This window comes from Ornithodoros turicata, chromosome 2 (genome assembly GCF_037126465.1).
Source record: "Ornithodoros turicata isolate Travis chromosome 2, ASM3712646v1, whole genome shotgun sequence".
Lineage (NCBI taxonomy): Eukaryota > Metazoa > Arthropoda > Arachnida > Ixodida > Argasidae > Ornithodoros > Ornithodoros turicata.
In genome coordinates this window covers 83,562,745-83,851,102 of record NC_088202.1, presented here as the reverse complement: position 1 = coordinate 83,851,102, position 288,358 = coordinate 83,562,745, and the positions used below count along the sequence as shown (strand labels likewise).

Below are 288,358 nucleotides of genomic sequence, written 5' to 3'. Positions count from 1 at the left end.
CAGCGCGAGTATTGCCGGGGATGCCGACATGGCTCGGAATCCATAGGAACCACATAGTGAGGCCCGAGGACAGGAGCTCATTATAGGTTACAAGGATCAGGGTATGCACGTCGCAGACTATCTTAACAGAGAAATATACCAGGATAGCTAGGGCCGCCTTGCTGTCAGTCAATACCGTCCAGGCACTAGGCGGAGAAGCAGACATATGCTTCAAGACAGCAAGAATAGCATACAGCTCAGCTTCTAGAGATGACGTTTCGTGGGGAAGCAGAGACGAGACGCATGCTCGAAGTCGTCGCTAGGGACATAGTACGCCGCCGTCAACGAACCTTGCCGCACTGACCCGTCAGTGTACACTTCCATTCTATGGCTATGGAAGGCATGATTGTGGTCCAGGGTAAGTTGACATGCGGCGACAGGTGGTATGCTGTTGTTGTTAGCAATGCCAGACACAGACTCATGTACGATGGGCTGATTCATCGTCCACGTCGGTGGTGCGTATGCAAATCTTCCTCGAAGCATCCAGACCATGCTCCATAGGCTCCGCACTGGGTGCGCGTTCACCAATTCTCAGCTGTTCAAGATAGGCTCTAGGGGTGACGCCTGCTGTGGCCACTGTCAACAACCCGAAACAATCGAACACATCCTGCGAGACTGCCGAGCATACCATTCTGCGCGCGAAACACATCTCCCTCGCTCCACCTCGGGCTCGCTAGCAGACATCCTCTACCCCGCTGGTTCTTCTGCCGAACGTTCCGCCAAAGCAAGAAACCTCATTCTCTTCCTGCTGAAGACAGGCCTTGCTGATCGACCCATCTAATACTGTACTCTCCCCGATGAACTCGTGCACCTCACCGCATCCCCATCCTTCAACCTCTTCTATCCTCCATCCGTCCGTCCTTCCTTTGTGTTTTGTTTTGCTATGCGTCTTCCTTTTCTTTTTTTGGCTATAGTCGTGACGACGCCCACTTCTGTGTGACCAACAACGGCGAGCCTATCCTGCCATCACCCCCCCCCCCCCGCGTATGCAGCAGAGGTGGCACTGTGAGGGATGTAGCTGTTAAGACGGAGCAGAGCACGACAGAATGCGGACGACGGGGAAGTCACACAGATATCTCACAGGTAATGGTGGGCATGTCGGCTGACGGATCGGGCGTAAACACCAAGAGTTTCTTTGTCGCGCAGAATGTGGACTGGAGGTTCTCGCTCTCTCTGCTAAAACAGAGAAGGTCTCTGTTGTTCTGTTTTAGGCACACTTAAGCAAAGGCGAAGGCTTCTACCTTAAGCACCGAATAATGCCCTGTCAGCAGAAACACTGAGCTTGTGCAACACTGGTAGACTGTATCTTAAGGTGCCGAGGACCAACGAAGAGAGGACCTGGCGTAGCTCAGCACTGGATGGGCCCCAGGATGATCCGCATAGATGCCGGATGATATTGGCAAACTTGTTTGTGGTTGCACCAATCGCCCGAATTTGCCGTGCCCACGTGAGGCCGCGGTCAATTATCACGCCAAGATAGCGGACGTGGGAGACAAACTCCAGAGCAGAGCCCTCCACAAATATATAGGGTATTTGTGGAAAGAGCGGCGCGTAAACGCCATCGGTGTTGTGTTACTTGGCGAAATGGAGAGACCGCGTTCCGCGAGATAGGAGACCGTCGTGTCCAGAGCTTGCTGCAAACGACGCTGAAGAGTATCGCGGCAGATAGCAGAAGTCCATATGCAGATATCGTCGGCGTAGGTGGTGATACTGGTATGGCTACGTAGTTGTGCTGGGAGTAAAGCCACGATGACGTTAAATAAAAGTGGACTCAGAACGCTCCCTTGTGGGACGCCACGCTGCACAGGGTAGACGGCGCTATCTCCCTCAGTAATGCGCACAGAATGATGTCCGTCAGTGAGGAAATCCTGAAGCCAGAGGAGCATGCGACCTCCCACGCCGACCTCTTGAAGTGACGCGACAACAGCCCTGTGAAAAACACTGTCCTAATTTCAGGCACAATATGGAAACTGAGTTTAATATTCCAACACGACACAAATTTAATTAATCAGTTTCTTCTGAAGTGAATAGCGCAGACATAAGGAAATAATTCGAATCAACATGATCAACAGATAGCATTAATATAGAACCAAACCGACATATCCTCCAACACGTAGGGAAATAATAGCTACAAAATACGATATCAAAACGAGCAACGGACATCACATTTAATCAGAAAAGATATTCTTAATCAATATGATTACAATCAAAATTACAAGTTGTATTATAAAAAGTCTAATATTCCTATACGTGACCACCATCATTGCAATAGCGGGATTTTAATTACGAGTGCCGATAGATGTATGTAATTAATTGAGAACAGCAGAGACCCTGGAAGACCATAGGACACCAACGACAAGAACGACACGAACACAAGAAGAAATAAAATCTATAACACTACATTTAATCAAAGAAGATATTCTGAATCAATATGATTGCTATCAAAATGACAAGTTTTATTATAAAAAGTCTAATATGTATTCCTATATGTTACCACCATCATTGCAATAGCGGAATTATAATTACAAGTGCCGATAGATGTATGCAATTAATTGTGAACAGCAGAGACCCAGGAAGACCATGGGACACAAACGACACGACGACACGAACAAAAGAGGAAAATAAAATCTATAACACTACATTTAATCAAAGAAGATATTCTTAATCAAAACAGCAGAGGAGAATAATCTATCATTTTAACGATCATAAAATCATCCTCGTGACTTAATCTAATCGATCATTATACAATTTTCATTCTAAGAGACACGACAAACCTTACCTTGTTTTATGAATAAAACACAGAAACTAGATATGTTAAAAATTAACTTCACCGCATAGCACGCTCCTAGCCAAGAACCAACTCTAATGATATCTGCCCTGATTTGTTGAAGACGGGAGGCGTACGCCTGTTTTGTAACAGTTATTAACATTTCGAGCGCAATAAGGAATCTAAGTTTCATATGTTTTGTTCCAACATTACACAACTTTTAAATAATCAATTTCTTATTAAGTGAATAGCATAGACATAAGGAAATAATGAGGAACAGCACAATCAACAGCTAGCATTAATAGAGAGCCAAACCTGCGCACCATCCAACACGTAGGGAAATAATAGCTAAACAATATCATGTCGAAACAAGAAACATTACAAATTTAATACAGTGACTAGCACGGACTTCACGCTGAATAACAAGGAAACACTCTAAACGGCGCATGTGCCAACGTCTAAACAACAGATACATGCAGGAAAATAATGCTGAATCAATCTATCAAAACAAGAAACACTACAAATTTAATACTGTGACTAGCACAAACTTAACGCAGAAGAACAGAGGAACATTTTAAGCAGCGCCACGTAAACAACAACAGAGGAAAATAATGTATCATTGAACCATCATAAAATCAACTTCGTGACTTAATCTAATCGAACACTATACAATTTTTCATTCTAACGAACGCTGCAAACCTTACATTGATGGAGGCATCCAACAATGCCACGGGCTCGGTACAATAGAGAGTTTTAGTACATCGTACGCAAAGGCGAGAGCGTACGTAACAGATAGCGTTGGTGGTTCTGCGCGAAGCTCTCGTTCTGTTATGGGCGTGCGCAGAACCATCAACGCTATCCCTTACGTACTCAAAGGCGATAGCATACGATGTACTAAAACTCTCTATTATGAGAGGATCTCGGTTTTTCTTCAAAGCCCAAAGACATTATTTCTCTATCTATACGACCAAAGCGAAGCAACTGCGCATGCTTTATCACTCAAAGAGTTGGGGTTATATTCCTTTTTCTTCTTCCAGCAAACAGGATGCTTTCAACGTCAGATAAGATAGTACAAAGGCAATATATTTTATTGTACATCGCAAATAGAGGTTGGCAGTATTCGCTGGAATCACTATCTTTTCACATCCTTTCCTTGAAACGGAAGTCGGTATAAGTCGGCTACGTTTCTACCGAGACGATATTTTTTTATTGAACATGTAGAGAAAGTCGAAATTATTCAATGATAGAAACAATACTCAATCAAACACGAGAAACAAATTTAATTTAATCAATTTTTTGTAATATTTTGCAACAGAAAGTTCTATATAGATGAACCTCACAGAAACATCATATGTGAAACGCAACTCAGAAATATGAGGCATTCCCAACTCAGAGATTATTTTTACTGATGTCAATTGAGTGAACAATTGAAACAAATACAAGACAATAATTATTTCAGGCAGTAACTTTCTAAGCAAGCGAGAAGTAGAGGAAATCAACAGACACAGTTAATACATCATGCATACATAATTCCCAACTCATAGAATATCAATCGAGTGAACACCTGAAACGAAGTCAATAATTAATTCAGACACATCATTTCTAAGCAAGCAGCGTGAATACACCGCAGAATCTATACGGAAACTTGTCTTTTTCAATGAATAAACAGAATCAAAATTATTAAATCAAGAATCAACTAGTGGATTGAAGCGATGAAGTGAGTGATGAAAGCCGATGACCTCAATACCAGCATCAAGTTAGGGACGGGAGGATTCTAGCGCGGTCTTGTACTTAGAATCATTGAAAGCACACTTTTTTTTTCTTACTCATCGCATCTTTTTGTAATTCAATTTCTATAATTCTCACGGCCGGAGGATATTAATAACATTCTAAACCAGATAGTATAATAATTTTTTAAACAATAAAATTAGCATAGATATGCTTTTAATTACGTGTAGACGCGCACTTGAAAACAGAACAGACAATTGCTCTACATTGAAGAGATGGACAGATTTTGTACTCGTTACCGTAAGTTATGGGAAGATATGCTAAAAATCTCCTTCGAAAAAGAAGAGCCGCGAAACGATTCCATTATCACTGGATTTCAGTACGTCCTAGACATGGTCGTATTCGGAGATATGGTACAAACTACAGAATTGAAGGTACGTGCAAGAATTTGTATGCCGAATCCACAATAGTTATAAAAATATTTGCACGTCAACATCGGAAGGACAACTGGGAATGATGGCAGAGTTTTTGAGGTTTGCTAACGAAGAATTGAAATACACTAGACCAGATCTAATTGTAATCATTGCAATGGGCATAGCGTTCACCAAGAAAGAGTGAGATCAAATTATCATATACAAGCGGTCTATATCGCACGATGCATTACGGATTTGTTGAAATTACACCTAACTATTGAGATGGAAAGTACATAAAAATATTGTCACATGATATGTTCCACTACCACGGCTACGCAATTATTTTCTTCTACCAGTTCTTGCAACGATGTCGAATGAGCAGAAGTTCAATATTGTTGTACAGCTCCGGTCAACCTTAATAATAACACTGAAAAAATTGTGGCCTCGCTCCTGAGCGCGATTGCAGCAACCCTTGGGGTCATGAGGAAATCTTAGTTGGACAAAATTATTATGTTAGTTTAACACAAGGACTTTGTTCACTTAATGTTCCCCCATTGCTCCAAGGGTGGCTGTTATCGTGCTGGGAAATGAGACCGAATTTTTTTCAGTGTTATTATTAAGGTTGACCGGAGCTGTACAAGGTCTGATGTATCATCACTTATTGAAACTAAACGAACATAACTGCGATGGACCACTGGACGATTTTCATCTAATACTCTCTTGTACGCCATTCAAGAATCTTCATACAAAGAAAGGAAACATCAAAGAGATTGTGCAAGGCCGTTGCAACAAAGTACAAGTTGCTGAAGCGATACAAATGCGGCAACAGCGTATCGACTGCATTAATCAACGGTGGATTCAAGCGACCAATAATAAGTCATCATTATATAATGCATTCTGAGTTCATCAATCAAGATAACAAGCGACAGCTTCAGGGTTTCGAATAGGACAATTGTAATTTAACGAAATAAACAAGCGTATAACTGAAATAATAAATGTAAACCTTGTCATCAATATACTGAATTCTAAGCATCGCAATGAAAGCAGTTTGTTGATTGATTGATTATTTAAAAGAAAACAACTGCGTTGTACCTGTAAATGATTGCGATTATAAATGATCAGTTGACCTGTAAATGATTGCGTTGTACTGTCCTCTGTCATCGCAAAAGAGTGCTTGTCAGCGTAAGCGAGCTAAAGCTTGCGTATTGTGAAATTACACATTCTACAACACAGATCGGAAATCGCAACACCCGTTCAAATTTTAATTTAACACTTACTGATGTGTGGTAGTTTCCACTTCTCCTGGAAGTGAATCGATAAACTTTAGCATTTAAGCCACAATCAAATATCTTGTATAGTATGTGTGACTATATGCACAACTTTTCAATCTTTATCTTTAAAAAATGCAAGAAAGAGTGTACAGTTTTGTCTTTAAAAATTTAAACAAGAAAATGATCTTTAGTGAGGAGTTTTCGTTTTATCACGTTACGAGTTAAAAACTTATAAAATGTAAGTATGGCCTTTCCATTTGCAGTGCCCGTATGCTATGACACTAAGAATAGGGTGATAGTTTTTCAGTATGGCTACGGGAAACCTCGAGTACATTTTGTGAACTGGATATACGTTTATGTGTGACCTGTGCTGATCTTCTTATTATAATTAAGATTACATATCTTCCATTGTGTTTATGCATGGTGCTCATCCTCATTATGCACTGGTTAAACAATTCTGATGACAGTTGTGTGATTCGCTTCTCCCAAAATCTGATTGTCACTCAGAATTTATCTCATATACGTTTGTGTGCCGTGTGTTACGAAGATTACGTGATTAGAAATGTAGACTTCGCCTGCACGTCATGCTTGTCAAATCCTCCAATTACATCGCGGCATTTGATAAGAGATTCCTTTCAACATATATTGTCAAAAGATGTTATAGACATACTTTCAATTCTACGTTTGTCGTTTGCTCATGCATAAGTGAGCTAGTCCAACTAGGTGAGAAATATACAAGCATTGTGGAATTTAATTCATGAAATATGATAGGTTTTCGCAAAAGATTAGTGATCCACTTTTGTAAACAAAGACCGATGTATCACGCCTCTAAATTTCAATGACCGATCATTCTCCCGCAATTCTATCAACCGGGTGTTGAAGCTGTACAGAGTGTAGTCGGGTAAAACCTATTTGATGGTCAGCTCTGATTCCATATGAGAATTCTTGCACATGGTGTGGAATATTCGTTTCCTTAGCAATCATTGTTCTCAATCTAACCATGCTAAATACAAACTGTTTTCATTGCGATGCGTAGAATTCAATATATTGATGACAAAGATTACATTTGTTATTTCAGTTAAACGCTTGTTTATTTTGATAAATTAGAATTGTCCTATTCCAAACTCTGAAGTTTCCATTTGTTGTCTTGATTGATGAATTCAGAATGCATTATATAATGATGTCTTATTATTGGTAGCTTGAATGCAGCGTTGATTAATGCAATCGATACGCTGTCGCCGCATTTGTATCGCTTCAGCAACTTGCACTTTGTTGCGACGAACTTGCACAATCTCTTATTGATGTTTCCTTTCTTTGTATGAAGATTCTTGAATGGCGTACAAGAGGGTACTAGATGAAAATCGTCCGGTGGTCCACCGCAGTTGATATGTTCGTTCAGTTGACTTTCAATAAGTGATGATACATCAGACCTTGTACAACAATATTGAACTTCTGCTCATTCGACATCGTTGCAAGAACTGGTAGATGAAAATAATTGCGTAGCCGTGGTAGTGGAACATATCATGTGACAATATTTTTATGTACTTTCCATCTCAATAGTTAGGTGTAATTTCAACAAATCCGTAATGAATCGTGCGATATAGACCGCTTCCATATGATAATTTGATCTCACTGCTTTCTTGTTCACTGCTCACTTGTTCTTGATGAACGCAATGCCAATCACACTGATTACAATTACATCTGGTCTAGTGTAATTCAATTCTTCGTTAGCAAACATCAATATCTCCGCCATCATTCCCAGTTGTCCTTCCGATGTTGACGTGCAAATATTTTTATAACTATTATAGATTCGGCATACAAACTCTTGCACCTTCAATTCTGTAGTTTGTACCATATCTCCGAATACGACCATGTCTAGGACGTATTGAAATCCAGTGATAATGGAATCGTTTCGCGGCTCTTCTTTTTCGAAGCAGGTTTTTAGCATATCTTCTCATAACTTATGGCAACGAGTACAAAATCCGTCCATCTCTTCAATGTAGAGCAATTGTCTGTTCTGTTTTCAAGTGCGCGTCTACACGTAATTAAAAGCATATCTATGCTCATTTTATTGTTTAAAAATTTATTATGCTATCTGGTTTAGAATGTTATTAATATCCTCCTGCCGTGAGAATTATGGAAATTGAATTACAAAAAGATGTGATGAGTAAGAAAAAAAACGTGTGCTTTCAATGATTCTAAATACAAGACCGCGCTAGAATCCTCCCTTCCCTAACTTGATGTTGGTGTTGAGGTCATCGGCTTTCATCACTGACTTTATCGCTTGAATCCACTAGTTGATTCTGTTTATTCATTGAAAAAGACAAGTTTCTGTGCAGATGCGGAGTTTGCCGCACCCCAGCTACGATCCCCCATATCATCGAGGACTGTGGGCGGTACACGTGTGAGCGCCGGGTACTTCGACGCCAACTTGAACTCCTCGACCATAGACCATTCAGCCTGTGCAAAGTACTTGGCCCATGGAGCTCCCCTGCGCATCAGTGTCGGGCTCTTCGCTCCCTTTTTGCTTTCATGCAAGCCACTGGGCTCCTCGAAGAGCTCTAAACAGAACTGCGACCTGTCGTCGCTTCAATCTCACCATAATTCATCCTCTCATATTAACCACTGTGGAGTGGGGTAGGGTCCTGTGGCTACCATGGGGAAACATCCCATGTCATCGTCGGCATTTATTATTGTTGTTGTTGTTCTGCGGTGTATTCACGCTGATTGCTTAGAAATGATTTGTCTGAATTAATTATTGTTTTGACTGTGTTTCAGGTGTTCACTCGGTTGATATTCTATGAGTTGGGAATTATGTATGCATGATGTATTAATTGTGTCTGTTGATTTCCTCTATAGGAAAACTTAAATATTTCTCGCTTGCTTAGAAAGTTACTGCCTGAAATAATTATTGTCTTGTATTTGTTTCAATTGTTCACTCGATTGACATCAATAAAAATAATCTCTAAGTTGGGAATGCCTAATATTTCTTAGTTGCGTTTCACATATGATGTTTCTGTGTGGTTCATCTATATAGAACTTTCTGTTGCAAGATATTACAAAAAATTGATGAAATTAAATTCGGTTCTCGTTTTTGATTGAGTATTGTTGCTATCATTGAATAATTTCGACTTTCTCTACATGTTCAATAAAAAATATCGTCTCTGTAAAAACGTAGCCCACTTGTACTCCACTTTCAATAAAGACTTCCGTTTCAAGGAAAGAATGTGAAAAGATAGTGATCCCAGCGAATAATGCCAACCTCTATTTGCGATGTACAATAAAATATATTGCCTTTGTACTATCTTATCTGACGTTGAAAGCATCCCGTTTGCTGGAAGAGGAAAAGGAAAATTGTGAGGGAAGTCGTTCCAGGTGGAAAAATGGCGAAAGAAGTCGGCCCAGGCTGAAAAATACGCTACGATAAGCGCACGCGCAGCCCTCCCCCCGCCGGTAAGCGCGCGGACAACCCTCCGCACACGCGCATACGCGAGCGAAGTCGGCCTAGACGCGATGGTAGCGCAGCCCTTGTGGCGAAGGGAATAAAATGGACCAGACCTATTACTACTTAGTTGCTATTGCCCTTTGCTATCATCTACACTCTAAATCCCTAAATCCCCGTTCCCTCAGAAAGTGCAGCCGGTACACAGCCGTAACCGTCTGGAAGCAGCCGTAACGGTTATCAAATAGCAAGCACAGCGAACCTCATCGCCAAATTTCAGCAGGTACAAAGCCGTCACGTTGGTATGAAACGGCTTTATGCCCGCTGAATAATATGTGTGCCTTCTGAACCTTGTACTCGTGTGCTTGTTGAACAATGCGTGTGCCGGCTGAATATGCGTGCCTTCGTTGGAGCGTACTACGTTATTCCGCGCTCCGCCGGTGAGGAGCGACACGGCACAACGTATTCTCCCGCAGTACATTCCTTCCCGCTTCCCTGACGCTGTCTGCGTTACAACCTCGCCTTTAAGAAGGATGACACCTTGCTTTTTAAGTACAGGTCTCATGTTTGCTTAAGGTAAGCCAACGTAGCTGTGATGCATCGTACGACGCTTGCGTTATACTAGTATTTAACAATCTATTACATTACATTCTGTACATTCTGTACATTCTGTTACAGACTGTGGACGCATTGCAAATGGCGGCAGGAGAGGATCGGCTGCATCGGTGAAGCGACGATGTACATTACAAGCAAGGTTAATTGTATTCTTTCGTTATAGGTGACCGTGGGACTGTATCGATTGCGAGGAGGTAAGTTACAAAATGGAATACTATTCCAGCATTAACGTTGGAACAATACCAGCGTGATATTCACTTCGGTTTCTTTACAGGTTGTTTCCTGTCTCAACGGTCAGGCACACATACGCGTGGAAGATTGCAACTACTTCTCACATGGAATTGGTGTCTGTTGCCACTTGTTGGACAATTGTTCCTCGGCCATTTCGTTTGAGGAGCCGTCGTGTTCGTCATTAAGGATCTTCATTGAGCTTTCAGTACTAGCCCGTTCGAAGTTTCGAGGATTGTGCCTTCGGCGTTTGGAGGACTGCCTGGGGCATCGGATCATCGGATGGGTGGTGCGTCCGTGCAACGTGTGCTCCATATGTGTGTGTTGGGATTAGCGAACCGTGTATGCTGTCCATTCGGCAAACGATGATGTACTGGATGCAATTTAAAGGTATGTGCAAGCCAATAAAATTTGGTGTTTCATGTTCGATGTGCTTGGAGCATTTTCTTCCTTGCTTTTTCTTTTTTTGCGAAGCGGGGAGGTAATTTTTCTGTTAGGGAACTCGAGAGGCGCAATGTGTGTCGAGTATTAGTGGGTACAAGTAACCCTTCGGCAGTGGAGTGCAGCTGTAGCAGGCTCCAACAGCTCCCCATAGAGCCCATAGTTTGAGATAATTCACACAACACTGGGCACACGACCAATGAGAGTGCAACGTTGTAGAAATTATGCAATGCCAGTCGGCCAATCAGGACCCTTAACTTTGGCTGGCCTTTCGACCGGTTCTGGCTACCATCGACTTCTACCGGATTTCACGCCTACCGCCGTTACCCGATATTCAAAATAACTGAAGCTTCTCTTGGCTAAAAGAAATATTTATATGACACAAAGCACTGATTCAAAGGTCTGGTACATGGGTGTACTGTGAATACAAAGTCCACTGCGTTGCTGACGCACTGTAACTAAGTTCGAACTTGAAGCAAAACGAACACAGCTCTCGAAATCCGACGGGGCCCGCGCTTGTTCTTCACACTCCAACCGGTCCAACTCACGAAGCATTCCAGTTCCGGAGTTGATAGACTGTTCGTGGGGTAATAGTCGTGTCCAGGAACAGCACAACACACGTTGAATCACATCGACGCATGAATAAACCAGCGAACACTTCTACAAACTGTTCTGCCATCACCGAAACACGAAACACAAGAGGACGCCTTGCCGGCCGATTTTATGATGAGCATCTTCTTTCGTTGTTTGCAGAGCGGAAAAGGCGCTTGTCTGGCACGTAATCGTAATCCTGTCTTTGTTGTCAGGCCTCAAAATCCGACGGCGCCCGAACGCGTTCTTCACGCTCCAACCGCACCAGCCCACGAAGCATTCCAGTTCCGTAGTTGATAGACTGTACGTGGGATAATAGTCGTGTCCAGGAACAGCACAACACGCGTAGAATCACAAACTGTTCTGCCGATTGACATCACCGAAGCACGGAACACAAGAGGACGGACGCCGTGCCGACCGATGCGAGCTATTTCGAAACTATGCTGAAACGGCCGCCGGGACGCTGCACACACATGCGCGCGTACAAAATGCGATTTCAAAACGTTGTCGACCAATCGGAGCGCGCACGCAGTCTGGGCCAATGAGCTTGCAACGTTGTAGATTGGCGCAGTGGTACATACTCTACAGCCGCATCCTCGGTTACCTGAGGAGGACTGGCTGTAGCTTCCACAGTTTCGCCACGAAAACCACCGCCCCCCGTGACCACGTGATCATCAGTAACGAATCACGACAAAGTAGCCGGAAAACGGCGCCAAAAAGCGCGCGCTGGCTGATTGAACTGCGCATGTGCGCTGCGTGCCCTCTCCACACCCTCTCACTCGAATTATCTCCCCCCTCCCTGTTCCGAGCGCTTCGCCAGACCATCTGCTAATATCATCGGGAAGCAGAAAATGAAAATCCAGAAGACGAAGGAATTCACATGTACAAATTTATTGACACGGTAAACATATAAACAAGAAGCAACATTTGAATGCAAGTAAATCTACACGATTATTACAGAATACTGCAGAATAAATAAAGAATAAATAGTGCCGAGCAACAGAAGCCGTGACTATCATATTATACAATCCTTAAGGAAACCTATTCGGTTTGGAGAAAGTAGATATTATACACATATATAGCACGTGATGAGTCGCAGAACCCATCCGCTTCATCCCAGCACAACTGTCGAATTTTCTGGTGACAGGGGCCAATGCTCGCGGATCGCAGGGCCACGAACAGCTGTTGGTGCCTGAATGAAAAAAAAAAAAAAAGGAACCTGTTAACGATATGGTAAACCCGAGCACAGGCAACGTTAATTGCCTGAATACGCTCTGTAAGACATGCTATCGATACGCGCCTAATGTCGACTAATGACAAAATTTGAGGAGCCCTGCGTACGCGATGCACGATGTTTTCCTTTTCATGCACACCAGTGTATTAAACATCAGACACATTCAAATAGCGAAACAAAACGCAACAAGTAACGCCACGCAGAATCATCAACCAGATCATGACTGATAACCGGCAGAAAGTGATGTAATACGGGACAAGGCGTACCTCCATGCACACAGTTAGGCGACAGTATTAAAAGTCTGATCACTGACATGCATCATACGTTTGTCTGCTTACCTTCCATTCAGACGTTCGTCCATGGCTCGAACATCTTCGAAATCCACGAAACGAAATCACCGTCTGCTCACATACGTAGACGCCAGCTACACAACGGTCAGACGGGTCGGCGCCTCGGAGAAACGAACGCGAGCGAATCCACCGGTTAAATGAGCCTCAGCCAATCATGATCGAGAAAGGTCACGTGGGCGACCGGAGCCAATGGAAAGTAAATAGCCGGAATTTGGCGGGAAATGCCAGCGGCGACACTATTGTCGCGGCGGCGAAACCCGCTTACTGTGCCTCCTCTGCCTTCGGTACGTCCGGCACACTGTGGCTCGTGGCGTCAGCAGGGATGTCGTACCAGTTACTTCACGGGGCACATGGCACCTGCAGCTTTCGCAGGCACTGCGTGCCCCTTGAAGTCATGTGGCACATTTTTAAAAAAATGTGCCAGTTGATCAGACGGCACCTATCCGTCACTGGGTTTAGAGTGTATCCCAGGTCGTCAAGAGCTACACTATATATATATAGAATTCAAGAGCCTTCTATTTCAGTATACCTGTTCCTGGTACCTAACACCTTTGACTGGAAACGGGGACTGCCAAGTACTTGGTAGACATTCAGATCAGAAGATGGTTCTTTTGAGATGCACCATATAAAATTTAAGCATGTCAGACCTAAAATCCAGATATTCTACGATTTTCCTTGGGCAGATCCTTGTACAGTTTTAACCAGATCTGCAGCATCTCTTGAAATGTTTGAAGCTCTGGGTGTAATTAAGATACACAATATGTACACTTGCAGACTGCGTACAGGCTTGGTATTGTAACTTACAGGGAATTTGTACAGACAACGCCGTTAGTGCAAGAATTGCGTAATTCTTTCATTTGCCTCCGTGAAACCGATGAATGGAATATTCCATTTTGGCGCACAAATTACGGCAAACGGGCCCTTTCTTTTACTCTCCCGGAACTCCTAAATAGGTATTCCAAATGTGGGAACATTGTAATCGGACATGGTAAAAAGGAGCTTCGTACATTTTTTGTTAACCAGTGATTTGTACTGGTATTGTTATCCTGTACCAGAGTATTCTAATTTGCAAATATAATCTTTGTAGCATACTTCATTAAGTGACATTCCAGCTATTGTTTTAGACATTTGTTAAACTTTTTCCACTGATTGTTTCCATTGTCTGAAATGCTGCTTCCGAACCGTGAGCAGCGGAGCCTTGTCAAGTTGCCAGCTGGCAGCTTTTTGCTACTTTGCCCAACCATGTATATGGTAAATTGAATTGAACTGAATTACACTGCGTCAGGAATGGGACTTGACTCTTCAATGGAGTAAGTTTACTCCCTTGAGTAAAGCGAAAGTGGGTATAGGATATGGGACAAATTTCGTTTAGTGTATTTCAGCGACGTCACGCCGTTACTGTTTTTGATGTTTTACTTATCAAAGGTGCTGTCTCTGGCGTTCAGGTCCTATGCCTGACGTCGTCCTATGCGCACACACACCGGCACTCATAACCACTTGCACTGACAAAGAGGACGTCTCGCAACTGCACACGTACTTGATTGGTCCTGAGGTGGTGGCGGCGGAGGCAGCTTGCCCGTGTTGGTCTCACAGCTGTGGGCATCGTCAGGACTGCAGCTGGTGGTGAGGTGATGATGAAAAGAAGATGCGGATGTCAAGGAGGTAGTATCGATGGTTGCCCCACACTCTTAAGTAGAAGGCTTAGGTGCACCTGAGTCTGACTTTCCAGACGAATGTCGGCACTGATCCCTTTGTAGTCGGCCCAGGACGCATACTAACCCCCTGTCCCCCACTCTTTCCTGCTGTCTTGTCTCAATCTGTCCACATCTGTACGCTGCTCTAGCCACAGTAGCTTCGCGGCGTTAACGTGGAATAAAAAAATCAAAGCATCGTGAGTCATTATGGAGGCATCTAAAGCAGCCCCAAGAGACTCACGGAGACCCAGATGCAGGGGTGCACAAATATCTCAAGGATATCATTCTTGCAGTCTGTAAGAAATTTTCGGGCGCGCCATTTCTCATGTCACGGATTGAAGAGTACCCCGCTTGGTGTTGTTCTGCAACGAGCAGATGTCTGTCGCTATGATCAGGTGTTGGCAGGTACGCACGGGCCGCAGCAGCCGTGGGCTCCAGACAGTCAGCATGTCCTTTGCCGCTGACCCCAGCACGCGAGGGGATCTACTGCGGTGAAATATGATACAGCGTACCAGGGTGTTGCACGCAGGGTTCATAACTTTTGTATTGCGCTGCCGGAGTCAATGAGGATGAGGTTGATGTTTGATGGAGCCAAGCACTCCATTAAATTTTTCCCCTTTCTTCATCATTATAATGACTCCCTTGTTGACTGTCCGGTTTGTATGGCAGCGACTGCATGTAGTATTGCAAGGATATCTGCAGTCGTGGAGGATATTGGGTACAGGGGAGATTTGTTTTGCAAGAACATGCTGAGGGCTGGAGCGTAATGGGCGCATGTGGCGCTTTTGGTGCGGTGGACAACGGAGCTCTCGGTGAAGACCACCGTGTGCTGGGAGACCATGTCGCTGATAAGGTACCCCGCAGCCGCTTTGGCTTCGAGTGGGCTGGGTACCATCCTCGTTCTGAGGCCAAGGATGGAAGCGGACACGCGCGGTATTGGCTCGCGCCACGGCGGGGCATACGGACTGGTTGGCCCAAAGAAAATGGTCAAAATAAATACATTTAATTAAGTTAAATCGCCACAGTAAATTCTATGTAAAAAAAATTCGCGCTGGCGCAGAGTGGTCCCTGAGTTCTTTTTTAGAATATATGTATTTATTTTTATCGTATAATATCGACATGTTAAACATGACACCATGTATAAACGTCCTCCGCGAGAAACTCCACACATAAACCTTAGAGATAACTCACTCAGGGTTGTCCTGGGCGCAAACTGAAATCACAGCCGGATAGTCGAAGCTTTACAAATGAAAACCTCCAATTGTCTCTCGGCGCAATGGAACCCACGAATAGGTTAACGAATTTGTTAGCTGTCTACGAGTGATAGCCAAACACACAGACGAAGCGGCCGACGGAACAAATGAAATCCAAGAACAGATGCGCTGGTAATTGACAATCACTTCCGTCCATCTTAGGGGACTTGTGTGGACAATGGAAGAATTCCCTTTCTCACCACAGTCTCGCCAGCTACGTGCTTAATCTGAAACAATTGGTGTGACCTAATGCCCTACCGTAGTGCAGCTGTTCGTGGACGAAAAAAGACACCTTGTAGCTTTGAGCCTTGCGATAATCTTATTGGGATGGTTCGCGCAGAGCAAAATAAAGTCTCTTTCCCCGTACCTTTCCCATATTAATTTTCTCTTAGCAGTAAACGAACGAGATATCGCGACTATGCATTGATTCTCAATGTTGTTAGCAGGCTATGCTATGTTAGAGGCCGTACATGAGCGGCCGAGGCTAGAAAGTCAGTTCAAAGACGATGCTTCTCGAGGGGACGATGGCGATGGACATTCCTCACGGTATTTAAAGGAGCACGAGGTGACCCCTAACTTTTTTGTTCGGCTTTCGGCGCAAAATGTTCTTCAACGAATCAAGTGAGTTCCCGTGAAAGAACGATGAGCGTAGGTGACCTAGAGAGAGAGCGGTATGGCTCTGTTGCGCAAAACTTTGAAAAATTCTTCTCCTCGTGAAAAGAGCGCATCGCAGAACGAGAGGACGTCGTGACGTATGCTACTCCCCTCACGTGACCAGTGACGTACAGCGGTACAGCAAAAGCATGTATAAGCGGAGCGTGAGCTCCGAAGAAAAAAAGAAAAAAAGGCACGGAGCCTTCACCACGTTACGAGAGCATCGTGTCGGCTGTCCGCTGCATACTCTGACTGTTTTTCGCAAGTTCGATTACACAGCTATAACGCACCGCAGAGCGAAAATATTTTGGATGGCGACTCCAGGTGGACAGACTGACACGAGGCAGGATTTTGATGTCACCTGATGCGTAGGCATCATCACGTAGGCATCATAGTTTATTTTTAGTGGTTGCATGCCCAGTGTTGCATGAATTAACTCAAACCATGGGCTCTATGGGGAGCTGTGGAGGCATGGCGTGGCTTTCGGCTAAACTTCCCACGGCTGACGCGAAGCACCGACGAAGGAAACGAACAACATCTCTGCGGAAGAAACTCTCCGAGCAGACGTGAATACACACGGCAATGAAAAGCTGCGGCTGGCCCGAGCGAATCACCAGCGGCGCGTACGTTGCCAGAACCCGACGGGCCGACGGTGCGAGCACTGAGTCGAAAAGACGCCACGAGGCCGTGGAGGGAAGGGAACATGCTGGCGCCACAAAGACGTTTCAACAAAGGACAACGCGTCCGTTGGATGCATGTGGTACTGGTACAAGCCAGTTTCAAACGTGTTCAAAACTATGTCCATTGTTTTTGATAAGCTTTCTCCATACAAATTCCAAAGATTTCGCCCACAAATTGGCAGGTCGTCACGGAAAGTGTTGCGCCATTTAGCCACAATGTCAAACGTCTCGCCAGCGTCAGCAACGCTTACAAACAGCTGCCGCTGTAAATCGCAACACTTTCCGTGATCTTTTATTATTATAACTATTGTTATTATTACCCACAGTTACAACTATGTGTCGCACTGTGTGTAAATTATTTTAGCATTTTTCAGGTAGATCGTCATCATCAATTACCGAGAACACTCTGTCGTGAACAGATTATTTGCTTTAGCTTATTTTCAGAGAATAAGGCTTTCCAGAACGTATTAACAAGGACTGTCCAATAGTGAATCCAAAACGTCGCACCAAATCCGAAGCCGTGCAATAAATATTTCGCTCAACGTAAATCATCGAGCCGCGCGTTTGGTACGACGTAATTAAATTTGAGCTAAAATCAATGGACTCGCTCCTGAAGCTAGCCACAGACATGAAGCGCAAATCTCGCGCAAGTAATTTAAATCGCAGACGTAACAGAGGTAACGAACTTTGTGCGGGTGCACATTATTAAAAAGTAATGTACCCGTGTCCCACGCGACTGTAACGGAATATGTCATGATTGCATTTTGTCGTCTGTTTAAAATATTTTGTGTTTTTCTATCTGATGATGATGCGAACAGGAAAAAATATGGAGCTGTGTCTCCACCAGTGCCCTGACACTAGATTAGTTCATGAGTAGAAACTGAAACTAACAATAAGAAGAAATGAAAAAAAGATAAGTACTGTACTCTTTGGCGCACTGCCAAACGCGTATGAAATGCTATAGCAGGCGAAGGACGGCGACTCCGGATTTCGGATGCGAAAGAAGCACACTTTCGGGAGATTCAGCAGATCGGCAGCGCTTTACGGAAACGTTACGATAAAGGCGGCTGACAAATCAAAGACCAACAACGTGATGTAAGCCACTTCAAAGGAATCAAGCGATTTAGTTGAGTTCAGTTGAAAGAGAGAAGAAGAAAGAAATGGAGAAAGAGGCGCTCATTACGAGAGCCGGCTACTCCAGATCACTTAGAAAAACAAAAATGGCTAACTACAATAAGAACAATGAATGATAGAGATAGTCAGCCACCCACACAGAGAGTCACACTGTGCCCACTAAGTTGGGGTCTGCGCAAAATCGCACAAACGCCTGCATGGCGTGGAACTGATGTCCGGTGACCAAGGGCCCAAAACCTTAAAGGGTCTCTGACCAGAACCTGGTCAATGTCTTTGTTTGTATGGATAACAAACCTACATGGTGCCTCCAAGTTACAACTGAAACGTTTCGTCTCTGCGGAGCCGCCAACTATTCCAAACAAGAAGCCGAAAAGCGGTTTCGATTTCTGCCCTCAACTCGTGCGATCAGCGCAAAACTCTAGCTATTATGCAGTGGTTTTCCCATGTGTATGACGTCAAACGCCCGCGACGTTTATTGGTGGAAAGTCCACACCGGAAGTTCGGGCGGTTTCCGCAACTTCCGTATTGCTGGGTGCTTTTTCAATATGGATGCGGAAGCACAGCGGAGTCGACAAGTCAGCTTTTCAGCTACCTTTCAGCAGCTGAGAGGCACCTGCTACGTGCAGCAGAGTTTGGAGGCATTGCTTTTGAAATGTTGAGCCGCGAATCGACTTCAGCATGAAGAGGAAGTTCCAACGACAGACTGTTAGATGAGCTTTCAGCATCCATCACGATGAAGCACATGAACAGTTTGTGTAAATTTCATGTTTGACGGCGCCGTGTAAAGGGGCCGGAGTGGTTCATTGCATAATAATGCCGAAAGAAGTCGAGTGCTTATGTTGCAAGGAGCTGCTCTTAAAGTAACATATTTCGGACTTCGAGGGCAGCACGAACCTAGCGCTCATATTCACAAGTAAGAAGCGTACGTGTCTCATGCACAACCATGCTGGTTGGTTTCAATACAAAATAGTTTTTCTGAACTTTTCGTTATTGCTCGTTGCTTATTCAAAAAGAGTGCAGCTGAATTAATACTCGGCGACCTACTAGCTTTAGCTTTGTTCAAAGCTTGCGTGTCTCATACAGGAAATAGATACGTACACTACATACCAACAGTTCGTGAGATGGATGTTGCACAAACTTGAAAAAGCAAGAGAATCGTTATACCAGTCTGCGCGTTGAACAGGATACGCAAAGCCTTTCCCATAGTAACTACTACATGCTTTAAATACCCAAGATACTAGGTGGAAGTACCCGCTACAGGGGGTGCCCTTGCAATTTCAGCTGTAGACTAATGATGCAACTATAATAATGATCCCCCTCCCCCCAAACTTTTTTCAACACTCCTCCATGCTTGGGATTCTGGATAAACCACTGTGCTGACCCCTGACACAAAGCACCATCTCATCAGCCTGCTCCGCCTGGTAAGAATTACATTGGGCTCTCAATTCCACCACAGACACAAATCCAATCCTGTTCTGATCCATCATTTTGTCCACCCATTCAGTCAATGTCGTAAGTGTTGTTCGAACTCTTACTGTCTCATAGCACCCAAATAGTATTGTTTAGGCACCTCAAGTATTTTAATGATCGTTATGTGGAAGTAAATCAGACTGTTATGCAGGTTACCCTGTGTGTGACCTCGGTTCCTGCTCTCAGTCCTCCAGAAGTGCTCACTACACAAGTTGACTATCGAAAACCTCAATCTTCCATGCATGATGTAAAACCCGAGTTCGCTTGCTTCCTAGCCATTTTTTCATTCTCAATCTTCCTTTTGTGTGCAAAGTGCACACCCAGTTTGAATAGGATGTAGACCTTGAGGAACCAAGCTTTGTATCTTGGGCTGCTCGAATACTCAAATAGGCATGTTTTAGTCAAAGATTATGTAACATGAAATGTGGTTCATATAGTTTATTGTGGCACTCAGATAATATCTTCATAATATGTCTGCAGAGACTGCTCCAAAATAGCATATGCGATGCAGCGTTCTACAATATTGGGCTTCCAGGAAAAATCATGATTCACCTGATACAGACGGCAGCCTTTGTACGGTGTCTGACACATTTTTAGCAGCCACTGTTTTAAAATATGCATTAAAAATGCTCCAATTATGAAAGTATCACGAAGTTCTTCATTTCATTTGTTTACTTAAAGACCCTTGTGAAGGGATTTACATAAATGCGGGAGGTTTTTTTATCCAAAAAAGACAAATACCAAAATGATGTACACAAAATTCGTTCACTCACCACAAAGAAATTCATTCGATCTGAAAACGATCATAGCACTTGGAAATAAATGACGATACATTTTGTTCTGATGCTATGTGGGCAGGAAGGTCATTCCAGTTTGACACCATCAGCTGGTACAGAGAGTAGAGTAGAGATTTCTGTAGTTGGTCCGTAGCAGTGGAACCTTGTAAGGTGGTACAGTGATAGATTTCATACCGTAATGGCAAGTGTTTGGGATGGCGCTAAAAGATCCTGAATTTTCAAGGCAATTTTGTGTAAATGTCTGATTTCCAAGTGAACGCTTTGTCTACTGTATTTTGCACGTGTTGAAGGAGCTGAGGGGCTGGATGGATGGATTGTAGTGGCACCCCTGGTGGGCCTCTTTGCAACGTGGGTCCAGCACATTGCACCTGTAGACAACCTGTAGACATGGTTGTTGTATACCAGGCTTTCTTTCTTTCTTTCTTTCTTTGTGCACTGCAATTTTATCGTAGTTGCCCTCTGTGGTGTTTCCCCAGATTAGACAACAATAGTACAGCTTGGGGTAAACTAAGGATTTCAACTGCGTTGGTTTAGAATCCAGAACCCTTCTTTACTATGTGCAGTATGCTGCATATTATAAGGAAAACAAATAGAAGAAAACTTGTACCTGATCCCTGCCCTGTATTTCCAACATTTGGTTCAACACCTTGTCCAAGGAAGTCATGAACTACATTGGTGCACACTGCTGTGACAATTATAATGTGACATCTAGATGCGGAATACACAGCTTCATTTTACGTACTGTGAATGTTGCTTACTGCATGGCTGCATACTGCTATACTGCATGAATGTTGCAATTGGCATGGCTGCATTCAACAATACTCGGAATTGTACAGTAATCTTTTGATTTGGTGCGTAAACTTCAATTTTCTTTAATCCGTATTTTGCTTTGTTGCGTAAATGGTCTCTTAACATCTGCATGCCACAACGTAATTCTCACAAGGAGAGTAATCACTGTATAAATTATACAGAAGACACTAACCTCGTCACGTCCAGATGCAACAGTCTTGGAAGATAGATTCAAGGAAAGCACTGCGGACTGCTGTAGGCGGGGGTTCTTTGTACTCTAACTGAGGGGTCCGTCTCATAGTCTGCATTCTTCAAATACGATTGGCAAAATCCGCTGCCAACCATACCTGCCGCTGCGGTTGAACGCGCAGTATCGTACGGAACTGAATGCCCGCCGAATAATCTCGCTTTGACGACACAACCGATTCAAACCGACACGTCAAATGAAGTAAGGGCTGTACCTCGATAAATTGGTCGTTGTTCCAAAAGATATAACTAAAGAAAACTTGAAAATACACACACTACGCTAACGCAGTGAAATAGCGCGCTGGATCCCGAAAGTCGTCGTAGCTCGTAGCCTCGTAGCTCCTCTTTCCACGGAAGTCACTAATTTGATTATCGCAGTTATAAAACAGGTCGTAGATTTTGAAGTATATACATACTTTTTATTTCCAGAGATTGTGACAACAGTATATCGGCGTAAAAATGTTGGTTCTTGCTGAAAGTTGTTGTTGTAGTGCTCGATCACGTGACGGCATTCTGCGCGCTGATTGCATGGACGATTGACGTCATCCCGGTGGGATGACCAGATAAGTTTTCTATATATGCGTACGTTTTCTTGGTTTGACGCTAGGTGTGCCAGCGTCGGCGTGAACCGCGATGTTCAAAATTCGAGTTTACGAAAACTACGAGGTGTTGAGGCATGAATTTTCGTATATGAAGTTGCTTTTGTGTATTCTATCGGTAGCCACTGCGGAAAAGGCTCTCCAGCTTCTGGTCAGAGACCCTTTAAAGGAGCATGGAAATGATCGGAATAAAATATGACGGGAGACGTAGAAATTACGACTCTGAACCCTGTGATACATATTCACACAAAAAGTTTGAGCGTAGCGCGCAATCCTGGCGCGCGAGGGAGCTTTGAATCTCGCGGCAGAAATGCCCCCTCACTCGGCTGCCAGCCGCTGACGTCATGTGGCCGTCTTTTTCTTTCCTTTTTGCGATTTCTCCGGCGTCGCGGCGCCGGCAAGCCGACAGAGCAGGAAGTGTTGTTGTTCATCGGACGTCGTGGAAAGGACAGGTGATGAACTGAACACTCTTTAGGCGACACGTCTGTTCTTCTTGACGAAACGTTTTATGGAGTTGGAGCGTATAAGCTCCGCGAGCTTCGATTTCGCCACACGAATGTACCGGAGGCTGGTAGGTGATACTGCTAAGTGTGAACGAACATTTGGATTGAAATATAGTGCTTCTTCTTGCTTACAAATGCATAGCCATGAAGATGTGGCACAGTGACCAGCGTTTTCATTTGAAGAGGTCGTCGACCATCATGACTTCTCCGTGTTGTGGTCAACACTATGGGCTCTGAACCGCATGGACACTGGCATCTCCGAGGCGAAAGAGCGGACCGATGAATGCATAGCTGTGTAAGATTGCGCTTACCATATCTTACTGATACCAGGGGTCGGATTCACAAACAAGTTCGTAAGATTCGCTACGATGTCGTAGTCTACAACCGTCGTAAGACATCGTCGCAAATCGCGGGGTTCAGTATTCACGAAAGGATCGTAAAGGAGAGGGAGTTTCACGATGGGCAGAACGAGCAAGAAAGAGCAGCTGACGTGCTTCCTGAAATGTGACCGTGGGATTAATGAGCGATTGGGCCCGAGGTTATGTTATTGTTATAGCAACGACGTCAGCTCAACCAATGGGGCCCGTTGTATCCTATGACACATGCCACGGTGTTTGTCAACAAAATCGCTCGGTATTTTCAGAAGTGTGTTCTGAAGTTGATATAGAAGTCACTCATCGGGCCTCAAAGCGTGTCCACCGGCCGAATTTTACGGAGAGTGAGATAGAGACCCTCGTGGAAGGGTACAAAACAAACAAAAACGCTATCGACGCCAGTGGAGATGGAGCAGCAGGAGCTAAAGACAAGTAAAAGGTCCCTAAGCACATCACTGCAGCCCTCTTCGCGGTTTCGGGAATTACACGGAACTTTGCAGAAGTAGAAGTGGACAGACTTTAAAAGTTCGAGCAAAAGAGAGGTATACGATGTGGACGTTCGCAGGAACAGCACAATGGGAGGGTTAATTGGGAATTACAATAGTTGTTAGGGTGGATATTACAGAGAGGAAAGGAAAGGACGGCTATGAAATTTCATAACATTCACAAGTATATTAATTTCAAACGTCAGGAGCAAGTGTAGACCGCAGCGCGGCTAGTACCGGTGACGATACTGGAGGAAAGAGTGGTTGGGGCCATTGACCGAACTGCTGTCCATGATATTCCTGGCAGTTTCGATATTGGTATGTGTGTGAGGGGGGATGAGTGCACCAAACACCCTCACCACAAACTTGTGTTAATTAATTCGCTGAGAATGCTGTGCTCTGCTCTGACTCAGCACAAGAACTCACCAATCCAGGCACATCCCATCGACCATGTCCAACGACGCCTCTTTCAGGGGCTACGTTTTCTCTCATGTGTACTTACCTTCAGAAAAAGCGACTGCGAATGATATCTATGTAGAGCCTGCTGAGCAGCCTCAGGCATCCGCCTCATGGTCAAGCAAGGACTCATGTTTGAGCAGGGGCATTCAGAGTAGAACCACGCACAGAACCACAAGCATACTGTGTACCTCCTCATGCTTCGTCACGTGCATTCACAGTGTACAGTCAATTGAGTCAATAATTATATGCCTGTCTTCTCAGATTAGTGTGTGCGTGGCATTTCATGAAGGCGTCAAGATGACAGCCGCACTGGGGCAGAGGAAGTTTTGGAGACTCACAAGAAAACTGAGAAACATTTAGCAGCCCTGCTTGTCCTGCAATGCGAATGCTTGCCATATAGAGCAGCATAAGTATGGGGTGAACACATTGCCAGCTTAAACCATGGCAACAGTGAATAGACTGCGTACATAAGAATGTGGAATCTTCATTTATTTAGTTGACTTCAGTTACAAAATTATTTAGGAGCGTATTCAGACATAAACGTGTTTTCTAAAACAACCACACTTTCCATCCCCCGGGCACTCCTCCTGCACAATTTCAGAATATGCACACGTATACATAATGTTCATAGAGAAGGACCTTGCTTACGCTACATTGCATGACAACTGCCTGGACATGACCAAACATAATTTACCCAGGGTGTTTTTTAGAAGTTCACTCGGTGTGCGAATGAACTTCATTTGAGCGTCCACACTGCACTTGTTACACCAACGACGATGCGGGAACAACTGCTTTGTTTCACGGCCGCCAAATCTCCAATCACCAACTGGAAGCTTCCACTTGAATAAAAACGAAACGCAACCATCACCTGCACGTCCCCGCGAATAGCGTGGCACCGATCAGTTGGTCACCTCAAGGAGGGAGCCAACACGTACGTCGCACAGGCTATACGAATCCCAGCACTTGACATCCTATGATAGCGTAGCAAGTGGCTCTCGGAGACGTCAAACAAGGTCACACGTTTCCAACAAGCCCTCTCACGTCGCAAACCTCGTCGCGGTTCCAACTGTTCGAAATCCACACCGGCCAAAGTAGGCAGCCATGTTTGCTGTTGATTGACTTACGACAGCTCGGGGGCTCTCTTAGGATTTCGCCGTAACTTATGACGATCTTACGACGCCCGCGCTTCGTGAATCCGCACTTTATCGCAACGTTGTCTTACGACGGACTTGCGACAATTTTTGTCGTGCGAACTGTTTATGAATCCGGCCCCAGGAGCGCAACGTCTCCACCAGCACAACAACATGGATACCAAAATAAAGTGAGTAGAGTTTATCTGCTAGTGATCTGTGGGAAACCCCAAAACACATGGCCAAATAAACGTTTTTTATTTGAATGGTCATACGAAGCATATAAGAATGGCACATGGAATAAATCTCCAACTGACAGGAATGTATTTAGTCGTATCATATATATGCTGCACTCACAGGCACAATACTGTTCACTGATTCACGACACCTCAGCACAATCGGAACAGAAACCACAACCGCGTACGATCCACCTCAACCCGGACCGTCACGGCAACACAGAGGCCTAGCCACACATTTTACACTGCCCGCAGTCTTGTTTTATGCAAAACGTATGAGGCAAATCATGTAAGAACGCAAGTGAATGTCAAACGCAAATAAATAGCAACAGCCTGAGTCGGTAAGTCGCCACGATTCCGGAGCTAGCAGACGATTCTGGCGGGGAGCGGACGCTTCCAGCAGCCAATGAAGTGCTCGGCCGCCTGACGTCACCACACGCCAGACTTGGCTTTGGGGAGACGCGCATTCTTGCAAACTAATTTTTAGTAGCGCTTTTCGAAGGACATATTTTGCATGACAGTTTATGAAGGTAGTATGTTCATATCAAGCGGTGAAAAATATGTGTTCCAAATGATTTCCATGCTCCTTTAACAACATCGAAGCGTGTGCCATCCAGCCGAGCTAAAGCAGCTTGTATACATACCACCGGTGCTACTGATACCGTGGCCAGGACAAAAAGAGCTTTGAGATGCGCAGTAGTTAACTGCTAGTTAAAATACTGCGTGGTAGTTAAAAAGTAGGTAGAAATTACTTGCAAAATAGCTAGCTACAACTACTCGTTAAACTTTTTTGTAGTTAACTACAGTGGTTAGGTTACAGCGGGCTGCAACTACTTCGCATTTTTTCACTTAGCCTTCCGTGTGCTTCACGGCCTTCTTTCTTTGTGCCTATTAGCGACAACTCCGAGAATTTTTTTCATCTTGCGCATCACATGCATGCATAAAATATCAGCACTGTGCATCTGACGCAGGCAGCAAAAGCTCATTCAGCATTGGCATTCAGGGAGATAAAACAACAAAAAATTTATTGCGAGATGATGAATGCGGACTTTCATCGCCAGGGGCGATACTCTACGCCATTGCTGGTGGTGATGTGGAGAATGAAAAAATTTAGGGAGATCCATTGGTGGATGTGATAACCGAAAACCAATTTTTCATGATAACTGTATCCGAGGGCGCCACCCAACAGAGGGCACCGCCCCTGTGTGTTGAGTTGATAAAAGGCAGCGCACTTTGCAATAGACGTTTTTGTTGTCACCTGCTTCACTGTGTGCATGTCGCCTCCCTGATGCTCCGCCACCCACGCAAGGCTATAATAACTGGCGACGAAGACATTGGATTCAAGTACCTCCAGGTAGGCTAGCACCGCACATCAATTGCTCAATTCAGGCAGTTATGAGCAAGAAAATAGCAGCGAAGAAAGATGTCGGCACGGGCGGGAAGATTGCTCAAGTTTGACCAGTCGCAACAACAGCTTTAACTCCTACATGGAACGATTCGAGCATTATGTGACAGCAAATGATATTACAGAAGACAAAAAGAAAGCAACGTTCCTCACAGTGATAGGTGCAAAGACGTATGAAGTCCTAAATAACTTAGTCGTTCCGGGCGTGCCAGGGAATAAATCTTACCGGCAGCTAAAAGGCCTCTTGGAAGAACACTATAGTCCAAAGCCGTCTATAATTGCAGGACGCTGCAAGTTTAATCGACGTTGCCAGGAAGCGCATGAGAGCGTTGAAGACTTCACATTAGCCCTACAAGAACTCGCCAGAAAGTGTTCGATATGTTTCTGAACGACGCATTGCGTGACAGATTAGTTGCGGGCTTGAAGTGCGAAGAAACACAAAGAGCACTTTTTTTCATGGACCACTTAACGTTTGAAAGGGCTTGTAAGACTGCACGAGATAAGGAACAGGCCGCAGAACAGAGAGCCAAATGCACCAGCGATTCCCGCCAGACGTGAACGTGGTGGTGGTGGTGGTGGTGGTGGTGAAAGGGCTCGCCGTTGTCGGCCTCACAGAGGTGGGCAACGTCACGACTTACGCCCTGGGTGAATGTGCGTCCTGGGCCGACTTCTAAGGGAACTGTGCCGACATATGTCTCAAAGCGTCTGAGGAAAACCCAGGAAAAACCCCGGACAGCACAGCCGGCACCGGGATTTGAACCCGGGTACCTCCCAGTCTCGACGTGACAGACGTGAACGTGGTTAGGTTACATAGCACGAAGAGAGCGAACGAATTACGCCAGAGATAAACTGGTAATGCACAAAAAATTTTATCGGTGCGGTAAATTCCACGACCCAAATCAGTATTGGTACAAGGAATATCGCTGTTCGTCATGCTCAAAAGTTGGACACTTGAAGAGAATGTGTCGTGGTAGCAAAAATCGGCAGAGAAATGTGAAAAATGTCGATTGTGTAGAAGAAAGCGTTGAAACCGAATGAAGTGATGACGCTTCCAAAATCTATTCTGTGACCGATAAAGCTAAGGGATATAGTGTCATCGTCTCAATCGAAGGACAGCCTGTTTCAATGATAGTAGATACAGGACCATCTGTATCGATTATGCCAAAGCAACTCTACGAAGAGAGATTCAAAGAGCTGCCGTGCCAGCAAACTAAAGTCGTACGGCGAACCTATTCAGGGGGCAAACTGACAGTCGTCAAAAAGCTCCATTTCAATGTGCAGTACGAAGGACAGAGCAAAAGACTCCCCCTATCGTTGTCGTCGACGGCTGCTGCGAATATCTCCCATTGCGTTTTCGAAGGGATTGGCTGCAAACACTAAAACTGAACTGAAGTGGGTTTCTTCACTACGCATCGAAAGACCCTGCAGTCATCGAGTTCCAAACACTTAAAGACAAATACAGCAGTGTATTCCGTATGTCGCCCGGCGTAGTTCGTAACTTCGAGGCACAGGTCGTGGTCAAAGAAGCTTCGCGACCAGTGTTCTGTAAAGCCAGGACAGTTCCATTTGCGCTGCGCGAGTAAGTTGTCGAGGAGTTCGATTCTTTAGAAAAGGAAGGGATCCTGAAGCGTATATCTCACAGTGAGTGAGCCACACGACTTGTTTGTGTGCCGAAGAAGAACGGTAAAGGTCTTCGATTATGTGGCGCTTACAAAATCACCATAAACCCTGTACTGAAGACGGACAATTACTTGTTGCCACATCCCGAGGAGCTATTCGCCAAACTTGTGGGAGACGACGTGTCTTGCGTGCTGGGCCTCGCAGCAGCCTGCCAACAAGTAAAGGTGACTCCGGAGTCGAGAAACTGCTGACGGTCAACACTTCTCTAGGCATGTTCGAATACCAACGGCTTCCGTTTGGGATCTCAGAGCGCCAGCGACTTTTCAGGCCCTTATGGACCAAGTACTAAAAGATATTCCGAAAGTCGTATGCTATATCAATGACGCGATCATCGCAGGGAAAGACTTGGTCGACTGCGAGAATACGATGGAAGAAGTGCTATTGAAGCTTCAGGAACACGATCTAACGATAAAGGAAAAACAGTGACAGTTTTTCCGGTCGTCTGTGACGTACCTCGGGCACCAAATCACTAGCCAAGGCATCTTCCCGACGGACGTACACAAAGACGAAGGCAATCGTCGAAGCACCGGAGCCTTGCAACAAGACAGAATTTCAGGTGTACTTGGACCTACTAAATATCTTCGGAAGATTCCTCAGAAATGTATCTACTGCCGCGGCACCTCTCTGCGAGCTCCTAAAAAAGGACCAGCTATGGAAGTGGACACCAGCGTACAAGAGAGCTTTCGAAGACACAACATAGCTTGGGTCAACGCGGTGGAGCAGCGATGCGCGAGCCCCGCCAGAGAGCCGTTGTGCCTCAGTCATCAGTTGGCGGCACTGGGCAGTTAAAATGGCTGGCGGCTGACTTGTCATGTTTTCCGAAGCGTTATCGTTAAGACCATCCGATCTGCTAAAACTCGCTATTTATTCCTAAGGCCATGCGCATGAATGCATGCGTGTCACCGTACGCGATCACGCGGACGATTCCTCTTCGTCTGGGCGGTCTTCAGTATGGGTTTGTGACTAATGTTGTATAGGAGATGTAGTTCATCCAGCGTACACTATAACTAACGCACACACACACGCACACACACACACACACACACACACACACACACACACACACACACACACACACACACACACACACACAGAGAAGTGACGATGAGACGGGGCTGATACCGGCCAGCAGGCTGGGCGCTGCCCCAATCCCAATTGTACATAATGAAAGATGACAGTGGAGATGGCAGTTCTGGTGATGAAAGCATGGTGGCGAGGCCGGTTTATGACAGACATCCTCTATAAAGCTTGACTCACACTACTGCGTTTCACTGCGTGCAGACACATGGGTGCGTATACGTACGACGTAAGCAATCCGCTGGACTGCTCAAATACATGCGGGCACCGCGAATATCAGCCAATTCGAGTCTTTCGCGAAGCGCTATGGCGGAAAGTTAGAAGTCCACGTTTGAGTTCGGCGTAACGCAAACTGCAGTTGGCTTGCAGTTAGAAGTTGGTGCGGTGAAGGTGACGATGTGTGCCATGCGTGATGATGAGTGTGGCTGTTTTCGTCGGGCCTGTGTGGTGGCCGTGTGCGCCAGGCCCAACTGCCGATGAGACGCCGACTCATGGTGCCGTGGCGTCGGCTGCCGCGACTACCGGGATCGGTGGGCGAACTCGAGGCTCTAATGTCGCGGCCGGTAGGGGAAGAACGCCAGGGAACAATAGACGTCGCGGGGTAGGGCATCGGTGGAGAGAACTGGCGTGGTGCCTCAGTTGCTTCAGCAGGTGGATGGATGCTGGCTCTGTGCACCGGTGGTGTTTCTCTTATCGCCGATGATCGTGGTTGACGAGGTGATGTATGCAGATGATGGAACGGGACGATATTGTCGGAGCGGTGGAACAATCTCCACGGCGTCATGTAGTGTATTCAGATCATGTTTGAGTCGCCAAATGTAGAGGAGATGGTATTCCCCTACATGAGTCCTGACCGGCGATGATGGAATATCCTAGCAGGCAGATGTTCGTCGCCCCACGCTTGCACGGTGCCGGTAGAACTGGCCGGCTGGCGCAGAGGTGCGCGGCAGCCCAGGCACGTCATCGTCGTTGTCTGCGCAGGAGCAGATAGGTCGCCACAGGTGTAATTAAAGTGTTGAAGTGTAATAAATCCTGCATCTTTCTTTCTTGCAACCTCCATGCATGTGGTCATGTTGGAATTCATATCACATAGAGAAGGAGAAGCGCTTCATCACGCAAGCGTAGAAGGAAGCGATTGGTTCCCGTTTGCAGCTCGATACGTGCGTCGGAGAAAGTTCAGCTCACGCGAACTCCTTGCGTTCTGCTGCGGAATGTCTCACACACGTCTGTTGCTACGGTAATTAACATTCGCCCACGTCCGCACGCAATGAAACGCAGTAGTGTGAACCATGCTTAACACTCTTTGCACACAGTCTATCATTGTGCCGATGTTACTTCACTAACCAACCGCGACGAATCTATAAAACTATTTTTTGACGCCACAGAGTGGACACGCGCATTGTTCCGCTAGGAAACACGCACAGTAACATTTTCCCCATCTAAATCTCGAGCAGGACATGCAGAGGAAGTTCCCAATATCGTCCCTTTGAAACATCCATGAGTCATCCTCACAAAGTTGAACCGGAACATTTCCCTTTCTCGGATGTTATGGGATCGCGGGGATATCGGGAGGATTTTGTATGTTGTCTGGGACGCTAGATTTCTGCACGCGGACGTTTACGTTCGAGTTCGGCCAGTGTGAGTATCGACAATAGGGAGAGGGCACAGACTAACTGGTGCATGATGATGATGGAGTTTGAAGAAGGAGGTATTCGTGTTTATCTGCGTGTTGCGTGTCTCTCGGTTATTCAGTGTGAGTTTGCCGGTTCGGTTCGGTCCGGCAGTATGAGTAGGTGGGTAACGAATAGTTATACGAAAGTATTTCGAGGTTTAGTAAGGTTTAGTATTTATGCAGCATCACGCGTATTTCGGCCCTTCCTTCGGCAGCAGCGGTAGTGCGCTTTGCCGCACGCCGTTTCCTGGCATTCTCGGCGGCACGTCGCTTACGTTCATTTTCTATGCCGAACGTGTCTGCATCTCCCGCAGCAATTGCGACAAATCTGCAAGCTCTATGCTTGTGCGAATGCTCCGCAGTACGGAGTTGACACTGTAACTCCGTAGTGCCGAACGGTACGGACAGCATTACATGAAACGTGCTGTGCAGACACTAGCGAGTTTCAGCAGGTCGAATACCATGCAATAGAAAAAAAAAAAACTGATGAAAGAGGTTTGTGTTCTCTTTGTCTGTTTCTATTTTCCTGTCCCAGAAATTACTTTCCAAGAATGAAGGCAGATCTGTAAAACCAAAGATCCACAACATGATGTCAGCCACTTCAAAGGAATCAGGCGTTTGGCTTATCGTGTTCTAGGAACCGCTATCGTAAAGACCATCCAATCTGCTAAATCTAAATCGCCTGCCGAATTCTTATCAGCCGAGGCGCGCAATCAAGAAACAAATGAGGGGGAGATAGCTCATTGCGAGAATGAAAGAAGGAGGAAGAAGGAGAAAGAAAAACAGAAACAGCAATGAAAAAAAGCAGTTCAACTGATGAGAATCACCCGAGGGGGGGGGGGGGGTATGTTTATTCAATAAAAAAGCAGGGAAAGGTTAGCCTGCGCTACGGCGGCTTGCTATTCCCGGAAAAAAACACAGGAAAACACACGCACCGCACGGCATTCCTATTTGTGACCACATGCCTTTGAGACACAACTTGTCTATCAGTTTTTCCAGGAAACGCAATGCTTGGAATACGACTGGTTCACCCGACAATCGGCGTCACCAGTGACGAATACATGCCAACTGTGTCCGGTGTGCACCGAAGGTCAGCTCTGCCAACAGCAGCGCTGAGACGGTACTGTCCACCAATGATGGAGAATAACCATAGTAGGAAAGCTATCTTCGCCGATGGATCGATGACAGTATTTGGGTCTGCGTCTGGTTCTGCAGTCCCCGAACACGACCGGTAAGGAATGACACGGCTGTCCCACAGAACAACCCGAACAACGGCAGAACTAGAAGCTATACTACTTACTCTCCAATACGTGGTTGTATACCCATCCGCGCAATGGGTTATTTACAGTGATTCCGAGGCAGCTCATAATATCATCCGTATGTAATGGATGTACGACACTCACAGACCACGACGTTCTGACCGTGTACAAGCAGTCCAGGGATGCCAGCCACGACATCATACTACAATGGATTCCTGGGTACGCACGCATACGGGGGAATGAAGCGGCAGATGAAGTAGCGAACCTTGCACATCTGTCCTCAACAAAACATCTAGTGCCATAGACCAAAGCAGATGTACGAGGGGTGTTCAAGTCAAACCGGGACTTTCTGTCTCCTGAGTGTACAAATGGCTCGCGCTACTTCTTTTTCGTCATTTTCACACGCGACAGGACTCCGCGTTCACCACGTGGTGGTCCAAAGTTTGTGCAAAACAGAAGACACGTGCTGGACAAGATGGCCGACAACGAGGTAAGCGCGCACATCGAACAGCAAATTGTCATGAAGTTTCTCGTGAATGAAGGCGTAAAGTCATCTGAAATTCACAGAAGACTTCAGGCTCAGTATGGCGATGGTACACTTAGCCGCAGCAAAGCGTTTGAGTGGTGCAAATGGTTCCGAGACGGCCATGCAGCAGTGCAGGACGATCCGGGCCGGGGCGGCTCAGAGCCCAGTGTCAGAGTTCCTGAGAACATCCAACTTGTGGAGCGCCTGACCCTCAAAGACCGACGGATAACATGTCTCGAACTGGCTCTAAAGACGGACCTTTCTGTGGGAACGTTGAACACTATCATTCATGAACACTTCCAGTTTCGGAAAGTTAGTGCCCGTTGGGTCCCGAGGCAGCTCTCCGTGTTTGACCGGCAGAGAAGACTAGAAATCTCCCCAAGAGCTAAGGTACCGTTTCGACACTGAAGGACAGCCGTTCCTGGATCGGATCATCACGTGCGATGAAACGTGGGTGCACCATTTCACTCCTGAGTCTAAACGCGCATCAAAACAGTGGAAGCATCCGGGCTCGCCAGCTCCCAAGAAGTTCCGAAGCACCCCATCTGCGGGTAAGGTCATGGCCACGGTTTTTTGGGACAAGGCTGGCGTTGTTCATGTTGGTTTTTTGCCCAGTGGTACCACCATCAATAGCGCATATTACTGCCAGGTTCTCAGGGATGTGCATAATGCGCTGAAGCAAAAGCGGCCGGGCCTCATCACCAAAGGAGTCCTCCTCTACAGGACAATGCACGCCCGCATACCGCGCATATCACGACACGCACCTTACACGAACTTGGCTGGGAGTTGCTGCCACATCCCCCTTACAGTCCAGACCTCGCCCCCAGCGATTTCCATCTCTTCGGGCCACTGAAGGCGTTCCTTGGGGGCCGCCACTTCAGCTGCGACGACGTGGTCAAGAATGCGGTCCGATCATGGCTGCTACGCGCCGGTAAGGATTTCTACGCTGCTGGCATCCAAGCCCTCGTGAAACGCTGGGACAAGTGCATTAGTGCCAGCTGGAGATTACGTTGAAAAATAAAACTAATTTCTCGCCTGCAAGTTCATTTTACTTTTGCGAAGAATGAAAAGTCCCGGTTTTGACTTGAACACCCTTCGTACAAGATCTATTCAGATCTTTTACACAGGCTATATGGAAACGGGCAAGGAATACAAAATGACTAGCCGTCCTCGCTGCTACTACTAGTAGATTTGGAGCTGAAATTCAGTGTTCCGTCCACGTTACCTCAAGCTGTTCAGACGCTTTTGCACAGCTCTCTCTCACACACATTCTCGACACACGGGACAACCGAAAGTTTGACCTCGTAAAAGTGGTACTTGGGTAAACTGGGTACTTGGCCACGTGACAAGGGGGACGCTGCAGAGACGAGGTACAGTTTACACAGGATCGTGTGTTCCATACTATGAACCGCTTGTTTGGTCTTCTGTTCGTCTTATCGCCCCCATGTAGGGCAGGTGAGAGTGGCGGATTGTTTACTGGAGCGGCGCTCTGCGCAGCCACTGCTCCAAATGACACAGTTATGGCGTCCGAGTTGAGGGGAAAGGGACATACGCGCCTTTTTTTTTTTTTTCTGCAATTCCCACAAATTCAAATTGCCATAAAGTGTGCAAGCCTCCTATTTTCAAGAAATCAGAAATCAGAACCGTATCGGTCTGAGTGGCAGTTGGTTAGTAAGCGAGCCATGGGGAGAAGTTTTGTTTTTAGAGCGTAAGAATATCTAAGCTGTTCAAACGAATGGAGGGGGGGGGGGTATGTTTAATGTTGATAAAACAGGAAGCGGAAGGTAAGCCAGGTTAAACGAATGGGATCACTGCTGATACTCACAGTGAAAGATGCACAATCGCTGTACTCCGACAGGTCTCTACAATTTTACCCTTCGTATAGTTACGAATGTTATCTTGATGCCTGCCTCGCACTCGCTGGCTCCTTTAGCACTACGGCCGGGTGAGAGGAAGCCACATACAACGACAGGGTTCGCAAGCAAACGTGGTCAAGTGACGGAAATCTACGCTGACGTTTGTGATGGAAATGCGTGCGGTTTTTTTATGAAGGACATGGAGCCACCGAACGTGGGATGCATTCAAGATTATTAGTTCTAGAAGGAGATTGGTAGAAGCATTATACCCCTGTCACACGGATATTAGTGTTAAATTATCGAAACTAGCGGTCATTGTCCTAGTGCGTAGCGCCACCAACCGTGTAACTATTGAATTAATGTTGCTTGCGAAGCTGACACCTTTCACGCTCTATGGCGCTACGCGCACGTTCAATGGCCATTGCTTTCAATTATCATTGAAGACCGCCCGTGTGACACGCGCATATCAGTTATCAATGACCATTGGAACGAATGGCCATTGAGCATGTGCGTAGCGCCACCTGTCGTGCAACGTGCCAATTTCTCAGAGAGCGTTGGATACAATACTTCCTGACAGGTTGACACGGTATTCGTGTGGCGCTACGTGCGTGGACAATGGTCGTTGGGTTCAATGGCCCGTACGACAGGGGTACCACCAAACTGAGAGTTCGCAACATGAGCTGAAAGTACAACGCCCAGTATCCGCTGTATAGTACCCCTCGGAGCACGAAGGAGCCTCTGTGCCAAGAAACTGGTGGCTACTATGCGTACATTAGCTGAAGTGTGTGTTGTTACTGTGTTATCCAATTTAAAGAAAAATTTGCTGTACTCTTTGGCACACTGCAAAAGGCGTACGAAATAAGATAGAGTTGCAGCAGACGAAGGGCGGTCCCTGCGTTGTGACAGACAGTACATGATTTGCGAGCGGCACAACCGCAAACAGAACCATAGGTTGCTATAGGTGCAGAAACACGGTTTTCAACTGCAAACGAGCTTACTTCTTGTTAAAGTGACTGTAGTCTTTGATGCGCATTTCTGGACATCTGGCCGTGTGTGATGGCGACAAGCTTTGTGGCACGCCACTTCCTGGCATTATCGGCCGCACACACGCCAACTCTATACTTGCGCGAATGCTCCGCAGCACACCGCCTACTCTGTAACTCAGCGGCGTCCGTGTTGCCAGACGACGTGGACGAGCTGGGGCGCTGTGCCAGAGCCTCCCATATTGCAAAATGCCTGCTCAATGGCCCCGAAGTGGCCATTGAGAGCCAATGCGAATACTGAGTGCCAATTGAGTGCCAATGCGAATACTATGGGGATCGCTCGTCGCGGACGCTAAAAGTTCTCAAATGATCAGAAATGACGCTCTGAATTGTTCAGACAGCCGCTCATATGACTACTGATAGTATTTTGCAAAACTGCCGACAGTTTGACCTGCCGATTTCCAGTTGTATATACACTCCGAAATCGCTTGCTGCAAAAAGCTAGAAGTGAAAATAATCACTTTTTAATAATAATCGCATATTACCTGCGCGACGTTTGACTGAGATAACCTGGACAGCGCGAACCCCATAGACATACAGGTGATTCTACCTTAAATAGTTCAATAATGAATTTTAGCTGGCCGAATAGCTCGCCTGCAAAAACGGCATCTATGCTGCTGGTAGCTGTTTTATGTTTAAAAAATCTGGAACGAATCAAAGAAAACCCTGTATAACGCGTACTGAAAGGAGAACTCTCGAGCACGCCATACGGGTCAGCTACAATAGACAACTTCACGAAGTAGCGCGCGCCCTCAAGTTAGTCTCGCAAGGCACTGTGGGTATTTTGAGGTGCAGCGTCGTCTGCTTCTCCGTGCGTGAGTACACTTGCGACGTTGCAAAGTTTAAAACGTTGTTACGCAACGTGTTGTTTGTGCATTTCAGTACGTCGCGCACTGTCGCCCACTATATTTCTTCTCCTTTGGTGGCCGTAGTAACGCACGTGGGAAACAAACGTCAGCCACTGAAACTATCGGCTGAGAGAATGGGCGGGCTCTCTCCCTCAAATATCTCACAATACCTTGCCCCGGCCACTCGCGTAAAATCGTCTATCCGCTGCAACCAGACACGGAAAATTGATAGAGGGATCTTGCACGGCCTTCATCCGGCCATAGAACACTGCGTAATAAACTGCATTGCGGGTTGCCTGTTCATACTCAATTCGACGTATTTGCTGTGATATCTACTGAAAGTGGTTCCAGGGTGGTCCGGAAAAGCGTGTCCCATTAGAGTGTATACAAGTGATATTAAGTAGTCGTCTCTGCATAGTTTTCTTTACTTACCTATGGCAAGAACATGCACACAGAACAGTATAACACGTTCACGCTGAGTGGGATTCGGACTGTTTACTCATGATCGACTATAATTCCTTCGAGCACCATATTTGAACAATTCTTTTCTCTACTTCTTCTTTTTTTGAATCAAAGGAACGACGACAACGCGGCCCTTGGTAGTGGACAAGGAACAGTGCGCAAACACACGAGTACACGAATACGTGACGTTGCCCACATACGTGAGGCCGACAACGGCAAGCCCTATCACCACCACCACCACCACCACGAATACGAAGGAATACACGAACTCCGCATTTACGCTCTCTCCAGAGGGAATTTCGCCAGCCGCACTCAGAAGGGGAACCCTTGGGGCTTACGCTATGAACGACGGCGCTGTCGAGCAGAAGACGGTCCCGATCTTAACGTAGTTTCTGTGGAAATTTTCCACGTTCACGTTTTCCCGCTCTCTGGCCGCACTTTATGCATGAATATTAATGAACAGCTTTGTACCGTCTGGCGCACAGATGTTTTTGCGATTTCCCAGTATGTGGATCTCAGGAACGTGGGTAGGATGGGCAGGAGCGAGGATGACGCCATGCAGAAAATACGTCGCCACCAAGGACAGGTAAGTGATAACTAAATTGACAGATTATTGATAACTGTTAAATACATTACCACCAGCCACTCGTCTTTGCGTTACGCGAAACGTAAAAACGTTAAAAAATACTGTAAACGTGCGAACTCGAGCACTTCGACTCGAAAAGCCAGTTCCCACATATAGCGCTTTGCTACATAGCACTAGAAAATTGCGCTATATTTTCCTCCTCGCATTCCTACGAACCGCTATAAAACCGCTCTTGTCGAAGTAGACCCCCGGTCAACTTTTCTAGCGCTATATTGAGCGGTGAGTCTGCGTTAACCAATCGTGAGCTTCTTTCAGCCGTGACGTCGCGGAAGCTGGGGTTTGTGTTGCTTCCGATTACTCGAAGCAGCAAGGCGGGAAGGCAACGACGACGACGTGAAAATGGCCACGAGTTTCATCTGCCAATGCATGGGTGTTGTGTTACTATAGTCTGGTATCGCGATCACAGCATCGAAAGTGTCATCGCCCTTGATGCTGCGGATACCCGACGCCGACAGTAAGCAATCACGGTAGCACCGGTGCATCACGTCGCAAAGAGATATCCCGTGACCCCAGCAGGATAGCGCTATGTGCTCGGTTGTACGTGAGAACGGCAAATGGAAAAACAGCGCTAGGTTTCGAGCGCTATTTTCTAGCCCTATAGAGCGAAGCGCTATATGTGGGAACTCGCCTGAAGACAAAACATAAGCACGGCGCCAATCATAAGCACGGCGCCGCACGAGGCCCGAGCTCCCCACCACCTGATTGATGTTTATGTAAGCCAATACCATGTACTGCTCGCGACACGGTTGTCTGAAATCGCGTGTCAGTAGTTCTACAGCCCATATTTCCTTGATTGCCATCGAAAATGTTGTTTCAATATTGTATTTAAAGGAGGGTCATATGCTGCACGTGTTTCTTACTTGAAATAAATGATATTGCAACACCCGGAGATTTGAGATGGGATAAACCACGGGGTGCTGATTTCAGACAACCGTGTCGCAAGCAGTACATCCTCGAAAGAGGAGAGGCAGTCGGCAAATAAAGATGCTCACGAGCAGACGTGCGTTTGCGATCTAGACAATCGAGAGAGAAATTATCTACACTCAGAAGTGGGATACGACAGATTCTTGCGGTTTGAGTTTTATTGTGAGTTTGTGGCGGCACTTGACAACGGTGAATAATGCTTCGAAAGCGGGTCGCACCGAAGACGTCAGTACCGTCAAGCACATCCGTCGAGAACAAGAAGAGTGCCGTGCCAGCGCTCAGCACCGATTCTGACATCACCCCATCCATCACTGCGGATGGCTTGGTCGACGAGAGTCAGGACATGGGTGGTCACGAGGACCAGTCACCAAACCAGTTGAGGCAAAGGTTGGACCAACGGCGACAACTGCAACAAGGGATTGACCAACTGGGTGGACAATCAGGCATCACTGAGGATGCTGCTGCAGTGCCTCCTGCATCGCGTTCAAATGACACTCAAGAAGGATTTGCCAGCACAGGTGGGACACCTTCTTCAAATGTCACTGAAGTTACTCTGCTGCGTATGATGGACACCTTCGCGCAATTGCTACAACGCTTCCCTACACAGACACCGTCCGACTGGGTATCTCGAGTGATGTATGTTCACCCCGATCCATCTAGTGCCATTCAAGATTTTTGCAGTACGGACGATGTTATTGGAGCAAAAGAATGGTTACCCGAATTCCTACAAACGGCGGGATTTGCGGGATGGAGCGAAGAGCAGAAGCTGAATGTGGCTCGGTTGAAAATGAAGGGCACTGCGAGAACCTGGTTAGGCTCAATTGCCAGTAGATGCACAACGTGGGATGCGTTTGAGACTGCGTTTGAATCTGCGTATGTGCACACCGAGAGTCAATCGGATCTTTGGCGCCGAATGTCGCAACGAGTGCAACAGGACGGCGAGGACATACTAAAATATGTCCGTGAAAAAGGGCGACTTTGCGTCAAGCTGAGTGTGAGTGACACAATTAATGAGATAATTCGAACTCTCCACTCGACAAAAATGAGTTACTCCTTGCGAGACAAGGAATATGGAACTGTTGATGATCTGCTTCGCGCCATCAGAGGGTATGAAGCTTTCCGAAAGGCACGAGAAAGTCAGTTTCCATCGAGCACAACTCACCGTACAAGTACGCCAGCGAAAACGACTGGAACTGCTGGGACTATGGTAAAAACGTCCTCGAAGGACGCTGCAGCCAGTACAAGCAAAAAGGGCAACGATCAGTCCAAGACGAAGTGTTACAATTGTCAAGGACATGGGCATTATGCGAGCGTTCGTCCCGAGCCTAAGAGACCACAACGCTGCTCTGTAACCAAGAGGGTCACGGATCCAGGAACTGCACTTCTCAGACGGCCCTCAAGACAGTTATACGGGCAACGGAGAACGAGAGGTGCAAAATGATCTACAAGAACGTCATAGTGTGCTGCCGAGAAGTCATCGCACTCTTGGAGACCGGGGCTGAGATCGGTCTCATGAAGCTTAGTCTTCCTGCCAAGTTGAACAAGGAGCTTACTGCTCAACCAGGCTCTCCCATACGTGGTGTGGGTGGAAGCCAGACTTCTCTCGGTGAGATCATCGCGGATCTTTGCGTCGACGACACACATTCCTGAAGTTCGCTTCTTTATCATGGAGGACAACTGCTTGCCTGGCCCTGATGTGATTGTGGGCACAGACGTAATCGACTCCCCAAATCTAGTGCTAATCCGAGACGGGAGAGACTCGCTCCTAATCAACAAGACATAGTCCCCAGAATTCGATAAAGTTTTGGAAGACTTGACCATACGTTGAGGCACCACATGTGCTCAAGAATCAGTGGAGATACCGCCCCTGACGGTGCAGTCCGTGTCAGCTGTATCGATTGGGCGTACGGAAAAACAGCTGATACCAGTGACAAACCACGGGCAACCCAAGACGATGATAACGGACAGAGGCACTTGCTTCACGTCCAGAAACTTTGAGAACTATTGTGAATCTCGCGGCATCAAGCATTGTCTTACGTCCACGCAACACCCCCAAGCGAACGGACAGGTTGAGAGAATTCACCGCGTTCTAATTCCGGCAATCGCGACATCAATAGAGAATGTCACTCATCGAGACTGGGATGCGCATCTTGACGAAGTCGAACGAAACATCAATGCTGCGCCAAGCCGAACAACGGGCAAATCACCATTTGAGCTGTTGTATGGATACGCCCCTGTGTTTCATGGCGGAAACCTAAACACCGTTCTGCCCGACCCGCAGTACGTGCCGCCGGCTGAACTAAGAGAAGAGGCCATCGAAGCCATGAAGGCACAGAAGGAAAAGCGTAAGGAAAGGTACGACAAACATCGTACCACTGCACCGAGCTATAAGGTCGGTGACGTCGTAGTAATCAAACGACTCCCAACACACACGGGACAACCGACAAAGACACAACCAAAATACCACGGACCATTCATTGTTATAGATGTCCTCACAGCAGACACCTACCTTGTAACCATCTTCGTGTGCCGGCAAAGACGACACGTCGGGCATACACCACGACTGCTCATGCAAGCCAAATGAAATTGTTTAAGCTCACTAAGGAGGACTGCGACGACGTCTCCAGCGACAGTGAAGTTTAGTTTAATATCTCGTATTTTGCGATTGATTGATTTGGTTTTGTTTCATATTTTGCGATGTTTCTTTTATCGAATTGATTTTGCGTTCTTTCAGATACTCATGAACTGTAATGAATTTGAGTTTTCTGTTATGTCCTGCATTGTATTCTCGGGACGAGAGCATGCCAGGATGGCCGAGTGTAGACGTGCGAACTCGAGCACAAAACTCGAAGCGACTCGAAGACAAACAAAAGCACGGCGCCAATCCGCCACGTGATTCAGACGAGGCCAGAGGCCCCCAACACCTGACTGGTGCCTATGTAAGCCAATACGCTCTGCAAGTAACCGAGCGTTCTGCGCATATCTACTCTCCCGGTTACTCCACTTGGGAAGCCCCATTGGCTACGGCGGCGCCCTCCCTCTTCCCTCTCACTGCCTCCTCAAATGCGCAGAGACGTACTTGCACAGCGTATACCATGTACTTGTGATGGGCAAAATGACTCTTTTTAGTGAATCGATTCATTTGATTCAGTTCGTTTTAGTGATTTGTTCAAAAGATTCGTTCAGTGAATCAGTGACGTCATGACACCACGTGACGCGATGGCGTCATCAAGTCATGTGACCGGTGACCTCACATTTATTATAAAGAAAGAGTCAAGAGAAGAGAGGCACGCTTCCGGCAGTCATTGCGTTGCTGTGGTTATCTCTGCTTGTTATAACATACTCGCAATCAGCACGGCACTCAAAAGAAATGAAGAGACACGAAATAAAAACGGACCTGCAAAGAACAGTTTAGTTTTGCGTTCCCACGTGCACATTGAGCTTTCATCGACGACTCAGCTACACTTGCTTTCAGGCCCTTGTCATATATACCAGTAACAACAACAACAACTTTATTTTCGGCCTTGGAGAGTGGGGAGTTTCATCGCAACAGGCGATACTCTACCCCATTGCTTGGTGGAATGGAGGGAATAAAATAACGAGTCCCTTTACAATAACGATCGAAGTCCGATGGTGTCCAGAAATGTCAGAAGAGCTTTGAGCGCAGAGCGTTGCTGGGCTGGATTGGGCCAGGGACCAAGCAATTTCGGTAGGGAGAAAGGGCGAGAGTCCAGCTGACGAAGAGACTCGGAGAGTGTGGTTCGGGAAGGGTCGTAGTGAGGGCAATGAAGAAGAATGTGCTCCAGATCCTCAAGAGCACCACAGTATTCACCACAGCAGCAGGTGGGAGAATCAATTTGTCTCAAGCGGTAACGCCACTGAGCTGTAAAGGCCACATCGAGGCGCATGCGGTGGATTAATGCAGCATCCTGACGAGATGTGTTTCGTGGCATGCGGAAAGCGAGCGTGGGATCAACTCTGTTCAACATAGAGGGGGGAAGGAATCCAGGAATCTGGACGAGCCACATATGGTGCCTAGTAATCGACAAAATCGACATACGCCTACTAGCGTTCACAGCCTGCACGGCCACCCTGCCTTCCAAACATATGCACGAAAATTCAGTCTGCCCACCGGCACAAACGCGTCCTTGAGAGCCCGGCAGCTCACAGAAGATAGCACACGTCGATGAACATACCCCAACCTCGAACTTCAACCTGGGACTAGCCAGCATGAAGCCCCCCACAACGAGCAGGGCAACGGTTGCGTCACTTCTGAACGGACGCGCCAGGGACCCTACCTAATTAAGACCGCTCAATGAGATAGTTAACTCGTTAGGTAACGAATGGGTCCACCCCAGTGAAAGATCAGCCAAGGAACACCAAACATCAGCAAACCAATTCAAGCCCCGTCCCCACTCACACGATCAGGAACGGCTAGACCACTCTGTGGATCACGCCAGAAAGCGCGAACGAACAGTGCCAGAATAGCCCGAAGAGAATGAATTCCGCCATGAATCAGCAACTGAGACAGAGAATTATCCCCCAGCGATCGGCGCGAAGCGAACGGATCGCAAAACTATTCAGTGAGCCCCACGAGCACAGCGCACAACCGAATCACCAAACCGACTTCCATCGCAAATGGATCACTCACTGAATCGGTGAGCTGCACAAGCGCAACCATGCAATGATTCACCGTCGAACTCTAACTGTTCGAAGCGAACGAACTGCTACATGAATCAGTGATCTAAGACGCACAGCAAACGAGTCACTTCGACTCGAGGAGAGCAGCGCAGCAGCCAGCCGTGATCCATACGACTCAAACCACTCAAACTGAATCAAAAGGCGCAGACCGATTCAATTGATTCAATCTCGCTTGCGCGCTGCCGTCCCGTGCGCCGTGCCCTCACCATAGAGTACCATACAGCCACGACGACCACACCGTGTGCGCGCATGCGCACGTCACTAGGGATGAGAGCTGTAATTGCAGTTCGCATTCAGAGATGGCGCCGCGCCTACCTCTGTCAACTGTTTTCAAATCGGAATGTTTCCTCTTTTTCTTTGTAGTCTTTCACGACCCTTATTGAAGGTGAATCAATGAACGAATCTTTTTAGGGCAGGTGAATGGATTCACTCAGTTCAAGCTACTGAGTCGTTCACCAAGAACGAATCATCGATTCTCGGCCCATCACTACCATGTACATCCTCGAAAGGGGAGAGGCAGTCGGCAAATAAAGATGCTCACGAGCAGACGTGCGTTTGCGATCTAGACAATCGAGAGAGAAATTGCCTACAATACGAATAAATTAGATCATTATACGCACATTTGGATACGCGCGCCTTTACGTAGGATCTATCATGCTCGACTTATCACCTGTTCCTTTGCGAGCTTAAAGGGAGTTGCGACAGGTCATCCCAGGTTATACTAGATAAACGCAAAGGACGGCTCTTTGCACCGATGTGAATGTGCATTGAACGTTTCACAGCGTAATAGAAGCGGAGAAAATGGGCACCGCGAATTTCCGAAACTCATACGGACCTGACGTTACAGCCGTCGCCCCAGTGAGGCAGCGCACGCGAAGTCACGTGCTGACGGCTGCCAATGGAAATGGACGCAGGTCTGAGCTCTGTGACGTCTGCGCGTTGCTCTGGACTCTGTTTGATGGCTAGTATCTCACTAAGTACGACACGCAGCAGAATAATTTTTTTCTCCTTGGTATGTTGGTGTGCAGTAGCGTTCATGATGTAATGAACCACATCTGTGAAAGTGTCCCAACCCGTTTAATTGACCAGGCGTGCAACAACAAGACAGAAAGTCAATTTTCTGTCAAGAAATTATGATGATAGAAACATTAAAAAGTCATGTACCCTTTGACGCACTGCCAAACGCGTAAGAAATGCGATAGCATTTCAGCAGACGAAGGGCGGTCCCTGCGCCGTGACCGTACATGATTTGCGTGCAGCCTAACGGCAAACCCGACCATAGGTTGCCATGAGCCTCGTGTAGAGACACAGGTTTCGCCTGGAAAAGCGTTCACTCATTGTTAAAGTCACTGTACTCTTTGGTGTGCATTTCTAAACATGTGCCCAAGTGTTGGCGACACGCTTTGTTGCACGCCGCTTCCTGGCATAAGGGCCAACCTCCATGGAGCGAATTTCTTTCAACGAAGTTCGCGCAGCAGACGCGCGTTCCGTTCAGTTATTCGCCGGCACCAGCTCCATGGGACGAAAAACCAGCGGACGTCATCGGAAAGTCATGCTCTGATGTCACTAACACCAGAGTGCAAGGTGATAGCTAAGTGGAATCAGTTGCTCGAAAAAATGTACTTAATGTCACAAGTTTTGCACCTAAACCCAACAACTGTCTAAAAATGTGTACGCAGTAATGTACCGGAAGGCGTATGCAATACTGCCAAAGAAAAGCATGTGTCTTGTCAGAGAATGCCTGGCGTTCTAACGGTGCATTACGCATTTTTTTTTATTTTTTGACTATAGTCGTGACGACGCCCACTTCTGTGTGGCCAACAACGGTGAGCCAATCCCCCCCACCCACCCCCACGCTTCTGAATCCCGGTGCCGACTGTGCCGTCTGGGGCTTTCTCCTGGGTTTTCCTCAGACCCTTTCAGACATATGTCGGCACAGTTCCCTTAGAAGTCGGCCCAGGACGCACATTCCCCTAGGGCGTCAGTCGTGACGTTGCCCATGAGGCCGACAACGGCGAGCCCTTCCACCAGCACCACCGCCGCCACGCTTCCGGAATCGCGTAGTCTGGACGAAAATGTCTGGCATGGGCAGATCGCGGGCGGACGCTCACATTTTTGACTCCTCGCGCAGGGCATCCGACGATGAGCGAAGTTCGCTGCTGTTTCGCTGTACATGCGCCCCATGGAGGTTGGCTTTAAAGGAACATGGAAGTGACATTTAACTTGTCTCGTATCCCCGCTTCATCTGTGAAGCTGTCCACAAGGAGACACCATGCAAAATATTTTCGCTCTGCGGCGCGTTGCCACTGCACAATAAAATTTACAAAAGACAGTCGCAGAAAGCAGTCGCGGGCGAGAGACACGAGCCTCGCGTGACGTAGAAACTGGGCAGGGCCTTTTTCCTTTGTTTTTTCTTCTCGGTTCACGCGCCAGTTATACATGCTTGAGCTGTGCCGTTGGACTATAGTTGGACGTCACTGGTCAAGCGCCGGAGACCGTGATACGTCACGACGTCTTCCCCGATTCGCTCTTTGGACGTGCAGATGGTTTTTTAAAGGTGCGCGGAACAGAGCCTTGCTCGTGCTCATAGGTTACCTGCGCTCATCGTTCTTTCGCAGGAGCTCATTTTATTCATTGCAGAGGACGTCGCAGCGAAAAACAAAAAAAAAAATGTTGGGGGTCCTTGCATGCTCCTTTAGGGCCGCACGCAGCTTACGTTCCTGATTTTCGCCAGTAGGGAGTTTTAGCACATCGTAGAGGAAGAAAAAAGAATGAAAAAGGCACACATTTGGCCTTGCTTGCTTTCGGTCAGACGGCGTGCACGACGCATTTTTGTTTACGAACACCGACGACTGATGCGTAGGACCAGAAGTTTAGGAACACCGGTGGCGTCGCATTCTCTATTTGAGTCAATCCGTGGCAGCGAACAGGAGCGGACACACATACTGAGAGATGGATAGAATAGCTGGACACCCGTTTCTTATTCAACCTCTTCCTGACAGCTAGCGGGAAGCCGCTCTGACGAAGTACTACGCCAGTGCCATGTTCCGTAAACTTTTATCCCAAGCTGTACGTCCTGCTGTCGTACTTCCCATTTTAATACGAGGGGCGTTCAAGTCAAATCCGTATTCACCACGTGGTGGTCCAAAGTTTGTGCAAAACAGAAGGCACGTGCTGGACAAGATGGCCGACAACGAGGTGAGCGAGCACATCGAACAGCGAATTGTGATGAAGTTTCTCGTGAATGAAGGCGTAAAGTCATCTGAAATTCACAGAAAACTTCAGGCTCAGTATGGCCACGATACACTTAGCCGCAGCAAAGCGTTTGAGTGGTGCAAACGGTTCCGAGACGGCCCTACATCAGTCAAGGACGACCCCGCCCGGGGCGGCTCAGAGCCCAGTGTCAGAGTTCCTGAGAACATCCAACTTGTGGAGCGCCTGATCCTCATGGACCGACGGATAACATGTCTCGATATCAATAGTGCATATAGTGCGATCAATAGTGCATATTACTGCCAGGTTCTCAGGGATGTGCATAAGGCGCTGAAGCAAAAGCGGCCGGGCCTCATCACCAAAGGAGTCCTCCTACATTCTAAGAAAAGAAAGGGGTAAAACAGGGAGTAATTACAGCTTCTACTCCCCTAGTCTGCAATTACTCCCCATTTTAGTCCCCTAACCCAACATTTAGTCCCGACATTTACTCCCCAGGACTCCAAATTGTCACTAAACTTCGCGAATGGTCTCCTGAATGCAACAGTCTACGTAAATATGTGTCCTTGGTGAATTTGAACGACATAGGCTGTATAACTCAGACAACGTAGCAATTTTCCATCCACACAGAGTAAGAAACAGTTACCGCATCTTCCTGCGCAAATTGTGCCCTAGTATAGCGCAAGATTTTATATCACTCGACATATCACCGTTGACGGTTTGCTTCAAAGTATTTTCATGCATGCACACCAATTATGTACCTGGGACACTTACAACAGCGCGTGAAATGCGGTCTTCACTCTGTGACATTCATTTACTCCCGTACATTTACTCCCGAAAGGGACTATTTTTTGTGGCAATGCAATTACTCCCCAAAAGGAGTAAAAGTACTCCTTTTTTTTCCTTAGAGTGTACAGGACGATGCACGCCCGCATCCCGCGCATCTCACGACACGCACCTTACAGGAGCTTGGCTGGGAGTTGCTGCCACATCCCCCTTACAGTCCAGACATCGCCCCCAGCGATTTCCACATCTTCGGGCCACTGAAGGCGTTCCTTAGGGGCCGCCACTTCTGCTGCTACGATGAGGTCAACAATGCAGTCTGATCATGGCTGCTACGCGCCGGTAAGGATTTCTACTCTGCTGGCATCCAAGCCCTCGTGAAATGCTGGAACAAGTGCATTAGTGAAGCTGGAGATTTCGTTGGAAAATAAAACTAATTTCTCGCCTATAAGTTCGTTTTACTTTTGCGAAAAATGAAAAGTCCCGTTTGACTTGAACACCCCTCGTAGTAACAGTTCTGTTAGCGGTGCAATCTATGTAGGTGTTCCCGTAACTTTGCAGCGGTTCAAATTTTGAGTTAAAAAAAAAAATGTACGAAAATGGCTACAAAAATTTCTTGCCAGTCCCTGCAGTTTTGAATCATGCTGAATTAGGTGACGCATATCCCTAAATGTGCGAACCCACGAGTGGGATGCGATGCCGTCACATTTTGAGGTGTCCCTATATGTTTATGCACCGCAGTATACAAGTACGGAGTTTTTGCAACAAAAGGTGTTTATAGGATGGCCAACGAAACGACACCTCATTGGAGAAAAGACGGTCACGCGAGGAGAAGACAAAACACGCCAGGGTGCGCTGCAGTGACAGTACTGTGTAAGAGAGGCTCCCGAGCAGCCAGAGCGACGTCTTTCTTCGTGGCGGGCTTGTCAAGAAAGACAAGAGGATGACGGACGTGCAAAGCATGTTGCTGCACGACGAAAGTGGAGAGTAACTAGAGACAATTCTGTGCCATATGTAGGAGCGGATCTTACGTTTCAACGGCAATATACTTATCCCTGTTGACAAACAAACGACGTCAGATGGTACAACAGCGCCGCCAACTTGGTAGAGTGAAACTACTATAACAAAAAATCAATAAGTAACAAGAAACAACGTTTAAATGTGGCTTCTCATATTGTAAGGGTTCTTTGCAATTCTTTACATGTTATTTGTTCTATGGCCTTGTTCTTGCCCCTTTCTAAAGATGGCTACCGGGCCCTTCCATCTTCTGGAGCCTGAAGAGCGCGAATTTCTCTGGGAGTACACGTGGTGTCTATACAAAGCAAGCGCGAACTAAGACGTAATAACAAACCACATTCCGCACAGGATTACGACATTGACTTTCAGACGACGGAACTCTTGGGATAAAGCCTTCTTTTCTTTCCGCGGTGGACTGGGAATCCCAAATAAAGACACGGAGGCGACTAAAAATCCTGACCTCATTTGGGTGTACCACCAATACAAAGGATCCACCTGTGACCTTCGTGAACTAATATGGCTTTCTGAAACGGGGGTGTTCTCCTCCCGCGCTGTGTCGGTTTCACAATGTCTACCAACGTCATGATTACGTCACGGTGACGTTTCTTCGGTAGAGGTCTATTCGCAAGTGATACATTTGCAACACCATATTCAGTATGTGACCGTCTGGGGTTCGCTAATGATGTTAAGAAGGTACGAGTTAAATGGGAGTCAGTGCTCAGTGAAGCGTTTCCAGAAATTTAAACTATCCACGTAATTTCTTATCCATTCAGTAAGTCAGCAGCAATACTATCGCTTCCGCCTCGTTGTCTCAGCAGAGAGATCATAAGTTTTTTTTTCTGTGTTTTTTTTTTCCTCGCCGGAAGGTCCCGGACGTCGACTCTCACCTCATGCAGGAGGTTGCAGAGCCCAGTTGGCACGGCAGGGTATGCCAGTTGCTTACGTTTAGGAATTAGGGAACGGTGTGTCTGATTAGCAACAGGGAATTCGTACGAACTGCGTCGCAACATAGCTCTTAGAAGATGATGGTGCGGACGACACTCTGCCAGACACGTACATATAGTGGACTCTAGAATCCTGGGAAAGATAGAGGTAGTTCGCTTCTGTCTGCCATAAATACATATGTAATACATATAAACAGCCAAACATATCAACGGCTATAAGCTATAAATACCCTTTCTGCTATAAATACATATGAACACCTAATAAGCACATATGAACCTGCTCGAGAGACTTCAAGGCACAATTTAACGTTCTTAGCTAGAATGGCCTTTAGTACTTGCTCTGTTATGATAGGGAGATCGTGAAGTACCGATATGACGCTAACATCTGACTTGTGATGCAGGAAAGGATCCGGAGCATTGCTTTCGGAGGGGCAAAAGACACGCCACAAGGGCCACATACGTATCGCGACACCCGCAGTCGATGCTCTGCTGTTGCCTTAAACGATTGCACCTCCGCAGCCCATGACAGATTCAGCTCGAGGGTAACCCCAATGGATGGGTGTAGGAAAAAACGGTCCCGGAAAAAATGGTCCCGGAAGAAAGGGTCCCGGAAAGAAGGGTCCCACTGGCAAAAGGCAAAAAAAAAAGGCATAGAAAAAAAGGCCCGCAGGCATGGAATGGTTTTGCCATCGCTTGTGCACATAAAGCACATCTTTGGTGAGACAGATGATGCTCCTCAGACAAAGATAGTTATTATGTTTTGTGAATACGGTGTTTTATTTGCTCTTTTTTTTTTCTTCTTGCTTTGAATTGCCTAGTTATAGGACCTGACTACCCCGCTTGACTAAAATTCCTACCCCAAAGTCGGCAACAACTCGATCGGTAGCTGGCTTCGGGTAGTAGCTTGGGTTGGCGCTTACACTTGACGTCATTCTCTTTTGCGGCTTTGGCCGGAGTTGTTAGACCTAGGTCAGTGAACTTTTTGTCTGTGTAACCTACTCTAGCCTAAGCGTGGTACTGGTGAAAAGCTTTCTGTCCTTCGGTTAGCGCTTACACTTGACCTCATTCTCTTTTCCAGCATTGGCCGGAGTTCTTTTTGTCTGTGTAATCTACTCTATCCTAGGCGTGGTCAGGAGGAGGCCTTATGTTTACTGAAAAAAAAAATACTAATAATGATAACTACATGGAAAGGTCAGCCAGGTGCGAAGCCGGTTTGCTACTCCTTAAACACAGAAAAGAACACGGGAGTGCCAATAAAAAACTTGTTTCAGCACTAGTTCATAGACTGTTCATGCACGGCATGCTCGAATGTACTAAGAGTATTCAGAAGAATGTGCGGGAGAAAAAAAATAACGGCTGGGTCCGGTACCATTTTTTCCTGTCTTACTATAGCAGTGTGACATGTAATTGCCTGCTGTTTTTGTTCTTGAATAAATCCAAGCGTATTTGTGCACTAATGTCATCTGTCCCGCACCGATCGAGTTACTGCCAACTTTGGGGTAGCAACTTTAATCAAGCGGGGTAGTCATGTGCTAATACTACGCAATTCACTACGCAATTTATAATTTGTAATGTATTGAATGTCTAAATAAAGCACTTATCTATCTAAAAATTCAAAGCAAAAAAAGAAAGAGGAAAATAAAACACCGTGTTCACAAAATATAATACATATATCACTGTCACACCAAAGATGTGTGTTTAAGCGATGGCAAAGCTATATCGCCTGCCTGCGGGACCATTTTTTCCGCCTTGTGCCAGCGGGACCCTTCTTTCTGGGACCCTTTTTTCCGGGACCCTTTTTTCCGGGACCATTTTTTCCGGGACCGTTTTTTCCGGATCCCCCAATGGGTCTATGGTGCGGTACTCGACGTACTTCATGTCCAAGTTGGAAATTCTTCATATGTCTCCGCGTGAAAGGTAGAGCATTGATAAGAGTTGAAAAAGTTTGAGTGAAGGCAGACGTCGGCGGGGCCTAGGAATAGAATGCAGACAAGCTTGTGTAAGCTATGTGTTAGTAACATTCTCCTGAGTAGTAGGTGATCTAGACGCGGACGGAAGTAACAACTTTGTTTTGTGTGTTGGCCAACAAACCGACGAGACCAGACCCAAGCCAGCAAATGAAGATGATCTTGGTCTTATCTTCACAAATATATACAACAGACAGCGAGGGAACAAGAATCAAACCTGAGTACAAGGTTACGTTGCTCTAATGAGAGTTTTCCCCTACAACTTTAGTGAGAGAGGCAACCCAAAGAATGTCAGGGAAGTGACAATGAGGGGATATACTGACACAGTCGAGGGTACGACTAATAGTATAGCGATTCAAGCAACGGCCGTGACACGTTATTGTTGGACGATATAACCGATATGGCATAGTTAAATAACGATTACCAGTTTTGATGAACATTAACCATTAAACAGAACATTAAACATATCCCCCCCTCCCCCCAGTTTTGATAAGTGACAACATGTTTATAGAGTTCAGAAGCCAGAGGCCTCCTTAGGCCGCACTGTCCTCTTCTGTTCATACCTCCAATCTCCCCATCGTTTCCTATGTCGCGTTATTGGTTTCAGCAGCAGCAAAAACTCATGGTCACAGTGGCTACCGTACATGCTCCAAGCGTTCTCCGGTTGCCACTCGACACCCTAGTTCCTCTTCCTTCCTGGTCTATGTCGCATTCCCGGTCGAGGCATGCGGCCTAAAGTCCCTGAATCGGGAACTTTAATGCGGTCGGCAGGGGCGTAAACTGCTGCTCTGTACCGTTTTTGCTCTGACGTTCTGAGGCGCATTGCACTCTAGCTTATGTAATATCTAGAGCGCGGATAAATGTGCAATACACCCCGAAATATGCATGCAACTATGCACTGAAAATCTTCGAAATATGTTGTAAAAATCCTCAATATGTGCAATGTTTTTCATTCTTCTTGGTAGGAAATCAATCCACTGAATGCCTATTAAAAAAGAAGAACATTTTATTAGACCCCACACGGTAAAATAAAGCCGCCTTCATTCTGCAGAACACAATAAATAATACTTTCCCCACAGACATAAATCATGGAGCTGAAGCTTTGCGTTCGTGATTGATCAAATAGCGTAAACCCAAGCTAGCTGGTGGAGGAAACCCATTACGAAACAAGCTGAGCATAGGCAACACTAAGAACAGTTACTCGTCTAAGAAAGAAGAAAAAAGAACGCAAATTAAAGCTCAACTCTAAAGGCCAGTTCCCACATATAGTGCTTTGCAACATAGCGCTACAAAATTGGGCTATATTTTCCTCCTCGCATTGCTGTGAACCGTTATAACACCACTCTTGTCGAAGTAGAGCCACGGCCAACTTCTCTAGCGCTGTTTTGAGCACTGAGTCTGCGTTAACCAATCGTGTGCTTCTTTCAGCCGTGACGTCGCGGAAGCTGGGGTTTGTTTTGGTTCCGATCACTTGAAGTAACAAGGCTGGAACGCGACGAGGACATGAAAATGGCCACTAGTTTCAGCTGTCAATGTGTCAATGTTCATCTGTCAATGGGGAGGGGGGGTTACCGAGTTACTAGCCGGTATGGCTATGCATGCATGTCTATAGGTGTATTATGCACTGGTAGCTGACCTGTATTGAACATTCTCAGAAATTTCACGTTTCACAATATTGTTACTACGGTAAACGAATCTTTCTTGTAATGCGTTTTATGTCACGGAATGTCTTTCGCAGCAATCGTTCAATGTCCCAGACGAGCTATACCTGCACCTGAAAACTAAATAGACAACCACAGAGAAGACATCGCGCGAATGCTCGCGACTTTTGACGCAGATGGGCTGTACGATTAATTAAGCTTTTTAGCCAGCGCGAATCTGTGCTGCCGGAAGGGTACGTGATCGGCTCGCAACAGAAGAGCGTTTGTGAGCCACACAAAAATATGCCTCCCCGCGTGGCGCGCTGCGAGCGACTGCGCAAAAGCATGCTATTCGCCGCCATCTTGTCCACGGCCGTGACCACGCGCTCCCCTTGCATTAGATTAGGCGCTCGGCACACCAGTCCTTCTAGCCCGCCATAGTCAATGGATGGCTATTTGGTATCGCGACCACAGCATCGAAAGTGACGCATGGTGCTGCGGATGCCCGGTGCGGCAGTAAACAACCACGGTAGTACCGGTGGATCACGTCGCAACGAGATACCCGTCGCCCGAGTAGGTTATCGCTATGTGCTTGGTTGTATGTGAGAACAGCAAGCGGGAAAACAGCGCCAGAGTTTACGGGCTATTTTCTGGCGCTCTAAAGCGAAGCGATGTATGTGGGAACTGGCTTTAAGCTTCGTTGCGTTCGTAGGGCATTGCCCCTGGTGTTAAAACCTCCCACTCATCATAATTTAAATAAAGTTGTTGTTCGCTGTGTATGTTCGTGTTTTTCGTGTTGCCCATGCTCAGGCTTGTTTCGTGATGCGTTTCCTCCACGACCTGCCTGCGTTTACGCTATTTTATCAATCACGAACGCAAAGCGTTCAGCTCCATGATTTATGTCTCTTGCGTAAGTATTCTTTGTTGTGTTTTGCAGAATGATGGCAGCTTGTTTCGTCATGGCTTTGCATTCGGCACTGCAACATACTGAATAAAATGCGAACGCCACCAGTCTTCGTAACGGTAAAGTAGTGAAGGTGAAGCACGGCCCATCGGCCATGCACGCAGTGGAGGATGGAGCAGTCAGGGTACGGGCTGAACACCGCACCGCACCTAACCTCACCCAAACATGGAAAATATTCGATTCCGACTAGGATTTTCCCGAAACAACAACAATAATGAATGAAGGAGAAATGATGATGACATCCAACGCTCTACCGAAACCAGCAAAACATTCCATAAAAAAAATAAGAATTAAAGGGACCATGAAATGATTTTCGCGAATTCCGAGTACTCTGCAGGAAACCGTTCTCATGATCCCTCACTATCGTACACACATCGACTGTTAACCGTATTCAGTACAATGGGGCCGCAGTTGTCAGACACAAATAGCAGGGCGTGACCGCTGGATATATATCTTCCAAGCGGGCTTACGTCATCGCCATCCAATTCTCTCAGCCAACTGCGAACGACGAGCAGGGCACACCCCGCGGGATCATGTGGGTGCATGGTTTCGGTTTGGACAACCACGACGTCGTATATCTGCAACCGAAATCACTTGAAATATGGCGGCAGGTAAATTGTCAGCAATGGAGGAAGAGGTTATGCGACACACACAGCGTCTATGGATTGTTCGATACTCAGCAGCTCGTAAAATGTCACCGACAGCGGTATGTTCTGACGACGAAGAAGTTCAAAGAGGAAAACGTGCTCCGCAGAGTCGTATATTAAAAGGGAGTCTGGCCATTAATGGGTCTTGCCTATACCTGAAGCTCCACCCACTTTTGCAGCTTTCTGGCCAATACAGTCTTGAAATATTAGGCGCTATCAATCAACCTATCCTCACTATTTGTCCCCCTATCCAACATGGGCAGCGCCATTTTGAGTGGCAAGTGGATTGGATGGGATTGAAATGGATATACCCCTCGCTATCTGCAAAACTAGTGCATTTTTGTGCAGATTTGATGAACGCCACCGGGGGTGGGGGGGGGGGGCACGTCGGGAACTGTCGTCTGCTTCCGTCGTTGTACCGCTTCCGGCAGAACCACCTGATGGGGGCACATTCTCTCGTCGGTACGATTTTGAAACAAATCTACATGAATAGTTGGAATATAAAAGGCAAGAATGATTATATCCATGGAATCCAGCAACTAAATATAAGATTGTACAGCACAGTGCCGTTTTTCGTCATGATTTCGTTGTGATCGCCGCGATCGCCGTGTTCACTAGGCCTGACGCTGGCGACAAAACATATTATTATCGATGGGTGAGCATCAGTTGAAACTGATTTCCAAGAAACACATATGAGAATGTACATTTGCAGTGTAAAATCACAGTATTCTGTGAAAAATTTTTGTCCCGAAATCCCCGCTTCACTGTGTTTGTTTCCGTCGCCATTTTGGGTGGCAGTGAGGTGTCATGGCGACCCCCTTGATAAAAAGCAAACCAATCAGTGGAGCGAAACTGTGATTGACAGGTCGAGCCTGTTTTTGTGACTCCTTCCAATGGCCAGACTCCCCTTTAATATACAGCTCAAGTGTTCCGGTAACCATGCTGACAGTCAACGGCTATATTTCATTTCTCGTAGGATTCTGTGTCAACGGTTAGATACAATCTTGCCTCCTGGTCAAATTAAAACATATTTCATGGAGAAGTATGCGAGCTTGTTTGGAAATTTTGCAGTTTGCTCGCAAAAGCCCATTGACGAATCGGCAACATCTTGTGTGTATGATGTTACGGCCAGTTCGCCTCGGAGGCGGGCCGTAGCAGCTGCCGTTCACGCCCGTGTTTAATATAGAATATCTTCGCTACTTGAACTATTTTCAACTTCATATTTCACAGAGTGAACGCTTTAGTAAAGGGGAACAAATTAAAAATGATCGTGGGCTTGTCCAATATCCTTTCATGGTCCCTTTAAGCCGTCGCACCTGAAAATATGTCAAGATATGCACTTTTCATGCACTTTCACTTGTAAACCATAGAAATCTTCTGATCGGTCCCAAACCAAGACCAAAATTTTTTTTTCATCGTCCGGATACGAAACCATATCGAGAAACAAAACATGCACCTGCATGAAAATCCGCGCTCTAGTAATATCTGTGCTGTGAACACTTTCATACTTTTTTTTTTTTTCTGTAATATCGACAACTGTAATTTCGACCTTCTATGTTCCTGAAGTTCGAAAAGCGAAACAGACACATACTTCCAATTTCTATCAATAAATTGAAAGTCGTTTCATCTACGTAGAATTCAACCGAGAATTGTAGAATTGTTCTAGTGCAGCATAGGATCGCAAAGACAGACCTGGATAATTATTCCTCCTTTACCTAGTCCCTGGCCCTTTCCATTCATCGCTGGAGACATCGCTACAGCACTTCACAAAACAGACGGGCCGAATCTCGTCACGCACTTGTATCTACGAGGACGCTTGAATAAGTCGAGCTCCGGTTTCGCGAATCTACCGTGAACAGCGCCGGCAGCTGACGCCGACAGCGCTTTCGCCGAGTGGGCTGCGCCGGGTCGAGGCAGTCGACAGTGGAGGAGGACTGCGTGCGGGCGGCTGCGCTTCTTCGGCTCTTCGATTCAAGCAGAGAAGCGTACTCGACGTCGCGGCCGCAGAATTCGCTGTGCCACTTGAGAGAGTGCTTCAAACGGATCAGCGTGCTCAACTAAGAAACTTGTGCTGCTCTGTTTATTAAGGGGTACCCGTGCATTGTCATGTCGCTGCAGTGTCGCCGGAGTTCTGCTTGGATTAATGTCCTCGGTATTGGAGTTTTGCTATGGGCTTCACGAGAAGTTCGAGGTGAGTCTTCCAACGTGCGGATTTTCTACGTTTTCAAATGTCACCAACGAAACCATGCAACTGTTTTGGTGTAGTCCTTAACGTTGGTTCTTGGGTGAGTTCCTGGGTAACCTGAGGTTAAGCTAATACACAGATTTATGCGGGCTGCGTACATGTTCCATGCAGGTATTGTATACCTACAGGTTTTGTTGTGCTTCTGCGACGCCTCATGTATCAAAATACGAGTATTTGTTTTTCGCGGCAGAAGTAATTCAGGGAAAGTACAGAATAATTGCGTAGATGTAACGTGTTGGGTTTCCTGCTCGTTAACGAGCTATACTTTAACTGGCGTATAGTAATTACTATACGCCAGTTAAAGTATAGCCTTGACCGACACTTAGTGGGCTTGCTCTGGGATATGTTCTGTTACTCTCACAAAATAATAGGCTAAATGGAACAGACGAATATGCAGCTACTTAACAAAAGTTACTTAAAGGAAATGATAAGCTTATCTAAGGCTACAAACGTTCCCAAATACATGAAGTTTGGTAGGCTCCTGCGATGGTAGCGAAGCATTTTGCTCTCACCGAGAAATATACGAAAAAAGTTTTAGAGTTTATTTTTGTGTTTTCTCTCTGTACTCGCTGCGTGTTTCAATATATCATAATGGTTAATAAGTTTAATGGTGCAACGTCTTGCTGTAACCGCAATGCGGCAGAGTTAGTAACCTCGCCAAGTGACCAAACGTCATTTTCAGAAAATTGTAGCGCTCCATGGGTAGACATTTGAGTCGCTCCACCTCTTCCTGTAGAGTTGGAGCTCATCGATTGACTTGACGCATATATATATATATCAAAAACGACTGCAAGACATACAAATAGCAATAGAAAGAAAAAAATGGAAACGTTGGTCGCACTGGTGCGACCAGCTGTTCCAGGACGCTTAACGTGTGAAAGCGCTGAATGATTTAAAAGGCTGCAAGACATCGTCGTTGAATAGGAAGAAGTTTCAGAAATGAACCCCTCTTTCTTTGGTTGTTGCGACAAGTACTGAGAGGAGGGTGACATACTAATCACCTTTCTCAAACCGGACATATTGTCGCCTATGTCAAGATAACCATGGAAGTCATCACTCATGCGTTAACCGATTCTAAACAAGTTTTTTCAGATGGAGCTCATGGTCGTTGGTCAAAGGTTATCGTTTGCAGTAATGTACATATACATTACATTTGCTTTCACATCTCTCTCGAAACAATGTGAGGTCTCTATATTTGGCACCGATAAAGCGATTCCTATGTAGTGATTGTACTTCCCGCTGCTCTATCTTTTTCAGCATGGACGATTAGAGAAGGGCGCACTTCGTTCACTTTCCATTACTTGAATCTATACGCATATCGATTTCCGTTTGTGTCGATCCAATACAGTAACAGGTTGAGATATGGTGCTCTACTTTCTGCTGTGCTTGTTCGACCTGTATATTGAACTCATCACTCTTTGTCAACTACTAGGGCGAACTTGCCAGCACACATAGGCTAAACAACGATGGCGCTAATGGTGGACAGCGATGGGAAGGCTGTAATCAGACTACCGGTCTTGAAATGATGAGGGCCCACGTTCCAAGGCCTTCCAAGGCAGCGATGGCCGCTGACGCTGGCGCGGAACAAGCGGCAGCATATACTGTCATCGTTCGCTAGGAACAGTTTAGCATGCAGCAAAACAAGTTTGGCGAATTAGAGAGCAGGCGACAAGAGTGGAGCATTCTTCGATTCATTCCTATTACGGTTCGCATGCAAGCACCATTAGGCTTAGTCCGTATTGTTATGTGGCCCACCTAAGGAATCCCGACAACAAATACACGAACAAGACGTTCCTGTGCTCTTCGGCTACTTTTACGGTACTCCCAACGGGGTCCGACATAGCACAGCTGAGCGTACAGTTGTTTGATTTCGGGAAGAATGTGCGCAAATGAAAATAGTTGTGCTTCGGGTCCTGCTATTAGTCTAAGGCCTGTTTCACACTAACACTTTTCTCGTCTTGTCTTTTTTTTTTTTTTGATTTCGTGTTAGCGCCGCGAAGCAACGGTGGCAATGAGTGCCGTAGAGATATAGGGACAAATGGTTAGAGGACAGCAGGAAGGAGTGGGGGAGAGCGGGGTTTCTCGTCCGTGCTCTTCACGGAGCCAAAACAGACCCATTGGAACCTGCGGGACTCGAGTGCCCTTAGGTCCTATTTTTGAAGCAAACGGACGACAAAAACATTAGTGTGAATTGGCCACGAACGTGATTTTTTTTTCTTTGTCCTTGAGAGACATCGTCTTTTAACCGTATTCAGTGCACCGGAGGCGCAGTTACCTCGCAAAAACAGCAGGGCGGGACAGCCGGATACATCCCTTCGAAGCGGGCTTACGTCATCAACGTGCAGTCCTCTCAGCGAATTGTGGACGACCGGGAGCACACTCCTCGCGGGAAAACGTGCATGCCTGGTTTCGGTTTCGACAACAACGACGTCGAATATCTGCCGTCGAAATCAGTAGAAATATGGCGTAACGCAAATTGTCAGCGATGGAGGAAGAGATTATGCGACGCACACAGCGTCTAGGAATCGTTCCGTACGTAGCAGCTCCCAAAAGCCACCGGCAGAGAGCCCATAGGCGCCGTTAAGGGCATTTGCCCCCCCTCCCCCGGCTGAGACATTTTTTTCTTGTTTGTTTTTCGTGACTTTGCCAGAGCCCTGTCGACGTGGTCGATGCTGCACATCTCTGACAGTTCCCGCCCTATCTCTTATGCTTTTCTTTTTCATACCGTCGCCCGCAAACAGCACCCGACCCGTTCTAAATAATGTGGGACTGTGCAGTGGCGCCAGGGTCCGAGATCTTGCCCCTCCCTGAAAAATTGCCTAGCGGCACCCCTGACAGGGACGTTTTCTGACGAAGAAAAGCTCAGAGAGGAAAACGTGCTCCGGTGGTTACCATGCTGACAATCAAGGGCTACACTTCTGGTACGATTCTGTGTCAATGATGAAATACGATCTTAGCTCCAGGTCAAATGACAACATATTTAATGGCGAAGTTTCCTTGCTTCCAAATTTTGCAATTTGCTCGCAAGACCGTCCGGGAACCGGCAACATCCTCTGTGTATGATGTCACGGCCAGTTCGGCGCGTAGGCGGGTCGTAGAAGCCGCCCTTCACGGCCGTGGTTAATATAGAATATTTTCGCTCTTTGAACGATTTTGAACTTCATATTTCACAGGGTGAATGCTTTAGTATACAGAGGAACAAATTGACAATAATCTTAGGCTTGTCAAATATTCGTTCATGGTCCCTTTAAGGAAGATGGCCTGTTGGCTAATCTAGGCAGCCAACAAAGGGTCCATATCATTTTGGCGGCATGTAAAAACTGACAATGACCGTCCTAATTCGTATACATGTCCTCCCTATCACACGGCGCTTGTTGGCACCTTTGTGCACATGAGGCGAGTTTCTACTTGAACGACATATATCGCAGGAATACGAGTTAAAGGCCCGCAAAGGCAATTTCATGGACTTTTGTTACGTTGATGTATCAGGCATTATGCAAATAAGAGAGATTGGCGTTCCAATTGTGGAAAATGACTGAATGTGATAAGTGTCATGCCCCAAGGGTTTACTCCCTGTGCTCTGTGTCTTGCAAACTCCTCAGGAAGCCGGCTTCATCTCTCAGTTTTGGAATTGCTGTCAACAACAACAATCAAATTATTAATGATGATGTCATGGGGCGTTGCTGTGAAACTCATTTCGTGCAGACTACGTTTTTAATATGGTATCGAAATCAAATTTCGCTATGTGTGTTCGGACGGGGTATGACTGGCATGAATGGGCAGACGGGACATGATGATACACATGAATATCTTCGCTGACTGTGCGCGGTACTTGCGCTTCTTTGTGGGTTGGGCAGTGCTTCGTTCTCTTCCAGTCTTTGTACTTTTTCTTTATCTGTGCATAACCTTTCTGCTTTGGATGAGCAATACTTGCGCCCCATTACCGGTCGGGCATGCTTAGCTGTGTGGAAACGACGTACAGCATCGAAAGTGCACGACACATTTTCTCCTACATTTCCAAGCAAGTACAATATTTTACACCAGGGTATAGGAGAAGGGTATACGAAAGCGCTGTTGGCGTCAGCTGCCGGCGCTGTTCACGGTAGATTCGCGAAACCGGAACTCACGTCATGATTTCTCATGCTGGGAGATTATTCCCTCTCTAACAGATAAATGTTCGCGATACTGCATTCTGATTCGCAATGGTGCTTAGCATGAATCATCCTAGCGTCAAAAATGCCAGGCGGCTGCGTGGGAAAGGATGTGCTCACGCATAATCAAACGGGCTAGTATATTATTTACAACAGAAGGTTCTACGCTGCACGTTTGTTCAAAACACAGTGGAGTGCGTACCAGCATGAGGAGTGATATCACGAAGTAATGTGTTGATTCCTTTGACATCGCAGCTGCCCACCTCCGATATTTTTGGATGGTGCGCAATAAACGTTTTGCTTACCGCTACTGCTAGCCAGGGTAGAATGGTCAAGGGTTCTGGGGACCTGTTAAGCAAATATGGTACATTTTGAGATTTCTCTCGCTGCTATTATCGAAACAGCTGACCTGACCCCAACTTCGACACTTTTACCCTACGTTCTCATACTCATGCGACAGGGATGAAGTACAGGAGTGAGGCAAGTACCATGTAGAAAAACGCTTCAAAACTCGGCTTCAGAACAGCTCTGGGAAATTCGCCTGTCAAACTTGGTTCCTTTATGTTAAGGAGCAGTGCTACCGCTTGGAAGGGGTACGTTTGCACCACTGGGAAGCTCAGGTTCTTCACAGTGGCGAGCCAGTCGCTCTAGATGATGGCGGATGATACTCTAGTTCCACATGGTTCTTTGTAATCACCAGTCCGCCGGAACGGCCGTTCAACCCAACGACGAATTGCTCGGGGCCATTGACACTCTACATCAACGAATTGCTCGGGGCCATTGACACTCTACATCAACTATTGTTCGCTTGACAGGCGCTGGAACCATATTATATAAATGCTTGGCCATAATGGACGCAGCGAAATCTTCTACAGGGTTGAAATATGGCAGTCGTCGAAAAAGCCAAACAGCGGCGAGATTGGAACCACGCACCTCCTGATTGCAGGTCAGGTGCCTGTACCCAGACAGAACACTATCTCCTGCGGACGTCCGAAATAGATCCCAACGTCGATGTCCTGAATTGGATGTCAGGTGGACATCTCTGGGAGCTACATGGATGGACATCCCTAGCCGTACATCCGCAGGACGTGCCGTAGCGGCCGTTTGAAGAATTGTCCGAATAGGGTTCCTGACGGGATGTTACATGGAGCATTATCGCAGGAGAGAGAGAAACATGGGAACGTGTGTCACGGCGTAAGTTCGACTTTCGATGAACCAACTGAATGCCTCACACCAAAAGCAGTAAGAAACGCAGACGTTACGTCATAGTGAGTTAATACTCCAAGCAGTTCTTCAGTCTACCATTATTGGTATACGCAATCGCATTAAACCCTTTAATTTGACTCGCAGGCAAACTGGACTCTCGAATTTGTGGAAACTCGCAAGACAATCAATATACAGTATCTGTTTCCGCTTTGGAAAGGTATGCCACTGCCCTTCTAAGTGATCTAAGAGCTTGTATACGAACGTCTTTATTTTTGCTTTTTAAAACTTCGTGCTCATTGTTCGTAACGGAAATACGAGAAACAAACAAAAACGAGCAACAAAGAAAGAAAGATGCAGTGGCCGAACCAGAACCAAAATAGTGGAAAGAACGCCTACAGGCCTAGCAAGAATCCGTCTACTGACGCAGCAACTCAATAAAACATTATAAACAATATTAGGGAGTGACTTTTTCGGGTTAAACCGGATTCCGCCCGGTTATACCCCCCCCCCCCCCCCAACTGACCTCCGACCAATTCGGGTTAAAGCCAATTTCTCCGCGAATTCCAGTCACTATGAGATCCTCAAGTGACGTTTCCACTGAAGACGAACAAAGGTCGCCACGAGTAACACATGTAAGAATGGGTCACTTACGTTCCCAGCAATACACCCATGTGTGTCAACACTGTCATGCCAAAGTTTCGCGGACAAAAACTTAAAGCGTGCTTCGCCTGCATTACACCCATATTTATTTTTATTTCCATACACCTCAAGGGCCCAGAGGGCATTACATGAGGGGGGTGAGCCAGGCAACATGTACATACTCAACAACAAGTGTACAACAACAAAAAAGAAAAAGAAAAAAGAAACTGGAGGGAAATAACACGAAAAAATTTTGTACAAAAAAAACCGAAAAAGAAAGAAAATGTTTATGGCACAGCGAAGTGACGATGTAATGCAATGCTTAAGAGATGGGGGTCGATGCGATGACGTTGACAGTGTCCTGAGGTAAGTTCTTCCTGTCGATGATAGTGTTAGGAAAGAATGATTTACTGAAACAAGTGGTGCGAGACCGAATACGGGAAACCTTGTAAGAATGATCGAGTCGAGCTGAAATGCGAGTAGGAGGTAATATGTAAAGGGGGCGTAACGAGTTTGAGCGATAAATATGGTTGAAGAGACACAGACGAGACATCCGGCGACGATGAGAGAGGTCAGCTAGCTGAAGACGTTGCTTTATCTGGGATACACTAGAGAAACGAGAATAATTAGATGTAATGATTCGGGCAGCCCGGTTTTGGATTTTTTCGATTTCAGTGATTAAAGGCTTATTATGCGGATCCCAGATAGCGGACGCGTACTCCAGCTGAGGCCGCACTAATGTGGTGTAGGCGAGGAGTTTTACATTAGATGGGGATGACTTAACGTTTCTACGCAAGTAACCTAGAGTTCGATTGGCTTTTCGAGACACTGCCTGGATATGATCTACCCACGACAGATTCGACTGAAGGTGAATACCAAGGTACTTGTATCAAGAGGAACATGGAATAGGGCGCCCGTTGATGGAATATGTGCGCAAGGACGGTGATGTAATTCGGCGAAAGCAGACATGAGCACATTTATCAATATTTAATTACATTAGCCATTTTTCACACCAGTTATGGACTAAGGTTAGGTCTTTTTTTTAGGGCGATTTTGTCAGCATCAGAGGATATTACACGATATAAGACGCAATCATCAGCGAACAAGTGAATAGAACTAGAAGCAGGTAAATCATTTATGTATATCAGGAACAGAAGGGGGCCGAGGACGGAATCCTGGGGAATTCCGGAAGTGACAGGGCAGAAATCCGAAGAGAACTGGCTAACAGTGACACGCTGTGATCGGGATGAGAGAAACGCAGATATTCAGGAGAGAATAGTAGGGTCAATGTTTAGATGGGATAGTTTTAATAAAAGGCACTTGTGTGGAACTCTGTCAAAATCTTTAGAAAAGTCGAGAAAGATGGCGTCGAGTTGAAGGTGATTGTCAAGAGCTTGATGAATATCATGGACGAATACAGAAAAATACAGAATGGCCTCTCACATGAGTGACCCTTACGAAAACCGTGTTGCTGTGGGAAAATTAGAGAACTTGCCTCCAAGTACCTAATTATGTTAGAATGAATGATGTGTTCCAATATTTTAGTTGGAATGCTTCTAAGGGATATCGGACGGTAGTTCTGAGGATAATGTCTGTCGCCCGATTTATAAAGCGGTATAACATTTGCAGTGCGCCAGTCATGAGGGACGTAACCATGGTCTAGCCACTGCTGGAATATAATAGACAAAAAAACGCTCGACAGTTGCTTCGTAACTTTTAAGGTTTTAGAGTTTATGTTGTCGAGACCACACGATGACGAAGTTTTAAGTGAGTCAATTACTTTCACAATGCCACACGGGAAGATAGCAATTGAACCCATCGGTTTGGTATTTACCCTAGAAAGGGCTGGCAGGTCGTTAGTGTCTTCAGAAGTAAATACGGTGGCGAAAAACTTGAATATATTCGGGCATGCATTTTCAGGGACCTTGTTGCCGCGATCGTCTATCAAGGATGCTTCGGGGGTATGCCTAGGATTTATCGCGTGCCAGAACCTTTTTGGGGTCAGTGTTGATGAACGTAGCTAGGTCTTGACCATAGAATTTCTCTTTGGATTGACGAACAGCTTTCTTGTATGCACATGCACAAGAGTTATACTTTCTCCAAGCAGAATCAGTATTTAGACAGTTGGCCCTCCTGAAAAGCCGCTTCTTTTTATTTAACAAGGACCTAATGGTAAGTTTGAACCAAGGAGCTGTCGACGAAACGACTATGGTAAAAAGTGGGATGTGTTTCTCGACTAGCTCAGTGATTTTGTCTTTGAAAAGAGACCAGTTGTCCTCTACGGACCGAGTGGAAAAGGTAGAGACAAAGTAATCCAGGTAGTTTGACAAACCTTCGTTTATGACTGGAAAGTCAGCTCTGTTGTAGTTGCGTATTACTTTCTTTCTTAGTTGTCGCTGGCGATAACCAAGTTTCAGTTAGGACAAGAATATCGCACGACGTAGAAGATAATATGTTTGACAGGTCTTCCTGTTTAGGAAGAAGGCTTGTAATGTTTGTAAACACAACAGCAAGAGGAAGCGTGGATTGAACAGGCGGGGGCGGCGATACCGCAAGTGGAAATGTTTGCTATTTACATTCCTCAATTTGTCAGTTACTCTCGTTAAAACGATAGCACTTGTTATCAACCAACAGTTTATCGTATTTTAGTTTGAAAGGCAATGCAATTGACTTAGCAAAAGCAAGCAGTTGGGAACGTGCTTTGCGCACTCTGAGTGAATAATCACCGATAATGGAGTACCCGGACTGCTTCAATCTATGTCCCAAAGATAGAATTTCTTCCTTCCTCTTGTAAAATTTCAACTTAACGATAATAGGACGATGCCTTTCTGGACGGTGCCGTCCTAATCGATGAGCACGTTCAATTTCATCGTGAGAAACACTCACATTTAGCTTTTCTGAACACAGCTCGATCACTTTAGCCTCTGACTGAGCCCACGATTCACCAGCAATGTCAGTGATTCCATAGAAAATTAAGTTGGAACGGCGCATTCTATTTTCCATGTCATCAATTTGGTTCTCAAGCTTCGTGATATGTTTGGACATATTGTTGGATGTCAACTGAATGTTGCTAATATCAGTTCGCATGACTTTCAGGGATGTTAATTCAGTCTCAATTGTTTCAATTTTGGTAGAGAGGTTCATTATCGCTTGATCTGCGGCGTGCAGTTTTTCTTTCATGTCCTTTATGTCGTTCAACAGAATGGTTTGCCCGACCTCCAAGCGGGTGAGTATTGCGCTTGCGTCGAGTAAACGAGACATTTGTTCTTCCGTAACCATAGGGCCTGGGTTTAGTTCTACGTCGCCAGACTGAACAAGAATCAAGGATGATACATTGTAGCAATCACAGAACATGGATAGCAAAGCATGGGGGCTCGGGAACATCACCAAACAGACATTGTCAGATTTCCTAGCAAATAAAGAGTGACTATTACAAACCTGAACATACAAACGGAACTGACGATAAAGAGACCGCATCCTGGCGATGTCACCGAGCCCAATGAACCAGTCGCTATCAGCCTCCGGCGTTTTATAGGGTGGCGCTATGTTGGATGACGTTGAACCGGCAGCAACGTGCTGTGGTACCAATGCAGGAATGTTCGATAAGAATTCGGCAACACGTGGCTGGTTGGAACATGTTAGGCTGGGAGAAGGCCCTCAGTAGTGTGGAGCAGGCAGCGAAGATAGCAGCGGTAGCATCTGAACATACAAAAGGAACGGACGATAAAGAGACCGCATCCTGGCGATGTCACCGAGCCCAAAGACGCAAAGACGCCCCATAGACGCAATGCATAAGAAACGCATAATATCATTTTGACGGAGAACGTCGACACTTTTCACTGGTTCGCCACTGAATCCTATGAGATATATATATACAAGGAATTATGCCGAAAAGGAATTATCTCTATATCTACAAAGGCTTTTGTTCCCCCGTTCCCCAGCGTTTGAAATCTTACACATTGTACTCAATGGGACTCAAGTAGAATTCGCGCTCCGTCGTGATTTTACAGTCTTATACATCAAAATATATCCGCTTTAGGTAACTTTCCACTGCAGTTTCACAATTAGGGGGACCATGTTTGGAACCTAAAGTGAATGTCTTGGTTTTGTAGCCAGCCAATTTTGTTCCCGAGGGCATCAAAGTGCGACTGAAATGTGAGACATCACACTTAAAGAGGGCTTAGCCTATCGACACTTCCGCATGTAGGACTGTACATTTGAGCACGTGTAAATGGGAGGAGGAATGAAACTCGAAAGGAAGGCGAATTATCAGAGTTCAGCGCGCATTCTCGTCTGATAACCAGCACCGCAAGACGAGTTTGATAAAAACATCTACAAAATAAAGGTGTGCTTTCACGGCCAAAGAGGCTGAAGAACATTTCAGGTGACTTCTGCTTTAACAACACAAAAGACAAGGCTGCATATACTGCGTTCCCCTGAGGTTCGCGTTTTGGGGAATAGAAACGCTCTCTTCTTCTTAGTATCAGTTTCTTAAATTCTTTCTGACATTGTACATATGGCGTTCAAAAGATGTACGAAAATTCTTATGGCTGTAGTGTATCGTTATTGCATTGTGATCTGCCCGCCGACGATTTCCTTTTCGTCTTTACCTTATCTGTGACCGTCATGTTGTTTGTATGTTTACAATGTATGCTTACTTTTATGTTTCACAGTCTTTCTTAATTTTTCCTCGCAGCACAACGGGGAAGCTTGGTTGCCACCAGTATGAAATTTGATGGGTACCTTAAGAGGCCATACCAGTGGGGGAGCAACTCCGATTCACGATTTTCCCGATTCTAGATGGCGCCACGCTCGCCGTCCTTATCACGCCGTTCAACTCCGACTCCCGAAATAATCCCCATTGTGCATGGTTGACCTCGCGAGTATAAGGCGGCCCGCGCCCTCTGCGCTGTTTGTCTAGAGGTAAAGTGTCGGACTTTGCCACGAAAGGTCAGCAGTTCGATTCGAGACATTCACGTCTTTTTGCTTGTCTGCTATTGCTATATGAGTACTTTATTTTTATTTTGTTGTTATATATTTATGCTACAAGTACTGTTTTCACAAGTTACTGGCGCCGGTACTGACTGATTATGGAATTTTTAGTTGCTCTTCGTATTGTTTTACTAGTGCATACTTACTGTATGCTGACGTACAAGTGTGATCGGATAGTACGGATGCCGGTATCTCGGAGGCTCTCAACTGGATCTACCAGCGGCTGTAAATCAGGCGATAAACATTACCTACACACAGCGCTTACAATGCCAGTCTGGAAAATCTAGTGCTCGAAACGGTGTTCCTCTTTTTTTTTTTTTTTTCTGCACTCGCTTACATGCAATTTACCTTGATAATAACTCTATTATTCATGCAAAAATGACATCTTAATATGTATCTTTCTGGTGAGTAAGCATTATCAAATATCTGAATTGGTTTACAAGGCGTTGGTGCAAAAGGCTTTTCAAAATTTCTGTCGTAGAACAGACTTCTTCTTATTACCCGGAAACTTCAGTAACATATTTGAAAGGCTCCTTTCCCCCATGTTCTCCCTTCTTTTTCTTTCACCTTACAATTGCTCAGAAAAGTGATGTCAGTCGACAACCCCAGTGACAGGGGACTCCCTTTCTTCTGGTGTGCCAGTTTACAAAACCGTACAAAGGAGGTGAAGGGCGATAAAGGCTTCGGGTCCACACACGGAAACCAACCAAAAAAGATATGGAATGGTCGAGCGGCAAGGCCTCGCAGCGGGAGTCGCGATATTCCCAACGCAGACTTTTTTTTTTCTGGACGCCAAGAGGAACGATTCGACAAAAAAAATAGGTCGACACAGAGTAGAAAAATAATAACAATGGTCACCTGACAACATAACAGGTTCTTGTTTGAGTGTTTCAAAAAAGTGCATTTCGGCCTCCTTATTATGTGGGACAAGATAATATATGCTTTCTTTTCTTTTTTTAGAAGAACTTCTGAAGCGTAAATTTTTACTCCAGATTCCATTGTTTTGGATGCTGAGGTCTCAGTTAATTCAATCCAAACTTGAAAACGTGAAATTCGGTCGTGGAAAAGCTGAAGAACTGGACACTATCTGAGCCAAATTTATGCGTATTTTAGAAAAATCACCATACTTGAAGGGCAACACAGATGCAATTACAAAATTGGGGTTTCCAGAGATGAATATGAGCGCTAGTTGCCAAATGAAGGAATGATCACGGAGAAGTCGTTTCATATAATCAAAGCTCGCCCGAGATGCCGGATTTTCGTCCCCGAAAAAAAATGTCCCCAGGAAGAACCGTCTCCAGGGAAAAATGTTCCCCGGAGAAATCGTCTCCGCAAGAACGAAAGCCGTTTGATCGAACCCGGGACATTTGGTCGAAAGCCATTTGATCGAACACCGTTTGATCGAAACGGCGGCGGTCGTTTGATTGATTTTTTTATTGCTTCGTTTGGAACAGACGCATACTCTATACAAGATTGACCTAAATTTTCATATGGCTGTTAATACAATATCTGTATTTTATACTATGGCGAAATTTCCTTCTTAGCATTCAAACTTCGAGTGCATTTCGTGCACATATCACTATCCCATTTCGGATCCCAGCAATGAAAAGGGTGCCCAGAGGAAGCACAGACTATTGGCTGCTCCCAACTTGCAGTCATTTTCTTCGGTATGTGTCCTACTGCTACGCGGTCTACGAAGGTCTACAAATAACCAGTGCTCTCCCCTCTTTAGCTGAAAAAAACAGCAAGAAACAAACAAACAAAAGGAGAGGACACTGATTGCCTCATGCTCCATATGTTCGAGTCAAAAGTTACAGAAAAAGAGGTGCTAAGGACACGCTGCGAGCTTCGAACTCCCTTCGAAAAAACGTCTTTCGAACAAACGGCGTCAATCAACCGGCTTTCGATCGAACGGCTTGCGACCAAGCGCTCTTCGATCAAACGTCTTCTCCAAACAGCTTAGGATTTCGGAATAACTCCTTGAACTCCATCTTTATGCATAAATGAACAAGATAAAATGAAAGGAACTTGACACGCACGAGGTCTCGGAGCACGATTTCCGTCTCATAATTGCGCTGATTATTACCCGGAAACTTCAGTACTATATTTTTAGACACTCCTTGGTTTTCACAGGGTACTTCACATTACACCAGACCTTTCGTTCAGCGGAGACACTAGTTCAGCGGAGAATCTTCAGTGACCCGGAGCGCCCGGAGCTTTTCCTTATCGTACTCAGAAGGCATCCCTTTGTTCGCCGTCCAAAGACAGACGGGTACAGGTTTTGGGTCATCCAACGTGCAACAGCAAGGATTGTCGAAAGATGGAAAATCGAGGGAACCGGAAAAATTGGCCGCATCTCAAAATAACGTGATCGAAGTCCCCATTGAAAAATAAACTACAGTAAATAAATGTTATCTGGCTATTTCTTATGAGTATCGTTTGCCTATCATTCTTATGAGTAGCGTAGGCCTGTCGTGTGTAGTAGTACGAGCACGTGGTAGCACAGTAGCACGCACGTGGCCCACGATCCTCGAGGCTGCATAATGGAGAAAATACTGAAGATGTGCATGGTTCCGGTTGGTCTTGTTATGAGCCAGCTACGTTGCTAAGCTCTACACAACATAGTGAAGTGACAAAGGCACTTGTTCAGTTCGTGCGAGTCTGTGGCATTCTGGGTGAACCGTGACCAATTTCGTGTTTATTTTCCTTCTGTGTTTGTTATATTTCCTTTTTCTTCTTTTTATTTGTTTCTTCCTTCCTTTTTCATTGTTTCTTTGCCGGGGATAGCAAGCCGCCGTAGCGCAGGCTAACCTTTGAGAGAAGGGAGTCACTGAAAAGGTTAGGCGGCTCTAGGACCCGAACCCACATTTTCTGGGTTATCGGTCCAGGGCTTTGTGTGTTTGTCCCTCATTCGGAGGCTAACATTTCCGCTTTTTTCTTTATTAGCGGACTGAGTTCGTGCAAACACGAAAGGCATAATCGAAATTTTGTACCGCATTGTGCATAGTAACACGTTCCCAATTTGGAAGATTAATTTCAAATCCAGAAGTGTGAATCGCAAAAGAAAGTGGGATCGTCAGTGGGGGTGCGGACGGTTGCTCATTGGACAATTCAACCCGTGGGTAAAAATAAGGGGATAAGACGAAAATTGTAACAAACAGTAAAAGAATACACAGTAATAAAAGAATAGTTAACAGCAAGCTTAGGCGTATCAGGCATTGGAAAATGCTTATTGATTATGATTTCTCACAAGTGATACATCACATTGCTGCGCTACATACAACTAAGATACTGAGATTAGATTCCGAACATCTTGCATAATGCACGCGTTTGATATTCGTGCCGATCGCTAGGTTTCGTGCGGCGTTTACTTCAGGGGCCTTTTCCCCAGTGACCTTTTCTTCCCAGAGTAACTGGGTGTGGTTTCTTATTTGTTGTTTATCGTGAGTAAGGAAATGAACTTACACACACATAAAGAGAGAGGATGTGGTGGTGGAATATATGTGCTTCCAACATTGCTTTCGACATTGTAATACACGCATGTAAACTAACAGATTGCATCGCTAGATCTGAAATACTGATTGCTATCTGCAGTTCTGTTATCTCTGACTTTACGTGAAAAAACTTATGGCTTTGTGCGCGTGCTCGTAATTATGTGGAAATTGGTGAGTCTGTACTGCCTATTATAACCTGCGAACCCTCATTGCCGGAGTAGCAAAGCGCGACTATTTGCGGCACGCTGCGTCTCCCTCTCATGCAACATTGAATACCAAACCACTATACTAACACAATGTTATGTACTCTAACCCCCGCAGCCATCGAGAAAGTTCAGCAACACATATACAGAACAACTTATGGTTTATTGTAGGAAACAAACAAGTATAGATGTGCATAGCAACTGTCGTCCATAGGGGTCATCTGTATACTTTTCAAAGGCGGGGAGTAGGATGGAAATCGCCTGGAACTGTGAACTGATCGGCTGGGCGCTGTGAACTATGGGCGTCCACAGGTTCAAGCTAGCTAAACGAGCTTCCTCAAGACCTGCTTTTCTAATTTCTTTCCAAGCGGTTTTGTCGATTGCCTTCGCAACGCTCTTCTGATACGCACTGTACGTGCCACTAGCCATACAGGGTTTATCGAGAGCACCAACAAACTCAGAAAGACCAGAGAAACTAACACCTATGGACACAGTTCCATTTACAGCTGCCGAATTCACGTCTAGGCGCTGTTGGACAAGCTGTCCAGGTGATTTCTCCGTCGAGACAACGTCTTCCCTGGGACACATCTTACACTTCAACCAGAGAAAACTACAGAGACCTCGCCGTTGTTCCGATATGACGTACATATCACCCAGGCCACAGCCAAATGGACTATGTACAGAGAAAGCTCGCAAAGATGAAAAGAAGTGCTCAATCTCGACAATACGTCGCCCGTCAAGCACGAAGTTACCAGTTTGAGTTTTATCGCCAACATTAACAGGAGGGGCCCGATCAGAAACAAAAGCTGGAAGCGTTATATCGTCAGCATCACTGGATGGAGTCTGACTAGATACGAGATCCGAACTCGTCGAAGTGGAACACGCGCTAGTATCAGGAGGACTTTCACTCAAACATGCAACATTACATAATTCATTTGAACCTTCAACAGATGAATTTGCAGACCGTTACCTGTGCGACCCAAATCCGCCATGAACCTCTTCTTCCGCTTATGCCTCCCGTACACAAATACTCGAGCCATCGCAGCGAGACCGAGCGCACAACCCAACTCCAAAGTAGGTTGCAAAATGAGCATCCACACTCCCACACCATTCGTAACAGCCACCACTACGGTGCGCGTGCGCGCCGCATGGTCGGCGGATGGATACGGTCAAAATGTTTCGTGCGGTTTTTCCTATGCTACGGCTAGAGGGCGACACAAAATGACGCGGTTTACGGGGCTTTCATACGGTATTTATCCGTACTCACGTTTCATGCTTTTTTATAAAAACGGAAAGTGGTAGATATATAAATTTGATGTCTATCGATTCCTGAAATATTTCCAGAGAAAGTAAATGGAAAGGTTTTTTTTTTTTTTGAAATGGCTATAGAAGTTTAATAAAACCTGTTCAAAGAGGGAGGAGAAAAATTGTGTATTTTTTCGCATTCGTACCGTCGCCGTAAAATACATACGATATGTATGAGAAATCTAGTAGCGTAAATATCTTCATCTCGTCTTCCTCTTTATGATGAAACCACCCGCGTCAAAATCTGCGTGGTGGTTACCGAGAAAAAGCATAAAAACTGTTCCATAGGAAATACATTGGGACGGAGAGCTGGTATGCACTGTAAAATCGTATATTTTGTCTAACGACGTTGTACACCACTATTTAGGAGAAGCGAAGGCAAGGCAATTTTTCTTTTTGTTTTCTTCACGCATACACTTGTCTCGGCGACAGCATGCTTACACTGTGCATGACCGAGCCGTTGCGCCTGCGCTGTGCGGGAGCGTCATTCATGAACAAAATGTGTATGTCATCTGAGTAAGGCATATGCTCCTATGTTCAACTCACTTAAATGCGTCGAATACAACTAGGGCCTAGCGCATATAATCGTGATGTGTCAATGCTTTTCTTGACTTCAAGCCGATCATGGCGGCAACTTAACACATTGCCAGAAGCGCGCTTTTTGATGCTTACTTTAACTGTAAATGCAGTTTCCTTCCTTCCTGCAGCTTCCTTTGTCTGCAAATGCACGCAGACATGCATCATTCTGTGCAGTTGCCTGCTTATTTGAGCGGCATGTTTTGCGCGTAAAATAGTGCACTATGGGCGATTTTTGCAAACACTCGAGGTGACGTAGTACTTCGCCTTCGACAAAGAACTGGCAATAGCCTAAGATAACGTTACCCCAATACTCCCATCACCATGGCGATATCCGATCTTTTTTATTGATTTATGTATTTTTCTTTTCTTTTCTTCTTCTTTTTTTTTAAGTGGTGCCGGACTCATTCGTGTCTGCGGGCCGCATTGAACCTTGAAGGGACTACCGCATACGACTCCTTTGGGGTAGCCTGCTTCTGGTATACAGGGTGTCCCAGAAAACGTGTCATTGAATCCTAATAAAAAAACTACACCACCTAGGATCATGTCGTCAATGGCATTTGTTCCTACTTGGTTTTTGCCACCTCCTGATGTGCATGTCATGTAATAAGTTTAATTATGTTAATTTTTGCGAAGTGAACTCGGAAATTTGCCAAGTAAAGGTCGCTTTTTTACTCCATCAACATGATGAGCGTGCCAGATTCTGCCGTTTTTTGGTACACTCTGTAGATGATCGAATTCACTCGGGACATCACCAAGCCTACTGGTCCGTGTCTAGTAGCTTTGAAGGCACTAATATTAAAAATCGGCCTTGCAGGGTTGCTCAGAGGTAACGACCCGTACATGCTATGCGATATTGTACGGTTTCGCGGAGGTACATGCATTCTAGCTTACAAAAAGAAAATAATTGCGCTATTTGGCTGCTGAATTTTGTTCATGTGGCCGTTCCAAAACCCAGTCGGGTGCAATTCTACTTGTGCTTATGGTTCGTCCCTTTTTATAAAGGCACGTTGCACTTCAAGAAACCTGCTAGGGCTGTCAGGCTGGCAAGCACTTGTGAGTCATGTGGGTAAGCTTTGACAAAGTGACATATTGAGCGTGGAGATGGTATCCAGGGCAAAAACGGACTCAAGGCCGAGTTGTAATTGTGCGAATTGTGGAATTCCAAGCGTCTTTCTTTGACGTTCTAAAGCACGTATACGGTATTGTACATAGCGACCGAGGAGGCGCAAAGTTTCGCTCGCATTTCATTCTCCTTATGATGCTTGTGCGGTTGGAAACAACGGAATATTCTTTCTCTCTCTCTCTGGTTTTCCTTCTGAACCAGCGACTGTCCTCGTGCCAGAGGGTGAAGACATTGCTTCGGTGCAAATAAGAATAATACCTGCTTGACAGCAGGCATGACCCGAGTCACGGTGCTCAGCTTCTCAGTCTTTTATTCTATCGTTTCGGTGTTTACTCGGTCAGGAGATAGCCCCTGGGTTCCGTGGTGCGTTGGACCTGTACATGCGGCCTCAGTTGCTAGCTTCTTGGCGTACCGGCAAGTTCTGTTGTACTCTGCAGAGATGACTGGCAAGCATGTTTATGGAAAGCGCAAACGGAAGACGAAGGCACAGTTGGCCAATATCCAAAGGGATAGGTGTCAGCGTATGAAGAATATGTTCAACTCCAGCCCAAATGATCATATTCGGACATTCCAACCTGATACTTTTTCTGCGCGAAGATACAAAGGGGAAAGGAAATATATATGGGATGTGTATGTGTGTGCTTTTTTTTTCCTTATTCAGTACCAAGCGAGAATAAATACACAAGTCATACTCTCGTGTAAAATTTGTACACAAAAGGAGGTGTTCAGCCAAAAGTGGCGTTCAGTCAAACGTCTTGAACAAAACCGCATTCAACTGAGCAGCATTCGGTCAAATTGGTGGAACACGTGCTAGCCCCTAGGTGCCGATTTGGGGATTGTCGCAAAAATGTAGTTGCTGAAGGTGCACGTTCATGGGGTAGACAGTTGGTACCATCACATGCGAAATTCACAAGTTAGTATGTTTTGTTTAATTGGTGAGGGTATTGCAAACGAAGATTGCATAGCATAAGTACAGCCCCACTGATGCCAACACAGAATAAATTATTCCGCCATCGTGAACCGTTTTCTATTCTTCCAGCCGGGAGATTTTTGTGAAGCAGCAAAACGATACACAAGTCGAACAGAGTGCAAACCAAGGAAGCAGCCGACAGACACATGAATAGACGCGTTTGTTCGCCAAAGCTGCGTTCTCTTCAGGAATCCCTCTTTTCTTAGGAGATTAACCGCGCATCCCGAGCGCGAACAAAAACAAGGTCACGCATGCTGTGGGGACTACATGCCCCCGCGCTGTATCGCGCGCTTCTTCAACAACGGCACTAGTTACAGCACTCGGCGCCCCTAGCGCCACCTCGTGGCTGGGTAGACCCCGGCGCCATCTCGTGCCTAGAAACGACGAAACGGCGCGGGGTACATCCCCTCTTAAGTCTCCGCACTTGGCGCACATCGGCTCGCGAAGTGGCAATACGTCTCGTATGACCACTTCGACCATTTGCGATCTTCGATTTGATTGCCTTCCACGTCCCCCATACTCGCATGACCTTGTGCCATTGGACAACCACATCTTTGTCCGTCTCAAGGAGGATCATGGCGGCAGTGAGCTTGCATGTGACGAATATTTGAAAGGAGCGATGAATGAATCGTTGCGCTCCCATCCAAAAGGCTTCTTATCTGCTGGAACGCAAAGCGCTTCCCAAACGATGGCTCACCTGCACAGAAAAGCAGGCGGGATTCGTAGAAGAATCATACATTGTTTCCATAATAGTCAGTTTCATTTCTCGTCAACTGAGTATGTAGCGGCCGGTGGACAACGACGAGGATGGACACGCGCCTGGAGCACCCGCTTCTCAGTTCCACCGGCGTGGCCATGGAGATAGGCCACCTTCACCGCCTCTCCGTGGCATACCATCACCGCCGGTCGGGACTCATGTAGAGGGACACCACCTCCTCTACATTTGGTGACCCGAACTATGAACACCATGTTCGGCGTAATTCGGCCCTTTTACCATCCCAAATTTGTCAACCTTCCCGCAAGTCCAGCAGCGACGGCACGCTGCCGCGCACGTGCTTTTTCAGCCTCAATTTCCTGTCCGATGCTACAATGGACCGCTATGGTATCTCTGTGATACGGCAACCGATCGAACCTGATGCTGTCCACGTATCCTCAACCTCACCTGTCCAGACCCACTGCCACGGCTCTCATCCGTCCTCAACATCCTCTTCTCGTTCCCGAATGGCTTCCAGGGCTCGGCAAGTGGACTGCTGCATACCGACCTACTGACTCCCTCCTACAAAGCATGACCAAACCGGCACACACGCGCCTCACAGCTTCATCAACCACCACTTCTGGCCGATGTTCACCGCACCCCGGCGCTCCTTCACTGCCGGGCGCGACACTCGAGCCTCGCGCTCACCTGCCGGTCGCGGCAGTCGCGGCAGCCGACTCCACGGCACGCTTCAGCCGGCGTATCGGCATCTCTCAACGGCACGCACAGCCTCACCCTCTCCTCCCCTGGGACTCTGAGCTTTTGGCTCCCGTGCCGATAGCGACACCCCAGCACCACCACTTCGCCAGGGCCTCACTCTCTTCCCCGCTCTTCTCGGACTAACGGATCGTGATGCGTCATCAGCTGTGATGCTTCGTGACCGTGTGCCGTGCCGTCATCCTGTTCAACCATGCATGTTAACCACAGTCACCCTCGCTGCCCTCCTCTAGTGAAGTCGTGGACATGATCTGCTTTATCGCAGCTCCGCTTCTGAGGGGGGGAGTGATGTAGCGGCCTGTGCACAACGGCGAGGATGGACACGCGCCTGGAGCACCCGCTTCCACCATGCTCCACCAGCCATGGAGATAGGCCCTGTCACCGCCTCTCCGTGGAATACCATCACCACCGCTCGGATCATGCAACGTAGCTCCCCGATGGTCGATTTCCGTCTCCTCACCACATCTCCTGGCAGTCTTCCAAAGTGGAGCGGAGAGCGGACACGAGCGCTGTTGTTCACAGACAGAAGCCAGATCCCGTGTGGCGTCACCTACTCTTGGACAAGTCTATCTTCTAATCTATATCTAATCGACGAACCTATGGAGCTTTGTGGCTTCTCTCGAAAGTTCGCGCAAGCGGGTAATATTTATTCTTACGGCATTCATGTTTTCAGTACTGAGTCTTTGAGCGAGATCGATTTGTAATTTTCAAGTCTATAGTGAAATCTGTTGCTTGCGAATACAGGGGAAAGTGGGGCAAAGCGGAAGCGGGGCGATGCGGAAAATTTCTCTTTTCGGCTGGTTGGTGGCGGTATCATCACCCTATGCGGAATGTTCATCGAACTGGAGTAGATTCGTGTTTGGACGAAATTTCATAGCGGTGGGCGGAGGTGTTCGGTGTTAGTAGGTAAATAACGGTTTTCGCTGCTGTCACTGAAATCGTGCTTAATCCCATGAAATCTGGAAGTTATGATACAAATTATAGTTGCGCTGAATTATGACGAGTAATTTCAAGCAACGGCTACGCTGTAAAGATCTCACGGCATGAATTCCCTCTCTTGCAGTTATATCAAATATGAAGTTCTTCTGATTGATAGACAGCCTGTGAGGGGGAATGTGAACTGCTAGACCATAGCATTTTACGGCTACTCATTATGTGCTTTTCAAATGAAGTTTTTATTCTCTCTGTAAGAGAGTGTATACACTTTCCACTTTGCCCTTCAATATTTTTCTCTTTTCCCTCCACATGGGGCAAAGTGAGAAGTCTTTGTTAGTTTGCGACAATTTTTTTATAAATCAAATCAAATCAAATCAAAATCAAAATATTTTTATTTGGAGCTCTAGATACACATGATAGGTGTGGGGCAGCGAGGACAACGCCTGTGCAGCTGTCCCGAACATGATAGAACACAGCAATAAACGCACGTCTTGTGGGCCTACCGAGTTATAACCAGTTATAAAAGAAAGGTGTGATATCTGCATCAATTACGCAGTATTACGTATTCATATGTCGCAAAAATAACTTTGAGATACCACAAAAGGGGGGAGACATTAATATCTCTCATATACAGGGTGTCCCAGAAAACGTGTCATTGAATTATAATACAAAAAAACCACGCCACCTAGAATCATGCGGTCAACAGCATTTGCTCTTACTGGGTTTTTGCAACCTCCTCGTGTGAATGTCGTGTAACGTAAGTTCAATTATGTAAATTTTTGCAAGCTTAAGTCGGAAATTTACCTAGTAAAGGTCACTTTTTTACCCCACCAATATGAAGAGCGTGCCGAATTCACTCAAATTCATAATAATTGACACTGATATTCACGGGCTATCCCACCGGAAAAAATAGCCGAATATTCGCCGTTAGTACAACCGCTCTGCCCCCTACTTAGACACAAGAGCTGAAGTTCAGTTCAACCATAACCTAGTTCATCGTGGTTCAACGTATAGTTCGCGTTCGAACACGCACATAAAATGTAAGCAACTGCCAGTCTGTTGAAAACGATGGTATTTGACGTTCTGAGGCTGGAACACAGAAGAAAGGACAAACATACAAAGCCTCAAGTGCCTAAGAACAATAAATGATAAAGAATGAAGTCACTCAAAAGGTTAGCCTAAAAAAGGTTCGAGTGCTACAGCCAGGCTAACATTTTCAGTGACTTCCTTCCTTCTTCATTCATTGCCAATCTGTGTCCTGGTTGTATCCTACATTTCTACCATTGTTCTCAAGTTCATGACACACTCATGGAAATACCTAAGAAAGAAGACAAACGGGCATACTTCGATGGCAGTATCATTAAATTATGAAGTGCAGCCATATTGGTCGTATCATGATTGAAACAGGCTTCTACACGGGGTTGCTTCATGTATCATTACTGACCAGGAAATGATATATTTTGAAAATATCTCTCCAATATATATTTTCTAGTCTCACAACCCACACATTCTTTATTTAACATGGCCTGGCAGAAAGTTTCCTCTTCCAATACCGTGAAATATTAACCGCTTCACTGGGTCTCGGGAGAAGTTGAGTTGTTTCACTTCCACACTCCATAAAATCATACGTTACACGCTTAGCGATTACACAGTACCGGCTATGAAAAAATACTCATGGCAACAAGACATGAAGGAATGTGCACATGTGTACCGAAAGGTCCGACGATCTCCTTCAAATCACGGTATTTATGTATGGTGCGCAGGGATATAATGTTCCTCTAAGAAATAATATAAGAGAAGTGGAATCGGTACTTGGCTACAAATATTACATTCGGTTACTAGCCGCCCGCGACGGCTCCGCATGCAATCGAAGCTTCCTTATTTGGTATCTGCTACTACCAGTATATGTACGTCCCCAGTATTAACGATTTCGTAATTTCTCAGCCAAGCCGCTATCTGAATTTTTCTGTGGACTGCCTAACTCATATCCACTTCATCTAATCTCTGGCATGTAGTGGGGTTACTTCACTGCTCTCCAACGGTGAAACACCTCGTGTCACCCTCATCACATTCTTGCCTTTAGTGTTACCTGAATTATTCGATGTATTTGCATTCGCACGTGTCTTGGGGAAGAACTAAAATGCAAAAAAGGTAATTTCTAGTACGTAAAAAGCGGGCTATAAGTCAGGTTGCAATTTATCGGTTCATTTACTCCCTTTTGTCTGTACGTAAGGCGATTGAAACTCTACTTTGAGTGCTAACTTTTCTACAGTTTGGTATTTCTATGTTAATCGCATTATTTATACTATAGCTTGCACTATTGATTCACAAAAGCAGACCAGGCAATCTAGTATATAGTATGTAAAGAGAAAAACTATCATAACACATGATGAAAAATGGAAGTCACTGAAAAGGTTAGCCTTAAGGTTAACCTTCCCCCCCCCCCCAGTGACTTCCACCTTTCATCATTAATTTCTTCGGCACTTTGAGGCTTTGTACGTACTTGTCCTTTCTGTGTGTCCCCCCCCCCCCAGCCTCAGAACATCAATTTCTCATTTTTTCAATTTCTCATAACACAGTTGATAAATTACTGACTATCGTCATTTTCGTACATTTGCTTTTTTAATATCAAGACCACAGAGTTATCGTTTACAAAAGCTAGAGAGCTACTGTATAAGAAGCACTCTACTGATCGATTCACCGACTTTTCTCTGCTCACACTGCTCGGCACACTACAACATCCCACACAGCGGTCTGCGCCCAAAGCAGTTTTGACGTTCATGAGCGACACAGGTCTCATGCACAACCTGTGAACCCAAGTCTTGTCATCTACCTCATCCATCAGTGTCCCACCCTCACCTCTCACCCTCATACACATTGCTCTAATCTTTTTTTATATCTTATTTGTCTTTAATCTATCGAATCCTTCTTTCACCTTGTGTTCGTGTATCTTTTATTTCCACATTCCTTTCTTCTTACTTGTAATCAAGTACTTTTTTGAGTAATTTTTCGAGTAAACAATTACTTTTCTGAGTGATTGATTACTCAGTAACTGATTACTTTTCCGGCAGAGATTAACTTACCTTTCAGATGGTCTGCCCCCAGTCAAGCCCCTCGTGCCATCAGTCACGTTGGGCAGTTCTACTATACCAAGCGGAGGTCATTGTAACTGAGGTTCTGGAATTTCTGGGTCGCTCGTCGTAATCTCTTCCTACAGTATGGTGGTTCCTGAAGCTTTGGAGGTTTAGTGAGTCGTGGGGAAGTTCCATGACATGCTGTTCAACAACCGAGTCAACGACTTCCCGGGCGATAAGTACAGTAGACCTGCAGCTTGGTACAAAAGTTTACGGAACACCGGGTTGTCGCGTTTCTCCATTGGAACAACACCCTCGCAGCAAAGTGCAGCGGACACACGTACTGAGAGGTGTATAAAATAGCCAGCCACCCGTTCCTCATTCGATCTCTTCCTGATAGTAACCAGGGGGCCACTCCGATGAACAAATATGCCAGTACATGTTCCGTAAACCTTTGTCCCAAGCTGTACAGATCTACGTGTCCTACACGTTTTTGTTCTTCGTGTTACTTCAACTGTTAAGCCTGTCGAACCTTTTTTTTTCTTTCTTTCTTTTCTGAGGAGACTGGTATAATTTGTGTGAATGAAAAGTAACGACCGGAGTAACGCGTTCCGTTTCTACTTGTTGCTCAATTACTTTTGGAGTCGCGTAATTGGTAACGGTAATCAATTACTTACGTAACGGGCACAAGTCTGGGAGCAGCACACCGACATACCGTTTGGCCGACCTTTCCTCCTTTCCCCCTCTCTGTTCTAATATATATATCCCCCATTCTCCACCACCAATTCTGAGCTTTCTCCAGATTACATGATAGAAATTATGTATCTTCATCACGGAACAACAGGGACCATCGGGCCTGATTTTCCGTTCATTTCCTATTTTATGGTCTGTATTCATTGTCCAATAGAACTACACCCTGTTCCAAATTATTATGAAAATTATATTTTTATCTGATTTTGCTAAATGGTCTATGCAGGTGACAGTAATTATAATGTCTAAATCATCAATATTTGTGGTATAAATCAAATTTTATTAGACAAGCCTCCCAATGCAAGCAGTTTTCTTCTTTTCTTTTCAGCAGAGGAAACAATCAAATTCTTGTGTGCCAACTTATTATGCACAACAAACGTTTTGTATGTTGTAGTGAACTGAAAATGGTAATTTGTTGCATTGCTGTTGTCGAAAGAAGATGAGTGGTATGTTTCAGTCAAAAACATCGTGGCCACCGCCCTAGAAATGGAAGAAGAAGAAAAACATCGTAACGGGCCAAGGGCTAGATTTTGAACTTTTCGCTATCCCGTAATGCTTGCTAAGCGCTCGTGCTCCCCGGTTGATGGCCAATGCGCGTGACGGAATGAACGTGCAAATTTTGAAAAATAGCTATAACGAACGCTATGTGCAGATCAAGATTGAGCTCCAAGCTACATGTTAATACAGGACCCCCTTTTTGGTATCACCTTCAGAACTCTTGCATCCATCGAGCTTGTGAGGTTTTCCACGGTTTCTGCAGGAATTTCCTTGCTGGATGTCAAAATAGCCTCCCAGAGCTGCTCTTTGGACTAGAACTGCCTCCCACACTCATCTCTCTTTTGCTTGAGGATGCTCCAAAGGTTCTCAATAGGGTTGAGGTCTGGCGAACATGGCGGCCACACCATGAGTTTCTCTCCTTTTGTACCCATGGCCGCCAATTACTCGGAGGTATTCTTTGCAGAATCAGATGGTGCATTGCCATGCATGAAGATCATTTTGCTACGGAAGGCACGGTTCTTCTTTCTGTACCATGGTAGGAAGTCTTGAGTCAGGAACTCTACATACTTTGCAGAGGTCATTTTCACGCCTTCATAGACCCTAAAAGGACCTACTAGATCTCTTCCAATCATTCCGGCCCAAAACATGACTCCGCCACCTCCTTGCTGTCGTCGCAGCCTCGCCTTGGGGCGTGGTGGCCGTCCGCCAACCATTCACTACACCATCCGTCTGGGCCATCGAAGGTTGCGCGGCATTCATCAGCAAACAAGACTACTTCAAAATTAGACCTCATGTATGTCTGGGCCCACTGCGCCCTTTCTGCTTATGAACACTGGAGAGAGGTGGCCGAGTAGTAGGGTTATGCAAAGCTGCAGTCCTCTGGAGGATTATGCACCTTGAGGTTCGCGGGACTCCAGAGGCACCAGCAGCTTCAAATATTTGTTAGCTGCTTTGTAAGGGTAGTTTAGAAGCCGCTCTCTTGATTCGATGTATTTGTCTGGCAGAAACCTTCCTGATTGTGCCTTTATCTGCGCGGACCCTTCTGTGCTCGGAGTCAGCCACAAATGTCTTCACAGTCCGATGGTCACGCATAAGTTGTCTCGAAATATCCAGTGTTTTCGTACCTTGTGCCTTGCATAGTCCTATTTGACTCTTTTCAGCAGCGGAGAGGTCCTTTTTCCTTCCCATCTTGCTTTAAACTAGTTGCTTGCATAATAATGTGGAACGTCTTTCTCCCCTAGTTTTTCTTTATCTGGGTTGAATGGGCAAAGGCGCTATCACTGGCGTCTGAGATCGATATCAGTGATCCAGGACTCACCGAAACACGATACCACCTATGAGTTCAATTTAGAAAACAAAAAGTATATCGTTATGATACGTAAATCGGATTTGCATAATAACTTGGAACAGGGTGTACTTAGATATCTGCTCTCTTTATGCTGATGTTACTAATATAAGTTTAGATAAAAGAATGTGTAGGTTTGGTTGGCACAATGGCATGAAGTAAGCGACAAGGGGACGGAGACGAAAGCATAACGAAGTCTCAGTTTCAACCTTTACTGACTGATTTATACAAATACAATGAACTGAAATAGCCTGAAATATGCGTTTATTGTATTTGTATCATTCAGTCAGTAGAGGTTGGAAGTGCGACTTCGTTGCGTTTTTGTCTCCGCCCGCTTACTTCATGGCATGAAGATATAAGTTTGCTGAGGCTAACAACATTTCACTTTCTACAGATTTCTTTTTTTGTTGCACCAGATTTAACAAAACATCCATGAGAGCAGCATAAATACCGTTCTTGTAGCTCATTTATACACTCTAAAGCCTGTACCTTATAACGTATATATATCATCCATCTCATCCCATATAATCTACACCAGTGATTTTTTTCTTGCTGCATTATAAGGCACCGGTTTCAACAAAGTCGACCGCCTCGTATATACCTATATAAGGTACAAGGAAATTTGTACGCCACTTGTTTTATGGGGTACACCGTGTGTGTTTACCGTACAAAACCGTACATCTTATGCACCATTTTCCAGCCAGCCTCACACCCAGCGCTTTTGCACCCGCTGTTCACCGCCCTAGCCAGAAGGGATGAAAGCGATACCAGACATAGCCTCCTGCATTTGAAAATGCCTGTTCAACAGCGCCGACATCAAAGAGAGCCGCCTGACCCATCTGTTTCTCGCGCCCTCCGCAAGAGGATACCGTGCAGCGATCGCCGTGCTTTTCAACGAGCGATGTTGCAGCGCGAAACTTATTTTATTTGGCATATTAACGACATTTTAATCCTGCAATATGAATGAGGCCTTATAATAGTTAGCTGATAACTTGATAATATAGAAAAAAAATATGCGGTGCATTACTTTCGAGACTGTTTTATGATGGAAATCGCAAAAGTCAGGATTGCAAAAAATACGAATTTCGTGGCAGTAAGAGGCTTTACGTCGCACTACAGCAGACGTTATGAGGCAGGGAGATGATGTGACCATATGGTATCGTGAATCGGAAGTGAAAGAGGCTGCATTAAAGAGGCCGTTTATTTGTATGGAGGCCCGGAAACCTGTGAACTAGAGAACCTATGGTTTCACTAATGCATTGCAGTGCAAGTGCAGTGATGTGGTCGCAGGCGGCATAAAATATGCAACGTAAAACTGAAAAATCCGTGCAAAAAATAGGATAAAAGAAACAGACAAGTAGTTATACTGGGCCTGCGTTTGTTACCACCTCTTTTTAAAACATTTAGTGTATATCGATACAGTGGGCTTGGTGCGAAAATTTTGCCATGTCGTTCTAGTCGGTTACTCCAAAAGGAAAATTTGTGAATGGTGGGCGGAAAAAAAAAAGAAAAAGAAAGTTGATAATTAGCACATACACGAACTTTCCGTGATGTCCCCTAAGAACGGAGCGTATCAAAACTTTCCGTTCGCTAAAAAATTTTCAGCAGCACGCTTCGCAGCTGCTTCAAGAGAATGCCTCATGTCTCTTCTCTTTTTTTAGCATCACTTGAATGTACGTTTTCAAGCGATGCAGCACCGCAAGCCCAGATGGGTAGAAGAGTCCATCTGTATTAATAAGCGTGTTAGACGGGGCCAAAGGCTTTTGCACCAGGCCGCGCAATTTCCATAAAATTAGGTGATGTGAAAAAAATAGGTTACTCTAGAAGCGTTTAGTGATCTAGTCAAATAGTTTTCGAAGAGGAGCAACTGGTATTGTAGTCATCCACTGTTTATTTTTCATTTGTGTCTGGTGCACGATATAACTACACCTCGACGGAGCGGAAGATCCTGGGACAAGCGGACACGACAATAAACACGCTATTTCTTCCAAATGATCAGTTTTATTACATTTCTTAAGAGAGAGAAAAAAAAACGTAGCCGCAATATATAGTATTATTTCATAATCCCTCAGCAGTTCATTAGAATGATAGCACATACGCACACATGCAACAGCAGCTATGAAACTCGGATGCCTCATATTTGCACTTATAGTTCAAAGCAAAGCGCAATTGCAATTTTGCATAACATCGAACAAAAAGATAAACAAATAAGAAACAGTGATTGACGTGTTGGGTTCTCCACTTTCACATTGAGCGATTTGCGCAACTTAAAATCAGTTCCCTGAACAGTTGAATGTTTCAACAACTATCCCAACTCATATTCATCCGTTCCGTAATCAATCATCATAGCACTGGCGGTCGTTGTACGCATATTACTACCGATCACGCGAGCGCTGCATAGCATTTGCGCTCAGAACACTCCTAGGATGCGAGCGCCCCAAGCGGCGCGGTGGAAGGGAGGATAGGGGAGGTAGAGGTTTGCGCCGTGGGCATTTTTTCTGGCGGCGGCGTAGAGCACGTTGAAGGACCGGCGGCAGCGGCGTCACGCCGATGCTGTCTTCTCGGCGTAAGCCATGTGGGCTGTCAATATGTGTTCTCTTCTCCGACGGGGATGCACGGACAGCTCCGAGCGGGGGTATTTTCTCCATCAGAGACACAGAGAGAGTAGCCGTATTTATTGTACACTCTTAAAAATGACATCTGAACTGAGAGCGCAAGATACACGGACAAAGAACGGAGAAACAGACAGGACGGCGCTAACTTCCAACTAAGTTTATTGAAGAAAATGAGTAAGAAAGCATAAACCCTTCACAGCACACGTGTCACATTCTGGACGCACCGGTTCTGAGCACACCGGTTCTGAGGAAGATCAGTTCCTTTTCGGTTAGAGATACAGAAGGTGTGCTAACGCATACATCTTGATGGTTATTTATCTTTTCTGCTTCTATTATTTCCCTTGTTAGTTTAGTCTTGTTTCTTGCGATGATATGGCAATCTCGATAGATGGGTCTCAAGGCAAGTATCAAGGCAAGTCTCAAGGCAAGTCTTGGACTCTGAAAATGAGCGTTGCATCTCCGAAGGGGTTGATGCCCTATCAAGGCCTCAGATCGGCACAAAGAAGCAACCAGTAAAGCGCACTAGGGACTTTCTTCAGCAACATGCCCTTTCTGTTATACCAGCTGACAAAGAAGGAGGTTTCGCACTCTTCTCGAAAGACTTGTTCAAAGAGAAAGGTGATAGTGCCATAAACTCTGTATTTAATTGTCACAGAGAAGTCTCCATATCACGCCTAAAAAAGAATGCTGTACAGTTTTGCCAGCAACATGAGCTAAAAAACGTTTTGAAGAGTATTTCGAACGCATCGAAAGACTTTTTGGATGTATTTTTTAGTGCCAAGACTCACAAGCCCGAGATGCCGTTTAGGGTAATACTATCAGAGAGGGGTACTTGGCAGAAAGCTTGATATCGAGGATCCTTTTCTTGTTAAAAACTCGGAAGAAGTTCTTGATTTTGCTCGCTCTCAGTCTGAGGGTAAGCTTTATGCCTTTTCTGTAGACATCAAAGATTTGTATTATTCCCTGCCCCATGACATGTTGATTTCTTGTGTTGAAGCTAACATTGACCGCTTTGGGATTGTCGCTTTTCAGAACACAGCTGGCTTATCTGCTTCAGGCTTTGTACAGCTTCTAATTATGTATCTTAAATCTACATACATTCACTGGGATGGGAAACCGTTTCTACAGAAGAAAGGAGTTTGTATCGTATCTTGCATAGCCCCAGTGCTCAGTGATCTCTTGTTGGCAGATGTAGATAAGTCCATGTCAAGTATTCTACATAGTGAGGGTGTCATAAAAACGTTCCGTTTTGTAGATGACTATCTGTTAGTCATCAGAGGGAATGTTACCAACCCTGAGTCCCAAGCACTGAACATCATATCCAAGGTTCAAACTTTCTTAAGCCCATTAGAGATTACACATGAGTTGCCAGTTAACAGTTCTATCAAGTTTTTGGACATTACTCTCACCTTCAATCAAGACCATATGTGTTGGGCGTACTGCCCGCGAGCAAACAAACCACTCCTTCCTTACGAGTCTGCGCATTCAAAGTTAGTTAAAAGAGGGATTGTCAAGTACTGCCTACGTAATGTGTTGCAGAAGTCTTGCCCGCATCAAATGGCAGAGTGTCTTCAACGACAAACCGAGAGGTTGCATAGAGCAGGTTACCCAACGCATGTTGTGGTATCTGTAGCTGAAGCCTTGCTCAGGCAAATTCGAGCTCATGGCCCTAACCAACTGACGGCACCCGACCCCGACAGAGGGAGAGTAGTTGTCATTCCCTACCTGCATAACATCTCGCACCGCCTAAAAAAGATTGGTGAAAGGGCAGGAGCAAGGGTTGTCTTCTCGGCCCCAGAAAAGCTAAGTAAGCTCAGTAAGTTGAGTTGTCCCCAGGCTACGCACACATGCAGTACCAAGCACAGAAATCCCTTTGTTCCCTGTGATGAAGGAGTGGTGTATAAGTTACCACTCACTTGTGGAAAATGTTATATAGGCCAAACAGGGCGATGTATCAATGATCGCTTGCGCGAACACCGGAACCATGTGAACAACAAGAAAAAAGAGGGGTGGTTGGCTTATCATTGTAACACTCATGGATGTGAACCCATCTATCGAGATTGCCATATCATCGCAAGAAACAAGACTAAACTAACAAGGGAAATAATAGAAGCAGAAAAGATAAATAACCATCAAGATGTATGCGTTAGCACACCTTCTGTATCTCTAACCGAAAAGGAACTGATCTTCCTCAGAACCGGTGTGCTCAGAACCGGTGCGCCCAGAATGTGACACGTGTGCTGTGAAGGGTTTATGCTTTCTTACTCATTTTCTTCAATAAACTTAGTTGGAAGTTAGCGCCGGTCCTGTCTGTTTCTCCGTTCTTTGTCCGTGTATCTTGCGCTCTCAGTTCAGATGTCTCATTACCAACTAGCCCAATCCTCAACCCTTCTTAAAAATGAACTTCACCACATAGCACGCTCCTAGCCAACCATCACCCCGAATGACAACGTTCTCGCCCTAGATTTGTTGAAAACGGGAGGAGGAGCCTATTTTGTGCCCATTATGCACGGCACAAAATAGGCTCCTCCTCCCGTTTTCAACAAATGAAGGGCGAGAACGTTGTCATTCGGGATGGTGGTTGGCTAGGAGCGTGCTATGTGGTGAAGTTCATTTTTAAGAGTGTACCTTGCGCCATACAAGAACATCAGCACTGGATATTATTATGAAAGAAAATCGAACACACAAAGGAACATTAGGAGTAATAAAGCACTTCGAGAAGGTCGTCGCCCAAGAACTTGGGCGAGGCACGTTAAGAGCACGTTAAGAGCCTTGAGGCACGTTAAGGGCCGGTTTCGCTGGAGAAAACAACATAGCTAGACAATCAGAACGACGAGCCATCCCTTCACAGGACAACGACGCGTCAAAGCTCTGTCCACTGGTCCAGTGGCTCTTTTTGAGAAACTATAGTAAAGATATATGCAAATATGCAAACGTTAGAAAACGATCTGACATAAGGCGCACCCACCACGTCATTGAATAGTATTTTTACAGAGGCTGTAGTTATCATGAATAATACTGTAAAGCCCTTTAATTTCGCAGCCCTAAATTTTCGCGAATCGAGTAGGGATATGTTCGCAACAACTAAATTTCGCGCGCTTCTCGAGCTCCTCCTGCTCTGCTTTGAAATTTTTGAGTGCCCTTAAAGTTCGCGATTTTTGGCAAAAATCGCGAAAATTAAGGGCTCGCGATATGAAAGGGTTTTACAGTATAAGCTTGCCCAGAGCGAGTGGATTGAGCTAAGTCCCGCAATTCCGCGATTGATAACACCCTCTCTGACGGGGTGCTTTTCGCCGGCACACACAAAATGCACTATTTCCCACGCACTTTTCGACCGCAGAAAGAGCGACGGGCGATCCTGAGAGGACCACGTGGTTTGGAGCGATCGAGCTGATTGGTGTAGGCGCCAATCTGTTGGCCAGATAGATCGCTTTCCAACCCAGATAAGGCGAAGCTCGCGTCATTTCTGCGCTCGGAAATTGCGTACTTCTTGTTTCGGCTGGTTTGCGTAGCGACATTCAGAGTCGGATATTTCAACATACGTGCGCGTTTAAGAATTTCTTAAACATGGAATGGCTTTCAACGAGAAATATCTTCCGTTCTGCTATCTCGCTTTTGCGCGGAATCCACTAATTAAATAATTAATGAAGTTTAGGTAATTGATGATTATGCAGTTACATACTTTCTTCGAGAACATATTCGCCTGACCAACTCAAAAACGGCATCTATTTTGTTCCGCTAGATATTTTTTTTACAAAAATTCTGTAACGAATAAAAAACAAAACACACTCTGTATGGATAATGAACAGTGCCATGGTGTTGGTGGATGAACAGCAAACAACCTGCAGGAATTAAGTGACAAGTTTCCCTGGAGTTGTGCCTCCAGGGTCTCCCGAGAAACGTCATCACGACGTTATAGACAGACCGAAACCACAACAGATCGGAAGGGGAGAGCTAGGTTTCACGATGGGGCAATTGTTCGCTGAAAAAAAAGTAGGACCGAAGGACGCGACCCTTTCAGAGACCATCGTAATCCCCACAGGACCGTGGCTTTCGGACGCGACCTTGTTCGCCACTAGCTTTGAACTTAGTTCAACTCTACCAAACTCGTGGCGCTGTCGAACATTATGACGTCATTTACTTACGAACAGATAAAGGCCTATTCTTACTGATAAAAACACCACAAATGAAGCTTGGGTCCTAAGATGCAAGAAAAACAAACAAAAATATTAGGTATGGGAGAGATTTTTTATAGAAATTGATCAAAATGGGCACACTATACAGCCACGGCGATTTTTCAACACCGGCGGCGGCGGAGCGCCGACGTTTTGCACGGCGGCGACGGCGAGGTCCAGACCGCCGGCGGCGGCGCTTCGGCGCGGCGGCACACACCTCTAAGGGGAGGAGGTTGAACCAGGTCCCCCAAACTCACCTCGGAAAAGCGTGCAACGAAGAAGGCCGCCACTAGATACCCCACTGTTGCCGTTCCGGATCACCTCAGCGCGCTAAGTTTAGCGGCAAAATGTTTTTGTTGTTTCTGCGAATGAATCTAGTCTTTATATGTCCAAATAAAACGCGTATAACAACTTTCTGTGTCGTGTCTCACTTTTTGGTCCCGGTTTTTAAGCGTGTTGAGCGATCGGACGGATCTAGTGCACGGCTGCGTGCATCACATACCGTACCTGTCGTACCAGGTGCTGCAGGCGCAATCGTCCATTTCTCCTTCGGTGACTTGGCCTGGCTTGGATTGTGCTTCAACTGGATCTTTAGCGCGCTACAATCAAACGCAAGCCAACGTCTGGTAACAATGGGGTATCTAAGGGCGGCCCCCGGCATTGCACGCATCGGCATAGGAACAAATACCTGGGAAAATGGCGACCTTGGGGCACCTGGGTTGAACCGACGCTTCGGGGCGGATGAGCAGGCATTCTCAAATATAGGAGGCTATATACCAGGGATGAAGCCACGGAGGAAGAAAAAACAGGAGCGGCCGTTTCACACAGATTTCCGTGGGACCCCTCTGGCGGTCGCCCCTGTGAAAACCGCCATTACTTCCTGTCCACCACGTGATCCTCTCTAAAGTTTCGGTTTAGCAACGCTTTGTTGCTCGCGCTACTTTCCGTGCTTTTATGCTTTTCCAAAGTCATTTACTCTTCAAATGTGAATACCATTGCGGAAACAACATTTTGTTAAGGTGTTCTTACCGCGCTTGCGGCTGTCGTTCAACAGAAAGCAGCTCTGTCACGGCAATAACGTTTCATTCGTAAGTACGCACTTGATCGGTTTGTTTTGTATCCCCGACTGTGAGAGAGTCATCTTGAATCGTTCGTTTGCAAGCTGGCGCTGTGGTACAGCTGCAGATTCATCGGATTTCCTTCATTGTTGTATAAGTTTGATTACTGGCATGCTTTACCACTTCAGCAACAAACACAAAACGTGGCCACGTCGTCACACAAACGTCACTGCCACGAATGATGTTTCTAATACTGCCTGCTTGTCCTGCAGACCGTGACCGGTCTTGTAGTAGAAGGGTACACCAAGAGTAAACCTCCGAACACACACAAATAAAACTGGACGCGCGGCGCTCATCACAAGGCAGATACCTGAGCGTCTGAGCTGCAATCACGACTTCCGTACCCGTCGTCTGCTTAGGGAGTGGGCCTGCGCATGCTCTTGGGGTCAGGTGAGCGGTCACATCGTAGACAGGAGCATCCCAGAGTGCAATGCGAGGCTGGCACGCCCGTCCCCATGGCAAAAACTTGGAAGGGCCGCTCCTGTGTTTCCTTCCTCCATGGATGAAGCACACGCCACGTGTACGTTCCTTCTCTCAGGCTTGGGCGGTAAACAGTTTTGAACGTGCTCCCCAGTCTAGACGGCGCTGCGCTTTCAATATAGCTAAATATGGCGACGTCCTCGAGAAAATAGAGTGCTATCAGCACTTCTTTTGTCCAGATCCGGGGCACAACGTATGGATGAACGCTGACGCACAGCAACTCTCCTTCACCATTGCGTCTGCTCAGTGGTCACGCTTCTTTATCTTTTCCACCCCTTTGGATTCTCCTTCTTCCCCAACTTCCGTTTCTTCCGCAAAGCGTAATAACAACCACAGAAGATGATTGACTCACCTCTTTACGGCATCGCCTGTACGTAACTTAAGGTAGCGTAACGTAGCCTCTGTAACGTAATGAGAAAATACTAGTCTAACAACCAACCAAACAAAATGTTTGTCTGCGAAACATGCTTACTTGCTTGTGTAATCCAGGTATAAAGTGCAATCTAGGCTTCCCAAATTCACGCTTCCCTATTAAACGTTCGTGCACGAAGCGCTGAGTTCGTTGTCTCCATCCCTCAGTCGTTGCGTCCAGCACGCCGGTGATCAGGACAACTGGGAATCAGAGCGAAGATGAACGAAAACGCGTCATGCGGACGAATGATTACGTCATTGATATAATACGCACCTCAAACTACTTCAATCTTGAAAGCGACGAGCGAGTTCCTACAAAGACCCAGGACGAACGAAAAAATGTATAATGAATGTCCAATAATGGGCTATGGTACCTCTTTCATACTCTCTGCTCCAAATCTATAGCTTGAGCTCTCTATCTACCTATCTATCTTGCTTACTTGTGTTCAACCCCTTGGCAGCGATCACGTCCCCGTGCAGATTAATATTCGTGGTGCATAGCGCTCTCCACTTATACGCTGCCTCAAGAGTACCGACTGGAATGCATATCGGTCCGCCGTCGAGTCGGGCTTCAGAGACCATCAGTTGGCTCAGATCCGACTTCCCTCTCCTTTTGTGAGGTCGTAGCAGATGTGGTGCATCGTTCCACAAGAGTACGCCGTGTCCCCATCGCCTTAGCCGTCCCCATTCGGTGTCCCCATCTCCAGAGTGTCCTCGCCACTTGTTTACCTCGACTCGGCTCTTTGATCATGACCAAGGTGAGTGGCACATCAAGTTCTAGTCAGCACACTAGGAATGTATTGCTCCCCGTAGCGACTCTACCGGAGTTTGATGATTATTCACGTGGTATGGCACGTGCAAAAAGCAATGTCCCCTAGTTGAGTTTGAGTTTGATTATAGAAAAAAAACGAAACATATTGAATTCGTCACCTGACGAATTCTGCTACTCCCACAAAGGCGATGAAATGAAATGAAACGAAAAAGAAAAATGAAAAGATCAAAATATAACAATAGAAAACATCACCCCTCCCGGTCACCGAACTGTACGTGCACATGCGTAGCTACATCCCCTAGTGAACGTTGTTATCTGGTATGTAAGATGTAGGATTGAACTTCCGTCGCTGTAAAGGGGACTATCTCAATAGGCAGTTCTCCTACTTGATGGCAACACACACACACCGTCGTACAGGGGACACCCCAATGAACGTTGCTGAGGGATGCTCGCATGTTTTCTGTGGTGGGTACTTCTCTTGGACTACTCACCTCCCAGAGCAAGAGGGATTGCAAACTGCCCCTCTCCTGTATCGCCATCGTCTGTTCCCTACCTCTTTCATCCCCCCTTTTCTCTCCTGCCTTGGTGAACCGAGCCGCCAACCCAGAGGAGGCTAACGGCACCTACCCACAAACATCATCCCCCGCCACCCGCGGTGTACCATATCAATATCTGTTATCCACACCCCCCTCCCATGCCAATCTCTCCCATTGGAATTCGCCCTAACAGCCATGGAACAGTATTGTAAGCAGTATAAAGCCATAACGAAGACAGCCTGAGCTATGGGCAAAGGAACAGAAAACGGATACGACGCAACCGCTCAAAGAAGTGAGTCTCGAAGGATTTTTTCTTAAAAGCTCTCCCGCGTTCTTTTTTTTTTTTTTTTTTTTTTTTGTACGTGTTGAGTAATGTGCACGAGCTTTCCATTACGGTTCTCCCATGCATTGTGCATATGAGTATTTTGTGTCTGTGCCAACATGTTTCGTTTTTTTTTTTTTCACTTCTTCCCTCCTGTGGTGATTGTTGTTATCGCAAGGTATATTTTTCTGATTCCTTTTTCTTTTTTTGTTGTTGCAAACAGGATTGGAAAGATATCACTATGATATACGTTTGCAGGAAAGCACGACCTGTGTAACCCCACTCAAAGTTAACCATGGTCAAGTTTTACAGCCCGCTTCGCTGGGCCAGGCCGGGCACACTCTAAGAAAAAAGAGTAATTTTACTCCTTTTAGGGACTAAATGCTTTACAAAATAAAAATAAAAATATATTCCCTTTCGGGAAATGCGCGGGAGTAAATGAATGCCACTCTGTGACATTTTACTGCATTTCACGCTCTGTTCTAAGATTCTCAGATACACAATTCGTTTGCATGCACTAAATACTTTGAATCAAACCGTCAACAGTGGCATATCGAGTGATATAAAATCTTGCGGCATACATATGGCGCAGTCTGCGAAGACAGAAGCGCTAACTGTTGCTTAGTCTGTGTGGGTGGAAAATTTCTAAGTTGGCTGAGTTATACAGCCTTATGCCATCAAATTGACCAAGAGCACATATTTACTTAGATTGTTGCATTCGGAAGACCATTTGCGAACTTCGGTGGAAATTTGCAGTCCTGAGGTGTAAATTTCGAGATTAGGGCACTAAAATTGGGAGTAATTTCCGGTCTAAGGGCCTAGAAGCTGCAATTACTCCACATTTTACTCTTTTTTTTTTTTCTTAGAGTGTATAGCCTATAAACGTCTCGGGCTCAGGCCGAGCCCGGACCAGGAAACCTAGAAAATCTTCACGCTTGGGCCGGGCCATGTTGGAGCCGTCGGGCCGGCCCCAGGCGAGTAAATAAAAGGAAGGCCGGGATCGGGCCGGGATCGGGCCGGGCGTGGGTCTAATTAATGCGGCCCATGCAGTGCTCTAACCTGCAGTCTTGGGAAAAGTTACTTTGAAAAGTAACTAGTTATAGTTACATTTACCCGAGCCAAAGAGTAGTTAAGTTACAGCTACACTTACATCGCGAAAATAGTAACTAGTTAATTTACAGTTACTAGTTACAGTTACAAATTACAGTTACTTTCAGAAAATTTAGTAATGAAGATGAGGTATCAACTTTTATGGCAGAATTACTTTTATTACACATATTATCTGTCGATATTGCACTTAAGGAGCAGCTGCTGCTCGAAGTTCGCATCACTGAGTTTGCCTCTTTTAATTGCGAAAATATCCCGGTCCACGCTGAAAAGCCGCTCAACTGGGGCGCTGGAGGGAATGCCTGTATTATATTTAACGAATGTTCTTCTTATAATTGGGAAATCATTCAGGGCAGCTAGGGTGCTGCGGCTGCCTTCTTTCCATCTCTCGAATACCTCGGCCTCCTGTACAGTTCTTCTTTGTCCCATTCTGATTTTCGTTGTTTCTTTCGCGTGTAGAAACTCAAGGCGATCATATGACACATGCTTCTTTTCAGTGGCATCCTAGGCTGTGCCACATTTATATTTTTTCAAAGATGACAGTCCTTATTGTTTTGAGAGTAAGGAACTACAGCATAACCGTTGAGGCGGTCAAAAGATCGTTAAAAACAGAAAAAGGAAAAGAGAAGACAAATAAAGTGTAATGCGAGGTGGCTACCAAATGGAAAATCTGCGATTTCGAGAAGCAGTGACTAGTTACTGTAACTAGGTACCCAGAAAAGTACCTAGTTATAGTTAAAAGTTACATTTCCCGTACCAGTAACTAGTTAGAGTCAATAGTTACATTTTTAACTATAGTTACTGTAACTAGTTACTTGTAACTAAGCTACTCCCCAAGATTGGTAACCTGATACAGGCATACTTAATACAACGAGTAAACCTTATAATGTGTACCTTACATGGACTGCATACTTTCGGAGCGGCGTACTCTATTGGCGTTACAATTGACAGCCGACTAAATTTTCATGTGACTCCATTTTCTGCCGTTCATCTGTAGCTGCGCATGTTCGATAGAGTTAACCTAAAATATGGCCTTCTCTTCACATGTTAAGAAAGAAAAAAGCAAGAAAAATCAACACCCCAGTAGCGAACACTCAATTCAGCGACTGCCCAAGTGCAAGGGTGTAGCTTTCTCGTTGTCCAATGTAAGTATATGGAGTCATCGCCAGCATAAGCTCTGTGTTTGTGCATTGCTTTCATTTCTTACATCCTCGAAAGCTGCGCTTCCATTAACGGAAGCAACACAGCATCAGACTCAAAAGAACGCTACAAGTCGAGCTGCAATGTTTACACATTTTTTACTTCACTCTATCTTTCTTTCTGGGCCCACTCGACCGAATTTCGCCCTATTCTTCTTTTTTTTATGTCATCGCGTCATCTACATGCCTCTTTACATGCGACGTCCCTTCTCGTTCCTTTCGCAATCTGTATGTGCTGCCCTATAGGACATTCGTTCACGCTCGACTATACTGGCTGTATGGTTGCGGTTGGTGCAAGAATTTCGCTGTAAGGGAGCACGCAAACTCTATTACAGTAGCGCATGTTGCATGAGGACCATGCCTAGCGTTCGTAACGGATTATTCTTATCATCTGGTGAACGCGCGACGTACGAAGAAACATGCGTAATAAGCGCATGCGACTGTTGGACCCATACAAGTAGGCGCCTATTGCACAATATTAGTCTGCGATGTTTTTTCTCAGCCACATCGTCATCACCAGCACGGTGAGATTGCAGTTGTTCAATTAGGACTTACATTGTAGGGCGTACCACGGTATAGGTCCGTCCATGACCACATGACCTGTCATGACCTCTCACGTGCCACCACCATGTGACTGCAATACACTGCGTTTGCGATACACTCATATTTTGTACCAACCACACTAACAATGCAGAAAAAAGAGACTTAAACGATTTCACAACACGTGAGAAAGCTTTCAATAAAAATTTAATGGCATGTCAAAAAGAGTTGCGCCAAAGTTCTACTGCCAACGATGAAGCCCTATAAGTGACGCCATAAAGATATCGCATTTAAATGCATTTGGCACAATGCCTAAAAAAGCCCCCCCAGTCATATCTTTCTTCGTTTCTCGCGGCGACTGATTAACGAAAATGAGTGTACTTTGCCAATTTCGATCAATGTTAGTTCGTGTATACTTCCAAACAACTGAAACAAGACAACCACGTGGGAAAGCGGAGAGGACGCAGCATCGAGATGCGGTGGACAGTGTATGCCCTGAAAATGGTGTCATGTCGCGCGATTAGTTTGAGTCCGTATCAGAATGGACTGTAATATTGAAGGTTGTATAAAGTAATGATTTATGTTAAATTGCGATGGTTTACGAGTTGTCTGGAAGTTGGGATGCGCATTGCCCGTGTTAAGATGATCAATAATCTCTCCGATCGATATATACTTGAGACAATTTACATGAGTGAGCCATAGATCTTTCTCTCTTCACGTTAACAAAGACGACAGACAGAGGAGAAGTTTCGGTTTACATGTCATCAGAAAGGCTCCACAGGACAATCTGCGAGGCAACGCTAAAAGATTAAAGAACGGCAGCTGATAATAAGGCCAGCGAGTATCACAAGTGGGAAATCCACAGGACCCCCAATTACCAGACCGGCCACGTCCTCCATGTTATCATTAGCCTCCGCTACTACTATGCCGAAAGAGGTTCGAGGGAACGGATGGTTTACTGGAAAGTTTTGTGTGACCGTTTCCATCTAATGACGTCCCCAGTTAAAGCAACGCCCTGTCCCGTCGCCTTCCTCCTCGGCTTCCTTGGTCCCCTAAACATTGTTATTTCTCGCTATGGCTTTGAGAATTGATGGTGCAAGGTCAGGTCGAGATTGAGCAGCACTGCAAGCAATCCTAAAATCACATTCTGAGTAGATGACCTGAAAGACGATATGATAAAATGTTGTACTGCTCACGACGCGGTTGTCTGGAATTAGCGTTCCGCGGTTTATCCCATGCCAAATCTCAACCCTTATGAAAATGATTTTCCACTTTCTATACAATTCCAATGGACAATCTGTCTCCTCTATCCAGTTCCAAGACACTAGATGGAAAGTTCATTGAGAGTGGATAGGTACTTTATCTGTCATATAATATAGATTTTCTATACAAACATCGCAAACATAATTCTTTCCATTCTGAATCTGTTCTGTATACATATAAGCGAGTTCATCAATAAGTCTGGATTTTGGGCCACGGTGCAGTATGACTTCATGCATGTGGTATAATATTGTTAATTACTCAACTAATAATTAAACAGCATAGCTATTAATTGTAATGAGCAGAATTATACTATTTATTAATCATTATTAGGAATATACAACATTTTATCAATTAGATAGCAGAATTTTTATCAGCAATTTTCTCATATGAATTGTTACTATTGTTTATGGAATAAAGCTGATGATGATAATCACGGTTTCACTTAAACGTTGCCTGATTTACAGTGCTGACGAGAGCCATGCAAGCCGCTGTCCGATGCTGGCATGGCGTGTTTATAGGAAGATTAGCAGGAACCTCATCAAAAAGAAAAGAAAAACCTCAGTGGCGCGTTAGCGGTAAATGCGAGAGAAATGCGTTAGCGTTATGCACCTTTTCCGTCCATACTTGACTTGCGCGTATCCACTGTCTGTCTGAATCACACTTCCCATTGTCCACTTCCGGTCGAAACTCGTCTTCCGGTTGTCCACGTTCCGTCTATACCTGACTTCCGGTATCCACTTCCGGTTGTCCACCTCCGTGCTCTACCCGACTCTAGCGACTCTATAGCTTCAATTACCCTGTAATTACCCTTTCATTACTGAAGGTAACCACAGGTTACCTAAGGTAGTCTTGAATAAAGAAGGAGGAGCGCATATACACTGATGAAATTGATTTTTTAGTTTATACACAGGACCTAGTAATACATTATCTATCGTGTCCTGTCAACTTTGTGCATGGGAAATAGACAGAATCTGTACAGGGTTTCTACTGGTAAACTCTATACACTTTCTATACAGGATTCAGGAAATAGAATGTATAGACTTTCTATACAGTCTGCAAAGAGCTTATACTAGTACTAGGCACGAAAGTTCCTATTTATCGGCATGTAGTACTAGTTTTTTTTCTACACATTTCAATAACAAGTAATGCATATTATTTGTGAATGTGTGAACATGGATATAAATGTCAATAGCAATAATGTGGCTTATCACTTTAGGCAACGCGAACATTTATTGTTTGCCTTTTAATATTGCACTTGACACACTGCTGATTCTACACTGTCAAAGGAAAAGGTATGTGTGTACAAAATGGGTGAACCAGTTCTGAAGTAGCAGTGTTGTACCTATTTCAACTGTATTTACCACGTTTGAACCATGTGTAAGGCATAGACCGTGGCAGCTAATTATAGAATACGGGGCTCCACACACGCGCAACGTGCAGCACCACATTATTTTGTTGTAGAGATTGTGTTGGTTTAGTTGCAGAGTAATTTAAATAAGAAACACAGTCTTCAATGCAGTAATATGTGAACGAGTCGGATGAAATATTTTTGGTGGCTGTTATTTGCTCCCGAAATAACAATCCATGCGTGCCGTCCTCACCCCTACGGTCGCAACTCAAGCGCAGACGGCTCCCCATATGGCCAAGCCATTTCGTTGGGTGTTGTACTAGTGCTAGTATCTGTTTCTCTGCAAATACGTCGCCTACAGCAATACGAAGTTTTTTGCGTGTGGAAGTATTTCCCTCCCATTTGTGTTTGTTTATTCATATCTTTTTGTGTGTGTGTGTGTGTGTGATTTGGAGTGGACTTTATAAGCGTGAATGGTTTCTGTATACAGCTTCTATACAATATGCTCTCCAATTCCTACATAATATTTTTTCTAGTTTCTATAAAATATCGTTTCCAGCTTCTATTCAAATTTGCTATCCAGTTTGTATCTGTTTCTATCACCAATTATTGAAAGGAACCACATTGAAGCCAGATAAATGCTGTATACACTCTCTATTCAGGATTAATGCTCTCATTCTATGTTCTTGTTTACAAACTCTATACAATCTAGAAAACTTTTTTCATAAGGGAAGGTGTTGCAAGATCATTTATTTTGAGAAGTAAACATCTAACAACAGCAACAATACATGATAATATTAATTCAGGGCTTTACGTCACGAGACAACTGCGATCATGAGCGACGCCACAGTGTCTTTGGATTAATTTTGCCCACCTGAGGGTTCTTTAACGCGCGCCGAAATCTCGACACATGGCACACCACACTTAACGTCCCTCGCGGAAGACGGCGTGTCTGAGCAACTTGTACCCTTCCACGAAGTAGCCACCGTCCCCGGCCAGGTTTGAACCCGCGATCTCGGGATCAGTAGGCGGACACGCTACCGACAGAGCCAGCGAGGGCGGCACAGCAATAGATGATGCTGATGAGATCTGCAGCATGTGGTCTACCTTTAAATACAATACTGGCACAACAGTTTAGCAGCTAACATCGAGGAAGTGCAAACTGCGGACCCACTGATCGTCGATTTCAGGCAACGGTATCGGGACCAGTACATGCGTAAAGTAGCGTTAGTAGCGTATGATGATGCAACTACAGAGATATAGGAGATCCCTTTCCGGCAGGCGACACCTGTTGCTCTCAATACCACACCACCTCTCCAATACGCAAAAAATAGGGATTCGCAGTTATTTTGTTAAGAATCATGCCTTTCTCTTTTCTTTTCCCCAGCGTGTGACGGACAGCGAGCATGCGATCCACAGAGGCCCGGGATCGATCTCCGGAGTACGGGCTAAACACACATTAACAGGAATAAACGATTCCGTGGGTGTCTGTGGATATCTTAGATGGAGGCATTCAGTCAACAGTCAACAGAGACCAGTGTACAGGGGCCTCTGTGTACACGTAGCGTGCATGTACGATGTGTTAGGATGTTCGCATTATTGATTGTGCATGTATTAAAAAAAAATAAAGCGTCGGTGGACAGGTCAGTAGCGTGTCTATTAATGTTTCCACGATTGCGGGTTCGATCCCAGCTGAGTACACCAGAAACTTGATGACAGGGTACAAGTTGCCTATAGACGCACCGTCTTCCGCGAGAACGCTAAATACTGCGTGTCGTATATGCTATGCAGGGATTTCCCTACACCCCCCTCAGGGGGGGGTGTACACCCTCCCTGCATTTTTGCAACACCCCCCTGAAACTTCTCAGGTGACCCCACCCAGCTCGGCCACCAACACGTTCTGGTAGTGAGTCCGGCGCAGCGAATTACATCCTGTGCTGTCAAACTAGGGCCGTAGGACCACAGTCATGCAAATGATCGTACGATGCATTTGTCCAAAATCATTTAAAAGTGACTGTGCAATGCATATATTCCGCGCATATACGAGCAAAAATGCGTGCGGGCAACTCAATGTGGATCATCAAGAGCCATTTGCGCCCAACTCAACCAAGCGAGGTATTCTAACGTTTTCACCGTGTATTGCTAGGTGTTCGTTGACAAGATGGTAGTCTCTTAACTTTGTCGGTCGTGTGATTATGCATCTTAATGTTGAAATGCCGTTCAGAATGAATCTCTATTCTAATGTTCTACAGTAATGACATGTACAAATAAACCGGGAAAGCTGTGCAGATATGTCACCGTTGTGCCACGATTTTTTCCGTGTCTAAGAAAAATTCCGTAAGTGGAGCCTTCACCAAGCATGACCCCCCCCCCCCCTGAAAGCTCGGCACCCCCCCCCCCCCAGAAGTGAATTTCTGGGGACATCACTGATGCTATGATTTCCGTGCATGATGACCCTACTGCGTCGATCATGATCATAGTTGTCTCTCGACGTAAAGCCACGAAATATCATCGTTATCAGGTGTCAGTACAGTACTGGGTGCACAAACATTTCTATCCAAACTGTGGGATATAAATGATTCTGCTTACAAAAGGCACTTCCCGTATGCTTCAAGGCACCTTATTCGGGTAAAACTTTTGTGCTCAGGTGATGTTCCGTTATGCCTTCTGAATACTGGCTTTCGTGAGCAACTGGCCTGGTCAAGCGATTAGAGGAAGCATACGAAATGACTAGCGGCTCACTCACCCTGCGGTTGGATAGGTCTCATCAATGCTCTGCGTGGAAGCACCGAGTTGATCGATATTCAAATATCCCTTTCAGCTTATCTCGATCTCATTCTGTATGCGCGCTGTTCCCTGTTTACTGAAAGCACATCCTCCTTCAATACTCGTGTCGATTTGATGCGTGAACATACAGACAACCATGCCATAATATGCAACTCCCATGAAGCACCCCGTGTGCACGATCCGCTAGGGGCACGGCACACCGGCCAGCAGGATCTCCGTCATGATTGCACAGATGTAATTTCAATTTCTACCGGCAGAAGGCACACTGTCGTCGCAGACGACAGCAGCAGTACAACTATCATCAAAGTGTTCAGAACGATGATACTTCACGAGTTATAACTTTTGCAAGAACACATACCGCATGGGATATGCACTGCTTATGCGAAAATTCTAACATAGGCTTTATAGTATATGAGTTACGAGCGTATTATAGTAATTGGACAAGTAAAAAACGAGCAGACGACCGGCGCAGCCGCTGGCCTCCAAAGTACGGCGCTCGGGAGGAACGCAAATCACATGATCGCTATAATCTCGCAAGTCACGGTCTATACGACTAAGATGGGGTATGTCTACCAGCTCGCCTGCATCTACGCCATATTAGTGGAGGCGTCGACGAGGGCTTCTGTAGTATTGAAGGAGATGATTGATCCAGTTCCTCCTTTCGCCAGGTAACAGAGAAGGGAAAAGCAGAGCAAACTAAAGTGTAACCATACTGATCGAACACTAATGTGGCAACTGCTACGTTATACGTTGTTTGAAGCGAAGCTTCGTGATTAGCCATTTCATGATGCCACTAGACTTCCAAAGTAACGTCTTTGGGGTCGCCGAAGGAGCACATTAAGAAAATAAGCGAACTCACGAACAGGAAGCGTGCGACACAGTACAGACTCATGTTTATGCTTGGTATGTGCTGTACATCTATTTGAATGCTGTTTGTCATTTGCATGGTACCTCCATTGTCATCATTAGAAGCTTTTTGGACAAGAATTGTGAACACCGTTTGCGGTCCTGAAGTTAACGAAGCCAGTTTTCATGAACGTCTACGTCCTGAAAAAGAATGTAACTATAGAAACTCAAAAATTGCTTCCAGCACCGTGTGTCGGTGATTTTCGGCGCACGTTAAAGAACTCCAAGTAGCCGGAACGATCCGCCGTCCTATCCTGCGTCACGTGCAGTACCTCGCCATATAATTGTAGGCGACTCACTTTATGCGTAAATCTGCCCCCAATTGTTATTATGGCACGGTTTGTCAATCTAGTACCTGGGAAAATATGTACATATGGCAAAGGCCACGTCTAATTGCGACATCTATTTTCTTGTCAGTTGCACTGCGTTATCCGCTACTTATAGGCTGGTCCCTGGCGTGTGCCCAACGATAGCCAGCCAGCATTTGTTTCGTCAATTATTGATTTATTTCATTAATACTGCCGGCCGACAGTTGCGAACCAAGGCAGGACACAACAAGTTAAATGTGTCATGCAACACACAGTGGCTCATCACAATAAAACTATTAACATTAGATCGAACCTGCACATATAATTATACAGGGTGTTTCACCTAATGTGAAAACAATTCTCATTGGCGACGTACTCCTCGGAGGATTTTTGGCAATTAAAGTGCCCTCGAAGTTTGGGCAATTAAATTCTGGAAACTTTCACCGCCATATAGGAAGGCTTTGGACAATTTTTAATCGAGGGAAATTTTGTTTTTCTAAATCGAACTTTGAAAATGGCCAAGCGAACCTAATCTTTTTTTACAGATTAATGAAGTCCTCCACGGATAATCGCAGACCCAACAAGAAATATGCAGAGTATAGCAACAGAAATAGTCGAAAAAAATTGTAAACGTGCTGCTTTAGCTCCGCCTGCTCGATTGTCGCAAAAAAGCGCGCGCGGAAGGTGCGACGAGAGGAGAAAGTGTTGCCCCCTCTTGTTTTGCTTTTCTTTCCCCTGCTTTGGCTTTGACGCTGGTGACGACCGTTATATCACAAAGAAAGCAAAACAAATGAAGGTGGGAACACTTCCTCCTCTCGCCGCACATTTCGCGCGAGCTTCCTTTGCGACAATAAAGCAACACTTTTACTAGTATTTTTTTACTATTTAAGTTGCTACAGTGTGCATACTTCTTGTTAGGTCTGCTGTTATCCGAGGAAGACGTCATATTTCTGTAAAAAAAAAAAAAAAAACTGTGAGGTTAGCTTGGCCATTTTCAAAGTTCGATTGAAAAAATAAATTTCCCTCAGCTAAAAATTGGCCAAGGCCTCCGTAAACGGCGGCGAAAAATTCCAGAAGGTAACTGCCGAAAGTCCCACGATCCTCCGACGAGTACGCCGCCATTTGAATTTTTTATAGCTTTAGGTGAAACACTCTATACAGCGTGGTCCACCAACCATGAGAGAACTTCGTAGTAATAATTGAAGTACTATTAATGTAATGCGACGGAAATGCGTTAGCGTTCAGCTGACCCACCTACTACTACTATCCATCCCTATCCTCCCGTAATGATCACTAACTATTACTAGCTACACAGCCACAACCGCGGCGCAAGCCCGCTTTCGCCGCCGAGCACTGGCATCTGCTATCCGACGTTGCTTGCGTTGTTCCTCGGTTTCGGCAGCTCGTCACCTTCGCTCGGAATCCGTTTTCTTTTGGCGCCTACTTGGCCCGCCACTCGTACTCAGTTCAGACTCCACTGTGTGCTTGAATTCAGCTATACGTGCCTTGCACACCCGCAAGTTCAGGCTCGCTCGCGTATCTGGCGCGACGCAAGACCGCTCCGTGCTCCGCTCCGTAACCTACTTTCCCTTGGTCTCAACTCTCCACTGCGCTCCTCCTTTCTCACGCGGCGTGCTTCTCTCTCCACGTTTTGACCATGGATCGACACCGACACTTTTCCCTGAAATGCCACGGTAGGCAACGGAAAGACTTGCGGTCAAGGGTTTTTTCTTGTTAGGAACATTTGCCGCATATTGGTACCATTTTTATTTCATTTCAATTGATGGAAATTTAATTTCTTGAATTTGCCATCGTTTCCTATTACAAGGGGTACAGCCTGAGGGCTGTATTTGTATGTTAGAGGAACAAAGGCTGTCGCGGATGTTACAATAGCGCCGAAACGCCACGGTAGGAGCATGCGGGAATATTTCTTTTAATTTGCTGTCTGCATGTAGGATGTTAATATGATGATCTATAGAATCTAGATCTACATCTAGATCTAGATCTCAATACAACATTGAAATGAAATAAAAATGGTACCAATAAGTGGTAAATGTTCCTGGCAGAAAAAAATCCCTTGACCGCATGTCTCTTCGTTGCCTATACGTTATTTACTATGAATTTCTATCATGGTTGGTGGACCACCCTGTACAAAAAAAGCATAAAGTGGACAATTTTGCATTCCGAGCATATTGCATATTCCATGGCCGAGCAGAGTGGCCAAAGAGGCGTTGCCGTAACCAAGTTGTCGTAAGTGGCGTTGGAGGTGATGTCGTTGAGAGAGATAGCGGTAGCAGAATAATAGATAGTGCTCAGTGTCGTCTTCCAAGCAACTAGTTCTGTAATTGGGGGACTCTGTCTGTCGCATTTTATACAGGAGTGGTGGTGTGCGTGCAACATTCATTCGAAGACGATGGAGGAGTCACTTTTCACTAATGCAACGACAGGCAATAGTAAATAAAAAGTGAATGAGACGGTACGGATCACGGCGCCAACGGCGAATGTGCAGGGAACTGGCAGAGGTCGTTAGGGGTAGAAGGGTAGCAGGGAGAGCTCTGGTAGATGTTGCGAGTCTCGCCATTGTGTCTGCACGGGTGTTAACAAGAAGGTGTGTCCGGGATCCACTGGAGCGTCACAGAAGGGTTAGAACGCTGGCTTTTGCGGCACAATACTTGTGTATAGGGGGTGTTTCACAAATACCCCCAGCTGAATAAGTCGCAAACGGCTGACGCTATCGAAGAATGGCGTAAATGCAGGCTAGCTGGTGGAACTTTCTGTTTCGTAAACATCCTTGAGATCTCAGCCAAGAGCTGACCTGCCAGTGGATTATTATTTGCATACGCTCATGAATTAAATAAAGAGTCATCACCTGTAAATTTTGCTTCAGAAGCTTGGGCACTTGTGCCGTATCGATCGGGGTCGACCTTTAGCAAAAAATATTCCAGAAAAGAAAAAAAACGTGTCTACACTTAGTGATTTTAAAACCTTCTCTGATGGCGAAGACACCGTCAGTGCGTTTTGAAGAGAAAAATCAAGTTACGTGCAGTGGTCGGAAATGTTTCGAGCCATTCTGCTACCAGGACGATGGCAAGCACCATGGCTGATTTCTGGCGGAGCAAACCGGCTCCGCACTCAGCTTTCCAAGACACCTCGGATTGGCAAGTTCAGGTGATTGCACAGGCAATGACAGATGTAGAACGTCAGTATTATGAAGCGGTCGACATTTTCTTGAGTTTGAGCAGAACAACTGAGAAGGGACACGGAGAATTACGCCCGTCATGTCGCGTCCCTTGTGCGTTTTTTTTTGCTCAAGCTGAAGCAAATGATGCACGCTTCATGCAACGACCAAATTGCTTACCTCTTGCTATTTTAATCACTCATATTTTAACTCATATTCCTTCCTAGACGTGGGAAAGACAATGGAAGTGGACTCATCAGTATGGTTTAAATAAATTGCAAGTTTAACATAGACTAAGTCGAATATTAGTGCAGTCGAAGCCATTGTAGCCTAGACTCGACGTCACAAACATTGGTGACCAAGCGTTAGACAGGCCTGGTGCGAACAATCACTTTATCAGGCTCCCCTGTTTTGTGCACACACGGAGTCGCGTATTGAGTTCTATAGTGACTTCAGCAGTCGTGGTGTCCCTTTTCTTTTTCCTGGGTACAACACGAGCCGGTGTCCCAACATCCCTTTCAGCCATCATCTTGCCAGGGCTGCAGATTCTTGGTGTGGTTCGCATCCCTTTGTGGTATGCCGGTGCAGGGATCTACCCAGGATTTTCTTCTCTGGGAGGGATGTAACGCTCATATCTGCTGCATTGCTGTCTTTTTCGCCCTTTCTGTTGTGTATTCTGGGGGAGGGGTATTGCAACATTTTTAGGGGTGCGTTAGGGGTTGTGGGTGGGCGCTGGAAAATCCCTGTGCCGGCGGGGCATGACTCTGGTGGCTCTCGATGCACAACGAAGACTTGAGTCACAGGCTCACCGGCAAAGCGCTCACCTACAGTTGTTTTCGAAACTGTGATATGTGTCTCCCATTATGCCGTCCCAGCATCGTTATTTTTATGAACTTCTGTCGGTGCTGGCCACATTCTCACTCTCAGCTACAGGAGCTTCCTCTAGGCCTAATTCTGAGATCCGAAAGCAGATGTTTCTTAGCGCTTCCCAGTCTTCGTACTTCTGGAGCGTTCTTCGCATTACTTTAACCTTTTGCCACACACGCATCGCTGAAGCTTAAAACGTATGAACATATGACAAGTCATCCATGTCGTGGCTGCCATTAGTTCGAGCCTAATGGTGAAACGTAGTGAGCCGAACAAAATGCTGTCTCATTAACGGTGTCAACTCAGGCGATATGTCGTCAAGCAGTGTTTCCATAGAAACACGGGACGTGAACTCAGCGAGAAGTTGTGTACTAGAGGGCTGCACTGCCTTTCATGTGTAATCAAGGCCTTATGGCAACCGAATGTCCAGAAACTGCAGCTGCAAATACACGGGGAGCGCTTGTTTGCGCAAGGCCAGACTAAGTTGAAGAGGTGCTCAGTGTGTTTAAAGGACAATCTGTATCTCTATAGTCACCGTGCAGCTCCCAGTGCACTTGCAACTGCAGTTCTTTGACATTCGGTTGACAAAAGGACTTGATCACAGTACATGCAGGGATCGAGTAAACAACATCTCCCGTTTCCTTGAAATCATTCAAAGACAGTTAATAGTGGTATAGGCCTCTCCTGTATAAAGAAGGCACTGCTAAAGTCCTGTGTTCACCAAGCGGAGGAGAGCCTGGGACTCCATCTGCGAAGACTCACTCATGCGGGGTTTACCGAATCTGTTGCGTTGTCTCTTCTACGCCGCCGCCCGAAAGATACAAAGACTTCGTAAGAACAAAGGCCACCACAGAATGAACGTGCACGGTGGTCATCCCGTACGTCCACAGAGCTTCCCACCACCTAAAGAAGACAGACAGTATGGTGTCACCGCATATTTCTTTTTCTTTTTCAGGGACACGACATTTGTCCCTCGTCCCCTTAATTAACAGAGATGCTAAGCCAACAAGCAGCAGCACAAAAAAGTCATTGTAACATGCTCAGTTTGTGTTGACCACTAGATGTAGGCCACTCACTTCAGCGTCGTTCATCGTCTCATTATCATGCCACATCTCATTCCGTCCATAGTGCCTCGGGGTAGTGGGCAGTGTTGTACATAGCTGCGTTAATAATGGCGCTGTACCGCATTCGCTACGTTTTTCAGTCGCGGAGCAACTGGAGTCGCGGAGCGGAGCAACTTAAAATGGCAACGGAAAAATCACAGCCACAAATACGGGTAGCGGCGGGCTGTTTCTCCACTACCCCGGAACTTCTCATAATATGGAAGACGTGGGACACGGAGAACAAAAGCGAAATAACGGTGAAGCAGAAACGTTGTAGCGGATAAGGTGTAGTGGATGATGCAAATAAACATAGACGGATAAACAGAGAAGGATAAACAGAGAAGAAGCCTCACAACGCCCAGCTGCATTCTTCAATTAAAATCATTCAGACCAATCCATGAACCGTCTTCGGTCTGTCCTCCGTCAGTCGGTAACGTGCTGAGATCACGTCAAGATCGCGGGTCGACCCTGGCCGAGGACGGTGGAAATGTGGGAAACGGTGGGGACATCGCAACCAGTACCGTGTGTCGGGAATTTCTGGCGCACGTCAAAATAACCCTAGTTGGTCGAAATTATCCGCAGTGCTACCGTGCGACACGTGCAGCATGTCGCTACACAAATAGGCAGACTCACCTTACGTGTAAATCTACTCCAAATTTGATTTTTTAAATCAATCCATCAGTTCGATTTGTTTCTGGTGATTCCTTTTACTTCCTTGTTAGTGGGGCAGACTTGTGTGAATCTTCGTCAATTTCACGTCAATTTCGAAGTAACAAGCTAGGCACAATCGAATGTTTAGGAATATCAACAACAACTTTATTGTGAGATGATGGCTGGGGGAGTTTCACCGCCAGGGGCGATACTCTACCCCATTGCTGGTGGTTATGTGAGGAATAAAATAATGAGCCTTTTCGCAATAAGGATTGAAGTCATATGGTGTCCAAAAAGCCGAGTGTAAGCCAAATGTAAAGCCAAAGCCCAAGTGTAAAGCCAAAGAAGGGTAAGTGTATACCAACATGTTTATTATTGCTACTTGCAGCCTTTGACATGTTTGGGGAAAAATTACATGTTCTTTTTTTGTGTGTGAATTCTTTATTTCGGAGGTAATCTTACACGGGTAGACTCTACCTGAGTAATTCATGCTGCGGAAAAAACTTATTAAACGTAGTTTTTCCTATAGTGAAACGCTTCGTAAGCGAAGTTGTCGTGTGTGCGGAAGAACGGAAGCAGGGAGTAGGAACAACAGTAACTCCTTAGAGACCTAAGCCTTGGTGCGGTATGAGAACAACACTCAGAAGGCTGTATATTCTTATTGGTGTCGTTGGCCCTGGCGAAAGCATGGCCAATCAATATGCCATTCGTTTGATCTTTGTACCACCTGGTAGCTAGTTAGACGCGATGAGTGGTCGCTTCTGATGGCAGTTGCGCCACTTGACCACAGAAAAAACGGATCATTCTGTCGACAGGTAGCAAACGGAAAAGTTTGCCTTTGGGATTCGCGAATATCTCGAACAAATACTGTAATTGCAGAAAAACAGTCTCGTGTTCGAATAATTCTGACGGTTCATAGTCATGATTTACTTGTTGTTGTTGTTGTTGTTCTGACGGGAAAATGATTAAAGGCACACATGCGCTCTGTGCACTAAAATATGTCTTAAACGCACATCATCTCAAGGTCCGGCTCAATGTGAAATAATATGTTGAAATATATGTAACGTAACTTCACTCGTGTAGTAACAACAAGAACAGCAACAACAACTACATGAATGATGATGGGATGAGGTGTTTCACCATGCTCGTGTAGTAGCAGACAAGTGGAATAAGGGAACACCATAAAACGCACCCGGGTTCGAATCCCGGTGCTGGCTGTGCTGTCTTGGGTTGTTCCTTGGTTTTCCTCAGACGAGGCTGTCAGACATATGCCGGCACAGTTCCCTTAGAAGTCGGTTAAGGACACATTACCCCACATTTCCCCAGGGCGTTAGTCGTGACGTTGCCCACCTCTGCGAGCCCGACAGCGTCGATCTCTTTCATTAGCACCACCACCACCGAAGGTCATGTCCCTTCTGCGCGTGAGAAGTGCGTAGTTCTGGTTTTGGCTCATTTGTAGATGAAAATTTGGCAATTTATATCTCAATGTATGGGCTCGTTCCGGTATGATTAAAAAACAGGGTGGATTCAAATAACGGTTCCCTCCACTTCTGCTGTCTCGCATTTGCCCGAAAACAATAATTGCCCGAAAGTAACAAATTTTGAGTAACCAGTCGTTCAGTAGTTACATCCGCTTTCCCACAGAATGTCTGAGTGGCTACATAACCCGCCTGCATAGATGGCATCCGGGCTGCTCTCACAACTCTTTAAGTAAAATACCTGTAAAAAAAAAAAACATTCGTGCATCCATCCATCCGTCTTGTAATGCAATACGATAGTAAGACAGTGTTCATGAAATTATATCAGTCATAACGCGTTGGACACATGCGTGAGCATAGGAGAAATCTGTGCTACAAAAATATTTTTGAAATTAACATGCAATACGCGTCGGTCTGCTCGTAACGAATGCATGATGCGATCCACAAGAAGGTCATAGAGCAAAGGGGTGGCGCCTAATAGCAGCGATAACGACATTTATTATCGATACGAATAGATTATACAGAGAACAGCAGTATTGAACGGGAAGGTGAACGGGAAAAAGAACATGAGGCAGTTATTTGCACACATCTCAGAACTACTTACGCGGTACCAAAATGTGATAATGTTATACTGATGTTTGAACTTAAATTCGATCATTCTGCAGTGGTGACATGTACGAAGTTATCCAGCGCAGAGATTTCCCCGAACACCTCCTAATGCCCCCAAATCTCTAAGCACCTCCAAAATACAAAAAAAAAACAGCAAATATGGGCGTCACCCCCCCCCCCCCCCAACCCCCTGAGATGAAACTCCGCGGAATATCCATGGTTCAGCGTGCAGCAGTGCAGTTGCTTTTCTGTCTGTCGTTATATCACCAGTTCCATTCAAATTTGCAAATGAACTATGGTATCAGTGTCCTCTGTATTCACTGCTGTGCGCGTGTACCGTCAGTTACCGAGGCTGCACACAGAGCTGTACGACGTCTTATCTTGCATAGTTACTCGTCACCACTCGGGCATTACTATATCACAATCCACATTCAGACCAGCGAGATGTCGCTTCAGGATAGAATTAACATATGATATACGGTGTTCATAATTATCTCGCGAGGTCAAGCCTGCTCAGATACGTACTCATTGTCATTTTCTAGCATTCTGTGTCTATCCACCATTATACCGCCATTTCCCGCGCTTATGCGTGCCTCTGTGTTCTTCAGTAAGCCGCAGTTGCCAGTGTCGCTTTTCCTCGCTCAAATATTTTAGCGAAGCTCTGAACGGTTATTTCTTTTCTTACTTTTACGAACAAACGAGTGACGAACGAAACGACTTGGAAGATAAGACCCCCGGGGATTCAAGCTTCCCGTACCTGTACTCGAAAAATAAGCCGGCACAGAAAGTACCCGGCACATAGCACGATATCACTCCGAGGATGTTGTGTGGCGGTCACGTCGTTGACTAATGAGCGTACAAGGTCTGGCTCACCGTACACGAGAAAAACAAAGAAAGAGATGTCCAGTCCTTCTGCACTATATAGACAGTCGCTATTAAAAAGGAAGAGTGCGGTTCATGTCTTGCTTCAGAGACTTTTAGGAACCCTCCTTAGTTTTGGACCGGAACTACAGCGTCACTTTCGTTCTTGCGCTCTGATGACTTGAGTCGAAAACGTTTGTTTTCTTTTTTTCCTACTCAGTGACTTTTGCTGTTTGCAGCCATGACATATAATGTTGGCGGACTTCCCCCCCCCCCCTCCCCCCTCTGCCGGGAGAAATCGCTCGATCGATTCAATTCTTGAACTCCATCCCGCACATGGCCAACGCAGTACACGTGCGTGGCCTGTGTGGATTCATATGATCTTCGCCCTTTAAAAATATAGCATATAAGGTGTCGCAATAAAAGTCTGCCAACATCCATTTCGTTCGTCAAACAAGAGAGGAAGATCTAGCAGGACATATGAAATGTGTCAGCAACGTTCTCCATAACGCATGTTATTTTATTATTATCATTATTATTATTATTTATATTATTATTTATTATTATTATTTTATTTATAAAACGTTTCCGTTTAAACGTTTTGTGAATGTGAAACGTTTAAGCGTTTGTTAAAATGAAGCAGTTGAACGTTACGTCAAGGTGAAGCGTTTAAACGTCTTGTTAATACGAAACGCAACGCCTTTCGAAAGGGATAGCTATTTAAGCAACTTCTTATCTTCATTAATGGGAAACATGGACGCGCCAGGCATTACGGGGACAGAGACAGAAGTTGTCCCCGTTATGCCTGGCGCGTTCATGGTTCCCATCAGTAATTACTAATTACGCCAGTTTTTCACTGTCTTATAAGTAGCTTATTACTTCAGTTCATATTTGGCTTTTAAGCCGCCCAATCAGTGTTCATTTTCGTCGTACATTTCATTATGAACCGATGTGTTTCACTACAGTTTTGAACATGTCAAGCTCGTAATGTCGGTGATGACGTTTGAATGTTTTGGGCAACAACAACAACATAGATGAATGGATGATGATGATGATGTGGGATGTTTCCCTGCGTTGAGTGCAGGACCCTACCCCATTCCAAAAAGGTTCACATGAAAGGATGAGGAGGGAAGGAAATCCCTACAGTTCTTGAAGGAGGCCGGTGGCCCTCAGAAAGGAAAGAAAAGCGCCAAGTGCACGGCACTGATGTCCAGGGTTACTCCATGGGGCGAGAACTTTACAGACGTTGAATGGCCTCTGATCGAGCATTTCAAGTTGACATTTAAAGGCCCGTCGTTCGCGTACGTACTGGCTACCGTCTTCTATAATGTGTCGGATTGTTGCCGGGAAACCACAAGTTGTACGCAGCGCCGTGTTGCTGTGGCCCAGCCTATACCGGAATGCAGGGGTGAACGCAACGCTAAGTCGTAAACGACGCACGAGAGACGTAAAGAGGCGAGGGAAACCGTCTTGCATTTCAAATACTAGAGTTGGGTCAACAGCATACAGAAGCGACCACCGGGTGATGTCATGACACCATTCCTGATGGGCCCAAGGCGACGTCAACGCGGACAAGAGGGAGCGTCTATCCCCGTTCGAAAGTATGATATAGACTGCTGAGCGGCTATGGTGGGTCGCAGCAGCTGCCCGATCCGCTACCTCACTGCCTCTTATTCCAATGTGGCTAGGGGCCCATTGGAGGGTCACCCGGTGGCCCCTGTCTTCTAAAACCTTGAGCGTCGTCAAGATGTTCACTACCACCGGAGCCAAGGAGCCGCGGATGCCCATGTTGTCTACGCACTGCAGCGCTGCCCGCGAATCTGTGTAAACCACCCAGAGGCGGGAGTGGTGATCCAAAATAGACTGGGCAATATGTTTTCGGCAGTTTATACTAAAAATGCCATATTTACCTTCTTTTTGCGAGTAGTATTTTGGTGAAAAGACAAACAAACAAAAGACAACGCGGCAGATTGTCCCCTTGAGCGACTACTTTATCCTGAAGCATGTAACCTGCTCCTTCCTGCTGGTTCCCACTATTGCACTCTAAAACCAGAACATTTGCCAATTACGCGTTAACAAGCAATCACTGTCCCGAATGATATCATTCTTGCGCCAGAGTGGGAAAAAAGGGATGAGCACGACTTTTGTGGCATGATGCGCTGACGCGAATTCCCACAAAGAGCCGTGCACCTCCCGTTATGAACAAATTGGGATGGAGAAAAGAATAACACCCAGAATTGTAATTCTACCGGACGATGTCGATAAGATAAAGCTCCGTTTTTTTAGTGTCAGCGATCCCAATGCCATCAGTGCACGCGGAGCGGAGTTCGGCGTACGCTGCGAACGGGGTCGTGGCAACGCTCTATTGACCACCAAGAAACGGAATAAAATGCGCCCTGCGCTGTGACTGTTCTTTATTAAACATAAGACGGTCACAAATGAGCGGGACAAAGTAACATGCCACTTTAACGATACTCTGCGCTGTCTTTGAAAGAAAGTAAGCTGCAGTGTTTCGAGGAGGAAAGAAAACGATTAAACGTCTCCTAAGAAAACGTTTATATATGTATACGTGCCGCTGTATGTTTATGCGAATGAAAACGTTTAAACGTATCCTGGGAAAACGTTTAAATACGTATACGTGCTGTTGAACGTATATCTAACAGAACTCGTTTAAACGTGTTTTAAGAAAACGTTTAATCTGTGAAACGTGTTACAAAACGCGTTTCTTTAGAAAACATTTAAACGTATAACATAGAGCTCTGGTTAGTATGCGTCCTGGGCCGACTGGTAAACATGCCTGGTTTGCCTGCCGAGCGCATCACACATCCAATTCGTTGAAATATGATATGATATATGTACACATGATGATGATGATGATGATGATGAAAAATGGGGGTGTAAGTCTCTGCAAAGTCGGGCTGGCTACCCAAGCACAATGGACACACCTACTGTATAGCCTACTAAGCAGCTTATAGCCTACCCTATAATTCCGTCTATGTAGAAATGTATAAAAATTCATTAAGGGGGCCAAGTTGCAGGATGTTGCTCATTAACCGCGGACATAGTGCTAACACCGGAGAATCAGAGTTGTAATCTCTGAACCGATAAGGGGGAAAGTTTCATTCCCGTATTGGGGATCTTTATCACCTTCGGCGAAACGAAAAAACAATTAGATTTAGTTTTTTTTTTATAAGCGCACGGATGTTTATTTTGGCAGTTCGAACAGCAATGCAGTTCATCGGAGTGGAATAACCGGAATAAATATCCGGTATGGAATATCAATGTAATAAATCAATAAATCAATAAATAAATCAATAAAATCAATAAATAAATACCGGAATAAATATCCGGTATATCTGAGAACAACAAGAACAACAACAACAACAACATATATGAATGGATGATGATGATGTGGGATGTTTCCCTGCGTTGAGTGCAGGACCCTACCCCATTCCAAAAAGGTTCACATGAAAGGAAAGAAGAAACACACACCTCAGAAAGGAAAGAAGAGCACCAAGTGCACGGCACTGATGTCCAGGGTTACTCCATGGGCTTTGCAGATGTTGAATGGCCTCTGATCCAGCATTTCAAGTTGAGATTTAAAGGCCCGTCGCTCGCGTACGTACTGGCTACAGTCTTCGAGAATGTGTCGGATTGTTGCCGGTAAACCACAAGTTGTACACAGCGATGTGGTGCTGTGGCCCAGCCTATACCGGAGTGCAGGGGTGAATGCGACGCTAAGTCGTAAACGACGCACTAGAGACGTAAAGAGGCGAGGGAAACCGCTTGGCATGTCAAATGAAAGCGTTGGGTCAACAGCATACAGAAGCGACCACCTGGTGATGTCATGACACCATTCCTGATGGGCCCAGGGCGACGTCAACGCGGACAAGAGGGTGCGCCTATCTCCATTCGAAAGTATGATGGAGACTGCTGAGCGGCGATGGTGAGCTGCAACAGCTGCCCGATCCGCTACCTCATTGCCTCTTATTCCAATGTGGCTAGGGACCCATTGGAGGGTGAGCCGGTGGCCCCTGTCTTCTAAAACCTCGAGTGTCGTCAGGATGTTCACTACCACCGGAGCCAAGGAGCCACGGATGCCCATGTTGTCTATGCACTGCAGCGCTGCCCGCGAATCTGTGACCACCCAGAGGCGGGGGTGGTGATCCAAAATAGACCTTAGGAATAGCAGGATGGCATACAACTCCGCAGAGGTGGCCGAGGTGCGGTGCGATAGGCGGAACCCACGTGAAATTGACTCCTCTGGGATTACAAATGCCGCAGATGAGCCGCCTGTAGTGGAGGAACCGTCCGTATATACAGCGGTTTGGTTTCCGTATGTAGCGTCCATCCACTCCAGAGTAGCCTGCTTGAGGACTGGAGCAGGGGTTTGGCTCTTCGGCCCCTTGATCCCCGGGATGTGAGACAAGATGGATGGTTTCGGCAGTGTCCATGGCGCTACTGAAGAAAGTTGACGAAAGTCTCCGCCCGCGCCTCTGTAGGCTGCGAACTGGCACGCCCTTTTGCCGAGCCGAACAGGCCATATAGACAATCCTTCGTGCAGAATCTAGGCATGATAAAGTGCGGACTATGCACGAAAGCTGGTTAATAAAACTGGATAATCCTAACTGCTTAAACTCTATTCTATCATTACATTTTTCACATTAGCTCCAGCTTACTTGTCTCATCCTACCTTGTTCATCAAGTACAACGCCACGTGTCTTCTAAGTATAACATTTTATGACGCCGGTAAATGCACCACGTGCACAGAGAAGATATACGATGCACAAATCCCAAGAATGTATGGTAATGCGCGCGTAGCGTATAAGCGGTTACTAGCTTCCTATATGCGTGCTCATGAATACTACGTGCAAAATGCTTTATTTGAACGTCGGCCGATGTAGGACTTGCGTTCCCACCTCTCACTGATTCTAATCTCGTCCATTCCTCTCGTTAAGAGCGGCTATTCTCGCCAGTGGACAAAATGTGTCTGATGCTTGCTCGTAGAATCCTGATATCGCACGAAGTGCGGCGGTTGGGTGGATGCAACGTCCCTATGGGATTCCTTTGTGTATCTTTTTTTTTTTTTTTTTTTTGCTATAGTCGTGACGATGCCCACTCGTGTGTGGCCAGCAACGGCGAGCTATTTCGGCACCCCCTTCCGCCTCTCTCACACACACACCTGTGTACGGCCTGCTCACTTATAAATACAAAGCGAAAGGAGGCATCAGTCTACGAACACGTGTGATAGGGCACTTGTTCGCCTGAAACGCATCGTTTGAGGCCTGCCAGATTAGCATAGTACGTGTGTAACCCTCGCCGCGGGAAAATTTTGGATGCAGCCCTATGCTGTCCTCGTCTCATTGTGGTGCAATGCTGTAGAGGCTACACTTGTGAGATAAAACGGTACAGATAATGCGTTCATCGTAGCTCATTTGCAAAGCAAGTCAGTCTGAGAGAAAGCAAAACAGGCGTTTTTAACCGGGCCAATCCTCCGGGTCATTTAGCTGACAGGTTGTATATCTTTGAACTGTTCATGTTCTTTTCTGTGCTCGAGCTATATTTTAGAGTCCCAAGGGTCACCTAAAGTATTTCCGAGGGTGTGGTTGCCGTAGTTAAGCCGAAAGTGTGTTTCTGTTTACACTGCCACATATCACGTTGTAGGACCTTCATTAAAACAGCCGCGCAGTCGTTACTACGCATATAGCATTATTAATTTTCTGGTAGTTTTGAAGTTTTTGCATTAGCTGACTCAAGTATAGACAAGAGAACGCCGTTTTATTACAAAGGCAGCTGAGTACTTTACCAAATGGGGCTCAATTTACCTATCACGCTATCTTGCTTTCGTCATCCATCGCATGCAATTTTCGAAACGGGCATTAAGCTCGTGCGTAAATATATATGACGTGTGCTGTGTATCGTACGCATGGAAGTCATTTATCATTTGAACATCCGTCACGCTCATTTGGAAGATTCGATACAGTTCCTGCTAGCTAGACCGTATTCACGCAAGGAACACCTAGGCACGTGGAGATGTACATTATGGTTAATATTCCATATCAACTCATTATTATATTGCATTAACCCTCGTGAGCATTGCATAAATTGTGACCTTATATTATAAGTTTGCGGTGATCAATTAGACGCCAACCACCACGCCAGTTAAGCAAATGCGTTGAACATTTCCAGCTGTACGAGTTCACACAACACAGATACCTGTATTTCGTATCAGTCGTTAGAAACAGTACCGAACACGAAACATCACAGTTTGACGACGCTGTTACAATGACAACAAAGCCATTTGTTTTTGTCTCTCCCTCTCTATGTGTATATATATATATATATATATATCATTCCATGTGTTTCCGTGTCACGGAGCAATTACATGTAGCGCTCGATGGCAAGTCCTACGTATCTCATGATTTATAAGAGAGTTTCCGCCGTATCTGAAGCAAGATACGGCAATGAGACAACAGCGTCATTACTACAGTGATATTTCTCACAGATCGAACAACGTCCTGTCAGTTCGAACCGCTAAGCCGCGTTGGGGACGTCTCGTGGCCTGAGAAGAGGCCAGGCAATAGGTTCTCGTCCACGCTGGCGAAGAACGGCAATGTGGTTTGCAAGCGAGAAGCGTATTGTCTTGCAGTTCTGCGTGTCCGCCTGCATTGGCATCGTATCGTGTCATATATTTTGAGGGAAGGCGGTGTACCTGCTAGAGAGGGCGACAAAGTGATCTCGAAAAAAAATGCACAGAATGAAAAGCAGAAGAGAGAGAGAAATGGAGAGAAAAAGGGGAATGAAAAAGAACGCATATAGCATGTAGCACACGGAAAAGTCTCGTGCCGGAGGGGAGCATATGTTTAATGCTGATACAAAAAGGAAGGGAAAGGCCGGGCTGTATAACGTTCACATGGCTTTACCACTGGCATTGCTTATGGACACATATCTGTATCTCTACAAGTTTGTAATTCTACGAAGTCAACTCTACACCCTAGTAATTAATTAGTTTATGTATCTACGGTGGCATCTCAAGGGTCCATACGGCATTACAGAAGCGAGGGACACAAGACCACAAAAAAGAAAGAAAGGCACTTTAGATATACATAGAAAATTCGCCAGAGAATTCTTGAATACGAAGAAATCAGCGATCGTGACCAACGCAAGATGAAGAGAATTCCAATCGATCACAGTACGGGGAAGAAAGAGTAGAGGTACACTGCTGGGTTTTACAAGGAACACACTTGATTTTTAAAGGACGGTGTTTCCTGGGAGAAAGATATGAGGCTGTGTATTAGGGTTGCCGCTTTTCACCGTGAAAGATACCGGCCACGGGAAAGGGTAAGGTTAAAGGGAGAGAAGAAAAGGTGATGGAAAGGAAAATAGTGAGAGGAGAGGGGGGTGGCGCACAGAGAGAGTGCTTGCTCAAGATAATGCGCGAAAATAGTTGGCAATCTTTGGATGGACTCTTAATGTTGGAAATTGCAATGTAATGCAACTGCAATGAAATCGCCCCTGGCGATGAAACTCCCCAATCATAAGCATAAAATAAAGTTGGTTTCAGTCAAAATCAGGAATGGATCGCTACTCATTTTGAAGAACGCATCGACGCATGCCCACTTTCTTTGCTGATCCTGTCCCCTGGAAACACAAGAATGTGAAAAAATTCTAGGGGATTCATGTAACTGGTGTTTTGAGAAGGTGGCCAGGAGTGCAGAAACTGAAACGTGGACAAAAGTTGAACGACCGGTCTTTGTAAAGAAGAGACCATCGATTGTCCACCTTATGTCTACATTCCAGTTTCCTTGTCGGGTGACAGCGGAGTTGGACCTCCGCCCCAGATTTCCTCGTACTCCTGTGGAATGTTGAAGGAGAAGTCTTGCAAAAGACTCTGAGTGACATTCAGCTGCAAGTACACGCAAGAGGCTGCCGGTATTGCCCTTCAACCGACAGAACCAGCAAATAACCGGCGAGACGGTGAAACACCAGCCTCGTGGCAACCCTAATGTGAATGCAGGCAGTGAGGGCGAAATGTTATACAATGGTGGTATACCTTAACAAATAGAGAAAGCCAAAAGTACGCTCGACGCAGACGAAGATCTGGTAAGCCAACGGAAAGGGGCAATAAACAGGTATACAAGGGGTACTTTTTTTCTATCGCAGTGTGATTCGTTGCCTACGGTGAACGCTTTTCAAAAATTGTTGTCGCAAAAAAGTAAATAATGGTTCCAAACCGATCGAATATTCACTGCACTCTTTCGTGCTCATGCTCCGCCCTGCGATGCCCTGGCGACAATGGACACACGTGATTTTCACGTCGCGCACCATCAACCATTCACAATATGGGGCGCTATACACTGATTTTGTTGTAATATGAAGAAGTGAGGTTAATTCTAAACATATTTGCACTTGTCAATCCCAAGGTAGCCAACTCAAACGGTACGAAAAGCCCACGATGTTCCATTTAATAGTGCGCACGATGTTTTCAGTGTTGCATTGCTCCGCGAGGTCACCGTGTTGTTCCCACAACCGGTTCCTTTGCAAGCTGCAGCTTGCCTCAGTGGGGCCCATGATTGGCTATAGGAGAGTGAAATCTCCCTTACCTCCAGCGCCGGTGGTGCTATACGTTGGAACGTTGTGACGTGATCCGGTTCCAAGGACGAAGGACAGACCCACGCAAACTATGCTTCTTGAATGGCATTGTTTCGTGGTAAAGAAGCTCGCTAGAAGGTAAATGAATCCCATATTGGGATATCGTGAGCCACGTTCGTTCATGGAGCATAATAATTGGAGAATGTTTGTCGAGCTGTTGAGTGAGTGGCCCTTTAATCATTCTAGTTTGAATTATAGAATGGACTGCTCATGCTTTCGTCACCTACCTGTACAGGATCCGCCTGAGACTCATTAACTCATGACGTCGTATTTTCCCAAATACATTAATAATAATTGGGGGTTTACGTCGCGAGACAACTGAGATCATGAGCGTTTTCCAAACACAACTTTCTAAGGTTGACAGAAAAGAGCAACTAGAATGTAGCAAGCTGCTCCGGGGCGTGCGTAATTTGCCTGGTGGGAAAGGTTGACAGTGTTACCGATATTGCCACGAAAAATAACGCAAATGCATGATGATGATAATGACATGGGAAGAGTTACGTTGCCGTGAAATGTTAGTCCGAGTCGAGGTGTCTCTCGCTTTTTGCGCTTCTTCTCGCGTCATGGCGAACATGCTCAAATGTTGCTAAAGTGGCACGTGTCGGAAAGTGAGGCGGAATAACCCTTTAAAGTGCATTTACGTTCATGAAGAAGGATCTAGCTAAAGTGCAGTAATACATGGATGGGGAATTTTGTGTAGGGGTCAATGGAATAACTGAATGCAATGTATTTAATCAATAAATGAAAACAATTAATTTAATTAATGAATTAAGTTACTAAACTAAATTCTACGCACAGAACCTCGCGGGCATCTCCAATGGAGAAAGCCCTCCTAATTTTTTAAATTCTTTCATAAGTGCTAAGACATTGGAAGGCATGTGTATAGTCACCGGTTAGGGACACGTGGCTTGAAATATAACAATAACGGGGTAATGGCTGCAACGGCTGTGCTGTCTATAGGTATTTTCCGTGGCTTTTTCTCAGACGCTCTAAGCCAAATGACGTCACAACTCCCAGTTAAGTTGGCCCAAGACGTGTGATTTCACCCAGCACGCTTCCAAATTGCTAGGCGAACAGCTCAGCAAATAACAATGCTACTCCCATTACCGCCGCCAAAGGAGGGAGGAGGATGTGTTAGCTTTTTGTGTGTCTTGATCAGTGTTGTAACCGCTACCTGAAAAAGGTAGCGTAATACCGATACGCGTTGCATGAGCAAAAAGTAAAGAATTCCCGATATCGTTACACGTTCCTAAAAGTAGCGGAATACTGGTACCGTTACCCGTAAAAAGTAACGCGATATTTCATGCGCTACTTTTTAGGAAAGAAACGAACGGCATCGCTGATGACGTACTTCAAACGTCTCAGAATAATAAATAATATCACAAAATAATAAATCGATGTGCCATGGAGGTTACACGTAGTTTGCCTGAAGGCTATATACTTTGGAAAACCGTTTTTACAGATTCAGTAAAGTCGCTTTGGTCGATATCTCGCATACCTTTTTCTCTTCCCTTAAAGCAAATAAAGCACGAAGTAAGCCTGCAGCTAAAAAGCTCTAGAGTTTTGTTACAAAGAGAACGGAGCTTGCCCAGAACGAGAACTTCGTAAACATACCTTGGCGTGCTTTTTCAAATTGGACGTTGATTTCCTTGACGCACGGATAAGCTTTCCCACCTGGGCGCATAGTAGACATCTGAACACCCCGCTGCCGTTTTCTTTCGCTGCCTTATACTCAAAGATGCTTGCTGTAGCAGGCCATAGTCCCTCCATTGCAGCGGAGAAGAAATGGCAACGCTCAAGCACCAAAGCGTACGTGGTGCAATGTCTTGTGGACCCAACCCTGTGTTAAAAGTAGCAGCTCCATGACTCATAGTTAGCGGGGACTGTTCCAGAATGCAGTAGGAGTATCCTCAAATTGCGGACAACTCCAACCATACACCGAATCTCCAAGAAGGTTGATCTCAAATAGGGAACACGTGGAAGGCACAGCCTCTTTGTAAGATAACGACCTCTGGGCCCTCCTTTCGGGCTATTTGCCCGGTCTTCGTAGAATGAGCCGTGATATTGGGCAGTTTCTTCGAAGGCAGGCAAACTGAAGGCTTGATGATAGGTCGAAGTCGAGTCGTCGCGAACCTGAGCTCTGGACGGAGCGGTAGCGCTCAAAGATTGCGCCACCGCAAAATACTTTTTTCGTTACCAATTTTAAAAAGTAGCGCGATCTCTACTGCGCTACCGAAAACAGTAACGGACACGGTAGCGCCGCTACTAGTAACGGCGCTACGTACAACACACAGTCTTGATACATCCGCCTTGCTTCATCTTGCTGGTGCCATTTTCAACGTTTCGGAAAAGTGCGACAAATGAAATGTCGTGCACACTGTGTCACAATAGGTAGCGTTAGTTTCACCGTTTGGCACTTCCAATAAGTCTCCGACTCAGTGCCGAAGCGACTGCGCATGCTCCTGCTGAGTAGAAGAGGCTTTGCTGTACGAAAGGCTATCGCGCTCTCACTCATTCGGGATTTATCGGAAGCATTTCGTGTGTGTTTCCCCGTCACCGGAGAATTTTGAAAGCAAGATGGCGGACAGTGTGCCCAGCAGTGTTGTGGCAGGAAAAAAGCGTTACCTGTCACCTTTCCGAATACCAACATTCACCCCAGCCACACGAAGCGGGAAAAATGTAATTAATGTCGCCGAAGGGCGTTTTAATGCTGAAACAGTAGTTCATCTTGAGTAAAAGCTTCATGACAGATAGCGCTCGCTATAGCGATAGTCGCGTGCGCTTTATCGGAGAATTTTCACGCCGCCAGCTAGACCACGGAAATGAGGAGTGACTGAAATGCTCCCCGAATCATTGATCGTTTCCCTTTTTCGGGGCTGTTATGGGTGGGAAAACGATTCGTTGGGCGCATAGAACTCCCTAATATGTGTTACGGTGACCGAGTTCGGACTCTTCGTTATCATTTTCAGGCTGCATACCAGCCTGACTGGGAGCGACAGGTGTCATACGTAACATCGCCGAGTTATTCAGACCGAAGAAAAGCTGGTATCATTTGTAATACGGATCCCTTCCATTGTGTTCGCAGTGAATAACATCCGGCGTATGCCTTCCTTTTGCAGGTTTGTCGTGGGTATCGGCCCTTGGACGTCGAAACGTTGAGAACTTGAGAGGCATTTGTTTCAGTAACATGGTCCACCTATAGGCGTCAGATCTTAAATGTGTCAGTACATGTAGTGTCGTTTTTGTAACGTGCATGACTTGTCGAGATTGTATTTGTCGCTGTTTTACATTGGACACTTGGATATTAGTCGAACAAGTCCGTATGGATTCGGACTGTTTTAAGTTTTATGATTGTATAGTGTGTGCGTGTAATCATAAATGCATATTACAATGCATATTCGAATGTTTGTGGTGGCAAGTTCATGTGCAGTGCTTCTTTCATTTGGTATTTCATTCCTAATCTGGTAGCCTTGTGTCGTACAGAACTTCAGGTCAGAACAGAACAAGAGGGCGTATATATATATTGCAGTCGTTTCGGAAGGAAGAACAAGCAGGAGCGAGTCTTTTACTGCTTTTAAGACATTCGTGTACACTTTTTGGACTGAGAGTGTTCTCCCTGGATTCTCATCATCAATTATTCCGGATCTACTGCCTACTCCTTCTTCGTTTGCTTTCGTTCAAGCGAGAAGCAATCAGACCCGAGGAGGAGGGGGGGGGGAGATGTGAAAGCTGAAACGGATGCAAAATTTAGATTAAAAGCTGAAAAGCACCCCTTATACAACGTCCTATGTTGCATCCTACGAGCGAAAATTTATTCTGCAAATAAACTTGCAGAGGTCATAAAGTGACTCCATGCTGGCCATTACTAGAGCAGGAAGTGCAGTGTATTTGTGATAAAATATGAAAGCAGGAAATAAGTTGTCAGCTTTCCGTGTTTTCTATTTTAGTTTCGTTTTACTTTGTCGCTGCATACGAAGCGTTCCAAGAGGAGGTTCAAGAACTACGCTCCGGTGGTGCACTTGAGACATTTGCTGTGGATGGGGAAATTAGCGTTTGCGCCAAACGCCAACGCCAACAGAAGGGTTACTGCGACGGGTAGTACACGGATCAAGGGGGGGGGGGGTGCGGCGACACCAAACGAAGTGTGCGGAGATTTGTCCAAACGCGTCTCAGCAAACCCCAAGGTTTTCCTCATGCCGACAGAATAGCGGAAACAGTCCGCCCATCTCCTAGAGTAGGTGTTGTAGAGAACAACAGATAAATCGTTACTATGGGGTGGGGGTGGGGATATGTTTATTACAAAAAAAGGCAAGCAAAAGGAAAGGTCAGCCAGACAGAAGTCGACTTGCTATTCCTTGTAAAAATAAACAAAAAAGAAGAAAGGAAAAACAGAAACAGAAAAGGAAAAAGACGCAAGCGGCACATGGGCAGCAGGGGGGCATGAGTGCACGATCGCTCAGAGGCAGTCTAGGAGCCCAGAGTCACCCAGGAAGCATAATAGCGCTCTGGAAACAGCCCATTGCTTCTGCCCTACAGTGCCCAGTAGGGTGGCCAAAGTGAGGTCTCTGTGCCCCAGGGCAGGTAGGAGGTGCGTGAGTGCAGTGCGAGGAGCGGCATATCTTGGACAGGTCAAGAGTAAATGATGGGTGTCGGCGTCGGTGGGGCAGGAGGGGCACGCCGAAGAGAGACGCCGCTTGATCTTGAACAGGAACGATGGAGTACGGGCAACATTCAGGCGAAGACGATGGAGAGCTGACTCTTCCTTTCGAGACAGCCGTAGCGACACAGTGAAGGCCATCCTCGCGTCAATGCGGTGGAGGAAGGTGTTGGCTGCGACAGTGTTTTCCATGAAAAGGCGGGTGTCGAAGGAAAAGCGCCGGCGGATGTGTATGCGGCAGACGGAGGGTGATAACAGGATGACAGTGTTGCACTCAGCTGCGCCATGACCGCGCCTCGCTGCTGCGTTAGCACTGCGTTGTGTTTCCCGGCAAGCCCATGTGGCTTGGCATCCACTGAAACCACACGGAGTGGCCGGAGGTGACGAGGAGGTTGTGCACAGTCAAGATCAGTGAGCAGATGTCAGAAACAACAACTTGCGAGCGAGGCGAAGACAGTGCTTCCGGCACCGATTTGCTGTCTGTGAGGACTGTCCAGCTTCCAGGTGGTCGAGAGGATACAAGCTTCAGTGCTTCGTGAATGGCTACAAGCTCCGCTTCGGTGGACGACGTTTCGTGGGGAAGCTTGAAGGCTTGTTCGGTGTTTTCGGAAGGGAGGAACAGTGCTGCTGTAGAGACGCAGCGGAGACCGAGCCATCGGTATATATTTGCAGTCGTTGGTTGTGTAGAGCGTCCAGGAGCTCCAGCACGAGGTAGCGCAGGACGGGCGGGGGATGGTCGTTTTTGCTCGTGATGCCAGGGATATGTGTGTACACAGTAGGTATGACCATCGACCACATTGGTGGGGTGTAAGGCGAAGTAGACGCAGTTGATGGCACCGACAGCTTCAGTCGCCGGACAGCGGCACCGAATGCCGACTCAGGGCAGTCATGGTCGATTTCCCGCAAGTGGTGGGCGGGATGACGAGTAAGGTATCGTGAGTAGGCGCGAAGGGTGACTATGGCATTGTGTGGAAGACGGATATTTTATCCTCCGAGGAAAACTAGAAGCAACCTGATATGTAGCTCGCACAGGTACCATTTGGCATAGTCTTCGACAGGGAAACCGCACAGTGGCATAGAATACAGCAGCGAGGCCTGGAGTATGAAAGCAAATACACAAGGTCCAGATCCTCGTTGCCGAACAGTATGAAATGCGGAACGCCATAGCATCGCGTACTTAACAGGACGCATGCGGCGCTCGCTGACGCTGCAACTGTTCTGAGTACTAAAAATCACGCTGATAATCATGGCCAAACCTGCATCCTAGACGTGTGTGATCGTTATCCTGAAGCTCGTTCGAACCTATGATCGGTGTTGACAACTCTGGACGACCGGCCTTTCAGTGTCGTCAAAATTCTAGGGCCGCTGTGCCCATAATTCAAGCAACGATAGTTTCATGTTCTAGTACAATATTTTCGGAAATTGAGGCGAACGCCAAGTTCTAGAGCTTGAGGTACAGCCCGCGTGAAACTCGTCACTTAGCGTACATCGCCGAGTTTTCCACCGACATTCGGCACATTAAGGGCACCGCCAATATCGTCGCCGACGCGCTCAGCAGGGTTGAGGTGGTCACACGGCATACGGTTCTTACACCTACTCTTCTGGCTCAGGAGCAAGCGAACGATCCGGAGATGCAGCACCTCGTGTCTCGCAGAAGACCAGCCTCAAGCTGAGCGACGTCACTTTTCCTGGGTGCGGGATATCCGTCCTCTGTGACATCTCGGGCCCCGAACCGCGCCCAGTTGTGCGCTGTGCCCTCCGTCGCGCTGTCTTCGACAGTATCCATGGCTTGGCCCACCCTGGTGTGCGCGTCTCAACCACCATGATCCTCCGCCGTTTCGTATGGCCCGGTGCACGAAAGGACATTCGTCTCTGGGTGCGCGCCTGTACACCGTGTCAGCTGTCGAAATGGCATTGCCATACAGTCACGCCTCTTGGCACTTTTCTACCGCCCACGGACCGTTTCTCAAAGGTCCATCTGTACATGTGGGCCCGTCTCAAGGTTTCCGATACTTGCTGACGTGCGTGGATCGGTTTACGCGATGGCTTGAAGCGGCTCCCATGCCTGACTCCACCGCACAGACTGTCGCGCGCACATTCCTCGGCACATGGATTGCTCGCTTTGGCGTCCCTGAAGAGATTGTGACGGACAGGGGCCAGCAATTCGAAAGTCGCCTCTTTCAAACTTTTACTAACCTTTGGGCAGCACACGGCTTCGAATTTCGGCTTATCACCCCGCGTGCAATGTGTTGGTCGAGCGGTTTCATCGGCACTTGAAGCAGGCCATCATGGCTAACGCTTTGAGCTGGTCGTATGGCGCAGAACGAGGCAGAGCACAGACGATGTCGGCGAGCTCAGCGGCAAGCTCGGGTTGTAAAACGGACACGACATGGTAGTAGCGTGTGAGCTGTGACGTAATTCCGGCGAGGTGGAATTGGTACTCCACCTGAGAACCACACGTTCGCATTGGCGTGTCAGAACGGCGGAAGCTTCACGGATACATGGCCAACGTGAAGACGCGACTCGGCGTTGCTTCCCTCCGGGGCGCTGGCGTCATCCATTGTTCGGGTCACCAGATGCGTGATCCTCAATCGAGGACGTGAAAGAAAGAGGCCCGGAGCCGCCAGCTGATCAGAACAAAGTGGATGGTTTTATTTCTCGCGCCCTGCGTACGTAAACTATAGCCGTCAAGGCATGAGAGCGTCGTCGTCGGTGGCACCACAAGCTTATGGACCTCAGTGAAGAACAGTAGAAACCTCCTCACGCCACTTGCTACTTCACTTCCTAACTTTTTACTTCCGCACACTCGTGCAACCATAACATCTGCACACGGTGACCCTTAAAATTGAGGGGCGACAACGGACGGACAAAACGCAAACTGGACAAATCTCATATCCGTCCTTCCGTGCTTCATGTCCGCCCGTTGGCGCATCACAACCTCAAGGAATGTCACCCTTACCCAGATTACCACCAGCACGCTTGTGTACTACTTTTGTGTTCACTGCAACTTCATTCCCTCGTTAGGTTTTCTTTTTACCTGTGCTCTTTTTTTTTTGTTTCTCCTTGTGTCTCCTACAATCGTAAGCAGTCAAGGAGCACTCAGCTTTAAGTGTGGAGTGGACGGATCCACATTTGTGGAACCACGATCTCCATATATTTCTTCATATATCCAATCCAATCCAATCCGCTTCTCGTCCGGAATATGCACTTGCTAAATTTTCTGTCGCAGATTTCCTCACTCATCTTCACTATGTATATTTGCATCTCTTGTCGACGTCTCTTGGAGATGTACGAAAATACAGAAATTACTGGCCTATCGCTTTGTTACATTTCTTGCCAGGTTTAGATGGTTTAGATGCCAGTTTTACATGACGAAATTTAACCCCGTTTAGTCGAAAGAGGGAACATCGACTTTGGCGGTACTTTTCAAAGCAATCAGCTGGGTTTGTTTAAGCGTCGACCCGTCTATGTGAAATTCGAATAACTCGGAAAATGTTAGTGGCATGAAAGCTGTCAAGAAATGCTATGACTGAGTGTTCTCTTATCATGTCTGTGCATGTTTGGGAACTGAGTGCGTTGTGATTTTCGTAAAATACTGGAGGGTTTTCTTCTTCTTTTCTTTTCTTTTTTGCAACGCAGCCTCTGCATATCTTCTGGGTGGCCCTGAAAAGGGCGGTTGTTTTTGCACCGCCTGTGGACGGTGAGTCACCGTCTGCGCAGCACTTCATGTGATGGCCTCTTGTCTCGATGCATTTCTGGAAGCGTTTACGGTATTCCACGAATACACTTGACAAGATTTCACTGTCCAGTGACCGGATAACGTCCTCTATATATTCTGGTCTCAAGCTGACGTAGACTTGATACGTTTGTGCTGTACACTTTTGATTTTGAAACTGGCAGGTATGACGCAAGCTAATGTCAAGTCAACGACAGATACAGAGTTGTTTATGTGAAACGTGGCCGTGAAAGGTGACAGGTAAAGCAGTTTTTCCTGCCACAACACTACAGGGGACACTGCCCGCCATCTTGCGAAACAACCCCGAACATCAGAACACGACGTGCCATAATTTTCACTTGATAGACGGAAAATCTTTGAACTAAACTGAATTAAATTTCGTCAGGTGTCAACCTGACAGACTTTCGTGGTTACGAATTTCTCACATCAGGAACGAGCTTCGCTGTGGAACTCCGTTTCGGTTTCTGGACCGATAGCGCCGATAGCGGCGATAGCGGTGGGTGTCACAACGCCCCTCAGACCGCCATGCTGCCCTATTCTAAAGCATGGAGGGCGACGTTTTCGCTCTCTGTTTGTTTGTTTTTACGCTGAGTATAGCTTCCAGGATTTTTTTGTAGCTTTTGCACGCATAAATACGCCATCGTGCGCTACCTCGGGTAGCGCACGGTAAGTAGACAACGGGTTACGTGTGCAAATGCGGGTTATGTTTATCTGCACACACCCTGTACTTTTTAGGACGGACCATAATGAGGTCAAAGCCACAGCTAACGTGACTCTGCGAAATGGCCGACCTGCGTGCAACTTTTCTTCTCTTCTTCGTCTCTTCGTTTCTTCTCTTCTGTGTTTCTCCTCTCTTCTTCTCTTCATTTCTTCTCTTCTGTTTTTCGGCAGATGTGACATACGGGACAAGGTCTTCACAAAATTGAGCCCTTAGCAGCTGTCGCTGTAAAATATCTGAGGTTTATAACATTGTGCCAAAGGCGTTGAATTACGGTAGCTCCACAGGATCATTGTTGGCGGTAAATTTTTGTTCACGTGCTCACTGTCACGTGGTCCTATAAAGCTACGAACGGACCTACAAGTTGGTTGGACTTACAGGACCCTACCGCTTTAAAAGAAAATAGTCCAGCCATATTCAGAAACTTCGCGCAATATTTCCTTGAAATTTTACTTTCATACCCGACGAATACTTCATCGATTGAGACAGACGAAAGAAAAAATAATGTTCAAGAACTCGCGTTGGGGAAATCGCGCCAAAGAGACCAGGGCAGCAGCAGCTGCGCTCCCACAATGAACGTCAAGTATTGGAAGTGTTCGATTCATTCATCTTTTTTTTCTCTCTCTCTCTCTCTTTTCTCTCTTTTGTGCGTCCGTATCGCGAAATGCATATTTGCACAAGGAAACTTTTCCCGAGTACATAGAAAGGAAGAAGAAAAGGTCTTGTGATACACGACTTGAGTGAGAGTCATGACTGGTTTTCTACCAGCTTCTTACAGCTTCATTTTCATTCCGCAAGTGATCTTTCTTTCGCAAATTTATGCAGTTTGACAGCATAGGGAGTTCTAATCAATAACAGGACACGTGGACATGGCTCGGAAAAAGTGACTAAGTATATCGCGTGTAAAGGTCAGTGCCTCGGGTCAGAGGCGTTTCAAGGAGAGGGGGGGGGCAGAGGGGCAGCCGCCCCGGGCGGCTTCCCTAAGGGGCGGCAAGTCTGGACAGCACGGTAGACCAATAAAGCGACAGCCGGCATAATTCTCACCCGCACCCAAGAAAATTGTGTTCAGTGTTGCCTCTATAAAGTAGTAAAACAAAGAAGAAAAAAGAAACGACGGCATGGCATGGCAAACAGGAAATGGCATGAAGGCTTTTTCTGACTCAGATTGGGCAAGTGACTGCGTGGACAGACGATCTTTTAGCGGTTACGTGTTCACCATGGCTGGAGCAACAGTCTCCTGGAGCAGCAAGAAGCAGAGGTCAACCGCTTTATCGACTGTAGAGGCAGAATTCCTTGCAATGTGCCATGCAGCCAAAGAAATTCTGTGGCTACAACACTTTACTGAAGACTGGGAGCGAGCGAATTTATAAAAGAGCCTCATACGCTGTTCGTGGATAACCAGGGAGCGATTGCAATGGCGACGAATCAAGTGACATCAGAGCGAAGCAAACACATTGAGCTCCGTCATTTTTTCCTACGTGAAAAGATTGAAGAAGGAAAATTGCGACTGGAGTATGTTAATACATCAGATAATCACGCTGACATCATGACGAAGGTCCTGAACGGAAAGAGACCTCTTCAGCTTTCCGAACCCCCCCCAGTTAGGTCTTCGTTAGTTCACAGAACACTGGGTCGAATATTCGAACAGTCGAATAGTCCACTTTCTTCCTCAGTGGCGCAGTCCATATAAACTCTTCTTCAGAAGAAAAACGCCATTCTTCTTCCCTTCATGGAACGGGACAGGTTGTTCCATGTATATGGTTTCCTTCAAGGCACCATTCAAGTAAGCTGCAGTTATATCAACCTGGTGTACAGTCCATCCCTATTCGACTGCTAACGCAAGCAATATTCGAATCGACTTCAGTTTTATAACTGGGGAGAAGGTTTCGTTGAAATCTACTCCTTCAACTTGGGAGTATGCAAAAGCAACAAGTTGAGCCTTGTATCTTTCTACATCTCCATTTTCCTTGTATTTTTTTTTTTCTAAATACCTACTTGCATTTCACGACACGCCGATCCTTTGGCCTCGGAACTAGAGCCCTGCACGGGCCGACTTTTCCCTGCCCGACCCGGCCCGGGCGCATCGAAAAATGGCCCGACCCGGGCCCGGACCTTCATATTTTTATGCGGCCCGACCCGGCCCGGCCCGGTGACCCAGTGACTAGAGCCCGGCCCGGCCCGGAATCTAAGCAAATAGAGCCCGGCCCGGCCCGGCCCGGCCCGGTGACCGGACGAGTAGATCCCGGCATAGAATTTCCAGCCGCGACGTACGCGTTTCTTGCGATTATCAAACAAATTTATCAGTAAATTTACAAGGAGAGAAGACAAACATACAAGTGATGGCGGTTTAACACCATAACCGCACAAGACCAAACTAAATCCAGAACGTACGCGGGCATGGGCGTTATCGTTACACTGTCAAGATTTTGCGGAGGTAGAGGATGCTGTCGACAAACTCCTTCTCCAAGTCCATACCCCTCTCACCAAGCTTTGCCAAGTGATTGTGAAATACGTGAGGAGTGACGAGCAATGTAAAGTGGCTTTCAGAATGTTCTAGAGGGTCGAATCATATGCCTAATGCAGTATCCCTTGCTTGTCTTTGCAAAATATGCACAGGAATGACGCAAGCGCATGATGATATGAACTAGTGCATCTCCATTGTGTGGAATTAGCTGCGTGGCCCGGCCGGGCCTGACTCTCGGAAACATATTTGTCGGCCCGAGCCCGGCCCGGCCCGCGGTGGTGGCGTATTTTAACGGCCCGGCCCGGCCCGCGATGCTAGCGTATTTTGTAGGCCCGGGCTCGGCCCGGCAGGGAGCACACAGCCAATAACAAGATCGGCTCGGCCAGCGGGCCGGGTCGGGGGCCCGGGCCCGTGCAGGGCTCTACTCGGAACTACTTCCCATGTACCGTTCCTCTTCAGGTTATCAAGCTCCTCCTGGATGGCGTCCCGCCAGTTCCTTTCATCAGGCATAGACAGAGCTTCTTCGGCAGTAGTGGGATCTGGGATAAAGTCACTGCGCTTGTCTAGCAGCAGTAGCTCGGTCGCGGCTTGGATGCTAGTCGCTCTGAGCGTCTTGGAATATGGTTTGAATTTGATTGCGGTGTGTCTTCATTATTTTCTTCATGTTGACCCTCGCAAGGGTTCGTCGCACTCGTACTGATATTTATCTCCCCCTCGCATGCTGCTTGCGGTGCTATTAATTCATCATCCTCAAGGTTGTGAAATACAACTCCGTCGCCGGTATCTGTGTTTTGAGTCGCTGCTGTAGATTTCTCATTGACATTTGCTCTGGCTTTGGATATAAAACGGTTTTCGTCAAAGACAACCATCTCGACTCACGAAGAAACTGTCGTTTCTCCAGTCCCAAAGCTTGCACCCCCTAACGCCCTCAGGGTAACCAACAAGTACACACTCGACTGCTTTCGGGTCTAACTTCGTTCTTTTTCGCTGCTTCCTATGTACAGCCCAAGCCCGTAGACTGTGAGATAGTCGATGTTGGGTTCTCTTGCTACCCATATTGTCTCTGGAGCCAGACCACCGACAGCTTTTGACGGACACTTGTTTCGTATATGAGCTGCTGTAACAATAGCATCCGCCTTTAGTTTGGTGCCGGCTTTGGTGAGTCCTGACTCGATCAAAAGGCATCTCGTCATGTCTAGAAACGTCCGATTCATTCTTTCCGCAACATGGTTCTGTTGTGGCGTTCCAGGAACTGTCAGCTGACGCCGTATTCCATGCTTGACCAAGTAACTGTTGGAGCTATTACCTATGTACTCGCCACCATTGTCACTGCGAGGAACTTTGACGGTAGTACTGTGCATGCCATGCGTCTGTATTCGTCGAATTTTCCGAGTTTCATGCTTCGTCTTCATTGGATACACGACAGTATACCTCGAATAGACATCAATGAAGGTTACGAAATAGTTTGACCGTCCTTTTGACGTTGCTGGAATTCTTCGCACTTCAGAATGAATTAGCTCCAACGGTGCTTTTGCATGACGCGAGACGTCGCTACAACGAAAGCTGCTCCTCCTTAGATTACCTAGAGTGCACATCGAGCACTTTTCTTCTTCAGTGCATGGGCTTTCTCTGCAAAGATGGCATACAGCATCCTGATGTAGATGACCTAGCCGACGGTGCAACAACGATGCGTCCACTGCGTGTCTTACTTTAGACAGCTTCGATGCTGAGTGCAGTTCTTCTACTCTGTATAACCTTCCGGTTCGTACTGTTGTTAGAACCAGTTCGTTATTTTTCTCTCGCACTTCTGCTTTTCCATCGTTGAATATGAGAGTAAATCCAAGCTCCTCAATTCTTCCAATTGACAGAAGATTACCATCTAAGTCTGGCACATACAAAACGTCTTTAAGTGTGAGATACGTTCCGCCGTACTTCTCTGGAAGCTGAAATTCTACTTCACCTTTACCAAGAACTTGCATGACTTCTTTGTTTGCTGCTTCCACTGCTGAAGTGTACGAGTAAAATCTCAGAAACTTAGTCCTGTCCGACGTCATGTGGTCAGTTGCGCCGCTGTCCAAATGACAAATGTGCCTTCCCTCTTGGCTCGTATTCTTCGCACATAATGCCTTATGAGTCACTTTCTTTGCCTCCGATGTACCGTCTCGCCTCTGAGGTTGATTCCTGTCCTCAGCATCATCTGCTTCACAGTTCCTTGCGATGTGACCAAACCTCCCACATGCAAAACACCTTACACGTCCTTTTGTTGACCCAGGAGTTCCTCTGAAGATCTTGTCGTCATTTCCTTTCTCCAAGGCTTTTTGATTGTCGTCTTTCCTCTGACCGTACTTCTTGAACGTACCCTTGGTTGCCAAGGCCTTCGCTTCACCATCAGGATCTGCCACCTGTTCATCTGCAACAGAGGCATGGGAAATCCTGCAGGACATACATACAAAGTATGAACTTGGCCCTTTCATCCTATCCATCCATTGACCGGCTCAAGTACCCCACCATGGGTTCTTCACGCTTTTTCTTGACGTTCACAAAATCACGCAAGAGCTGCAAGATATGCAATAGTCGATACTTTGTATGTGTCTCCTGCAGGATTTCCCATGCCTCTTTTGCAGATGAACAGGCTCCGATGTCGTCCACATAGGTGTCCTCCACCACCAAGAAAAGTAATGTTAGGTCCTTGTTATTAGCCTTCCTGTCGTCATCCGTCATTTCGATTCTGGCATATCCTGGATCCACAGCTTCCCAACAGCCTTTCTGCACTAGAGCCGCCCTTGCCCTAATTGACCACGCATGATAGTTGTCCGGCCTGAGCTTCGGAATCTTGAATTCATCCGACAATGCCATGTTTCCACGTCTCGTCACGAACTTGCTCACGTTGTCGAGCGATGCTACTGCCGTACGTCGCTTCGCTGTCCTAGCGTCCCGGAGTTGATGGTCCTCACGTATCTTGCATACCTGTGGTACGTAGCGTTCCTGGGCCCATAACCTGTTAGGGTGCACGCGGGACCTCAACGATGAAAAGGACCAAGCAAGACGTTGCTGGCGGTAATGCTCACACGGGTTTAATGAGAATGAGAACAAGTGTCACGAGACACGCGGCTGGTTCAGCACTCAGCTGATAAAATACACATATGCTGCCCCCCATGAACGACACAGTGTGAATGTTATTAACACCCCTTTCCCGCCTTCACCTCGGAAGAGCCTTTTGTCTGCATTAGAAAGACGGGGGGGGGGACGCTTTAGCTTTATCATGCCCCAGGTGGATTTCGACATCGCGACGGCTCTGCCTCGAGCACAAACATGCCTATAGCCCGGAAAGGCTTATTACGTGCGACTAACCTCTTTACGTCCATACTGCTCCGCTGATAAGTTATTAGACACCTTCCTGTGAAGTGCGATAACACATTTTTGATGCCCCGCTGACTTGACTGCATTGCTGACAACTTGGATTGCCGCGGGATACCTTGTCAGATAATTTGAGGGAATAATTATATTAGGCAACGAACTGTCTGGCGACCTAGCTGTAATTTCATTGCCCATTTTAAACGTAATCATCTTACCACATTCTCGAAAGCTGTGGTGTAGAGGTCATCCTTGAATGCGGACTACAGTCCCGCGTTCTACCACCGTCTCGTCAATGCGAAGCTCGGCTTACAATTCGCAGCTGCCGTGTGCCCAGCCTCAATATTTACCTGCGCAGCCTGCTTCGCCTTCGCTATGTGCTCACTGTAGTGCCTCAAAGTTATCGATGGTTGGTTAGTAGGTGGCATGCTACTGCCGAGAAGATTGCCTGCCAGTATGTAGCGCGGGAGGATCGTGGGGCGACCTCGTAGGGATCTGTGCCGACATTTGCCTCGCAGCGACTAAAGAAAACCATGAGAAAAAACTCGGACAGAACCACCGGTGGCTGCATTTTATGGTATTTGGAGTCGATTTACACGGAAGGTGCGTCAGCCTAGTGTGGCAACATGCTATACGTGCAGCAGGGGACTCCGGGCAATTTCGACCACCTACGGTTCTCTTGACGTGCGCCGGAAATCTTCGAGACACATGGTGCTGGAACCAATGTTTGCCTCGCCCAGCACCCAACCAGGGTAACTTCCGAGTTAGAAGGCGATCACCTTAGCCACTTAGGCACGCGCCGCACTTTGGTCTCCTTAGTGTAATCGCCAAAGGTACCTAATCCAGCTACTGCCGCGAGGCCAAGGATTGTCGCAGCACTATACTAGCGTGACAATCCTATCTCTATAGAGATAGGATTTCAATACATTTGACCAGCGGCATGGCCGAATGGGTGGCCTACCACCGGCAGTGCTGTCTCAGGTTTTCCAGCAGCCTTTCCAGACAAATGTCGGCATCATTCGCTCTGAAGTCAGCCCAGGACGCATACTATCCCCCTGTCCGCCACTCCTTCCTGCTGTCCTCTGTCCACGTTTGTAAGCCGTTCATAGCCACAGTTGCTTCGCGGCGCTAACACGGAATTTAAAAAGTACTTTAAATTAAAGATGCATGGGTAACGGGATCCCTACCCTTTTATGTGGGCGGCCGTCTAGTGAGTTTAGTATTTATTCTCCTGCGCTAAACTACGCACACTTTCAGGGTTCGAGATTAAACGTGTTGCAAGAATTTGGTAGATGTGGCTATTACATCATTAACGCATAGTATTGTACGCAAGAATATTAAGGGAAAACGAATTATCTTTGTAAGGAACGCGATATAGTTTCAGCGCGTTGGTAAGAATCAACCCTGATTACGAGTGCGACGGAACATGGACAAAATATGACCAGACACAGGTAGCCACTTACTGCCGACAAAATTTAATGTGCAAAAACCTAGCTTATACATGTCTTGACGATACACGGGCCCTTAGAGCGCCTCGAATCTGATGTAGTTCTCCTTTTCAGGGGTGTTTTACGAAAAATGAGCCGAAGTTTAAAAAAATTGTACGGTGCCGACGGGTGGGAAGAAAAAGAAGCGAAGAAGAGGTTAGTTAGAACTCGGGAATTAGAATAAAGCGATGATTTTTGTGTTGGGCATATTACAAAAATGGTTCATCGAACACCAAAGGGACGGACTGCATAGTGTTACCAGTGGTGTGAGGATACTCAAATTATTTTTGTTTTGTAATTAATTAAATAATTAAGTGAAATTGATTAGTCAGTTTTTAATTATAAGGATTAGAGCCAGAGTGTCAATGAGAAAACTGTTGGGGGCGATACACCGACACGAAACCCGTTGATTGAAACTTTGTACTTTATAAGACGAATCTTTTCTTCCCCAGGCTCCAAAGACTAACCTTCGGGTTTGTTAAAAACCGATGCGGGACCTGTCGCAGACGCGCGACGACTCAATGTCCAAGCAAAAAAGAGAAGAAAAAGAAATCGAGGACGATTAATGGGGAGAGGTTTTTCGCAGTAGCTTCCAGAAGGGGACACCTCTTTACTGAGGACCTTCTGACCTAACCGGCGACACAGTCTCATGCCCGCACCGCCTAGTGCGTGCCTGGGGGGGGGGGGGGCCTCCAATCTGTCAAACCCAAACTGACCTAACCTCACTAAAGTGAGGTGAGCTCCTTCTGGAAACTACTGCAAAAAAAAAAAAAAAAACAATCCCCGATTAATGTAATCAATACGATGGCAAGGCGTTAGCACGTTAGACGTTCGTCTTACCTCTAATTGCTTCTCTTGTGCTTCTTTTCTGCTTCTTATATATTTATATACTTAGTTATGTATTGTTATGCTTAAAGGTTCTATGATGAACTTTTAGTCTGCTTGTTCGATTGCATAAACGGTTCTTTTTACCAAGACAGATGACTTAATGTATGACTTAATTGTATTCTCCGCTCTTTCGTGCATACAGAATGCACACGCACACACACACACATAAATCGGATGATGATGTGGTGGGTCATTTTCCGCCGTTATGGCGGTACACTGCCCCATTGCACTTGTGGAAGGGATGAGAAAGTGATGATGATGGAAAGGTGTCCTATTAGAGTTCGTCCATTAATCCAGTGCCGGAGAGGAACTCAGCAACAGCTCGTAGGCCTTGATCAGATGTGAGGGGTTCGACCATGGCCCGAGAATTTTGGCTAAGACGAACTGGCGTTGATCGACGCGTTGGAGAGCAGTTTCCATGAGGGCGCGCTCGCGCTCGTACTGTCCGCAGATCAGGAGGACGTGATGGAGGTCACCACGCACACCATATGTGGCCATATCGCTCGTGCGAATACACGGTATGGCGCTCATCTTAAGCGAATAATAATTTTTTAAAGGAGTCGCTTTTGTGCCCTCTTTAAAGGAACACTGAGTTTACTCCCAATTTTCCTGTTTTTTTTTTTTTCGCTGCTGCGTGCTCTGCAACGAATAAAATGCGGTCCTGCAAAGAACGACGAGCGCAGGTGACCTATAGAGCGCGCGCAAGGCCCTCTGTTCCGCACACCTTTAAAAAATCATCCCCTCGTGAAAAGAACGTCACCAGGCAACGTCGTGAAGTCCCAAGCAGCAAAATGCACTGAAAGTCGAGTGCAATAGGGGTGGGCGTGTAGGTGAAAGGCCCTGAACAGATTCGTGTAACTACAGAACATCGATAAGACACATACCGTCCACCCCTATTGCACTCGACTTTCAGTACATTGTGCTGCTTGGGGTAATGTGGTCCCTGGGCACGTGACTCGTGTCCTTGCGCGGCACAGCTCAAGCAGACCTGCTTGAGCTGTGCCGCGCAAGGTGTATAAGCGGCGCGTGAGCTGAGAAGAAAGAAACAAACAAAAAGGCACAGGGGCTTCCTTGCGTCAAGCGAGGTTGGTTTCGGCCGTCCGAGACTGCTTTCTCCGGCTATTTTTGTAACTTTGATTGACCAGTTACAATACACCGCAGAGCGAAAATTTTCTGATGCACAGCTTGACGGATGAAATAGGGTTTCGAGCCATGTTAAATACCAACTCATCACTCCTTTCTGTAACAACAATAAAAATAAACTATTAAAATTATATACGAGAACGTATGACAGTATTATATTTATAGCACGGTGTATATTCCTATGCCGTTCCTTTTACGAGATGTCGTTTCGAGCGTCGAGGGGAAGTCAAAAGGTAGCCTTAATGATTTTTTTTTAATTTAGAGAAAACACAAAATCCAGACAATAATAATTCAGTCACATTTCAATACAGTCCCCCTCGAGTTCACTGCACGTTTGCCATCGCTTGACTAACGCACAAATTCAGAGAGAAAAACATTCTTGTGATACGCGGTGCAGTGTTGGACAAAAGTTTACGGAACACGCTCCGGCGCATTCCTTCCTCAGCGTGACACGGCAGCCAATGGGACCGTGCGGAGTTACAGACATGGGCCTAGGTAACCCAGTCACATGTTTGTAAGTCCGTACGGTACCATTCGCTGCTAGCGTGTCACTCTGAGGAAGGAATGCGCCGGAGCGTGTTCCGTAAACTTCTGTCCAGCACTGTGCCATCACTTATGCACAGCGTCCGAGCAGAACGTTTCAGCGACAATGAAAGACGCTGCGTTTTCCTGGCTCGCTTCGTCTCTGGCTGAAAATAATAGACCCAGCACTTCTTCCCAGTGGCTTCCGTCCATCCGTCGTGTATTATATAGACACGGATACTCCTTAACGATTTCGATGGAAAGCTCAGTTTGAGACGCCATGTTGGGAAATGCGAGTCCACCGGAGCCCGGCTTTGCACAGCTCGCTGGACATCGCCAGGTGTACAGCATCGCTTTATTGCCCCGACGGCGGCAGACGAAGTCGCGCGTTGCCGCCGCGCCGCGCTTCGCTGAGTGTCGTCGAACTATGAACTCACCGGCGACGGCTGGCGATGCGCGGCGATTCGCTGCGCGTCGTTACGTCCCGCTCCGTTGGACTCTAAACCAGTCTTTACAACGTCTTGACGGCAAAACGTCACAGTTATTGAAATCTGAGGCAGGATGCTAATTTGAAGTAGATGACCCGTCGGTCGGAACGTGCGGCAGCGGATGATCTTATAGCACACGACATTAACCGTCGTCGTCACGCTTTTTCTATTATACGCAAGGATGAACATTCATATATGTTCCAGTTGTCGCTAGAGGTTAATTCTTCAAAATATGCCTCTCTAGCTGGCTGCTCGCCACCTAGCGGACCCCGGCAGGAGCACTCAAGGAATGATAGTAACAGCAGATGACAGGTATATTTCGCGCTGACCCGAAACTGCCACAACTTCCCTTCGTGTGCGATGGAGTTCCCCGGCTTACAGAACTCAAACAGCAACAGCACTGCTCAATTCCGCAGTGCAAAACTTCTTCGGAGAGGAATATTTAATGTCGAGAAGGGGAAGAGAAAAAAAACTCTCTCAAATACTATCACAGGAGTGGCCGTATTGTGAACCATAACTGGCGTGAACGAAAACAGCGAAGACAGCAGGAAACCACGCGCCAGTTATGTTATTTGTACAAATTTTGAAGCGTGTCTCGTGGAAGAAGGCATGAAGCAGGGCGATTCACTCATCAGCAATCATTCTTTTCTCCGCCATCTTGAGGACGACACGAGCGCCTAGATAGTTGGAGAGGCGATCCTAGTAGTCTTAGACATATTATCACCGACTACACTTATTGCTATCCGACGACATCTTGACGCTTCATGGCCTAGTCTAATACATGGAGGCCCAGCCTAGGGTACACAAGGGTAAATACCCAGACCACGGTGTATGATCTTCGCAAGAGAGAGAACAAACAAACAAACTTAATCAGTGTCTTAAAGGAGCAGCTCCCGCAAGGAATTTTTGCTTGTTGACCGTAGCTGACCTGAAGTGCGCGACAGTCATCGATTTGCACGCACGGTAGAAGCCCCTCAACTCTTTACGTATGCTTTGTTATTTATTTATTTATTTTATTTAGAATACGTTAAAGACCCAAACGGGTACAACATAACGGAGAAGTTGGACGACAATAACACTGTAGAAAACGGAAAAAGTAATTAGCATGATCGGCAAACAGCAAAAGAAACGTCAAATATACTAAAAAAAACAAACAGAAAATACAACACTAGCAAGAGACATAAAGCAGACACCAAGACATAGCATCAAGACATAAAGCAAAAACCAGCAAGGATGTACACTTATAGATGCCGTGAACAACAGTGCGAGAAAAAAAAGCTCTGTGAACTTCAAATTATTATTGGGTAACTCTAATCAGCCGAAACTTCTTTAGTAGCGGAAATGAGGTCGTAACTCTCCGGCGAAAAATAGCCAGAGTAACCTCAGAGGAACAACTATTCTCTACTAAGGGGGATGAGCTGGTGATATGATGTCATATCCATGCTCGTGGGGCTTTGTTGTCGGCTATACGCGACGGTTGGTACTTAACTGCTAACTTGGTGAGTGAACGACTGGTCTCTCCGTGAATGCCGCTGATGCGAATCCGGCGCCTCAATCTTGCCCTCATGTAAGGTGGAGGTAAATACTGAAATAAGGCATCAGCTTTAATAACCTTGAAGGAGAGATAAGATGCAGATTAGCTGGTTGTACATGACGGAAAGGAACTCCGAGAAAAGGAAAAGACGCACGAAGAGACGTTGTTGTCCTGTGTACGTCTCCCCCCCCCCCCCTTTTTTGTCTCGGAGTTCCCTTCCAGCAATTAATAGCCTTTCTGCAAACATATCACAAACATTTTAGAAACAAATTTAAAGACGGTCACGGAAAGTGTTGCGACATTTAGCGGCAACGCCAAACGTTTAGCCAAAAGTGCATTAGCTCACCTGTGGCCATGCAGGGTCCATTTCGTGCTTTGGCGTTACACCTTGAGACCCCTGAATCTAGCGTGGGGGACGAGTTTTGTCTACACCTTTTGAAACCTTTTGAAAAGTCTGCCACTGATTCATACCGGCTAGCAGTTGTCGCGGTCACAAACACGGTTGATTTCCGGTCGGCGCCAGTCGATGAATCCTTGAATGCAGAATTCACAACCACCGAACTTGAGGAGCCATTTAGAGTTACAGGCCTCACTCAGCGCCAAGTGTAGATGGCATAACTTATCAAGCCATCGGAAATCTTTCACCAAAGCCAGAACCATCCTCTTGGAGCTGGTCATGGGAGCGGGGTTTCCCTGCGACATGGAAGTCAACTTTTGTTGTTCCTGTCCTTAACCCCTAAGCTAAACCAGGAGCAAGACCAGAAGAAAGCACAAGACTCCTTCCTCGTGCAAGGGCAGGCCTCAGGCAGACATACGCACCACGATGGACTGCATCATTGACCTGTTGTCGCACATTGAAGAGGAGCATGCCTGTGGGAACATCACAGTGGCCGTATTCTTGGACATAAAACGGGCGTACGACACCGTAAGCCACATGCTCGTGCTAGGTTCCCTACATGAAGGTCAAGTCCATGGTCACATGCTGAGGTGGATTGCTGATTACTTATCAGACCGAGTTGGTGCGCTCAGGTGGGAATACACCAATACCCCCGGACTAGTTGCAGGGGTTTCGCAAGCAGGAATACTCAGTGCAACTTTTCATCTTTTTATGTTTTCAAATCTTTGTATCGTATAGCATTTTAGTTATTTTATCTCGTGCTCGCAGATCTTCCTAAGGTTCTGCCGCAAGGTGTGCATCTCGGCATGCATGCAGACGATATAGTTGGACGTCCGTAAACAATGGCCGGTGCTGCAAACCATGTTGCAGTGTGCGCCTAATAATGTAGCACAATACATCACCGAACGAGGGATGAACATCTTCAAGGAAAAGACTGTATCTCCCCTTCACCATAAAACACCTCACAGTTCACTCTGCACATGAACAGAACTAACTTAGTACGGGTATCTCACCACCGCTTCCTAGGGATCATCATTGACCGTAGACTATCCTGCCTAATGCCGAAGTCCGCAATATAAAAATCGAGCTGACGCGAGGATCAATGTTCTCTGTTATCTTTGTAGGACACGATGGGGAGCCACTAGACACTATGTCAGGAGTTTATGCGTCTCTCATTCGGCAGATGTTGGCGTGCCACTTACCCGTCCTCCATGGTCTATGCGCGACATCTGAAACTAAATTACAGCGAATCCTGACAAAGAGTGTGAAGATTTGTCTCGGAGTACTAAGCGTTACACCTAGCCTGCCGGCCTTGACTGAAACACCGAATGTACCCACCTTCCGCATGCTAGAAGCGCTTCGACATTACACCCGTCTCGCAACACGTCACGGGAGACAGCCGCTAATATACGCTATTCACCGGCGATCTCATGCGGTATCCATCAGTGTGTTATGCCACTCGGGCGCGAAATTCCAGCCCAAAATCATACCCAACTGCGTCATGAACGTTCCCCACGGCCGCGCGTTCTTACCCCGTATCGGGATAGCTGACCTCAACAGACTGCGGAGCGCCTGAGGGCACTGCACACATACTAATCAGCTGCGGGCGATTCGCAGCAAGTCGTGAAGTTCTCCAGAATGCTGTGGTCATACACGACAACGGCCCTCTCGACCTCAAGAAAGTACTTGGTGACTGTCCAGCAGCAAATCGACATGTCTCACACTCTGTCATCTCCTTCCTTAGGACTTTTATGGAGCAAACATCCCTTTAGACTCCTTGTTAGCGAGACCCCGCTGAAGTAGCCGGTCCATTGTAGATTTGGGGTAACATGCTCCATATTTTTCTTTGTTACACCAGCCAACCAATCATGGTCTATCGACCAGAATAGGGAACGCGAGGCCCTTAATTTAGCTATCGACGTTAAAGCGCAGAGCTTCGTTGGGCTTGCTATGTTAGTGCGCTCGTCGAACCATAAACCTAAGATAACGACGTAGCGTGGCGTACCCGACACGCAAATGATAACACCGTAAAGTACTGTAGCAGCGAGTAGTAGAGGAAACAAAGGGCATTGCGTTTCGACTGAATTTCTATCACTCAACTTGTGAAAGAGTGCGAAAAGAGCAACGTCAAGGGCTAGTTGAGTGCTCGTCGCCATCTGAGCCTTACGTTACGCCTTCTTGCGGGTATGCCCTGCGCTTGGGGAAGATTCTCTCAGCTCACCACCATAATATCCCTTCTTTTGCTGCTTGTCTACTAGTGTCGTCTGCTTGCAGCATCGCTCCTTCGCGTTTTCTGACAAATCTTTCACCGTTTCTCCCAGGGTCGTTCGGACGCAACTGGCGTTCTTCCGCGATATCTTCTTGGCGCAGCCTTCCCTCCTCGCACTCATACGCCGCCAACTCGCCCCATAATAATGTAGTATTTCGTGTGGATACCCTGTCAATCCACTTGCTGTGAGACTGTGTCGCATAATTGCACAACCAGCACCATGACTTAAACGTCTCCAGATCGATACACGTGAACATCACGGAGAAGGGGCCGTACCAAGAGAGCACCAGGATTTCTACGGTTAAATAGCCTAGGTCATACGGGATAATTTACACGTTAATGAAACGAAGTTTTGTCAAGAGATAATAACAACCCCTAACGGTGACGATAACTTAATGACTACTCAAGATTGGCATAAAGAGAAACCACGTGCTGACGTAATAAGAGAGCAACCGTCTGCCACAACGACGCAGTGAATTGAGCTACACTCTCAGAATTTTTTTTTTTTTTTTTGTTCAGTTGCCACTGAAGGACTCTAGAGCAAACGGCTATGTAGCGTGACGAGGTCCCAGAGTATGATCTAACTTCAGCACGCAACACGCTGAAGACCAGTCATTGCAGGAAATGATACGGCTATCAATCCTGATTTGTGGAAAGCCTGGGGCGTACGCATTTCTTTATTTTTTTTACAGGGAACGTATACTTTCACTGACAATAGGGAGTTTTAGGAAATCGTGAGCGCTCTCCGATTACTTTTCCGTATCGCTATCAGCCAATCGGCCATTGCTACGATGATAGTTGATTGGCTGATAGCTCTACGGAAAACGAATCGGAGGTAGCACACGGTCTCCCTATTAACTCCCTATTAAACTCCCTATTAACTGCATGGGTCCTTCACGAACCCATGGTGGGAACTGGTACAAGACAAACACACGACAAAAAGGAACTGGCAGATATGATGCAAGTTACAGTGGTATCAAATGAACGACGGCGACAGAGCTTTTTATTTCAGCACGCATGTCGCTACGTGCACGGTTCGCTCGATCTCTTCCGTACATACATCTCTTTCCTAGGACGGCCCATAACGCCGGTATCCACCTCCGCGCGCACATGCTGCTGCTCCGGACGTCGACAAGATCGCATGGTACACGCGGCGGAACTCTTCACATGCCCTGACATGTGAAGCGGCAACTGCCACCCCGCCGCTGCCACTTTTAATTTTTCTCTGAGGCACGTGACGTCAACGTCACAGCCAACGTGACTCTCCGAACCTACCAATCCGCATCGCGCGCCTTTTTCTCGTTTCTTCGCTTCGTCTTGGGCCAAGTGAGAGAAGGAGTTTCGGCGATGAGACGTTCGGACAGGATCTTCACGAAATTGAACCCTTAAAGGGGCACTAAAATGCAAAATCACCTTCCTTTCAAATGAAAGTCCGTGTTTCAATTAGTATAATGCAAGCAAAATTAGTTCACACTGCGCTATCGTTTAGAAGAAAATCGCGATGAAAACAGAGCCGTCTTTGGCGGCAATGAATGGTGTCCCCAAGAGGCAAAGATTGGCGGCATCCAGTGAGACAGCAGGAGAAGCGCGCATACCTATCGTGGGCATGTGGATTTGGAACTGGTTCGATCGTAGTGTTCCGTATGTGCGCGGCATCATGCGCACTCTTGCATTTTTCAATACCAATTCACTGAACTGTAGACCACAACGGTCCTCGCGAATATTCCACTGACAACATTTATCTCTTCACGTCCTTCGCACACAGACGCCAGTCCGCTTCGCAACGCGCCACTATGTTTTTCACTGGGACTGCTCCATGGCGTGGCACGCGCAGCATGGACTAAAAGCATCGATGCACGAGCTGAAACGACTTTCACTGTTTAGCGCCGAAGAAAGAAAGAGTTCGAGAAAATTTCGATTGTAGCTCCGTAACGGGATGAAAGTTTTTAGTTATGATAACAAGTACGAAATTAACATACTGCGTAGCGTAATTTGAAGTGAACTTATTTTTGCATTTTAGTGCCTCTTTAGCAGCTGTCGCTGTAAAACGCAGCGTGTTTGTCTTTTGTACCAGTCCCCGACATTATCTCGTTAGGCCATAGCCAACTTGTCCAACGCGCTGTTCTCTTGCATAAGTACCACAGAAAGGCGTACAGACCTTTCAACAAATCGGGAGCGAGATCTATGTCATTCCGGATGGTGATTCGCTAGGATCATGTCATGCGGTGAAGTTCTTGTAGTCGTGACGACGCCCACTTCTGTGTGGCCAAAAACGGCGAGCTGATCCTGCCATTACACCCCCCATCCTCTTGTAAATACACTACAATTACCTTTACCTTTTTTATGTGTTTTAAGATGTGTGTATACTTAACTCGGGAACCACTTATCATACCTGTATACTACAACTAAGGAAACAAAATGAGTGTATGGAGCTTAAACGCTGTTTCTGACCGCATTCACAGTCGCAACTCCTTGCGCCGGGACAGCACTCCACCTCCTACGCTCTAGAAACTAAACTCGACCGCGTAGCACGCTGAGAACCGAACTTCAGAACCCGTCTTCAGAACGACCTCTTTCTATTTCATCATGTGTTGAAAAAGAGAGGCGTACGCCTTTCTGTAGCGTTTGTTCTTTACCACAAAAAGGCGTGCGTCACGCTCACTCCTCAAATCAGGAGCGATAACTGAGTCATTCCGCATAATTGCCGGTGCACAGCATTGGCACGCTGTTATCTCCCGTACTTTTTTTATTTCGTGTTCGGGGGCTCTTCCTCGGCTCCCAGCTAGTCCACCTGCGCCGCCATGGCGTGAGTTCATGCCCGCAACAACGCTTCACATCCCGGGTTTACGGAAGAAGAGTGAGTCCAGCCCCCTGGTGGCCAGAATGGCGGCTGAGAACCTGATAAGCGACGTCTACCACACGCATACTCTAGTGTTCACGGATGGCTCCATTGACAACCGTGCCAAGAGCGCTACTAGTGCGTACTACTGCGTATTAGTGAGCATGGCCTGGCAAGGGAAATTAGCTCGTTACCCTATCTCATCTACGACGACCAAATTCCTGGCCTTGTTACACGCAGCTGCTGCGGTCCAAGACACTGGAATAGCTAAGGCCGTTTTACTTCCGGACTCCACAAGTGCCATCTGTAACGTGATGAACCCATGCGTGGTAGTATCCTAGCCCGCTATATAATGAGGTTATGTGCCCAGCATAAGCTAATCGGAGGTGATCTTACTCTTCAATGGATACCGTCTCATGTCGGTATCAGAGGCAACGAACGAGCTGACCAGCTAGCATCCTCAGCACACCTCAGCTGCAGACCATCCTTACCAGTTCCGGCTGACACCGACAGGCACATGGCCGTCAAACAGCTAGTTGAAATGCGTCAATCTGGCATACAGGACATCATGCAGAATCATCTCTCCCACTCTTCCCCACCTCCCCTCTCCCCTTCTACTCTCTTCCCTTCCCACTTCCCCTCTCTTCCCACGAAAGATGTTCCCCGTGCCATGCAGACAATGCTCCATCGGTTACGCACGGGATCTGCATTCACGAACTACTGTTCAAGATCGGCTCCAGGGAGGATTCCATTTGCGGTCACTGTAATCATCCGGAGACTATCGAACATATCCTGACAGAATGCCGCGCATACCATACTATGCGGGAAACTCACCTTCCCCACGCCAGGCCTGGCATACTGACGGAAATCCTCTTCCCCGAAGGTTCTTATGCAGAACAACTTACAAAGACTCGCAACCTCGTGCGTTTTCTTCGAGAAACGGGCCTCGCGGAAAGACCACTCTAGTGCACCTCTCGTCTACAGTGCACCTCCTTCCCATCAGTATCGTTCATCTTGCCTATGCCTGACCTTGAAATCGTCAACTCACTTCTCCCCCTTTCTTTCTTTTTTTCTATAGTCGTGACGATGCCCACTTGAGTGCGGCCAACAATGGCAAGCTACTTGACCCCCCCTTTGTGACAATTCACATAACTGTGTAAGTGTCGCAAAAAGGCATACGCCTCCCGTTCTTAATCCATCAGGGAGCAGAACGATGTCATTCGAGATGGTGATTGGCTAGGAGCACCATCACTAGGAGCATGTCATGCGGTGAAGTTCTATTTTAACAATACAGACTCCACGCGAGTGCGCTTGACGCTTTGTGAGCTCAGTCATCGCAACGATGGCAACAGACAAACACACAGGGAAAAATAAACGAAATGCCATGCACCATATAGTTCTCCACCACATACAACAGAAATCGTTTTTTTTTTTAAATTCCGTGTTAGCGCCGCGAAGCAAGTGTGGCGATACAGACTTGGACAGATTGAGAGAGGACAGCAGGAAGGAGTGGGGGACAGGGGGTTAGTATGCGTCCTGGGCAGACTTCAGGGGGAACTGTGCCGACATTCGTCTGGAAATTATTCGGAAAAACCCAGGGAAAACCTCAGGCAGCACAACCAGTGACAGGATTCGAACCCGTGTCACCCCCCAGTCTCGGCGTGGAAAGCGATCACCCTAACCACTATGCCACGGGAGCTGGTCCACAACAGAAATCTACGACGTGTAATATCACGGAAGAGAGATCGGAGTGCTTTGGTTAAAGGCTCGAACCATCAACAGGGAATGGATTACATAAAACAAGGTGACCGGCAACGAGATATAAATTATCGCATTGTTCCGTCTAAATTGGCTTATTTCCGAGAATTTCGACCTCACAAGAATGAACAATACAACGCGGTAGCCCCCAGGAGGGCCCAGAAAGTCATTAAGAAGCAGCAAAGTCATTCGCTTTAGTACAACGCTGGTAATTAAGTAAGCAGAAATACTACCGAGATGCCTTAGCGCATGTGCACTGTGCATAGGAAACGCGCGGAGACAAAGTGAAGTGCATGGCTGGCTCGTAACTTGCAGGCTTTATTGGACGCATAATTAACTGATGCAGATTCACATGCGAGTTGTGTCAGCTCATTTGTGTGGTGACGCGTTGCACGTGCTGCAGTGTAGGGCTGCGCTGATAAGTTCGACCACGTGGGGTTCTTCTGACAAAAAAAGAACCCGAGGAATGTAAGAGAAGCATTCTACCGTAGCATTGTGTTCATAGCAAATATGTAGCAGAAAAATCGGCCTCGGAACCACGTTTAGCTGCCGGAGTATTTACGGAGTCAGAAAACCTATTTGTTCCGTGTTCTTTCGCATTATACTACGGAGAAGCATTCGTACAGTACGGAGGTGGGGGGCGGGGGGGGGACTGTTGGATAGACGACTGGTCTGCCTCCCTGGTGGATTTAATTCAGCCGACCCCACCGCCGTATGCCCGAACGATTCTAGCGAAGTAGAAGTTCATAAATCAGTCTTCTCCTACCTACTCGGGTGCTGCACAGGCAAAGCACGCTTTCGGTTTCCCATTACTCGATTTATACGGCCCATGTGCGTACTCACTGCGTAGCACCCTTGGTGTCACGGTTGTCTCGCGATGTAAATCCCCTAATTAACGTAAACTTCATACGGTTCGCCCTGGGACTTTGTTACGTCCACAGCGCACCGTGCCGTGTCCTCGTTCAATCGAAATTGTCCCATCTTCCTGGTTCACAACTACGCGCCTCGTAAAAAGTTGGAGTCTCGAGAGGAGATGGAAGTGGCGTTTTGTTGGCTTCGAAGAACAACTTAGCGCTACTGAGAACGGCTTAATAGCGGTTGACGATACCGCTTTCTTTTTAGAAAACGCAGAGGGCTTTCATTACTTTCACTTGCTGCTGTGTGCAGCGGCAGTAACCAAATAGTTTGTAGAAGCTGAAAGCAAACAGTCGGTGCGTTCTTTTTGAAAAAAAAAGTTCTGCACTCGTGCTGCACCGGTTCATAAGTACATGCGAAATGTACAAATGTACACGCAGTTCTGAACCAGTTGCACTAACGCGACACCACCGGCTCCTAAAATATTGAACAAGTGCAGACGTTGTCGTCTGCTACAGAGAGTTTTCTTGTGTGGGGTTGCATGGCGGTGTTGCACTCTATTTTCTTCAGTTTGTTCGCGTTTTGTTTTTACTAACAATTCGTAAGGAGCATTGGGAGACTCTTTTTCCTTGTAGCGTCCTCTCTATTAACAGCACAAATGTTCACAATAATGCCCGAATAATTGTTTCTGCGTACGAAAGGTTCCGCATTGAAAGGACAGGTGATAAATTAAGTGCTATATAGCATAGATTGAGAAGTTACCCGTCAAAAAGAACTCGTTACAAGTTAAGTTATCGAGAGAAAAATGTAACTAAGTTAATAACAAAGTTCTTCAGCCTGAAATGTAACTCGCAGTTACTGAGTTACTTGAAAAAAAGAACGAGTTACTTCCAAGTTACTTCGGATACAAATATAGCATTACGCAGGTACAGCGTGCGTGAGCAGTTGAGTTAGACCTTGAGTTGCCTGCGGAGGAGTGCAACACGCTTAGATCGTTTTCGTTTATGTCCAACAATTAGACCTCTCCCTGTTGGTAAACAAATGACGCCATAGTGTTCGACAACGCCACGAATTTGGTAGAATATAACTAGGCTCGAAGCTAGAGGTGAACAAGGTCGTGCCTGAAAGCCACGGTCTTGAGGGGATGACGATATGGTCCTTAAAGGAACGCGACCCTTGGTCCTGCTTTTCTTTCAATGGAAGGCAGCGAATAAGTGCCCGTTCGTGGAACCCAGCCCTCTCCTTCGGATTTGTTTCGGTTTCAGTATGTCTATGGTGACGTTTCTCTGGTAGAGGTCTATTCGAACGCTTTGCATCTTACTCCCTGTGGGCGCACAATTCTTCAGCTTCATTTCAATGGCAGCGGTTCTGACTTCTTGAATAAAATACTGTCATTGATTGAATATTAGGTTTTATGGCAAAAAATGCCACAAAGGAACCGGAGAGAAGGCAAGAAAATATGTGGACGTGAGTAGAAAGCGAGTTAAAAGTAACTTGGAAGTTACTCTAGCAAAGTTACCTGAAAAAGGAACGAGTTCCTCTGAAAGTTACCACGGCGCAAAAGTACCCAGTTAAGTTACAAGTTACCAAAAGAAGAAACTTAGTTACAGTAACGAGGTACTTGTAACGAGTTACCTCGAACTCTGCTATATAGTGATCGCGTTTCCATTATGTGCACCGATGTTGTTCATCCGGGTCACGTCATTCTAGCTTTTGGAGGCAATACGAGTTTTGCGACACAGTTTTACGATACACGGAAATATAACCGTTTGAGAAATAACTTTTTAAAGTTCTTCGGCTTGTCCGTACTCTTTACCTTCAAAGGTTCTTCAAAAGTAGGACGCCAGGAGATCCTTAACCATTCTTTCGTTCTCGAAGATAGGAAAGGTTCAGGGAAAGGTTCTTGCATTATAAAGGACTCTCGAAGAACGGTTGTTTTTCTGTGTGTACGAAAGAGTCAGGTGACGAGCGTAGGTATTTATAGTTTGCTTCTGCGTTAACTGTGCGAACAAGAAGCATGACAGTTGTTTAGAAGGAGGTACACATAAATCTTGCTTAATGTCACAAGTCAATACTCCACACCCTGAATTATACACTCGCCGATATCCGACTACAGCGAGCCACAAACGAAGAGCTCTGCGCCATTTTGTCGTCTGCTTCTGTGCACCTTTCCGTTGCACGACCGGGATACGTCGTGCAAGAACATCGAGAACTAGTGCAGAACTAGGTCAGCACTTCCCCAAAAAAGAATGCGCACGCGCAGGTACAGCGCGAGTGCATGACAGAAAGAATGCGAGAGTGTTGAACTCCTTTCACTAGTTCAGGAAGTGCTGGTAAAAAGAACGCAGCTAGTGGACGATACAGTGACGCTCATGTCAGAGCGTCGCACGTTCAAGAAATGCCTTCGCAATTACGCTGAAGCGTAAAGGAATGGAGCTGCAGGTAGGTACCCACCAGGGAGACCACAGTGCTCCAGAAACCACCCATTATTAATATTTTCATCCAGTTAAAAGATGAAGAAGAAACGCTACTGAGCTGCGCACGTGCTACTTGTGTGTGATGAGCAAGTAGGCGCATATTTCGCGGGACCTTCATTTAGTGGTGCATGTACTCCATGGCTGGCACGCAAACACTTCCTTGACGAGCTTGACGCCGACGTTGAACGTTACTGGAAACTCAGGCAGGTATGCTAAACTAATAAGATGGCTCAAATAAATTGCATTGAGCACTCTTTGACTTCGTGACACTGGTTCGTTGTAAATTCCACTTCCTGTACTTCTCCGTCATAGTTACCAATTTTTCTTTTTCTACTTACCTTTATTATGAGCATTTGTGCCATGTCCTGAAGAATGGTGCAGCTGATGCATTCGAACTGACCTCGAAAAATAAGCCATCCCAATTCGAACCACTTCATGCTTCGACAGTCGCCGAACCCGCCAGAGGAATCTCTGCTACGGAGACTTTCTAGGGGGTTCCATCTGTTGTATATCTCTCCCTTGACCAACGACCATCCAATTTCTCTCTGAGATCGAACGCCTGGAGGAATCTTTCCTGTTTACTGAAAGTAAACGAGTCTAACATAAGGGCCGGTCAAAACGCACTTTGCTTGTTGGCGTCTATGTTCGTTCTCAAACTTGTAATAGCGAAATAAAAAGCACCAAATTGTTTGCCGGCCCCGCCAGAGTGGAAAAGGCTGACAAGACAAATACGTGAGAAAAACAAATACGCGTCATGCGTTCGACAGCTCGAGATCGTCTGCTGTTTATTAGTCGGGAACATTACCAGCGGCATGGCTGAGGACACGACTAACCATGGCTGAGAGCATCGCTCGTTGATGGTAGCTTCAAGGTCATGCTACTGAAGATCGAGAGGTGGTAGGTTCGAATGCTTCTGCTGGCTGTGTTGTCTGAGGTCTTCCTTGTGTGCCTCTGCTGACTTCCCAGACGGATGTCGATGCAGTATCATTCAAGTCTGCCCAGGACGTATAATAATACCGCGCTCTCATCCAATATTTCAATAATTCACTTTCAATTAATTCAGTATGGTGGAATGATGGTTATCCAGGTGAGCCAGCGACGATGATCAATTCCCATTCCATGAGATACATTAAAAGGTTCCACGCTGGTTCACCATAACTATGTTGGATATTTATCATATATATTTATTTATTTATATTTGTGTGATATTAAAAAAGTACCATGTGTGCAACATTCGTCCCGACATTCGATTTTTGAGCAGCATTCTAATTATATTGGGCCGCACTGTAGTTCACACAGAGTACATAAGTATGCTGTTAAGTATAAAATGGTGATTAAGTATGATGACAGGAGACATGTAGCAGGAGGTACGTTTTATTAGAGAAGAAGATAGTGACCGAGATGCCGTTTTTTAGGGCTCGAACGCTCGCGCGCCGAAATTGGTGATGGCGATCGCGCTTAGAAGGATCTTACACGATGGTCTTGCGGAGCGTCTTACAGGACGGTTCGGTCTTACAATACGTAATTACGCTTACAACCTCGTCTATATAAAGATACGAGACACCTTTGCTCTGTACAGGGCTCCTACATCTTGAAGGTTCGTTTCGAAACTAACGAAACCAGTCCATGACTCGAAACATGCAGCGTCGTAACCATGCCTCCAATATCAGCCCAAACATTTCAAGACGTCACATGCCCTCACTCCTCTTGGAGCATCGTACAACCACCGCCATCAGCACGTCACATGTCAATATATTATAGGACGGGATGTTCGATGCTCCATAGAGCTGACACGTCCACCCTGACAGCGAGTATTGCAAAAGTGAGTGCAGTAGTGACGCTTTATAAGAAAGTAAAGCACAAATCTCGAACAGCGATACACGATAAAGTTTTGCAACAGAAGCTTTCGAAGCACAAAGATGAGCTTATAGAGAACATGCTCCATCGAGGCCACACATTAGGTGGCACGAAGCCTTTTTGACGCAAGTGACAGAGTCGAACAAGAAGTCTCTTTCTGGAAGACACTTTCTGGAAGATGGACGAAAGTGTGACTTATGTGTGTGCTCTTGTGACTCCTGATCGACGTTCGACAGTCAAAATGGTTGGTCGATGAATTGAATTTGAATAATAAATCTGTTCATGACATTTTGGTCGCGAAATTGGGCGAGCGTAAAATTTGTGCAAAACTGATTTCAAGCAACCTCGACAAGGAGCAAAAGGTAAATCCGGTAATCCTGAAGAAAAAACGTGTGGAAGTGTGTCTGGACCTGCTTAAACGCAAGCGAAATTGTGCCATGACAGGCGATAGATCGCGGATCTCAGACAGTGGTTCTGAAACGAAAAGAGCAAGGTCGGAGTGGCCGTCAAGAAACCCATCGGGTCCAAGTAAACCAAGAATGGACAAATGTAAAATTAAATGGCACATAATACGTGTTTTTTTTTCTGACAGTCAATGTATATTATTCCCAAAATTTTCATGCCTCACGGTCGAGCAGTTATCCAACAGAACTATCGTAAGGCCCCCGGAAAGCGCAGGAAGACTATTACGTCTGACAATTCGTCACCGACAACAACAACAGACAAGTGAATGATGATGAATGGAGAAACGCCACATGAGGTGCGGCCCAATTCGTCACCAAGTCAGACCGTAGACTGTAAATTCTTGGGTACTGCATCAATGGGCAGCCCCCATATAATCATCAACGACAACTTTATTTTGACTTTGGAGAGTGGGGAGGTTCATCGCCAGAGGCGATACTCTACCCCATTACTGGTGGGGATGTGGGGAATAAAATAACGAGCCCCTTCACAATAACGAACGAAGTCCGATGGTGTCCAGAAATGTCAAAAGAGCTTTGAGCGCAGATCATTGCTGGGCTGGATTGGGCCAGCCTCAAGAACACAGAAACGTCTTGCGATTGTCCCCAGAATATCAACCCCGGACGACGATGACATCCTCAGGAAGTTATCAACTGGTCCTCCCAGTGTTACCTCCGTGTTAAAGTGGGACTCCCGGTCATATCACCTGCACATCCTCAGGGTGTCAACCTGGAACACTCGCAGGACCTGTGAGGACGACTTCACCTGCACCTCGCTTTCTGCGTATAACTTACACGGCACCAGACGCAGTCCTGATAACTTCTCTTTTTCCATACATCTCGTTTAGCTTCCGCAATACAATCTCGCTGTTTGTTTCTAGTACAATTCATAACGGACAACGAGCGCAGCGGTTTAAAGAGAAAGCAGAGAGAAATATAAAAGACGCAAAAAAAAATCTTGTCAGGGGTACGAAGTCCGAGAAACCCTGTATCGCCAACTGTAGGATGGGACAAGCGTTAGCTTGCCCACATCACGCTTCAAAAACAGACCACAAAACAGCACCTTGTATTGCAAACTCTAGGACGGGACAAGCGTAAGCTTGCCCACATAACGCTTCAAAAATAAAGCGCCACCTGTGTCACGCAAGGGCTCACTCCGAAAGGTACTAGAATTCTCTTCCGAAGCCAAAACAGACACGGCTTATTGCTTACAAAGCGATCCTCCGTACGTTCGAGAGTCCTGCTCGCCTGTGACACAAAACGAAGGGTGAGTCATCCATGTTTCTTTCGATTACGCAAAGAAGGAATACTCAAAGTGAGGAATTGAAGGAAGTATTAGGTAAACATCAATGCAAAGGCTATGTTTCTTACTCCTTTTGGTTTGAGACGTTCAGGTAGGAGCTTTAAAAGTCAAAAGCAATGGGACAGAATCGCGCGTTTCTCTCCATTCCACGAGCAATGCGCTCCATTTATCATAGACAGTCTTCTTTTTTAGATGCAGAGAATTTTACCCTGGACCACCCTTTATTTCAGAAAAATGTCAATCAGGTCCCAGGATCGGCCCAAAAAGAAAACAAATTTGTTTACAAAGTCTGAACAGGTAAACTAAACAAAGTAATATTTCTCGTCCCCCTAGCTACCCACAGGTACGGGCACAGGACGTACCTGAATGACTCTTCACGGACAGTCCGAGAGTGTTATCCTCAGGACGTCCTGAGGATAACCTCGAAGGACGGGGACACGATGACACTGTGGGGACGTCTTGAGGACCGCGTGTGTTCTTTGGGAGGGACCAAGCAATTTCGATAGGGAGAAGGGGCGAGAGTCCAGGCGACGAAAAGACTCGGAGAGTGCGGTTCGGGAAGGTTGGTAGTGGGGGCAATGAAGAAGAATATGCTCCAGAACCGTAAGAGCACCACAGCGGCAGCAGGTGGGAGAGTCAGCTTGTCTGAAGCGGTAACGCCACTGAGCTGTAAAGGCCACATCGAGGCGCATTCGGTGGACTAATGCAGCATCTTACGACCCATATAATCAAAGGCCACATGACACCTCTCTTTTACAAAAACTAGCATTCCATTTCGAAGGTCATCATTGGAAAACCAAGTGCAATGTAGTAACACTTTATAAAAATGTAAAGAGCAAATCTCGGACAGCGTTGCATGATAAAGCTTTGCAACAGAAGCTTTCGAACCGTTAAGATGAGCTTAGAGAGGGCGTGCTTCATCGAGGGCACACATTAGGTGACATGAAGCATTGTTGACGCTGTTCATGACGCATTGCCGTGCCAGGATTGCCGTGGCATAGCCTACATTATTCCTGGGAACCGTTCAATAATTGAGTGCGAAAAACGATCCGGAAGTTGAAAAAAAAAAGTGGTTGAAAAGCAAGCGAGCCGGTGGCATAAATCTATGACGATAGAACCCAAGACTAGGGAGGACAAGAAAAATGCGTACGAACAAGGCCTCAAGCACTCTGTTAGCACGGCTTCTGTGACCTTCGATCCAGCTTTGGGGAGGCTAACGGCTTTTCCTTTCTGGCCCACTTAAATTCTCCCGTTCTGCTTAAAGGGGCACTAAAATGCAAAAACAACTTATTCTCAAATGTAAGTCCGTGTTTCAATCAGTATAGTGCAAGCAAAATTAGTTCACGAAGCGGTACCATTTAGAAGAAAACCGCAATGAAAACAGAGCCGTCTTTGGCGGCAACCATGCGATCTTCAGGAAGCAAAGATTGGCGGCATCCAACCAGGCAGCGGGAGAAGCGCGCCGTGCCTATCATGTGCATGTGAATTTGGAACGGGTCCTGTCGCATAACAAGCGCCGCATGATGTGCAGTGCCCTATTTTTCGTTACCGAATTACTGAATTGCAGCCTACAACAGTAATCACAAATGTTCAAATTACAACATACTACATTACTGATTACTACTACGTACCACCATTATCTGATATAGTTCGCTTTATGTACCTGAAGCTAGTGTATAAAATAATAAATACCGAGGAATATCTAAGCACAACAGGAGTTTTATTTGTGTCCTGGGAATAGCAGGAGCGTGCAACGTCTTATCTTCAAACCTTTTCGATCAAACAATGTTTATGGGAGCCGGTTCCTGAGAAAGCTATGGTATGGTATGTTGCCATCCGACTTAAAATACGGCAAGTGTTTTGTGCGCAGTTTACGTCGCTATGTGATGAACACCTCAACCGTTTTGTCGTCATCTTAATTAATTTGCTGTAAGACTGTACTGTAAGAGTATGTGGGTAGTACTTCTAATGTTGTTTCATTGCATTTCAGTGTCTTTCTATGCGACTGTAAGCTAACGTTATTGAGGATGAGCTGTGGCACTCAATACTAGCATGTGCTAATGACACCCAAAATTCCATCCCCAAGCTTTTGTATATAGTAATTTCAATAAACAATCAACATTTCAACAATTATCTTCATGTCCTACGGACAGCGTCTCCTGCGCGCTTCGTTAGTCGCACTACGTATTTCGACGGAAGTGCTACTTGCGTGGCAGACGCGTACACGCGCAGTATGGACTAAAGCACCTGTTGAAGGCACGACGGGACAGCGAGAGGGGGTGAGATGTTTACTGATGAAGAGAAAAAGAAGGGAACGAACTGAGAATAGGGGATTGCGTGATAGGGGACTGGAACGTCGTCTTCTTCATTTACGGAGGGCGAGGAAATATTCCGATTATAGCCGATGTACGAGCTGATGCGACGTAGGCAAGAAAGAGTCTGGTATAATCCTGAGGGGGTATAATATAATATAGTGACGTTGATGATGAGAGATGACTATGATGAGAGATGATTATGATGATGATCGAAGCGGCGATGTCGATCCTGACCATGATGGTGGGAATGCCCGAGGGCGCTCTGGGGGTCACAATGAGTCACGTATAGGCCAGTCGCCCAAAAAAGTAAAAGAAAACCAACTACATGACGTAAGTCCACTCTGGAGTGGGTCGCGGAGCCCCAGGGTCGAGGATGCACGACAAGTTGAAGGGGCGGTTGCCAAGGATGGCAAGCTGTGATTGCACTGTACGCCTCTCGTTGGAACAAATCCAATAGCGGAAGAGTATGTGCTCTACGTTGGCAGGTACACCACACTCGTTGCAAATTGGGCTATCCTCACAGCCTAGCTGGTAGCGATAGCGGAGTGATGGCCAAGTTCAGACGTAGCCTACGGATGGCCAACTTAAGAGGACGAGGAAACTTTGCAGGCAGACGGTACAGCGTTGGGTCTACACTTCGCAAAGGGGACCTACAGCCCGAACAAGAGCGAACACGTCTCGCTAGTTCCGCACTTTGGGTGTTCTTTTCAATGTTGTCAAAATGTTCGCGAAGACGATTGTTAACGCATCTCTTAGTCTGACCAGTGTAGCATGAGCCACATTTAAGGGGGATCCGATAGACTATGGTCTTTCTACAGGGAACGAAGATTTGGAAATATTTGGAGTCAAATATTTTTGCAGAGGGAGGTCGTATGAACTAAGTGGTATTAGGGAGTTTGTGATTTACAGAATAAGCAACACGGACCCCGTGAGATGAAGTCAGCTCCCCTATGAAGTCAGCTTCAGGCTACAGCTTCAGGCTACAGCTTCAGGCTACAGCTTCAGGTACTACTGCGAACTAGACTGGTCGATTTGGAGCGGCTGTTTCTGCCCCGTGGCAGAGAAAGCGTAGTTTCACTGGTCGTTTCAGATCAACTCGCTCCGCGACGGAGTACTTCTTCTTGCCCCACCGAGAAAGCTCGGATTTTGCCGAAACTCCGACGAAGCACTGATCGTAACTTCCACATATGTTCAAAGCCGAGCAACAGCAACTGTTGTGCAGACTCGCCCAGTTTGCCGGATGCGGGCGACGGCTTCCGTCTTGGCTGGAGAGTGATTTGTTTTTCGATCGTGCATTCCAATTTGGGACCTCCATGCCGGATTTGCTGCTCAGTAGCCCACTTACATGCTTGCTGCAGATCGGCCAGTCGAATTCGCCATTACTGCGGGCAGGAGAACGAGTGGGGCAGTGACCATGCGTACCCAACTTAGCTGTTCACCATGCGGAAAGTCAGTACCAGAAAGGAATTGCTGCACACTCTGTACAAGTGATGACGCCCAAGCAAATGATCTCTTGAACGAATACTTCCGAACGCAACCAAAGCGGAGACAAGGCTCCAAGGAACTGCCCAGCCACTTCACTTCACTCGAATGATGGCAGTTGGAGAAAGTTGGTATTGTCAGGCTTCTGTTGTGTTTGTCTTTTTATGCTTAATCGCATCATTCACTACAGTGCACAGCTATATCCAATGCAAGCCGTATGCCCACTAGCAGGCTGTACTTCTGAACGACATTCATCGTCGGCAGCTCGCCCGAAGAGCGGTGCTGAACTTTTCGAAGGCTGTCGAACTTCAAGGTCGGTATAAGGCCATTGTGCTAATAGCAAAATAAGTTAACGGACCTTTCCATTTTGCATTTCCCTCACTCTCAAGCAACCAGACCAGAAACTTTTGACCTCTACTTTCTCAAGCAACGTGCTGCCAGTCAATGCAGGCACACGTCTCCTCTACTCACCATCCGCCCCTCCCTTTGGAGTGAAAGCAAACTCTCCATAACCACAACGGCACACGGCACAAATATTTGCTCTGAGACCGGCACCATTACAGCCATCCGGTGAAACGTAATCAGTAGTAAGAGCCACACATGCACTTCAAAGTTGCTCTGGATCGAGGAGTGCCTTGGTTCTACATTTGCTAACACTAATTATTAGAGGAATAACGTGACCGGGAACATATGTGTGTCTGTTAATATTGTCCCTCGCTCATTAAGCACATCGATCGGTGTTGAGGGGGGAGAACTTCACTACAACGGACTTTTGTTGAAAAAGCCGAGTAATAAAATCGGGGTCATATGGAATGTGAGCCTTTGTTAGGTGAAAGAGATGGTGGCGGTACTATAATACCTCCGCAATTCGCATGATATGATTTCTGATCAACTATACGGAGATGTCTTTTGGCAGATCCATCCATCGGCTGGGACAACCGTACGTGGGCGAATGACGGCCGTTCTTTCCATTTAGGGTATTTATTTCTCTCTCTTTCTTTTTTTGTCAGGGATATCAAAATTTCCTTCGAGGTGCTTGGTACAAAATTATTTCCTACTTCATAAGGCACTACACGTTTTCTGTCCTTCCTGTGGAATGCTACGACTGGCGTTTGTGTCGTATACGACATTGATATACCCTCACATGCTGCATCATTTGGAGGATAGTATTCGAAAGTTGGATTCGTGGTTGAGAAATTAGTTGAGTGCAATAATAAAGTTTGCAAGGGAAAAAAAAGCAGCTATTTGATGTTTTCGTCAATTTTCCCCTTTGCAAACTACGTGTGGACGTTGAGTCAGGTGTCGTATATTTGGTACATCAATGTGCACAAGGGTTGCTTACAACTCGTACACTTTTGGAAACAATCATTGACGGCATTTAATATACTACGTCACGTTTCCTCAGTAAATGGAAGAGATTTTTGTGGTCTCTTCAGGTTCTGTTTGAAGAGATTCCACCGTGTTACGTGTCCTGGAGTAGCCTGTCAGGGCATTGTCGGGACTCGCGTCTACTTCTTTTTATTTTTTAATCTCTCATTGAATCTCTCTATTTTTCACCAGTCGAGAGAACGTAAGCGAGGGGCAACACGTACAGTTGCGCAAGAAAAACGCATTTCAAGCAGCATCCCCTCACAATGCCTTCCTACGCAATGTACAGCACTACGGGTAATGTCCGGACAACAACATTGTATTGAAATTATGATGGTTCCGGTCTTTGATCTCGACATGCGATACCCTCTCCTGTTGATACCTCTACCCTCTTGATACCCTCTCCTGTTGATCTGTGGATACCTCTATCCTGTTGCTCGATGTAATTTCGTAAGGATGGAATTACGTGCCTCACAGTGAGGATCAATGCAGTACACTGTTCTGAAAGGTGAGCGATGCCTTTGAGGCAGGGCGTTGTTGCTATAATGAGAGGGGGAGTAGAGCTCATCTAGCGATGCTGTAAGCGTGGTCCCGAAAAGTTGCTAGTGCGGACAAAGGAAAACAATGTGTTCGTTTTGTCGCAAGCGACAAGCTGTAAAAGTTGAACTTCGCTAAGACTGGCCGACCGTGAGTTCAACTGTCGCGCCCTGCACGAAGCTACGGTGAACCGACGTTGTTCAAACCAAGCAGAAATCAGTGGCGTAGGTGCTATCACACATGCCACTGGCGATGCAAGAGGAGGCGATGCAAAGGCATGCAAGAGGATTCCTCTCTGGAGACCCCCCTCTCAGTGCCTGTGTTATCATCCAGATTGTAGCAGGATCAAACGGTGGGGCGAAAATCCGGCAGCGCTTCCCGTACAACTTTACCTTTTATACTAGACTGGTATGCGACAAGGAGTGCAATTTTAATACTGCAACGGGCTGTTCGTTCGGAGTAGTTTTTAAACATTGTAGTTGATTTAATAATACCTACCTGTCTCACCTGCCGTGGCACTGCGACTGCAAGCCCTTGTTTAAAGGACAAGGACCCACAATCGTGTTCCCGGAACAAAGACCAGACGACATGGGAACAGTGATTTCCCCAGAAATTCACTGCTGGGGGTGCCGAGCTTTCAAATGGGGGGGGGGGGGATGCTTGGTGAAGGATCCACTTCAAGAATTTTTCTCAGACACGGAAAGAATCGTGGCACAATAGTGACATCTCTCCACAGCTTTCCCGTTTTGTTTGTACATGTTATTACGTTAGATCTCAGTGCATTAGAATACAGATTCATTATGTACGGCATTTCAACATTAAGATGCATAATCAAATCGCAAATGGTGCTTGATGGTCCACATTGAGTTTGCGCGCCCGCACGCATTTTTGCTCGTATATGCGCGCAATATATGCATTGAACAGTCACTTTCAAATGATTTTGGACAAATGCATGGCACGATGATCTGCATGCCAGCCCAAGTTTGACAGTACAGGACGTAATTCGTTGCGCCTGACTCTATACCAGAACGTGTTGGTGGCCGAGCTGGGTGGGGTCACCTGAGAAATTTCAGGGGGGGTTGCAAAAATGCAGGGGGGGGCGGTATCGGGAAATCCCTGCATGGGAAGTCGTAGACCAAATTTTAAAGTCGGAGATAACTGCATTAGCTCACCATCACTCTCATTATCTGACAGCGAAGTGGCCTGGCTAGGTTGTTAACCGCTTATTAAATCACCTACAATCTTTATAAAATATTATGCGTCCACAAGAAAGTCCAGTTGACTGTATAGCGCATCGTCTTGTGTTCATCTCTTACGTCCCGTCTTCGCGTTTTTCATGGTACGTATTTCAATTGTTCATATCCCTATGCAGCTTGAGGAGGGGGTGGAATATGTTTATTAAAACAGAAACGGAAAAGTTAGCCCGGCAAAGGGCTGATTTGCCATTCCAAGGAAAAATTCAAATAGAAAAAAATGAAAGAAAGAAAAGGAAGAAAGAATATAGATACACTATAACAACGTGACAAAGTCACATACAGCTCATGGGTACTGAGTAGGGTGTCGAACCGAACCCGAATTCGAACCGGAAATAGTACCCGAACCGTTATTTTCCGGAACCGAACACGAACAGAAGCAGAACCGGAAAAAATAATAGCGGTAACCGTTCCGCACCAAAACGATTTGGACATAAAAGAAGTCAGCACAAGAAATCAAGTGACTGTCAATCCCTTAACGAGGACACAGTGGTCTCCATATCATGAATTTCAAAAATTTTCTCATAGCAGTCAAATGAGGACATACAGTAAGTATGCTTTCAGCATCTTTTTTAACAAATTGAAGCGCAGTTGACCTTGTAAGCGCGGCGGCTAGCTCCCCATGCACGAAGTGCTGCGTCTTCTCCTCAGAGAGGAGGGGCCACGCAGACGAATGAAGCAGGATTGGAGTAGGCCAGTTGTGTAGCTTTCTAGGACGAATATGTGATTAAGCAAGCGCCGGAAATTTCCCTTTACACGTGAGTAGTAGCGATTAAACAAGTCAGAAACATGAGAAGTGGAGTAGAAGCGTACGCAGAACAGTGCCTGTATGATTGATGGTGGTTTGAAAAGTAAATGTAGTCCTGCTTACTGGTAGTGGAAATGTGTCATGACACATTGACTTTGTGTTGTGGATTAACTGGTACACTGCTGGGGGTGAGCTCGGACAGAGCAAGGCAAGTCTTATTTTCCACATACTTCAGTACGATTTCAGACGGATTCACCCTGCGAATGCATGTGCCGGCGAGTACCGTCGTCTATGTAGATTGCTGTCCATCTTATCACGCTGCATTTAAGTGTATCTTGCTGGCACTGCGCGTGTGAAAAAAGAGATTTGGGGAACAGATTTGATTTGATTTGATTTGTCAAAGCATAAAATCGAGATGTTAGTCCCGAGCCACTCGGGACTGGCTACTCCAGGGCGCGTTATTCACAAATGAATAAAGGGAAACTATACAAATCTATACACTTTGAAATGGAATAGATGAAAACATCATCACAAACCTTGGCACTAAAGGAAACTGTGTAGGAGAGTTCACGTGTGAAAATCTCTATGCACAAAAAACAAAGAGAACAGAGCAGAAACAGAAACAGAACAGAAAATAGCAGGGCTACACACCTGGTCCTGAGGCTCTGAGAAAACGGAGGAGGGCGGCAGTGACAGCAAATTGGTTAGGGTGCAGGACGGGGCCGATGACGGCGGCCGAGGCCAGATTGGGGCTTGTGTTGTGTTCGTCCCTTTGTATGTTCCAGCCTCAGAACAACTACTTTACAAATCTGCTATCTCACATTTCTACGAAGACCTCGAATTAAAAATTTAATTAACGAATTATAAGTAATTAGTCATCTAAGAGTTACATCACTCGTTGAGAGAATATCCGCCTGGCCGTTTAATGTATCAGCGAAACCGTCATCAGTACTGCTCTTATAGCTTTTTATTTAAACATCCGTAACAGGTTGAAAAACACCTTGTGTCAACAAGGATAAAAGTCCAATACATCGTCGTAAAGCAGTTTATGGAGTTTGCGTTTTCGTTTCCGCTGTCGCTCTCGCAAGTCTGAAGATTAACCATTGAAGGAAAACACACAATATTCCTGTGGGAGCGGCGAGCGATATTGCTTTGTCGATCCCAATTGACTCGTGCTAAGGGCTAAAAAAAACGTACTCGTATCATTAACGAGGTGCAAGACAACCCCATTGATTCTAGTGGCGAGGTATTGCTCTTCCATCCGATTAAATCCGTGCCAGAAAATCGATACCACGGTCCAACGTCTGTAGTAAACATTCTACGAGCGTGACCTCGACTGGAGGCAGCATGATATTAACACCATGTCACACGATTCTGAAAGGAAAGAGAGTGCTGTTCTTTCAAGTTATTTGGAGACGTGTGACCCGCAAACGTGGAGTGAAGAACTACACACGTGCCCATGAACCCGCGCCAAAATGTAAATTAGGGTTCACCAGATAGAGCAGACATTATGTGAAGCTTACCTTTAACCTCTCCATTGACGGGATGCATTCCGAGCACTATTGCGCGAATAACTTCGTCTGGATTAGGTAAACAATTTGACAAAATTCCTATAGACCTTTTTACTAGGCTGAGCGGCTGAGAAGGAGGAACCCTTGGATCCAGCTTCCTATAGCCCTCTGTTGAAACATTTGAATGTGTGTGTAAATATGTATACCCTACATTGAGTTTGCAAAGGACGTAGTAAGAAAGACGACTTTACATCGTTATAGTGAGAGGAGGAGTAGAGCTCATCTAGAGACGCTGTAAGCGTGGTCTCGAAAAGTTGCTGGTACGGACAAAGGAAAATAATGTGTTCGTTTTGTTGCAAGCGACAAGCTGTAAAAGTTGAACTTCGCTAAGACTGGCCGACCGTGAGTTCAACTGTCGCGCCCTGCACGAAGCCACGGTGAACCGACGTCGTTCATACCAAGCAGAAATCAGTGGCGTATGTGCTATCACTCATGCCACTGGCGATGCAAGAGGAGGCGATGCAAAGGCATGTAAGAGGATTCCTCTCTGGAGACCCCCCTCTCAGTGCCTGTGTTATCATCCAGATTGTAGCAGGATCAAACGGTGTAGGCGAAAATCCGGCAGGGCTTCACGTACAACTTTACCTTTTATACCAGACAGGTATGCGACAAGTAGTGCAATGTGGCAAAAAAGACGCAGGCAAAAGGCAAAAAAAAAAAAAAAAGACGACAACGAAAAAAAAAAAAAAGAAGGACACGTGAAGCGTGACAGTATTCTATAGTTTTTGACGTGTACAGCCTCGTTTTTCCATGTTGAGGAGGCAGTAAAGTTCTTTAGGCTTTTTTCCAACAAAACTTTTGGTGCCGAAAGCCCGGGAAGAAAGCTATTCTGAGTTGAGCTGCAAACCTGAAGAAAGCAGCGATGTCACTGGAGGCTGGAAACGAAGCAGCAGCATTGAATCCCATGGACAACGTTGATTGACTGAAGAGGAAAAGAGCCGTGGTACGGTCATCAGCGACGAAGATTATGAACGAGGTTGCAGCCTGCTAGCCACGGAGATCACACAAGGCGGTGAGCTGGAAGAGAAGCTTGAACTTTTGGTGCTCAAAGAAAGAACGCTGCAGAAGTTGGATGGGGACATTGAGAATCTGACTGGAGTTGATGCGCTAGAGGCAGAGCTAGAGTCCTCTCAAGCGCATGAAGAGCGAATCAGCATAACGAAGACAAGGGTAATGCGAAAGCTACGATCTGCGGAACAATCGGTCGGAACTACAGCGATGCCGCCAGCGCGAGGACTTGTCGCTAAGTGTAGGGCATGGTGCCATCGGAGTCAAGCTGCCGAAGCTAGAGATTTCTAAATGCAATGGCGAGATCCGTTCATGCCAAACGTTCTGGAATCAGTTTGATTTTACAATCAATAGAAATGTGGGTCTGTCGAACATTGACAAATTTAAGTACTTGAAGAGCTACCTCACGGGCAAGGCTGAAGTAGCCATAGAGGGCCTTCAAGTATCTGAGGAGAATTACAGCAGTGCCATAGATATTCTCAAGCAGAGATTTGGCAATAAAGACATCATTGATGACCACATGTCCAGACTGCTTCACCTGAGACCTGTCCATGACTACAGCAACGTACGGCCTTTGTTCGATGAGGTTCAGACAGTTGTACGGAGCCTCGAGGCCTTAGGAGTTTGTTCCAAGACGTATGGGGTCTTGCTGATGAGTGTACTCAAGAGAGCCGTTCCGGCAGACTTGAACATAGAGTACAACCGGAAGCGTGCTACCGATGCAAGGGTTGAAGATGAGCTACAAGCATTTATGGACTTTTTGAAGAATGAAGTCGGAAGTCGAGAGAAGGGACAGCAGCACAATAGAGGAAACGGACACGGTGACCGACCTGCACGACAGGCTGACACTCGGCAGCATCGTCCCCAATCTTCGGCCGCAGTCCTAGCAACTGCAACACACGATTTTCTTGCAGACGACGACAAGTGCGTATTTTGTCGGACGGATGCCATACATCAGAAGGCTGGAAGGCACCGATGTCAATTGAAGAAAAGAGAGACATCCTGAAAACAGAAAATCGGTGTTTTCGCTGCACGAAGCGGAATCATACTTCTAGTTTCTGCAGGAAGTCCAAGTGGATTAGATGCGGAAATTGCAGCGGCAAGCATGTTACGTCCATGTGTGACCCGAATCGGACTGCTCGCAGAGAAGTTACAGGTAGCATAACGAGCGGCGCAATGTTACAGTCTTCGCTCAAGGTAACAGCCAACGGCCTGTGTAGCCAACGAATTCTTCTACAAACGGCACAGGCATGGACAGAAGGAGAGCGAGACAGGGTACTGGTGCGAATGATGATAGACGGAGGAAGCCAGCGTACGTTCATACGTCGGGACATTTCGAAGAAGCTGCATTTGAAAGTGCTTGGAGAAGAGGACATTAGCATCTTCACATTCGGTGACGAATCAGCGAAGGACCAACAGAAGTGTCAAACAGTGGAAGTGTGGCTCAGAAGCAACATAACCGGAGGGAGGTGCGTATTGAGGCACTGGACGGCACATATGCTCCGACGGAATGCAAGCTCCACCAGGCGTCGTGTACGAACATTTTCGTCGTCAGGAGATGGCAATCGCAGACATGTCTCCAAATGGATCTGCGTGCGAGAAAGGAATGGGGGTTCTTATCGGCTGCGATCACTACTGGGATGTCGTCACGGGAAAGGTACAACGCCTAAACGACAAACTTATGGCCGTGGAAACCATATTCGGCTGGACGTTGCAGGGTCCTACGTTGACGTCGACCACAGCAGTTTGCTCGACAGCTGGAGGAGTAATGCGGATGTTCGTAACCGAGAGAATTGAAGAATTATCGAACCAGATGCGGGAGTTCTGGGAGCTCGAGCACATCGGGATTACTACCGGGATGCCTGAGTCTCGCAGCGGTGAAGACGTCATGGAGCACTTGAAGGACACCATTAACGTCGAGAACGGTCGGTACGACGTGTGCCTCCCGTGGAAGGAAAACGCTGGTCAACTGGCGGACAACAAAGGAACTGCGCTCAGTCGACTGCGAACTCTTACTGCACGGCTCATGAAAAATCCGCAACTCATGCAATAATATGATGGAGGCATCCGCGAGTACCTGAATAAAACGTTCGCAGAAGTTGTTGATGAAACGATGGAAACCAATGGACACGTTTTCTATATGCCACATCAAGCAACGCGCCTAAGGATTGTTTTTGATGCATCGTCCAAAGCAAAAGGGAAACTTTCACTGTACGATACATTGTCTGCGGGACCGAACTTGAACCGCGACTTTGCCAAGTTGCTACTGCGATTTCGAATGTATAACGTCGCACTTCTCGCCGATATAGCGAAGGCATTTCTGCAGGAGTCACTCAACAAAGATGACAGAGACGCCTTTCGTTTCATTTGGTACGAGTCGACACCTCATCCTGGCAAGGATCTCCCAAAGCTAGTGATATGGAGGATGACAATGGTTCCCTTTGGAGCGACATCAAGCCCGTTTCTGTTAGCAGCAACCATTCGACATCATCTAGGGAAGATGATGGATGAGTACGCATTAACAAGTACGAGGGGTGTTCAAGTCAAACCGGGACTTTCTGTCTCCTGAGTGTACAAATGGCTCGCGCTACTTCTTTTTCGTCATTTTCACATGCGACAGGCCTCCGCGTTCACCACGTGGTGGTCCAAAGTTTGTGCAAAACAGAAGACTCGTGCTGGACAAGATGGCCGACAACGAGGTGAGCGCGCACATCGAACAATGAATTGTCATGAAGTTTCTCGTGAATGAAGGCGTAAAGTCATCTGAAATTCACAGAAGACTTCAGGCTCAGTATGCCCACGATACACTTAGCACCAGCAAAGCGTTTGAGTGGTGCAAACGGTACCGAGACGGCCGTACATCAGTGCAGGACGATCCCGGCCGGGGCGGCTGAGAGCCCAGTCTCAGAGTTCCTGAGAACATCCAACCTTTGGAGCGCCTGATCCTCAAGGACTGACGGATAACATGTCTCAAAATGGCTCGAAAGACGGACCTTTCTGTGGGAACGTTGAAGACTATCATTCATGAACGCCTGCAGTTTCGGAAAGCCGGGCCTCCTTACCAAAGGAGTCCGCCTCCTACAGGACAATGCACACCCGCATACCGCACATCTCACGACACGCACCTTACAGGAACATGGCTGGGAGTTGCTGCCACATCGCCCTTACAGTCCAGACCTCAACCCCAGCGATTTCCGTCTTTTCGGGCCACTGAAGGCGTTCCCTAGGGGCCACCACTTCAGCCTGCGACGACGAAGTCAAGAATGCGGTCCGATCATGGCTGCTACGCGCCGGTAAGGATTTCTACGCTGCTGGCATCCAAGCCCTCGTGAAACGCTGGGACAAGTGCATTAGTGCAGCTGGAGATTACGTTGAAAAATAAAACCAATTGCTCGCCTGTAAGTTCATTTTACTTTTGTGAAAAATGAAAAGTCCCGGTTTGACTTGAACGCCCCTCGTAGAATACTGAGTGAGAGTTTCTACGTTGACGACCTGGTCTTCGGTGCTGACAGCGGAGCATTTTCTAAGTTGTCAGCACCGGAGACCAAGTCGCCAACGTTGAAACTCTCACTCAATATTCTACTTGTTAATGCGTACTTCTCCACCATCTTCCCTAGATGATGTCGAATGGCTGCTACCAACAGAAACGGGCTTGATGTCGCTCCAAAGGGAGCCCTTGTCATCCTCCATATCACTAGCTTTTGGAGATCCTTGCCAGAATGAGGTGTCGACTCGTACCAAATGAAACGAAAGGCGTCTCTGTCATCTTTGTTGAGTGACACCTGCAGAAATGCCTTCTCTATATCGGCGAGTGCGAGTCGCTATAAGTGCGACGTTATACATTCGAAATCGCAGTAGCAACTAGGCAAGGTCGCGATTCAAGTTCGGTACCGCAGACAATGTATCGTACAGTGAAAGTTTCCCTTCTGCTTTGGACGATGCATCAAAAACAATCCTTAGGCGCGTTGCTTGATGTGGCATATAGAAAACGTGTCCATTGATTTCCAACGATTCATCAACAACTTCTGCGAACGCTTTATTCAGGTACTCGAGGATGCCTCCATCATATTCTTGCATGAGTTGCGGATTTTTCATGAGCCGTGCAGTAAGAGTTCGCAGTCGACGGAGTTCCTTTGTTGTCCGCCAGTTGACGAGCGTTTTCGTTCCACGGGAGGCACTCCTCGTACCGACCGTTCTCGAAGTTAATGGTGTCCTTGAAGTGCTCCAAAACGTCTTCACCGCTGCGAGACTCAGGCATCCCGGCAGTAATTCCGATGTGCTCGAGCTCCCAGAACTCCTGCATCAGGGCCCTATTCCGAGGTGCCTCGCTCGCGCAATCGAGTCGTTTGCAAGCGACGGCACGTGGTGTGTGATGTCATCGAACGACAGCGCCGAGAATTTGGTATTCCTGTGCTTCCAGACGAGCCGCGCATGAACGATCCTGTCGTTTGACCGATGCGCACGCTTGTTCAGCGTGGAGAGCTCAGCAGAAGGGGACGTGAAAAAGAGCAACTTTCAACACGAACCACCAGAAGACGACTGCCGCTTCGTTCCGACCCTCATAAGCTAGCAATGTGTGTAATGTTTTTCTTTTTTTTTTGCTACATTCTATAGCGGTTTCCCGCTCTAGCAAATTTTTCCACGGCTGACTGTGAATACATGCAGTGAAAAGCAGTCGGAGGTGCGAAAGGCAAAGGCAAAGGAACCACTGACAACTTCCCAATCCGTTGAGAAGCTACAACATGTAGTTCCGGACCAAAGTAGTTCCGGACCAGTTCGGTAGGCGAAGCGATCGAGGCGGCGGGAACGATACATGCCACTTTTGGTATTTCGGTGTACGTCTAACGATCGCGCCCTTGGGTTATTTACCATCGTTCAGCCCGTCGACGTGTTCAACGCACGACCTACTAGATTATAACGACCATGTCACAATCAGCAACCCCTATGAGGAGCCTGTCCGCACGATCCGCCAGGGGCGCTACTCATCGGCACGCCACGATTGGACGATGAAAATTTGAATTCTGAACGCGCAGAAGCGTATGTACGACCATGTACGAGTACCGTAGCAGACGACAGCGATAGCTCCTATGAAAACGCGTAGAATGATGATGATAATCAACCTCAGAATGAAACATCTGTGGAACCTCCACCGCTTGTACAGAAATACTAAGGTATAAGCTGAAGTACAAAGTATTGTAGAAGTTGAGGAAGCAATAACGGGGACGATGGGAAGCGCCACCGCTAGCTTCCAAAAATGCGGCGCTGGGGAGGGGTACGCACGACATGGTCGTTATAATCTAGTAGGTCGTGGTTCAACGACACTGTTCCGCGCATCCCAGAAGACGACGACAAAGCGATTGCACGAGCGCGTTCGCAAATATCACTTTGTGCATTTCAGGTAAAAGCAAACATAGGCAATAAAAGACGACGAAAAATAAAAAACAAACAAGCTGTGCTTCTTTTTTTTTTTTTTTCGTATAATTTCCTCTATCTGCGAGGGATTCACCAGTATGCGCTTCACGTCCCACCTCGGAGCAGTTTCACATTGTGCTCGACTATGTAGGGGAGCACCGTAATCTCTTTACGGGTGGGCTGTCCACTGGCTACACATCCCAAGACAGAAATGGGGGTGGTGCGAGCAGTCTACACGTTTGAACGCCAGCGGTGGTGCAGTGAAACCCGTTGAGAGGTGGAGAAAGGTGCGTAAATTAGTATCAGATACCAAACACCAACAAAAGTCTGAAAATTCGCCGCAGCAGTGACGACTGCAATATCCCCATCCTCGGCCCTTGGGACACCGCGGCCCACTCCAGGGCGGCCTTACGTCATGTAGTTGGCTCTTTTGAGGCGACAGGCCTAAAGAACTCATTATGACCCCAGCAGCGCTCTCGGACATTACCACCATCACGATCACGTTCATCATCGCCATCGCCGCTCCGATCATTCCCGTCATCTCTCATCGTCATCACTCATCATTGTCACCACTCATATTAGACCCCCTAGCTATGGGGTAGCGTTCCACTCCTAGAGTGGAAAACCTCCCCCCTTCATCATTAGAATATATATATATGTTGTTGTTGTTGCAATATCCCACTGCTTGATTGAAGTTGTGTTCAATGGGAACTTTTAGACGTGGACCGACTGGAAAAGCGCCTCCAAAGCCAAGGCAGCTCGAATCTCACACCACACGCGACGGACGGGAGGAGGTCCTCCCTCCGAAGGAATCGCTCTGTGAGCTGGAGGAGCGGCTCGCCTCTGTAATAGGGCGACGACCGGGATGCTGGAGACTCGGGATACGTGCACTGCCGGCCTCGGAGTCCGCATCAACGGTCATTTATATGGCATCGCCCGAGGCCGCTTCTGCCTCACAGAGCGATGAAGGCAGGTCGACGTGTACATAGGTTCCGACCGCATTGGCCTCGATAGCAGCCACGCGAAGTAACTTGCAGCCATCTCCGTTGAATGCTCTCGGCTAATCGACAGGCCACACGACTGGGTCCGAGCAGTCGCTCGTGCACCGACACTCAGCCGATAGCGTCGTTCACAAGCGACACGTTTAGAAGGCAAGGAAACACCAAATGCTCGGTGCCGTCGTTACGTGACATCACGCGCCATCGGTTGCAAACAACTCGCTAGCTCGTACGGTGCACCTCGCGATTCAAGCACGTCGCGCCGTCGGAATATCAAAAGTTGCATGCGTCGTTCCCGCAATGTCGATCGAGAGCGAGCGATCATCGCCTACCGACAGTGTCGGTCACGCGCAATCGGTAGCTCGGAATAGGGCCCCTGGTTCGATAACTCTTCAATTCTCGCGATTACGAACACCGGCACTGCTCCTACTGCTGTCGAGCAAACTGCTGTGGTCGACGTCAAAGTAGGACCCTGCAACGTCCAGCCGAATATGGTTTCCACGGCCATAAGTTTGTCGTTTTGACGTGTATAGCCTCGTTTTTCCATGTTGAGCAGGCAGTAAAGTTCTTTGGGCTTTTTTCCAACACCCTCTTTTTCTCATTGGGCTGTGATTTTCTCGTCGGTTCCATTGGCTTTGCATGCTCATGTGCGATTCAAGTGTGTTTGTTGTGCATAAGTGCAGTTAGATCAATGTAATCAAGGCGTATATTTCGTATGCTCATCAGAGGTCATCCCGGACACCTGTATCACTGTATCGCTTTTGGGAGCAGCAACAACCAAATAATTACGCTATCGGAAAAAATCTGCACCGAGCATAATGTCCGGTGGGGTAGATACCCCGCTGGACTCACGGACAGTCGCTCGCGTCCCTCACTCTAGCTGACGGACCGTCGCTCGCATTAATGGTTATTCTATATAGTAAGACCCCGAGTTATTGTTCTGTTCACTACTAATTGATCGTCCCTTTGAGTATAAACTGTAATAGCTGACTGCTTAGGAAAATGAAGTCCAAAAGGGTTGCTTCAACTTCCTCCTGTTACATCAGAAAGTGTCGCATCATTGTTATTTGCACCATAACTGCATCGCTATGAGAACGGCTTTAATGCATATTGTTAACGTAACCAGGAAAAGTGGCCTTAAAATGGATACCATCTTTCGGTGACCAGGCACACAAGAACACAAGAAAAGCATTTTTTTCAATAGCACACAACCGCAAAGCACTACGCCATATCAAAAAGAAAAAAAAAACTTGACGAAAACTCGCTTTGCTTATATATCACGTTCAATCGAGGAGCGAGCAAGATGTTTAGTCCTGTTAATATATTCGCTCATTCTGAATGTGTTGAGGGCTCGGTCCTTGAAACTCGGACTCGGATCCTTATGGTGGAGGGGTAAATAAAATCATTAATTATGACTCAATTGTTGATAATATCCCAACTAGTCAACTAAATCGATAAATACGTAGATCAAGGAATGTTGAAGACGCTGACATAATACCTGATCTGCAGAAACCAACTTCTACGGCAGTTATCAGTTACATGAACAAGAAACAATCAGTCATGTCAAATATCAACCAGAAAAAAAAAGTGAACGGGATAAACAACGAGAATTGGCCTAGGCAAACCACAATTGAACCTTTGTATGCAATAAGGGGATAAGTCGAATTATCCCCTTTTTAGTATTTTTGTTGCAATGACATCTACATACAAGTAGGTTCGTCTCAATGAAAATTTAGGACCGTATTGCAATTTATTGACTCGCTATAGGAGCGTAAGAGACGGGAAATACAAGTGTGTCAATGGGATGGACAGTCAGATCAGGCCCCTTTTCTACACACGCATACAAATGGTGTAGTTTAAATTTTGATACGATGCGGAAATGAACTTCGACTTCCACTGAAAAACATGTCCTTCCTACCTGACGTGACCGTGTCAGCAGTGCTACTGAGCGCTGTAATTCGAAAAACGTGTGCACTATGCTAATTTCTGCTAAGTCACACACCCAGAAACGATGCTAACGGGACATGCATGTAAAGTAGGCACATGCATATATATTACACATATTGCATTTGCGTTATTCGAGGAAACTGACCTGCACTTACTTTACCAAATATTCACTTGTAGTTTTCTCGTTTTGGGATTTTTCGATTTATCCCCTTGTTGCATACAGAGGCTCAATTAGGACACAGACACGTAAGCCTCAACCACCCAGAATTCAACGAATTCAAAAAAGTCAGGGACAACTCCTGGCGCCTGCACCCCTTTTCCCTGAATTATTGGAATACGTGAAGGGGATGTTAAGGAGGAATGAAAATGTTAAAACAATTAAGTGTAAACATTGGAAAGCAATGGCACAGCTAGCCTACCATAGCACAGCTAAGGGGTGCACCCAAAGAGCTGGAGCCGCTAGACGTCGCAGTGATCGGGGAAGAAGGCGTCGCCCAGTGGCTGCTATACGTGAAATGAAATGGTCTATACCAATAATTACTTCATTTCCACGGGACTCAGGTGCATGCACGTGCGCTATGAGAAAAATGAGAGAGACGAGCCGTCACGCGCACCTACGGTTATGCATGCCGTAATAAATAACGTTCAGAAACCATACTTCTATATGTTTGGTACTAGAAACCCCACACATGAGATTGAAGACCTACGAATCGTTGGTGAGTTCCTCTCCAGCGCTGGACTAATGGACGAACTCTAATAGGACACTTGCCATCATCATCCCTTTCTCATCCCTTCTGCAACAGCAATGGGGCAGTGTACCGCCATAGCGGCGGTGAATGACAAACCACATCATCATCCCATTTATGTGTATGTGTGTGTGCTAGAAACTCTGAGAATATTTTCAAACGGCAAACAAGCCGCACGGTTGCAAAATTAGCCCGCCCAATTCAGGAATTGAGCAAACACGCCGACGCAAGGGACCTGGAGTTTGCGTGTAGAAGCGTGTAACCTTTCATAATAATATGGTCCTGTGTGTGCACTTCTAGAATCCCAGAGAATATTTTGATGCATCAAACCTACTATGATTTGTAAGGCTGTCGAAATCGGCCGCGGTGCTCCCTCGGAGCGAAATTATTGCGAAACAAGAAAGGCATTATCCTCGTCCATAGCGCATTTTGCTTCTCGAAAAACGGAATTGAATAATAAATGAATAGAGGGGGCACCTTCTTGTAGATGGAGCAGGTGTCTCCATCTCTCCACGTCTGTGCGCAGCTCATAGCCACAGTTGCTTCGTGGCACCAACACGGAATAAAAAAATTGAGGGCGGTTGCGACTCGTGTAACGCGATATTCGGCGTCAGCTGTGCATGAGGTGAAATGAGGTCGGATGAAAATGTGTAGACAAATTTATTTAAGCGTGATGAGTATTGATTTGTGGTCGCTGAAATGGTTGGCGGAGTGAGTGGTGTCCTGAACGGGGGGCTGTTCTGGAACACCAAGTCTATGCGCGAGCCATGTCTAGTCGTGGGACGTACTGCGGGATCTTGCCGCTGACGACGCTTCTCTTGAGCCTTGGCCAGCCTTGGTAGCTTGTACAGCGGGATCTTGATGCCGTTCACGCTTCGCTGCTGCCCCGGCGGCACGACCGTTTCATCGTCACGCCGACGGATGTTCCTGGCTTGCACTGCGGGATCTTGTTGATGGGCATGGGTAGCACCAGCCTTGTTTGCGCAAACCCATGACTTCTGCCGTGCAAGGCGTTTGCGCTACCTATCTGTCTCTCGGCGCTTGGCCTGCGCGACGGCAAACTTCTTCAAATGTTTTCACAGTCTTGGGGCGACCCATCGTAGTAGTGGCAGGAGCCCCGCACACTTCTAAAGAGCGTGAATGGGTTCTCGCGTTTTCGGGCTCTTATCATGTACGCTTTCAGCTATATACTAAAAATCCGGTGACACCACCTATAGCGGTTGTAAAGCGGTGCGGTTTTCTTCCTTACCCTCCATATGTCACCGACGATGACGACGCGATCTCGGGAAAGTCTGCACTATACAGCTGGCGCTGAGTACTTTGGTTTTTATCGCACTTTCTCTCGATAGCGGTTGTAAACTGGCGGGATAGAGATAGGGAGCGCAAACGCCTTGCACGGCAGAAGCCAGAGGTTCGCACAAACCAGGCTGGTGCTAGCCATGCACATCGACAAGGTCCCGTCGTGGAAGCCAGGAATAAGCGTCGGCGTGACGATGAAACGGTTCGTGCCGCTAGGGCAGCAGCGAGGTAGCAGCGAAGCGCGAACGGCGTCAAGATCGCGCAGTACGTCCCACAGCTAGACATGGCTCATGCATAAACTTGGTGTTTCAGAACAGCCCCCTCGTTCAGGACACCACTCTACTCGCCAATCATTTCAGCGACCACAAATCAATACTGATAGGCTTAAAGGAACACTTCGGAAGGATTCGAAAAAAAATTAGGTGAGCATCATACCGAACACGGACCGCTCCCTTGATACCGAATACAACACTCGCATTCATTTTGTGCGAGTAATTAATTCGTAACTGATGAAAATACGAAACCGAAAACAAATGCAAAATGCACAGCGGATCGCACAGAGGAAGATACTGTGACGTCACCCGGCATTATCGTCTGCTACGAAGCTTGCATTCTTCCATGCAGGATGACGTCGGCAGCATTGCTTTCAGCGCCCTCTTGCTTCACAGAGGCCGAATAACTTCGCCGAACTTCGCAATAATTCGTTCGAATAAAATCTGCGCACTTTGGCAACACGATATTTCTATGTCTGTTCCTGACACCGCAAGGGTTACTGCTATGTCACAATCGTTGTGGTGATTTTGTTGCGGAGTCCCACTTTAAATAAATTTGTCTACACACTTTCATCCGTCATCATTTCACTACACGCACAGCTGACGCTGAATTTCGCCTTACACGAGTCGAAACTGTACTGTAATTTTTTAAAGTTATGAATAAAAACACCCGTCTGCATCGAGCTGTCGTCATACTACTCTCTGTACTCAAACTAATGACGACTGGTATCTTATGATAAAAGTCAGCGTTGAGCATCCTCCTGTGATCAGTAGGCATATCAGTAGTTAATCTCTTTGCCTGATGAGCGCACAAATGGACGTATGATGTCAGGTCTGAAGGATGTCTGCCGCAGAAACCTGTTAAACTTAAACTGTTAAACTTGTTAACAATGAGGAAACATCCAGTTGTGTGCGGCCAATGCTGCATCCCGTATCCCCACTGTCTTTAACACCACTGCCTACATACAGGGTGTCCCAGAAAACGTGTCATTGAATTATATTAAAAAAACTACGCCACCTAGAATCATGCGGTCAACGGCATTAGGTTTTTTAGGTTCTTATTAGGTTTTTAGGTTCTTATTAGGCTTTTGCCACCTTCTCAAGTTAATGTCACGTACCCCAAGTTTAATTATGGAAATATTTGCGAACTGAACTCGGAAATTTGCCAAGTAAAGATCACTTTTTAACCCCACCAATATGAAGAGCGTGCTGAATTCACTGAAGTTCATGATAATGGACAGTGATATTCACAAGCTACCACATCGGAAAAAATAGCCGAATATCATACTTTTCGGAGCACCCGACCATAACGCGCGATGACTTTTTGAGCGCAATCGCTCTCAGTCCGACGAAAGGATGTTCCGAAGCCAGCCCACAGAGTGATAGTAGAAAAAGTAACAGTTCCTAAAATTGGGAGCGGGAAAGCATTATTACAGCGAAAGTCGGACGTGATAAGCCGTGCCTGTGTTATCACTTTCTGCGATGCCAGGGTGCGCTGGGTTTGCAACCTCCTTTCGTCGGACTGGCAAAGATTGCGCGAAAAATTTCATCGTGCGCTATTCTGTGCGACCTCCGTAGAGCATGATGTTCGGCTATTTTTTTCGATGGTATAGCTCCTGAATATCCCTGTCAATTATCATTAATTTGAGTAAATTACACACGCTCTTCACATTGGTGAGGTAAAAAAGTGACCTTTACTTGGCAGATTTCCGACTTAAGCTCGCAAAAATTTACATAATTAAACTGATGCTACACGACATTCACATCAGGAGCTGGCAAAAACCCAGCAAGAACAAATGTCATTGACCGCATGACACTGGGTGGTATAGTTATTTTATTATAATTCAATGACGGGCTTTCTGGGACACCCTGTATAGTGTGGCCCACTGACGTGATAGTGATGCAACTTTGACATTCTTCGGGAAAGAACGCACTTGACGGAGTTCAACTAGATTAATGAGGCATGCATTTCGAGGAGGCCCGCTGACGAGAGGGAACTTGTCACTGATGGATACAACCAGGAAGAAAAGCAAGCGCAAGCAACAAATTCATGCATTTCTATAGAAGAGCTCACCTTATTTTAACTCATGCACGAAGCTTTGAACTAGGAAAATTCGTATGCGTATACGAAGAAACGCGATGACGGGCAAGATTGCTTCGAAAGCTCCGTCGCTCCGTAACAAAATATTCTCTATCTCTCGTGCATTTTATATTCTTCATTTGACGTTTAGCCTGCGTTCAATCCCAGTAAACCTCACAGCGAGGCATCTGGTTGTGACGTCCACCAACGTGAAGCAGCGTGGAAAGGATCCGTTTTCAAAAGAGCTGCAACTTACCGGAGACTCAGATTCCGGAGTCAGATAGATGGAAGAGTCCCGTCGCCGGAGAGACACTTTGTTTCCATGGGAAATATGGCGAACAAATCCATCGTAACGCGTACCGAGGGGACCGCAATCGTGTCGCCTCCTTCAACGGCTTTGTCGTTAATATCGAGTACCCACTCTCCCCGAGCCCTTCTAGCAATCCGGTGAGTAAAGCCCGAAACACGCTGTCATTAACGAGTGCGCACAGGGCATCTTTCGACTTATCAAATCATATGCAAGAACACGGTCATCAATTCTTGACGCATCCTTCCCGTCGGAGTTGTCGCGACGTGCAGCCTTGTCCCGTTGATAAGTTGAGGAATAGGTATACAGTGTGTCCCACCGAAAAAGGGCTAGGGGCTAAAGCAAAAAACGGAGCGCTCTACACAAATGGAACCAACTGTACGTGCTTGACTGTTGTGTGATCTATCCAAAAATATTTTTTTTCATCGTCCTTTGACAATTAATTAGCGGTAATTAATTTTCTAGCTTTTTAATTATCGATTTTAGTTCTCAGATGTCAATGAGTAAGTTGTAGTACATGTCGAAATAGACGCAACTGAAGTTTTTCGAGGTTGGTATGGCTTGTGGTTTCGTTTTTTCCCTGGTTTAAAAATTGGTTTCAGAAGCCGCGCGCACCACAGAGCGCTCCCCATAATTTGGCGCCTGCGCGCGACGATTACAGTGCACTCTCATAGGTGTGCCGTGAAACAGGTGAAATATCTTCCCCTTGTGTGACGTGGCCCAAGGGTGATCTCCAAGCGCTAATCTCAAGGTCAATGTACGCCGGGGGGCGCTGGAATCGTCGCGCGCGGGTGTCGGATTGTGGGCAGCGATCTGCGGTCCGCCCGGCATCTGAAACCAACTTTTGAACCCGGGAAAAAAGACGAAACCAGAGGCCATAGCGACCTCGAACCACTTCAGTTGTGTCTTTTTCGACATGTACTACGACTTCCTCATTGACATCTGAGAGCTAACCGACAAAAAGTTAGAAACTTAATTACCGCTACTCAATTGACAAGGGGCGATGAAAAAAATATTTTTGGATAGACCACACAACTGCCAAGCACGTAGAGTTGGTTCCACTTGTGTAGAGCACTCCGTTTTTTCTTTAGCACCTGGCCTTTTTTCGGTGGGACACCTAGTATAGTTACGACCATTTATACCATCCCGGTAAACGAAGCGCGCAGTAGTCGACGGCTCGCCTTCTTTGTGAAAGGAAAAGTCGTCCCCGCATTTTGCATTGCACGTATAGGACACGTTCGGGTACGTTTACCGCTCCTTTGTAAAACCTGTGACATAACAGATTGACACTGGATAAAGTCCCGCCTGGAGCAGCAAAAAGATATACTTCCGCGTTGCTGTTCCCTCTGCACTGTGGTTGCAAACTGTGAACCAGCTGCTGTGTACGTGATACGCTGTAGCAATGTGGCGCGATTGGTAGTCACATTCTAAACGTACTGAGTGCCACACAACGTATGAACTAGTACTCGTCATGTTTGTTAGGATTTACTACCCCTGCTCAACATCCACTACAGTTTCACCTCATTTTCATGTAGATCATCCACACAAGTTAAGTCCTACTTTCATTTTTATTTTTTAAATTTATTTATTTAACATATATACATAGATATCCTTGCCGAGGGTTCAATAGCAAAAGCTAGTGGAGACACCCGCGGCACGGGGAAAGAAAAGGAAATTATAAAAGAGCATACAATTAGCGCAGTTACACAAGGACTCAAATACCTTACAAATTATATTATAAATTATATGCTCGAATTATATATTCACGTCACTTCTTACGCGGACAATTGGCGTCTCTTATTTCTGTCGGCAATGTATTTCAAATTTTGGGACAAAGACAAGCAGCTAAGCGCGTACACACCATACATACAGTTCCGGCGATGCAGCATAAAGTCATTACAAGTAACACTTCTGTTGCTCCGCTGGCATTGATGAAACAGAGAACAATTCAAACGCTGATTTCTAGTGGCAATTGAACAGATCAACTGTACCTCACGCTCACGTACAAGATCAGGAAAAGGCAGAACCTGTAACTGACGAAAAAGTACCCCCGAACAGGCACAGCGATTCGAGAACGTTATGAATCTTACATATCTCTTTTGCGATTTAAATAGACGTTCAATATATGTTGGGTACGTGCGACCCCAGGAAAAACACAGTAAATTAAATGTGATTGAATCGGAGAAAAGTACAATTGTCATAAAACATACATTGGGAAGCATTGTCTTGCAAGAAGCAACCCATGACAAGACTTTGATAGTTTTCTCACAACGTTGTCAATATGTGATCTTCAAGTGAAAAAAGAGTCCAGAGTCACTCCCAAATACTTACTAACTTGTACTTCTTCGATGACATTTCCACTTATTTAAATATCTATCTTGGGGCATTTTAGCGACGGCTTGCAGTATACGTCAGACTTCGTTTTGTTCATATTTTTAAACGATTGGCAGCAAACCATTGTACAAGTTTGTTAGCATTGCTCCACAGGCTCCGTTCGACATCTATGAAATTGTTAGATCTACAAAAGAAACAGGTCTCATCAGCGTACACATATGCTAATAATTTGTGCGATACTAGAGGAAGGTCATTCACATACATGAAAAATAACAGAGGTCCGAGAACGGTGCCCTGTGGAACTCCAACGCTTATCGGTAAAGAATCAGACGACATTCCATCGCTGCTGATGTACATGACATCAATCGCCGTTTAACATGTTTGAATAGTACTTAGAATTTACTGTAAAATAGTAAATAGAATTTAGACGTAGTTGGTCCTCATGATTTTTCAATTTTTGGTCAAGTTTTTCAACGCGATTAGTCGATTAGCTCCGCTCTAACTATCTAGTCATGTACCTCCTCGCCCTTGCCCTGCCATGCATTACACAAATCAAGAAAGCTTCACGTTTCCTCCATAAAAGCTTGTGCCGTACATAGTTTACTCAATTACCGTAACAGGCTTCGCTGCATGGGGTCATAGTGGCGGTGTCGATTGATGGCACATTGCAATAACGCAATAATAGTGAGTTGTAGTGCATCGTACGGCTATCGCCTTTGCGTGCGTAAGGGATAGCGTTTGTAGATCTGCGCACGCGAAAAACATAAGGACTTCGAACCACCATGAACATGCACAGAGCTGCCACGCTATCCCTTACGTACGCAAAGGCGATAGCGTGAGATGCACTGAAACTCACTGATAGCGCAAGAGTTACGCATAATAACTCGGTAGTAACGCAAGAGTTTATCATGCGCACGCGTAAGATGGCAACTTGAAGATGCACCTACCAAGTTGGTGTAAGAACTTACATCAACTGTGTACCAACCACATTCCACCATTAGACTATAGCACTGAAGTGCCCCTAAAGAGCGAAGACCGAAGCATAGCATGGAAGAAAGAAACACGGGAATAGCATAAGACTACGACTGTAATCCTGGTCATGAAATGCCGAATCTCGCAGCACATTTGCAATTAAGCACCGTAAGACGAAATATGTTAAGTATATATACATAGATCAACCGCTTGAATACTATAAATCCGATTATAGGAATTTGTTGAACAGTAGCCGCGTAAATTGCGTGGTTTTCTTGAAATAACTTGCCAATTAACAGAGTTGTAAATTTGCTTCGATTTCTCTCCCTGACAGGTGGGAAGATGAACATAAAAGCTGTGGCGGGTCAAAGCGTGGAGCTCCCCTGCAACGTGTCAGTCACTTCCAAGGGAAATTGGGCAGCGTCACTAGTGCTGTGGTACAAGGATAATGCATCTACGCCCCTGTACACACTGGACGTACGGAGTGGCGACGTCTCCAGGGCTCGTCATTTTCCTGCAGCAGCAGCGATGGGACGCGCCATTTACGATGTGTCTCGTATGCCTACTGTCCTCAGGTTAGGCCGGGTGGAACCGTCTGACGAAGGAAATTACCGATGTCGGGTGGATTACCGACAGTCCCGAACGGAACACCACATTGTTGCACTCTACGTAATTGGTAAGTTACAACCTGATGATGATGTGACATAGACAATTATCATATGCCGGTGAAGCGCTAAGTGAGAGGGGGTCTAGGCAGGAGCGATACTAGTATAAGGTTGAAGGTAGATGTACAAGATATCTATGCATGCTGATGGTGCTTATCGCTTGGCGCTCATGTACGCTTCCTTCGTTTTCAGTGCCACGCAAATAATGTGCCCTATCTTATTTTGTAAGCACACTGCCCCTAAGTTAACCCACAGATGTCATTAAGTACAGGATATAAACTTTAGGCATAAGAAACGTTTTTATGACCAACACACAAAACAGGCAGCTATTCTTAGATCCCATACTCTAAACCAGGGCTTGAAATGTGTCTCTGCAAACCAGTATGCATTGTTGTCATACGTTCCTACAACCTAGAAGCGCACAAACCTAGTTTTAAATAATTACAGTAGGAGAGATTAAAAGACTTTGGATGACTCCTCTCCTCAAAACTATGAAGAGATAGTTAAAGGGAGACTCCGGGACAACTTGAAATCCTTATAGTGACTGCGTAAATAAGTTCGGTAGATTCTCCACAAATGAGAAACAAAGTTGGTTTGACGGACGGGGACACGTTAGTTGCCGAAGGAGCTGGGAAGCTTATACCGAAACCGAAACTCCTGAATGCTCCCGCAGCTGCCTCCTGTACATGGCGTGACGTCACAGGTAGTCTCGAGCGGGCTGATATCTGTCCAACACGCTCTTAGTAACTTCTTTGTGTGACATGGATCGCGCGTCATCCGCTTTCTTAGTTTCGTTCTAGCCCTTTCGGCCCTGGAATTATTTATTTTGAGCCAATTTTTTTTTCAATTGACCTTTTCTTACTACTATGCACCCATAGGTATACTTAAATTTAAAAAATATTCAGTTCATAGTTGTTTCGTAAAATGGCTACGTGTCTAATAGGACACCAGGGCTCAATGGTTGTTGACTGCGGGGGTATATGGGAGACGAAGGCTGCGAGCCTAGTGAATGGTAGGATTGACTGAACGCGCGTTTAATGACCATAGTATTCGAATACAAGCAGCATGAACATACGAAGTCTAAACCGTCTTCACGTGATACATATTTGAGGACCATTAGTACAAAACCAAAAAGTTTCGTAGGGTTTACTTGACTGCGGCGTTTTCGTGGGGTTTACCTACAACGATTACGAGTTTTAACGACGCTTTCAATGCTGCACCTATACTCACGACAACTGGGTAATATAGGTCTTGCATAGCATTAGTCTGACTTGCTCCACCGACATAGAGTAACGTATTCTTCCCAAAAGAGACAGCAGGATGCTGTGGTTTATCCAGAATCCCAAGCATAGGGAGTCTTGCAACAAACTTGGACCGAACAGCAACCCCCTTTTTTTGTAGGGAGTGCGCAGGTAAAAAAGTTAGGGGGTGTCACGAAGCAGGGGGTCTGTAGGGGGTCTGGAGAAATCACTGGCAGGATGGACAGTGCCCTCTATATGAAACTTTTCCAAAGACCGTAGTTGAGCAGGAGGACATCTACAATATGCATGAGTTTGCAAATAATTTCCTGACATTTGTGTAAAGGTGAATAGGTCATTTCTCAGAGAAGGCTCTTTTTATCCACGTAGTATGGTCACAGTCTCGAAAGCTTGACCTCCCATGGGTAGATCGAATGGTATGACTTGCTCTACTTCGCCTCCATGAACACTGGATAATTTATTCCATGAGCAGCACGGTTTTGGTATGCACTCCGAAAAGAAATGCATCGATATGGTGCGTCACGCTGTAGAACATTGCAAGCTCTCACTTGGTGTTACAGCTGAAAAGAGATGTGATATTGGTGCACATTTCTTCTCAGTGTCACCATGGTTCACTACTCGTGCCCTCATACACTGCTGTGCTCTTTTCGCTGCCTTCGCTGCTTTATCTTTGCTCGATCGCCCCCTCGTCTCGCCCCAACGAAATCTGGCAATCAGGCATGTCCGTACCCCCTTTCCCTCATGTAGGTCCTTGGAGAAAGAGCCCCCCCTCCCCACAAAGTGAGGGTCTGAAAGTCCCCTATTTGAAAATCACGAGAAAGTACCAAACTGAAGAAGATGATCGCAAGTTATCCGACAAGTGCTGCATTAACCATCGACATACGCGCCCTATTTCTACAACCACTGAGCCCTGATGGTGTCAAAATCGCCCAAATTGTTAACACCCCGGAATAGAAAAGACAAGCGCGCACCGATCAGTTTATCAACGCAGTGATGTTTCGTAGGTCTCACTTTATACATCGAAAAAGATAAACGTCGTTACCCTCTAGAGAAAGCCGACATAAAACGACAAAGCTCATCCATTCCGCGTTCATGACCACGACCCACCTCCGCCATTTTTTAGCGCTTCGTCTTCGTCGCGCCACGCAACTAACGAAAGAAAATTGATGCCGTCGACGCGTGGGATGCTCAACATACAGTTCTATGTCGGTTCCAGTGGTTTCGGTTTTGTTTCCGAGCCGCACCCGCACTTTTTCTGACCTGTCCGATTTTGACGACGCCACGGCCGAAAGGGTTAGAGTACGCGCCACCGGTGTAGCATAAGCTACAAAAAGGCGAACGCGAAGAATGCCGGTGAGATGACGCCCAGTGTTGCTGGACTGCTCTTCCGTGGAGTGGGCGCCGAATCACTCAAAGGAAAATATTTGTTTTCAAATTTTCTGTGCCACCTGTGGATGACAAAATTGTAAAATTGAAACATTACACGGCATGGATTGATGTCGCACTGTTACTCCAACACGTTATTAGTGCGGGGTATCCCTTTAAAGGAGCGTCGAGGTGACCACCATTTTTTTCATTTTTCGGTGCAGTGTTCTCCAATGAATAAAATGAGTTCCTACGAAAGAACGATGAGCGTGGGTGACCTACAGAGCGAGCGTGAGGGCTCTGTTCCGCGCACCTTTGAAATATTATTTTCCTCGTGAAAAGAGCGCATCGCAGAACGAGGAGGACGTCGTGACTTATGCGACTCCCCTCACGTCACCAGTGATGTACAGCGGCACACCTCAAACATGCATAAGCGGAGCGTCAGGTGTGAAGAAAAGAAGAGAAACAAGGTACGGAGCCTTCACCGCGTCACGAGAGCATTGTGTCGGCCGTCCGCGGCCGCTTTCTCCGGCTGTTTTTGTAAATTCGATGGCACAGCTATAACGCACCGCAGAGCGAAAATATTTTGCATGGTGACTCCTGGTGGACAGCTTGACATACGAGGCAGGATTTCGAGCGATGTTAAATGCCACCTGATTGCTCCTTTAAACAATGCCCGTTGTTGTGAACAATGGTACAAATCACACCAGTGTCTGCATAATAGCCCGCCTGTGTTGGTACGGAGGTGCAAATTATAGTCTCCAATGGTGACGGCGAAAAGCAGCAAAACTGGTTCCTAGAAATAATGCCTCATTTAATATGACTTACTAAATTCTGAGAATTTATGACTTTTTGAAAAAAATGAGGGTGAAATTCCATAAGAGGGGCACAGCCTCCGACGCGCAGCTCACCTTTCCGTCCCTGTTTTTGTTTACTTGCTTAAAAAAAATCTTATATCCCCCCCCCCCCCAAAAAAAAAAGCTGTATCATTGCTTCCTCATAGTTTCCTCTAGCCTTCAGAGTCAGGAGTCACAAAACACGTGGTGCAGCGTTCTGGCCGTTCAATCGCCTTTCCATTCAATAAATATATATCCCCCCCCCCCCACCCGTTCAGTCGTTCCAAGAGTGTTTAAAGTGCTTGGTTCTTCGAAATATAAATCCCGAAAAGCGTTTTTCTTCTGTGTCTCAGACTGGTCTGGTGGTTGCGAGCGAAAACGTCCCTGTGTATGCCAGGCTTTCTGCATTCTGAACACGTGGACCTTAGTTGTGGAGAGACTGGTTAACGATGCTTCGGCGAACAGTACACTCTGAAAAAAAGGGAGTAACGAGGGAGTAACTTCCCACTTTTACTCAGAGTTCGAGGTAACTCGTTACAAGTAACTCGTTACTGTGACTAAGTTCTTTTTTTTTTGGTAACTTGTAACTTAACTCGGTACTTCTGCGCCATGGTAACTTTCAGAGGACCTCGTTCCTATTTTTAAGGTAACTTTGCCAAAGTAACGTAAGTTAAGTTCCAAGTTACTTTTATCTCGCTTTTCACTCACGTGCACATATTTTCTTGCTTTCTCTCCGGTTCCTTCATGGCATTTTTTGCCATAAAACGTGATATTCATTCAATGACAGTATTTTATTCAGGAAGTAAGAACCGCTGCCATTGAAATGAAGCTGAATCATTGTGCGCCCATAGGGGGTAAGATGCAAAGCGTTCGAATAGACCTCTACCAGAGAAACATCATCATGACATTGGTAGACAGACTGAAACCGAAACAAATCGGAATGAGGGCTGGGCCCACGAACGGGCACTTGCTCGCTGTCTCCCACTGAAAGAAAAGTAGGACCGAGGGTCGCGTCCCTTTAAGGGACCATGTCGTAATTCCCTCATGACCGTGGCTTTCGGGCGCGACCTTGTTCACCTCTAGCTTCGAAAATAGTTCAATTTTACCAAGTTTTGGCGCTGTCGAACACTATGACGTCATTTTTTTTACAAACAGGGAGATGTCTATTGTTGGACATAAATGAAAACCAGCTAAGCGTGTTGCACTCCTCCTCAGGCAACTCAAGGTCTAAGGCGGCAACCGCATGGAGCAACTTTTGCCAACTGAATCGGGCCAACGGAGCGCCAACTCAGCGTGAACGGAACGGTATCGAAGCTATGCAACCGCATGGAGCAGAATGTCCACGTTGAGGTTGTCATGGTGAAGCGTCGGCCTCGCGTTTACCACCGCTTGTTGCACGCGATGTGGCAATGCTTATTGTAGTAAACTGCTGTACCCATTGTTTACTAATATAAATTATATTCTAGCGGTTCTTGAAAAAATACGGTGCTAATAATATCTAGAAATCAGGTGTTTACAAAAAAAAAAAAATTGAGATACGAAGAGAATGTTGGCTTATGAGTGTTTCGAACTACTTACGAGTATGAGCGAACTACTAGCAATGCTCACTAAGGAAATATCAGACTGCATTTTTGTTACCGTTATCTCCTCACACATTTCCGATTTGCCATGTGCCACAAATAATATTTTGATGTTTCATTTAGTCACCTTCGCCTTGCACATACCTTGCCACCTCCTGCCAAACGATATATTTTAAGTTGATGTCCTTATACTGGACAAGGTTGACGTTCCAAAAAGGTGGCCTCCTTGAAGTTCACACGACGGGTCTGCGTGTCCTTCTAGGAGGCAGGGCGAAGAGGGCAAAGCCCGAAGGAAAAAAAAATAATAATAACGCGGTCACAGGCATGGTCATAGGTGACTCTGTGACGTGCTTGTGGCATTTCCTGTGAAGCGTGTTTTCATTGGCGCACACGGTTCCGTCGGGTGGTTTCACTTCCTTCCCTCAGACTAAGTCTATCTATCAGACTAGACTATCTATCCTTGGCAGAAACCGGCTCATCGGTCCGTCGTCTCTTGTTCGCTTAGTAGGTCACCGTTCCTTTCAAGTTCTGCTGCCATTCAGTTGGCAAAAGTGCTCCATGCGGTTGCCGCCTAACTCAACTGCTCACGCGCGCTGCACCTGTGTTATGCTATTTTGTGTCCGGAGTAACTTGGAAGTAACTCGTTCTTTTTTTTTAAGTAACTCAGTAACTGCGAGTTACATTTCACGCTGAAGAACTTCGTTATTAACTTAGTTACATTTTGCACACGGTAACTTAACTTGTAACGAGTTCTTTTTGACGGGTAACTTCTCAATCTATGCTTTTACTCCATTTTCACTCCCCTGTCAGTGAGATACACCCTCTTGCTCTCTCCATTTGACAGGTAACTCCCTCGCTGTAACTAGTTACTCCCCACCCATGTCCAAATTTTAATCAACAAGTTGCGAGTGACAACGCCCTGCTTCGCGTGGGGAGAATTCAACACGTGTACCACAGTCCAGCTATTCAGTTGTTGTATCGTCTTGGTTATTTAATCATTAGTTTTGCGCTAAGTTTATGAGGCCGTTTATGAGGATTTCACCCTTACGGGAGGACATCGCGCGGCATGTGACCTTCTGACAAGGCAATTTCTTTAATTATCTATTTCGGCTTTTACGCGTTGGAGGGAATTGCCCAATGAAGGCCACTGAGGGCAGCTCGAATGTTTTCTTTTATAACTAGTTCTTTGGGACTACCCAAATTCCCATCGTCCAGGCGGCAGTGCATGGCTTCGCACCCCTCCCTCTTGTGTACGACCATAACGCTTCCCTTTCCCCTTCACTGGCATCGAGTGAAGTACATTTGTACATATGCACACACACATACACAAAGCAAAAAGAAAACACGAAATAGCATGGAAGATTCCAGAGCATGTGTAGAACTTCTGGTGGCATGAATTCCTTTAATGGTGTTCGCGTGACACCTGTAACTGGTGTCATAGTTACTCCTTCAGAATGGAGTAAACATGGAACTCCATTTGGAGGGTATAAATTTTACTTCCAAAGAGAGAATTCTAAGGGACAAGCTACTTACTCCTCTAAAGGAGTTGTGACGCCACCATTTTTTTCGCAGTCCAGTTTTATACACTGGTAAGTTCGTTGGTTGAACGAGTGACACTGAGCATACTCTTGATTTGTTAGCAATGCACAAATGTGCTCATTTTGTTTTGGGTGCATTTTGACGATTGGGGCCAGCGATAAGCCGCTCCATTGTTTGAGGAAGCGTTAACTATGCATATTGTGCAAATAAATCGCGATGAATGTTGTCCCTGCGAGTTACACAAAAATTCGCCTCTCAACGACTCGTGTATAGGAAGTTTGACCGAAGTCACACGTTGGGGCTGACTTCGAGCTGTCCACAATGATACGTACGTTTTCTTTCTCCGATGACTGGCGGAGTAGGTTTGAAATAATTTACCAACAAGAATACTAACTCTGCAAGTCAGGCTGATCTGGAGACATCAGCGACTGTGTCGAGATCGGTCCAGTTAGCATACGCACTTATACATCCTGTGCTACTTGCTTTGCTCTCAAAAATTGCACAACTTGTTCTCCCGAAAAAAGCCAGTTACCATTAAAATGAGCAAAAAACGGTCAATTTCCCCAGGTACGAGCTCCTTTCTCTGAAGTGAACTACCTCAGGCTTTTTGGTCTGTGGTTGTACCGGTAGCTGAAGTCACACATGGCTTACTTCTAGAGCTGTCATCGATGCGTAAAACGTCGTCAAAGCCCAGCCAACCCCATCCTCGTTTGAGGCATGTTGTCATGTATCCGTTATATCGGCGTCGTAATCGTATCGTACCGGTATATATTAGAGGGTTTTAGGAAAACATGATAAGTCAATTGCGTGATTCCTTTGGAATGGGTGACAGAATGTTGCTGATATCTGATTGACTGACAGCGATACGGAATCGGAATGCACCAGGGTAATTCCATTTTAAATCGACCAAGGTCCGCCGATGACTTTTTTTATTTCAGTGAAAAAAAATATATATTGTAAACGACCTTCAGTGGAGACGAAAGCAGGTTCCCGGGGCTTCCTACGATCAACCAGTCCACAGATGGAGAGGGGGTAAGGTGGCGCCGTCTTCGCGACGTAATTTTTTCTCGCAACTTTGCAGCCTTACTGATGCCACTTCATTCGCTTCACAGCCCTTATAGCTAGCACACGTAAGATCTGGGCGCTCTAGTACACCTGTACGGAGTGAAAACAGTGGCACTCTAAAGGGACGCTGTAGAAAAAATGTCAAAGTCAGCAGATATGGCAAAAATTTCACGTTTTCTAGCGCTCATAGCTCCTCGACGGCAAGTCACATATCCATAAATGAAGTACGCTTTGAACGTGCAATCTTTCTTCTATCGTTTAATATATAGAAAACCATTCTAACCCGTTTCGTTGCTGTAAGAGATGTCAGTCAAGTTAGGTTAGAGCAGAAAATTGCCGATGTTTGGTATGGCATACCTCAGCCCCTGCAATACTTATTCCAATAATTTTGCGGTTACTGAAAGGCCAACGTATCCCCTAAGTTCAGCTGCAAAAATATGTTGCACTATTTTAGTAGGGTGAACGCAGCGAATTTTTCTCTGTGCCCAGGTCTCGCCGTTGCGGCCTTCACTTCGACCACACTTTCGAATGGCACGCCATCGTGCGTTTCCCATTTCACAGGGCCTTCGGTCTCTCTGATGTTGCATTGATCCCCACCGATGACACTTAGTTGTGGACACGTCCACGTCGACATTCTTATTTACGTGCAACCCTTATATATGCCGTTGAGAGACCAACTGATGGCGCCTGTCTCTTATACCACAGTGACTGAGTGTGGAGTACTGACTGACGTTATGTAGCTGAGTATAGCAACAACTTTTGAAACAGTGTTGTCAATGCTGCACAAGTTGCGAATTTTTTAATTAAATTTAAATTTGGGAAGAGCTGCGAGTGGCTGGAGGTGCCGTCTTTATTCGAGCCCCAAACTGAAGTAACACAATGCATAGGTATCATGCCTTTCTGCGATGGAAATTATCGTGATATCTATTTGTGACATATATTAATAAAAAAGAACGAACGCCGCGTTCTCATGACAAGGGTTCGCCTTGTCTGGCGTGGCGCAACCTTCCTCTTTATTGACCAAATCCTGTTTAAGTCACCAAATAATGAAGGGGCTCAGGGGATGCATATGCTACCTATGCAATATAGCCAGACGTTTTTTTGTTACCTCTTTTTGCAGCTGTAATAAAGACGGCACCTGCAGCAATGAGCCACTTGGTAGCACTTCCCAGTACATAATTTTTTTAAGCACACACCCTGTGCAGTATTAACAAAACTGCTGCAAAAGTTGTTGTTATACTCGGCTACGTATCGCGAGTCAGTATTCCGCTCTCAGTTGCTGCGGCATAATTGGGAGGCGCCATCTGTTGTTCTCGGAACGGCATATAAAAGGGTAGCACGTAAATAAGAATGCCGACGTGGACATGTCCACAACTAAGTGTCATCGGCGGGAGATCGAAGGCCCTGTGAAATGGGAAACGCGCGATGGCGTGCCACTCGAAAATGGAGTGAAGGCCGCAACGGCGAGATCTGGGCACAGAGAAAAATTCGCTGCGTTCACCCTACTAAAATAGTGCAACATATTTTTGCAGCTGGATTTAGGGGATAGGTTGGCCTTTCAGTAACCGCAAAATTATTGGAATAAGTATTGCAGGGGATGAGGTATGCCATACCAAACATCGGCAATTTTGTGCTCTCACCTAACTTTACTGACATCTCCTTTGGCAACAAAACACGTTTGAATGGTTTTCTATATATTGAACAATAGAGGAAAGATTGAACATTAAAAGCATACTTCATTTATGAATATGTGACTTGCCATCGAGGAGCAATGAGCGCTAGAAAATGTGAAATTTTCGCCATATCTGCTGACTTTGGCATTTTTTCTTCAGCGTCCCTTTAAAGTGGCACCGTTTTCACTCCGTACAGGTATATTAGAGTGCACATACTTTACATGTGATAGCTATGAAGGCTGTGATGCGAATGAAGTGGCATGAGTAAGGCTGCAAAGTCGCGAGAACAAATTACGCCGCGAAGACGGCGCGACCTTACCCCCTCTCAGTCTGTGGACTGGTTGATCGTAGGAAGCTCCGGGAACCTGCTTTTGTCTTCACTCAAGGTCATTTACAACATATATTTTTTTCAGTGAAATCAGAAAATGTCATCGGCGGACCTTGGTCGATTTAAATTGGAATTACCTACCTACGATTTCCTAAATCTCCCTATTATTCGTGACATCAGGGTCAAGGAAATCATCAGGACGACTGACTGAGCCTTATGTTAAAAAGAACCGTTTAGAGTGCGGAAGAAGAGCAAGCGTGGCGTACCAGGCTTGGTTTCATAGCGATCAGGCAGAGAAACCTGCTTGGACTCGAGGGTTTGCCGATGTATCTTGCTGTACGTGAATCTGACAACAGAGGTTCCCTCAGACGTTTCCTCAACCGCAGAGTTTCCCTCCTCAGATGACTCCCTTTCCTCAACATTGATGCATCCATGGATACTACATAATGTGGCTGAGCGCTAAAGGCCAACGTTAATTGAGAAGCATGATTTCGCACTGCCGAAGTGTATGACTTCTGAATTTAGATTTCGCCTGTGATAACACGTCACCAATTAGGGAAGCAGTTAACTCTCTATCTATCGTCCCGAGAGACAATACTCAAGCTACGAGTATGAACATATGTTTGTTGTACATGCCCAATGAAAGAGGCATGTGAATAATGGCAAAATGACCTACTGAGAATGTGTGGTATTGGTACTTCTGGTGTTAAAAACAATTTTTTGACTTCCCCGTACGGAAAGTAACTGCAATGGACAATGATGACTCAAAGGACCAAAGCGCACTGGATACTTCCATAACATTGCACTGGACGCATTGTACTAGATGCCAAAGTATCGAGTAAACCAAAGTATCGAGTATGCGTATAAGATGCTGCTGACGCGACAAGCAGTACTGCTGCTGCGGTTCCGGGTGTTCACGTCAGAAACGCGGCAGCCGCAGCCATTTCTTTTCCGAAGCGTGTGTCCTGTGCTATGCAAACTGTCGCTGCAAATTGTGCAATAAAGCCGGATACTCCCATAGCGACATTTCTTGTAGTCTAAATACGTTGTCTAGGTACCCTAGACGCGTGTCTACGTGAAATAGTTCGCACTTCAATAACGTGCAACTGTGGGAAAACTACCTCCGTTCGTGGATGGTAGTCCCACACTCGAAGCTATGATCATCAGCTTGGTGCCGACGAACACGCAGCAAGGGGAAATTATCGAGAACGAAAGGAAAGTTTAATCACTCACGCTTGAAACAGTTAAAGGCTAGTCCACATATACGGCAATGGCAGGGACGGGGAACGATAACGGCAAGGCGACGTGACGCGGTCACTCGACGCCGTTGTTCACACTGTGTCTTTTCCCGCCGTGGTTGCGTGCTTTCCCGAACACACGGATTCTTCCTTATCATATCTTCTTCCCTTCCTTCTCTCCCATGGCTAAACGCGGTACGCGCCACAGGGGTGACACAAACCCGCCATTGTTGTAACTACCCTACTGCTTTTGGCAAAACTGCCATCTTGTCCTGGTCGCAGGTCATAGAAAAGGTCATTTTGAGGTCATGTGACTTTGTTTACATGTCGTTTTGCCGTTTACCGACATATTTTCACCGTCTTAACACCAAGAGATGGCCGTATTTTGCCAGCGTAAACTATGCGGTGCTTCTTCCGCAACATGGTAGCTCATTTCACCTTAGTTTAAGTACATCGCATCGGCTCGGTAAGTCTTAACGCGCGGTCGTCATCATATCTTTGGAAGTTGTCAACAATACGAGGCTTTATGTGTAAAACTGCGCATTTTACTGCGAGATTATCAGATAAAAATAATTGCCGTGATCGAAAAACATCGAAAACGTCGTCCAGAAACAACAACCGCATTGTTTACAAACGGTTTGGCCACCGATCACGGGCGCCGCCATCTTTAAGGCCACGTGTGCCTTGAAGTTTGCTGTGACGTCCAGGACCTGTCCAGGATGCATTGCGTTCGTCCAGCACGCTTTCGTCTAAGGAGCAATACATTGGATGCCACCCCTGTGGTATCGTGTGGTGTGGCGCCGACAGTTTCCATGCGCAACGCCCATTGGTCGATGGAGATAGTGGACGAGGTCACGGCACGGCAGAAGTTGAACAGGTCTTAACTTTATTTTGCCGTGCCGTGGAGTCCACATGGCATCACAACGGCGAGGAAACGGCGCGATTTGCCGTACCGTACACAGTCGCCGTCCGCCGTTGCCGTGTGTGAACCTTAAAGGGACGATCTCGTACCGCCGGGGCGATTCCGAAACTTAGCCAAAGCTAGGTTCACGAGTTCTGTACACATACAACCGTCAAAGTTTCATTAGGAATAACCAAGTCGTTTTCGAGGAATTTGTCGAAACGTGCCGTAAGAGCAGACGACGAAAGCTGCGCTTCTCTCATGCATACGTCACGTATGACGTCGGCCTGCGGGTGCGTCGTCGTTGTCATGGTAATTGTAACTTGCAGAAGCACCTTGGGTTGAGTCATAGAGTTAATATAGGAAGACTCAAGAGAACGTACTTGGCGCACCGTCAATAGGATTCTCCTATCCCCGAGCGTGACCGCCCGGGCGCAGCCATCCGTTGGTAATGGACATTGTTAGTGGACGAATTTCAGCCCCCTAACAACGGAATAGCTGCTCCGTTTGTTGCCTACCCTGTGCAGTCACGTGGGATGACAAACGGGGGGAACGAGCCGATGGAGGAAACGGCGTCCACCGTAGGAAGCGAGGCCAGCCGTGTAATTGCGTTGAGTACGGATGAATCTTCGGGATATGTGCAGAATTGAGTAGTGCTATCGTAATCACAAGGTAAACGTTGCCATATCAAACGTGAATCATATCTTATCTGTGAGATTACCTGCGACACCGCCAACCCTTTGGTTTCCAATGACACGGAGGAAGATGTTTACCGATGACGTGACGTTGAAGTGGCGTTTGTATGCTTTGCGAGCGAAATCAATAAATTGTTACCTATCGTAACAAATGTAGGCATGTATTTCGGAAGGCAACAGAATTCCGAAGATGAGTACACCACAGTAAACCGCCATTTTCATGCTGCTCTGCGAACCAACAGGAACCGGAAATCGCCAAAATGAAACCACCCGCCATTATATGCTCTGGTCTGTCGAGTTTCGTGATAATAAAGTGACGAAGGAACGGCAGCACACAAGCTAGTGATGTAATGAGAAAATATTCGCTGCTTATTTGTTTAACGAATACGTATGAGATACGCATATAGTACGCCGAATTTAGATAGCAAGTGATGGATTTGGGAAATCGAGCAAGTCAAGTTTAGCGGAATGAAACAGACAACGGAAGGCAACACCTTCCATGACCAACGGATGGCAGCTCCCGCGTGGTCACGCTTTTTTGAGCGAGTCCGACCCCCCTGGGTTGAGTAATCCCCTTTGCTCTCGAAATGAGGACACTCAGGCATATACCTCCGCCAGCGGAGAATGTAGTCCGGCATTGACTGTGGGGTCTCCCATAATGTGGCGCACAATCGGATACGTGGAAGCAAAGTCACGTGTTTTCTTTCCGCGAGTATTTAATGCGGTTTTTAAATAAACACGTACTCCTTCTCCATGTACGTCGTCAGCGACACTTCATTTAGAAGCATGATCAGTGTACAACGGGGAGTGTAATGGAAGCGCGCGTAATACATTTTTGGTCGGAGCTGTAATGCGACCGCGCGCTCCGGTTGCCAGCGACTTCAGATTTGTGATTGTGGATGGGGTTGTTCTGCGACTTTTAACTTGTCTCTGAGGATTAACATAGTTGTTCTAAACCATCATGCTCGCCACTACTTAGAATGCGCGTTTTTCACCTGAGATCTGAAAGAAAATGTACGAGAGTTCCCGCGGTGCCCAGTAACTTCTGAAAGTCGTCTGCTCACGCCGATGCACTAGCGCGCGCAAAAGCAGACGATTTCTGTATCCTATCACGGACTTACCCGCAGGGCGACGTGGCCGTTCCTATTGTTGCCAACACAGATCGCGGCATACTCTGCAATCTTTATCAATTTAATTCGGTTATCTAATAACTGTGGCGTCTTTTGTCGGGTAAATTAGCAGTATTCCATTTTCAACAAAGGACAATCGAATGGTACACTTTATGAAAGGGGCAGGGGGTAGGGGACCGTCCCTTTAAGCCGGAGCAACTCAAACCTGCCGGAACCGCTCCGTCCGCACCAGCAAGAGTCCAGGTGGCAAACAAGTCCGCACCAGGTGGTAAGAAAAAGGACACCGATCATCCTGCTTCCGGGTATTTAAAGGTCTGGCCACGCCACCAGCTTCTCCCGCGTGACTCGTTAAGGTCTTATCGGCACATGCCGTAAAATCTGCCGACCTGGGAAGTGCTGCCCCCTCTCCCCAACGATCACTACATAGAGATATGTAATGAGACCATTTTTATGAGTGGTTATGTTATTCTTCGACTTAGCGGCAGACGAGCTCGTACTCTCGCATATAATAATTAATCAGGCCAAGACTTCGTGCTGTGGCCGACCTTTGTGGCTGTGGACAGCAGTACGTTCACCACTAGAGCAACGCGGAGACAAGCAAAGACAACCACTATTTCTCGGAGAGAGCCTTCAATGTCCCAAATTAATTCGCATGCAAAAGGTATATCAGTCGTGTTAATTAAATGGATGGCTAAATTCATGTCCTAAATTCATCGGCACCGTTCTTATAAATTGTTGGCAGTTGACTCCGATAAGCGAAGCTTTCCGACAGGGAGAAGACTCCTACATCCGCAATTCGCAGCAATGATTATTCTGCCATTTGACCTTTACAGCGCCGTTAACTGCTCCGTGCTAAAGCGCCCAAACGCCATCCGCATAATGCAGCCACTTGCTCCATACATATAGAGAACGACACCCAAGGACCGCCAGAAAAGAACATTCCTGACTTCGCTTTAGTGCGGCAACAGTCGAGTAAGAACAAGAAAACGAGCGGGTTAACCCAATTGTAGTGAGGAGGAGCCGTTGAACTCTTTCTCTTTTGCTTTCGTACGCGCGATTCACAGTATCACAGATCTTTCGTCTCCTTGCTTCTTCCGCAACCCCACTTTCGCTTGAGCACTCGCGATAGGAGTACCAATGAGGCTATGTGTTCCTGAACATCTACAATGTTCTTTGTCTTGGCGTCGCCACTTCCTTTAGCGCAAAACGTTTTGTGCAAACAACTCCTCCTTTTCTCCTCCTCAACACACTATACCGTCTTTGCTGTTCTCGCTTGCAGTTCGATGGTAATGCTTACTGGGATTTTGCTTTCGCTATTTCCGGCTGCTCTTTATTTTTCTGTCTCCTCCTTTTCCGTCACACTTCGTAAAGGGTTATTCGACGTGGTATGCCATTAATATTAGCGATCGCTTTAATCCGCCCGTGTTAATACGAACAACAACAATTAAATTATAAATGATGATGCCATGGGGTGTTCCCCCGCCTACAGCAGTGTGCCCTACCCCAGTGCATGTTCTGTAACATGATTTGATGAGTTAACGTGACACGTCCGCGGATGTTAAAGGTTACGGCTTAGAGCTAAGCAGGCCTGTGGCAGTTAGAAAATCCATAAACGAACGAAGAGCCCAGCGCTGGTAATTGTTCCATGTCCAAGAACATTGGATATACTGTATCTGATGTCGATGGTTTGTAGTTGACGCAAAAGTGTGCATTGTTCCTTCGTGTAGTGTGGCAGGTCATTGGTGATGTGCTCAATGGTGGCTACAGCGGATGCCACATACAGACACACACACACACACACACGCACACACACACACATTGGATGATGATGAGGTGGACGATTCACTGGCGCTGCTGCAGCGCAGGCCGTGTGGAACAGTGTGTTGCTGCAACCCAACTTGTAGCGAAATAAAGGGGTGAAGGCGACGTTCAGCCACAATCGACGCACGGGGCACGTGAAGTACCGGGGAAATCTGCTTGGCATACTGAAGGACAGTGTGGGGTAATGGCCACTGTGTGATGTCCAATTTAAAAGAATCAGTTAAATAGCTATCTGATGTACAATATTTGTATGAGCTGGGGCATTGTGTCAAGTTGCTTGCAACCTCCTTGACGCTATAGAGAACGTTTTATTTAGGGTTATAGGGACCGACCTGTATCAGATTGGTGTTACGTCTTACCTCTTACTTACGTTCCTTCTACAAAGCATCCAATTACCGTTATATGCTATTTGTCCTAAACGATTGCTTTAGTGGTTGCTTGATTTAATTATTCCCCGTTCCCAAACAGCACGCCAATATGGGTCCAGTATTGGACCCATATGTGCTGCCAGGATTACCAATATTGGTCCAATATGGGACCAATATGGGAGTGCAACCAGGCTTCATATTGGACCGATATGGGTTGCCTATATTGACAAGCCTATTTTGCCCATATTACGCCAATATTTCCGTGATAACGCCAATGGGGAGTTCGCGTAATGATAAAGCATTATCCGGTATAATATCCACCACTGATATTCTCTCTTCCTTTTCCTTTTTCATTTCTGCAGATCTTCTTATTGATCCACGTTGCATAGCGTTACAAAAACAACACTGCATCGCCCTGAAAACTAAAACCAGGTGCAACGCCCGTCTTGCTGAAGGACCCAGGCAGTCGTATTGCCAACTGTATAGGATGGGACAAGCGAAAGCTTGCCCACATCACATTTCAAAAATAGTACTGCCCTCGCCCTAAAAACGAAGAGCAAGGTCAACGAGTGTATTGCCAACTGTAGGCCCACAGAACTGCCAATGCCAAACGTGTATTGTCATCAAGCAAGAGAACTACCTCTGTCAAACTAGTCAGACATCCCTCAGAGGCCTTCGTTTGGATCGCAATAGTGTACGAACTAGTGATGTGTCGTTCGTGGACGAACCCTTCAAACTGAACTAGTCATTCGGGTGAACTGAACGAACTAGTTCAACAACAAGCAAAACATTAGTTCCGCAGTTCAGTTCATTGGGCCTCGACACCCACAACGCATACGCTTTGATACGCGTCCGAGTCTGACATCTGCGCCATCTATGGAACGTTGTGTAAAGCTAACAAAGCGCATGCGCGCAAGAAGAGTGGTGGGAGACCACCACAGCGCATACGCTGTGGCCTTGAGTGGCTGTGACGCTGCGCTCAAGTGGACTGTGTGAAGGTATGAAGGAACTGAACTGGATGAACTAAAGAACTAAACTCCGCCGCGGGTCATTTTGAAGTACTCGCAGAGCCTGCCGTCGCCTGTCAGAGCTGCTGCTCGTCCACAGCGCATGTGCTTAAGGAAAACCGCGGGCGGCGCGGCGAGGCAGAGCCTGAAGTGGACTGTGTGAAGGTGTGAAGGAAGAGAACTGGATGAACTAAAGAACTAAACGATGCCGCGGGTCGTTTTGAAGCACTGGCAGGGCCTGCCGTTGTCTGCCAGAGAAGGTGCTAGTCCACAGCGCATGCGCTTAAGGAAAAGCACGGGTGGCGCGGGGAGGGAGAGCTTCGAGTGGACTGTGTGAAGGAACTGAACTGGATGAACTAAAGAACTAAACGATGCCGCGGGTCGTTTTGAAGTACTCGCAGGGCCTGTCAGAACTGTTGCTCGTCCACAGCGCATGCGCTTAAAGGTCAGATATGCCGATTTTGAAGTGCCGCAGAACTGAGCGATACTCGCGCTGTGTGTTCATTACCGGACACTGAATATGTGTGTGAAATATCTTGCTCCAACTGTTCGTAGTTTTTTAGAAAACAGTTTTTTTAGTTCCCACGCCCGGCCGTCAGACCGTCGGCAAACCCTGCGCACGGGCGCACCGACGTCACTGCTCTCGGTTTATCTGTCTTCGGCTTGGCATGGACTCTTGGCTTGGCTGCTTGGCTTCTTTCGTTTCCTCCTCTGTGCATCGTACATAAGTGAACAGCTGTTATGTTGTTGCTAAGCCGGAAACAAAGCATGTGAATGTTTCTTTTTTTGGTACAGCGTCGTTTGGAAAGTGCACTTCCTTGTTCTGACCTTGCCTTTTATGGGCTGGAGCGATATGATTCGTGAATATGCCACGGCGAAGTTGTCGAAGATGCGACAGTGCTACGCTGTTAGAACAATTCATCGGAGCATTCAAGTGTTACCTATTATAAGCTGCCAAAAGACCAAGCAGTGCGAAGCCCTTGACTGACAGTGGTGCCTGCTAATTTCCACTGCAAGGATTTCGTCCACGAATGTTATCATAGGTTACGCGCGACTCCAGAGGCAATTTGGAATCTCGCCACGAAATCGTCTGATGAAAATCTGAGGTGCCCGACGCATAACATTTTGAACGTGCTACGGAGGATCAAGGCAAAAAACGAGAGCAAAAAATGGTAAGTCGAGGTTCAGATATAAAAAATAGCAAGCTTAATGAATCGATTGTGCAGCTGTCCTACTGCGCTTACTCTGATATAACCACGATTAACAACACAATAGTACTATTGATAATCTAACTTCTGAATTATCACAGGTGCACGCTGAAGGCGGAAATGAAGCATGATCTGGCTTGCATCTGGTCATGAAGAAATTGCTGACACGTTAGTTGCAGTCCACCTCCACCAACAGGTATGACAATGTGATGTTATAATTTGAGTATTCATCTATGTTCAACTTTTCATGTGCACTCGCATGCAGACATCTTGACACCACTTTTAAATCTGCCCTCAAAGTTACAACCTGTGCTTTCAGGGTGGAAAACAAAGGTCGCCATTCCTATTAGCTGCTATCTCCCAGTTCAAGCACTTTTGTGTCTGGACACTGGTTCCTGTGGATGGAGTGTTACAAGCTTCACTGTCTGATATAGAAGGTATGTTGCATTAGTTCAGTTAATTTGTCTTTTGCACATTTTTGTTACTGTTAGCTGGATTACTGTTGGACATACAATCCTTTGACACACCGAAGCTGATGTCGCCTCTGATAACGTTTTAGAATTTTCAGTGTCATCAACGTTCATTGAGGAAGGTGCCTTTACTATCTGTGAATCTTCAACTGAAGAATAGCCCAGAATTCATGTTAACATTGTCTACTCTTATTAATTCACTATCTGTTTTCTGAGAGCTAAGAAAAATTGAAACTATTTATTTGGGTGTCACAACTTCACACTGGATGTGGTACTGGCTTGACATGTAAGCTAAAATATCTGGATTCTACAATAATTGTGTTCAACTTGGTGCATTACCGTGGGCATTGCCACGTTCACTACATTTTTAGTGGGTCCGGTGCACAAATACTGTGTGCATACTGCATACGTACATACTGTTCGATAGGCAAAAATACCTGAGCAGTGCTGTGTAGTCTTTTTACCCAAAGTCGATACTCTTACTGCAAAGTCACAGTACGTAGAACAGCAATGTGCAGGTATGCTGCGATACAGATTCACAACAGAAAGAAGACTGTTGAGAGCATCTAAATTTTAATGAGACGAGACTTTCGTGCACAAGGCTGCTCTTGTTAATGTCTAGCATGAAGTTACAAAATCCCAGAATATATAAAACATGTTGTAATGTAGAGAGCGAGGGGTGGTACAGAGATAAAGATAAACCCTCATCACCTCATGAGGATACAATGGTTGACGAATGGTTCTCAAGCACATCGAAACTTCCAACAAATAATTCATGAAAAAGCCAGTCAGTGCTAGCACCAGGAATTGGTTGTGGACTGTCCTGCTACCTGTCAGAGATGTTCAGTGGCGTAGCCACGGGGGGGCTAGGGGGGGCTCGAGCCCCCCTACCTGCCACTGACCGACCCACACAAATCGTGCAAATCCGAGAACATAATAAAAGGGGGGGGGGGGGGTACCAGTGTGACTATCGCGAAAGTTCTTGCAGTTCATGGCGTCGCCACTGGAGATGTTACATTTCAGGCGCTCATTGACTTTTGGTGAATTACTTGTTGACTTTGTCCCAAGGTGGAGCTCGCTACAGCTCAATTGCTATCTGTTAATGTTGTGGCGTTTGTTGCGTTTTTCTCTTTGTGTGTTCCAGACTCAGAACGGTTAATTTGGATCAGGTCAGGTACGTTTCATTTAGACATGGCAAACATAAAGTGGTGTTTCTCAACACAGCTTAGCAGTGGTCTTCATGCATTACTGCTACGGCCATTAAGCGTGAATAGAAACCTGCACATTATCCATGATGTAAAACCCCAAGACTAGGGAACACGAAGGGACAGACACAAACATGTCCCTTTGTGTTCCCTAGTCTCGGGGTTTTACATATGCATCATCTTCACCAGCTCGCTTGCTTGCAGCCATTTTTTCTGCACATTATGTTCACTCTACTTTTATCATGTGCTATATAATCTTGTTCAAGTTCTGTCAAACAACCTGTAATGCTATAAAAAAATTCAGTATGTAAACTGTCATGTTATGGCAAGTGTTTATGTATTGTACATTTAACTACTAATTTTATTGGTTAGCTTTCGCTGGCATATCATGTCAAGCCATGTTATATTAATTTGGAACATGTTCTTCTTAGTAGCCAGAGCAGCTGATACACAGAGAGAACATAGCCCGTGTGTGTTTGTCTTTTCCACCGCAGCCCTTGGGTTTCCTCCCTGATGGCTACACATGTCACGGATAGGTTTGAGAACCGGTAGTTCCCGCCAAGTGTGAATTGCTTTTCAGGGGATCATCACGCTGGCAGATGAAACATATCCCTTACAAAAACAGTTTTCACCTTTTAGTGGTCCTCTTATGTACTTCTTTTATACCATGTCACCTTTCTATGGTTTGCTCCTTCCTTTGTACCCGGTATACAGACAGTCTACCTACCTCTTGTGCTTTTCCTTTAGCTTTCACCGCTGTGGTCGTTTTAACGACTTGGTATGCAGACTGTTGGTAGACCATTAATGTACCACTACAACAGCGCTTTCATGCTGTTCATTGCGGATGGCAATAATTTGGAATGTGGTTACTGATTACATTACACTTTAGTGACATTAATTTGACCTTGACCGCAAGCTCACCTGCAGTAAGTTTGTACAAGCGACACGTCAGAAAAATAAATAAAATCTCATATTCACTAAGAAAAAAGTACTAAATTTCTGATTAACAGTTGTATCGCAAATAATTCTACAATTAAGGGACTGCAGATGTTTATGCAATGGGGCAGCATCAGTGAAATCCACAGAAATTCAAGCATCACAGTAAGTGGAACAATTCCTAATACCAATATGTTAAGAGTCACGGTTACGTAATGCCATGAAACAAACAGGAGATTGACACAGCAACAGCACACTGTAAAAAACTAGTCGTGAAAAATACGGGCATATCGCCGCGGGCGCGATCCCGTGTTTTCAAATCACGCGCGTTTCCTGTTATTTCGCGGGGGAGGAGGTGTCTGGGCATGCGCACTGGATCTGCATGGCCTCCAGCAACCGGCACATGTGTGAGGAACGCAAGCGTGCCCCGACTGTCAAAATCGTCAAAGCCAAAGCTGTGCCTCACTCGTGGGCTTTCGCAATAAGATTTTGAAGGTATGTGAACTCTTATTATGTCCTTTATGCTGTCAGCTTTTTGGAATAAAAGGAAATATGCGCCGCCGTTGTGTGTTACCAAATACGTAGTGAATGGCGCCTTCTTCAACGGAATGTTGTCGCCTTCCGCTGTGTTCTCACTTGTCACACTGTCCATGTCGTAGCCATGCATGTTCTTAAAACTTTCTTCTCAAACCACTAAAATGAGCAGTGTGTAACATTCTGGAACTAGTGGATGGGTGTGCGTTCATTCTCGTGGACATTTGAAATAGGCCGGGGTTCACCAACGCCGGTTAACGAGATTGAACGCTCAACCGAGATTGAGTACCCTTACACCTTTTTATTAATAATGTTAATTCGGGACGCAAGATTTATTTTAAATGCTTGTCAGTGCTGTCGAAAGAGAGTTGAATCGCACTTCCAAGTCGAGGGACCCTTGATCTAGTTTAACCGACGTTGATCGAATGAGGCCATTGTGTACAGCCGTCGTTCATATAGTTTTAAGTGTTTGCACTATTTATGAGGCAAATGTCACCGCTCTATACAGAATGCATGAAACAAACATGTGGATTAAACAGTAGCAGAAATATTGGTAAAAGAGTTGCCGAGACGTATTTTTCCTTGTTCCGTATACGCTTGAGTATATCTTCGTTGTTAGCACCAAAAGCGTTCGACGACATCGCCTGATATGAACGGGTATCAAGTTACAGCACCGCACTGATGGCACACCAGCAAGCAGAGCCCGCTTTGAATGGGAAGAATAACGTTTGCGCGTCTCTGAGTTTAACGAAAATCTGGCGAAGGGCACGATATAATGTGACGCGTTTCGTTAGCTGAGCGGTGTTTGCATGAAGTGATAGTGTTGCAGCACAATACTTTTTTTTGCTACACAGCTTTTACTCTGACGCAGACAAAACCTGTTCCTTTTCAGGCATATTCCTCTATACGCCCTTTTTTAATACTTTCGTGGACTTATCTCTTTCTCTATTTTATTACCAAACAGGGTCTGGGCGTATACAGACAAGAAGCAAGCAGCAAACGAGTATGTTCTCTTCTGTGAATGCAAGCTATCTCAAGTATACCTTTATGACTATCAAAGGCACTTCCAAATACATTCATCTATGCATAACGTATCTGTGTCATGTACCCAAGGAGACTGGAATGGAAGCCGCAAACAAGAAAGTTGCTGCAGCCCATATAAGGCTCCAGTGATGAACATGGCTGCCCAGGAAAACATATCTTTGTGTTGAAGCCGGTCTGTGCATATTTTAATGAAGACTATGAGGTCTGCACCTCGTTCCACACTGTAAGTTCTCATGCACCGTCTTGATTCTGAGAGTTCTGTGATAATATGATCATTGACACATTTCTTGGTGACACACATGAAAACGAAAATGTCAAAGATCAAAGTAATATGATTGATGTCTGAAGGTTGTGTCAGGGCGGGGTGAATGAACTTTAATTCAGACACGCAGTTCTAAAGGCAGCAACTAGGCAATCACAGGCGATTTTCTCCATTGTCTCTGTTTCCGGTCAATCATTGATACGGCAAAGTGCAGAGAAAAATTTTGCAAGCAGTAACGAGCGCACAATGCTTTATGGTTATTTTTTTATTATATATTTTGTTTGTGTTTAATCTTGCATATTTTCTTGTGTCTGATGATTATTATATGAGAGTTCAACTGTTTGCATTACTGAGTGAGGTATCCAATCTTTCTTTAGCACAAAGCTGGCCAGACAGCTGTGGAGTGAGGGCCCCCAACACCATGCCTCTGCTATTGGTATGAGTGCTTCCATTTCTTGGAAGTTTTTTTTTTATTGCTATTGGCACCTTGCAGTGGTCATTTCTTCTTCTTTGTGTAAAACATATTTCTGTTTTGTGCAACTGAAAGAAAGTATGCTGTCACAAAACAAGAATCTGTGCTGCAGCTGCAACATGGGCTCTCAAAGCATTTGCAGTCACTGCAATAGATTTATGTACATCTATCTCTCTTATAGGGTCATCACTACTACACTTCTCAGGCATTGTTCTTCCCTTGGACAATGACAAAACGCTAACTGCAAGGAGCGTGGAGAAAGGATTGGCGCTTCAGCTCGGAGTGTATTTCAACTACGATGTGCAGTGCCTGCCAGCAACGTTTCTTATGTTACAATCCATGCAATGGTATGCGTTCTCATGTATTACACTCATCGTATCATAAATCGTTATCACGTAGTCGACAACTACTCTGCTGTATTCGTCCTTGTATTGTTCATTCTTACCGTGGGGTGAGAATAAGTTTCACAGTCATGTGTTTCAAATGTTTCTTTTTTTTTTTTTTTTTTGTCTTTCTATTCCTTGGTTTCACAGATACCGAAAAACCTGCTGCTGCTCTAGGCAACGTGGTGTTATTGGCAAACTTGGTTGTGATACATTGACTTGTGGACAGCTAGGTTTGCAAATTTTATTGTGCCAGTTCCTGGTGGCAGAAGAAAATTAGTGGCCTTCTCTAATTCATGAACAGATGGCCGACCTGCACATGAAGCTTTGAAGGCAGTTCAGCACCTGAGATGCTATAGCATGAAAAATTATGATTGTTGAAAAATGCCCTCCTTTTTATTTCACAGCTATTTTGGACACATCAGCACTGAAAGAGGAACAAAGCACCCCAATGGTAATCAAGCTTAAGTAGCATACCTGTTTGCGTTCTGTCACTCATCTGCGAACTGGGGTAAAATTGAAAGGTAGGTATCCCATTAGCCCTTTCTTAGTCTGCAATTTGGTGCTGATTATTTCTGTTTGGTCCACATTTCCCAAAATGTCATACTTTTGACCGTTAACCATTGTGCTTTTGAGGCCCTATTTGTGAGTCTTGGTATTGTTCCTTGCATCTTCTGCATGTGTTTGTTAGGATAAGCTGAATACTACAGGGCACAACACAAATACTTCTGTGCTTTCACGTACTTTGTCCACGTATGTGCATTGTGCTTTTTAAAGTGCGCAGATTCAAACTGTGTGTTGAGCACTTCAGTTAATACATAAATATGTCTTGTCTTTTCGTATGCCTTACACTCAATGTTCTTAATTTCATGTTTTGTTCTGATTTCAGGAGCCATTCCAAGCTGCTGTGCTGGAGAAAGCTACTGCACTGTACATTTCAGTGAATATATTGCTTTATGAACACATAACATGTGGTGTGGGTGTCTGATAATGATACAGGGCAAACACTATTTCATGAAATGATAGACAGTAATTTTTACAGGCTGGTGCATGTTTCTATAATACAGTATCCAATCATAATAATGGTTAGCCATTAAACAACAAGAACACAGTCCCATCTTTTAGCTCGGGTTAACACGTAATGTAGGAATACAGCGGCATGTGAATTTCACGATTTTGTGTCATATATATCGAAAAAACTTTTCAGTCTTTTTCACTGTGTTCACAATTAATACAGCTGCCATGCATTTCGAGTTTTTTTTTTTTTTTCTCAGGGAATATTGTTTGCAGTGCAGCTGGCACTTGTCTGTAAACTGCCTCACATCTTTCACATTTGTGCGCCTGTACAGTTGCAATATCATTTTTAGAACCACAAATTTAGAAAACGGAGAAGAAATGGAGGGGCCTGGCCCGCCCAGGGTATCCCTGGTGGGCAGACTTTGGCCAGACAGTGGGTAGACTTTTAGTCACCAAATTGTCGGTAGACGTTCTACAGGAAGGTGTGTTCCAATTGCCCATAAAAAAGTGACGTGGGTGGTAGACAGTCTGGATACTTTCTATACACAGTCTCATGGCTGGGTGATTAATGTTCTACCCACTTCCTGTAGAAAGGTGATCAATTTTTTTGTAAGGGATGGTTTAAATTATTTGCAGGACAGGAATTTCGCAGCTTCACACAAATACTACTACTACGACGTAAGAGTGGTTTCAAATCTAGCTCTTTTGTGTTCCTGACATTATTGCACAAGATGTAGTATCCACTATGATCCTTTATGTGGGGGGTATGTACAGTGCAATCAACAGATGCTATTTACAAATCTGTGTTTTCTACTGTGTTGAAATGGGGTAGTTTGTATCTGAGAGCCATAGTGAAACACAGGCCCTCGAGAAACATGGCAACACATTTCAGGGACTCTGGATGCTGCCTAAATTTCCAGAACACACAGCTCAAGGCAGCAGTTAAATAACAAGTGGTTAGAGAAATCCAAGAGAGTTGCATCCGTAAGCAGTCCGCTGTTGGATTTGCTTCTGTCAGAGATACGTTATCTCAAAGGGAACGCACGGACACACTCACAATGATACTAGGGCTGCCTGTGAAATAGAATGAGGAGAGGGGAAGATATATAACCCTTTTTCTTGTCTGTTATTCTATTGGTTAAATTGTCATTTTCTTAGCAGCATATGTGTGTATATTCCAGAGTCTGCTAATAAATATATCAGTTTAGAGCTAGCAGTCGCATTGTAGATGTCTCATCCTGTCCTTGGTTGCTTGTGATTCACTATGGCCATGCTTGCTATTGCAAAAACAGAAAACAAAAAAAGACAATAGAAAACATGGAAAGAGCGACCTAAAAAAGCTGCCTGTTCTAGTGCTCACATGGAGGCAGTGCAATGAGGTAACATGTTCCATTCATGAACTGTGCATAGTAGTACATATCACAACGGCAACCGATTATTCAGATTTTTCTTGAAGTACTTTGTTTTCTTTTTAGCTTTGTTTGCACAGTTTCTGTTTAGCTTTGTTTGGAGCTTTATGTGATTCCCCTCTTCAGATATTTTAAGATTGCTGATGCTGTGCAGTTTGTTAATTTTGAAACTGTACTGTGCTGAGGTACAAAAACAGAATTGTCATATCTGCATTTGAGCACATAGGAATAATTTGTAAGTACTTTACTTGTTGACATTAATATTTGCACCAGGTCACAACATTGTTGATGTATGGAAAATGTGTAATAAATATATTTATTTGCTTGCCAAACAATGCACAAATGTCTTCTTTTCTAGTGAGATATTCCCTGTTCACCAGACATAAATGTGGAAAAGTTAAAGGGGCACAATGATGGTAGAGTCTAGCGTTGCTTTTTGCCACTTCGCATATATGCACTATTATTCGTGTGCACATGTAGGAATAGGAAGGTAGAGGATGCGCATAAAAAATTTCGTATGCAGCCACACATATGGTTCAGAAGATTAATTAGATGATGTCCAAGCATATATAATTGTGCTTCATGTGCAATGGGTATGCTAACGGATTGCTTCCTTGAAGCCGTTTTATTTTTTTTATAAATTCTTTTTATAAATGTTATTTTTGATTTTATATAAATTTCTTATTACATATTGTATACTTCTATTTTTATAAATTTTATAAACTAAAAACTCAAGTTACACGGCCCCTGTAAGAGTGCCCTTTGCAAATGGTTTGGTAACATGTCTCGAACTGTAAAGGTAAGAGCAATCGAGAATGCTGCAGACAAGGTTGCAACTTACATATTGCTTATCACGTCCTACATACAAAGTGATTTGTACAATAATTCCTGAGCACGGAATTAATCCCGAGGCTGGCCAGTGATGTCACCCAGGACGACAAGTCACATAATTGCCTTTAACACTTTTACACCCCATGGGCTGAGTTGTGAATTGAAAGAGCACTCTACAGAAGGATATGGTGCACCTGATTTCTAGGATCTGTGCTATGCCCTAACTCTTCAGACACCACATTTCTAAGTGGCAATATGTGCTCTGGTACTTCTTTTGCGTCTGCATAGTGTGCAACCACATGGCTACTGGAGCTTTCGTGTGCATGTTTTTGTGCGACGGTGTTCATTACAAACAACATCCAGATGTTAGACATAAAATGCAGTAGTTTGTGCGTACCACACAACGCAGCGTGACATGGGAGTGTGTGATTCAAAGAAAGCTTCTGGAAAAGCACAGAATCCCACAAAAAGTTTAAAATGTGATTTGTATTTCGTTTTACGTCTTTCGTCGTTACATACCATCGTCGACGCTGTTGCACATTGATAAATCGTACGTAAAACTTGTCCCATAGCAGTATGCGGTTTCCCAAATACATAGCACAATTTTTCTGCAGTAATAAAACGCTGTCGGCATTTTCTTGCTGACACGGCTGTCGCAACGTCAGCCTCTACAATGGGTGCTGTAAAGGGGCTAACGCAGACGCGGCTTGATACAAATTGTACGTGCTCACAAAACACAAACGACGAATTCCAGTCACAACATCGCACAGAGGTTGATTCGCGAATGAGTTCGCAGCTGCTGCACTGTTTACTTATCGCGGAACAGTGGAACCCGGCTGTCCGCCATCTTAAAGCACAGATACGTGAAGCCGCGAGAAGCCGTAGCTGAAATCCACTGACAAGTACGAAGGCGCGTACACGTCACAATGCCCGTTCGGGTGCATCTACGTCATAAAAATGGCTGCGCCCATGTGTGTTTCGGAATGACTTACCTATTTTCTGACATGGTACTGTACCGAACTGAGAGAATGAAGGTGTATTTTGGGGAGTGCTGGATATGGGCTTTCAGAATATCACAACCGTTTCGACTATTTGGGATATCGGCATAGCTGACCTTTAAGGAAAAGCACGAGGGGCAGCGCGGGGAGGCAGAGCCACCGGAGCTGCTTTGAACGCCGTATCATTGAAGTACTGTGGGCAAGTGAACTATATGAACGACGAACGCTGAACAAGAGTAAATTATTTAAATTATTGCTTGCGCTGAGATCTCTCTGAGCTCCTCCTCGTAGTTGTGGACTGCTAGTGGCGCCGTTATGTTCTGACTTCTGGCTGACTGCTTGTGGCTGTCACGCTATTTTCGCGGCAATACACTGCAAGCTTCCCAATTTTCCCTCCACAACGCTAGAAGTTGTACTTTTCTTCGAGCTCTCTCATGCATTTGAATGAATTGAGTTGATAGAGCAGTTACTCTATCACACTTCTGTGTTCTCAAGCTCGGAGCAAGCAGACGTAAGTGATCAGAAAAACACGATTGTAACATTGAACGACGACGGCATCTTGCATATTGGTCTGCGCATTACTTTTCTCGTTAAAAATATACGTAAAAACTTAAATAAAAATAAAAAAGCGACCTAAAAAATTACGTTTGCTATGTTGATGTGCTCGAACCTTTGGAAAACTAAATTGCAAGATCATTTTGTTGTATCACTCTTGGTCGAGCCACTTTAAAGCCTGTGACGGGACTATATTACTTGATTGTGTTTAATTGCGAACAGGTGAACGAATGAACTATTCTTTTAGACAGTTCAGTGGAGTGAACTGAACCAAATCAATTAGTTTACAAAAGTGAACTGACTTGCCCATTACTAGTACGTACCAAAAATTTCCAACCCGCTCCTATAGAGTACAAAGGAGCAAAACACTTTCGTGACGGTGAGGGACATAGGCCTCAGCAACACACACTGCCTGCAGTAACTTGAAAGCACCTAGCGTTACAGAAGAGACATCCCTTCCTATCAAACATTATGTTTTTTACTTGACCTGCCGCAATTCCGTTGTGATTAGAGGATCCAGCAACATTTTAGCCCGAATGAAACGTCCGATGCGAGTGTCGCGCATGCGCGTTAGTTGTAGGACGCGCGATTTCGCTCAAACGACCACGCTCGCAGTCGGTTCGACAGATTGGCAGTGGCATCGCAAAGCAAGATGGCGGCTGTTTGCAGCAAGTGGAAAATTGAGTTGTTGAGCTGCAGTGCATGTTACAGTGGGATTTCCACGCATGTTGACTGTTTAGAACATTGTGTATCATCCAGAGTTCGAGGTAACTCGTTACTGTAACTAAGTTCTTTTTTTTTGGTAACTTGTAACTTAACTCGGTACTTTTGCGCCGTGGTTTCAGAGGACCTCGAGGACTCGAGGACTTTCAGAGGACCTCGTTCCTTTTCCAGGTAAATTCGCCAAAGTAACTTAAGTAAAGTTCCAAGTTACTTTTAACTCGCTTTTCATTCACGTCCACATATTTTCTTGCTTTCTCTCCGGTTCCTTCATGGCATTTTTGCCATAAAACCTGATATTCAATCAATGGCAGTATTTTCTTCAGGAAGTAAGAACCGCTGCCATTGAAATGAAGCTGAACTATTGTGCGCTCACAGGGAGTAAGATGCAAAGCGTTGGAATAGGCCTCTATACCAGAGAAACGTCATCATGACATTGGCAGATAAACTCAAACCGAAACAAATCGGAATGAGAAGGCTGGGTTCCACGAACGGGCACTTGTTCGCTGCCTCCCATTGAAAGAAAAGTAGGACCGAGGGTCGCGTCTTTTTAAGGGACCATATGGTAATCCGCTTTCGGGCGCGACCTTGTTCAGCTCTAGCTTCGAGCGTAGTTAATTCTACCAAATTTTGGTGCTGTGGAACACTATGACGTAACTTGTTTACAAACAGGGAGAGGTCTATTGGTGGACATCAACGAAAACGATCTAAGCGTGTTGCACTCCTCCGCAGGTAACTCAAGGTCTAACTAAACTGCTCACGCACGCTGCACCTGCTATTACCTAATGCTATTTTGTGTCCGAAGTAACTTGCAAGTAACTCGTTCTTTTTTTAAGTAACCCAGTAACTGCGAGTTACATTTCAGGCTGAAGAACTTCGTTATTAACTTAGTTACATCTTGCACACGGTAACATAACTTGTAACGAGTTCTTTTTGACGGGTTACTTCTCAATCTATGGTATCATCTGCGGGAAGTTGTTTGATGTAACGACGTATTGGACTGGGCATTTCACACGCTTCAACGTCCAATCTTCCGGTGCTGCTTGGGCATTTGCTATAAGTATACCAACACGGGTACGTACCATTTTCTGCATTTTCAATCAATATGTGCTGCACATGGGCAATATGGGGCCCATATTGCCAAGTTTTAATCAATATGAGGAAAATCCTGGCAAAACGGGTCCCATATTGGACCCGGATCGCCAATGCCCAGCGAATATGGGTCCAATATTGTGTGCTGCTTGGTGGCTATCAAATTACGAAATACTTATTGCAGTAGCCACAAAAAATCGAACACCATAGCTAATAGCCAACACAATTGTAACAGCGGAAAGGGACACGGACAAGAATATCACAACACACAACAACACGATGCTGACTGTCAACTAGCGTTATTCTTAAATATACATCCAGCGGTACATATTGATGAAGAATAAGCTGCAACTCCATGACTGCATCTGTAGCATGCATTTATGTATCAAGTGAGACGCAGTGTTGCGCCGACTCTAAGGCTTTTCACTTCTCTGTGCCGTGCTGAACACGGCGAAACAGCCGTTTGCACGCTTAATAAATATGCAAGTGCGTCTATGTGCAATACATATATAAATGGACAAAATGCATGGGAACACAGTTACGGAAAGTAACACTTCTAGACTTAAGGACGAAAGGGAAGAATAGAGAGAAAACTGTACAGAGGGAGGACAGGGAGTTCAAATATTTACGAAGGATACAAAGATCGGCCGTGAGGGAACGGGTACATGCAGAGTTTGACAAACGATAATAGACGTCCTGGACACGTCTCTGTATAAAGTGAAGCTCTTAATGCGACACTTAAGAAGGGCCCCGAGCAAAAAAAGGGCCTCGTTCATTCTTTCAGGGGACCACTGTTCCTCAACGATATACAATGTAAGAAGAACTTGGGAGAAATAGAAAAGTACGGACAAAGAAGCGAGACAGCAAATAATTGACACAACTATGGGAGAAGAAAATAGCCCAACAAAATACCGAATACGTACAGGGTGGAATAGGCAGATAATCTTAGTGGAAAACAGCACGTGGCAACGAGTAACGGAAATTTCAGTTTCAAAGGGCGCTCCATCCTCTGCCCGTTACCGTTTTCCTCTTCCACCTCACGTGACGCCTTTCGCACAACTTTGAGACGTACCGGTTGTTGCTGGTGATCTATCCACAGGTAGTTGGGATAATAATATTTGCGCCAGGAATAATGTGCTTGAACTACGTGCACGTTCGAAGGGATTGTTCTTTGTCAATGGAATTGAATGATCATATAGTGGTGTATTTCCTAACACCAGTGGCGTAGTCAGAGGAGGATTTCGGGGGTTCAATTCCTACGGATATCGTACATTTGGTAGTGCGTTTGGGAGACGGAAACGAGGGCGAAATCCTCAGAGAACCCCTCCCGAATTATTTTTCTGGCTGCGCCACTGCCTAATACGCCACACGTATAACTAGAGCCCGGAGTTTTAGGCACGAAAAAACCTCGTTTTTGCGCCTATACAAGGCGCCAAAAATCCCCAGTTATGCACTAAAAATGGCATTAGAGGCACTATAAATTGTTCATTTTTTTCATCTCTACTACTGACGGTGCAAAACGAAAGTGCATAAATATGTTTTATCCGCAGGAAGGATACCGTAAATGAGGGTTGTGACTGTTTGTCTATTTTTTTGCTGCACGAAATGCAAAACATATTGATCCTACTATGGTCACGAGGCTTCTAGTCATTGCCAGCGGTTCCCGGACACTTCTTATAAGGACTTGTCGCGGGCAGCATACTGTCGACATGCGAGATGGGTTTCGAGCATCAGAAGCTTTAGTGTACGTAACGCAAAAATAAGATTTCGTTTTCAGCATTGCCACTTGGCTCGCAATAGTATCAAATATGGGGATCAAGTCTGCTCACACTGAACGCGCTCTCACTTTCGCTGGTGTACCTATTTCCCGGACTGCCCGCGAGGAGGGCAGCCTGCTAATGTTGCCAAACTATATGTATTATACCGGAGTTTTACCTGCCTTCGTACGTCACGCCCCCTCGTGAGCATTTTACCGTGTGTCAAGATCGTTGTTAAAAGAGAGAAAGGGGTGAGAATAAATTTAAAAACAGGTTTTATAAGTCCAAAGCCTCAATAAAGTTAGAAAATTATAAAATTGGTGTCTTACACAAGGAAAATAGGCGAAGGAGCTGCAATCGTTTTTATTATTTTTTTATTTTTTATCGCTTATGCGTTTACTACGGACATATACTCGGGGCGCCGAATTGGCTGAGGTACAGGGATTTCGAGCCTAATCAGCCATACAGCGCCAGGCGACCAGACGGTTGGTAATTTAATGGTGAACTCTGCGCTATTCTTCTTTGACAGGTTGCGTCCTTTGGGAACAGAATGTCTTTCTGATCTACGTGGTCCTGCGCTAGCCTTCTGTATCGAGCAATGGCGCTGAGTGTTCTAGGTTGCGACAAAACCGTTACAAAACGTGCCTATATTTTTTAACAGCGACCCACGAGGCAACACAATGCTGGAATGGAGAAAAATATGGAGTTAGTTCTGTACCGAGTAATCGATTTTCAATTCTCAGCTTCTTTCCAATACCTTTGAGATCGGCTTCTTTCAAACGGTCGGGGGTTTCAAAACGACGTGCGACGTGACCCATGCCAACTTCGCCTGACAACGGTGTTTCGCCACCGCTTTAGGGTCATTTGAGGCATATACGCCAAAATAGGAACTAACGCCGGAATAGGCATTTATTGGCACTACTAAATCGATGCAGGAGGTTCCCCAGCACCCAGCTGGTGAGCCTGTATCAAAAAGGCACTGTTAGAGCTACAAGGAAAAAACGGCATTCGCCTAGGAATCCGGGCTCTACATACGTATCACTTCATTGACTCGTAGTAATCCCAGGAAGAAAGGCAACATGCGAAACCCTCGATAGAGAAGGCGTGGGGCCACGTAGTTCTGAAAGACATTCTGTTCCCAAAGGACGCAACCTGTCAAAGAAGAATTGCGCAGAGTGCACTATTAAATTACCAGCTGTCCGGCCGCCTGGCGCTGTATGGCTGATTAGGCTCCAAATCCCCGTGCTTCAGCCAATTCAGCGCCTCAAGTCTATGTCCGTGGGAAACGTATAATCACTTTTAAAAAAGGAGAAAATGACAAAATGATTGCATCTCCTTAGCCTGACTATTTTCTCTATGTGTAGACACCAATTTTATGATTTTCTAAATTTATTGAAGCTTTGGACTTACGCAATGACGCTCATCACAGGATCAACAATAGTATCAACAGAGTACAGAACAGTAACATCTATTGTGGTGGGAGCACAAACAATTTAATTAGAAGTTTGGGGAAAACATTTTTAAGTGAACTGCAAGTTAATTGCGTAGAGATAACTTCTTGGGCGACGAATCCTTGGAAAGGCGTTGTACAATAACTGTCCGTGACTGAGGACGTCCTCGGGGAGACAGAGGCCGATATAGTGGAGAAAGTTTTTGCCCTGGTTTTTGTTTATCGTCACGGCAAATGCAGTTCGAATAGGGAACTGGTGGCGTTCAAGACGGAACGGAAAGCTCATCCATCCCAGTAGAGATTAGTCGAAGGAATGAAAGTGAAGACTTCTTTCCGTTCAGTGCTTATGAAACGACAACAATGAAGTGGCCATATCGTGTCGACCTTCAACCGAGTTCGATTACTAAGATCACTATGGTTGTTTTTGAACACCCAAGAAAAATAAATATATTAGTATTATTAGTAAGGCCGTTGTCCAACGCGAGGATACGGAACGACAGTGGCAACTCGTGTGGAGATCCGGTATGTCAACCACTAACTTGTTTTCATTCATTCCCAATAAACCACAGTTGTTAGTCAGCGCTTCGTTTGTCTACTCACGTCCTGTCTCTGCGCTGTTTTTTGTGTCAGTATGTTCCAACTCGCCCACACCGTTGCTTAGACTGTCCAGGTATTCCATCGGGAAGAATACCTGATGGTGAATGAATACCAAGTTCATCCAGGCGATTCTCCCCCGGAATCCCCGGGATGGACTGCCGGGATGAACGCCGGGATGGACTGGAACGGCTGGTCCCACCAGTGCGACCTACGTTTGCATTTTTTTCTTTCTATTTCTATTCTATTCTATTTTGTCCCGGAAACTTTTTATTATTTCGTGCTAGCGCCGCGAAGCAACTGTGGTTATGAGCGGCGTACAGACGCGTACAGATGGAGAACATCAGGAAGGACTGAGGGACAGGGCGTTAGTATGCGTCCTCGGCCGACTTCAGGGGGAAGTATGCCGACATTAGTCTGGAAAGTCTGACGGAAGACCCAGGGAAAATTCAGACAGCACAGCCGGTGCCGGGATTCCAACCCGTGTCACCTTCCAGTCTCGGCGTGAAAGGCTAACCATGCTAACCACTGTGCCATCCAAGTTGGTCTCCCGAAAACATCTCGAAGTCTTGGCTGACATTGTAAACGTGGAGACTCTCTGTGGCGTGAATGGCTGTCTGCTTCCACTTTTACGCTCATTGACCACTCCGAAAATCGAGGTCATGATTTCGCCTTGAGCACTTAGTTCACACAATACCGGGAGACGGTCCCATGGTAGTCTGCGTCGATCGCTTTTGTGCAAGTGTCGCAAGCTTCAAGCAGGTGTTCTGCACCCCGGCCGTGTGTTCTTGTCGTGGATGAGTGGTCCAAGGCAGTGGTAAGTCTGATTGTGAGTTCAAAAGCAGAAGGGACCGTGTACACTCTTAACTCGGTACCCTTTAGTAAAGGGTAAAAAATCGCAATATTTTACCCTCTATTTCAGAAGCTACCAGGTACCCTCTGAGCAGTGCCTTTTATAAAAGTTACAAGGAAACCCGCTAATTAGAGGTTACGGCCTTCAATCCAGCACCTGCCCGTAAAGGTTACGCCAACGTGCGGCTTTTTATACAGGATGTTCATTTTTATTCGCAACTGAGTAGCGCTCATTTGGCAGGTGGTTTATGTGAATTTTTGCTAATTAATCGATCCGTAGTTACAAACACATGCGTCAGGACATGTCGGAAATGTTTGTAACTACGGATGGGTTAATTTGCAAAAATTAACATAACCCACCTGTCAAATGAGCGCTGGTGTGATGCGAATAAAAACAAACACCCTGTGCGGGGGATATGGACAGACATTTACAGAACACACCAAGGTACCAAAATGAACCAGCAGAAAAAGAGATCTTGAACATATGTATATTACAAAAACAGAAGTCTGTCGAGAGGTGACACATTGTGCACAAGTGCGATTCTGATGTGAGGAGAAACCGTGGCCGCTTTACCATGTATGTGGAAAAAAGAACTATCTTCTAAGTGAGAAGCAATGCATAAAAGTGCGAGGAAGCCAGCGAGTCAAAACAACTGACCTATGTTTGCTAAGCTGAACAGACCCAACGAAATGGAGAATTGCAGCAGAAAAAAATGTATTCCACATTCGTGTTGCAGAGGCGAGCGCAAATGGCAACACAGTATTACATAAAACGCACACAACCTTGAGGAATATGAGTGTACAGTAACGCAGGAGACACTACATTACTGCGTTATCAGCGTTGGAGGCGCTCTGGGACGAGTTTGTGAGGTACTGCATTGCGCTGGTGACGGTATGTGAACCTGCATGTGGGATCCTGGGAACAAAAGTTTGGGCAATGAGAGTAACATTTACGGAACCATTCAAATCCGTACAAAGCACAAGGTACAAAGCAGCATAAATGCGGGAAGGCGTTCACTCCGCGATTGAGTCTTAGAATATCGTAAGAATACAACAAGTAGAAAGCTGCGAATTATATATCTCGATGCATATATCCGCACCTGGCAAAATGCACGCCGGTGTATTGACTTGGCGACCAAGTAAGAGCAGAAAAGTAGCAAGCGTAAGTGGCGTTCATATGCAGGACCGCAAAACGCTTGCCATAATCACCACAAACATGCGCTAAGAGCTCTTGCTATCAAAATAACGCACGTACCTAGCACAAATTGTACACTTACCCAGTGTATGAAGTGTGTGAATTAGGGCTGCGGTGGTGACGTTCGTTTTCGGTTATATATTCTTTGCAATCTTCGCACTCACTACACTTTCCCCTGAGAACACCGAAAATATCCTTGTTTGCTAGCGACATCTAGCGTTTCCGTTGTTCCTGACGATACTATGATAAACGCGAGGAAAACCACTGATTAAAACAGATTACACTTGTTAACGGACAGACGACGAGCGTTAAGCGTTTCAAGGAAACCGCTCTCTGTGTGGATAGACCTAGACCAAGCTCGGCTACGCAGCGAAATCGGAAATCTTGGTGGTTGCGGCATTGACAATGGTTTTCCACCCTTTGGAAAGAAACATACTATCACTATTTCAGACTGCGACCTTATAATCTGTGTTCATACAGCATTGATAACATGTAATCGACGTATAGATGACACTGAAACAGATAAAAAATGACAGCGTAGATTCGCAACTGTCGTCTCGAATGGGAGGCTGAAACGCGGCATTATGCTGAAAAACAGAAGGAAAACAAACGATAAGAAACTAACAAAGAAATTATCGTTGGAGATTTCGCTTAGAAGTTACAGTGTCGGAGTAGAGGGTACATTTATAAGTTACAACAAGCTGTTTTTGTTTTTTCCGAGATCTAACTTCTATTCGTGTTGTAAAGACATGACTTTGGTCGCTTTTAACCTCTAAATATACGTTACAGTGTTGTAACCTATAAGAAATCTCGAAATCTACGTCTATATAGAAGTTACATGTTTCTAAAAGTTACAATAAAAGGTACGGGTTTAAGAGTGTACCCTTGGAGGCCCAACTGGGGCGTCCATTGAAGCCATTCCAAGGGCCGAGTTAAAATTGCGAATGTTCCGCAGCATCTTCGATTCCCCAGTAGTAGAAAGTTCGAAGATGATGAGGTCTTTGAAAGCCTCAGACACGTTGTGAAATTTCGGGAAGCACGATGACATCTCAACACTGCAGTCGTCCTGGGTTGATCCCCCTAATTTTGAGCATCAAAGTTTATCGCACTACAGACGACACTGAGATCATCCATAGCTCCCATAAAGGGCAGCTGGGGCAGGGGCAGGGCCCCTGACGGAAGTGCGAGTGCGGCGAAAGATAGGTTCGTTGTCGTGTAACCGACCACCCATACTTGGCATAGCAAATAAATAATTCGGTGCTACAACTGGAACGGCTATTTATGCGTTTCGCGCCAAGGGGCGTCGAACTCGCAGACTCCGAGACGTGCCGGCCTCTGATCATTGTGTCATGTGTGCCTGCTTGTTGCACTGACTACCTCCAATCCCGTTGATTACAATGGGCGCCAGATAGGCGTCGATCAGCTGGCGAATTGCATCAAAATGGTGTCCACCAGCAGGACAAGAAGTGAATTCTGAACGGATTACCCTTGGATTCCGGCTCTTTGGACAGCGCAATAATGACTATGACAACAAGAAATGCACCAACCACGAAGTGGCAAAAGATTGCGACGACGCGCCACTACCACCACGCGTCCAGTCAGGCACTTCGTCAGTTCCATCCAGGACCTGCTAGATTTGAGCGACCATGTCATAATCAACAATTCCTGTGCAGAAACCCCTCTGTACGATCCGCTAGGCGCGCTATGCATCAGCACGAGGGATCTTAATCGTGATTGGACAGCGGAAATTTGAATTTTAAAGGGACTATCTCCTCCATCCCGGTCGATTCTGAAACTGTAGTGCCATTTTGCTCCGCGTTCATCACTGATAATGACGACGAAAGTCCGGCGCCAATCGGTGGCGTTCTTCCTGTGTAGTTTCATGCACATGGTGAAAGAAGACGACGCATATTGAGTGTATTCCGGTTACGCCCGCTTGCAAGAAGCAACAAGCAGGCCGATGACTAGCGCCACCGCTGGCTTCCAAATTGCGGTGCATTGCGGTGGATGGCGATGGCAAAGCAGTCCTGGAGTGAAACCACGGATTGAGAATCTCCCCAGCTCGGTCAGACCTCGGGGACATTCCGTCATTGTCGATTAAGATTCATGTAGAGGCATACCACCTCCTCCGCAATATCAAAGATAGACTAAACCCTCCCATAAACACTTCTGGGCAGCAGCGCGTAGTTTACAGACATTCCTAATCCAAGCGCTGTCGCTTGAAAGGCAACGAAATCTATTTCATGCGAAATCATTTCGAAAACTTTCGTGTGTTGATCATGTGTGTTGATCATCTTTCGTGTGTTGATCATGCACTTGTCAATAGCGATGTTTAAGAGTAGCACGATATGCGTTATAATAATGGGCTGCATTCTTTTATTTTATTTTTTCAGTGCCTCCAAAAGAAGTTATCATCGTGGACGAGTATGGACAACGTCTGGTCGGTGTTGTTGGACCCTACAATCAGGGGTCCACTATCCGCCTCATATGCGACGCAGAAGGTGGTAAGTAATCACGTCTATATCACATTGCAGCATTGTTACGCTGGAACGTACCTTAGGTCCCCACTAGCAAGACCTAGCAAGGCCTAGGTCTTCAACCTGTGAATTATTGTATTGCCGTAGCATATATGTTCAACCTGTGAATTACCGTAGCAAGCTTTTCCCGTGTGATTTGCCGAGAGCGTGAAGGGAAGTTTATTTAAAGGAGCAATGAAGTGACAATTAACGTGGCTCAAAACCCTGCCTCACTCGTGAAGCTGTCCTCCAGGAGTCACCATGCAAAATATTTTCGCTCTGCGGTGTATTGTCACTTCGCCATCGCATTACCAAAAACAGTGCGAGAAAGCAGTCGCGTACGACAGACACGATCGGTGCGTGACGTCGAAACGGCTCTGTGGCTTTTTCTCTCTTTTTTTTTTCTCTCAGCTCACGCGCCGCTTATATGCTTGAGCCGTGCCGCTGTACGTCACTGGTCACGTGCCGGAGCCCATGATACGTCACGACATCCTCTTGTTCGGCGACGCGCTCTTTGCACGAGGAGAGGATTTTTAAAGGTGTGCGGAACACAGACCTACGCCCCCCCCCCTCCCCACACACACACACACCACCACCACGGAACAGAGCAGAGCCTAGCGCGTGCTCTGTATTCGTTGCAAAACACGCTGCGGCGGTAAACAAACAAACAAACAAAAAATATTTTTGAGGTCACTCCAGCGCTCCTTTAAGATCCCGGCCTACCAAAGCGGTTTTCACGTGCCGTTGCGTGACGACGTGTATTAGTACATCACCCACAACTTCTCCAGCCCTGCGTTCACCAGACCCCAGATATTTTCTGAAAACGCTCTAAACCGCGAAGAACCGAGTGCAAACTTCCCTATTGCCCTGGAATAAAGCGAACCCAATCAGATACGCAACCTCTGGACACGAAAATATGTAATGTTAACCAGTTCATGACGCTAACCTCTATACCATGCGTACTGGGCATTGATCGGTTTTCGCAACGCCAACCAGCACGCCGGATATACGAGTGCTTGGACTTCTTCCGGTGGAGTAGTTATCGTCTGGTCCCTTGGCACAACGCACGTGTGCGGAGACAGTGGCGGAGATGCGGCACTACAGCGGGGGATAATCGGAGTCGGCGAAACGAAAATGGCCGCTCATTACAGCGGATCACTAGAATGGGACACCAAATTGAGAAATGTAAATTGCAGTTCCAAGGCCTCATCCTATAGGGACCCTGCCGCCGCGAAACCGCAGCAGACGATATGTACAGGGTGGGTGCTCTAAAACGTCAGTCACATTTTCGTGCATGACGTGATACTTCCTTGACCGATACCTCGTTGGTGCACAGACCTCCGCTGCCTCAGAGTAAAGGATTTACGCCAGAGAAACCTATAAAAAATTGTGGTTACCAATCACTGTGTAATAAAATAAATACGACCGCGCAAACTTTCGTCCTCGTAACAGAATGTCCTCATAGAACGTCCCCACAGAACGTCCTCACAACCTTGTAACACCGCTATTCCAAAGTCCCACGAGGTGGTTCTTCCAGAAGGCGCTATGTGATCGGTGACATGTACATCGGGAACCTGCTGACCCAACATCCAGGTCAGAACACCACGTGTGAAGTACATGGCTGGTTTGCCCATTTCAAAGGGCGGTCCATACTCATCGAAAGGCGAACAGAGGGGGGAAAAAGGGGGGGGGGGGGAAGAAAAGAAAGGTAACAGGTAACTTGCAGTAACAAGCTGTCTCTTTTTGTAACGACATACGTTACTAGCTACAAATTTTAGAAAAGTAACTAAGTGAATGCTAGTCAAGTCAGTACTTCATTCACATAACCTCCTCCACACTCTAACAAAGCCGCCATTCACTTCGGCCGTAAAAGCCTGAACAGACCCTTTCTAACCCCCGGGCTGTTGACGCACAATTCGCATGACCCTTTAATACGTCATACCTAACCCTTTAAATCCCATGCCAATGATGAGGACGGTGCCCAGAAGAAGAACAGTCTCTGTTCGAAATATCGGCGGCTCTCGTCCTGAGGCAATTCCCTCCATACTTCCCTAGCGGTTCGCAACCCGTCCAAGTCAATACTTCGTTCCTCAAAAAAGTAACTCGTTACCCCGCAACCAGTTACGTATAACTCTGAGATAGTTCTGTTGTGAACAATTTCATGTGCAGTGGTGCATGTACATCCGTGCCTCGGGACAGGATGGTGTGGAGGCTCATTCACATAACGCTTGATCTGCAAGTGTACATCATGAAGATGCGACACATATATGAAAGGAAATGAAGTTTTCAAAGCTCTTTCTTTTGTTGTCTTTTGCATAACTGAACGCTTACCGTTGCTCTGCTCAGTATACGCCTATTGGAGTACAGGAGCATGCTTTGGTTGATTCGATATGTTAAGGTACTGCTCTCCAAAATGTATAGTGTGCATAATTCAACTACAGTGCACTCCCAGGGTGAATTGAAACCCCCAGGGATTTCTTCACTGAAAAATCTGAAATTAGCTCTGTAAAATCAATTTGCCTTATAATGTCCCTTTCAATGGTCAACAACGACAATCTGCATATGGGCCTCTGCCACCCGTGGAGACACTATCCAGCGCCGGTTACAAAGCGCCTTGGATTCTATTGTAGAATGCCTTGCCCACCGAGGCTTATCGGTCTCCCCAATTAAGGCCGTTGGCATAGCATTCACCCGACGCTCATTCCAAAAGTCTCCCTGGTTCGTTAGTTGGGCACCGCTGGTTTTTGTGCTTCATTGCAAGCGCATTGGATTACAAGCACCACTGCAAGCACGAAGTGACATTAGACAGAAGCATGACGTGGTCCCGGCACGTAAAAACAATAGCCACCAAGACAAGCGGTTTCGTAAATGCTCTAGGTTGCATTGCTGGATCATCGTGGGGCCCTTCGTGCGCTGACCTCTGTCGCGTGCACACTGCGTTGATTCTGGGCACATTGCGGTACAACCTGCCTATTCTACACGGCTTCAGCGTATGCGGAGAGGGTGAGCTTCTCAATATTCAGGCCCGAATCCTCCGCGTCTGTTTGGCGGTTCCCAAAACGACAGAGACCTACTCTGTCCTAGTAGAGGCGCGCGAAACGCCAGCATACGTCCTACGGGACGAGGAAGCACTCCGGATTGATGCGCGGTACGTCAGGCAGCACCCCTACCGTTTTCTACGACTCATCGATATCGACTGTCCGGACTCTAGCTTTGCTACGCTGTTCATAGCCTGCAGGTGTGCCTCCCCACCACAGCTTCAATGCGTTCCTATGACCCGCCAATACACTTCGCAGGACTCTTCGCAGGCCTCCTGTATGTGACCACATTCCTGGTCTTCTAAAGAAAAGCTCTGCACCACCCATTGTTGTTCATCCACTTACGCTGGAGAAGCTCAGCTCCGTTTACTCTCAACGACTCCCTATCTATATATGCCGATGGATCAGAGTCTCAAAGCGGATCAACAGCAGCCTTTTACATCCCACACGAAAACCTCGAAGTAGCACAGAAACTTCCCTACGAAACGTCATCTCTCGAGTCGGAGCTCTTCGTCATATTGACCGCGTTGAACCACATGGCGGGATCAGCGCCTGAAGCATGGACTGTGTTCACGAAAAGTAAGGCGGCGCTAGAGGTTCTGGCAAATTATTGTACCAGAACAATCGGCGACCTAGACACCATGATAATCGCAACATACAACCAACTTATATCCACGGGTTATAGCCTCTGTTTCCAATGGGTACCTAGTCACATCGGCCTGCACAGAAGCACCCGCGCAGACGCCTTACACGTCGGGCACATGGGGACGTGACCTTCAATAACTGTTCACTACCACTTTCTGCCTCAGCATGTCGATTACAGATACGCCGAATCCGCCACAGCGGCACTCGGCAGTTTCAGGAGGGCGCTGTCCGATTAAAGGATCACCTCTGGTTTCGTTGTCACACACCTCTACTCGCGTCGAGAAGCCTCCATTCTACACCGACTACGACTTAATGTCGTTAGGACCCCTCTGCTTCTCTACAAAACCAGTCTTCTCCACTCGCCCAAATGCCCTACAACAACTTTATTTTTTACCTTGGAGAGTGGTGAGTTTCATCGCCACAAATGCCCTGCTTGCGCTGTTGAAGCTGATATTTCACATCATCTCCTCGACTGGCTCAGATTCGACACTTCTCGAGCCACACTCAGGTGACGCCTACTCTAGCTGCGGTGCACAAACTGTGGTGCACAAACTCTGGTCACTCTGCTGGGCCCTGTACGACATCCCACACAGCGGTCTGTGACCAAAGCAGTTTTGACGTTCCTCAGCGACACAAGTCTCATGTACAGCCTGTGAAATCAAGTCTTGTCATCTCATTCGTCTGTGCCGCAGCCTCACCTCTCACCTCCATAGACATTACCCTAATATTTTTTTTTAAATCTTATTCATATTTAATGTATCCCATCCTTCTTCCACTTTTTGTTAGTTTATCCTTTATTTCCTAAATCTTGCCATTGCGTTTCTTTTTTTGCAGAATACCGAGCCGACATACCGTTTGGCTGACCTTCCTTCCTTTTTTTCTTTGTTCTATTAAATATATCCCCCTGCCCCCGCGCGTTGAAACACCCCATCTCATCGTTATCATCTATTGTTGTTGTTGTTGCCCCACCCGTTCAGCCTCTTATGTGTCATTGTTGTCAGGTGCATGCTCTTAATAAGGTTCATCTTCGAAAATGAGCACTCGCATGAGCCGTTGCTGATCATCATGCTAAGACAGACTGAAGGGCTATTTGTATATTGGGAAAAACTTCCTTTATGCCTTTTTCTACAACGAGAGGGTAAAGAAACGTCTCTCCGCAACCAATGTGGTCTTGGTCATACATTTTGTTCGAACTCGCTAAAATGTACAGAGTTAGTCGGGAAAACGTTCATCTAAAGCACAGCTACCAGAAATCTTGCCTTTCGTTTGATTTCTTCGGCGTCGAGGCGGTCGATTTCTCCAAAGACACCGAACCTGGACGAAACCTCCTAGGTCGTCAAACGGTCATCATAAGATCAACTGCCGGGACGAAGTTTTAATGCGATAGCACTTGTGGGCTCACTCCTATCTGCGCCGGAAACTCAGCTCGAGCGGGAACGCTGGCGTCACGGGAACAGAGGGCACGGACAAGTTTGTGACATTCCTTTTTCCCCGTATACCGCTCGCACCGTGTACAGATCCAGGGGGACAGTCCCCCCTGGATTCGCCAGTGTTTGCCATTATGCGTGATCCCCCCTCCTCCTGCGATAGTCTTGGCGTTGCCCGTCTGAGCATTGCAGACTACGGCAAGCAGTTCCGCCGCCACCACCACCACCAAGTCAGTTAGCCGTTGCGCCTGGAGGTCACGTTTAATAAAACATTAGCGCGTCGGGCCAAATACATGGGGCACGCGTTTTTGTGTGGATAATTATTGTTTATAATATTTATCGAACTAATACTAACCTGCCAGGCTTTCAGCGCTAATATTCAGACGAGGAAATACGCGGCGGCTCGTTTACCGCTCCGCAGAATTGCATGTTAAGCATTCTAATAATTAAAATAATAAAATAACCTAAAGTGGGTAACGAAAAAAAAAAGAAAGAAAAGAAACACGCGACAAAATTACGAGAAGAAGCAAATTCTTTTTGCAGGCCTCCTACAAAAACACGCGAAATTGATGGTTGGTTGCTGCAAATAAATGTTATCCTTTCCTGCTTGTACGACCCTTTTCATACATGTTTATACACATATTCTTCAAACATGTATGAAAATGGCCTTTTGCCAGTTTCACACGAGCCTTTTACTAGGCCGTGTCCTTTAAAAACAGATTATAGAGGCAATCAAGCTACGTAGATTCCTACGAGTCCCGACTTGGCTCCGTTAAAAACATGGCCGAGAAAAACAGTTGTGTGCAACCGGTCTCAACGGCATTGAATCACGCTTGCGATAATCTCTGAATATGTAACAGAAGCAACAACAGGACGCTGTTACAAAGAGAAGAGACGCATAGCTGAAATTGCTGACGCTGCAGTTTTATGACTGTAATCTAGCAGCTTTTGTGATTCTCCCGCGAAAGCATAATTAAGGTGAAATGGCTTTTCAGCTGCAACATGCTGAAATCCATAATGTTGCGACCATAACGCCACGGAGCAAAGCATTAGGTGAACAAAACAGTGAAATTGTCTCTCCTGCGACGGCAGCGCACGGCCGTGCGTATTGATCGCCGACAACCTGAATGTGAGTGTTTTACAACGATCGCATTGTGTACTCTTTTTTCGCGTGACGTGTGACGTGATTCATCCGCGCACATGTTTCATACTAAATTTCGTTTCCTCTGCACTGTTAGAAAAATTTATGCCTTTTAGGGTATAAACGTCTTGTCCCAGGGAGCATGCATTTTCAGGTATAAGCGCTATACATCCTTCGAGGTATAGTAACTTTATACCTCTCTGAAGGTATATTATTTGTACCTCGTGGTATAAACATACAGGGTGTCTTTTTTTCTTCGATACAGATTAACATCCTATAGACATCCTGTTTTCACTTCTGTCATCTCTGGACCGGCGGACGTTCTTGGACATCTGTTGCTCAACCGTTGAATGACTAATTAGCTAAAAATCGTTAACTGTTTAATTATAAAAGCTACGAAGTTGTCCCAATGAGAACATCTGTTCCTTTCGGTCACCTGATGTCGTTGCCGTTTTCAGAACAAAAATCCGTTCGACAGATCATCCGCAAAAAATTCGTGAACACCGTTTTTTTTTCTTCTTTATTTCGTTTATTGCGCATCTTTGGAGACGTGTCTTTCCTTCACCCCCAATGTGAAAGGGTGAAGGAGCACAGTGCCGCCTCATGCGTCGAAGACGAGCTTTAACTTGCGGAAACAAAACAAAAACAAATGCATCGTGTGACGCTATCGAAAGTGCCCCTTCTCTTGGGTTGCATTTTCTATTTCCCTCTAATCTTATTCCAGGATGCAAGAGGCGGTAGTGTGCTCTTTCATCCTCTCACATTGGGGCTGAAGGAAAGACGCGTCTCTGAAGATGCGCCAAGGTATATCTAAACAGGTAGCGCAACTCCCATAGGCCCTCTGTCTTCAGAATGACGCCATGATAGAGGCGGTCAGCGCCATGTATCCGTTGCGCGGACTACTACGATTGTAAATAAATGACGTCAGAGATGACGTCAGCAGTATGAATAATAAGTAGTGTATAATTAGCCATGGCACGTTTACGTTCGCGCACTCCGTTTGCGTTGTATTCCCTTTTCCTCACCCAGGCAACAATACCAGACGAGAACACAGAAAAATAAATCATATCAGGTTTAATGAAACATATCAATTCGAAATACATACAGTTATCACAGATTTTGACAACTCCAAACAGAAGGGCATTGTGATGACCACACAGAAATTATGATGGCTTACTTAATGTCCATTTCTCACGTAGAGCTATACGTGCACGTAGTGATTAGACGTTTGCATTTATTCAATGAGTGGCCACTATGGGTCCATTGCAACAAAACATGAAATCGTTTGGTGCACAGCTGACTCCTGCTAACACTCACGCTATCATGGCCGCTCATCACCTTATATATATATATATATATATTTCGCGAGGCCAGCAACAGGGGATGCATTGTATTCATCTGTTCACACGTCTTAATCTTGGTCTACAACTCTGAGATGTGAACGTCGCTTCCTGTTTAACCCAAAAAGTGTATGAATTCCGTGTTACAATGCACGGACACACGGCACGGATACAGAGATGCACAGATAAACACGCCCACTGTGACACATGCGCAAAGGAGCGGGATACGGAAATGTACTCGGGTGGTAGATGATTTCGTATATGTGCACGAGTGGAGCAACAGAAGGTTTTTTCTACATTGCAATTATGAATAACCTATTAGTACACACACAAGCCATGCCCATGTTGTAAAGTTATTTTTTTGTTTACGATCGTACCTTTACTACCAACACGCAGGACAGGATCGCTCGCGCCTCATAAGATAGTAGCCTTGCCGATGGGTCTGATTCGGTATTTTCGCTTGTTTTCGCTACCAGCTTAGATATACCTTGGATGCGCCATGAACAAAATAAAGAAAAAAAATGTTGTTCCTTCACGATTTTTTTGCGGACGATCTATCGAACGGATTTTTGTTCTGAAAACGGCTACTATGCCACGTGACCGAAAGGAACAGATATTCTCACTGGAACAACTGCGAGGAGCTACTTCTGGTGGCCCGGGCTGGATTCTGCCATCGAGGATACCGTGAGAAGTTGCGATACTTGCCAGATGCACGCCAGGCTACCAGCCAGCTATCCGGCACCAGCATGGTCTCGGGCGACGGATCCGTGGCAGGTCATCCACATGGATTTGGCAGGGCCCATCCAGGGCCAGAACTACCTCGTCGTGGTGGACTCCACAACGAAATGGCTTGAAGTTCGAGCCGTTTCCAACGTGTCAAGCGCAACTATCATTGACGCTCTGCGTTCCATTTTCGCAACGCTTGGGTTACCGCAGCTGGTAGTATCTGATAATGCAACGACATTTGTGTCTGATGAAATGAAGAGTTTCTTCCACCGCAACGGGATTCGACAAGTGACCAGCGCCCCGTACCATCCGTCCACAAACGGACAGGCGGAAAGGATGGTGCAAGAGCTGAAGAGGTCGCTAAAGAAACAACAGCAGGGCAGCATTCAGTGCCGGCTGTCGAGGTTTTTGTTCAGCCAGCACACCTCCGTCCACTCCACAACCAACAAGACGCCCGCGGAAATGATGTTTGGGAGGAATTTGAGGACCCTAATGGACTCGCTCGTTCACGATTCGAGGAAGGTACAATCTCAAGAACAGGAAAAACCTGCGGGCGACTTCAATATTTTTCAAGACGGCCAGGTTGTCTGGTTGAGGGATTACTCTTCTGGTTCTCAAAAGTGGTGCAAAGGAACAATTTATCGAAAGTTTGAACTGCGATCCTATGAAGGAATCACACAGGAGGGGAAGGTGTTCCGTCGGCATGTGGACCGCCTCAGACCAGCAGTTAACGTTCCACTAACTTCAGCCTATCAAAACGAACTCCACAACCAACTCCACAATTAGCTGAGACCTGCAAGTTCCCCACCACTACCGAAGATTTAGTACACGAGCCTACGGTGACGCCCGGTACCCCGGATACAGGCGCTGGAGATGCACCTCGGACCCGTTCACGGAGTCTACCTCACTGGCTCTCGGCCGCGGCAACTCCGGCACCCACCACAGACTCTGAACCGCCGGCCCGTCTAGAAAAAAAAGCGGGCACCGTACACTTCATCCTACGGACGCCGTTTGAGTCGGCCTCAGTATTATCAGTGTCTCAAGTGAACAGTTGGACTGTGTGTGTGGGGGGGGGGGGGGGAGAAGTGTTACATATGTTTGGCCGTCTCTGCAGAAGAGGAGGAAGACTGTATGCGCGTGTCTCGCGCTGGGCTTGGGCTTCTGTTCAGGGCACACGCATGTTAGTCCTGGCTTTAAATAAATGGTAATTCGTCTCCCGGAGTCGAATATCTCAGTATCTTTTATAATTAAAAAGTTAATTAAAGATTTATTGGGAATTAGTCATTCGACGGTTGAGCAACGGATGGTCAAGAACGTCCGTCGGCCCAGAGATGATACAAGTGAAAACAGGATTTCTATAGCCCTTACAGTTTTTTTCTGGAAAATCTGTATCGAAGAAAAGAAGACACCCTGTATATACCCTTGATGGTATATTTTCAAACCCGGGGTGCAATCTTCGACAACTGGAATATTCGATTTATTTTAGTGTCACTTTTCTGATCCAGCTCGTAGCAAAATTAGAACAATATAATATTGAGCGACAAGTGCTTTAATAGCAAATACCGCGAGAAGGAAAGAGAGAAAGAGACGGATACGCACGCACACAAACGTATCCACAAACGGATATTTACAAAGTGCAGGTGTAAAACGTAGAGGAGAGCTCGTGCAGATTACTCGCCACGCAAGAAGCAACGTGGAAGGATTTGGTGGAGAACAGATACTGGTATAGTACATCGTGGCTTCGCGAAATGATGGGGCGCCTTCACACGGCGAGCAACTACAGGGTCATTGTAGCAAACATTACAACTTTACATATTTCGATCGCACCGTAAAAATAGAAGACTAGATTTGGCCCATCCCAAACTTTGCAGACTGATAGCCACTTACCTGAAGTTTCATTCGAATTTTGTGTACGCGCTATGGTCATGTAGAAAGAAAACTAAACTAAAGCAAAATCTCGCCCCATGCATTTTCAATGGCCTATCCCACACAAACACCGCCATTTTTTCTTGTGTCTGCTTCACGTTCACATCACTTCACACAGGTAGCGCTGCCTACAACGATGTGACAGGCCGATTCTGACGATATGCACCAATCCTCTTGTTCCAGTCTTGTTATGTATGCTGGTGCCACCTGTGTGTGGTGAAATGAAAATGAAGCGCACACAGCAGAAAATGGCGGCTTTTGAGTAAGATAGGCGATAGAAAATCCATAGAGTGAAATTTTGCTTGATTTTTAATTTTTCTTCTACAGGACCATAATGCTCACAAAAAATTCCAACGAAACTTAAGACAAATGGCTACGAGACTGCAAAGTTTGGTGTTGGATAAACCCCGTCTTCTATTTTTACGATGCGATCAAAATATGTAAAGTTTGCTAGACTAACCCTGTATATGAGTGAGGACGCGCAGATTTCGTCATTTTAGGAACAGATAGCACGCTGCTATAAACCACTGTCCCTATTAATTACGATGCAATTGTATTACTGACTGTGCTTCTTAATTAAATTACTGCTGAGCTGAGATGGTTCTTTCTCCACCACAAAATAATGTTGTACCGCAGGTTCATATCTAAAGCTATGCACAATACTGAAGGTATATACGCAAGCGAGGAGTATCTTGTTATACCCTCAGCTGGCGTGGAAGGTATAGCCTCGGTGATTTATACCTCCCACGTGGTTTAAACGGGGTATAGACGTTCGTGAGGTATATACATGGTAGATTTGCCCTTGTTTATACCTTCCTTATACCTCTTCTATACCTCTTCTTCTAACAGTGCGGAATATGAGGCAGGAAGACCGGGGGGAAGGGTGCAGATGACAATCGTCAGTGACGGACTCGATGCCCCTAGCTATCTGCCTCACTCGATAGATTCATAAATACGACTGTTGAAAAATACACTGACATTTTAATGAACTCACAAATGGTACGTACAATGAAAGAATGTAAAATAAGCCATTACTTAACAATTTGGGTGTTGATGACGGTGATGACTCAGCTGAAGCCCATCGTCCCGCGTTTCGTAGTGAAGACAGTGGCTCCTAGTGCCCCTCCATGGTCTCCGGCAAGCCCAGTCAGCCGCCTAACTGTTCCTGGCCTGCATGGAAGGAAAAGGGATACAGCCTCGTGTGTCGCCAAGCAGCTTACCCTGGCCATGATGAACGACAACTACACGGCGTCAACGTCAGTTTTCACTGACGGGCCATCTGCTCGGGGTGGATCGTCCTCGGCATTTGTCATTCCATCTCAGTCAGTCCCCTGTGGTCACCGTCTTTCTCACAGAACACCGTCTACGTGTGCCGAGCTTTACGCCATTCTATTTCCTATGCAAAAAATATCAGCCAGTCCAGCTCAGTCCTGGGTCGTCTTTACAGACTCAAGACCCGCGCTCCAGTGTGTGGCCAATTTGGGGATACGTGGACTCCTCGGTCCTGTTGTCTTTGACATCCTGCAAGCTTATAAGAAGGCTACCATTGCAGGGCACACTGTAGTATTGCAGTGGATCTCCGGACATGTCGGTATCAGCGGCAACGAAGAAGCAGACAGAGCCGCATTGAACGCCCATCAGCACGCAGCTCTTTCCCCGATAATGATGACGTCGGGCGACCGAAGACACCTCCTCTCGACCCTCACCGGTCCCAAGATGCAGGCTCAGTGGGAACACGACATAGCTCACTCCCTTCTCTCTGATGTAGACCACAAGCTTTCTCTCGTCCTTCCTCCGCGACTACCGCGTCCCTTAACTGATCTCTTCCACCGCATGAGGCTCAACGTTGCCTTTACACCTGCCTTTCAACACCGTCTCGGCTCCACCTCGTCTTCCCTCTGCCCCACTTGTGGAGTGCACGGCGACCTCAGCCACCTCATCCTGGCTTGTGGGCAATACCACCACGAGCGTGCCCTAATGGAACTCTCTATGCAACGCATTGACAAGCGGCCGTTCAACCTAGCGAAGATTCTCGGTCCGTGGTCGAACGCTGCCCACCAGACGCAGGGCCTTCGTCTTCTGGCGGAATACTTGTGCTCCACCGGTCTGGCGACGGCTCTTTGACAGCCCCATCATCATTCCTTCATCCTCACCCAACGCGAAATAGGGCAGTGTACCGCCTCAGCGGCGGTGAATCGCCCACCCCATCACCATCGAATGTGTGTGTGTGTATGTGTGTGGGTGTTGAAGCCCAAATCAGCTAATACAAAAGTTACATACATCCAGATACGGTGACGTTATGACAGGCGAAGAACTCACAAGAACGTGTGGCGCAAGCTTATATGTAGAGCTGAGCGCGGGTGCGGATATACCCGCGCGTACCCGCAGTTACCCGCACATCGTCACGATTCGCGGGTAGGAATTCGCGATCGCATGCGACCGCGGGTAATGCGGGTATATCCGCACTCCATGGCCAACTAAGTAATCCCTCTCTGTCACACGCGACCACAGCAGTGCCCTATGTCGTTGGCCGTATAAATTCATGTGCCAGACTGCAGCAGGCAAGTGCTGGCGGGCGAGTTCGATTATTAATGCAGACATATATGGCTCTTTGTTGAATTGCAGTTTTATTAGCATACAATTGAAGCAGTCCGAGACACCTAGCTAACACTCAGAATTTCCATTGTTTTAAAATAGAAACAGCGGTAAAGTGGACGAGGGGACGTTCAATAACGAACAAAAGGAACGCATCCATTGATTTGGGGTAAGGCTGGTGTATAGTGCCCGCATCGTCATCTTCATCACCCATAGGGTGAACAAGAAAACGGGGGTTCGATCTGGCGGCCGAGCACGTGTATACCGCTCACTTCCCCCGTCGGGTCCCAATGCGGGTATACAGACAGTACTAAATTCTTGCGGGTGCGGGTCACACACGCGCGTGTACCGTGCGGGTGCGGGTCCATGTTTGCTTACCCGCACTCACCTCTGCTTATATACTGTATCGGCGACACTGTTCGCTTATGACTATGGCGATGAGGCTGAATATACAGTTTGGCGCACACAGGAATACGGATACACTGTTTTCGCGAGCGGTGTTCTCATATGTCGACGTCAGCGAGCTAGATCCATATGTCTTTATAGGTCTCCTCCCCTGTAGTATCCATGTACATTCCACACAACGTCATATCATCCATTCCCAATCAGAGGCAATAGGGCCGGCGTAGACTGGGGAGAGTGGGGCAACACCCCCCTTAAGCCCGTCTAAACGGGCGCAAAAAAGACACATTTCAGGAAGCCAGAATACGAGGGGAGGGGCGCAAACTTCCAACTCGTCCCCCCGGAGGCGAAAAGTAGACCCCGTTACTGAGAGGCAATGGGGTAGAGCAGTGGTTCCTAAACTGTGGGTGGCGACACGTTCTGAAGGGGATCTTGAAGCGGCCAACACAGTTAAAGAAAATGCCACGCTGTGCCTGCTATTCTACGTTACCAGGAAGCCCGTGGCAGCAGACCCGGTGATTTCTCATAAATACGCTTGCATGTAAGGTACGCGACGTTTTCGATGAATCACACAGCCTCGCTTTCACGCCTGCTTTCACTTGTGCACGAGGGCCAAAATCTATGTCGTGAGATGCACACACTCCAACTAAAAGCAACAGCGTCTGCGTCTATAGCGGCATACACGGACGCCCCGCCTTCACGGTGCACCACGCATTGGCGTCTTCTCGAGTTAGAGTGGTCGCCAAAAACCTAAGAAATCCGTTTCGCGAGCGTTGTCGGTGAAGCATGCAGTTGTGCAAGACTTTTTGGCCTAGAGAACTCGCTCTGAATGTAGCTCCAATAAAATGTCAGTGTATCGTTTTGGCTAACGTTCATTCGCTGAGATCGGAAGACGGGGGGGGGGGGGTCATGAAGGGGGTCGAACCACTGGGGTAGGGTGTCGCAGCTGAAGCGGCGAAACACACCGTAACATCGTCAAGTATTTGCTATTGTTTAGCGCGTTACTCTTACTGTATACATTTCGTTATCCTTAAGGGACACGTCAGCCTGTGCTCTTGAGCATTGAGATCAATGTCTCAATCAATCAATTTATCTCTCAGCCCGTCTCAATGTCTGAGGGGTACAGTAGGAGGATCGAGGAGGACATATGTTTCGATGTGCCCTGCCGTTCTAAAAGTTGTTCCTTCCGTGTAGTTCGGACATATTTTCGAGAGCGGCCGCATGAGGCGAGTCCTTCCACAACGAAGTCAAAATGACGGGAATTCTGTTGCGCCTCTAACGGGGACCTCACGAGAATGTATCTTCCCAACGCCGTCGTTGGCGATGCGTTAATATAGGGTGAGGTATGGGGAAGATAGGTCGTGACCATAGAGTATACACGTCGATACAGAAGGCAGACTAGTCCTTTTTGCTGTAAGTCTGTCGAGAATTTCACCACTCGTATTAAAGCAGACAAAAATTGTCATTTTTTCAAGCTTTCAGTGCTACAAGGTGCGAAAACATTTCAGGATATACGAAAACATTTCGAGATACCCTCGAGCGGCTTTATTTCGGTTGCAAAATGTCTAAGTGGGGGGGGGGGGGGAGGATTTATTGGCAGCAAAAAGACAAAGACAAAAAAAGAAAGGGGACGCAAATGTGTGCAAGGCTAAATCTGAACGTGTCGCAGCTAATATGCGGCAACACGATCTGCAACAGTAAAGAGTGTACAGGTATTACCTCCTTCACCAATTCCACACAGCCTGGAAATTAAGCTACGTAAAAAAAAAAAAAAAAGCAGGGAAAAAGCCGTGGCATGAATTCATACTAATAATAATTCCGAGCTTTACGTCGCGAGGCAACTGTGATCATGAGCGACGCCACAGTGGTCGTGTGTGTGGATTAATTTTGACCATGAATTTACACTGATGAAAGGTTTTGACTAATTATAAAATACAAGTGAGAATTTCAACGCAAAAAAGTCATTTGTGCACGGTTTAATAGTTCAAGCGCGTTCTAAACGTCTGATTCCTATGAAATATTTCGGTAAATCCCTTTGCATTCGGGAACCCTTTCCATAATTTCATCTCCCTGTAATTCTTTGTTAATAGTCAAATATGAAGCCCATTGAGCCACTACAGCCAGCTGTTTCATTTTTACAATTTTCAGCTCGGCATTACTTGTTTAAACTTCTTTGTTCTCTGAAAGCTCTTCCACCTGAATCATCGACATCAAGTAAAGTATTGTGTGTACGTAGTGAAAAGCCAAGAAATAAATTGAGCTATTCCATTGCGCGTGGTGAATCTACCGATGCGGCAATCTGTTCTTCAGATACTCAGTGTATGCCTGTCGCTGACATTCAAATCACTGTGCCAGATTTCAGCGCCAATAGGATTCACTTCGCTTCGCCACCTCAACTGCCGCGTAATACCTTACTTTTACGACGCATTCAGATCTAGCTTTAGTTTCCAATTTAGTGGGACGGATGATCATGTGTTTGCTACGTTTTATGCTTCTCCTGGTGTTTAATCCTTCTTTGTAAATGCACGTGGAGCACGGGGACCTACCTAACTCGTAAAACTTAATTTCGTGATGCTCATTGCTACATGCACAACTGAATGGCTATAGACTTTCTTTCTGAGTACACGCGATTTCGCGTCTTTTGCAGGAAGCCCTCTTCCACAAGTGACATGGTGGAAAGGAGGAAACCTCGTGGATGACAGTTACGCTGTCCAACCGCAAGGATATGTGAGAAATGAACTCCATTACGGACCCTTAAACCGAAGTGATTACATGGCAGAACTTCAATGCCGCGGTTCTAATACCGACATGGCTCCTTCGGTCACCAGCGGAGTAAGTCTAGATATCAACTGTGAGTAACTTCAACATTTCTTGGGCACTTCACGCGTATGTATCGGCGCACTTTGAACTATATCAATTTAATTGTTTGACTTGGAACATTCAGGGTTTAGCCGTTGCTTTTGAGTATGTGAGCTAGGATTCATATCGTTGTTTCGTCGATACTACCGGTGGATTATTGGCGGCCAGCTGAAATACTTTATAAAAAATGGTTTATGAGCGGCTGCATGCATATAGGAGTGCACTCTAAATCTGGTACCAATGGATACCACTTATTGAGAGGGTAAAAAATTGCAATAATGTAAGAACAACAACAACAAATAAACTAATGATAATAAATGGGGAAATTCGCCACGTAACGTGCGGCCCACTACCCCAAGGCAATAATGTAACCCCTCATTTACAGGGTACCACAAACCCGCTAAGATCAAGAGGTACAGATCACCCCCTCATTTTGGGGGTCTTCCAGAAGTGCATGTTGCCCTTTCTCGCTCTCCTTTACCGTTTCCGTGCCCTCTCGCTGAATTTTCAACCGTCGATCGGCGCCTTGGCGCCATAAAGACACGAAAAACAAAGCAAACGAATGATTTCACTACATTTGTTTCTCACAAAGTGAGTAATGAAGTATGCACATCTGTGTGCGTACGTGACACAGAGCTCAAGTAACGAGCTAATTAATTAACTGTATATTCAACCTTGCAGAACGAAAGATGCAGTAACCGTTTATGAGTTCTTCTATACGGGAGAGAGAAACAAGCAAGATGAACAAACTCGCCTCTCAGAGAGAGAGAGAGAGAGAGTTCCACGCTCACCTGTTACCTGCATTCCGTTTTCCCAGTCTTTCCTGATGCCACATGTCATCCAAAAGTTTTTTTCAGTGTGCCAATACAGTTGCTGCCTGTGTTTAGCTGTGCTGGTACCCAACGGAGGCTGCATCGTTTCCCATGCATCATGCGACAAAGAATATAAATGGTGACCATGTAGCGAGTAACGAGTGACAAAAAGGTCCAGGTACATACCTGTGCCTTGCCACATAGACACGTGGCAATCTGAAAATGTGAAACGCCTATAACAACTGAGGGTCCGAAGTTGAGGAAGTCGGTACATGACAAGTTCACACCGCCGCAGCCAGAAACACAGACAAAAGGCACACACAAAACAGGACGAACTGCAACAACCTCCTAAACAGGAGGAAACTAGGAGGAAACTAGGAGGACTGCCTATAACAACACCATGCAAACCACGCCAGATCGATGACATGACAGAACACGGACGAAAGCAAGCGTCTACTGGAACACTGCCTCCACCGTCCTAAAGCAAAACATTGCTTCCGTTCGCGAGAAGTTCATGAGGTATCCATATCGACTTTTCTTTAGTTTTCGTGGCCAAGAGGAGAAGGTTCACAGGGTGAGGGGGAATATATTCATTTTGGCAGGAAAAGTCAGCCAGAATGGAGGGCTTGCTATTCCTTTGTAACTAACTCCTTAGTGAGTATTCAAGTTCCTGGGGTAGTCAGAGGCAGACGATGTATGGTCAAAGGTCAGGGGTCATCCGCCGTCCCACCCACGATGTCGCAGGCTGCTGAGAAGACCTGTCTCCCGCAGACAGTGGAGAAGCGCTGCGGTTATACCACCGCTGCGTAATGTTGCAAGAGTTATGTTTGAGTGTCCAAGGCTGGTCAGGTGAGACTTGAGCTTGTCGCGGAAGGTTTTGAAACGGCGGCAATCGAGAAGAAGGTGTCGAATGTCTGCCTCGATGTTGCGGGTAGAACATATGGGTGTGTCTTGCTGGTCCATTTTGAATAGCAGTGACGGAGTGCATGCGACGTTGAGGAGCCGATGGATGACAGATTCTTCCCTCCTTGAGACACGACTGCAGATAATATACTCCATCGTTTGGTCAATGGACCCCAAGAAGTGGTTGATCCTGGCAACGTCCTTATCAAGCACCCTCGTGCTGACAGTATTGAAGCGGCGTAGTTGCAGATTTCAGGCGGATGTCGATGTGTACTCCGCCAATCGGCTGAGAAGCACGGGCATGCACGTTTCGCCGCTGCGTCAGCGCGGGTATTGCCACGGAGGCAACATGGCTCGGAACCATTGAAATCACACAGTGTGACCCGAAGACACGAGCTCATTGTACATTACGAGGACCATGGAATGCACGTTGCAGACGATCTTGACGGAGTAAGATAGCAGGATATAGCTAGGGCCGCTTTACTGTAAGTGAATACTGTCAAGGCACAAGGCGGAGAAGCAGACATATGTTTCAAGGCGGCAAGAATAGCAAACAGCTCAGCTTCAACAGACGACGTTTCATACGGAAGCAGAGATGCATGCTCGAAGTCGTAGCTAGGGACATAGTACGCCGTTGTCGACGAGCCTTGCCGCATTGACCCATCAGTGTATATTTCCGTTCTATGGAAGGCATGAATGTGGTGCAGGGTAACTTTACATGCAGCGACAGGTGGTATGCTATTTTTGTTATCAATGCCAAGGATAGACTGCTGTTCGATGGGCTGATTCAGTGTCCACGTTGGTGGCGCGTACACAGCACAGGTGGCAGTGTGGGGGATGTAGCTGTTGTTTGCTTCAATTCGCCATGCCACGTGAACCCGTTCCTACATTCTGCAACACAACATTTAGGGAAAGCGGGTCACGAGCGGATAACCAATCTATTCATCCCGACGGTCAGCCGGACCTAACCGGACCTTGGAGGCTCCAACAATAACCGGGTAGCATCGTGACCTACAGACTTCAGGACACGACGACAGGAAACATCGAAAGTTTGGCCCCATTTCCAGACACTATTTGGACCGGAGCTGACGTCTAAACTTGTATACAATCAGCTACTGTGACATCAGTTTTCGGACTGTAAGATATTTAAGCGCGGGATCCAGAGGAGCCGAAACATTCTGCCATCATCATCGCCTCAACATGTGATTAAACGTTGTTTTGTTACCCGAGACGTTCTTCTGCCTGGTTCCCTGCCTGCACGCTACCATTTGGACCTTCGCTTGCAACACTGTTTAAACTTGTCTCGGAGACAGCATGCTTAAACCGTGCATGGTCGAGCCGTTGCGCTTGCGCTGTGCGGGAACGTCATTCACGAACAAAATGTGTATGTCATCTAAGTAAGGCATATGCCCCTATGTTCAACTCACTTAAATGCGTCGAATGCAAGGCAGACTCTTCACTCTCTCGAAGGCAAGTGCTCTCCTTCGTTTAGACGAAGGAGAGCACGACAAAATGCGGACGACAGGGAAGTTACACAGACATCTCGTAGATAATGATGGGTATGTCGGCTGACGAAGCGGGTGTTCACAGGGGACACAAAACGATACAAAAAACAGCGCAGAAACGGGACGTGAAGTAGACAAACGAAGTGATGTTCGACCCCCCGGAGACTTAGCAAATCCGCTGTGCACGCCGCTTAAAACTATTAATGCTGCAGCCCGAACCTCATGAATGAGACGGTTCCCGAAGGCGCGTCTCTGGACCTCCGGTTTCTTATGAACCCCTTCTTTCGTCGGGCACGTAGAGTGTAGTGTTAGAGAGTGCGTTAGAGTGTACCCTCTTACACAGTTGATCACCGATACTCTGCCGACAAAACTTGAACATAAAACGCTTAACCCCAGTCATTGCACGGAATGATACCGTTGTAGAAAGCGCGGGGCATACGCCTTTTTATGACAATTAACATCACTGCATAAGTGTCACAAAGCGAGATACTCCTAACCTTATCAACAAATGAGGGTCATACGACGTCATGAAATGAAATGAAAGGGTTTCGCATAGGCGCAGTCATTTTCTTCAGTTTTTCAGGTACCCCAGGGTTCATTCGACCGGGGCGGTTAAGCAGGTGATTTACCAACACTCCAAAATCAAATCTTCGCATATCAAGCAGCGAGCAACTGCACGTAACGATGCCGCTATCGCCTCTGTTTTGAAAATAGAAAGGTGCATAAGCAGCTAAAGGGGCGTAGGAAATCCATCGCCACAAAGAGGGGGGGGGGGAGGGGGGCGAGATGGAGCACGAAGGATTGGTATGCTGGGAAAGTTCGCTGTGCAGAATGATGGCGTAATCAGACGACACAGCCTACACGCAGTGCAAAATGACTCCAAATATGTTTTAACTTACGGCATTCAGTTTATTACGCAATGGCTGGTCTTTGTCCGTGCGAATAACAGGAGGATAGTGACAGTAACAGTGAATATGTTCATGCGTCGTAATGGGTTTTCCTTACTACTTAAACACACACACACACAAAGAAAACGTTACTTGCAGTCAGCAAACTTCGTACAAGTGAAAGCGTTGATATGTTAACGATAATTCGTAGCTTTGCGTCGCGAGACAACTCAGATCATAAGCGACGTCACAGTGGTCGGACTGCGGATTAATTCTGACCACCCGAGGATTCTTTAACGTGCGCCGAAAGCTTAACAGACCATATTTAACGTCCTGTCTTGCTTATATGGAGTTCTGATATCCGGAAAACTCGTTATCCGGACTTCATTAACGGGAACGAACCTGCGACCCTTGGATTTTTTCTCGGTTAACCGGAATTCCTTATCCATACCAGGACAGAAAGTAGGGGGACCAATCTTCCAGGGCCTAGGTCATTCTGATTCGCTTATCCGGAGACGTGTCAACGTCCTCTGTCCCTTGTCTGTGCGGTGTTCACATTATTCCTGAAAAGGGGCCACAGGCCACAGCTCACCGGGCATTTTGTACTGTTTGGCTTCCCTTTCTTCAGAGGTCACTCCCTTTTGGTGTGTGCGGGCACACGGCAGAGATGGTAAAAAATAAGAAGAGGGGCCCTGTATCCACCGCGCGCAAGAAATCCACATGCGAACGTCAATGTCCAGGCAGTTCGAAACCATCGCCTGTCTTTTGGCCTATGCGAAACACATTTGTAAAAAGTCAAAAACATGTGCGCGGACCAACTTTCTGAGGTATTACGCTTCTTTGAACAGCAGGGTGACGCAGCAGTTGCCATAACTGCGACTAAAGTTTTGTCACAGGCGTGCCTACTAATTTCAAGCAGCTCACAACGCATGAATTTTTGAAGTAACGATCCTTTCCTTGTTCCGCTTTCCTGAGCTGTAAAGACGTCTCCCAAATTTAACAGGTTTCCGCGTAAGTTTGCTTGGTGCGGTTGTCCGTAAATTCGTTATCCAGACGAAAAGGGACGACTCCCGAGGTGTCCGGATAATCGAGGCATGGCTGTACTAGCGAAACTTCAAATCCTGTAAAATTGTACTTACATATATACGATGCGCCTGCTCGATCTCCGAGTATGAAAGGGGGGTGCTGCCTCCTTGCTCCCATCATCCGACGCCCCTGAAGCACCCCACAACCATTACCCTCACCGTAAATTCACATATGCACAGGGTCCTCAAAAGTCCACAAACAGTCAGTGGTACCACGTGCGCACGAGTCCTAATGTAGTAACTGCAGAGAGACGCCGGAAGAAGAGCAAGCTCATATGGTCGACAAATATGCCACGATTGAACCTTTTTTTATCAATCAATCAACCTGTCCCTGGAGAGTAGAAAATCAACCATCGCCACATGAGTGACTGTGCCACACCTTTCCACTGGTAGTGCGCAGTATAGTACAAGATGTGCCAGTGATTGAATTAAATCACAGGTCTAGGATGCCATTACCCATGTCGATTACTTTTTAGGCACGGTATTCATAACGGTATGGGGAGGTTCGTAAACGTGACAGTGTGGTTCACAATGTTCCTTTCGCAGCCAGCAAATGAAGATTTCAATCCATTGCAGTGAAGCCAGTCCTTGTGAAGATCAGTTCTACCGTTCACCCTGTGTCCGCAGGAAAAGCAGTCAAAATTCGCTGCCGAGTAGAAGGTGCTCGTCCTCATGCAAGGATAGCATGGTTCAAAGGAAATGAGCGTTTGCTCGATGTCAGAGATGTTCCCGGCGCTGCTCAAAACTACACATTAAGCACCGTATCCTTCATCGCTAGTTCCAAAGACCATGGGCTCAACGTCACATGCCGCGCAGACAATCCAAGTTTACCGAAGAGTGACATCAGCGACGGCACAACGCTCAACGTTCAATGTAAGTTGTGAAAGCACTTCCCCGTGTAACGCAGTGAAAAAAAAAAAAAAAAAAAAAAGCCGTGCAACGAAGGGTCGGAAAAATACGTAAAGTGACAGAACTCCTGTTGGGAAGTACACTAACGTTTTCTTTTGGTGTCAGTGAGACTGTGTGCAGAGGCAGTAAAGCAGAAGTGCTGCGTGCTGTTCGTACGACATTAAAGCTAGGTGAAATAGAATTCAATAGACCTCTACCCAAGAAACGTCATCAGGACGTTGGTAGACAGACTGAAACCGAAACAAAGCGGAAGTGGGGTGGGGTTGGGTGGGGGCTGGGTTCCACGAATGGGCACTTGTTCGCTGCCTCATACTGAACGACAAGTAGGACCGAAGGTGGCATCCCTTTCAGGGACCATCGTATTCCCCTCATGACCGTGGCTTTCGGGCGCGACCTCGTTCGCCCCTAGCTTCGAGCGTAGTTCAGCTCTACCAAATTGGTGGCGCTGTCGAACACTATGACGTCATTTGTTTACAAACAGGGAGAGGTCTATAGCCATCAGCTCGCGTCATACGATGAGATTATTTCCGATGTTGAAGAAGTTTCACAGTTCAACATATGCGTAGGGCTAATTGATTCCGGTAGCACGGCGCTGTTTCGACAGTGCATTTTGGACGCGCCTTCTGTGTCATGACGTTATAAAATGTTATAAATGTAATAAACTGTAACAACGATCTCTGTGCAGGCGCGGGAAACTACTGCTGACTACCTCGCATGCGGAAAGCGCCAATGAATCATGGATCTTTCCAGCTATTTAGCCTAAAGCGTCGTTGACTGCTGGTCCCATTCACTTCCCGAGAGGGGCTTTTCAAACCAAATCATGTGATCGGCTTCTTTGTTCTCCGGGGTTTCATTCTTGACTCCCCACGTCCCCGTTTCCCCAGTTTTTCTTTCCTTTCGTCTAATAAATATATCGCCCCCACGCTATTCTGCACGAAATTATAGCGCACAGTTTCGCGACTCATAAAACATACTTTCCAATCATCAAAGTCATCATAAAAAGAATGGAACAAAAAGGCGCCTATATGTGAGACAAAAGAAAAATAATTATCTCTGCATTGGCAGATAAATCTGAAGAGCTCGTAGTTTCAGCAAAATCTGAATTCGTTAATTAACAGAGGGTGGTCTTGGAAAGAAATTTCGAACAGGTCGGGGCAAGACTAAAAAGAACAAAGAAAAACGAGGGCAAGGAAAGATATTCTAAGTATTACACTTCCACGAATTTGGCGAGTAAAGTAGAGAATATAGAGCGGATGTATCTACGAGTGCTTTTACTGTTAACGTACACGGAGGGGACGCACCATTAAAGTCTATTGCAACGTAATTGTAATTGTAAATTAGGGCTTTCAGAAGCTTGGAGGGCCCACTCGAAATATATTTTATTTATACATACAAGAAACTCCATACCCGTATCAGAGTTTTAATGGAAGTAAGTAACCAAAACGTAAAATCGCTTCCCTCGGTGTAGTTTATCTTTACTTTTCTTTTCGTGTTTTCACTAAGCAATGGAATTGTTGGGTTTCTAAAAGTTTCAGACCGAAGCTGCACGCAATAATTCATGCGATTACTAGATCTATATACTTGAACCCACCCCTTATCGAAACGAGGTACGGGATATACCGACAAAAATGGGTCGTGCGTTGGATCAAAATATCACCGACGTGGTGCACTGCTTGCAAAGGTAGAGAGAACAATGAGGACAATTTTGAAAATAACTCTGTGCGATACGAGGCAGTTTAGGTACGTAGATGACTGTTTGTGTTTGTTTGTTTGTTTTTTATTTGATAAACCACAATTGTTCACAATGTCAAAATTAAGGCAGAGAGAAGTCGCAAACCATTAGAGTTCACTTTGGAATGACCATGGGCGCTACAGTTACTGGATATAACACCACTGCTGGAGCTATCATCCGAGAAAAAGTCCGCTCCGTGTCATTCCAAAACAGTAAAACATTGAATGATGGCTGTTGAATTAAACTGTCTGTGCCCTATGTTTAATTACCTCATCCACTACACCGTACGCTAGCAAAACATGTACGTATGTATAATAGCGCGATAAAGAACGCTTTAGATACATCATGTGACCACTAGATGGAAAGAGGATGATAAATTTCTATAAACAGATTTTGCAATACACTATAAACATGGTGCAGGACTACTTCGTTCATGTAGTAAAAAAAAAAAAAAACATTGAGAGCGATAACAGAGAACTAGAACAAGTAAATAGAACCATGGCAGTCAGATATATTCACGCAGAGCGGTTTTAAAAAATGGAACAAATTCGAGGTCAAAGTCATGTTTAAAAAAACTTGCCGTTATGATCAAGGAAGGGAAAAAAACATATCGCAAGATCCGCCAACCGTATGCACTCTGCAGGATACATGTTGGGTACAAAATGTCAAAGATTAACAGACGGTTTAGGGCAGGGGGACTGGACTCCATCCCTGGGGCGTGACAGCACGGAAGCAGATATCCGTATGTCGTGGAGGGGAATGCCTTTACGGACTGCCACATTCCGCTAAACCTGGCGTGGTCGTTTCTCGTGGCGCGTGCTCAAACTTAAAAAAAAAAAAGTACTGGGGATATCTGATACTTGTTTAATTGAATAAATGTAAAATACAGATTTCGTGCATCATTATTTGGCTGCGTTCTGTCGTTTGTACCTCTTTTTAGTATTATGCGAATTGAAGAAACCGGAGCCAGCGAACGCGGGTGCCCTGTTTTGCTACGTGACTTCTCAGCGTTGTTCGCAAACTGCGCAGCTCCGTTGTAGTTTAGCAGGAGGTACTCGCCTGCAAACACTGTGCATGCCCAATGGACGGCTGCGTACTGAAGGTCACACATGGGGATAGGCGAATCGCATGGGAGGCGCGCCAAGTCCGTCCTCTAGCCTTTGTTTCCTATCTCTATGGTTCAGGGAGCATGCACAGGAGAGCTGGAGCAATCGAAATTCGACATTCGAAGAACGCGTACTGCACTGTCCGGAACGCAAGCCAGATGTCATCAGCACGGAAACTAGGGGGATTCTTAGGCCTGTTTCGCACGAACGCTTTTCTTATCCGTGTGCTGTCGGTTCTTTTATCGCTCGTCCGGACAAATTAAAGGGACGGTCACCTGCATACCCATCGATTCCGAAACTGGCGTCATTTTATTGCTCGCTGATCACTGACGATGATATCGAAAATACCAGTCGCATTAGTGGCGTAGTTTTCGATTAAGTGTACCGCAAGTGCAGATGCCGGATGTTGAATATGGCAAAGTATGACAAATATGACAATATGACAAAATTCTCTGTCGGGAAAGACGAGAAACCGTCAGAATGAAATCAATGTGGCAACGTCATTGACTACCATGAGCCGCTTCAGTGGTGGGCTCCTGCAAGGCGCCCAGTAAGCGAAACAGACAGCCTCAGAAACAATGCTAGATTAGATTAGATTAGAAGTAGAAATAAAAAAATGCAAACTTAGGGCGCACTGATGCGATGAGCAATGCCAATGACAATCGCCTGCATGCTGCCCTCTGATTCGTCCTTTAAACGGACGTCGCCGTGATGTTTTTGCCAGTGGAACTTCCTCAGCTGAGGAAGAGCTCTAAAACTCCTTTAGTTAATGTCTAAGCACCTTTTCAGGAACGAAGCCAAGCCAAGGGCACATTTTTGAGACGGAGACAGCCCGATGAATGGGTGCAGGCGTAGGGTACGGATGATCACGCTAACACGACTCTGGCCGTTTTCGCGTCCATTCTTCACGTACACAGAGAACGTCAGTTTCGTGTGAGCAAAGTGAAAATGATAATGGGTCAGGACATCAATAATCCTTGAGCGGACTATTGAGAAAATGTTCGTTTTCTCCCCTCTCTCTCTTCATTTACACAAGGGAAATAGATAGCGATACAAAGTTAGGTTGTTTCTGGATGAATCTGCCATGGGAAGGAAAGCCATACAATAATATTTATCGCGTATCACATCACATCAAATAAAACATCTTATTTAAAGTTCAGTGCGTGTCTCATGACCTCTCCGTTTCAGATACCTTTTACCCAGCGCCGGAAGTTTTGTCGCTTTTCAACAAATGATGTACCAACCTGCACAAATTTTACCTTTATTTCACGCACTCTTGACTACATTGCACCTATCAACTGTCAGACCACGAAAAAAAATGTTGGAAATAGTTTTTGTGGCTCTGCCTTACCTCTGCTATGAACGTTTTGTAGAGGAGTAGGAAGAACACAACGCATTTTGTCACTGTCCTTGAGATGAATTCCTGCGAACGGATTAGTTGTCAGGGCAACGCTGGGTACCCTGCGCCTGAACAGTATCGGAGGCGAGTGCAAAAAACCGAGTATCCCGCATTAAGTTAGTGGTATTTGCTTACGCCTACGGAATATATTAAAAATGAGCCTACTTTTATCAGTGTTGGTAGTAGCCACAGGGACATAAAGTAACAATAAGTGAAACGTATTATTCACAGAAACGATACTTAATGCAAATCCCCACAAATGAATGGCGCGGTGTGTACGGTGCGAATCACTTCCTGTGCTCACATTATCCACGGGGTATGGATTATGTTAGTGGCGAGGATGCTCTTTGACATAGTTTGCAGCTGTTGCAGCTGTTCATTTTGAATATTTTATACAGACACCCCACGCGTATTTCTCTCTTCGGGAAGTACAACGCTTCGAGAAGGAGATGACGTGCTTTTGCACTGTGCTGTCGATGCCAATCCTCCTGCCACTCGAATAGCCTGGCACTTGGGCGGAACGCTCATCAGAAACGCAACAGGAGAGAACCTGCAGCTGCGAGCTGTCTCAAAGAAAGACAACAGCGATGTCAAGTGCTCGGCTGTCAACAGCGAAGGAAACACATCGAGCAATACACTTCGCCTGACAGTAGTGCGTAAGTGATATCTGTACACAGGATGGTTATTTCTTGTTATACGCCAGTAAAATGGGAAGAAATGCGCTTGTGACTCTCACAGCTAAATATATCGCGACGTAGACGATAAAAAATGATGGTAAAAGACGATAAAAAATTGTGCACTTGAACGTATACTTTCCATTCAGATGGAGAAACAGCAGTCAGATTTTGTCCTTCTTCGAGGACACTGCAACTAAAGGTGTATTGAAGTGCGCAGGCGGATGTGGTACGATATCATCATCCAATATTATACAGCAGTCGGCAGCAAGACGGATTGAAAGCCGTAATGTTGAAGAGTAACGTGATAGGCCGTGGCAGTGATGGCCATACACGGAAGCTTTACTTGACCTGTGATCTTTTGTTGGCAATAACTAATAGTAAAAGATGTGCGAGCATTTTACACTGCCTGTTTAAAAGTTGCGTGCTATGCTGTAACATAATGAGACTTCTCCTGGGAGGGAAGGAGGAGTCACACTCCCGCAAACACCTCGGTAACTAGGACGTAGAGCACTGCACGGCCCGCGGGTCGGGTCAGGTCGGGCTTTGCGTTTTTTATGAGGGCCTGGGCCGGGCTCGGCTTTCAGCCACCGGGCTCGGGCTGGGTACGGGCTTGACAACGCCGGCCATGTCGGGCATGTACGCGAATATATTTCACGAGACCGGACAGCTGAATTTTCATGTCACTTTTTTTTCCCCTATTGGGTATGGGATATCATGGTATTCTCATCTGAGAACTATCACTTTTCTATATGTGATCATGCTTATTTCGTGTAATGGGTCTGAATTTCACACGTGCTCTCACACACATTTGGGGACGATTGATCTGGCGGGCCACGAGGATCAGTTAGGTTAGGTGAAATACCCATCGATGTCCTCCGCCGAAGAGAAACCATCCGACACTACCTACGGTTGCTCGCTCACCACCGGCGTCATCCTCTGGTTCAAAAGCTACGTAGGCGGAAGAACAGTAAACTCTCGCTATGTGTTACAGCAACATCTGGAAACATCCCTGACTTCACTGTTGCCCCGACCGCCCCTTCAGTGGCACCATGGACACTGCCGAGCCCATCCCTCTCGACACACATCCCTGGCCTCCTGGGGCCGAAGAGCCAGATCCCCGTTTCGGTTCTCAAGCAGTCTACTTTGGAAATGATGGATACAAACTACAGAGGCCGCACGGCTGTGTTCACAGATGGTTCGTCTACGTCGGATGGCTCCTCCGCTGCCTTTGTCATACCGGAGGAGTCACTATCATGTGGGTTCCGCCTGTCACATCGCACTTCGTCGACCTCTGCGGAGCTGTATGCCATCTTGTTATCTCTAAAGTCTGTCTCAAAGTACCCTCCCCGTTCCTGGGTGATATACACCGACTCAAAATCAGCCCTGCAATGTGTAGGAACCATGGGCATCCGCGGCTCGTTGGCCCCGGTGGTTGTTAGTATCCTGACGGCGCTCAGGGTTCTCGGCGAACAGGGACACCGGGTGACCCTACAGTGGGTCCCCGGCCACACCGTCATTCAGGGCAACGAAGAGGCAGATTTGGCGGCTGCTGCGGGCCACCGTATCTCCAGAGCCCTGCCCATTATCCTCTCCAACGGGGATAGGCGCTCCTACTTGTCTGCGTTGGTGTCACCCTTGGCCCGCCAGCAATGGCTGCATGACATCACTCAATGGTCGCTCCTCCATGCAGTGGACCCGTCATTATCATTTAGGATGCTAGGTGGCTTCCCTCGCAGCTTCACGATACTCCTGCGGCGTCTACGACTCAACGTCGCCTTCACCCCTGCGTTCCGTGCTAAGCTGGGTTACAGTAACACGGCGCTGTGCCTAGCTTGCCGCACCCCAGCTACGATCCCCCATATCATCGAGGACTGTGAGCGGTACACGTGTGAACGCCGGGTACTTCGACGCCAACTTGAACTCCTCGACCATAGACCATTCAGCTTGTCCAAAGTACTTGGCCCATGGAGCTCCCCTGAACATCAGTGCCGGGCTCTTCGCTCCCTTTTCGTTTTCATGCAGCCCACTGGACTCCTTGAAGAGCTCTAAACAGAACTCCGACCTGTCGTTGCCTCATTCTCACCATAATTCATCCTCTCATATTAACCACTGTGAAATGGGGTAGTGTCCTGTGGCTACCACGGGGAAACATCCCATGTCATCATCACTTCTTCATTTATTGTTGTTGTTGTTGTAGGTTAGGTGCATGGTCTGACATATTTCGTCGCCGTGAGAGTTCGAGATAGGGGAACTAACACCGGTACGTGCGCAATAGAGCGGAGATGAGCCTCTCTTGAACCGTAAGGTACATACATATCGTCCACACGCCGCTGTGCGTTGCCTCCCCAAGCAAGCAAGCACAAAGCACATAGCGGCACATATCTTGCCGGCAGAGAAACACAGCCGATCCGTTCGAGTGTACCTCCTCACTCTCCACCAATTAGCTGCGTCCTTTTCCTCGTTGCGCTGTCCTCTTTAGTGAATCTAAATACGCTGTCACGTCGAGACTGGGAGGTACCCGGGTTCGAATCCCGGTGCCGGCTGTGCTGTCTGGGGTTTTTCCTGGGTTTTCCTCAGACGCTTTCAGACATATGTCGGCACAGTTCCCCTAGAAGTCGGCCCAGGACGCACATTTCCCCAGGGCGTCAGTCGCGACGTTGCCCACATACGTGAGGCCGACAACGACAAGCCCTTTCAACATCACCACCACCACCACCATCTAAATACGCCTCCGGGCCTCGAGAACATATAGAGCAGAGGCGGGCTGGGACCGGGCCTGAGCATGGAAACAGTCGGGTATGGGCTGGACCCGGGCTGTAAATCTATAGAAGACGTCGGCCCCGGGCCGGGTGCGGGCCGTACCAGCCGGGCCTGGGCCGGGTACGGGCCTGAAAATTAGACCCGTGCAGTGCTCTAGGACAAGGTTCCTCAGTAAGACATGTGTCTCAAACTCATATCGAGTAGCAGGTCGCATTTACTTTAGTCGAAGCCATGGTGCGCGACACAGAAAAGTGAACTACAGGAATCAAATACCCGCAAAATTAGAAACTGAAGCGGTGTTCTTCTTGCGGTGCGGATATATTAAAAAAACGCCACTTGATCGCGAAATAATAAGTAAGCTGTATTTCTAAATGACATATTCATCTAAAATGATAAATGAGTTCGTGAAATTCATGTTGTTCTTAACATGTAACCGCGTCTGGGCTCAGGAGCCTAAATGACGAGCTTGAAAATCTGGTTTGATTACTAATTTTCACTAAAGTTTTTTAACATGAAAGCTTCTTTGTGTATGGTAGTCAAAAGGTACCCGGGCTGCAAATAAGTTGATTGCGGGCCGCATGTTTAACTCCCGTGATATTAGATGTCACCCTAACCTTGCGTGCAACTTGCGAATAACACATCACATAACGGTCTGTTACAGATCCACCGGAGTGCAAGACTTCCAATGTGATCGAACACAGCGCATCCTACGGCGAAATCGTCCGCATCCCATGCGACGTGGATGCCAATCCCGATGAAGTTCACTTCGACTGGCTCTTCAACACAACAGAGAGGACAAGGCGCATCAAAAGCTTTACGATCAACGGGACGCGAAGCGTGGCAACTTTAATACCGAACGGAAAATCCGATTATGGTTTTCTCCTGTGTTGGGCTTCCAACGCTGTTGGGCGTCAGAAGGACCCTTGTGCCTTTCGCCTCGTGCAAGCAGGTCAGCAAGCCGTGTGAACGGACTTGAAATCACTTGGTACCCCACGCCCTCTTACAGTTTTATTACCACTTAAAAAGAGATTATTGTCTATATGGTTCACATGAATCTCTTGAAGGATCCAGCATAAGTACTGTCTCTCAGGTTTAGAGCGTAGCAGTAATTCACTATTCATGTGTGACTCGATCTTCTCGTTGCATGCAGGGCCTCCAGCGCCACCTCAAAACTGTACAACGAGGGTTCATAACTATGAGACAGTGTTCGTGCAGTGTAAAGAAGGATACACTGGTGGCCTTCCACCCACATTCCATATTGAACTGTACAGTGCGATGCCGGAAGAACTGCTAGCAAATGTCACATCTACTAAACAGCCTCACTTCAAGCTCAGTGGTCTGCGTCAGGGTTCTTTCTACAAGGCTGTCGTCTATGCTTCAAATGTCAAAGGACGAAGCTCGAACATTACATTACACTACTCCGTTCCGCAATTTAACGCTTCTTTACTATACAAGGGTGAGTACCCGCGCGCCCAGCAACCTCATTTAACTTTGGGCGTTCTAGATGCAGACATTACCAGAGTTAGGTTGGTGCAGATCCCGGAAAAATATTAGTATTTTCTTATTCAGACGTAGAATATTGCGCATATAACAATATTTAATGATTCAAGAAAAAATACTTACAAACGAATACCTGTGTTTTTTTACATCAGAGGACAGACCACTGGACGTTATGAGCCCGCTGTACGGCTTTCTCATTGGTGCTACTGTCTTCCTGTCATGTGCCTTGATACTCTTCTTCGCAACCAAACACTGCAGACGTGTTCAGCTGCAGAAAGGTAGCATAACAAATTACGCACGTTTGTATTTGTGGCTGCTATGCATGTAAATGTGCAATTTTCTTTCATCCTTCTTCTTTGAAAACATTACTTATGGAAATGCGGGCTACGGACTGGCAAACACGCAAGCTAAATACTCCAGAGAGGACAGAAAGGAATAGAATATCATTTTTCGAAATGGACAGGGAACGTCTGCAATCTCCGCAAATACCTATATCGTATGAGACGGGAGTCTTTTAATTCCCGAGAACAGGAATACGTCTAAGCTTACACAAACGTGCGCAGCCATATCGTTATCTGGCGCCGTGCGCTGGTATTTTTAGGTTACTTATGTTTCTCTTGAGATCGGCGCTCTATATAAGAAACTCCTGCATAACAGGGTCCTTATTCCCCAGGCACATTGCCCGTGTAAGCCCCGAAGCGCGATCGTGCATTTTCCGTCTTCTCTTCCGTGTATTCTCCGTCTGATCCCTAAAGTATGACAGCGTTTCGTTGGCTTTCTTTATGGAGATCCTCCGTATGGGCGTATCGAGGAAAAGCCGCGAAATGAGAACACGGAGATATTGCGTTACTGCGATTGTGTTGTGCTGTAGAATCTGTACTGTCGGTACGAAGAACATAAAGCTTCCTGACACGTTAACTTCGTGTTGTTATTCTGACGTCAGTGTACCTTATCTAAGTTATGTCTGATATCGATTTCCTTTCCTTCCCTTCCGCTGTCGATCTTCACTGTTCTCAAAAGCTGCAATGCAAAACATTTCGAACGCAATCCATCCTGTGCTGTGGAGCCGTTATCAAGTAGATACAATAGAGAGTTTTAGTTCATCGTACGCTATCGGCTTTGCGTACGTAAGGGATAGCATGGGGGTTCTGCGCAATACGCGAAGCTCTGTATGTTTTGCGCGTGCGCAGAACCACCAACGTTATCCCTTACGTACGCAATAGCGATAGCGTTCGATGCACTAAAACTCACAATTTTTTTGCAAAGCGTTGCGGAGGACGCAGCAGGTATAGGCCTTAGAAGCGTTCTGCCCACTACCAAAACGAAGTAACGGCATACCGCTACCCGCTACTCAACAAAAAAGTAGCACAATACTACCGTCGTTGCAAATGAACAAGTAACGCGATAACGGTACCAAATAAAAATAACGTTAACTATATTGCTGCTACTTTTCCGCTGACATACCCTTCTCGAGGCAACACGTACCTTACCGTAGGCATCTCGTTGCCGAATTGTCTAAAGACGGTGCAGCATTTATGTTCCCTCACATAGCATATTATTTCACATTGATTATATATTGTTTCATATTGGTCTTGACCTTGAGACGATAATAGGAGATATGCGAAATAGCGCCATCTGTCGAGTGCGCCGCTCCCGACCGCCATGGCTAAGGCAGATCTCTCACGAGCTGCAGCGCGGCTTGAGGGGATTCCGCTAAAGAGGAATCCACGGCCGCAATTTTTGAAGCACGACTTCTCGGTGGAGTACAGAACATTTCGGCGGAATGTACGAATGACAAACTGTTCAGAACTCTAGTCTCAGCAGCAGAAATAGTCCTACAGTTTTGCGATCGATTCCATTTTCGACGTTCGACGTTCCATCGACGTTCGGCATTTGCATTTACTTTGTTTTCTGCAATACTTCACTTTTTAGTTTTAGCTGATATTGTGATGGTAAGATTAAATGAGATACTGGTCTTATAAAAGGGAATATTTTGATGCAGGAGTTTTTCATACCATTTGCCGCACTGTGCCGGGCAATTTCTTTCTTTATGTTTTAAGATTCTGGTAACCACGCCACGGTTGTAGTGCTGCTGCATTTGGTAGTTGTGATATATAATTAGACGATATAGTACTAAGTTAAGTTTCAGATTTAGATGCTGGAAGGTATCTGGTTCTATCATTGCTGCTTGCTCTCCTTAAGCCACGACTTGACCCGTTTGTCGAGCATGTGACTTCATGACCAACATTTATTTGTTATTTAATAAATCAATATTTGATCAACATAAATGCAATGATTCTGAACCTGTAATAAGAGTGGTTTTATCCTACGTAGTTCAACTACAAGAAGTGATCTTCCTTAACACACACACAAACACAAATAAGATTTAAAAGCAAATATTCATAGATGATGTCCTATTCTCGCGTTCTGGCCTATTTAGTGGCTTGACTAATTTCCTTTGTTACTTTCCCTTGTGCACGAGAAACTGGAACACAGTAGAGAACACATGTAGAGACCGCAAATTATTGTGCACATGCTTATTTGGAGTTAGGATGTTAGGAGCGCACTAGGTACATATGCAAAACAGTATTCCAATCTATCACATTTGACAATTCACCTGCGGGTTATGATATAATTCACCATAAGTTCAGTGATTTTACAAAAAGAGTCAAATCAGGATCACTCATGTCACATTATGGGTCTGCCTCTCAGGTTCTGCATCATTGGTGCATAAACGAGCGGCAAGTGTCCGATTCTAAAGTGACTGCATACTCGTATTAATTCTGGATGATCGAGAATGTTAAGCTTTACTCGTTAAGCTTTAGTCTGGTCCGATAGTAGCCTCAGCTACAGGATACTATTTCAGGTTTTTTCTTCATGTCATTTTCTTCCTAGTGCTCAGTTACAGCGATTCATGAATACGCATCCTTTTGTCGTTTTATTCCTCTCTGCTAGTACAGCTTCGCGCAGCAGTGCGGTGACACCTTCATCATTACTAAATAACATTGTGTTTTGTTCTTCAGAGTTTCGACGTACGCAGTCGTTTTCACGACAAAAAGTTGTGGTAATCAGACGATTCTTTACTAAGCAGAACGAAAAGCTTGCAGTGTCATTTACACTATGCTGCTGCCTTGCTGCACAACAAACTTTTACTAACGCAGTGGTACATGAGGCGCTTACAGATAGGACGACAACAGAAGCCCTTTTCAGCTGCCACTATTCAGTCAAACTTACTCAGGGGCAACGCAAACCGTGTACACGGAACAGCGGGGCCATGCTTTCCAAGCATCGCCTCGACGAAAATGGCGCGAGCGCGTTTCCGCTAACGGGCAAGAGAGGACGCTTCATTTCGCATATCTCCTATTTAATGCACACAGAGCATATGTGCATTTTGTAATTTTCCCGCAAGAGCGTTTCGAACAGAGGACTGTTTTTCTGCAATAAAAGTATGCTGTTCGAGATACCCATAAATCCCAACCTCAAACTTTACAGCACAATGTCACCAATGGCACAATGTTTGCTCATGCTTTCGCCAGGCCCAGCGCCTCAAAGAAGAATAGACAGCCTCTTGAGTGCTGCCGGCATACTCCACCAAACCTTAGATCTTACATGAGCTAGGAGTTACTGTAGTTGCCCACTTCCTGCTTCTATTCTTCCATCCACACGACGGCTTCTCTCACAAAGCGTTTGACTATACGAAAAACTACCTTGAAGACGCTTTCTACGTACGACGTTCCCACCAGCAATGGGGTAGAGTATCGCCTGTGGCGATGAACCTCCCCGCTCTCCAAAGCCAAAATAAAGTTGTTGTTGTTACGCACGACGTTGTACTACGTAATACGTTGTACGAGTTTCTTAGCAAAAGTTTACACATGTGAGATTACTTCCGCTATGAAGCGTATACAAGAGAAAAAGAAAAGCAAAAGAAAAACGTAATTCTTCTCTGCAAAGCGCTGTGCAAAATCAATTGCTTTAAAGATATACCGCCTGTGTACCGCCAGCGAGCAAATGTGCAAACATCATTAATAAAGTCGGCGGTGCGTTTGGAGTGCAATGGCTATGGTAATACCTCTTTGCGTTTCAGATGAATGTTTCTTTCTTTATTTTTTTAAAGTATTCCTGTTTCAGAAAGCACGATGCTTCGTTTATGAATAGAATATTCATTTCACTTGTCTACGAAATGTTTCATTTATTTGCTCCGAGCAATAAAATAGCACAACCCAGTTTGAAATGTGCTATCATCACGCTCACACTAGTTTTGCAACTGATTTATGAGGGAAACTGGCTTCGTAGTCATTATTATGCGGTATGTTTCGCAAATGTGAGGTAAAATATGCGCAGAATAACACACATTATATTCCTAAATATGCGAATGCGCTTAGCTTATGAGAGTTAGTGAAGTTTAGGAAGATCGCCCTAACGAACGTCCCCCTAACAAGTAACTAAAGCGAATTAAAACAAAAATTCTGCTTCGCCATTATCTCGCTTTCGATTAGCAGTGTTCCGCGTCTTCCATATTATGAAAAGTAGCGGTAGCGGTAGCGGAGAAAGAGTCCGCCGCTGCCCATATTTGTAGCGGAAATGCTTTTTCCGTTACCAATTTAAAATGTAGCAGGATCCCTACTCCGCTATTGAAGGACGTAGCGTGCAACACTGGGGCATATATAGTGCAACACACTGCAAGGAACCTAGTTTTTTTTTTTTTTTTTTTTTTTTTTTTTTTTTTTTTTTTTTTTAAACGTGTTTTAAGGGACATGGGTAAAAATAATTATTTTGCGTCTTGCGCCGGCCTTCTTAGGTATTCGTTTTTCCTTTTCCCTTTCGTTTCTTTATTTCCTTTTTCTTTCTCTTCGTTTCTCTCAAATCATGTGTCAAGAGTGGTTTCAAAAACTATTTCGTACCTTGACAGCGTTTGCCCAACACTAAAGCGGACGTAGGTCAAAGAGAAGGGAAGTGCAATTGGTGTCTATGTGAGTGTGACTGCCAGTGCTTTCACAATAGCTGTATTCACTGACGTCACCCATCTAGAAGGCTCTAGCTTAGAAAGGATGAGACCGCCGCCATGATGTACCTTCGGTGAGTTTGGTTTCGGTTTTTGATCGCTGCTATATGCTATTTGAAAGACTCTTAAATTGGAAAACATGCATATTGCTGGGGTATGGTATAACCGACATTGATGCAAGAAGTTATACCCCTCACACACGGACAGTCTTCAATGATCATTGAAACCAATGGCCATTGGAAATGCAGGTGGCGCCACCGAGCGTGCCACGTGTCAACCTGTAAGGGAACACTAGATCCAATGTTCTGTCAGAAGTTGGCGCGTTGTACGCTTAGTGGCGCAACGCTTATGTTCAGTGACAATTGGTTACAATGATCATTGAAGACTGTCCGTATGTCAAGGGCAGAGCCGTAGCGACGGGGGTGCGAGTGGGGCAGCCGCCCCGGACGCCATCACCAAAGAGGGCGCCGAACGGCAAGCCCTGGCAGGTTGGTTGGACAGTATAACGTAGAAATGAAGATAATTTGAATTTATGGTGTGATGTGATGTGATAGAGAAAGAAAAAAATGGGGATTTAAATCGCGACAAAGTCAGACTGGCTACCCCAGACCACTTAACCGCAGTTAGTCGAAATAAATAAAAATAAATAGAGACATAGAGAGCAAGGTCTCTCCAGTGGAAATGGACGTTTTCTTTTCTTTGTTTACAAGGCTTCTGATGGCAGTGAGGGAGGGGGACGGCGCTTCAGATTTTCCATGCCCCAGGCGCAAACTCGCCTCGCGAAGGCTCTGGTCAAGGGTATTACATACATCAAGCGAACGGTGAATACGATGATGGTGAGGGTCAGGACGTACATCATGGCGACAAATCCGCTCGCGACTGTAGCGCTCCCCTGCGAGTCACGCCATGTGTGTTTTGCACTATTGCATTGATGGTCGTCTACTGTCTTTTTCTTTGTGCAGTTGAGCAGTCGATGTCACCTTATTTCACATGTTACAGTGAATGCCTCTATTCCTTTGTAGATAAAAGGAGGCCCTCTACAGCTGACAAGTAAGTGAACAGCACTATCGAAAGTTTTGCTATTCCTCGACTACGCTGGGCTCATATCCTCGCCCAATGAAGACCGCCGCACACATCCATGCAAAGCACGACAGTATGATACATTACATCGAGTTTTCAGTCTCAGTCGGTGCGTGCGGTGGCGTAATAGGTCCACCCAAGTTTATGTTTCCGAGTCGATAGCGAAACGTAGACGTTGCGTAAACCAGTGGGCTTTACCCATGATGCATTGCGCTGTAGTGCCGCTCAAGCTATCCTAATATCGCAGGTGTGCGCGGCATTAATTGACTATGCTATAACATGCGGTGCTCCGTTGCGCTTCGCTACACTTCCCTCTATTATTTAGGACGGGGCATAATTTGTCGACTGCGCGTAACTACGTGCTCCTCTTGAGCCGTGCATGCGCTACCGTTGTTCTCTAAGCGACCTCGCGTGAACTTTCATGTGGGGAGCTGATATACACGGTGTTTCATAATCACGTGACAAAGCACACAAGCGAAGAATGCACGCTGCGATAAAATGTGTGCTCAACGGACACTCACCTGTAGGAAGCTTTTGCCACGTACAACGTGTTATTTTATCATATTTTAATTGAAATAAATTGAATTTCTGGAATTGGACTTCGAAATCTGCGAAGTCAGCGTAACGTTTCTTGCTTGTTTTTTGCCAGAAACAGAAAGCCCATTTCAAGTTTACCCCATTCCATTACAAAGCACATTCCCCGCTGCAATGGTAATACCTATTGAAAAAAAAAAGGAAAAACTGCCGTTTCGACACCCGGTCGCGCATTTCTCCGTCAAGTTCATGCAACAAGGAGCGAAAGAAAACGATGACTCCCCCCCCCCCCCCCTCTCTTCTCTTCTTGTCCACCTCTCACTATGGTTTCTGATAACCTTCTAAACGTTCTAACCTTGCTTCAGTTATCAACAGATGCCTCGGAAAGGACACACAAAGGTAGACATCTGCGCCGCCCCCGCCGGGAATTTTCGGTACGTCGACGCCGACCGGGTTTGCTCCGACGTCGATGCCGAGGGCCTCTCCCTACCTGTTTTCGGACGCGAAAGCGCGCATTGCAGCCATCTAGCGAATAGCATTTGTTTTTGTACGCTTAACCGACACGGAAACCGTTGATATTGAAAGGCACGACATAAATACATCTCGCTCACGCACGTATTCGCCAATTTACTGCTTGCGATCACGGCAGGTTGCGATTTTGTGCCGTTTTTGACTTGTTTGTTTGCGTCGCTGACGTCGCCGCTCGCCGCCGCCGGTGGTAAAATGGGCATGACGTCGCCACAGGTCAAAGTTCCATTGGCGCACACGTCTACTCGAAGGGGCAGACGCATGTGCTCCTCACCCTCCTCACCCTCCGTCGCTTCTGGAACGACGGTTTTCGCAACCTCTTTAGCCTGCACCATTGTAGTAGGGAATGTATTTTGCAATAGTGGTGGGCATCCGAGGTGCGTGTTGTGTGCCAACAAAAGAAAAAGGGAGAAGACGCCACGTCCGCTTGGACGATTGCGGAGTTGAATTCAAGAAATTCACTTCAATTAAAATCCGATTAGGTTAATCCTAGCATGTGTCAAATATTCCCCGCAGATAAACGTAATTTATCGCATATGTTTCCGCGCTGTGCTCTTTTTACTAAAAAATATATTTTTGACATGGTTACTGAAGTACCCTTCAGACATGCATCGTTACCGTGCTTTACTTGTTTTCCGACCATGCCGGCACCGTAATTTGTCTGCACGTTGCAACTTCGATACTTTCAACACGATGGTTGCATAAAACTAACGGGCCAAAAAATGGAAGAAGTCTAGCACTCGCAAGTGAATAAAATAACTATTTAAAGAGATTGAAACATTTATTTTACGGACTCGTTTCTCAGTAAAATAAATGTTTCAATCTCTTTAAATACGATGGTTGCATGTTTGGGAGTTTCCATGGTTATCTCATGGTTGCATTAGTTAGTTGACGTTACTTCCTTCGTAACTGACGTGTTCCTAGCTGGGGATTGTAACATTTTGATATACGTATGTGGTTATGATATCACCCACGCATCCGTACTGTACGTCAGAGTATCGCAGGAAAAAAGTCGTTGTAGGGCGAGATACAAACCCTTGGACAGACCTCGGTAAGCATACGCAATATTCGAAATTTGTATTCTGCGATTTTTGTATATGTGTTTCCATTTTCGAATCAAATGCGGAATTCTTCATTCGAATTTCGAGTCAAATCGATGTTTCTCCCAAACCAAATATATTGGAATAGTTCCGAAGTTGGACACGTAAGACCCAGAACGGCGCAAGAGAGAACATAATACAAAGTGAGCGCCATTTCATACTCTGATCCGCACGAGTATGTCGCGTATAGATAATGTACAGATATTTATATGCCTATACACGTGCTGCGTTTGTATCCAGTCAGGCTATACATCTATTCACGTCTGTTTTAAAACAATTATTCCAAGATGCTTGCACTTCGGAGTCCAACTCTGACGTCAGAGAAGTGAAAGTCTCGGCCATCTCTGTTGGTTTTCGTGAAGCGCGCGTCCTCTGCCTTGGGCACCTCACAGGCCGGAACGTCGCCGTGATGTTATACAGCCGGATGAGTTTCGATCTGCGCAGTGTCTATTTTCGACGGGTCTATCATCGTAAAACGTGGAATACAAATTCACATTGGTGCATTTATCGGGCCTAACTTGGGGCTAAGTGTCACCACCCCTTTAACTGTTGAGGGATCGACGCTCTTCCTGGTGACAGCGGAACTCAGGTTGCAATGAAATTTTGTACACCACCATGCTTGAGGAGGAATGCCAAGCCACCGGGTCATAATGACCATACTATAACCACTTGGAGATAGTAGTAAACAATGGAGGCGCGTACCCACAACAAGCGACATATCGGTTCGGAAGCAGTTATTCGTAAATATCTGCAAAGCCATTCGAAAAGATTTGAAACAGCAACTGAGAGAAGGAGCCACATGTAACCTCAATAGCCTGACGTCGACGATATTCTTTCAGATGCTCACAAGACAAGGAGTGCCTCGAACTGTCCTCCGAAAAAGAATTCCGATCTCCAGACATCATATGCGAACAGTACGCTGTGCAAGGTCGGTACGACCATCTCGCAGGATACATCCCGTATTGAGCACTGATAAATCTCACGCTTTCTTTGGCAGCATCAACAATGAGGGAGGCTTCCATTCAAAGTAGCGCCGAATACGAGTTTGAGTACGACAAAGTGGAATTTTTATCGCCATTGCAGTATTCTACTGGCACTACCAGAAAAAAATCGAAGTGGAAATCCTCAGATGTCAAGGTAAGCACATTGCTTTATGTAAAGATGTCGGTGATATTTTTCTCCCTTCCGACTACTATCGCACTTTCCATTTGTTCCTGTTTCATAGCGGTCACCAACAATTTCTGGGTGCACTGGATCCTACGAGCTAACAGAATGGACGGGAAGCGGGGATTCCCTGCACCATTGCACTCCTGCTGCTCCATTATGATGCTTAAACGGCACAAGAACAGAATACGGCTCATATGTGATGTCTCATCATCACGGACAATGAATTCGGCTGTCATGACGTGAGGCGTCCTCCAACTTCCACTCCTCATGTATTGAGAGCTATTTGCCTAAGCAATGAGGAATATCGTTGTGCTGTCGTGGGGAATAGTCTGTTGGCAACGGTACACAGCGTTTACAGTGTGTTTGTAGCACAGGTGCCAATGTACAAAGTGAATACTAACCTCTGAAGGAATGAGAAGAACAGCACGAGCGAGAACAGAGTTTTGGTGAGAACAGAGTTTGGGTACGCAACTACACACAAGAGTTTTGCGTACGCCATAACGTAGTAATGAGTTTTAGTGCATGGTACGTAAGGGATAGCGTTGGTGGTACAGGGCCGACAAAAGTTTGCGGAACGCGCGAGCTGCGCACTTTTTGGCCGCTGTGACACCCTAGCGGCAGGCGGAAGCGGGCGATTTCGGGCGAGTTCACTGCTTCATAGGGGTGGATGAGTGCGCTGTGGTGCGCTGTTAGCGTCTATTGCTTCCCTTGAATGCACGTACCCGCGAAGTGGGTTTGATTTCGCTGCAGTGTTCTCCAACACCACGTGGCTGAATGATTGTGAAGGCTGTCAGCTGGAAACACTTGCCCCTATTCGCCAACCGACTTAAACCATCGGTTTAGTGACGTCGGGTTTAAATCGATCATGTGTGACCTTCGCTGGCCAATCCAGGCACACCGCCTAGTGCGCCGAAGGCCGCAGTCGTGAAGCCCATGGCGGCCTCCATTTACGGCGCATGTGCATTTTACTAGAGTCTGCCAGAAGCGACGATGACCGGTAGGCCTAATCTCCGCTTCACGAAGAATTATTCATCAAATCCTGGGTAAGTTTTGATTAATACCGCTATTAGGAACTCTCAGTAGGCGGATTTTTTCACAATGGGACCAGTGTTTGCCTCGAATATTCCATTTCGATGACCGGCTCATGCAACTTAGACCGACCTAGAACCGCTGGTTTAAGTCCCATGCATTTGAATGGGACGAATTTGAACTAGGGGAGGGGTTAGGTTAACGTCGGTTTATTTACGTTGCAGCTGTGAGCGTATGTTCTGAAAAAGCATGAGAAAAACCTAGTAGAGTAGTTGCGGTCGGTGTTGTTGCACCGATTTGAAGTCGAACTGGTAAAAGCAAGCAAAATTAGCGTTGTAATTGCATCGTGAGTAAAGTAAACGGAAATAACGTGTGGCGAAGGACACGAAAAATGCGGCGCTCGTTATTATGAACTCAAACGTACAGAAAACATCGTTGAAGGGAATGACATCGACATGTACCGTTGCATAAAATCTATATACTCCAATCCAAGGCAGGGAGATATTTTTCGTGGCGGGATATCATAGTGCATCTTGGAATACGGAGTAGGTGATCACAGCGCTTATTATGAATGTCGTTTTCTGTAATACACACGGCAAGTGCACCCGTCATTGCACAGCAAGAGCAATAGCACGTTAAATTGTTGTTGCTAGCGGAGAAATTCGGAAAAGCGTAGAAATGGGGGGGATTTATTGGCAGAAAAAAAAAGGAAAGGGGAATGGTCAGCCATGCAGCACGCCAGCTTGCTATTCCCTAAAAAAGAAAAAAAGGAAAAATATAAACAAGAGAAAAGGAAATAGCAAAAAGATAAATAAATAAATAAAAATAAGAAAAATTGAAAAAGACACTCGGCTCACAGGGAGCCCAGGAGGCCCGTGTCACGCAGAAAGCGGAGCACCGCTTTTGTGACTCTCCACTGGTTAGCTCGCTGCACAAGGCCAAGGATATGGCCAGGGTAATATGGGAGGATATCAACCTGCATTGCTTATGATCACAATTGTATCGCTACGAACAAGTTACAAATAATTAATTGTTATCAACCAGCACGGTGTGTGCTCTTGGCAGTCAGTATAGTTTCCAGAGTTGCGTTAACGGTGCAGTGAAACTGATCATAAAGCGCCCTGACTTGGGATCATAAAGCGCCATTTGCCTGTTCGGCTCCTCATATTCATCATCATAAAATAAAGTTGTTCTTGTTCTTCCGTGACGGAGATAGTGTAGTATCGAGGCATGGAGATAATGCCTGCTGTTGCACTCACACGGAACAGTGAAGTTTGAGCAGGTTACATGTTCCAATACTATGGAAATACCACAACAGAAGTACAGGAGGTCCCTGTTTTTCTGGAAGCATGTGCAAACGCCTAACAAGGTTGAAATATGTCTTTTTATTGTTTTTAGCACACCGCACTAGAAGAGGTAAAAACTGCCAATGATCACAACGTCTACAGGTGTGTGTTACTACCATGATATTATAACATATTCAAGTAGACAGCTGGGCCCTGTTCTCTTTAAAGTCATCGACCTTGATTGCTTGTGTCTTTGCCTATCATTGGTCTTTACGGGAAGAACGCGTGACGGGCGAGATATTCAATAGAGGTCGATTACTCTGACGAGAATAGGGCCCCTGCATTCATTTCAATCTATCCATCATCTGGTACTTAACTATATTCATTTGTAGGTATCCTTCTGCAAAAGTCACTACGTCACTGATTGTGCTATAGGAAACTGGAAACATATTCATTACCTCGGGGCGCAACGGTTGCTAAGACAGACCCATGACGAATTACAGGCAGTTTTCCTGCATTGTGTAAGCACAGTCATTCTGGAATTATTTTATTGCTTTCCAGTTATCTTATAGACACATCTCATCACTTTGTATTTGTGAACTCTTTCGCTTTCAGCGAATAAAAGTTGTTGCACAGTTCCGCAAGAATGACCTCTCTCATACAAGCATGCACTTCGGATATACTGGTGGTATATATGGGTACTTCTTGAGACAAAAGTTTACGGAGGCTTATGTCTTCTTTGAAGCAGCCTCATGCTAGCTATAGGAAGAGATTGAATAAGAAACGGGTGCCTGGCTATTCTATCCATCTCATAGTACGTGTGTCCGCTCGTGTGTACAGCTAGGGTGTCACCCCAATGGAGAAATGCAACACCCAGGTGTTTCATAAACTTTTGTCTTAAGCTGTACATATCTCTCTCCTGCTATAGCAGTAGTCTACATCCACACTGCACACATGACCATAGAAATAAGGTATGTGGCCATTTGGCAGCTGTCGATTATGTAAAAGACAGGTAGCGTTAACATGGGTATATCTCTCTCCTGCTATTGCAGCAGTCTACATCCACACTGAACACATGAGCGTAGAAATAAATTATGTGGCCATTTGGCAGCTGTCGATTATGTAAAAGACAGAGAGGTAGCGTTAATATGGGTATATCTCTGTCCTGCTATAGCAGCAGTCTACATCCACACTGAAGTGATGAGCGAAGAAATAAATTATGTGGCCAAATTGTTCACAATGCCAGGATGAAGTGTCATGTGCCGCTTCGCTTGGGGCGGCCAGCCAAATGCACCCTCTTGCCAGTGATGGGAAAATGTCTTATTCCTGGGACATTGTTTGAGAGGACGCTGCCATATGGGGGATGCTGCCGCTTTCTCGCACACTCATTCACCTTGTACTTTACTGATTCTGTCATTTACTCATTTACCTGTATGGTGTATAGATAGATGTACTTATGCTTTGTTTTCTGCAAAATAGTCATTCTGTGTGCATAATGTGGAGACAGTACATATGGGTTCCCAAAGCTGGTGAAACGTTTAAATGCTGCGTTGTAAATGCTACCAAAAGCTAGTGGCTTGCGGGGGTCTACTTGTGTGCATCAGGGTGGCTGGTTTAAGGCAATAATTGTATATGTGTGCTAGCCGTAACACTAAATGAACACCATTGACGTAGCAAAAATTACGATCAAGGGACATTGCACGCCAGCCACCATATGTACAGTGTGCTTGCAGAAGGCTAAAACAATAATATGCATATAATATATTCTAACAAGAGTGCGGAACAACTCTGTAACATCTGTGCGTGTCATCTGATAACGTTTTAAGCTGTGCATATCTTTCACAATTCATACGAATACAAAAAAAATCCATGCTTTGAGAAAGAGGAAAAAAAAAGAGGGGGACGGTCACAACGCTCCGGAGTAATATTACACATAACAGAGGCCAAAATATCAGAAAAAAAAAAACGCCTCATTCAGCTACACCAAATAAAAGCTACCCCACCTTTTGTAATAAACAACTCACTGAACAATAGAATGTTAGTTGAAGTAGTGCTGGCAAAATCTCCATTTTATTTTTCTTCTAAATCAGTCACTTATTCAACCTTTCTTTAAGTCTCCCTGGAGAGAACATTTGAGAAAGTCGTTCTTTTTATCATCTTGTTATCACTTACGAGGGTGGTTCCATAAGTTTCTGGCCCGACCAACTTTTAATAGTCATAGAGACGAAACAAGTGTATCACTTTTCGACATAGCCACCCTTAACTTCGATGCACTTTTGACACCTTTCAACCAGCATTCTTATACCCTTGAAAAAATAGTCCGAAGGTTTGTCCGCAAAATGCTGGAAAACTGCCTCTTGCACCTCACTATCGTTTTGAAATCTCCGTCCTCTGAGATCCCTCTTGAAGTTTGAGAACAGGAAGTAGTCACTCGGTGCCAAGTCTGGACTGTAGGGTGGGTGGCGGATTTCTTTGAAGCCGCACTCCTTCAGTGCAGCCTTGGCAACAGAAGCCGTGTGGACAAGGGCATTGTCCTGGAGCAACCGGACACCTCGACTCAGCCTGCCGCGCCCCTTTTCCTTAATGGCGTCTCGCAGTCTGTGCAGGAGTGAAGCATAATAAGTCGCATTCACTGTGGTGGATTTCTTTGAAGCCGCACTCCTTCAGTGCAGCCTTGGCAACAGAAGCCGTGTGGACAGGGGCATTGTCCTGGAGCAACCGGACACCTCGACTCAGCCTGCCGCGCCTCTTTTCCTTAATGGCGTCTGGCAGTCTGTGCAGCAGTGAAGCATCATAAGTCGCATTCACTGTGGTGTTCCTCTCTTTGAAGTCGATAAGGAGGATCCCGTGACAATCCCAAAATATTGTTGCCATGATCTTCTTTGTGGATTGTGTGACCTTGGCTTTTCTTGGGGGTGCTTCTCCTGGTTTGCGCCATTCCATCGACTCCTTTTTCGAAAGGGGATCATAGTAGAGCACAATAGTCTCATCCCCTGTGACAATTGACTTCAATATTTCTTCTTCGTTCTCTTGACAGAGCTCCAAAAACTATTTGGCACAGACGACGCGCTGTTGCTTTTGAACTGACGAGAGAAGTCGTGGCACCCATCTCGCACTGACCTTTTTCATGTGAAGGCCCTCGCCGATGATGCGAAAAACGGTTGTTTTGGAAAGCCCCAGCCATTCAGAGATTTCCTTCACCTTCAGACGCCTGTCGCTCAGCACTTCCTCCTCGACAAGATACAAATTTTCTTGTGTCACCACTTCCACTGGACGACCATCGCGTGGATCGTCTTCAATGGACTTGCCCCAGTCAAAACTGCTTAGCCCAGTCTTTTACCGTTGTGTACGACGGAGAGGCTTCCCTGTACACGTTGTCCACTCGCGCTTTAATTTCTATAGGCGAAAGTCCCTCTTTTGTCAAGAATTTTATCACAGCGCGGGCGGTACTCGATCTTTTCCATTTTAACTGAAGAGTGCACCCTGGCTGTTTGAAATGCCGCTCTCCAGCCGACAAAAGCATGGCGAGGGTTGAGGGTGGTGCTCCGGCCCTCCAACAGATGGCGCCAGGCGTCCTTAATCGCATTTTCAAATTCGCGCGCATTTTCTACCTCGGGCCGGAAACTTATGGAACCACCCTCGTATATTTTCTGTTCACTTGTTTACATATAATGCAGGCCAAACGATTTTCCTATGCAGGAGAGAGTGTGCATTAACCAGTCAGAATATCAGAAGCAAATATAACCGTGACCACACGATACAATGAAAATCACACATAAGAAGAAAGGTAAGGTTACAGATAAAATAGCAAACCCAGTATGCGGGCTGGTAGACTAGATCCATGATGAAGAAAGCATGAGCTTGGGCACAACACTCATCATCCAGTTACATGAACCGGTTGTTGAGTGTTGCTGCGCCAAAGCTCAGGTTCAGACCTAATATGCACGAGGTCACACGGACCTCGTGTATGTTAGGTCTTGCGTGTTGAGCGTTATTGTGCTCCAGCTCAGGATTTGATTTTCATAGAAAGGTACCTCAGAAGAAAACTTAAACAAAGACATCTCAGAGCTCCTATTCGGCACATATTATTATACTGAGATTGCTCTCTAACGTACTGTGATAAATCTTTCCCATATTTTACATGTCTATGTGTAAGTCCTGCATTTGGCAACCTACGGTAACAGGTGAAAACACCATATAGGCGCAAATGAGAAATCCGTCGGAACGATAGCACAGTACTACTGATGAAAGTATATGTAAGGCTTGCCTTACAATATATTTGGTGCCTGTAGTTAAGGAGAACCTAATTTGTATTTAAGTTAACCTAGTCTGAATAAATTATTTATTCTGAGTCGTTTCATTCGGGATTCTGATTTATTGCAAGGACATTAGCGCAGCCTTTTATTTTCGCAACATTGAGATATCGTATAGAGTATCTAGTGCGATATGTGAGGAGTATACAGATTAGGGCGCACTGAGTTTTATATTCTGTGAAGTAGTTCACTCTTTGCAAGAGACAATCATCCTGAAAAAATGAATCTTCGCGAGTTAAACAGAGCAACCCATTCAGTGCATGATGATTTCTACAAGAAGTCAGGTACATTGTGTGTAGACATGCAGGTATGTGCTGTACACACTCTTACACTACCACAGGGGTCAGGGGACCATAACAACAGGAGCTCTTGTACCAAACACTCACACACAAAGGCACAGGGGAGCTGTCTCAACGTATCACAGTGCACGCACTCACTTTCCAATGTTACCGCCTTCCTTCACATTAAGAATGGCATATGGCAACACATAAACACCACATTCACCACCATAAACCGCCGTATGTGTGTGACAGAGTCTTGGAACAAGTTGTTTCTTCTCTTGTCTATTTCACACACCGTGACAAAGCCCTTGCACACAAGTCATTGTGAACACTGCACTACGCTTGTAAACATGTGCTGGGGTTCTGCAACTTCTGTACTTCTGCATATGAGGCGTGCGCCCTTAGAAACACAGCAAGCGAAATGGTGCTGTTACGCGTTGCAAGTTTGTGACACACTGCAAAGAACATCAAACCATAACACCACAACAGTAATTGATGCGTGTGAGAGTCCGATGCAGAATAACGGCCACTCTTGCACCAATTTTCTTTTTGTTTGTATTGCCTACCGCGATGAAGCGCTTGCACACAAGTTGCGAACGCCGACACGGCACCTGGCTGGAACATGTATAAGACACGATGCTGGAATGCCCCAGCGATCGAGAGATGTACCATCTTCATTATCGCAGTTGACAGCACAGGCCGTACAACAAACGATGACCGCTGCAGTTATATACGCAGCCACAACCGACTACCGAACACTAACCAAAGTACAACGATCACGTCCGCCAGAATCGCCAGAATACGTTCTGCTACCTCCTCAATATGGTAAACGCCGCCGCCGCCGCGAAACACCTTTGTTGCGCCCATACGTCTCCGAGCTTCCCATTACAAAACGCAAACATAGAAACCTACGCCTTAACCCCAAAACCCCAAACAAAACCAACACGGGTAACAGACTCCCTGCTCCCAGCCACCTGGTACAGCGCCATCTGAATTTTCTCTCGCTGACTTCTCTTAGAGCGCAAAAAAAACAAAAACAAACGAAAGCCTCCTCATCCTCTTGGAATCTTTCCTGTCGTCTGCTTCTTTCTCCCTTCCCTCAACCATCTCGTGACAATGTGAATAACGCGCATGCGTTGTGGTCAACCCTTTGGAAAGCGCTTCAGCGCCGGAGAGATCACGTGATCGATTTAAGCCTGACGTCACTAAACCGATGGTTTAGGTCGGTTGGTGAATACGGGTATAGGTGTATTGCTCTTATCGGCTTATTGCTCTTTTAAGCAGCGACGCGCTGACAAGAGAAAGAAACAAGAGGTATCTGCAACAATTAAATCGTTACGGGACATTGTGGTGATCAGATTGAATATCAGAGGTAATTGGCACTCTACATATACTGTCTTTCAGTCACGTAGTGTCGAACAGCACTACAGTGAAATCCAACACACTTCACGGGCTCGTCCAAGACGAAGTACCAGTACCGAAATTACCGCAGTGTGTCGCTAGCAGCACATTCATTCACCCCTCCGAAGCAGTGAACTCACCGGCTTCCGCCTGCCGCTAGGTGCTCGCACCGGAGAAAAAGTACACAGCACGCGTGTTCCGTAAACTTTTGTCGGTACCTGTACTGCGCACGCGCAAAATATAAAAGAGAGCATCGCGCAGTGCGCAGAGCAACCACGCTATCACTTGCGAACGCAAAGGCGATATCGTACGATACACTAAAACTCACTAATGTTGGGGGCACTGCGCACGCGTACGCTACGTCACTAAAAACGCGTCCAGCGTACGCACGTTCTTTTTAATTTGCATGCGTATCGTGGGGTGATTGCGTACTGCTCCCGTACACTCTAATATACAAAAGGAGTAATTTTACTCCTTTTCGGGGCTAAATGCTTCGCCACAAAAATTAGTCCCTTTTCGGGGTAAATGCATGGAACTAAGTCACAGAGTGGGGACTCCACTTCACGCTCTGTTCTAGCAGTCCTACATAGCTACATAATTCATGTGTATGAATGGAAATACTTTGAATTAAATCGTCAACCGTGATATGTCGAGTGATCTTGCGACATACATAATGCAAAATTTCGCAAGAAAGAACCGCGAACTATTTCTTCCTCTGTTGGGTGGAAAATAGCATAAGTCGCTAAGTTATGTAGCCGTATTCCATCAAATTCACGAAGAGCACATAGTTACGTAGACTGTTGCATTCGAGAGGCCATTTGCGAAGTTAATTGACTATTCGAGTCCTGGGGAGTAAATTACGGGGTTAGGGGACCAAAATGTGGAGCAATTGAAGTCTAGGGGACTGTAAGCTGCAATGGCTCCCCATTTTACTCAGTTTTTTCCCCTAGAGTGTGCAACAGTTGCTCCCCTGGCAACACGAGCTCGGGCTCGTGTATGGCGCATTCCATTGGCAGAGCTAGGTCGAGGTTTTGCCCCGGAAAGGGGCAAAAACCGTTCCCTTGCCAGAGCGGGGCATGCGTTGAATGTTCCATTGGTAGAGAAGGGGCAAGAGAATTTGCTCCAAAGATCAATAGTTTTTGACCCAGCGACTACCTCAGCGCAACACCACAGAGAAGAGGAGGCATGCGCGCGATAAGTTAGGCCGTGATGTCCGAGCTTTCTTTTCATTTTCTTTTTACTCGTGTGTCGCGCAGGTGGTCGTGCGTCTCTCGCACAGTGGAAACATTGCGCGTCTGCTGTGTGTAATTGAATCTCTGTATGCAATAAGGGGATAAGTCGACTTATCCCCTTTTTACTATTTTTGCTGCAACGACATCTAGATACCAGTATGTACCTGCCAAAGAATATTTAGGACCGTATTGCAATTTATTGGCCCGCTACAGGAGGGTAAGAAACGGAAAATGTGTGTCTGTCAATGGGACGGACAATCGGATCAGGTCCATTTTCTCGGTTTGGGATTTTTCGGCTTATCCCCTTATTGCATACAGAGGTTCAATTATCTTATGCGATCCCGAAGCAGTTTGCTGACCCGCACGTGACCAAAGCAACCCGAGAAAGCACGCGGGTCACGCGCTATGCACAGAGCACGCATATTACCTTGAATGCTAGCATTCCATTGACAATGCAAACCCGTGCGACCCCGCCGGGAGCATGCACGAAACCGCACCCAGCGCGGGGCAACAATTGCTCTCCCAATCGAATGCGCCATCAGTGTGGATGCTGTAAGTGTCTTATTTCACGCGCCAGATTCCGTCATAACGTCTTGCGTAACGTACGCCTACTGTGCTACCAAAACTCTACTTATATCGCCGAAAGAAGTGTCAGGTAAAGTGCTAACGTACGCGAGTGTGCGCAAGGTAACGTGCGCATAACGTACGCAAGAACCGAGAACGCTGTACCGAAACCCTCTCGTTTATATCCAAATATTTTGTTCAGCGCATGTCACTTATCGAACGAGAAAGGTATCGATCGCTCCAGATAGACCACACACCGCGCGTTCCATACTTCCGTTGCTAAACGCAATATTGGTAACACGGTTTGGTATACCATTCGACATCGGTTGTTTTCATTGCAGCTATATCAAGCCAAATAGAAGGTGGAAGGCACTTGCGACCAAGGGGGCTATATGTCTGGAACTGTCACTTCACTCGATTGAAGGAACGCAAACACTCGGCCTCTGAGCGTCTGGTAGGACTATTATAGGTCATCGTGGTGAGTGAGTGCGCCCAGTAATTAGACAAATATTTATTCCTTCGTACAGGTTTTCCACGGTAAAAGACAGCAAAGATGGCAATTGGCCACCGAGAAGTTTATTTCTCGCCCGTGTTTTGTTCACCTGAACTGCCATCTCCATCATCATCCTTCATTCTCTACAACCGGCACTGGGGCAGCGCCCAGTCTGCTGGCCGGCATCAGTCCCATCTCTTTTCTCGTTTCTTTATATGTATGTGTGTGTGTGCGTGTGTCTCGCTCTATCCTGCGAACTCTGAAACCCTCGACGTTATCTACATCATGACTCCATCGACAGGACTTTGCCGATAAAGTGTGACTTGAAATTGGATGTGTGCGTCGTGATGCAAGGACTAGTGCGCAGTGTGAAGAATCCATTTACGGCCATTGCATAAGAAAGAGGATTGTGGGACCGTACTTAGTCAGATATCATGTAAAGGATCTGTGCGCGAACTGGCTCCTGTGCATTAGTTTTGACTATTCGAATGTGAGAGGAGGATTTTGTTTACATTACAGCAACGCGTGGACAAGCAGTAGAGTGTATGCCCTGTATTCTTTTCATCATAACATATAAAACATTAAGAGGGAAAAGAAACCACTTGCACGATTGCGAAAAATTTTTCTGCACCGGCTTTCTTGAGAACTTCTCTTGATACAGAGGCACATATGTTGCATGGGCTGCGCCCATCCTCACAGTACTCACTATACGTTCAACAACTTGCATATATGCGAACAATTGAAAGTAAGCGACGATCTGCTGGGCTCGTGAATAAACGTTTTGCAAGTCAAATGAACATCAGCTTGATATTTTTGCTAGCCGTTAAGTCTCTGAGCGACCGCCCGGTCAGTTGTCAATCGCTCAAAGTAGGTGCTATTATTGCGAACCTCCTCAGCAGAAACATCGGAGGCCCCCTCGCCACAGGGGGGAACGACTGCTACATTAAAGGGGCACTAAAGGGTTTGGGTGTTTTTGGGTCTCATAGCCTACCGAGAAAAAGGTATATTCTGTACTCTGTGCTCGTTGGTTCGAATACTACTCGTAGTGCACCGCAGGGAGGAGGACAAGTGCGCGCTATTTTGCGATGCGCGCCGACTGTGAGGCGTGTGGAACGAGGAGTTTCACGTCCAAATGACGAATAAATATGCCATATTGACGAAATATCCCATCTGCCTATGAAAATTACGTATGGATTTGCAACGAGAATTGTTCCACTTGAAATCGTATTTTTGTCACGAACAGGGTTGTAGAAAATGCAATGCAAGAGAAGGACTTCACATAACCACACAACGACGCTATTATAACGATCCCAACAGTGCTCTAGCTTCTGGTGCAGACGGGTCTGCAGTCTTACCCGTAGTTGCTCCGCTCGCGGTGGGTATAGTAGCTCTGGCAGCCGCTATTACAGAATATGCGTCTCCGCGAGGTGTATGTCTACGCATCGCAGCCAAGTCGAAGCTCCCCTCGTACGAAGTTGCTTGGAAAGTAATGCAAATAAATGCGGGAAGGGGCAGTTCCCGCAATATATTTTCTTCGGCGCTTGAGTGCGCTGGAGGTGACGTGCCCTTGACGTTGTTCCCCGAATCGGAGGAAGGAAAGAAGAACCTCTGAATTGGCACATTTCTTCACGTTTTAATTCCAAACGGCGCAACAGATGAACCCCGTTCCTTCCGCGTTACTGTCATGGTGATGGGATCTTGCATACCCCTTAGAGAATTTTTTGCACTTTACTCTGGCCTTAAGAAAGTTCTGTGTACAGAAAAAATAACTGAATAAATAACAAATAAAATAAACGAGCAAGCAAGAAAAATATAACGTAGTAAGTACTACGCAGATAGAATGGCTTGAAATATGCTGAAACATCTTCACATTACTGCTTCGGTTATGTGGGCAATGATCAGACTTTCTCTATGTGAATCAGCTAGGTAGCGATATTTAGGTTTGGAATGCTTTCTTGTCAGAGGGGTATGCTACCAGAGGATATCATCATGCCAAATATTCCTCACTTTAAGGAACTGTAAAGTGAACGGCAAACGCATACAAAGAGTATGTTTTTCTGAAAGCTTGGAACTTGGATGCCACATACACAAAAACAGTCTGCTGTTCATGGAGTATTTTTTGAGCAATCTAATTTTAAAGATTGCCGCCCCAAGCAAAATTTGTGGACTCCAAGATGCGACAACCCTGAGGCGACTCCCGCGCGATCTATTGAGACCTTAATCAACCACATTAGCCAGTGGAACGACCTACGGCCGACAGCGGTCGTCGAATCGTTGACGATGACCGGAACACCAGCTGGTGCATCCCAGAACACTACAATGTAAGCCAGACATTTGTAGTAATTGGCTGTGTGCGAGGTACTGCACGCAGCAGCGACATGAAAGCGACATTCACGGCTTTCACTCTAATGGCGGAGGAGCAGACGACGCCTAGAGAGGCCAACAGATGGCACAACAGACGTTTCTGGAGACCGCTCCAGGCACATGACGTTCGTACAGGTTACAACTGTTTCGGTCATGATTTCACCGAACTAATCAGGAGCTGCCGCCACTTTTTTCAAATCATGTTTAATAGCAATTAGCAATCTGGGTCAAATGCGTTACATCGTACTTCAATGTCACGTGATGCCTGTCCACCAATCCCGGGTGGCCTCCACTAGATTCATGTGGGAGACGTCTGTCGGCGCCGCGATCGCGGAAATATCCAGGTTTGAAATTCACCAATATGAAAAATGTGAAGAATAGAGACCTAATGGCTTGCATGCGTCATCACACCAAGTTCTACCTGGTGGTGCATAAAAATAGGGTTGTTCCATTTTACTTCGCTGTACCTTTAAAAATATTACGTACAATAATCAAAATTCATACGGATGAATATGCAAATCCTGTAAGAACATGCCTTCTAAGGGAGAATGCTAGACACCCTGTCCGATCTCTATGCATAAAACCTTGCGATGCAGGGATCTGTTAGCGATAGATGACCGTAGTCCCTTGTTCCCAACTTTTCTCTCCTCGTTACCCCTCCCACCCCCCCTTCCCCCGTCTTCATCCTCCTCTTTGCCTGCCCACCGGTTATATCATCCATTCCCTCAGAAGTTCCGGCTCGGAGCATGATTAGTTGCATGTGGGTGGGAAGGCACGTATCCCTTGAGCTCTTCAAAGGAAGATGGAAGTCATTGAAAAGGTTAGCCAGCTGTAATCTCCATCCTCTTCTAAGGATTGTGTTGTCATGGTTCCCAACGACACAGACGTCTTGGTTCTCATCGCGGATGCAATATTGGCCTATGTATGGGTTCGTGAGCTTCCCCTTTCATACAATACAATTTCATACAATTCGAAGCAGCACGGTCGATTCGAGTGTCGCGCATGCGCATTACGAATCGGTTGGCGAGTCGTTGGGCACGCGGTTTCGTACGAACGACCCACTCGCGCTGAGTCGTTTCGTTGTATTCGGCGAGCACCACCGATTGACATCGCGAAGCAAGATGACGGCTGTTTACACTAGCGAAGCTGCAGTGGGACTGCGAGATGTTTACTGGTTACAACGATGTATATCCTCTGCGGTAAGTTGTTGGATGGAACAACGTACTCATTAGAGCGTTTCACACTCATCAGCGACCAGTTGTGGCGCCAGAACATGTAATTCGTGCGAGAAAGCTTGTGTATATGCAAGGTGCATTAAAACTATGCAATGTGATTATCCCTGTGTCGTTCCCCGATTCGTTAAAGTGCAGCTCCGCTGCTGTTCCGAAAGTATGAAGACGTTGTGATATTCGGAACCGTGGTCCCAACTTCATTCATAAACGCACATTGCTTTCCAAATTTCCATACTCCTTCCTGAGAAATTTGAGAAAAACTACCGGGCGGCGGTTCCACTTGTGACGTCATACTTGGAACTGCGCGGATTGGATAGCCACACCTAGCCAGCTCTGCCTGGCAACCAGTTTGTGTTTACACTCCGTCATGGCCGCTGTATCGTGCTGAAATAGCTGTCATGAGCTATCGGAGACCACCGCACCGTTTTATCACGTTTCTTATAAGAAATACTTCGTCTTCGAGCACGTACTCGTTCTCGTTCTCAATAGCTTTGGTGGTGCTTTCTGCACGCGCAAAAAGTCCGCGCATAGTGCGCTGCCAAAGCTATTGAGAATGCGTACGAGTACGTCACACGTTAGGTGTTAGGTCTTGTTGGTAGCATGAAGCACAGTGCGGGCACAGAATGTCCGCTCACGACGGCCGTCGTTGCACAACGAGGCCATCCTGTAAGGCTTGTTAAAGGAGACCGGAAAAACTATCTTTGAGGCTATTAACGACAGCAATTATCACGGGACACACCCAAAACATTCACCTTCGCCCATAGATCTCCGCCATCGCATCGACGATTTGGCGTTAGCCAAGCCACGAGCGCGGCTAAGCCAGGACGAAGCCGGGATTGGTCAGGGTTTGCCGACCACAGGACCGCCGTGCCAGGGAAATTTAAAAAATTGTTTTCTTAAAAACTACAAACAAATGGGTGAAAATTTTTCACATGTATGCTCCCTGTGCGGAAACGAACGCACAGCCCAAGCATGGCTCCATTCTGTCGCAGTCGAAAATCGGCGGTGCTGAGCTTTAACTGTCGAGAGAGGCCAGCACACGTGTGATTACCCCTTTTCAAAGCAAAACTGATTGAAAAAAAAAACTGACTACATCATCCTGATTCATCAACATGAGATCGAGTCTCCCAACTGTGCCGGCGTCAGCTTGACAGACCGGACACGGTGACCGACATAGTTCGCCTCAACTACAGCCTTCTGCAAAGGGGAAAAAGGTCTGAAAGTACAATGTGGTATGTCATATATACTGCAAGAAAACATGCGAATGATCCACCACGATCCAGTTACTACTCAAATCCATCTGGAATACATTTGGAGATGAACGATTCGTCCGATCTGCTAAAAGTCTCTGTAGTTCGCTTCCCATTCGCTTTTCGAATCGGCAGGATCGGTCGTTTGATTCAGGCACAAACGACTCGCTAAAGCTCCCTATTATCTTACAAGGCATATTTTTACAGGTCTTCCGCGTTCGTCAGCATGAATTTTAATTACCCCAGGTAACGTTTACGAAGTGAGAAGAGTTTACTTGGCATAAATAGATACTATAGTAGAACGCTTTTGAAGTACCAATTCTTCGGAACCCAGCTCGCCGCTCCCTGTGACGAGAGACTTCCGACGCCTATGTTTTGCTGAACGTACCGTGTGTACGTTTAGGCAAGCCGTCCATTCATTCAGCAATTCATGATTACATTCAGTTAGGAGTTTGCGGGTAAATGTGAGATAGCAGAATTGGAGCTAGTAATTATTGAAAACAAAACTTTTTTTATAAAAAATCATGAAACGAGCAAGTACGTTGATATATCCACCGCCAGACTTACCCCTGAATCAGCTCCAGATATGAACATCTCAATTGAGAACTCTACGACCCCAGTGGATTATCCTGTACTTGAAGGTTTACGGCTACAGGGCATACGACCGCGCCATTCAGCTGTACTGCTACATCTTCGTTACTGCCCACGGCCAGCCATTGCAGCGCCACCAGCACCTTTGCATCGTTTACCCACTGCATCCTTTATACGCAACGGATCGCGAATCCTTTCCTTGCAGCATAGATTGCCACAACTACCATAGTACTACGGACTGAGCTCTCTTCGGATCATGCGACCAGAAGCCAGCTCCTCGTCGGTATCGTGGGTTCTGTCACAAACGACTTTGTCATCTGGCCAACCACAGGCTCCGACGTACTCATGCGACGACCGGAGTGTAAGGAAAAGAGAAGAACAAGATTCGTTCCTGACGCTCGTGACATGCGCTTTTTACCTACATTTGTTCCCAGTCATCGTCATCCGCACAGTTGATCTTTTTAGCACTTAATTACTACTACTACTTTGACATCCGCCATTAAAGGTAACCTTGAGCTCCGTTCCTTCTCCCTTCCCTATACAACGTTTTTTTGTAACCATTATAGCCGCGGTTACGTGCGACAGAAGCGCCGTATCGTATCGAGTTATCGTACCTCCTCGCTCCGGTCCCGTCGGGTGGATTGGCTGATGCGGCCCTGTCGGAAAGGATTTGTTGCAATAAGTTGATGCGATACGGTTTTGTCGCATACATGTAAACACAGCTTATGACTTTGGCACGAGCGATATGAGGGAGTTGGTCCATATTAAAGGGTTCTGGTTTTTGGGAGTTTTCCAGGATGCAACCCCTGTGAAGTTTAAAACGTGTTTTGTTGTCAGTATGACTTTGGCACCAGCGATACTAGGGCATTGGTCCATGTTAAAGGGATCCGGTGTCGCTTTTTGAGAATTTTGAGATCACCGTTGCTGCGATCCCACTGAATTTCAGAACACTGTTTGTTATCATTATGTCCTTGAAACCAGCGATACGAGGGAATGGTCCTTTAGAAGGTAATATTTGTAAATGAAATATAAAACTTAATATAACACTTAAAGCACGGAACAGCGCAGCACCCCTTTAAAATACCCGATACCAACACGTGGCCCACCAATACTAAAGCGTTACATTGCGGGCCGCAAATTTTACATGGTTCATAGCAGGGAATAGCAATAACAGACACGGAAAGAGAGCACGGGTGCCCTTTCAAGTGTGCTACTCCCCTTGTTGTAACGCTTTTAAAAGTAGACAACTAACGGATTTAATCACGCTTCGCTGTGATAGTCGCAAATGGAATATAAAACCCTCACGCACAGCTCACCACTCCTTTATACTGCACTATAACAACGTGTGGACCCCGGGGCCAAAGTGGTAATAAGGTGAGTGGCGCTTATGAGGCCCCTTGTGACTCATGAGTGAGTTCGTCCAGATATGCGTCGGACACAACGTAAGCCATCGCTGGAATTCAACTTAAAAACCCATTGTCGATATCAACTTCGAAATACGTCGCAGACCTCAGAACCCATAATAGAAATTCAACTTCAAAAACTTTTTTTTTTTTTTTTTTTTTTTTTGCGGGGGCATATTTATTAGACCAGAAAAAAAGGAGAAAAGTCAGTCAGACGGTATGTCGGCTTGCTATTCCGTGATGGGATCTGAAATTGAAGTCAGTGTGATGTTTTTTTTTTTTATTGCGTGTTAGCGCCGCGAAGGAACTGTGGCTATGAGCGGCGTACAGATGTGGACAGGCGGAGAGAGGAAAGCAGGAAGGAGCGGGGGACAGGGGCGTTATCGCCCCGATTTGTTGAAAACGGGAGGTATACGCCATTTTTGTGACACTTATGCTGTTCATAATTGTCACAAAAAAGGCGTACGCCTCCCGTTTTCAACAAATCAGTGAAGGTAACGATATCATTCGAGGTGATGGTTGGCTAGGAGCGTGCTATGCGGTGAAGTTCATTTCTAAGAGTGTAGGACCAAAAGCTCCACAAAAAGTATTACGACTTCGCAAGTAATATAATACACGTATTACATCAATTTTGTGTATTATAATACATAATACAGATACTCAAAGTATTACAGTAATAGTATTATAATACAAAGTATTACTATTAGTGCCCAGCCCTGGCTAGCCACCACTTGGCTACAATCTTAAAATGAGGTTTACATATCCATGATGTTAGAAATGAGGTAAGTGACGTTGCGCGGTTTGTCGTTGGGTGGCAGCATAGTTCCCCGACATCCCATCACACGGTCCGCTGTTTATGCTGTATTAAAGGGCCTCTAACCAGAACCTGGTCAATGTCTTTGTTTGTATGGATAACGAACCTACATGGTGCCTCCAAGTAACAACTGAAACGTTTCGTCTCTGCGGAGCCGCCAACTATTCCAAACAAGGAGCCGAAAACAGGTTTCGATTTCTGCCCTCAACTCGTGCGATCTGCACAAAAGTCTAGCTATTACGCAGTGGTTTTCCCATGTGTATGACGTCAAACGCCCGCGACGTTTATTGGTGGGAAGTCCACACCGGAAGTTCGGGTGGTTTCCGCAACTTCCGTATTGCTGGGCGCTTTTTCAATATGGACGTGGAAGCACAGCGGAGTCGACAGGTCAGCTTTTCAGCTACCTTTCAGCAGCTGAGAGGGACCTGCTACGTGCAGCAGAGTTTGGAGGCATTGCTTTTGAAATGTTGAGCCGCGAATCGACTTCAGCATGAAGAGGAAGTTCCAACGACAGACTGTTAAATGAGCTTTCAGCATCCATCATGATGAAGCCCATGAACAGCAGGTACAGCCCATGCGGAACAGCTTACCCATCCTGTATGGTCTTAGTCGAACCCAAGAACAGGAACTGCTCAACATCCAGGCCCGTAGTCTCCGTGTCTGTTTGGGAGTCCCCAGGACAACGGAGACGTATTCTGTCTTGGCAGAGGCGCGAGAGCAGCCGGTTCACATACTGCGGGATGGTGATACCCTCCGCGCTTATACACGCTACATTACACGGCACCCGCTCCACTCTCTTTGTCGCATGGATGAGGACTGCCCGGCGTCTGCTTTCGGCAGTGCCATTGCCTGCCTGAAAGGGAGCATTCCATCTCCCGCGTCTACACCATCCTATGCACCGGCGATGTGGACTCTTGAAAGACCCTGTATTCACTCTAACATCCCTGGACTCCAACGCAAGAAAGACGTCCCCACAGTCGTGGCCCACCAGCTCACACTGGAGCACACCGCCTCAACACACCGACTAAGTCGCCATATATACACAGATGGCTCGGTAACCGAAGGTAGTTCGAGCGCGGCTTTCTACATTCCGGATGAAGACCTGGGCCACGGTTTCAAACTCCCCTATACAGTGTCCTCGACAGAAGCCGAACTGTTTGGTATCCTGGCAGCACTGGAGCATATTACCGAATCCGGGCACGGAACGTGGGTCATTCTTACCGACAGCAAGGCATCACTAGATATGTTGTCGTCATCTCGCCCCAGCATAATAAGCGATTTGCATACCATGACGCTTCAAAAATTCAATGAACTCTTCGCCACTGGTTACAACATCACGTTTCAATGGGTCCCTGGCCACGTAGGCGTGTATGGAAATACCCGAGCAAACGCAGTAGCGAGACGCGCTGGGTCTGATGACACTTCGGCCCTGGCACCTCTGCCGCTTACAGCCTCAACATGCCGTCTATACATACGCCGTCGGTGTGCCACATGTGCTCAGCAGTTCCGTGCCGAAACAACGACTTACAACTCATTCCTACGGTCTATCGACCCATTGATGGAGTTCGTCATCACTTGCCACCGCAGCCGCAAAGAAGAATCCCTTCTCCACCACCTACGACTCAATGTTGCCCGTACACCCTCACTTCTCTTCAAGATGGGTCGGCTAAATTCACCAAACTGTAATGTCTGTGGAGTGGAAGCGGACATCCCACACCAAATCCTGTATTGCCAGCAGTACCTTCAACATAGGAACACCCTCCGTTGCCGTCTGCTCCAGATTGGCTGTAACGACTTTTCGTTGGCCGCTCTTCTTGGCCCCGTCTCGCACCCCAACCAGTGGGCTGTCACTGCCGCTCTCCTCGGTTTTCTCCGAGTCTCAGGACTCGTGAACTGCATGTAACGTTGTGCTAGTGTTTATTCTCTTCTTTCTGTTTCTCTTTTCTTTCTTTGTGTTTCTCTTTTCTTTCTTTGTGTTTCTCTTTTCTTTCTCTCTGTTTCTCTTTTCTTTCTTGTTGTTCCTCTTTTCTTTCTTTGTGTTTTTCCTTTCCTTTCTTTTTGTTTCTTGTTTTCTTCCCCTTTCCTTTCTTTTTGTTTCTCTTTTCTTTTGCTTTCCTTTCTTTCTGTTTCTTGTTTTCTTTCCATTTTCTTTCTTTTTTTCTTAATAAACATATTCCCCCCCCCCCCCCCCCCCATGAACAGTTTGTGTAAATTCCGTGTTTGACGGCGCCGTGTAAAGGGGCCGGAGTGATTCATGCATAATAATGCCGAAAGAAGTCGAGTGCTTATGTTGCAAGGAGCTGCTCTTAGAGTAGCATATTTAGAACTTCGAGGGCAGCACGAACCTAGCGCTCATATTCACAAGTAAGAAGCGTGTCTCATGCACAATCATGCTGGTTGGTTTCAATACAAAATAGTTATTCTGAACTTTTCGTTATTGTTCGTCACTTATTCAGAAAGAGTGCAGCGGAATTAATACTCAGCGTCCTACAGCTTTAGCTTTGTTCAAAGATTGGGTGTCTCATACAGCAAATAGATACACTACATACCAACCGTTCGTGAGATCTCGCCCTCTCTCCCTACCGAAATTGCTTGGTCCCTGGCCCAATCCAGCCCAGCAACGCTCTGCGCTCAAAGCTCTTCTAACATTTCTGGACACCATCGGACTTCGATCGTTATTGTAAAGGGGCTCGTTATTTTATTCCCCCCATTCCACCAAGCACTGGGGTAGAGTATCGCCTCTTGCGATGAAACTCCCCACTCTCCAAGACCGAAAATAAAGTTGTTGTTTGTTGTTCGTGAGATGGGTGTTGCACAAACTTGGAAAAAACAAGAGAATCGTTATACCAGTCTGCGCGGCGAACAGGATACGCAAAGCCTTTCCCATACTAACTACTACATGCTTTAAATACCCAAGATGCTAGATGGAAGTACCCCCTACAGGGTGTGCCCTTGCAATTTCAGCTGTAGACACATGCCGGTAATGATGTAACTATAATAATGACCCCCTCCCCCAACTTTTTTCAACACCCCTCCATGCTTGGAATTCTGGATAAACCATTGTGCTGATCCCTGGCACAAAGCACGATCTCATCAGCCTGCTCCGCCTGGTAAGAATTACATTGGGCCCTCAATTCCACCAGACACAAATCCAATCCTGTTCTGACGCATCCTTTTGCCCACCCATTCAATCAGTATGTCGTAAGTGTTGTTCGAACTCTTACTGTCTGATAGCACCCAAATAGTATTGTTTAAGCACCTCAAGTATTTTAATGATCGTTATGTGGAAGTAAATCAGACTGATATGCAGGTTGCCCTGTGTGTGACATACGGTTCCTGCTCTCAGTCCTGCAGAAGTGCTCACTACACAAGTTAACTATCGAAAACCTCAATCTTCCTTTTGTATGCAAAGTGCACACCCAGTTAGAGTAGGATGTAGACCTTGAAGAACCAAGCTTTGTATCTTGGGCTGCTCAAATAGGCATGTTGTAGTCAAAGATGATGAAATGTGGTTCATATAGTTTATTGTGGCACTCAGATAATATCTTCATAATATGTCTGCAGAGATTGCTCCAAAATAGCATATGTGATGCAGCGTCATACATTATTGGGCTTCTGGGAAAAATCATGATTCACCTGATACAGACGGCAGCCTTTGTAACGGTGTCTGACGCTTTTTTTGCAGCCACTGTTTTAAAATATGCATTAAAAATGTTCCAACTATGAAAGTATCACGAAGTTCTTCATTTCATTTGTTTACTTTAAAGAGCCTTGTGCAGGGATTTACATAAAGGGGGGAGGTTTGTATCCAAAAAAGACAAATACCAAAATGATGTACACAAAAATACACAAAATTCGTACACTCACCACAAAGAAATTCATTCGATCTGAAAATGATCATAGGAAATAAATGACGATATATTTTGTTCTGATGCTATGTGGGCAGGAAGGTCATTCCAGTTTGACACCATCAGCTGGTGCGGAGAGTAGAGGAATTTTTTTGTTTGTGTAGGTGGAGCAAGTACTTTGTGCGGGTCATCAAGTCTTGGAAGTAACTTGTGAGGGGATTGTCAGTAAGTGGGGTGGGGAGGAGGGTGACCGTAATATAACTTATGAAAGAATGCCAGGCCTGATACCTGATCTGGTAATCAAAGGAGTAAGAAAGGGTTGGGGTTTAATGGCTAAGACGCTGGAAAAAGGATGATAATCACGAGCAACAAACCGTGCGGTTCTGTACAAATTCTACTTTGTCGATTAAGAGATGTTGGGATGGGTTCCAGATTGCAGAGGCATATCCCAGTTCTTTTGAACATGGCAGTTGATGTTCTGAGACTGGAACACATAGAAAGGACAAATACATACAAAGCATCAAGTGCGTAAGCAATGAATGATGAAAGAAGGCAGTCACTGGAAGGGTTAGCCAGTAGTAGGACTTGAAGCCACATCTTGTGTATTACCGATCCAGGGCTCTTACCAATTGAGCTAAACTAACACGCCTCTCCAGTGACTTCCAAGGGTGCGGGATGTACCCCAGGAATCGGTGTATGAGCAGAAGAACATTAGTCACTGTTATTATACAGGCATAGCTCTCTGTCCAGTATGATCATCGCAGAGCACATTTGCAGGAACTCTCAGGCACAAAACTTTCATAATAAATATGTAATAGCCTCAAACAGCTATTATATATAATAACTAGGAAATGGAACTCCAATAGCAGATGGTCTGGCAGTGCAACACAGGTAATCTTGCCATCACTATATATTTCCCAAAATGCTGAAAATAAATCGATAGAATTACTGCAATGAACTGCTCAATTTTTCACCTCAGATATATTTTTAGCACTCTGTCTTTCATGTTTCAAAATATACATGCATCGAACCCGCAGAAGCTTCTGTGTGTAGGTAGAGTCACACATCTCATGTGCAACAGGCAGGTCTAAGTTGTATTGAGGTATGTCTAGTCCTTACGCGTGCTCACCACCTGTAGATTCCTTTAAAGGCAACAAAAAAACTTTTTGTTAGTAACAACTTCACGCTATATACCATATTTATAAAAGAAATTGGTCCCGTACCTGACGGACAACTGTCATAACCATTGCAGATGTCTTCCTCTCCTGTTCCTTCCACTTCCGTGAAGTCATTACCCTAACATTGTTAAAAAGAGCCATATAAATTTGTGAGGATCTCATTTCATAGAAAATTAAATGAGGCTACCAGGCACGAAATGCATCAGCCTGATGGGGTGCCTAGCACCAATACAGTGTGCGATAACTGAGATATTACCACTACGAGCATACAGCAGATCACAACCACATAAATAAATTACACAATTGCACCGAGCTGTGCACATTTTCACACACACACAAAAAAAATACATAACAGAGTGGCCTGTCCGTAATAAGACTTAAACAAGTTTGTGTAACTCTGTTTTGAAACTGGACACATGAAGGCCATTTCCAATCAGCTGAAAAAATTTGTTCGGAAAAGGAACGGTTTCTGCTGATTTCCGTAGTTGGTCCGTAGCAGTGGAACCTTGTAAGGTGGTACAGTGATGGATTTCATACCGTAATGGCAAGTGTTTGAGATGGCGCTAAAAGATCCTGAATTTGCAAGGCAATTTTGTATAAATGTCTGATTTGCAAGTGAACACTTTGTCTACTGTATTTTCATGTCTTGAAGGAGCTAAGGGGCTGGATGGATGGATGGATGGATGGATTGTAGTGGCACCCCTGGTGGGCCTCTTTGCAACGAGGGTCCAGCACATTGCACCTGTAGACATGGTTGTCGTACACCAGGCTTTCTTTCTTTTTTTGTGCAATGCAATTTTATCGTAGTTGCCCTCTGTGGTGTTTCCCCAGATTAGACAACAATAGTACAGCTTGGGGTAAACTAAGGATTTCAACTGCTTTGTTTTAGAATCCAGAGCCCTTCTTTATTATGTGCAGTATGCTGCATATTATAAGGAAAACAAATAGAAGAAAACTTGTACCTGATCCCTGCCTTGTATTTCCACCATTTGGTTCCACATCTTGTCCAAGGAAGTCATGAACTACATTGGTGCACACTGCTGTGACAATTAAAATGTTACACCTACATGCGCAATACACAGCTTCGTTTTACGTACTGTAGATGTTGCTTACTTGCAATGGCATGGCTGCATTCTGAACAACACTCGGAATTGTACAGTATATCTTTTGATTTAGTGCATAAACTTTAATTTTCTTTAATCCTTATTTTTCTTTGCTGCGTAACTGGTCTGCTAACATCTGCATGCCAGAACGTAATTATCACAAGGAGAGTAATCACTGTATAAATTATACAGAAGACACTAACCTCGTCACGTCCAGATGCAACAGTCTTGGAAGATAGATTCAAGGAAAGCACTGCGGACTGCTGTAGGCGGAGGTTCTTTGTACTCAGACTGAGGGGTCCGCCTCATAGTCTGCATTCTTCAAATACGATTGACAAAATCCGCTGCCAACCATACCTGCCGCTGTGGTTGAGCGTGCAGTATCGTACGGAACTGAATGCCCGCCGAGAAATCTCGCTTTGACGAGACAACCGAGGCATGTCAAATGAAGTCTGTGTACCTCGATATATTGGTCGTTGTTCCAAAAGATATAAATAAAGAAAACTTGGAAATACACACACTACACTAACGCTGTGAAACAGCGCGCTGGATCCCGAAAGTCGTCGTATCTCGTAGCCTCGTAGCTAGTTCTTCTTTCGACGGAAGTCGCTAATTGGATTATCGCAGTTATAAAACAGGTCGCAGATTTCGAAGTATATACATACTTTTTATTTGCAGCAGACATTGTGACAACAGTATATCGGTGTAAAAATGTTGGTTCTTGCTGAAAGTTGCTGTTGTAGTGCTCGATCACGTGACGGCATTCTGCGCGTTGATTGCATGGGCGATTGACGTCATCCCAGTGGGATGACCAGTTGAGTTTTCTATATATGCGTACGTTTTCTTGGTTTGACGCTAGGTGTGCCAGCGTCGGCGTGAACCGCGATGTTCAAAATTCGAGTTTACGAAAACTACGAGGTGTTGAAACATGCATTTTCGTATGTCAAGTTGCTTTTGTGTATTCTATCGGTAGCAACTGCGGAAAAGTTTCTCCAGCTTCTGGTCAGAGACCCTTTAAGGCCGGCCCGCGTGATGCGTTTTTCTTGCGTAAATGCTGAGTTTTCACGCCCAGCGCGAAATTTTGTGCGTCGCAGCTGCTCGTAGAGCGTGATTCGTTGCATCAGAGCAGGTTTGATATTTCACGGAGCAGTCAGTTCACGGGCACCGATAGCAACCAATCACGGCGCAGCGAGTCACTACTGGTT

The 288,358-nt window shown here is 46.1% G+C and overlaps 2 protein-coding genes, 1 long non-coding RNA gene and 1 pseudogene across 4 annotated transcripts; 3 read left to right on the top strand and 1 right to left on the bottom strand.

Moving 5' to 3' along the window:
• The first annotated feature begins 27,045 nt into the window (after positions 1-27,045).
• Positions 27,046-27,585, top strand: LOC135386429 (uncharacterized; annotated as a pseudogene).
• A 29,251-nt stretch (positions 27,586-56,836) lies between these two features.
• Positions 56,837-262,987, top strand: LOC135385630 (basement membrane-specific heparan sulfate proteoglycan core protein-like). The gene is made up of 13 exons (XM_064615076.1): positions 56,837-57,084; positions 183,351-183,692; positions 221,864-221,974; positions 237,874-238,077; positions 243,854-244,150; positions 248,822-249,079; positions 252,522-252,809; positions 253,011-253,316; positions 253,513-253,638; positions 259,385-259,412; positions 262,444-262,532; positions 262,602-262,741; positions 262,830-262,987. The coding sequence occupies exons 1-13, from the start codon at positions 57,000-57,002 to the stop codon at positions 262,929-262,931; spliced, it is 2,376 nt and encodes a 791-aa protein (XP_064471146.1). The 5' UTR covers positions 56,837-56,999; the 3' UTR covers positions 262,932-262,987.
• LOC135386428 (uncharacterized) lies at positions 65,724-66,488 on the bottom strand. Its single transcript, XM_064616339.1, has one exon. It carries the CDS (start codon positions 66,486-66,488, stop codon positions 65,724-65,726), a length of 765 nt encoding a protein of 254 aa, XP_064472409.1.
• LOC135385631 (uncharacterized) lies at positions 204,605-207,968 on the top strand. 2 transcript variants are annotated; one of them, XR_010420455.1, is made up of 7 exons: positions 204,605-204,800; positions 205,804-205,842; positions 205,953-206,106; positions 206,523-206,581; positions 206,799-206,964; positions 207,408-207,524; positions 207,890-207,968. It is a non-coding gene; the product is annotated as an uncharacterized LOC135385631 (long non-coding RNA). The 2 variants fall into 2 exon arrangements; XR_010420456.1 differs by lacking the exon at positions 206,523-206,581.
• Positions 262,988-288,358: the final 25,371 nt, after the last annotated feature.

Excerpts from the sequence above, each read along its gene's own strand:
- LOC135385630 (XM_064615076.1), top strand. The coding sequence starts at position 57,000 with ATGTCGCTGCAGTGTCGCCGGAGTTCTGCTTGGATTAATGTCCTCGGT. Across the intron at positions 249,080-252,521 it reads ACTTCGCCTGACAGTAGTGC|ATCCACCGGAGTGCAAGACT; the intron begins GTAAGTGATATC and ends GGTCTGTTACAG. Across the intron at positions 262,533-262,601 it reads CGAACAGTACGCTGTGCAAG|CATCAACAATGAGGGAGGCT; the intron begins GTCGGTACGACC and ends TTTCTTTGGCAG.
- LOC135386428 (XM_064616339.1), bottom strand. The coding sequence starts at position 66,488 with ATGTTCTGTGATTGCTACAATGTATCATCCTTGATTCTTGTTCAGTCT.